Genomic DNA, 248,126 nt, shown 5'->3' on the forward strand with positions numbered 1-248,126 from the left:
CCTAGGAGACCAAGTGTTTTATAAACCTGGACATTCAGTACACATTCATCACCAAACAGGCAAGATGCCATGACTGCAAGCCAAAACAAAACCATGAATTTTCTGCCAGACTCCATGGCACATCCAGCAATCACCTATCCTAAAATGGGAAGCAGAATGTTTGTTTTAAAATTATCATGGGAAGTCCAAGCATAGGTTCGCTAAAGCTTGGTTTGCAGATCTCATTCAGAACATCATTCATTTTCTCTGTGTTTTTGGAAGAAAAAAGTCATAAAAATTTTTTCCCCCTTGGAAAGAGAGAATAGCACAAAGGCTTTCCCAAAGGACAGCATGTGTTTCTGTCTCTTATTCTGTTTTATTTGCATATTGCAGAAGGCACAAGGGAGTTGTGTGTCGTTTTACTGTGGACAGTTCTGTCCTCCAACTCAAAGGCTGCTGGAGCAAAGCCCTCTCTTTGGAAAGTCTAAATCTGATTTAAAAATGAAAAGGAGGGAGAGGTGGAGGCCTTAGAATTGGCCAGCCATGCTTAACACCTGGACAGCAGAATCAGCCAATACACAGGTCACTTGGTCATAGCCTTCTTCATGCAGATACATTGCAATTCTGTTTAAAGAACAACCATCACTTCTAATTTTGCATTCGTACATATAAATTACATATTAATTTTATGGGTCTTTCCCTCCTTGTTGTCTTTTATGGGTATGTCATAGCGCCATCACTGGGTATGTGTTTGTTTTTCACATTCAGTGCCATGATACACTGACAAGACAGACAACTGTACATGGATAGAAGTATATATAGACTTTCCCATCTCCAGCGTCTTGGAGGCTTGTGCTCAGTTCTGGCCACCGGGGAGGATGCTGTCGCTCCATCTTCCCTGCCAAAGAGTTTTGTTTTAACCTTCCTCCTTGACCAAATCGCCTGCATTTTTCTGGCATTTCCTTATGGTTACCTTAAATACCTCCCTATTTTAAAGTGGTACCTATTTATCTAGTCATATTTGCTTTCGAACTGCTGGGTAGACAGAAGCTGGGCTAAAGGCCAGGAGCTCACCCTGACCCGGGCTTCGAACAAAACCTTTCCAGAGACACACATAATCATCAGTTACATATCTATAAGTCATCAAGAGGATGCCAGAACCTAAGTGGGCAATGAGACTTCTATGTTGTTGTGTGTCTTCAAGTTGTTTCTGACAAAGCCCTAAGACAAAGCCATCATAGGGTTTTCATGGTAAAATTTGTTCAGGAAGTTTCCAATTACCTTCCTTTGATTATGATTGAGTGTGAATTGCCCAAGGTCACCCAGTGGGCGTCATGTTTGAATAGACCAGTGGATCTCAACCTGTGGGTCCCCAGATGTTTTGGCATTCAACTCCCAGAAATCCTAACATATGGTAAACTGGCTGGGATTTCTGGGAGTTGTAGGCCAAAACACCTGGGGACCCACAGGTTGAGAACCACTGGAATAGACTGTGACTCTGCAAATCCTGGTCTGCAGAGTCACAGTCCAACACTCATACCAGTACGCCATACTGGCTCCTAAGAGCCATATATCTGGACATTAAAACAAACTGGTTAATATTTAATAATAATACATTTTGTTCTTCCAATATGCATATAACTTGCAGCTAAGTGTTTAAATAAAGAGTAGAAAGATTTGTAATCAGCATTATCATATACTATGTATACTCGATATTAATTATAATAGGCTTTGATTACTCATCAGACTGTAGACAATGGCAATGGATTGTGACTATGGCAATGAGACGGAGTCCATTTTTAATATAGCAGGTATTAATGCTGGTTTATCATGTACCGTTGGTTTAGATGAAATTTTAATGGATTTATTATGTGTCATGTATTTTGAATTTGATGTTGTTGCATGTTGAATGGCATCGAATTGTTGCCAACTATTAGCCACTCTAAGTTCCTCAATGAGGGAGAGAGGGTGGCATATAAAACAAAGTAAATAAATTTAAAAAATCTAATGTCCATTGAAAAGCTCTAAAATCAGGTATATTTTTATAATATTCTTTATTTAGCACATAATATCAGTTGCTACACATACAAGAAGGGATGAAGGTGCTAGGAAATCAATATATTCATACAGCAAGTTTTTATAACAAAGACATGGTTTCATCTGGTATCCATTAAACAAGCAAGTTATTCATCAGTAGACTTGATTTCAAGTTTCAACAAATTTCTCCTCAGAGTTTTTTTTTCATCTCATACGAACCGCGCCAGTTAACAACCTTTATAGTAGGACTGGGAAATATATAACATTGATGCCTGGGATATTGGCAAGACACAACGGTAATGCAGCACTTGCTATTCTTGTGATCAGCCTTTCTGAAACATAGTGGGAGGTTCAGTTAGCAAACTGACATTTGTCCAGTCTGCAAAATCTTATGGCTTTCATCATGGTCTAATTTTGCAAATTGCAGGAGGCTAACTTGCAGGAGGTCTTATACCTGTGAGACTGTACAATGAGCTGATCAGAATGAGTCACAAGAACCCCAAGAAAAGCTGTGCTAAATCAGACAAAAGGCTTTTCTCAAATGCCTATGGGAAAGACAGAAGTAGGGCATGAGACACATGTGCAGTGTTCATGCTCCGCAAGAACTGCCAGAGAGAAGTATAATGATAAGTGGATGTTATCATAACTAGGCTGAATTTGAAGCCAAATTCTCCATGATTTTGTTTAATCCCTTTTAAAAGTTGGTGGCTAGTACTGTACTTGTAGTAGTTAATTCTATAGTTTATCTATGCACTTTATGAAGAAGTGTTTCATTTCCTCTATCTTAAACCCCATTCTATTTACAGAGGCTCGATCTGAATGCAGGTCAGCAAAGCCTATGCTCAGAACTATTTACAAATTACAATAGCATATAACAGGATCATAAAGACTAGCACCTCTGAGAATACTCTACAGTTCCTAAAACTGTCATTTCATTTATATTGTATGCGCAGTAGCTAAAGCTGGCTTCTTCAAGGCCATTCTCAGTTGTTGGGATCAACAGGTTCATACACAACAATGCATTAGAAAGAGATCCCTGAAAATCAGGATATTAGAAATGTTTTTTTTATTCATCCCATCTAAATGCATCAGGACATCCAACTGCTAATGATAATAGTAATAGTAATAATAATAATAATTACTGCAAAGACTCTGGCACAAGCCAGTAAAGGTGGTCCCAGTGGAGACCTTGGCCTGCACTTAAACACAATCGCCGCTGACAAAATTACCATCTAGCAGCTGGTAAAGGCCACCCTACTGGGATCTGCTTGCATCATTCGCCGATACATCACACAGTCTGAGACAATTGGGAAGTGTTCAACTTGTAATCCAGTACAACAGCCAGCAGACTGACCTTGTTTGCTATGTACTAATCTTTTTTGTGATGATAATAAGAATAATAATACACTTTATATTCTGCTTTTCTCGCCTAGGAGACTCAGAGTAGATTCTACCATTTATATACATAGGCAAACACTCAATGCCTTTACAACCATATACAATGAGACAAACACAAACAAAGGCAGAGGCTTCTCCTTTCATTTCCGGCTTCTGGAGGCAGTGCTCATCTCTGGCTCTGGGAAGGTGCTTTTTTTCTCCATTTTCAAGCCGAGGAACCTGCGTTGTCACCACCTGGTTGTGTGGTCGGCAAGATTGCTTGGAGCTTTCCTTTTCCTGCCAAAGCGGTACCTATTTATCTACTCACATTTGCATGTTTTTAAAGTGCTAGTTTGGCAGTTGCTGGAGCTTACAGATGGGAGCTCACCCTGTCTCACGGATTCGAACTGCCAACCTTCAGATCTGCAGTTCAGAAGCACAAGGGTTTAACCCATTGCACCACTTTCATTGTAAGCTGCCTGCCATCGATTGTAAAACATACCCTAATTTCAGTATTACCACCACCAAAAAATACATAAGATACACCTACGATTCTAAGATGCACCTCATTTTTAGATATTTTTATACAGGAATTGAGCAAGCATAGTACCTCACCTTTGCCCTAAGATAATACCCTGTTTTCAGGATTGATTGAGAGAATTATCTTTTCATTGTTATTTAGCAAAACTATAAAGCAATTGAACTGAGGACGAAGTTTTACTAAATAGTAATGAAAAGATAATTCTCTCAATCAATCCCGAAGACAGGGTATTATCTTAGGGCAAGGGTGTGATGACAATATTGAAATTAGGGTGCGTCTTACAATCTATGGCAGCTTACTATGAAAGAAATACAGTATCTCTTTCAACATGGGGATGAAATTCAATTTCTGATACATTTTAGGGAACATCCTCCAATAGTAGGTGAGGCAAAAGGCAAGAACAAAAATGTTGGCATATTTCAATATTTATATCTATTGATGGCAATTTCTATACTTTGTATGTAAGAGTAAAATATGGTTTAATTACCAAACCATGGCAACATATCTTTATAAAAAAATCAGGTAAATCTCTTGGTTTCTTCATAGGTGGTCCAAAACAAACACCACTCATATAGTCCCTTCTGGAAGTCAACCTTGATATCACACAGAGCTATCAGTCTGTTTTCCCTATGTTTCGTGTAGGGCAATGTGTTGTCTCATTGCTGAAGTCATTAAAGTCAGTTAAGCTGAACTTTCCTTCCACTATACTTATTTGCAAGCGTACCATGAAACAGATATAGCAAGAAACAACCCTTATAATGGTCTACACAGGAGGCCCTTTTATTCCTGAGACACTGCTGTGCTAATATTTCTTTTTCCCCACACACAATTGCTTCTCAGTGGGCACACATAGAGGAATATTTATTTATAGAAAAATGAATATTTTGTCCTTCTGGAGCATAGTGAGAGCGGCAAACAACAACTGAAACTAGTAAAATTACTGAAGATAAAATATCATAAACAAGCACATGCCTAAGCAAGAAAGTATTTAAAATACAGTGAAATGTTATCCAAGATTCACCTCCCAGAGAGAAGAACATCTCAATCTAATTTTAGAGCACAGTCCGGCTGGTATGGAACAGGGTGCAATATAGTATCATTTATACTTTTCTTGTAATAAGATCTAATCCATGCCTTACATCGTTTGACCCTTTCCCAGGGGTTGCTTCTGCATCCTCAAGGTCATACACTCCAATGCTGGAAGAAGATGAACATTTCCTGCCTTGCTTCCTTCCCCCATAAGAAGGGAGGTGGGCCTGGCAAGGTGCCAGCCTGCACACCCTCCCTCAGGTTCAATCCCCTCCACACCCATCGTTGTAACCGCAGAGGGCACAGAGAGATTTATCAGGTAGGGGGCGGCAGGCCCAGCCTTTCTCCTCTTTCTTTGTTGGGAGGTGTTAGCTGGCTCTGATTATTTCATGCCTGGAAATCCCCTGTTTTCTGAGTGTTCCTCTTTAAAGTCCTGTGTTTTTAAATACTGGTAGTCAGATTTTGTTCATGTTCCAGGTTTCCTCCTTTCTGATGAAATGGTCCACATGCTTGTGGATTTTTAATAGCTTCTCTGTGTCGTCTGACATGGGGGTTGTTAGAGTGGTCCAGTATTTCTGTGCTCTTAAATAATATGTTGTAAATAAAGAACAACACTCAAAAACAGGGGAATTCCAGACAAAAATCAATCAGGGGCAGCTAATCACCTCCCAACAAAGGATTCCACCAGGCAGGAAGCAGCCAGGATTTGAAGCTGCAAGGCTATTCAGTGCTAATCATGGTGATCAATTGCAACATTCACACCGACAGACAAAAGTTCTTTCTTCCATCCTGGACATTCCACAGATATATAAACCCCATTTACCTAGTTTCCAACAAACTTCACAACCTCTGAGGATGCCTGCCACAGATGTGGGTGAAACATCAGGGCAGAATGCTTCTGGAACAAGGCCATACAGCCCAGCAACCCGGTAATTCCGGCCATAAAAGTCTTCAACAACACATTATTATCATCATCCTGCATATTAGATAGAATCATAGAATCATAGAGTTGGAAGAGACCTTGTGGGCCATTCAGTCCAACCCCCTGCCAAGAAGCAGGAAAATCACATTCAAAGCACCCCCGACAGATGGCCATCCAGCCTCTGTTTAAAGTCTCCAAAGAAGGAGCCTCCACCACATTCTGGGGCAGAGAGTTCCACTGCTGAACAGCTGTCATGGTCAGAAAGTTCTTCCTAATGTTCAGGTAGAATCTTCTTTCCTGTAGTTTGAAGCCATTGTTCCATTTAGAGCAGCCAGTTATTCCTGGATGACTTGTTTCCCTATTTGGAGTTCAATTTCCCCTATTCCTTTATCCATTCCATGTTGCTGAGGTTGAGGATGGCTTTCTTTTTGTGAGAAGACTGAGACAAAGAAGGCATTAAGTCGTTCTGCCTTTTCTCTATCCCCTGCAACATTTCCCCATTTTCTCCTTGTAGGCCCTATTGCCTTTTTGTTCTTCCTTTTTATTGTTTTTAATGTCCCTGGCAAGCCTGAGCTTGATATTTACATTACAATTCATAACAGTAGCAAAATTATATTTATGAAATAGCAACGAAAATAATTTTATGGTTGGGGGGCACCACAACATGAGGGACTGTATTATGGGGTCGTGACATTAGTAAGATTGAGAACTACTGCCTTACATGATTTCAGTGGTACAGGCAAGTCTCTATCAATGCAAGTACAAAATATTCCGTGCCATCATAACTGCTCTAAATAGTTCACATATTTCTCTGTATCTCCATTAGACATAATACACTTCCTTGATTGCAGCCTCAGAATCTAAATTTCCATATACTCATAATGAGATATAATTTGAAAGCCATACACAAAACAGACATATACTTATACATGAATGGATTTTAATGAAATAATGATTTATTATAATTTTATGATACATGAAGAAATAATCTTACTGCACTAAGGCTGGCTGGGAATGTTAGAAATAACATTACTTTAAATGTATTTAAGTATTAATATTTACACTGTGTCCTGGGAAAGCAGGGAAAATGATGTATAACTAAAGAGCAGAAGCAGAATTATTATTTGCTCTGGCTCCACAGTCTACTGAATGAAGTCTTGGACCATCGGTAATTTGGATTCCCAGAAATCCTACCACTTCTTAAACTGCAGTTGTTTTCTCTTCCTAAAGATGCTGGATCTCAATGTGCAGGTTTTGATACATTATAAAGTTTTCCCTCTCTTTGTATTTTAATTCTGCTGTCCTAGGGATTGCTACATCCATTTATTGTTGCTGTTGCTCTTAGCATAAAAATTCTAAAGCCATCGGATACTGTTGATTTTGGAAGCTAGGCAGAGTCAGCCCTGGTTATACTTGGTGAGGAGTCCACAAATGAATAGCAGATTTGTGTTGTTGTGTCCTTTAAAGATGTTTCTGACTTCTGATGGCCCGAAGGTGAACCTATCATGGGCTTTGGGGGGCAAGATTTGTTCAGAGGGGATCTGTCTTTACCTTCCTCTGAGACCGAGATAATGTGACTTGCCCAAAGTCATCTAATGGGGTTTCCATGGTCTCCAGAATCCTAGTCCAACACTCAAACATATACAATATACACACTAGGTCCTGTAGGCTATATTTCAAAGGAAATAACTGGCAAAACCACTTCTGAGTCTTCCTTGCTTAAGAAAACCCTCATAATACATGGGGTGGTCAGGTGAATTGAAAATACACATACTCAAATAAGTTGTTGTTCTCGCTGCTGTTGTTGTTTCCCACTGTTCTACACAAATAGACTCCAATTCCCACTTTGAACACCTTATGGATACCATGCCTTCTCATGAGCTAAAGAAGAGGTGACCCCGGTGGCACAATAGGTTAAAACCTTGTGCCAGCAGGACTGCTGACTAAAAGGTCAGCAGTTCAAATCCAGGGAGCAGGGTGAGCTCCCATCTGTCAGCTCCAACTTCTCTTGCGGGAACATGAGAAAAGCCTCCCACAGGATGGTAAAACATCCTGACGTCTCCTGGGCAACGTCCTTGCAGACGGCCAATTCTCTCACACCAGAAGAAGCTTGTTTCTCAAGCTGCTCCTGACACGAAAAACTCAAGAAAGTAGGATTGGAATGCTACTTTGGGATTGCACCCATGAACTGAAGCCTTGGTGCCAGGGGATAGCATTGTGCCAGCAGATGGCATCATTTGTCACCAACCAAGAGTCCTACTCTCACACTGCAGTTTGTCATTCTCATCTCTTGAATCTGGCAGATCTGCAAATGAAGCTACAAACTTTTCACCAGGAAACCTCATATGAAAACATTCTAGCCAGTCGGGCAAAGGTGAGTAAGATCCACATCGAAGATGCACAGCAAACACCTTGGGTTGTAATGCTGTCTTCCTAAAGTTCCAAGTGCTAATATTATGACAGCTGACCAATATTGAAAGGGGGGGGGGAACGGTTTATGGTCATGAAAAGTGACTGCCTGGTTAAAATGTTCATCTATCTTTATCTCTTCATGGATTTTGAATCTGCAAAAACAGAGTGCTGGATATAGTGTTATCTGGTTTTCCATATAGCAATAAGTGACAGTCATGCAGAGCTGACAGCTAGGAAAGAGCTATTAATAAGCGTTTGATCTACATAAATACCAAATGAAAGTATATACACTTCAGCTAGCCATGTGTTTCTCTGTTAAATTTACATATCACCTACATTTATAAATTATATGAGATAAATATTTTTGGATTTTTCGGCATTTTTCAGTGTATGTAAAAGGTAAAGCTTCCTGACCTTCAAATGAGGACATCTCTTACAATTAGAGATAGCTGAAAGTCCTATAAGGGACAAGCTTTTCAATCCTCATATGACAACTATACCTTATAATAAGGAATGCCTAACAACCCTCACTGGATAGGAAGCAGGGTTTTGTTTTTTTTAAAACTTGTAATTAAAACTCAAATTATAACACACTGGCAAACAGACAGGGGAACCTTTTCAATTGTGGATTCAATATTACAGTTTTGTTTTTGTTACTATCATGTTTGATTATATAATTAAACCTTTAGAACAAATAAATCTCGGGGTTTGCATTGTATTAAATTCTATTTCTTTTTTTAAGGAATTTGGAGTTTTTTTATTGATTGCAAAGGGATAAGCTTGCTTTTCTATTCACATTTTGAATTCAGAACTATCAAAGTAAGAATAATGCAATAATTATAATTTGTTGTTTTAAGGAAAGGGTTTCTCAACCTAGGAGTAGGGAGGGAGCAGAAAACACATATTTCTGATGGTCTTAGGAATCCCTTTGGCAGAGAAGGCTGAAGAGCTCTCCGCCTGTTTTTCTCTTCCTTTTTGGAAACAGAAGGTGAACCCCCGCACCAAAAGCCCTTCTCTGCTGAGATTAGCTGGCCTCTCAGCCAAGGGGAGGGCTGTTTCTTAGACTTCAAGTGGGGGAAGGGAGAGCAGGTATGCTCCATGCATGACAGCATGGGCCACATGAGCAGGCAAGGGAGAGCATGCAAGGTTGGTGGGAGGCTCATACCAGTGAGTCCCTTCAAGGCATGGGGGTTCTGTGTGGGAAGCTTGGCCCAATTCTATTGTTGGTGGGGTTCAGAATGCTCTTTGATTGTAGGTGAACTATGAATCCCAGGAACTACAACTCCCAAATGTCAAGGCCTATTTTCCCCAAACTGCAAGATAATTTCTGTAATGTTGGTATCTTTTAAAAGTTACCTTAGATATGTGCAGGCAGTGGCTGAACACAGACTTTGCATACAAAAGGTTTCATGTTATACTTCTCTAAGTAGTATCTCCGAGTAAATATAGGAAAGGATCCTGTCTCAAATCCTGGAGTGATTATTCCAGTCTGTGCCAGTAGCACTAAGTTAGATAAACCTGTGGTTTTGACTATAAAGGGCAATCATGCTTTTATCAAATAAGCAACCACAATGAGTTCCTGTTTACCTAGGATTAGAGATAAAGGTACTAATAATTTAAAAATTGTAATTTGATTGATATGCTTCATTCACTATAAACTGCCTCCTCCTTGCCAATAATGGCTTAACAAAATCTCTGAATACACTCCACGTCAAAAAATCTGTCCTGGAAAATTAGTAATTAAAGTGCAGTACATCAACAATTATACTGAACACAATGCCCTACAGGGGCTAATAATGGCAGAACAAAACAGGTCACTTGATGTCCCATTGCTTTGTTTTGTCTAAACTAGTGGTTCCCAACCTCCGGGTGTTTTGGACTTCACCCCCCCCCCCCCAACTTCTAACAGCTAGTATGCTGACTGGGATTTCTGGAAGTTGAAGTCCAAAACAACTGGAGGACCAAAGGTTGAAGACCACTGCTCTAGACAACTTCGACGTTGACAACTCAAGTCCCATCTATACTGCTACATAATAGAGTTGTATAGTACGGTTTAACTGTATTGAACTGCATTATATGAGTCTATACTGCCATGTAATGCGGCTCCCCAGATTCAAACCGCCAACCTTTCAGTCAGCAAGTTCAGCAGCTCAGTGGTTTAACCTGCTGCACTACCATGGGGCCCAATATCTGTGCTGAATTACTATTGCATTGACACAGTTTTCTTGCAACTCAGTGTACATCAGCAGCCACCAATTTGTGGACTGTGATTGTAAGTACCTCTAGTATGGATGCTCTTCTCACCCAAATTGCCTTTTCACACTACATAGTGGCAGTGCTATGCTTCCATTTTAACTGCCATGGCAACGTTCTATGAAATGCTGGGATTTGCATTTTAGGAATGAGGATTTAGCATTCTCAGCCAAAGAGGATTTTTATGGCTTCTAAAATGGAATTTGGTGCTATAATCCTGTATTGTGAATAGGATTTCACGTCCTCTTTCACTTCACAAATCTCTGTTTTTTTATATATATGTCTGGCTCTATCACCCCCAAACCACCTCACTTTGTTTCCCCAGATGGATGTCATGTTAATTTCCTGGCATCTCCAGGGTCTTTGTCTCTTTTTAAAAAATAAATAAATAGTCTTTGCTGCTTGTTTCAGCCAACAGCTTCCATACACATCCAGCGCTTAGCAGCCATAAGTGACAGTCTAGGATATCACAGAGGAGCAGAACAAAGCAAGCCATATGTTCATGAGCTGGAAATAAGGCAAGGAAGGAACTGGAAAGAGAAACAGCAGCCTTGGCAAGAATTTCTGAGTAGCTTGTAAACATGCAGCTCAAGCGGATGTGTATCATAAAGCAGATGGCTCTTTGCATTAATAGTGAGCCTTAATGTGCAAATTCAGTGTTCTCAGAAACCCTAGATCCAAGTCACCTTTCCTTTAACTTCCTCTTGACCCTTTTCTGTGGCACACTTTCTCCAGTTATCTTCTTTTCCAAACAAACTGTGCTTCCCCTTGATTTGTGTCCAAAAATATTCTGGTTTTGATCTTTGTGAGCAACAAACATCCCCCTCCACACATACGTACACACACACACACACACACACAGGAGTTGTGTTATCTTTTCTGCTTTCCTTGGCTTTTCTAACACTTGGAACACTGTTTTGAGATTAAATACTGAGTCAGAATTCCACACATTTGGTTCCTGCTGAGACACACGGAAGTCCCTGATAGCATTCATTAGTGCTCCATAATCACTGTGGCTAAGAACAAAAGAAAGAAAGAAGCATTCACACTCAAAGATCCTGGGTGGATTATGAGTATATGGCCATCATAGGCAAACTTCAGCCCTCCAGTTGGGACTTGAAGTCCAAAACACCTGGCAGGCCGAAGTTTTCCCATGCCTGGTATATGGCAAGAAAACTAGAGATAGGTGACAGAAAGCTAGAGATAGGTGACAGCTTGTCTACAATCACCAACTCCATTGAGCTACAAGGAAGACCTTTCACATCACACAACTACACAACTGTGATCCCACTGTAACTGTCATAAGTACATCTGTGCTAGTACAGCTGTACCAGGAGCTCCAACTTCCTTTTCTTTCTTTGAGTATTTGCATGTATTCCAAAGTTCCATGCATTTTGCATTAAGGTGACTTAACAACTCATTGTTGAGTTTTTTAGTTCTGCCCCTTTCCCCAGGGTTCAGGAAAGAAAGGGAGCCATTTTAGCTCAGTCTTACAGTTGAAAACTTAGCTACAGGACGTGAATCAGCTCCACCTGTAGATAAGCTTCGTTTCTTATGAAATTCCGGGGGGAAACAGTTCCAAAGGACTCCAACTGGAGAATCTACAAAGCCTTGACTGGTGGGTCTACTTGGGACCCAAGAAGCAGTTTGGAGCCAGGAGTAGAGCCCACACCAGCAAAGTTTAGAAAGTAGATTGCCCAACGAGGGGTTAAAAAGGGTTTTCCTCTTAAAGAAAAGAAACAGTTCACGAAGCCAGTTGCCTGTCCCTTGTGGACAAAATTAAGAAAGCTGCCAGTTGATTCAAAGCCTTGAAGTATTTGTTTGACCTGTTGAAGATCTGAGAAGCATTTGATTGTTTTGTTGAAGACCTAAGCCAGGCCCGTAGCCAGGATTTCGTTTCGGGGGGGGGGGGCTAAAATTTTTTTCAGGAGGGGTTTCGGGGGGGCTGAGTTTCGGGGGGGGCTGAGTCTGAGTGAAAGAGGGTCTAGCCTAGCAAACCTTTTGTATCATTACCCCAAAAGCCCCATGCATATGGGATATATTAAGTATGGTGATCAGATCATGATATGAATAAACATAACAGTTTAAATAATGCACCAATAAGGCCTTTTCGCGAACCACCATGAAAATTTCGGGGGGGGGGGGGCTGAAGCCCCCCGAGGCCCCCCCCCCCCAGCTACATGCCTGACCTAAGCAATAACAAAGGACTTTGTTAAATTTTTCAAGCTTTTAAAGACTTTGTATAGGAAAATCCTTAGGTCCTCTCAGCTGAGGCACCCCGGCTTCCCGCTGGGCACAAAGAGCAGGTCCTCTTCAAAAGCCAATTGCTATAGGCCCAGCGCCTTTGACAGCACAACATCATATATAATTCTATGGTTTTGTTTTTGCTGAGTTTTGGCTGAGAATTCAAAATGCCCTAAATTGAAAATTCTATGATTCCATAAGATGGGATCATAGCAAGTAAAATGAAATTACTATATGTGTATGCTGCATGGAGTGAAAGGACCCATGCAAGGAATTCTTTCTGCTGCTTCTATCTTAGTAAAGCAAGGGACAGAATGACCCAAATGCTAGGGAATGAATAGCAGTGAAGATTTTCAAGTTTAAAATAGGATGCTATTCTAAAATGTAGCTCAAGTCGCAGTGGTTTGCAATAATTTTAGAATATACACCCCTTAATGGACTCTCCCTTTCATGGTTATAATTATTGTTCTCTATACACAAAAATAATAATTTGAGTGAGAGCTATTTGGAAAGTGCATAGAAAGCTTTTCCAGCCAAGCCATCTGAAAGCATTACTTTTTCACTACCTTTTCATGTCTATGATGGTAAGGTGAGTGTCTTTAGCAGGAAAGAAACATATATATGTGTCTAAGATCTTAGAAAAGCCTGTATGACTCCACAAGTAATATTAACAGGCAAACTAGAATAAAATCCCTGTGTTTTCAAAGGGTGAAACACAGTGATTATATTTCATTATAATGGCCTTACAAGCATAAACTAAATGATCTATTAGTAACAGAGCCTAGCTGTCTTTTCAAGTGTAGGGAGAAAGGGGTGGGTGTCCTGTGACTGGGAGATTAATCACTAGGAAATATTAAGAGATTATGAAGAGAGATTAAAAGATTAAAGGGAAAGCAGAAAGAAATCTAAATGTATATATTGTGCCCAGATGACAATATATAGAAGAGGGAAATAAATTTTCTGGGCACATAAATCACATGGGCTATACAAACTAAGGAGTATTAACTATACAAAATAATACTAACGGCTATTAAATAGAAATACAAGGAGTAATCACTCATTTATATGCCTGAATGGAGTGTGACACATTAATGACCCATTGAGTTAAGAATTGGATATTATTATTCGCTCCCCTTCAGTATACTTAGCAATTATATTTGAAGGGAGACATTGAGGGAGAGCCAAAGTCCCCTTCCAGCTGACCAAAGTAAGTACTTTAACATAGGGAGGTGAGACATACAAGCCCAAATCATGTATCACATTTCTATAGCGAAAGGTAAGAACAAGAGCTTCTTTCAATGCCATTCTGATTTCTAATGCTTTTTCTAGTTATCAGAGTTACATCAGGGATTAGACTGCACTTGTCCTCATATTGTGGTGAGCATATGCATGGAGGACAAATTGTGGCTCATGGGAATGTTGTTGGGGCAGCTCATGGTCTCAGTGGAAAGAACTCACACCAAAATGAAGAAGTGACCACCATGACCACCCAGCCATGAACTGCCCTTACAGTTCACATCAAAATTTGCAAACCTCTACATGGGAAGAAGAACAAAAAGAACATTAAGACATCATGCTAAGTTTGTGAGGGTTGGTAAATGTGTATAAGCACAATAAATGGAAGCTTTACTACAGTATTTAAATCAAGGTATATCCTGCTGGATAATAAAATGTCACTCAGGCTTGTGAAACAAATAACAGTATCTTTACTTTGCTTCAAAGTCTCAAACAGGGTAACAATGTATTCATCAGTCTCTTTGAATACAGGCAGGGAACAGAGGAATAAAATAGTCTTTTTAAATAGTCTTTAAAATAAGCCTTAAGCCATAAAATGATCAGTCCTTAAGATAGTTAGCAGCCAGCAATCTCTTCACTGTCCAAAAAGAGAACAAATGGCAGAATGACAGTTAGAACCGTTAGTCTCAGCAGCCAGCCAGATTCAGCAGCCAGTCAGAACCTTGGCCACTGGCACACCCAGTCAATCGGCTGCTGACACATCTCTCTCCAGTTAACCCACTATATCATGGCATCCCTTTTCAAATCCTAACAAAGTTAACCATACATTTTATGTCTTTCAATTATGTAAAATGTCTATTTGGTCTGGAAGCAGTAATTTGACTTGATTAGTGAGCCCTGACATACCATGTGTACTTAATGAATATATTTTCTGGATAAATGAACTACATGTACTCTATACACATCTTTAATGTGTTATTAGCATGCATTACTGTTGCTTGTCCATTTGACTGAGTATACACATACAGCTTCCCAACATGTGTCGAAATTGGCATCACATGTGTGCTCTGGACAATAAACAAGGTGTTTTCTCACATATACTTATTAGCCATTATTTGTCTGTTTGTGTGGAAGCTGCTTCTAGTAGGTTGTGATATGGAATCCATGCAACTGGATGTTGTTGCATGGTTAACTCTAGTTAGTCCTTAAATGGAAGACTGCCAAAAATGCAATGTCCTGTAGGCTATATTTTAGAGCAGTGGTTCCCAACTTGTGGTCTATGGACCACCAGTGGTCCGCAAGAACTAAAATATGGTCTGTGGCATCACTGTTACTATACCATTGCAACCAGAGCAACCCTCGCAAAATCCCCTTATAGTGCCGAGGCTTATTAAATATGGTTGTCTGTGGGCGAGCAGATGGCAACTACTGAATGGCATGTGTTCTGTATCAGAAACTAGAGCTGATGTGATCTATCCAATACAATTTTCTGAATCAGTGCCCCAAATAACGAAACCAAATGTAAAGTTGACCAAAAACTGATTCGTAACTCTTTTGGTACTAATGTTGGAGAGTGGTCCCTCTTCAAAGTGATCCCCAGTCAAAAGAAAGGTTGGGATTGGGAACCACTGTTTTAGGGGAAGGAACTGGCAAAATTCTTTGCATAAGAAAATCTGATGAAGTTCAAGGGACTACAATAAATTGCCAGGCAACTTCAAGACACGGGGGGGGGGGGGGGGGGGTACAAAAAACAGGAATCAAAAGTTACAAAATATAATGAAACATCCTGAAAAAGTTTTTAAAAAGAAAAGAATAATTTATTTTAAGACTGTGACAGTCCAGTGACTAAGAGGAAGGATATCCCAGAACTGCTGCTTTGAGATGAATATATATGCACAAACATATGGCATCTTAATATCATGGGACAAATTCAAGTATTAAAAATGAAATTATGTTTCTAAGGTTCCCTGGCCTAAAATTATCCACTTAATGGAAATATTAAAATAACAACAATCAACAACATAAATAATATAAGTAATAGGAATAATTTATATCTTCCTCTCTTTGGCCTTCTTGTTTAGAATGGAATGATCCTGGCTGGTTTTGAAGATGCAAATGGAACCACATGGCTATCAATCTTGCAGCAGTATTATTTCAAAAACATATTTCCAGACCATCAAAAGTTTATGATGCAACCAACAAGCCTGTCACTAAACTGGAGGTAAAAACAGTTTGCATTCATTCATTCAAAATGTAAAAAATCTTATGGGAAATTTAGATCCACCATATTCCCAGATTTCCAGCTTTGCAAAGATATCCACAGAAGCATGGCTCAAGGACCAGCTCAACCTGCCTAAATAGGACATAAAAGAGGAAGAGGATTTATGGGTTGAATTGGATGGGACAGTTATTATATGAATGCACTAAACATGCATTTTTTTAAAAAATGTAAATAGCCACTGTTGTTCCAGACAGTATGTGAGGGAAAGAGTGATCTTAAATTTCTCCATTTCTCAGTGAGTCTGAGGGGGAAATCCTTCTCTCCCCATCATCCCATGTAATCAAGGAGGCAGTGTGAATTGGTCCAAGAGTCTTTGGTTTTAAGAGCATGCATCCACATTTCTAGTCCTTGAAAATGTAAAGCATGAGTTACAATATGTAGAGCTCCAGAGGCTGTTTTGGTCTACAGCTTCCATTAGCTCTTGCAATCCAGGCAAAGGATGATGGAAGCAACAATCAACAAATATCTGGAAAGTCACAGTTTCCCATTCCTGCTTCTTTGGCATGACTGAATGACTATGTACTTAGCATACCCATGTTGCCAATACTGTAAACTGCCTTGAGTCCCTTTCGGGGTTGTGAAGGGTGATATAAAAATACCGCAAATAAATAATAAATAATAAAAGGTGAAGAAACCAAAATGAAATTACACATACGGCAATTTAATAATTTTGTAGCAGGAAGCAGCTTTTCTTGATAAATGCAGATTGGATCTCATTACTATACATGTTGGGACACTTTGGCGTGTTGTCCTTGTTGTCTTATCCTGTTTTGTTTTATTTTTCAGAACATGGATGTTTAACTCTCATGGTGAATCAAAGACAGCTATCCTTTTCTTTTACGGCTGTACATTGCTCTGGGGTTACCCAACCTATCTCTTTTGGGTAAGACCTTCCAGTTCAAAATATTGATTTTTCCAAAATTGCAAAAAGAGAGAGAGAGAAAGACTACCTGCTGTGAAAGCCTTGATATCCTGAGATATCTTGAGAATTTACAATGAAGTCCTGTCAAAAAATATGAAGTATGATACCTAGCCTTATATTATAGCTCCCCCTGTCACATGATTAATTAGAGGATTTCATCATAGTTATGATGTATGATACCTAGGCTTATATTATAGCTTCCCATGTCACATGATTAATTAATGGATTTCATCATAGACATAGAGAGTTGCGGTGGCGCAGTGGGTTAAACTCTTGTGCCGGCTGGACTGCTGACCTGAAGGTTGGGTTGCTTACCTGAAGGTTGCTGGTTCAAATCCGTGAGACAAAGTGAGCTCCCATCTGTCAGCTCTAGCTTGCTGGGACATGAGATAAGCCTCCTAGCAGAATAGTAACACATCTGGACATCCTCTGGGCAACATCTTTGTAGACAGCCAATTCTCTCACAGAAGAATTAATTTGCAATATGTTCTCAAGCCCTTTATGACATGATAAAAAAATAGACGTTAAACTTTTGCTTTAAACATGGCTTTAAACAGTAAAAACATGGCTCTTTGATCAAGCCTTTGCAGAACCTATGCAATAGATAAATACAGAATTATGTGCAAGGAGTCTTGGAACGGTCCGGATTACGATTATGAATTGTGTGATTTAACAGTGATGATACTGGTTTAATATTTTAAATGTTCTGATGTCTTTTATAATCTTAGTTTAAATGTTTATTATGATTTTACATTGTTTTTAATAGTATCGAATAGCTGCCTATGTTGGAAAGACGCCTTGAGTCCCCTCCAGGGTTGAGAAAAGTAGGGTAGAAATTGTGTAAATAAATAAATAAATACATTTATTTTAGATAAGGGAATATGCAGAAAAACATAAGACAAAGTAAGATAGTAAGGACACAGAGAAATATAGATTACTACAGATGTAGTCCAGAGCTACCCATACATTTGAAGAGAAAAAAGACATGAACTGTACCATTATGCCCTGATCCTTGTAGAATGACTAAAAAGCAAAGCCCATTAGTGTCCGTAAAACTACATTAAAGTAACATCACTTGGCTAGGAAGATACTGTTTTGAGTATTATAACCATACAGCTGAATCAATGCTGAATAATAATATACAAAATGGTTATTTCAGGCAAGTCTATTTCAAGTGTTTCTTGGCCAGCATCCCAGATTATAAGCAATTTCTCTTGCTTTCTAGAGAAGAAAAGAGTATCTGAAAAGACATCTTGAGCGGGTTTGATCTCTACTCACTCAGTGAAATGTAACCAATCTCACTTAATAGTGCTGTATTTTTTAGTATGACATCAGAGGGTTGCGTTTCATCAATAGCATGTAATTAAATTAAGAGACAGTCATCTTCTAAAAGCTTCTTTTTAGTCATGGTCAAACATCACACATGCTTGAGTTCCAGTTAACAGATAGATACTGTAGATAGATTGATTGATTGATTGATTGATTGATTGATCGATAGCTTGATAGACAGACAGATAGCTAGATAGATAGACAGACAGACAGATATTATTATAAGAATATATTGGCACACTTTACATTATTGAATTTCATTGTATTTTGTAGTAGGACCAAAAGTAACCACTTTTACATCTTTACAGTTTTGATATGTATTTTAATTTCTTTAGTACAGTCAACCCTCACATTTGCTGAGCTTAGGGATCCCCACAAAAGTCTAAAACCAGAAAGTAATAAAATTGCTCTTATTTTACATGAGACAACATCGCCTTAGGGATATCTAGTTGCTCCAGCTGGATGTTAATCGTAGAATCATAGAGTTGGAAGACACCTCTTAGGCCATCCAGTCCAACCCCCTGCCAAGAAGCAGGAAAATTGCATTCAAAACACCCCTGATAGATGACCATCCAGCCTCTGTTTAAAAGAAGGCGCCTCCACCACACTCCAGAGCAGAGAGTTCCACTGCTCAACGGCTCTCACAGTTAGGAAGTTGTTCCTAATGTTCAGGTGGAATCTCCTTTCCTGTAGTCGTAGTGAAAGATCTATGGATTCCTAACAATAATAATAATAATAGTTTATTTTTACTCCGCCACCATCTCCCCAAGGGGACTCAGAGTGGCTTACATGAGGCCAAGCCCAACAACACATCAATAAAAACAACAAGCAATAAGCAAATAAATCAATACAATTAATATAACTCACATATAGACAATAACACGCAGAGATTTAAAAACCTATGGCCGGGCCAGATGTAATAGTTAAAAATTTAAAAATAAATGCTGAACAAGAGATTCAACTCCATGAATGATCAAATTAGCAAATGTCAAATTTACAAATGTGGAGAGCCAACTGTAGTCCCATTTCTCACAAAACCTGAAATTTAAAAATAGTTGTCAATGAAAAAACGAGAAGTTGCCACAGAAAATAGAAATGCACTAGAATCATAGAATCAAAGAGTTGGAAGAGACCTCATGGGCCATCCAGTCCAGCCTCCTGCCAAGAAGCAGGAATATTGCATTCAAATCACTAGTAATCTCACATTTATTTTCCTTTCTTCTAGCTACCTTGCCCCGCTCCATAGCCTCTCCACTGAATTGCTTTCCTAAATTATATTTCTAATCCTTTCTCTTAAAATTCTCCAACTTTCTGTCCCCAAACAATAGTGTGATTACTTCACATATCACTCAATGAGGTGGTGCTTTTGCTGCTTTGATCTGATATGACAACTACAGGTCAATACACACATCAATATAGCAACATTATGGAAGCTACTTCCTTTTCACTCAATACCTTGCTGTTCCAGTGCTATATGTAGAAAGGAAACATGAAAGGCAGACTGAATTATGTAACTACTGGGAGTACTGATGCAGAAGGAATCCTATAAATTGCCATGCCCATATGGTTCTTTCATAAATATATTACTAGGAAAGTTATGCCGATGCAGTTCACAGCCACTTCAACATACAAATGAATGTTATATCTTCACTTCAAAGCTAGTATATTATTAAATCCTCATTTTGAAGGTGGTTGTTCAATGTCCTCATGAAGCTATAGATATAACATTTGTCTTTATGTGCAGACTTAAAGTTAATAATTGGCAATGGTGGGCAACTGTTAGACAATGTGAACCAGCTCTGAGTCCCAGATTGCTGCTTTTGCTTCCTAGCACTAGTTTTGTCAAGAGAAAGGAAGCTGGGAAGGAATGAGTTCTAAGTCAGTTGGCCCACCCAGTTCTACTTTCTTAAGTTTTACATTTTAAACCAGCTGCTCAGTTATGAACATACAAGGTAATCTGTTTGTGTGTCTATCATGTGTCAAGTGTATTATACACACACACTTTGGCATTTTTGAGCAGTGTTTCCCTGTGGTCCGTGGACCATCAGTAGTCTGCAAGAACTAAAATATGGTTTATGGACTCACCGTTACTACACCATTGCAACAAGAGTGACTGGTCTTGCAAAACCCTCTTATAGTGCCAAGGCTTATTAAATATGGTTTTCTGTGGGCAAGCAGATGGCAACTACTGGATGGCATATGTTCTGTATCAGATGTGGTCTATCCAATGCAATTTTCTAAAGCAGCACTCCAAATAACCAAACCGAATCTAAAGTTGACTAAAAGCTGATTTGTAACCCTTTTGGCACTAATGTTGGAAAGTGGTTCCCTGGTCAAGTGGTCCCTTGTCAAAACAAGTTTGGGAACCACTTTCCTAGAGGATCTCAAGGTTAGAAATATGCCCACACCATTCTAGATTGAGCATCAGATTATGTCAAGTTGCACAAAACAGTTTTACACTTTTACCTGTCTTCTGCATCAAAGTGATGACATTAATATATTTTCATTGTACAGATCATACCATTATCTTTTAATACAATGTGGTATGTTCATATTACCTTCCTCCTCGGCAATGCACTGATGTGGTTCTTCTTCTTAAGAGCTTCGATAATGAGTCCAGGTTTCCTTCCTCAAGACACAGATGAATATTTCAAGGTCATGAGACAGGTACATTTCTTATACACTTGATCCCTCCTGTCCATCCTCTTTTGCATGTAACACGTAATCATTTTCTTTGCAATGTCCACACACAAAATTGAATTAGTTTTGCTTAACTTATTATAATAAAATTAAATCAAAATTGTATGTATTATAATGGACACAGCTAGCAAAAAAAAAAAAGATGATCTGGGAGCTAAGCAATTAGGAAAACAAAGGAGTATATAAGACCTGGCAATACTACCGTATATACACTTATCTTTGGGTAATCCAATTCATCTCAATGAAATATGTTTCTGATCAGGCATGTACAATATAGTATATAGTATAACACTGGGTGACTGACTTCTTAAAATGTGTCTTGACTAAAAACAACTAAAAAGTAAAGCAATTTTATGCTATTTTAATTGGGGAAAAATATTATGGTCCAGAACAGGAGAGTGCACCAGCCACAAGAGCCAGTTTGGATCACAATCTGGCAATTTTGAAACCTAGATTCCTAACAGAAACTAAATTTCAATTTTAAAATCCAAATCTTTGTACCTCACACTAGCAATAATAGGAGAATAAAAAAATTACTATATTGCTTGCTGATTTGAAAAATTTAATGAAATGTGGAGTTGGAAACTTTGCAAATAGCTTGTGGGCTCTTTGTACTGTTCATCGATAACCATTATTTTAAAAAGCTAGAACTGCCATTTTTTTAAAATTTCTTGTCAAATTTCAGTGAAATTCTAACAAGAATTTGTCTGAGGTGAATAGGTATAGAAAGTTGTGTGCAAAAACAGCCTTTATTTTTTGTAATTTCTTTAAAGGGGGGCATTTATCCTCCAGCTATTTTTTTGTTGTCACTGTTATTGTGCTGTGAAAGTGACATAAAGAATACATGTGGCTGTATGTACAAAACCAAGGAAAAAATTAAATAGGCACAGAGATTTGGTGAAAGGAAAACAATTGTTCCTCTTCTTACATCTCCCACCTTTTGTGGGTTTTGAATTGGGTTGCTTTGGGTTTTTTAAATAACTTTTATTATTAGTTTTCATATAAAAATAAAATGTTTGGAAGAAAGGGAAGAAATAAAAGAGAGAGTTGTAAGATATAGAAAAAACAAAGAAAAGGGTAGTGGCTTCTAACTTTTTTCAAGAGTTATCCATATTGTTGTTGTGTGCCTGCCTAAACATAATATATTGATATCTCTCTTTCTTTTGTATACATTTCCTGGTAATCCAAACATAATTATTGTCAAAATCAAATGTTATCAAGTCATTTTCTTATTTCTGCAAAATTTGTGAAATATTTTCAATTCTTTTAAAACGTCTCCAGCTATTTCTTTCAAATTAAAATCAATAATTGATCCATTTCACCTAAATCAGTCAATTTCAACAGCCATTCCCCTTGTGCAATATTAAATTTTCCCATCTTTATGCATATAGAAATCTTTCTGTTGTGGTCATATGTTGAATTAATGTCTTACGACTCTTTTCCAGCTGTTCATTAATAAGTTCTCAAAAGGAAATGTTTTGGTTTTAATGTTATATTATCTTTAAGACTGTCTGCTTCTGGATTGTACTGGCAATTCATATGAATGTCAGGTGTGTTAGAAGTCATAAGAAAGAAACCTAATAATTTTCAGAAGGATAGATAGAGAGAATAGGGAGGTAGCCATATCTTGTGCCCTGATTAGCTCATACATGCAGATTCAGTGCCTCCAATCTTCCGGTTTCGGAAAAAGTAGTTTATTGTTCTTCCTGTGACATTTGTCATGCATAATGTAAGTTCACCTTCAGATATTACAGTGGAAGCGAGAACAGCAGGGTTTTCAGAATCGAAGCTGCTTGTCAGAGGCAAAGTGCATAAAGAAAAACGTCACATCACTTCGGTCCAGTTCAATCATTAATTTTATATTCTGTCCTGGATATCATTTTTAAGGTGGATTCTCTTCATTGTTGGGAAGAGGGTGAACTCTTGTTGAGCAGACTGTGTCACAGATGCCATCTTGTGAAGCCTCTCCGAGCAAAACACTGTCATATTGTCAACCGCTGTATGGCTGGCTTTGATCATTACTGCCCTTTTATCTACAACAATGTGGGATACAGGAACAGGTACAATATAGTGCTGTGTTTACAAAACTGCTTTGTCTTACTTACAAATCCTTAGTTGCTTTTTCACAGCGAAAGTATGATGACATTATTATTAAAAGACGGTACTCATAAAATTTCATAAACCACATAGATCACCGTGTCTTAGGATCACCACTGTCACTATCAATAAACAAAATCAAAACGATGGAAGAAGAAACGTATCAGCTGTCACATGACATGCTCAGATGTTGGGATTTTGTTTCTGCCTTAATTGCAAATAGCAGAATCAGCAATGTTACATCTACACATTGTAGATGTATCATTAGACATAACTACATTGGCAGAGCTCTGTTGTCATAGTTAGGGACGTTTCAGGAAGAAGCAGCTGAAGAAAACTCTTGAAGTTCTGCTGCACTGCTTCTTTCAGACAGTCCTAAGACCAGGAGAGCATTGTAGATATCATTTCCCAGAACCTTGGAAAGCCCACCTTTGAAGCACTGCCTGGTTGGAAAAAGCAGAGACTATGGCTTCACAACACTAATTAATAATTGTAAAACGGAATCCCCAGCAAGTTCAAGATTGTAAGACCAGTAACTACAGTGACACTACAGTGACACTTTGACTTAAGAGTTTAATTCATTCTGTGATTGCGTTCTTAACTCAAAACATTCATATACATTCCAGCCTCCCTCCCTCTCTTGCTCTCTCCCCCTCTCTCTCTTCATGAAGCCAAACATACCAGGAATAAAAACCACACAAAATCAACTACCCCAAAGTCCTTTAAAGCACACAATAGCAAAGCAGACAGCAATCACTCAAAGCGGACAAGAGCATGAGGCATGGAGGCACGAAAGCTGCTCACTTGAAGCCCTAAAGACCTGTACTCTGACAATAGCGGTCCTTCTGATGCTAGCTCTTAACTCAAAATGTTGTTCTTATGTTGAAGCAAAACCCAGGCCAAGTGACAGCTCTTAACTCAAAGCACTCTTACATTGGGGTGCTCTTAAATAGAAGTTCCACTGTACTGAATTGGATACCAGCTTAGGATAGTCTTCCAGGATCAGTATTCTTGTGGATCCGTAGGTGACTGTGGTGCCCTATTCTTGACCTGCATCTTCTCCCACAGTGAGGGCATTGGTTTCCAGGTGGTAGGCGGTCTCAGTTGGGGTTGGCTTGACACGCCTTCCTCTTGGCACATTTCTCTCTTTCACCCTCCATTCTTGCCTCTTCAAATTCTGCAGCACTGCTGGTCACAGCTGACCTCCAGCTGGAGCGCTCAAGGGTCAGGGCTTCCCAGTTCTCCGTGTCTATACCAGAGTTTTTAAGGTTGGCTTTGAGTCCATCTTTAAATCTCTTTTCCTGTCCTCCAACATTCTGTTTTCCGTTCTTGAGTTCGGAGTAGAGCAACTGCTTTGGGAGACAGTGGTCGGGCATCCGGGCAACGTGGCTGGTCCAGCGGAGTTGATGGTGGAGGACCATTGCTTCAATGCTGGTGGTCTTTGCTTCTTCCAGCATGCTGACATTTGTCTGCTTGTCTTCCCAAGGGATTTGCAGGATTTTCCGGAGGCAGCACTGATGGAATCGTTCCAGGAGTTGCATGTGACGTCTGTAGACAGTCCACATTTCGCAGGCATATAGCAGGGTTGGGAAGACAATAGCTTTATAAACAAGCACCTTGGTATCCCTATGGATGTCCCGGTCCTCAAACACACTCTGCTTCATTTGGAAATATGCTGCACTCGCAGAGCTCAGGCAGTGTTGTAATTCGTTTTATATCATGCACTCAAGAGACAAAAATGAAGTAGACTTTAATAAAAAATAACATATTTCATTTCCTCACAACCTTCATGTGTTCAGCATACACAGGTACAAAAGCTATCAGTCCAGTTTCAGATATGTTTGAAATCATTTTCTGTGCCATCCAGCTAAGGCATCTCTCTTATAACAAAACAGCTATCAACAGGTCACGTAGTCAAAAGGAGAGAGAGAAAAAGAACACGAGGTCTGGAGCCCCTTTCATAACTTCTCAGGAACCATAGAATAAAGAAAGCTGTATACCAGAACGTACATACAGGAAACAGTAAGCAACAGGATCATAGATAAACATTACTACAGAAGGCTTGAAGAAGGTTGTCCTTTACAACAATAATGTCACCAGTTTATGTGTTGTAAGAACCTTACTTAGTTTTTGTTTTATTTTATTCTAGGCCATATTTTGTAGGTTTCCTCGCTACTATGTGCCTGAACTCTCTAGCTGGGATAAATCTGTGCTGGAACTGGTTTCATGTCATGGGACGTAGCATTTTCATTGGGACTGGATTTCTCTTTCTTTGCATCATCGCAGCGATTTCAGCAATCATGACATCCATGTGTGTAAGTCAATTTGTAAACTGAAATTAAAAGATATTTTACCGGCTGTTCTTTTGAACTCTCTTATGCTCTCTTGTGGAGATATGCTGAAATTGCTCAGTTTGAAATGCAGACATCATCTACATCTACCATTCCGTGTGTCTTTACATGGCATGTTTATATACTGCCAATAAATTTGATTATTAATAATGAATTAAATGTTTCAAATGCACATTCACTCACGTCACTGGCTTTGTCATGAAAACAAGACTCTTTTCTTTTTGTCAGTAACACAGGATGTTAAAAAGTGGTACCAGGAGCTGAATTTAGATAGAAACACTATTGCCCTCTACTGTTTCTTTACTGAAAATCATAACATTAAAAATCGATTATTCAGTGGGATTTTAGTGCATTTTTAATGACAAAGTGAGATATTAAATACCGCCACGAGTATTAATACAAACTATAAAACATATAAAGCCATGGGGAAGTTTATTGAGAACACAATTCAGTTGTTTTACTGTAAAGTGCCATGGACATTTGAAGGTCCCTCAGAAATAAACAACAACAACAACTTTATTTTGTATCCTGCGTCCATCTCCCCGAAGGGACTCAGGACGGCCTACACGGGGACAAGCCTGATTAACATATTTAAAATATAACACATTAACATTCATAAAACAGTATCATAAAACAATATAAAACAAACAACATAACACAGTGTAAAAACAACCATCGAGCAAAATATATGGCGAAAGCGACCTGAATACAAAACTGCTCATAATGAGCTATGAAGCAAATGCTGTTTAAACATGACCTTCCATTTAGTTAATACTCTCAAGTATAAATCAATCTCATTGGATATAAGGTGCCAGATAAGTGTAGCATCAGAGATAAAAGGAGTTAAAACCACTAAAAAGAATAAGAAATAAGAACAACAACAAACAGAAGGCCTTCTACAGAGACTCTCCAGAAGATGTTGAAAGAAAATCTGAATCTCTTCTTGGAAAGATTTCATGATATGGACAGGCTCATATATGGAGGCATAATCATTCAAACGATTGCATTCACAATAATAATCATAATCATCATCTTTATATCCCGCCACCTCTCCATAAGCACTCAGAGCAGTTCACAACAGAATCAAGTCAAAAGACATACATAAGCATAAATTTAAAAAGATAAGACATCGTATAGAAATCATGATGCAGTATTTTATATGGGGAATTAGCCTCATGAATCCCATTACAAGAGAATCATGCTTCCTTGGGGAAGTATAAAAAATGGGAAGTACTGAAAAAGTTAGTTTTTTGGATAGAAATCCTGTTGGCATCTTATTCATAAATTCCCTTAGAGAAATGCAACATCCTCTTTTAGTTCAATGTCATGGAAGCAAAGCATATATGCATATGTAGATGCATATGCCTAGCCAATTTGTATCCATCTATCTTTTTGATATTGGCCGCAGTTCATACTCAGTTGTGCATTTGCTTCTATACATTTCTCCTTCTTTCAGTATATACTCAAACATTTATTAATGTAGTCATGCTGGCCACATTACCTTGGCGGTGTCTACGGACAACACTGGCTCTTAGAAATAGAGATGTGCACCAACCCCTAGAGCCAGACACAACTAGACTTAATATCAGGGAAAACCTTTACCTTTACCAGGTTTAGCATTGCCAGCTATTGCCACTGATACCAGATTTTGAAACAGCAATATGGGACAGTCAAAATTCATGGTGTCTGCATTCATAAAATATAGAATGTGCACATTTGCATTTTCATGAAGGTCCCACATTAAAAGAGCCCCTGGTGGCAAAGCGGGTTAAACCGCTAAGTTGCTGAACTTGCTGTCCGAAAGGTCAGTGGTTCAAATCCAGTGAGCAGGGTGAGCTCCTGCTGTAAGGCCCAGCTATTGCCAACCTAGCAATTTGAAAACATGGAAATGTGAATAGATCAATAGGTACCGCTTTGGTGGGAAAGTAACGGCGCTCCAGGTAGTCATGCAGGCCACATGACCTTGGAGGTGTCTACGGACAGCGCCGGCTCTTTGGCTTGGAAATGGAGATGAGCACCACCCCCCTGAGTCGGACACAACTAGACTTAATGTTGAGGGGAAACTTTTACCTTTACCTTAGCCACATTAAAAATGCAGGATTTTGGCATTTTAGTCGGTCCATAAATAGTATCGTTTTCCAGCCTTCAATAAAGGGACATCTCTTATAATAAGGAACAGCTGCCACTTTGATAAGGGACAAGTGCTCCAGACCTCAAGTAGGGGTCATCTGTCATCAAAAGGAATACCTATTGAGGTTTCACAATATCTGTACATGCAAAAAAAATCACAATTTCGTGGTTTAGTTGGTTGGCATGTCACCTCATCAGTCTTATTTGGTGTAACATGGCTTGTGATAATGCTCAGAATAGCAGTGCAAATTACTTTGAAACCCTGAAAGTTAATACACCTATTTTACTTATAAAGGTTTATATGGCTGCAGTCAACTTAACTACCACAGAGTGTCTGAAACCTGCTAAATGTACTTATCTTCTGAACAATCAAGGACAATTCTTCAATCCGTTTGATAGAGGAATTATACTAAACATCATGGAATTCCTCAACGTCATCAAGCCTCTAACTGAGAATGGACCGAAAAGTGCGGAGATGACATCAGTCTGAGAACAAAGGACTTATCTGCAATACCAGGACATTCAGATGTATCTCACTTGCTCCTTTACTAATGAAACTGTTGGTATTTGGTGTTAGCCATTTTGGAGGATACCCTGTCTTCAGTAAATGAGGGGGAAATTATGAGCATTTTTTATTGTTAATTGCCGTCAAGACAAGTTTGATGTATGGTGACCCTGTGAATGAGAGACCCACAAGTCACGCTGCTATAAGATTTTGCAAATTCAGGGCTGCAGCTTTTTTGATCAAGTCCATCCATCAGTAAAGTTGTTTCCTTCTTTTCCTACTGCCTTCTATGGCCCCATCTACACTGCCATATAATCTGGTTTCCGAATCCAGATTATCTGCTTTGAACTGGATTATGTGAGAGTGTAGACTCACATAATCCAGTTCAAAGCAGATAATCTGGATTCAAAAACTGGATTATATGGCAGTGTAGATCCAAGTTACCATTCATATCCTGCTGATGAGCTCCAGGCACAAATTTGTTTGGCTTCTGTTGGAACAAAACATTGGACTAGACAGTTTTTTCATCTGATCCAGCACTGCCATTCTTATTTTCCTATTGTGTGTCTCTATAACAATTACATCCTTGTAAGTCAAATGTGTCAGAAATATTAAAAATTAACTAGGTATTTTTAATTACAAAAATGTGAGTCAAGCACTGAAAGGCTTAAATGGATGCAATGGCTCAGCAAAAACTGCAGTTCAATATAAGCAGGTGTACCTGTAACTTTGTATGGCTCTGTGTTAGATGCTCTCAGTATGAAGAGGCTTCAGTCTAAGAAAGTCCTCAGTCTGAGAGAGGCCTCAGTGTGAGGTAAACCTCAGAGTTAGTAAGCCTCAGTGTTAAAGAGACCTGGTGTGAGAAGGCTTCTGTGAAAGAAGCCCTAGGTTGAAGGTTTCGTGTGTAAAGCTCCAGTGTGAAGGCTGCTGTGTGTAAAAAAAAAACTACTGTGTGTAAAACTGATGTGTAAAAAGCTACTGTGTGAAGCTCCTGTGTAAGTTTGGTGTAAGAAGAGGCTCTGTGAGAGCGAAGTTGTTTATCTACATGAGAAAGAAGCCCAGGAGAGAAGAAAGTGTAAAGGACTTTATTTGTGTAATGGAAACCTTGTTCTTGTAAATAGTGCAACCAGAATATTTTACTATAAAGAAAAGCCCCCTATGGAAGAGATAACATTGGTCTCTGTGTTTGTGTCCTTTTTATCACTGGTGCTGGATCACGCTGCTGCTGATAAGTTACTCTGCTAGATTTATGAGGAGGGTCTTTTGTTATGAAGGCCACTTGCCAACAGAATGTGCCCCGTTGCCTAATGGAAGCTTTTCCATATGCATGGAATAGAAGAGACCCCGGAACGTGTCTCGATAGTTAGATATATGGATGAAGGAAACTGGGACTTTTCTGCACTTCTCCCTGCCAATAAATAAATCATTTAAATGTCATCTTTCAGGCATGGATGTTGCACAGCTGTCAAACTAGTCATAATTGAAAACATTGATTATCCTATAGCAATTGCAGCCATCTGCCCTTTGGGAGGAAAACTCCTACACAACACATAGTTAGAATTAGTGAAGCAACAGGCAGATGCCAGCAATAAGAAATCCATTATGAAGTTAATTAGCCAGCACACAAGCCACAAACCCAAAAACATAAGATTTGTTTATCCTGCGTAATTTGAATTGGGTTTATTTCTTTATTCGCAGTTGTAGAAAAAGGGCAGCACAGTTTGAGCATCCTTTATCCAAAATTACAAAATCCAAAATACTCCTAAATATAAAATTGTCTACATGGGTAGCTGAGATAGTGGCGCCTTTTCTTTCTGATGGTTCAGTGTACACACATGTTGCCTCATCTACAAAATTATGAAAACATTGTATACATTTACCTTCAGGCTATGTATATAAGAGATATGAAATATACATGAACTTCACGTTTAGGCTGAGGTCCCATGTACAAGATCCATTATTCTCTTCTAAAGTAATTAAATGTTTTTCTTTCTTATTTTTTCTCTTCTCCCCCCTCTCTCCTCATTTCCCTACTTCCCTTCTCCCCCACCCCAAGCCCATATACTCTTTTAATTACATTTCATGCTAATGATTAATGACCCTTCAGATGTACCCTCTAAAACCCTCAATTATATTTATATTTATATATATATATATATATATATATATATATATATATAATATGACTGATTAATAGCAATTCAAATAGATATTCCAATTGTATTGCATGGTATGCAATTTATATCTAAAGCCTGGATAGGATACCATTAATATTTTAAAAAGAAAATATTACTGTTCAACACTAGGTGGCAATGGCTTACCTTAAAAAAAATATAAAGTTGTACACATGAATGTAAGAATTATTATCAAATAAAGGAGTGGCTTTCTTTTTTTCACATGTAGTAATGATTTTACAGTCAACTTTATTTAGAAATGTGTAACCTTATGCCAATTCACTAAAGTCATACATATTGTTCCTATACATCAGTGGTTCTCAACCTCCCTAATGCTGCGACCCCTTCATACTGTTCCTCATGTTGTGGTAACCCCCAACCATAAAATTATTTTCATTGCTACTTTTGGTACTAATGTTGGAGAGTGGTCTCTGGTAAAAGTGGTCCCTGGTCAAAAAAAGATTGGGAACTACTGCTCTATAGTCTAGGCTAGAAGAGAAAAGGATGACGTTGGACCAGGACCCACATTTTCTCCTTTAAATAAGTTGCAGTATCCTCCCCTGCAGTGTTTTAACATAATCATAGAATAATAATTCATAGAGTTGGAAAGGGACCACATGGGCCATCGAGTCCCACCCCCTGCCATGCAGAAAAAGCACAATTAAAGCACACCTGACAAATGGCCATCCAGCCTCTGTTTAAAAGCCTCCAATGAAGGAGCTTCCACCACACTTTGTGGCAGAGGGTTCCACTGCTGAACAGCTCTAAGGTCAAGAAGTTCTTCCTAATGTTCAGGTGGAATTTCCTTTCCTGTACTTTGAACCCATTGCTCCGAGTCCGCAAAAACACTACTTTCCGAACAATAGTAGATTTCCAGTCATTTCCAGTTTTTCTTCTTTATTTGTGTCTCCATTTTGATTCATTTTGGCATTATGTGTGTGGTCCGAGAATATCCAAGAGGCACAACATTGTTGCACAGACCAGGGAGGTTGCCCATCTCTTACATTTCCTATCTTACTTGGCAAAGCATTCAGGACTAGGATTCAGATTTGGATCAAGGCTGCACAAGAGAAGTCCACAGAGCTATGAGACTGAGTTGCTTTGAATTTTCCGGGCTGTATGGCCATGTTCCAGAAGCATTCTCTCCTGACGTTTCACCCACATCGATGGCAGCATCCTCAGAGGTGGTGAAAAACCTCACAACCTCTCAGGGTGCCTGCCATAGATATGAGCGAAACATCAGGAGAGAATGCTTCTGGAACATGGCCATACAGCCCGGAAAACTCACAGCAAACCAGTGATTCCAGCCATGAAAACCTTCAACAACAGCTATGGGGCTGATTGGCACAATTTATGAGTCATGATTAGTAAACTGTTGGCTCAGTTTCCCTCCAACATTTCACAGATAACATGAAAAGGCATGTTGTCTTAGGGAAAATATGTTTGCTGAAACATGTTTATCTGTTATTCTCTTTTGTGATGTAGGAACTACTCCTATTCTTTCCATATTCTCTGTCTCTGGCACTTAAGTTGGGCTTAAGTCGAATTTATATGTAAGTCAGAACAGGTGTAAGTTTTAAGTGTAACTGCAGCCACAAATATTTATTTTGCACTTTTGGGTAACATAGGGAAGGATAATACCCCTGTGGTGTTTGCTTTGCTTTGATATCACTTCACTTTCTGCTCCTGTGATTGGATTTTGAAAAATTTGGCTTGTTGTGGAAATAAAGATCGGCGAGAAAGCTTCAGTGGAGACCACTTTCCTCATGATAACTCTTTCAGGAAGGGTAGATTTCTCTCACCCCCGTTCTTAAGAGTGAGTCATTTGTAAGTCGGATGTTTGTAACTTGGGGACTGCTAGTATACTTCTTGTCTTACCAATGGGCAAGCTATTCTGTTTAGATGGAAATATTTAGGATTTAACTTACACCAAAATGTAAGCTCCATTCTGCTTAGTGGATCTTTGACCTTTTCCTCAGGATACTTCAAACATGGATCATTGAAATTACTTTGCACTGAAGCTACATGTTGGAATTTGTGCAACCATCAAGTAAGTCTAACAGCAAGAATTGAATTTTAAGCCCAACACTTGACCCTCTAACCTAGTGCATTTCATTCTCTCCCTATGCTTTGAGGTGTTTTGTTATATTCCTGCAGAAATACAATAAAATAGCAGTCCTTGGCTAATCCTATGACTAAATAACCCTAAACTTACATTTCCAATGCTTAGCAACAACGACAACAAACACTGCCAATGTCAAAGGTGAGAAGAATTGAAGGAAATATGTGTGAGGATTAGTTTTCCCCTGTTTGAAGGAAGCTTCTTTTTAACTCCAAGGCTTTTTTCTGCAGGTGGGAATAAATAAACAATAAATGAAAGCAAATGCATCGTGTTGTTGAAGGCTTTCATGGCCGGAATCACTGTGTTGTGAGTTTTCCAGGGCTGTATGGCCATGTTCCAGAAGCATTCTCCCCTGACATTTTACCCACATCTATGGTAGGCATCCTGAGAGGTTGTGGGGTCTGTTGGATACTAGGAAAGTGGAGTTTATATATCTGTTGAATGCCCAGGGTGGGAGAAAGAACTCTTGTCTGTTGGAGGCAAGTGTGAATTTTGCAATTGGCCACCTTGATTAGCATTGAATGGCCTTGCAGCTTCAAAGCCTGGCTGCTTCCTGCCTGGAGGAATCCTTTGTTGAGAGGATTTAGTTAGCCCTGATTGTTTCCTGTCTGGAATTCCTCTGTTTTCTGAGTGTTGTTCTTTATCTACTGTCCTGATTTTAGAGTTTTTTTTAATACTGATAGCCAAATTTTGTTCATTTTCATGGTTTCCTCCTTTCTGTTGAAATTGTCAACATGCTTGTGGATTTTAATTGCTTCTCTTTGTAGTCTGAAATGGTGGTTGTTAGAATGGTTCAAAGCCAACCTTAAAAACATTTGCATAGACACTGAGAACTGGGAAGCCCTGGCCGTTGAGTACTCCAGTTGGAGGTCAGCTGTGACCAGCAGTGCTGCAGAATTTGAAGAGGCATGAATGGAGGGTGAAAGAGAGAAACGTGCCAAGAGGAAGGCACATCAAGCAAACCCCGACTGGGACCACCTTCCACCTGGAAACCGATGCCCTCACTGCGGAAGAAGATGCAGAAGATGCAGATTCTTGGTTGCTGAGGTGTTCCTGTGAGTATCTCTGTAGATCTAAGAAAACTATTTCTTGATTGGTGTGTTGGCTGATATCCGAACAGGGGATAGGCCGGAGATGTCATTGCCTTGGTCCTTTCATTATTGGCTGCTACTTCCCGGCAGATGTCAGGTGATGCAATACCAGCTAAACAGTATAATTTATCCAGTGGTGTAGGGCATAGACATGCTGTGATAATGCTGCATGCCTCATTAAGAGCCACATCTACTGTTTTAACGTGGTGAGATGTATTCAACACTGGGCATACGTATTCAGCAGCAAAGTAGCAGAGCGCAAAATCAGATGTTTTCCCTGTATCTGGTTGTGATCCCCAGGTTGTGCTACTCAGCTTTCATATGATGCTGTTTCTAGCACCCATTTTTTGCTTGATAGTCAAGCAGTGCTTCTTGTAAGTCAGAGCACGGTCCAGAGTAACTCCCAGGTATTTGGGTGTGCTCCAGTGCTCCAGTGGGATTCCTCCCCAAGTAATTCTCAGAGCTCAAGATGCTTGTCTGTTCTTAAGGCGAAAAACACATGTCTGTTTTAGATGGATTAGGAATCAGCTGGTTTCCCCTGTAATAGACAGCAAATTCACCTAAAGCTTCAGAGAGCTTATATTCTAACATTTTAAAGCTCCCTGGGCAGTGATGGCATGATCGTCAGCATAGATTAAACTCTCTGTCCTTTTGATGTGATAAATAGATAGATATAAATCACATCATATGGTCAACAGTATCTAAAATGAGATAGCCATGCTTCACAGGAAAGGGTTTACCATGCTATTTCTGTATCTCCACAGAATTTCAAAAGTGGTCCAGACAACATTAGCCAAGATATTATTCAGCATTGGTCAGAGGCAAGGCTCTGCTAATATGCTTACACTGGAGGTCTGGAGGGTGTTGGCTGCTATTATTGAAGAATATGATCCTGCTACTTCCCCTTCGTGAACTGTTCCATTTAAACCAGTTCCGCTCATTCCATCTATATAAGGTGTGGCCAGAATGCAGCCCTCCTGATATCGAGCTGTGTTTTCCATCAGTCCCAGCCAGCATACTCCATAGTGAGGGCTTGCAATCAAATGACATTTGCAGAACTGCACTTTCCCACCCCAGTCCAAATGCTGCTGAGTTAATACCAACCATATGTAATTTTAAGGAGATTTTCCTTACTAGACCTCTAGATTGGATGTCGTTGCTTTCTTAAATGTCCTGGGATCATATATATGTATATGTATGTATGTGTATGTGTGTGTGTGTGTAGGTAAAGGTAAAGGTGTGTGTGTGTGTGTGTGTGTGTATGTGAACTGTAAAATAAGCTGATTGGCCAGGAAATGCCCAGGGTAATGGCTGAGCCTGGGACTTTTTGTTACTGTTACATTTTTGTTCAGGCTTGAGCTATGCATGGGTTCAGCAGACAAAGAGAAGAAGAGAGAAGCCGAAAGAGATGTTTTGGCATGTACTCTTACTTCATGAGCTGTTAAAGGAGTTTATTCATAGGGACAAAGAAAGAGTATTTTTAAATCTCTCATAAAAGGGCATTATGTGAGCTTTTAAACAGAGGCTGGATGGCCATCTCTCAGGGGTGATTTGAATGCAATATTCCTGCTTCTTGGCAGAGGGTTGGACTGGATGGCCCATGAGGTCTCTTCCAACTCTTTGATTCTATGATTCTATGGTGCAACTGATCATATTGTACATATGTTGTTCTGAACTAAGAAGAGTAAACTACTTGTTCTTTATTGTTCATCTACATGGCGTATTTTTTCCCTTGGCAAAACAGTGTGTGGGCTGATCAAATGTGAACTGCACATGGTTTATTTAAATCCCAATGATCACAGGGACAGAAAGTGAGGTGAAATCTTTTGAACAGGGGCACAGAGAGCAGAACAAGCACTACAGGGGTCTTATCCAAAGTTAGCATTTATATATATTTGGCTGAAGTACACTTTAAAATGTACCATATTTTCCGGCATACTAGACAACTGGGTGCATTAGACAATTCCCCAACTTTTCAATTTAAAATTTCAATTTTTGGATATACTTGTTGTATTAGACTACCCCTCTTGCCAGCCCCTTCAGCCATCAAAGCCTCCTTTTCTGGACCTTGAGGCGGCTTCTTGGCTCCATAGAGGTGGCCTACCCTCCACCGGCAGCCAGGCCCTCTGCAGCCAGCCAACCACCCTGCTCATCGCTTTGTGTTTTGGATCCAAAGCAAGATAGAGGTTCCTAACAGGCAAGAGAGGTGGGCAGCTGCCCTGTGCTGGAGCAGGGAACCCGAAGCAGCAGCAGCTGCTGTGCTCCTCCAACCACTGCTGCCGGGCTTCAGCCTCCCCGAGGGGCTCCTCCACTCCATGCAGCGGTGGCAGAGGAGGAAGAGGTGATGTGGCCACCCGGTGACTATATAGCCTCCTCCTCTGCCGCTGCACTGACAGCCGAGAAAGGCATGGAGTGAAAGAGCCACTTGGGGAGGCTGAAGCCTGGCAGCAGTAGCCAAGCAGCACCAGAGGAGCGCGGCGGCGGCGGCTGCTTTGGACGCCCTGCTCCAGTGCAGGGCAGCTGCCCGTCTCCCTCAACTGTTGTCTAATACACCAGAAAATACGGTACCTGTTCCGATTTACATACAAATTCAACTCAAGAACAAACCGACAGAACCAATCTTCTTCCTAACTTGGGGACTGCCTGTATATGAAATATTCTCTCTTTCCTTCTTTAAAACCTGCTCTATATCACAGACCTCATAAATTTTGGACATCAAAATACAACAAAATAATTGAGATGTAGCCAACACCTTCCTACCATCTGCCAAAAGCTTTTGCAGGAAATGGGGAGAAATCCATTGTGTTTCCTGACATCTTTTATTTACAATGTTGGCTGCGCCTATTCCAAGCGCATATTCTTCTCTACTTGTTTAATTGATTTTTATCTATTGAATTTTGCATACTGGAGTTATAATAGTCTCGATAGTCCCAAATGGCATATAAAATTTATATAAAATTGCAATGGATTCTCCACAACTGCCAAAAGTGCTGTTTGTGGCAAAACCACATGGCCCTAATCTGAATTAACACAAAGATTCCCTTTGATTGTTTTTGTTAGAAAAAAGCACAGTTTTCTAACAAAAACAATCATAGGTATACCATTTTCATAAAATAGTTAATGCAATGTCATGGACTTTAGGTGACCTTTTTACTGAAGTTGCCAGGAATGTAACCTTGAGACCTTTTGCATTAGAAGTACGCTCCTTAATCTTATTCTGCTTTCAGAGATGTCACTTTTGTCTTGCTAACAGCTTGGAGAATGGTATTATCAAGAATAATTTTAGGACATTTACAAGGGAGAAGCATAAATGAGTTTCTTTTCTGTTCCTTCTCTTTCTTTCACTCGCACCATGAAATACCGGAAATCATGATCCATATAAGTAGGAATATGATATTTAATTTTCTTTTACATTATTTCTCAATCTTATGAAATGTTTTATGACCTGATTTTTCTTTGTGAAAGGCCATTATAAAGAGATGAGATCTGCGTCTTGAGAAATAGAGAAAGCTGGTAACTGCCTGTTTCTCCCTCCAAGTGTTTTTTAATGTGATTTCCATATGTATTGAATATTTAGAAGATTTATATCCAGCCTCTCACTTATAAGACTCCACAAGTTATCTTTTTTAATAAAAAACCTATTTATTTATTTTAATACTTATATCTTTTCCTTTATCATAGGATCTTAGGACAGCATAAAAAATAAACAATTTCAAATCCATCCCGGGCTTTAGTACAACAGGTTAATCACCAAGCTGCAATAAATCTTGCCAACCGGGGAGGTTGAAAGTTCGAAACCTGGTCAGGGTGAGCACCTGATCTTTAGCCCAGCTTCTGTGTACCTAGCAGTTCAAAACCAAATCCAAGTAGATAAATAGAAACCGCATTAAAGCAGGGAGGTATTAGGCATGGTGTTTCAATTAGAAAAAGGAGGAAGTTTACAACTGAAGAAAGCTTTTCGACAAGGAGATGGAGTGACCATCTGAACATTAGGAAGAACTTCCTGACTGTGAGAGCTGTTCAGCAGTGGAACTCTCTGCCCTGGAGTGTGGTGGAGACTCCTTCTTTATTTATTTATTTATTTGATGCACTTATTAACCGCCATTCTCAGCCCATAAGGGCGACTCATGGCGGTGTACAGTACACATAAAAGACAATTACAAAAAAGCCAGTTTCAACAACATATAAACTATACAACAATTACAGACTACACTAAAAATCCGCTTCGTCTCTTAGTGGAATCATAGCCAGTCTCATATTCCTTGTTCCATTCCAGTTCTCATTACCGTATTGTTTAGCACTTAATTAAATGCCCTCTCGAACAGCCATGTCTTAAGGCTTTTTCGAAAGGACATGAGGGAAGGCGCCTGTCTGATGTGTGCAGGGAGAGTGTTCCACAGCCGGGGGGCCACCACCGAGAAGGCCCTCTCCCTCGTCCCCGCCAGCCGTGCCTGTGAGGCAGGCGGGACCGAGAGAAGGGCCTCCCCAGACGATCTCAAGGTCCTCGTGGGCTCGTAGGCCAAGATGCGGTCGGAAAGGTATTTTGGGCCGGAACCGTTTAGGGCTTTGTAGGCCAAAACCAGCACCTTGAATTGGGTCCGGTAGCAAATCGGCAGCCAGTGGAGCTGGGACAACAAGGGCGTTGTGTGCTCCCTGCCACCCGCTCCAGTTAGTAACATGGCTGCCGCGCGCTGAACCAGCTGAAGCTTCCGGGCCGTCTTCAAGGGCAGCCCCACGTAGAGAGCATTGCAGTAGTCCAGGCGGGATGTGACAAGAGCGTGTACCACCGTGGCCAAGTCAGACTTCCCGAGATACGGGCGCAGCTGGCGCACGAGCCTGAGCTGTGCAAATGCTCCCCTGGTCACCGCTGAAACCTGGGGGTCCAGGCTCAACGATGAGTCCAGAGTCACACCCAAGCTGCGAACCTGCACCTTCAAGGGGAGTGCGACCCCGTCCAGCACAGGCTGTAACCCTATACCCCATTCGGCCTAGCACTTTAACTGATTCGATACACCTAGCGTTGAATAAAAGTCTCCTTCTTTGGAGACTTTTAAAGAGAGGCTGGATGGCCATCTGTCAGGGGTGCTTTGAATGCAATATTCCTGCTTCTGGATGGCCCATGAGGTCTCTTCCAACTCTATGATTCTATGGCCGGAACCCAGCTCAGCCTCCAAGTATGCCAAGAGATGGAAAAAAGCCTATACATCCCTCGATCTGTTGTCTGTCTTGTCATTGTATAATCGGCATTGAATGTTTACCATATATCTGTTCTGTGATCCGCCCTGAGTCCCCTTCAGAATGAGAAGGGTGGAATATAGTAAGGTAAAGGTAAAGGTTTCCTCTCACATTAAATCTAGTTGTCTGACTGTGGGTTGGTGCTTATCTCCATTTCTAAGCCGATGAGCGGTGTTGTCCATAGACATTTCCTAGGTCATGTGGCCAGCATGACTGCATGGAGCACTGTATAAATACTGTATAAATACTATAAATAAACCATCTTCAGATACAAGGCAGTGTAGAAGGGGCTTGGGGCACCACAACTTAAAAGAGTCTCTCCCAGTTCTCCCATTTCCTACTGCTCCCACTCATGGGGCACAGAGACTGGCTCTCCTGCAGGTTCCAGTTTTTAGGCAGATATATATAGAGAGAGAAAGGTGCTCCATTCAGCTATTGAAGTCTCAAGCCATTTAGAACTTTAAATATCCTTACCACCTTGAATTCAGATTAAAAGTGAATTGACAACCAACACAGTTTTGTTGAAGTAGTGTGGAGAGGTTGTTCTTGGACTAAGGGTTCATCTACATGTAAAGTTAATGCAGTTTGACACCACTTTAACTGCCATGACTCAATACTATGGAGTCCTGGGAAGATCAAACCAGTCCATACTCCAAGTAATAAGCCTGACTGCTCAATAGAGGCAAAGATGAGTACTTTGACCACATAATGAGAAGTCAGGAAAACTTAGAAAAGAGAATGATGCTGGGGATAATGAAAGGAAAAATTGAAGAGGGGCCGACCAAGGGCAAGATGAATGGATGTTATCCTTGAAGTGACTGGCTTGACCTTGAAGGAACTGGGGGTGGCAATGATTGACAGAGACCTCTGTCATGGGCTGGTCCATGAGATCATGAACTGAACAACTGGGGGGAAAAACAATAACGTGAGATGTGTAGTTGATGAGGCACCAACACTCTTTGACAGTGAGGACTAAAGACCTTGTAAAAGTGCACTTCCCACAAGTCTATAGCATTGAATCATGACAGTTAAAGTGGTGTTAAATAATATTAATGATATAGTTTAGTGTAGATGAACCCTAGAACTCTAGGCTACCAGAGTTCAAGTTCCTACTCAACCTTGAAAATCCATTGGGTGACCATGGGCAAATAAAACTCTCTCAGTCTTAAAGGAAGACGATGGCAAATCCTTTCCGAATGAATCTTTCCGAGAAAACTTTATAATAGTTTATAATAGCCATAATTTATAATAGTTCACCATAAGATAGAAACAGACAGCAAATCCTCCCACCGAAGGCCCTCCTCTGTTGTGATTGGCAGGCCTCTCAGACGGCCTCTCAGCCAAGGGGAGGGCTGTTTCTGAGACTCCATGTGGGGAGGGGAGAGCAGGCGTGCTCAGCAAAAGGCAGCATGGTATGCATGTGTAGGCGAGGGAGAGCATGCAAGGCTGGAGGGAGGCTTGCGTCCTTCAAGGCATGGGGGTTCTGTGTGGGAAGTTAGAGCCCACCACCTCCGGAAGACTGAGTCGGCCACCTGTGACCAAATTACTGCCACCTTGCATCTCGCTGATCCAATCCTGGACAAACTGTGTTGTTCGTTGTTAACCCGTCTGTTGTGCTGATCCTTTTGACCTTGTAATCCATTTTTCGAGTGTGCTAATCATCTCTGATTGTATTGACCACTATCGTAAACTGTGTTGATCATCTTAATTGTGCTGACCTCTTCTGATGGTGCTAACTAACCCTGATTGTATGACCACCTTCTCAACTGTGCTGTCTAAGTTCAGTTGGGTATGCGGAGCTTTCCATTAATTGCGTGATCTTAGCACTTTATGCCATTAGCACTTTAAATTACTTTTTCTGTGGCACTTTAACCAACTCTAGCACTTTAACTGATTCGATACACCTAGCGTTGAATTAGGCCTCCATGACGCACTTTATTTAAACACTTTGGGGTTAATTGTCAAGCCACCGCATTTTAATTGTTATTCTATCGTGTGTGTTGACATAAGTCTCCATCTGTACTCCAAGAGCCTTAACCAACCCTTGACTGTGCTTAACAACTGTTACTCATGTCATTATCCACTCCTTGGCACCTGTTAATTTGGTTGCTAATTGTATATGTGGGTCAGAGGGAATGGAGTAGCTCAGGGGGACCCGAATATAATATAATAGGAACGGGAAACGCTTGGAAGGCAAAGCCATGGCAAACTGGAACTGTAATATGTCAAACAATCTACAATGATCCTTGGGTTGTTATTATAGGTGTTGAATGCGTCATGGAGGAGGGAGAGGCTTCCGTTAACCGAGGAGCCCTCCCTATAGAGATAAGATCAGCCACCTCGCTGATGGCATTTCGGAAAAAACTGAAAACATGGATGTTTGAGCAAGCATTCGGCTAATCCGATGCGATGAAGTTTTTGATCAAGGACTGGCAATCATAGACAACGAAATTGGATTATGATTTTAATTAAGAGATGCATTGGTCTGTATTGGTGGCCCAATACTGTGTATTGTATATGTATGTGTTTTATATTTTTAATCGGAATTATTGTTGTTTTTAAATGTTGTAAACCGCAATGAGTCGCCGTTTTAGGCTGAGATATTAGCGGTATACAAGTGTACTAAATAAATAAATAAATAAATAAATAAAATAAGTTTGGCCCAATTCTTTCGTTGGTGGGTTATTTATTTATTTAGCAGTTTTGTATCCGTTCGAGGGACTCAGGCTGGTTTCCAACATCAATATTACAGACAGTCATTAAAACATCATATTCTAAATCACACTAAAACATTAAAATAGCAAAATTCAATCATATAATTACAGTGGTCAGTCGTCATAAAAAATCAAAACTATAAACTATAAACCTCAACAGCTACAATTCCCAGATGTCAATGTCTATTTTCCCCAAACTCCACCAGTGCTCACATTTGGGCATATTGAGTATCCGTGCCAAGTTTGGTCCAGATCCATCATTGTTTGAGTCCATAGTGCTCTCTGGATGTAGGTGAACTACAATTCCAAAACCTAAGGTCAATGCCCACCAAACCCTTCCTGTATTTTCCGTTGGTCATGGGAGTTCTGTGTGCCAAGTTTGGTTCAATTCCATCATTGGGAAAGTTCAGAATGCTCTTTGGTTATAGGTGAACAATAAATCCCTGCAACTACAATTCCCAAATAACAAAATTATATATATATTTTGAGTGATGGTCACTCATTGGGTTAGTGGGTGTCTTGTGGTCAAAATTGGTGGCAATTCGCCCAGTGGTTTTTGAGTTATGTTAATCCTACAAATGGACATTATATTTTTATTTATATTTGTTGTTGTTCATTCGTTCCCGACTCTTCGTGACTTCATGGATCAGTCCATGCCAGAGCTCCCTGTCGGCCGTCCCCACCCCCAGCTCCTTCAAGATCAATCCAGTCACTTCAAGGATACCATCCATTCATTTTGGGCTTGGTCGGCCCCTCTTCCTTTTTCCTTCCATTCTCCCCAGCATAATTGTCTTCTCTAAGCTTTCCTTTCTTCTCATGATGTGGCCAAAGTACTTCATCTTGGCCTCTACTATTCTTCCCTCCGATGAGCAGTCGGGCTTTATTTCCTGAAGTATGGACTGGTTGGATCTTCTTGCAGTCCAAGGCAGTCTCAGAATTTTCCTTCAGCACCACTACATAACTACAAAGGACTTTATTTCTTGAAGTATTAGAAGATAGATTTAGAATCCATTGCTGCTGCAGTCAATGGGAGGAGCATCACCCCTGTTGTGTTTATGTTTACACAAGATTGCAGCTGGATGTTAAAGGGGTTTATAATCCCTCCCTACTCGTTTACAGCACAAAAGGGAGGTCTTTAAGACCTGGGAGAATATCCTGGGAAGGAGGAGAAGGGAAGACGGAGAAAGTACCACCTGCTTTGCAAAGTTTTGCATTTGGATCAAAGTTTTGCGGTTGTCGCCGGAGATCTCTTGTCTTTCTCTCTCTCTTGCAGATGACCATAGATCTTTGTCACCTATCTTGAGAAATAGTTGGGAAGTTGTGGTTTTCAAGGAGGAGCTGGGATCGCAAGGAACTCCGTTTCCCTTCGCTTCTCTCTTGCTGCTGCTGCTTTTGCCAGGGCGCTTGGCAGTGTATACATAATATCCATCCCTGCATGAAATCCGATGACTTCTGTGGGCGCCGCTTCCTCCGAGTGCCATGAAGGGAAAGGCGAGGAAGAAGAGGGGAAAGTCGTGCCTCCTTCTGCAGCATGTTCCGCGTGAGGCAGCCCAGCATCCCCAGGCCCTTCGCCAAGAACCTGGAGGCTCTGGATTCAGTGGAGAGCATCCTGCTCCATAGGTCAGTATGAATCCCGGCGAGACACGGCTTTCTCAAACCAAGGGACATCTACACCAGGCATAGGCAAACTTTGGCTCTCCAGGTGTTTTGGATTTCAACTCCCACAATTCCTAACAGCCGGTAGGCTGTTAGGAATTGTGGGTGTTAAAGTCCAAAACACCTGGAGAGCCAAAGTTTGCCCATGCCTAGTGTATCTGCATCCCAGCACTGGCAATGTATTGTCGAAGGCTTTCATGGCCAGAATCACTGGGTTGTTGTCAGTTTTCCGGGCTATATGGCCATGTGCTAGAAGCATTCTCTCCTGACATTTCGCCTGCATCTAGAAGCATTCCCTCCTGCATTTTCACCTGCATTCTGAGGATGCCTGCCATAGATGCAGGTGAAACATCAGGAGAGAATGCTTCTAGAACATGGCCAGGTAATAGTATGAACGCTGGGTCCGGAAGCTCTGAGCATTATGCCTTTTCTGCTTCGCTTCTTCGGGAGCGCTGTTTGCACAACACAGAACAGAACACAGATATTATAGAAGGAATGTAAGAGTTCTTTAATAGTAAAACCCTTACTCGAACCCTAAACCTAACCCTTAACCCTAATCCTAACCCAAACCCTAATCCTAACCCAAACCCTAAACCTTACCCTAACCCCATCCCAAACCCTAATCCTTACCCTAAACCTTATCCTAACCCTTCCCTCCTCTCTATCCTTCCACCAAATGCAACTACGATGTATATTCCCACCCTCAGTGTGCCACTCTCCCCTTCCCTTATTCACAACTGCCGTTGTGGGTGCGTAATGCTCGGAACTTCCGGACCCAGCCATCATACTATCACCCATGGCCATATAGCCCAAAAAATCTCACTTTTCCAACATAAATGGGCCGGCAAAACACTAGATAAGCAAAAATGTTGGATAAAAAGAAGAGATTAAGGAAAAGCCTATTAAACGTCACATTGTGTTATGATTTTACAAATTAAGCATCAAAACATCATGTTTTACAACAAATCGAGAGAGAAAGCAGTTAAATACATGGTAATTCTATGTAGTAATTACTGTATTTACGAGTTTAGCACCAAAACATTGCAGTGTATTGAAACAGCAGTGGATCTGGGTGGGAGGCAAACTGTGTTGGACAATACAGAATGTTGGATGAGCAAAGGTTGGATAAGCAAGACTCTCTTGTGTGTGTGTGCGTGTATCAATCAGGCATAGGCAAACTTCGGCCCTCCAGGTGTTTTGGACTTCAACTTCCACAAATTCCAGAAATTGTGGAAGTCCAAAACACCTAGGGAGCCAAAGTTTGCCCATGCCTGATATATATCTTTGGATAGCATAGGGAAGGGTTAAGAACCCTGTAGTGTTTGTTTTGCTGTCTGTGTCCCTGTTCAGAAGATTTCACTTCATTTTCTGTCCCTGTTATTATTGGATTTTGAAAAAAAAAAGGCTTGTTGTGGAAACAAGAATTACTGAGAAAGTTTCAGTGGCAATACCATTCCCACATGATAACTCTTCCAGGTATTAACTTCATTTCCAAGGGGTAATTTTCTCTTACTTTCTGTTGTCTAACCCTTGTTCTTAACTGTGAGTCATTTGTAAATCGGATGTTTGTAACTCAGGGACTGAATGTACAGCCTTAGTTTGCATGTGATATTGACCAGACTTCTTCGCATTATTGAGCCCATGAGATTCTCAGTGTTTTTTTTTTCCAAACAAAAAGATGCTTGTGCGCATTTTGATATGTTTGTTAACTATTTAACTACTTAGAGAAGAAGAAATGTTGTGTTTCTGTACCTACATCTGTATGTTAAAGATTGAATGGTTGCTATGGCCTTTATTCTTCTTGGGGTGCACCTACACACTGTAGAAGTAATGCAGCTTGACACCACCTGAACTTCCATGACTCAATGCTATGAAATCGTGGGAGTTGTAGTTTGGTGAAGCATCAGTACTATTGGCAGAGAAGGCTAAAGACCTTGTAAAATGATAGCGCCCATGATCCTATAGCATTGAGCCATGGCAGTTCAAGTGGTGTCAAATTGAGTTAATTCCGTAGTGCAGTTTCACCCTTAGTTTTTGAGATAAATCAGTATTAATTTTTCTGAAGACAAAACATTGTGTCAGAAAAAGAGGGGAAAGGAAGAGCTCTTTTTAAACCTCTAGAATTCCATGATAGGGTCATCATAAGTCAGAAATGATTTGAAGGCACACAACAACAACAACAACAACAACAACAACAACAGCAACAGCAACAGAAACAACGAGAGATATATGCACAGAGGTAAAACTCAGTCGCAAACTAGTTTTCCTGCTCGAAGTAGAACTGAAAATGAGATAATATTTTATTTGCACTGTGGGAAATCTCCAGTGTGTTTTTCTGCTTGACTATGCAATAAAGGAACTATATGGTTGTTTTCATTTAGTTTAATTTATAGACCCTGGACATACAGTTGAGGAGCAGACCTTGGCCTCTATGTAATAAGAGAAGCATAATGCTGTTTACAGAAGTGGCAATTCGGCACAGCTACTGCTGTGGTTTGACATGACTAGCTGAAATGAAGCCACGACTGGCAGTTATTAAAGTAACACACAATGACTATGTTTGTTGAAATGATGAGTCGCAATGTATATTATGACCCTGAAATTTATCCACAAGGCTGATCAATGTAATACTATAAGAAAAGAAGCAAGAAAAATGTCATGGGGGTGGCTCTCTTTCTATAGAGAGTAGTATGTGAGATTAGAACAACAACAACCAAAGCTTTTGAAGAACTGTAGAGAGTAAATGTTAATAGCAATAGTAACAATGGTATGCTGTAGAATTAATACCGTTTGATACCATTTTAATTGCATGGCTCAGTGCTATGCAATGATGGAAGTTGTCATTTGGTGAGAAACAGCACTATTTTGCAGGGAAGGCTAAAGACCTTGCAAAGCTACAACTCTCATGATTCCTACAGCATTGAACCATGGTAGTTAAAGTGGTATCAAACTGATTTATTCTATAGTGTAGAAGATGTATCCAAAATGATGCATTTGGCAGTGCTCCAATTCAGGAATCCAGCACCCAACCAAGGCCTCTCCCTGTTGTTTCCTGCTCCGGTTTTCCCTGACATGGCCACTCCGCTTTCTTAGTTCCCACTGGACTACATTATTTCCCTCCTTTGAGACTTTTTGTAATTATTCAAACCCTGGAAGCCTGCAGTGTTTTCCATAAAGCAGCACGCAGAGGGAGATGAAATGATTATAATCTGAATCTACACTGGAATTTTTAGGGAACGTGTTAACCATTCAGATAACGACCTTCATTTTTATTGTTATAATAATAAATAACATTTTTATTTTCTTCTGATGGGAAAAACAATGTTCTAAAGAGGAGGAGAAACTGTGTTGTGCCTGTCCCCTTGCTCCCAGCAATCCATCTTGTCCTCAGCTATTATGGCTGTCTTGCACGAAGACGACTTTGTGGTCAACATGGCTTGCTGCCATAACGAAAGGTTGAGGACCAAAACAGGGCAGTGTGAAACAGTGCTGTTTTCATACAGAGTGGATACAAGGCAGCAATGTAAACAAGTAAGGCCATGACCCTACACAGTTCCATGGAAGGAAGCACCATGAAATCAGTAGGGTTTACTTTTGAGTAAACACACAGGCTATCGGTCTTGGGGTGCATTTACATTGTAGAATCAATACTATGTCTGGCTTTACGCTGGGATATGTGAGTGGATCAGCCATGGTGATCTACACAGGGAACTAGACAGGTGGAGCATGTCCCGGTTGGTTCTCTTGGACCTCTAAGTGGCCTTCAATATTGTAGATCACAGTGTCCTTCTGAGACGCCTTGTGGGAATGGGGCTTGGGGGCAGTGTTTTGCGGTATCACTGGTCCTTCCTGGAGGGCTGTTTCTCAGAAGGTGTTATTGGGGGACTCCTGCTCGGTCCCACAGCCTTTGTTCTGTGGGGTCCCACAGGGTTCAGTATTGTCCTCCATGTTGTTTAACATCTACATGAAGCCTCTGGGAGAGATCATCCAACTCTGTCCTTTCCATCTGTTACTAAGGAGTCAGTTCAGGTTCTAAACTGGTTCTTGGCAACAGTGATGGTCTGGATAAGGGTGAACAAATTGAAATTAAATCCAGACAAAACAGAGGTACTCCTGGTCAGTCGTAAGGCCAAACAGGCTATAGGGTTACAGCCTGTGCTGGATGGGGTTACACTCCCCCTGAAGACACAGGTTCGCAGCCTGGGAGTTCTCCTGGATTCATCGCCGAGCCTGGAACCTCAGGTTTCAGAGGTGGCCAGGGGAGCATTCACACAATTAAAGCTTGTGCACCACCTTGAGAAGTTAGACTTGGCCACAGGTTCCCTGCAGAGTGGGAAAGGTGGGGGTATAAATAAATAAATAAATGTTGTTTGATGAGACACCAACTGTATTTGGCAGAGAAAGCTAAAGACCTTGTAAAACTACAACTTCTAGGATTCCACTGTACTGAGCCAGGGCATTTAAAGTGACGTCAAGCTGCATTATTTCTACAGCAGTGTTTCTCAACCTTCCTAATGCCGAGACCCCTTAATACATTTCTTCATGTTGTGGTGACCCCCAACCATAATATTATTTTGCTACTTCATAACTTTAATTTTCCTCCTGTTATTAATTGTAATGCAATTATTTGATAAGCAGGATGTATTTCCATTCACTGATATGCCCAAATTTGAATAGTGGTGGGGTTGGGGGGGGGGGGGGGATTGATTGATTTTGTCATTTGAGAGTTGTAGTTGCTGGGATGTATAGTTCACCTACACCCAAAGAGCATTCTGAACCCCATCAACAATTGAATTGGACCAAACTTCCCACACGGAACCCCCATGACCAACAGAAAATACTGTGTTTTCAGATGGTCTTTGGCAACCCCTCTGACACTCCCTGGAGACCCCACAGGGGTCCTCACCCCCAGGTTGAGAACCACTGTTCTACAGTATAGTTGCATCCACAGAGAAAGACTTAAGGTGTTTCTACACTGCAGAATCAATGCAGTTTGACACCACTTCAACTGATGTGGAGCAATGCTATGGATTCCTAGGAGTGGCGGTTTGCACTCTTGGGCAAAGAAGGCTAAAGACCTTGTAAAACTACAACTCTCGGGATCCTGTAGCATTGAGCCATGGTGTTTGAAAGAGTGTCAAATTGCATTCACTCTGCAGTGTAGATGCATTCAGAGAATGACTTCTTCCTAAAATTAAAAACTGCAGTTGAAATGCCCTCCTATAATATCTTATTTCTCTATATTACAGAGTCTATAAACCACTAGCTATATGACGCATAATATTCTATTTATAGAGGAACGTATTTTTTGGGTAGGCTTAGTTGACTTGTTTTGTTAGCTCTTCTGTGGTTCCCATATGTTTGCATCCTTTTAAAAAATGGGTAATTATGGTTTGCTTGCTAGACATTTTAGGCAGCTGGGCTGTGCAATACTCTAGATCAGAAAGCATCAATATAATGATATAATGGAGCAACCCTGAGCATGTTTAGAGGACCTAAATCACCTAGAGCGCCAGATCCCATGTGATCTTGAAAGCTAAGCAGGGTCGGCTATGGTTAGTATTTAGATGGGAGGCCATCAGGGTAAATTTCAGAGATAAGACGTGACAAATTCACCCCTAAGAGTGCATTTACGTTGTAGAACTAATGCAGTTTGGTATCACTTTAACTGTCATGGCTTATATCAGGCATGGGCAAACTTGGGCCCTCCAGGTGTTTTGGACTTCAACTCCCACAATTCCTAACAGCCTACCGGCTGTTAGGAATTGTGGGAGTTGAAGTCCAAAACACCTGGAGGGCCCAAGTTTGCCCATGCCTGCTCTGTATTGTATCCTGGGATATGCAGTTTGATGAGGCACCAGAAAAGGCTATTAAATACCATGTAAAACTACAACTCTCAAGAGTTGTATAGCATTGAGCCATGTCAGTCCCATGGAGCTTGGGATGTGTAACTTTATAGAGAATTTATCTGTCTCTGTCAAAAAGCTCTGGGGCCATGGCAGTGAAAACAATATCAGGCAGAACTAGAGCAACAGGGAGGTGTTTTGAATCCAGAGAAAGGCTCCACGCAGTAGGCCCCATCAGAGCTTCTTTGGTTGCCATGACTCCCGGCCACTTCGGCCAATGGGGAAGCCGCGCCGGAGTCACGTGCTTCCCCTCAGGCTTCCGGCTCATGGCGGCGGGATGCTGCGGGTCTCTCTCTCTGCTGAGGCTGAACTGTCTTTACTATGGAGGATCCTCTGCCAGAGCAGCTTGGAGGCCGCGGAAGCCCTGTTTTGAGCGAAAGTAGCCGCTCGTCCTCGTCGTCTTCGTCCTGCAGCTCAGAGTAAGAAGCAGAACAGGGGCCAGGGTTGCAATTGAGTGGAAAGATGAATCAGGCCTCTTCCCTTCTTTGGGAACTGCATTAGCACTGTAGAATGAAAGCTGTTTGACACCACTTCAACTGCCATGGTTCAATGCTATGGTATATCCTGGGAGTTGTAGTTTTACAAGGGCTTTAGCCTTTCTGCCAAAGAGGTCTAGTGCAGTGGTTCTCAATCTGGGGTCCCCAGATGTTTTTGGCCTACAACTCCCAGAAATCCCAGCCAGTTGACCAGCTGTTAGGATTTCTGGGAGTTGGAGGCCAAAAACATCTGGGGACCCCAGATTGAGAACCACTGGTCTAGTGCCTCACCAAACTACAAATCCTAGGATACAATTTACAACCATAATAATTAAAAGTAAAAGTTTTCCCCTGACATGAAGTCCAGTCGTGTCCAGTAGTTGAAGTGATTGGACTTGTCTAAAATTGTAGACTTGGCCAAAGAACTTGTGGCAAGTTGAAATCTTTTGACATAAATAGAGTCAGGTTGGGAGAGGGGGCAGTTTGAAATCCCTTAAATCTCCAGTACGGGAGACCAATTTGGTAATGTTTGTCCTGTAAATAGGATTCAGGAAGTATAATTTATCTTTGGTTGTTTATCTGTTAATCATTATAACTGGAACAGCAAGAATAAAATATGAGGTTCTTGTGGGTTTTTTCGGGCTATAGGGCCATGTTCTAGAGGCATTTCTCCTGACGTTTCGCCTGCATCTAAGGCAAGCATCCTCAGAGGTAGTGAGGTCTGTTGGAAATAGGACAATAGGAGCTCTTTGCCCCACCCCAGCCATTCCACAGATATATAAACCCATGTCCTATTTCCAACAGACCTCACTACCTCTGAGGATGCTTGCCATAGATGCAGGCGAAACGTCAGGAGAAATGCCTCTAGAACATGGCCCTATAGCCCGAAAAAACCCACAAGAACCTAGTGATTCCAACCATGAAAGCCTTCGAAAATACAATAAAACATGATTTTAAAAATGAGAGCCATTTTAAAATTGCTATTCAAATGATATTGTTGGTCCTACAGAAACTATCATAAGCTGTGTGTTGTAATCATTCCACTGCTTTCGTTGTATTCAAAAATATTTTATTACAGATGCCTTACTGTTTGTGAAAAAAATTCTGTCTAGAATGTAGCTATTTTAACTGGTGGCTTAAATGCAAGAAGTTATGCTGTCCTAAAATTAATGGAATATGTTTACTTTATAAAGTAATGGTGAAGCTTTCCCCTGAAATTAAGTCTAGTTGTGTTCGACTCTGGGGGGTGGTGCTCATCTCCATTTCTAAGCCCAAGAGCCAGCGTTGTCCGTAGACACCCCTAAGGTCATATGGCCGGCATGACTGCATGGAGCATCGTTACCTTCCTGCCGGAGCAGTACCTATTGATCTACTCACATTTGCATGTTTTCGAATTGCTAGGTTGGCAGAAGTTGGGGCTGACAGTGTAAGCTCACACCGCTCCCCGGATTCAAACCTGCAACGTTTTGGTCAACAAACTCAGCAGCTCAGCATTTAACCGGGGGCTCCTTTTAACAATTTTTCATTTTAACAATTAAAATGGGAGTCAGAATACATTAATTTTACAGTGTGGTGCAGGCATGGGCAAACTTTGGCCCTCCAAGTGTTTTGGACCTCAACTCTCACAATTCCTAGCAGCCTATCGACTGATAGAAAATGTGGGAGTTCAAATCCAAAACACCTGGAGGGCCAAAGTTTGCTCATGCCTGGTGTAGAGCCAGTCCTTTACTCTTTTGAGGTACCAGCATCCCCCAGCTGTTGTTCCCAGAAGTACATTTTCCACATTGCGCTCATTCATATGTGCAGTTTAGGTTAGCACTCATTTCTCAATTTTGGGGTTTAGTCTAGAGAGCAGCATATTCTGGAGTAATTTGTTCAATGGTTGTGAAAGCTGAACAGTAAAGAGGAAGCAAAAAAACAAAAAAAAGGCTGATAGGAAGAAAATCAGCTCAGTTGAGATTTATTTATTTCATGTCAAAAGCGTTGCATAAATAAATAAGTATAAAACTAATCAAATAGAGGGCTAAATAATTTTAGACCGAAAACGACCACAGCGACTACATTGTCTGTAGCTTTAAGCAGTTATTCTTCTGTGCATGAGGAGAGGCATGATCGGACTTCCAAGTTGCCCACTCTTGGTTTGCCCTGGAGGAAGACCCTCATAGGGGGCCATCCTGTTGGAATTGCCTGATTTTTCTACCCACAGGGATATTCTTGCTGTTGCTGGAGGAACATTAAGAGGAGTGGTGGTTGTCATTACATTTTTCCTTGATTTAAGTCTACTGGGAGGATGTTGATAGCCACACAATAGGTGGGTTTCACAGTGGCTCAGCTCAGTTGTAAAGAGATGCAGGAAAAAGGATTTCACCTAAAAATTAGGAAGAACTTTCTGATGGTAGGAACCATTTGGTTATGGAATATCCTGCCTTGAAGGATGGTGGAGTCTTCTTCTCCAGAGGTTTTTAAACAGAGGTTTGGTGGCTGTCTGTCCAGAGAGTTTTGATTGTGTTCTCCTGCATGGCAGAATGGGTTTGGACTTTTCAAACTGTATGGTTCTATGGCCCATGTGGTCTCTTGCAACTCTATTATTCTCTCTGTGTGTATATAATTTTTATTTAAGCAAACAAAAATCCAAACATAGTAACAAACAAAAAACATATGCAAGAAAGAATATTGAATCAGTATGTTCACCGAGAAAGTACACCATAATAATATATTAATAAGGTCAACAAGTAATGTCAACAAAGATGCAATCATTTTACATAATAGCATAAAATAATGATAGGAGTAATAAGAAGCATTTAATTTAAAACTTTCCCCGTCTAAAGTATACTGCACTTATTGTTCTAATACCATTCTTCTAATTACTTTAGTATGTTAAATCCCCCCCAGTCCCTTCTCCTTGCTTTGTGCCACTTTCACCTGGACCAACATGTCTTTTTCTTTATCTCCAGAATTTCATTGATTCTGTTGAAGGTTTGTTCCCATGTCCTTCAGTAAATACAAATTCTTCAAATTTCCCCCATATTTTCCAGAAGACCCTTTGCTTCTATATTCCCCTTTTAACCTTAATGTCACAAGTCAGTTTATCGTTCATCGCTATGTTCCAAATTTCTCTGTACCATTCTTCTAACTGAATTTCACTTTTGTATTTCCATTTTTAGCAACTATCAGTCTTTCTGCCGTTAATAAATTGAAGATTAATTCCTTCACTTCTTGTGAGGATACAGTATTGTCATATAATGATGATAATAATGCTGCTTCTGGTGTATTCTTTATCTCTATTTTTAATATTGCTCTTATTTCCTTAAATACTATCTCCCAGATTCATTGTATACATTTACAAGACCACTACATATAGATATATGAGCATATATATTATTTATTTATTTGAAACATTTGTATTCTTCCTTCCTCATCCCAAAGGGGACTCAGGGCAGAGCACAACGCATGCACGGCAAGCATTCCATTCCAGAACATAAGATAACAAAAAATATACACAACATATGAGCATAGTTATTGGCATATGATAAATAAATGGCTCGTAGAGCAAATCAAGCCTGGATTCTCCCTAGAAGCCAACACAAGACAGTCACACTTTTTCCATATTATGAGAAAACATGACCCATTAGAGAGAGAGAGAGAGAGAAAGGAGAGCCTCATTCCAGAGGAACAGACTTAATCAAGGAGACCAAAGACCTGAGCAGAGCTGTTGAGGAGAGGGTGATTTTAAGGTCTCTTATTCATTGGTCGCTCATAGTCAACATTGATTTGAAGGCAGGTAACAACAACAATGTAATATTCTGTTTCTCTCTTCAAGAATAGTCTTCTCTTTGGCATCCTAAAATCTCCACCAGACCTAGATAGTGTATTCCCAAAGAGAACAATGTTCTTTTCTCTATGAGTTTTGAGATATGTGTATGTGAACCAGAATGCTTAATGCTCCTGATTATATTGTGAACAAAAACATGGATCTAGTGAGAATAAAGGAGACACCACCTCCCATTATCCTGTTGTTTCAGCGAATGATGGAAAAGATCAACAACTTGAACAAAGCACCAGGTTTCTCACCCCATCACCCAAAAGCATTAATCTGTGCTTTGCTAAGAGTGATGGTGGTAGGGAAGTATACAAATAAGAGAAGGAGCAGCTGCTTTTACTTATTTTATCTTTTTCCTTTTTCAGAACACATCTACACTGAACACTTAAGTCAGTTTCAAACTATTACTGAAGGAAATGGCTTATCTGTACAGATAATTCCATAGTTTTGAGGCCTGGGTGGTGATTATACAAACCACAGAGCACTTATGCACATTCATGGCTTTCTTTCATATGCTTCTGTGGGCATTTGTTGTCCAGCCACCACAGAACTGTGCTAAATGGTTAGTAGAGATGGAGCCTCAGAGTGCAACAGCAGTAATGATTTAGCCTACATTTCAGGCACCTCTGCATGCTTGCTTATCAGTCACTTTCTTCTGATCATCACAGCATGGATGGTTACCACCTCATATGTTCACTTGCTTTTATGCCAAGTGGCGAACGCTTGGGGGTGCAATGGGTTAAACCCTTGTCCTGGCAGGACTGAAGGCCAACAGGTTGGAGGTTCGAATCTGGGGAGAGCGCGGATGAGCTACCTCTGTCAGCTCCAGCTCCCCATGCAAAGGCATGAGAGAAGCCTCCCACAAGAATGGTAAAACATCAAAACATTTGGATGTCCCTTGGGCAACATCCTTACAGACAGCCAATTCTCTCACACCAGAAGTGACTTGCAATTTCTCAAGTCGCTCCTGACACACACACACACACACAAACTTCCAAGTGACTTGATGTGGGGAATTGGAACCAGCTACTCAGTTCTCAGAGAGATACAGTAAGCGAACAGGCTAAAGTGACTTCTCCTTGAACTAGCAGTGCTCTTTTGATAACTCACTCCATTTCTTCTATGCCATATATATGGAGGAAAGCAGTGTAATATTGAAGATGCCAAACACAACCAAGCTGATACAGGAGAATATGGTCCTTCAGTTAATCTAGACCTAATTGCATAGGACCTTAACCAGTATTTTGAATTGTGGCCAAAAACTGTCCAGATGTCCTTAGTATAAAGAGTAGATGGATGCTCCAATGCAGGTTATCTTACCACATCAAGATGATATATAAGAGGAACAAACAAGCGGAGCATTTTAGATTAGCCATTTTATTTCCATTGACAGAAGTAAAACCTAAAATTATGAGGGAGTGCTTTTTCTAGCTCTCTATTTTCTATCATCTTAGGCCCTTCTACGCTGCCATATCATCCACTTCAAAGCAGGTAATCTGGATTTTATGTGAAAGTGTAGAAGGAGCCTTAGATTCTTCTTGGGCAAAAAGTATACGGAGAAGACAGTATTAACTATTTTGGTCTTACACGTTTTCGTCAGGGTGGATTTGTCATCTCCTCAGTCACTCTTCACACAGAGTTGATCAAGGAAAGAGCAGCCCGTTCTTCCTCATTCTTTCTCTTGCTCACTTTCTTCTAAACCACACAGTAGTGGGCTTTCTATTCAGTGAATCAAATCTTTTCTGCTGGGCTGTCCAGTAAGAAGATCAGAGGAAGAAGAATTTGCTGTCCTCTCACACTGGCACACCCTCTTGGTCATTTTTCAGCTTTCTCTTTATGTCCATCCTAAAGGCTTGTGGTAGCCAGCTGCTCAGAATGCTATTTTTCACTTTCAGAAGTCCCAATGGGATGCAGCTTTACACTTCAGGAAACTTCACACCTCATAAACCGAAAATGTGTTGCAGATGATGCCTGAGAATTTTTCAGCCTTTAGGAGCTTTGTAAAGTATTAACAGTTCCAAAATGCAAGCAACTGAGTTCTCAGAAGACCATTATACTTTTCTTTTTAATACTACAGATCGTAGTAAAGTTGCCTAGCAAGAATAGATTAGAAGAAATATCTCTCTTACATCAGTAATCTTCATAATTAAGTTTAGTTGTTAGCATTTAGTGATGGGATATGCTTAGATTCAGTTGTTTTGTTTAACCAGAATCCTGAATATACTCTTAATCATTTATATTAAACCATCTTTTTAAAAACATATTTTATTATGTTATAAACACAAATCAATAAGCCAAATTCCAAGTGTTATGTATAAATCCTGAGTAATTTAACAAATATTAAAGAATTTACACTGGTGTAATTACATTTTTCCCACCCTCCCTCTCCCTCCCTCCCTCTCCCTCCCTCCCTCCCTCCCTCCTCAATCACAGTATATAATCACAGAATCCAAGAGGGTGTCCTCTTGGATTCTTCGCTTACACTTGAGGCTCAGGTGTCGGCGGTATCCGGGAGGGCCTTTGCAGAACTGAGACTTGTGCGCCAGCTGCGACCGTACCTCGTGAAGGCAGATCTGGCCGGGGTAGTCCACGCCTTGGTCACCTCTAGAATGGATTACTGCAATGCGCTCTACGTGGGGCTGCCCTTGAAGACGGCTCGGAAACTTCAATTGGTCCAGCGGGCAGCAGCCAGGATGTTAACTGGGGCCCATTATCAAGAGAGGTCTACCCCTCTGTTTAAGGAGCTCCACTGGCTGCCATTTATTTTCCGAGCCCAATTCAAGGTGCAGGTGCTCACCTACAAAGCCCTGAATGGTTTGGGACCACCCTACCTGCGTGACCGCATCTCCATCTACGAACCCACACACTCACTCCGATCATCTGGGGAGGCCCTGCTCGTGATCCCACCCACGTCGCAAGCGCGTTTGGTGGGGACACGGGACAGGGCCTTCTCTGTGGCGGCCCCCCGACTTTGGAATGCCCTTCCAAAAGATCTCCGACAGGCCCCTACTTTAGCAGTTTTCAGAAGGAACCTAAAAACCTGGCTGTTCCGATGTGCCTTCCCAGATTAGGAATTTCCCCCTTCCCAAGTCCTAGAAGCACCTTAGCACAACCGATGTTACTGCACACCGCACCTTTTAATCCATGTTCCTCCTGCCATCTCAGCATTTTAACCCCTGTACCCCAGTGCACCGGCCGAACCAGTTTTAATTGTGTCTTGAGGTAGTTATTGTTGTTATTTTGCTTGATTGCTTTGATTTGCTTTGTTTAGTATTGTGTATGTCTTTTATTGTATTGTGTTTTGAGGCTCCGGCCTGTGTAAGCCGCATCGAGTCCTGCGGGAGATGCTGTTGTTGTTGTTGTTGTTCATTCGTTCAGTCGTCTCCGACTCTTCGTGACCTCATGGACCAGCCCACGCCGGGGTACAAATAAAGTTAATAAATAATAATAATAATAATATTTCTACTAATCTTGCAGATCCAGCCACTGGTAGAGTCTTTGTATTTTTTTTTCTTTGATGTGGTCGTTGGCTAAATTAAACCATCTTGATCTGAGGGAATATTTACTCATAACACCTGATACTAGAGATAAACAACTGGATACCCGTGAACATCTGAAAGGCACTTGTGGTCACAAAGCCACCTCTGATTTTCCATGTGTAATATACTAGCAGTTTCACAGCCAACTGTCCCCAGATTTCCTTTTGTGCTCTTGTTTTTGAAAGCAGTGCCAGTCACCTTGCATCTGAAATTTTATATCTGGCTTTAACAATAGTAACAAGATTGTGTGCTCTCAGATATCAGTACATCTTTATTGGCAACACATCAGTGGTAGCAGAATGCAATAAGTTCTAGTTTTCAAAAAAAAGAGAGAAAGAAATCTGATCTTGTGCTTGCATCAATGCCATATCACACTATTTAAATATTTTAAAAGTGAGTATTTAGTGACCATGGTACACAACTGTCAGAACTATGTGTTTATTTGACTGCTTTGTGGCCATATTGTAGCTATTAATAAAACAGTAGAGGAGGGTTCAGTTCAACTTGATGCAATTGCTTCACTGTGCAGAGATCCTAATTTATACAGTCTCAGTATACAGACACTTGGCCAACAATGCAATAGAAAATATTCTGAAATTTTAATTTGATTTACTATTGCAAATTAGGGGCTAGTTGAGTGAATAATCTGTAAATAAATCTCCCAAGTTAACGCATTAGTAATAATTATTGTGGTTAGATTGAGATAAAGGGATGAATCCTCAATTAAAAATCTTCTCTGGAACAAAACATATACATTTTATCTCTTTATAGCTTGGGGCAAATAGTAGTTTTGAAGAAACAAGTTGTAAAGTTTAAACAACTGTTTAAATATTCACCCAGAGGAAAAATGTTCTTACCATACATCAAAAGAACCACTGACTGCATAGGGAAGCTGATGAAGAAACACAACCTATAAACTATCTACAGACCCACTAAGAAAATCCCACAAATGCTACCTTCAGCAAAGGACAAGAGAGAACCTCTCACCTCTGCAGGAGTCTACCATATACCATGCAGCTCTGGAAAAATCTACATAGGGACCATCAAACACAGCATTGCCCAAACACTAAACAAGGAACATGAAAGGCACTGCAGACTAATTCAGCCAGAGAAGTCAGTCATAGCAGAGCACTTGATGAACCAACCTGGACACAGCATATTATTCGAGAATACAGAAATGCTGGACCACTCTTAACAACCACCATGTCAGACTACACAGAGCATTAATCCACAAGCATGTGGACATTTTGAACAGAAAGGAGGAAACCATGAAAATGAACAAAATCTGGCTACCAGTATTAAAAAAAACTCTAAAATCAGGACAGTAAATAAAGAACAACACTCAAGGGAATCAATCAGGGCCAGCTAATCACCTCCCAACAAAAGATTCTTCCAGGCAGGAAGCAGCTAAGCTTTGAAGCTGCCAGGCAATGCAATGCTAATCAAGGTGGCCAATTGCAACATTCACACTTGCCTCAAACAGACAAGAGTTATTTCTTTCACCCTGGACATTCCACAGATACACAAACCCCACTTTCTTAGTTTCCAACAAACCTCACAACCTCTGAGAATTCCTGCCATAGATGTAAATGAATCGTCAGGAGATAATGCTTCTTGAACATGGCCGTACAGCCCAGAAAACTCACAGCAACCTAGTGATTACGGCAATGGCCTTCGACAACAAACTATTTAAAACTTGGAAAATCTTTGAGTGGTCCTGTGTACAGACCTGAATATCATGTTTGCCAATATGCTACATTCAACACATTTAGAAATGCTTTCCAGCAGTGAGAGCAATTCAGACATGAAACAAAGTTGTGAAAACACTTTATTTGGAGCAGCCTTCCCTAACCTGATGGCCTTCACATTATTTGACCACAATGCTTGGCATTCCTGATCATTGATTATGCTAGCAGAAGCAGAAGGGATTTGATGAGTATCTTTGGCAAGTTTCACTGCAGATGAATATCTACAAGGAAATGTATTGTTTGACATTTCTGCTGTCCAATAAAGGAAATACACAAATAGATTTACAGTTCTGTAGTACTAGACAGAAAAAGTGGAAATGGTGGCTGATGAAAGAGGAAAAACAATATTGTCCATGCATAAGGAGAGAGATGCTATGTTTTATTAGTTCCAGTTTTAACACAATGGTGTTAAAATTGGAATTATCCTGGTTAATGTCTTCTTTCATTGATTTTCTTGCAGATACAGGGAGGGCCCTTCCACACAGCTCTATATCCCAGAATATCAAGGCAGAAAATCCCACATTATCTGCCTTGAACTGGGTTATCTGAGTCCACACTCAACAATCCTCCTGTTGTGTCAGCTCCACTGGCTGCCAGTCTGCTACCAAGCACAATTTAAAGTGCTGGCTTTAGCCTAAAAAGCCCTAAACGGCTCCAGCCTAGCTTATATGTCTGAACGTATCTCCCCTATGAACCATCTGGAGATTGAGATCATCTGAAGAGACCCTGCTCTCGGTCCTGCTTCCTTTGCAAGCACGGTTGGTGGGGACGAGACACAGGGCCTTTTCAGTGGTAGCTCCTTGGCTATGGAACTCCCTCCTTAGTGATATTAGATCAGCCTCTTCCCTCCTGACTTTCAGGAAAAAAAGGTGAAAACATGGCTTTGTGACCAAGCCTTCGGCAACTAATACAGTTCAATAGATGACTTAGATTTATGTGTAACGATCATTGGAATGGCCCAACCTTGACTATGGATAACATCATTTTATAGCTGTAAGTGGTATTGTTTCTGTTTAAATCTCATTTAGATTTTTAACTAAATGTTATTTAATTGTTGAATTGTTTAAGGCATTGAATTTTGCCTCTGCTGTAAGCCACCTTGGGTCCCCTTTGGGGTTGAGAAAGGCGGAATCTAAATATAGTAAATAAATGAATAAAGAATGTGGCATTTTCTGCCTTGATATTCTGGGATATAGGGCTGTGTGGAAGGGCCCGGAGACTTAGTTAGAGGGAGAGGGCCTTCTCGGTGGTGGCCCCCTGGCTCTGGAACTCTCTACCAAGGGAGATCAGACTGGCACCTACCCTGTCCATCTTCTGCAAGAACTTAAAAACATGGATGTTCCGCTGTTCCTTTGATTAGGCAATTCCAGAGAATTGGCTAATGTTACCTAAGTTTCTGGCACATTAGCATGACCCTCCACTCTATAATTCTGACATTTTAACACCCAAGAACACTATTCTCCCACCCCTGCCTTACTGAATTTTGCACTTTCCCATAGCTCTAGGAATTTTGCACAAACTCAGAGCCCTCTGAACTCTGCATTTTATTGCTCAGCATGGTACTGTTTTTATGATGTTATGTTTTATTGTGATATGTTTTTGTTTTGTTTTGATTGAGGGTTTTAACTCTGTGTTCTTTGGGCTTGCCCCTTTGTAAACCACCCTGAGTCTCCTTGGGGAGATGGAGGCAGGGTATAAAATAAAGTTATTATTATTATTGTCCCTATCTATCTTGATTAAAAATTATTCCTTCTCCATTGTATGCTATGAATCAACCACTACTCATATTGAACATTAAAGTTGTCATTTTGGTAGTTCTGCATTTCATCTTGATTCCCTGTTATGGAAAAATGTATTGTTTCTAAATTGAATTGTTTAACCAATCCAAGAACAAGTTTAATTTAAAACAAAGAGACTGTTTGCCTATTTATGGTGTCAAAATAAGAACATTTTGGGACAAAGTACCTTTTAAAAGAAGTCTTTAATGCAACACAGCTTTCCTTTCCATGTTGTTCACAACAATTATTTTCTTTCCATTGGTTTAGATTTCTTCTTACTCCTTTGATCAAAAAGAAACATTTCACTCAAACTGATATAGTTGATTATTAGACCTGGGTCTATAAATTAGGCTTTATTAATGTTAGTTTCAAATTATAGATGCTTTTGTAATGTCTGAATAGAAAGTGTGTTGAATGTTGTTTTGGGATCATCCTCCCACTCTTTGAAAGTAGATTTTGCTTAATATGAACTGGCCCCAATGGCTACAAAATCAAATTGTCAGTCTTTTCCTGCTTGATCTCATTCCAATCCCATTGTTGTCTTCTGCAGTGGCCTTGAACCCGAATGGTTGGACAGCGTGCAGAAAAATGGAGAATTGTTCTATCTAGAACTGAGTGAAGATGAAGAAGAAACTGTCCTTCCTGACAGCACTCTCAATGTACCTGTGGTGAACCATGTCAGGTTTCGTGAAAATGAAGCTGAAGTTATTCACGAGAGATCTCGAAAAAACAGAAAGAGTAAATGCAGACTGGAAAAGTTCACTAAAATGTTACAGAATAAAGGCCTTTTGTTGAGACAGTCTGATAAGAAGAAAACAAGCGTGCAAGGTCATGGCCCTGCCTCTGGTCCAGCCTCCATATTGAAACACCATTCCACTCCGAAGGTGGCAAATGTCGTCCAACAACAGTACAAAGATATCTGCATTTATATAAATCCAAAGAGGCTATCGAATGTAGAAACAGGGGAGGAACTCAAACTTCTGGAATCATTAATAGGGATTATCCATCAATCTCCATGGAAAAAAGAGGAAAGGTATAGAGACAGTTCTAATGAAGACAAACTTGTGGTACATGGGTTGATACCAGGCAGCCCAGCAATAAAATCTGGTCATATCTTGAATGGTAAGTGCTACACTTTATGGATTTCTGACAAGTATTGCATGATGGGATATTACCACATCATCATTCTGTGTAATTCTGTAAAAACTTTCCATTAATATTACATAGTTCTTGCAAAACCAGTATTGCGGAAGATGAAAAGAGTGGCTTCTTTTATTTCAAATGGCAGTGCTGTAATTGGCATGCACATGGCCCTGTTCTAAATTGGGGAACTTGTGCAATGCTTTTCCCTATATATTTTTTAAATATATACTTTTTATTGATAAAATATAAAAAATAGGGAGGGGTACCGGAATTGTTTTTAAAACATCTTGATGGCTTCTTCCATCGTTGCCTAATACAAAAAGAGTTACTATAATGTTTTTAAAAAGAAGAAGAAAAAGGAAACATATTTTATCTAGTCTAAAACAAACATATACAAAGGAAGTTGAGTGTGTAGAAACATAGAAGATAGGAAAGTTAAGAAATAGAAAACAGAAAGTCCTATCTAACACTTTCTGCCCTAAGAATGTTAAATAATTAGGAAATAATTAGGAAATCAAATCATGGAGTGATTTTTTTTTCTAATCTGAAAATGATGTCATCAATAAAAGTACAATTAGCCCTACACTTCCACTGGGGTTAGTGGTACTGGACCCTCATGAAAGTGGAAAAAATGTAAATTTAAATACTTTTTTTTAACCTGAGAAAACGCCTTTCTAGAAATCCCTTGGACTTCCAGGGCAACTTTGTGGTCAACACCTGCTACATTGATTTGATTTGATTAATGCATTTTCTCTAGGAATCTCTTGGTTCTCCAATGTGGTCAACTTCTGGCAGACAGTTCCCCTAGAGAACCTAGAGAGAACATATTAATCATATACGCCCCGGGGGCACAGTGGGTTAAACCCTTGTGCCGGCAGGACTGAAGACTGACAGGTCGGAGGCTCAAATCCAGGGAGACCATGGATGAGCTCCCTCTGTCAGCTCCATCTCACCATGTGGGGACATGAGAGAAGCCTCCCACAAGGATGGTAACACCCGGGCATTCCCTGGGCAACGTCCTTGCAGACGGCCAATTCGCTCACACCAGAAGTGAGTTACAGTTTCTCAAGTAGCTCCTGACATGAAAAAATGTGAATAATCTAATCTTAAATATGGAGGGCCAACTATATTCTCTCTGAATAAAAGTTTCATCATAATTCCCGCTGGGTTTGGCACTTGGGAAGGTGGGCGCTTTCAGGATCATAATGTGGGCAGCCTGTGCCCCCACTACTCTGACCTCTGTGGGAGCTGGCAGCCTGCCACAAAGGAGAAGGTGAATAGTTGTCAAGGAAAGTGAAAACTGAGATACCAGCCCTGCAGATACAGGGGTTATGTGCTGAACTGGCTGTTTGCAAGCAGACATTTTCACAGGAAATCTCAAATGGTGGTCATAAGGTGTTTTAAATACATCATATTTTGCTGTTTCACTGTATTTTGCAAGGACTTTGTATTTTTTACACTGTTAAATTCAAACACATTACTGAATATTGACTTTTGCTTTTGTCATACAAATCTTCTCAATTTCATGTGTGATTCTGGGAATGGCAGTCTCCCTGCTGATTATTATGTACAGACGTATAATCAGTTTTGAATGTTACTGAGAGTGAAATCCATTTCCAAGGTTTTTGAGCCATAAAATAAAAATATTACTATATATACTCATGTATAAGTTTGGGGCCAAAAGTAGTGATTTGGTATGAACCAAGGGTAAATCGAGGGTTGTTTCATGGCAAAGGGAAAACACCAATACAATCCTTACCATTTCCCAGCCCAGACATTAAAAAAAGTCAGAAGTGGTGCCACAGAGAAGAGAACAGATGACAAACACTTTAGGTTCTTCTGGGATGAACTAAGCTCTAGCCTTTTGCCACACCACTCAGGAAAGTGAATGGTTCCTTTTTTGGTAAGAATTAAAGTACAGTACTCACATTGATCCATAGATAAGTCAACCCAAGTTTTTTGAGTTGTTTGTTTGTTTGTTGTTTTTTGTTTTGCTTTTGTGCTTTTTACTAAAATTTCTAGACTTATACATTATGAGTATGTACTTACTTAGGTGATCCCTCATGGCCCAAGGATGATTCTCCTCAAAGTGTAGTGTCTTGGCGGTGGGCCTGTAGGTGGCTGTGGAGCCCTATTCTTGATCCGTATGTTCTCCTGCAGCGAGGGCATCAGTTTCCAGGTGGAAGGCGGCCCCAGTCAGGATTGGCTTGACGTGCCTTCCTTTTGGCATGTTTCTCCCTTTCTCCCTCAATTCGTACGTCTTAGAATTCTGCAGCACTGTTAGTCACAGCTGATCTCCAGTCAAAGCGCCCAAGGGCCAGGGCTTCCCAGTTCTCAGTGCCTATGTCAGTTTTTAAAGTTGGCTTTAAGCCCATCTTTAAATCTCTTTTCCTGTCCACCAACATTACATTTCCCGTTTTTGAGTTGGGAGTATAGTAACTACTTTGGGAAGAGGTGATCAGACATTTGGACAATGTGGCCAGTCCTGTGGAGTTGATGGCATCGGAGCATTGGTGGTCTTTGCTTCTTCCAGCACGCTAACATTTGTTTCTAGACAAATATATGAGTATATAGTGTACTTTGACAGTGAACTACTTTGTAGAAAGTTTATGTAGGCATGAAGTAATTGGATAAAATGAGAGAACTAAAACTAGTCTTGTTTAAATTGGGAGTTTTAAAATTGTACTATATTATCCTAAGCCATCAGCTGTGATTTTATGGTCCAGTCGTTTTAGCTTATATCATTATTCAGTCCTTTGGCTTTAAACTGGTAAATCGACTGCATCTATTGCCAACACTTATAAAAATATATGATTTCTTTATAAAATACTTTAAATTATAGATGTGGAAGGAACACTGGGTACTTTTAGAACTAAATGTGGCACAAAGAAAAATGTATGTGCTGTATAAAATTCATGGGTTTTATTGCAGTTGGCAGAAATACCTTATAATTAAGCCCAAATGCATCACTTTTTAGTGAACTAACTTGATCAGATTTTGCTTCTGGGACAAAAATAAAAGACATGTTACCATAGTGTTTTTGGAACAGGAGATGCTCTCCCATTTTTTAGAAGAAAAGTTTTAACGTCTTGATTTTTAAATGAACACTTGAGTTTAATATTTTAAAATGGATGTGACTGTGGCATTTAACAAAACCTTATTTTTAAACTTCAAGAAACTTCTCTACCAAGTTGTTCCAGATTCAAAGGTCTGGGTTTGATGCAAAGAAGATAATAAGTAAGCATGCATAGAAAGTAGCATGTAAATAGTTGGTATTTTGTGTTTAATGTGGTTGCCATATTAGTTTTCATTGCCAAAGAAGCAAGTTGTTTTTTAAACAGAGTTTAAAAAAAGTTGTAACACAGTAATCATGTACAATTTTAAATGTTGCTGATCCAGTGCTATGTGTCTATGTCATAATACCTCATATCATTCAAGAGTATGGGTCCACAAGCAGAGGCCCTTTTTGGAGGATCTACTTCAAAACATAGAATATACATATGCAAACTTTTGAAGCATCAGTAGCTTTTTCGTCAAAGCAAAGGTGTTAACAATCATACAGAAGAAAAATTGTGATGATGTTAAAGTCAAAAGCCTACATTCTGTTTAAGATGGTGTCATTTAAAGGGATATTGAGAGATTTCAAGCCCTTTATTGCCATTGTGAGAACCGAGGAGAAAGAGCCAAGTCAGATTTTTCCATTGTTGGAGTAATTTCTCTTCAAATCCAGCTGTAGTATCTAATGTGGGTAGTGCTCTTGGCCCTGCTCTCAATCCCACCCCTGTCTCAATCTCAGCTGGTGGGAACAAGAGAGGGGGCCTTCTCTGTGATCATTCCCCATCTCTGGAACTCCCTCCCTAAAGAAATAAAAACGGACTCCACCCTCCTCTCCTGTAAGAAACTTTTGAAAACGCACTTATGCACTTTAGCATATGGAGAGGAGGAGGACTAAGATACTACTTCCTCTGAATGCTGGAGAGCCCATTTGCACTATATGATGGCTATGATACATTTTTAACAAACACCTGTGTTAGCCATCTTAAATACAATTTATTTCTAATTGCTTTTAATGATATATGTTCAATGTGTACTCACGTCCTAGTTTATTGTCTAACTGGTTTACTGCTACTTAGTCCCCATATTTTTTTTTAATTTTTATTATAAGTTTCTTATTATAAGTTTATTGTTATTATTGTGCATTATTTTGTATTATTTCTGATGTTGTTTATACTTTTTAAGGCATTGAATGTTTGGCTATCTCTGTGTGTAAACCACCCTGAGTCCCTTTGGAAGAGAGGGCAGTCTAGAAATAAAGTTTTATTATTTATTATAGCAAAAGTAGTTAGAAGTATCTGACAGGGCTGTCCAACCCCCCCCCCCCCCCCCCCCCGCTATCTGCAATGGCAAGATACATTGATCCATAAAGTGTGGCAACCAATAGCCTAAACCCTAATGCAGAAATAAAACAATTGAATTGGCTAAATTTATCTACTTTGATTTTAAGATGCTATCATTTGTCAGATGCATTCTCATTTCAGTACCATCAACAGGAAAAAAAGCTTTATTTATATATAATAGAAAGCAGTGCGCCCACAATGCTAAGACGCACCCCAATTTTATAGATGTTTGTATGGTGGAGAGAGTGTGTCTTAGAAATGAAGAACTAAAGTATATTTAATGGGTCTGCTCTAGTTGGAACTAAACAACAGGATTTCAGTCAATATCTGTTGGGTCATAGGAATTGCAGTTTAAAAGAATGGGTGTCTGACCTTTTGGAGACACATAAACTAAAATATGTCTAGAGGCCAACTTGCTATTAGACCTTATTTTGCCAGATGAATTTTGGGGAAAATTTGGTAAGGCACTCTTCAGACCTGCTTTTATGTACTGAGAATGAAGTTTCTAACCTGACCTAAGAGGCCTCTCCCTTTATCATCATAAATTGGCTACATTACCTGTTCTTTCTCTACTTGGGAAAGAAGCAACCATTCTGCCATCAAAAATCTCATTCCCATGGGATCATAAAAATCTTCCAGCTGAGTTAGGAACAAAATAGTTTGGTGAGAAACAAAGAAATAGTAATCACATCTGTCTTTTACAGATGCGTTAGCCTCCACTAATATAATTTGGCAGTTTAGCAATAGATGAAAGGATGTGTTTTGTCATAACTCCTGTTAGGTTAGAATTATGTTTAAAAGATGGGTTCAGTAATCAGTCAGGTCTCTTCTACACTGCCATATAATCAAGATTAACAAAGTAAATAATCCACAATATCTGATTTGAACTGGATTACGTGAGTCTACACTGCCACATAATCCAGTTCAAAGCAGATAATCTGGATTTGATGTGGCAATGTAGAAGGGGCCTCAGAATTCTATATGAACATCTGCTAAATTGTTGTTGTTCATTCGTTCAGTCGTCTCCGACTCTTCGTGACCTCATGGACCAGCCTACGCCAGAGCTCCCTGTCGGCCGTTACCACCCCCAGCTCCCTCAAGGTCAGTCCAGTCACTTCAAGGATGCCATCCATCCATCTTGCCCTTGGTCGGCCCCTCTTCCTTTTGCCTTCCACTTTCCCCAGCATAATTGTCTTCTCTAGGCTTTCCTGTCTCCTCATGATGTGGCCAAAGTACTTCAACTTTGTCTCTAGTATCTTTCCCTCCAGTGAGCAGTCGGGCTTTATTTCCTGGAGGATGGACTGGTTGGATCTTCTCGCAGTCCAAGGCACTCTCAGCACTTTCCTCCAACACCACAGCTCAAAAGCATCGATCTTCCTTCGCTCAGCCTTCCCTAAGGTCCAGCTCTCACATCCGTAGGTGACTACAGGGAATACCATGGCTTTGACTAGGCGGATCTTTGTTGCCAGTCTGATGTCTCTACTCTTTACTATTTTATCGAGACTGGACATTGCTCTCCTCCCAAGAAGTAAGCGTCTTCTGATTTCCTGGCCACAGTCTGCATCTGCAGTAATCTTTGCACCTAGAAATACAAAGTCTGTCACGGCCTCCACATTTTCTCCCTCTATTTTCCAGTTGTCAATCATTCTTGTTGCCATAATCTTGGTTTTTTTGACGTTTAGCTGCAACCCGGCTTTTGCGCTTTCTTCTTTCACCTGGATTAGAAGGCTCCTCAGCTCCTCCTCGCTTTCGGCCATCAGAGTGGTGTCATCTGCATATCTGAGGTTGTTAATGTTTCTTCCAGCAATTTTCACCCCAGCTTTGCATTCATCCAGCCCCGCACATCGCATGATGTGTTCTGCATACAAGTTAAAAAGGTTGGGTGAGAGGATGCAGCCTTGCCGTACGCCTTTCCCAATCTTGAACCAGTCTGTTGTTCCGTGGTCAGTTCTGACTGTTGCTACTTGGTTCTTGTACAGATTCCTCAGGAGAGAGACAAGGTGGCTTGGGATGCCCATCCCACCAAGAACTTGCCACAATTTATTATGATCCACACAGTCAAAGGCTTTAGAATAGTCAATGAAGCAGAAGTAGATGTTTTTCTGAAACTCCCTGCCTTTCTCCATTATCCAGCGGATATTGGCAATCTGGTCTCTCGTTCCTCTGCCTTTTCTAAACCCAGCTTGAACATCTGGCAACTCTCGCTCCATGTATTGCTGGAGTCTTCCTTGCAGGATCTTGAGCATTACCTTACTGGCATGAGAAATAAGGGCCACTGTACGGAAGTGGTAAATTAGTAAATTAAATTAGTAAATTAGTAAATTAAATTAGTAAGTGCTAAATTAGTAGGATAAAAAAATCTTTTTCTGATGGGGAAACAAGAAGAACTTCTGTACATTTTGATTGCTTTGCATTAAAATTGCCAAGAAAACGTAGTCCTTTGTGGAATTATGCTTTGGCCACCTTGAGTTGATTCAGTGTTTATTACTTTTCCATTATGTGATGATGTTGAAGTATCAGGATGTAGGAAACTGAAACATTGGTTTGTCTTCCATACTTAGCATAAGCTTAAACAATTTTGTGGGTGGGGAGCTTGAACTTGCCAGTTAGGGTTGCTTGTGTGAAGAAGCATGGCCTCTTTATTCTTTGTTTTCTTCTGTTTTCAGGAGATGTCCTTGTTGCAATAAATGATGTTGATGTAAACTCTGAAAATATAGAAAGAGTTTTATCCTGTGTTCCTGGTCCTATGCAGGTACACTGCTACTTATTATTGTAATATATATTCTTATATTTCTTTTCCCCAAAATTGGGACTGGAATAGCTTTATGTTTATTTTTTATTATTCAAAGCAAGGCTGGGAGAAGTGTGGTCCTCCAGGATTTCCCAACCCATTAGTTTATTCAGAATAATGCGACCGACTTTTTTTATTTACAAACTACATCTTACTAGGACTGAGAAAGTATATCTTACTGGAACTGCTTTAGTTGGAACTAAGAATTGCATCTGGCCCTTTATTTTACATCTTGCTTCTAATGCTGCTTTATTTTGGTTGTTTTAATTTTGTAAATATAATTTTCTTTCATTTACTAGTTGGAATATATGCTGCTGCTTTTAAAAGATTTCATAATAATAGCTACTGATGTGAATTAAACATTATAGCAATTCAAAATTAATCGTATAATGGCCAAACTCAGACTGCTTCTAATACAAGTTTTCTAATTTCTGTATTAAATTTCATGTATTCTTAATGTACTAAACATTCAAGCTAGGTCAGAATCCAGTTTCCTAAATGTAAACTTCTGGAGAATTGTAAGTAGAAAGTGGGTTGTTGAAGGTTTTTTGGGATGTATTGCCATGTTCTAGAAGCATTATCTCCTGATGTTTCGCCTGCATCTATGGCAGGCATTCTCAGAGATTGTGAGGTCTGTTGGAAACTAGGAAAATTGGATTTATATATCTGTGGAATCAACCTGGACATAACATATTATTTGAGAACACAGAAATGCTGGACCACTCTTAACAACGGCCATATCAGGCTACACAGAGAAGCCATTGAAATCCACAAGCAAGTAGACAATTTCAACATAATGGAAGAAACCATGAAAATGAACAAAATCTGGCTACTAGTATTAAAAAAAAACCCTCTATAATTATAACAATAAAGAAAAACACTCAAACACAGGTGAACTCCAGACAAGAAACTCTCAGGGACAGCTAATCACCTCTCAACAAAGGATTCCCCCAGGCAGTAACATGCCACACCTAAAAACTGTCAGGCCGTCAAATGCTAATCAAGGTGGCCAATTGAAACATTCACATCTAGCTCCAACAGACAAAGAGTTCTTTCTCCTACCCTGGACTTTCCACAGATATAGAAACCCAATTTTCCTAGTTTCCAACAGACTTCACAACCTCTGAGGTGTTAAATATGTTGAAAGTGACTATATATAGTGTATTAGAGACTGTTTTAGGAATATAGTGAGTTGCCAAAACTGTTGATCTGACTGTACTAAATCAGACTGTTGGTCCCTCTGATTCTGTGGTGCCCACACCAGAAGTGGGCAGTGTGTCTCTCGAATCCAAATTTTGTGGCTCCTGAATCCCTCCCCTCCCATCTTATTGGGATTATTTTAAAGTAATATTTTCAAGTAGCTTTTCCCCTGAGAACCATACACAAAATCTATGTAACACATGGAAACACGCAAAACTATGCTCGCCCACCCATGTCACCAGAACCCTCACTACCTTCAAACACTCCTGTTTTCTTCCATTGTTCCTCTCAAAGTGGTGACGGGGTGAGACCACATCACTTCCAGTTGCCATTTTGAAAAGAACCACATCAGAGTGTTAGTTTGGGATAAAGTTTTCTAGTGATGTTGAAATCAGCACATAACATCTTCTTTCATACTGGATTAATTTTTTTCAGTGTTGATAACATGTATGTATTGTCCACTGAAACCTTTCTTCTCCTGGCTGACTACAAACCAAAGATAATTAGGCTTTATGTTATGCAATATTACATTTTTTCAATAGGTAAAACTGACGTTTGAAACATCAATCTTTGAACCACCTGCAACATCCCAACATAACTGTAGGCAAGTAGAATCTTCCATGACTAACCTGCTGAAAGTATTGTGGAAAGATCAAAGCAGTGATCCTCAGTTCTCTATCCAAAGTATACCACATATTATTATGTATCTGTCACTTAAATTGGATTCTGATTCATCAAAGGATGAGGTAAGTAAACCTAAAATAAATATCTTCATCCGGAAAATTACTAGTCATTATTTGGAATTAGTAGACACAGAGAGTAAGGAAAATATGTAATATATTTGGAAAATATATTTTAGTGCATGTGGGTATTTATTTAAATAGCTTAATGGCTGTTAGTATTGTTTTCAGTTTTAAATAAGTATTTCAAGCTGTTGTTGCCACATGTTGTAGTTGTGCTTAATTCATTTTGACATATGTGCCTTAACCGAATAAGTACTGCCAGTGGAAACCATATTTTAGTTTAGCGCTGAAGGCCTTGTTGGCTTCATAAACACTTTCAAGTACATAAATTCTAAAGTTTTCATAAAATAGCCCTGTTCTAATGGGATGGATTTGCATAGAGGTTACACTTCCTTGTTTACCACAGACCAGCAGACTATTGTCTCCTTTCAGTGTGAGAACCTCATTCTTTAAGAAAGCATCTTTTGTTGGAGCCCAGTTCTTGGAGTCTTTCAGCCGCTCAGCTCTGTGTTAAGAATTCTGTTCAGCTCTCTCCTAGCGCCAAGGCTCTGCTGATTGGGAGTAACGCTCTTCTGCATAGTTCATTACATCAGACATGAAGATAGCTGAAATAAAAATGCAATTTATTGGCTGTCAGGCTTGTTCATGGAGAAGTATTTTGTCCAGAAATCTCTGCTTTTACAGCTGCAGTTTCTTTTCACTTACTATATTCATTATTCCTGGTCTTTCCATTCATTAAACTCAGTGACTCCTCTCAGTTTGCTTTGATAAACATAAGACCTTCCCAACATATCAAGGTTGTGTAAGGTTCCTGGCCCCAACATTAGGATCTTGTATTTTCTTTTTCTTTCCCTGAGAAAGTGTATAGATGTTTCACAAACGAGCATTGTTAAAATTCATTTGTTTATAAAAAGGAGTAAGATCTTTTCTCTTCCATTTCATGGAGTGTTGTAATTAGGAAAATCTCTTTTTTCCCTTGATGTGACAGATTAATTCATGGAATCCTTGTTAGCTGGGTGTTTTAGAAACAAATAATTAAAATGGGTAAAGAAAGCACAGCCATCCCAGTTCCATTCAACAATGGGATTCAAAGTTCTTTCTAACATATTTGAAAAGAAAATTTTCCCAACCAATTTTGGCACTGCTTGTATAGAAAAAGAGAGACAAGGTTCAGGACATACTAATGCTGCTTATTTACAAGTAACAGATTCAGTCTGCAATCCTAAACAGATTTTTTTCTAAATCCATTCAATGTACTCAGTGCAAAGTAAATGTGCACGGATTTGCATTGCATATCAGAAATGTTCTGATCTTGAATTTTAGTTTGCAGTTTTATATAAATTATTTTTCTTCTGGAATGTGTTTGCAACCTGATCTGTGTTTGCAAGGCCTGAGCAGGGTAGTTGATGACTCGCTCTTAGAGATCAATCTCATCTATAATGTTGTTTCTCTCTTTTCCTGCTGCTTTCCATTTCATTGTCTTTTCCCATGAGTCACATCATCTCATTGATATGTCCAGAGTACAACAGTCTTGGTCTAGTCATCTTCGTTTCCAGTGAGAATTCAGGTTTGCTTTGCTCTAGGACCCATTTATTTGTTTTTATCACTCCATGCCATCCATATAACTCATCTCCAGCACTCCATTTCAAATGCACCCCGGTTCAAATAGAGGGAGAGTGTGTTGAGCTCCCTCTGTCAGCTCCAGCTCCCCATGTGGGGATGTGAGAAGCCTCCCAAAAGGATCAAACATCCATGTGTCCTCTGGGCAACATAGACGGCCAATTCTCTCATGCCAGAAGCAACTTGCAGTTTCTCAAAGTCACTCCTGTCATGAAAAAAAATGGGAATATGCTGAAGACCCATGATGTCATGGGTAAAAGTATGTTATTTTAATGATGCCTCTATGTGAATTTTACTAGGAAGAAAGAGATAGGAAGGATGTAAGGTAATGCATTGGGTGTGAAGCGACCTATTCTATTTTTTCTTTATATATATTTTAAGGGCGTTGTGTCATTTTTATCTGTTAAATGTTGCTGACTATGAACCTTTCATGGCTTAACTGAAAGACAGTCTTCAGACATTTTTTAACTGGTACCCTAACTGGCATTTTTGACAGCAAGAAATCCTTTACCAATACCCCATATCAGAAGCCTCCCAAAAATTGAAAAGTGTAAGAGGCATATTTCTCACGCTGTGTGATATATTGGAAAATATGACAGGAACTCATATCATTAGGTAAGAATTTCCTTTACATTTTTGACTTTTTATATTTATGTACAGTATTTGGAATATTTCTATATTTGCTATCCAATACGATAGACAAACGAAAATAATTAAAGCAGTGCAAAAATAAGGAACATTTTACAATGGATTAAATGCACTTTAAAGACTTTAAAAAGCAACATTAAAAACAGCCTTAAAATACAGTTTTAAAACAATTTAAATTGGGCAATTTCAAGCACTGAAAGCCATGCAGAACAGTACTAGGACCGGCCACACTAATTTTAGGCTCAAAATCCCAGAATTAGCTGTCAAGTATGCAATCTATTTTTCATTAGCAAATAATTTACTGTATACTCTCATGTATAAGTTGAAAACAGTTTTGGGGGCCAAAAATTATGCATTTTGACATGACCTGTAATTCCACTAAGAGCGGAAAGCACCAATTGTCTAAGAGGAGCAACTGCCCCTGGCTGCCACCACTATTTCCCTACTTAGGCATTCAAAAGGACCAGAAGCAATATCATGACAGAGGGAATAGAGGGGGCTGGCACCTTTTTAGGTTTTCATGGAATAGACTAACTTTACCTTTCGTCACTTAGAGAAAAGGATAGCTCCTTTTTTTGTCAAGAGCCCTTACATTGACCCTTGGATAAGTCAACACAGGTTTTGGGTGTTGATTTTTCTGACTAAAATTTCTAAACTTGTACGTGAATGTATAGGGCAATTCATGCAGAAGGTACTCAAAATCATATATTTCTGTGTTAAAATTTTTCATAATATATTATAGTCTTGTATATATTGTCATAATATAGTCATAATATATTACAATCTTATTTAAATAGTTCTTCCATGTTTTTGTGTGGGAAACTGATCCATGTGGCTTACTGGAAGGAATCTGACAAGCTTCTTGTCATTGGTCTCCCAGCTGAAAGGTATGTTTACAAGATGGGTTTTCTTCTTTTCCTCCTAAATTTACATACTGGATCCACTCCACCAGCATCCTAAATTATGATCTACAAAATTACCCATATAGTAATAATAACAACAAAATGACAACAACAACAACAACAACAACAACACTTTATTTATATTTTGCCCTTCTGCCCGAGGTGACTCAAAGTAGATTACAGTATATAAGCAGACCCAGGCAAACATTCAGTGTCTTATTGCAATGACATACAATGAACACAAACATATAGACAAAGGCTTCTCTTTTCATTTACGGCTCTGGAGGTGGTGCTCAACTCCAGCTCTGGGGGAGGTGCTCTTTTTCCTTTTCCAAATTGAGGAGTCTGCAGACATCTCCTGGTCGTGTGGCCGGCATGACTGCTTGGAGTGTCTTTCTGCCTTTTCTCGCCAACTCACATGTGCATGTTTTCGAACTGCTAGGTTGGCAGGAGCTAGAGCTAACAGTGGAAGCTCACCCTGTCTTGCGGATTCGAACTGCCAACCTTCAGGTCGGCAGTTCAGCAGCACAAAGGTTTAACCCATTGTGCCTCGACGGCCCCCCATTTTAGCTGTTTATTCTCCCCCCTTCCCATATCATAAACGAGGGTTCTTTCCATGACAGTTAAATGGGTAGGGAATAATAGGAAAATGAGGAAATTGTTTGAGTCCTTCAACCTAAAAAAGAGGTGGGTAGGTAATAGGCAAAATGTAGATTTATGCTATAATACATATTTACGCAAGTCTCATGCAATGTCAAATCTAACACACACCTCAATTTTCAAAACTCTGAAACCAAAAAAAAAAAAATGCTGGTGAATGTAATGCACAGCAACAAAAACGGCATCCTTTGTCATTTGCCCAAAAAACATGTGCATTACAGTGGCCACATGTTTGTAATTCCTTCTTTAAAAACAAAAGTATTAGTACACCTAAGCTTTCAGCAATGGAAAATAAAACCTTGTGTTGCATCCACTTTAATTGTATGAGGTCATGGAGGCTGTAGTTTGGGATCATGGGGGCTGCCAAAGAATGCTGATGTCTCGCCAAACTACAAATTCCAGCATTGCATAGCATTGACCACGGCAATTAAATTAGAGACGAGGTCCCTCAAATAGGAGTTCTAGGTGCCTTGAATATCTTCCCCTTTTGCTTTTGCTCAGCACAAAGGTTCTCATATTAGGTGAATGTAGTGAGGACCCTAATTTTTGAAAGGTAATTTAGGCAACAAAAAGAAAACCAAACAAAACAAAACCAAGCATTAGCTTTGAGTCAGTACGGTATTTGGAAGTATAATTGAAATCAAAGTATCCTAGTCCCTGATTTTTTTCCCCTAGAAAATATGAGCATGTAAGAAATTATTAGCTAAAATATCTAACCCAAATCCCATTCTATGTCTAACACACCTACTTGGTATTCATTATGTCTGGACTGTTTACACTAAAATGAAGAATTCACCACCACCACCACCAATTCTTTGTATTTATTGCATTAAGCCTGCATAACTCCAGTGATTCTTTTGGTTTTCTAGTGTACCTCTTTCTCAGCTAAGGAACATGATTATTGATGTTGTCCGAATTCTGACATTCATGTACAGTTCTCTGGACAGGTAAATATTCCTTATAAACTGCAAATATAAACTTTCTTGCTATGTAATTTAAATTTGTCTTTATACAGACTTCATTTAAATGTCATAGCTGATCACTGTATTGCAAACTATTCTTCAGAGTTCTGAGAATTTCAGATTCTTTGGATCACAGGAAAGCTATTCTGGAACCTCTATAGTCATTTTTGATGTGTAGAATTAATTGAATAATTAAGCCCATAACATATAATTTATGTTTTTCTTTGAAACTATTAACTAACCTGCTTCGAATAGAATTTCCCACCGAACATCATAATTTCCATTTCATTTTAAGTTCCTGAAATATCATATGACAAACATAAGGCTCAAAGAGATACTTCAAGCTTGTCCAAGAGCTTGCATATTATCCTGTTAACAAACTTTCTTTGAATAGCAAGAACCTATGCCATTCTTCCAACCATTATTAAAGTAGTTCCTATTGTTCCACTTATAATGTTTGTAATATGTGGGTTCAGTAATGCTTATTTCAAAACAAAGTAACATTGAGTGCTATAATCACACAAAGGCTAACACAGGGTCAAGGAACATGGGGATTTGGGCCAATGAAGAGGGACCTTCCTCCAAATTCCAAAATCATCTCCTCAACTAGGATCTCTCTTGAACCAGGTACTGTTTTTCCCTGTCACACTGAGGTGATTATTTGTAACGTGGACAATTTTTCCTTCCTATCAAGTACCTTTTGGTGGAGAAGGCAGGCATAGATGTGTTCTGTCTTCAAAGAAAGTGACTTTATCAGGTTAATTATAACACTAGCCAACACTTACTGTACAGGTCGAATATCCTTATCCAGACTGCTTTAGGTCAAATTCTTTTGGGGGGATGGATTTTGAAATACCAATAGTTGCACATACATAGATAACACTGGCCAACACACATTTTAGTTCCTCAAATGTTAGATCTGTTTCTGGGTTTATCTTTCCTGCTGATTCCAAAAATGACACCAGTTTTCTCCTAGCAGCACTAGTTTTTGAGATGCAAAACATCTACCGTATACTAGTTGCCATCTGTTCACCTATAGAAAACAGTGACAACTATATCTAAGAAATTAATACTAATGAGGTCTATCCAATGCAAATTTCTTAATCGCACCCCAGTAATCCCAGGAACAGACATGAAAATCAAAATACCAAGAACTGGGGGGGGGGGGGGGGGAGGTGTAATCCCACAAAAAATAATAGCTAAAAGGAATCTTCACTTGTTTTAAGTATTTAACTAATTTGAATGAAATTCTGTAATGTGTATAGCTTATTTTAAAAATCCCACTTGTTTCTCATGCTATTCATTCTATTTATACCCTTAAAATCCAAATGCTTGCCCCATCTAGTTGTTCTTTTTTATTTTCTGACCATTTACTTCCGCTGTATCATCCTGTTATGAAGCATTTTTGCTGTACAGTTAGCTCATTCAGAGAGCTTGTATGTTCCTTGTTGCTCTGACATCTGCTTTATGTTTGTTCAGTGCTTTTTGTCAAGTAGAAAACACTTCGCGGTTGGATCATTTCTTCAGCCTGTTCTTCCAGCAAGCCCTTCAGCCCAAAAGGCTTGACTCAGATGCCAGTCTAAGTAGTCACCAATATGATAGCTGCAGTGCGTTACTTTTATACAACTTTCCAGGAGTACGGTGGCTATTGTTGCCACAAGAGATTAAGGTAATAATGCCTATGGCTTTCTAGAGATAGGTTAGCAGAAGAAATGAGATAGTAGTAGTAGTTAAAGTTCTCTGTGCAGAAATTTCCAAATGCTTGTGGTATATTAACTTCATATTTATGTGCTGCATGTATTTATTGCACAATTTCTACAGAGAAGTTGCTTCCATCCTGAAATAGACAGGATATGCTTTCATCGCTGGAAACACTGGGTTGTTGTAAGTTTTCCGGGCTGTATGACCATGTTCTGGAACATGGTCATACAGCCCGGAAAACTCACAACAACCCAGGATATACTGTTTCTGTTTTGATGAAGAGTTGCATATTATTGATGCATTTCTTTAAAAGCGTAGTTTATGCCAGAAAAGTGGGTCATCCTGTTATTACATGGAAAGATAGCATCAATCCATGAAATAATATTTAAGAAAATACTATTGTTCTTTCTGGGGAAGAGATACAAAAGAACAGAGAAATGCAGTGACTTGAATGCCAGCTGTGTGGCTTGCCATTCTGGTAAAAACTAATGTTTCTCACTGAGCCTTCTTGTTTACATGCTTTGTTTACATACTTTTTTACAAATTATGTTCTTCTAGGTATAGAGTATTGTTTTGGCAATTACTTGGATCTATCAATAAGAGTGAATATTTGCAAAACTGAGTCTAACCAGCTAGATGCTGAAGTGTGCAAATTGAATACTTAGATAGAACAAAGATAGCATGTGATAATGTTTTGGAATATTTCCATAGAGACCAAAACTGAAGCCAGAATGAAAAAGATTTTTTAATAACTCTGCTGGATACTAAAGCTTTGCCAGATCTCAGGGAACCCTCATGCTTTGTTTTAATCCATGGAAAAAAAGGGTGATTGGCAGGTCCTTTATATTAAACAATAAGTTTATGGGCTGAAAAGTAGAATGTTTTTCTTTCATTTCTGAAGGGGGAAGTATGGTGCTACCAAATCTTTCCGTTTGATCATGTTTACACACATCCAAAACAGTGTGATGCTGGAGTTTGCTTTGATTCTGGAAGGGAGAAAATTACTGTTGCTGACTGCGTTTTGGGGCATTGTTTTATTATTGTGGTGTAGATTAATGTCTTCACCATTTCTGGGAAATTTTGCTGGTAAAATATGTTCATTTACTGTGTATATATTTCAGGTAGAAATCGATACAATTCTTAGTGACTTGGAGGCAGCAGACTTTGGAGAACTGGTAAGGAATCTGTTCTTAATACAATATATTACATGTTCATGCCAGTCTGTTCAGAGCTCACCTATTGGTGAGGGACACTGCGTTGTAGTTGCTTATTTCAAAGTGAATCAACCACTTTTAGTCTTAAGGCCAGAATGAGAAGGGAAGCAGTTCATCAGAAATCGTAACAAGCATCAGGTCATGACAAGAGTTCCGCTATTGATATTTACAACTGCTTCCCCCATTCTGCTTTTTGTTGCTTCTGCTCTTCTTTATATGTTTTAGAAGGAAAGGATTGAGTTCATAGTTGCAGAAACAAAGAGGAGAAACATCAGTGGTCTCCTCTTTGCTTTTTTTCCTCTCCATACCATGCTACCAACTTTCACATGGCAGGCAAGCAATGACTGCTCCTTCTGCTCCTTCTCCTTGCTATCAGTGTCTTTTCCTCTCATAGGAGTGGGAGAAACTAGAGCGAGCATCCTCAAACTGCAGCCCTCCAGCTTTTTGGGTCTACAGCTCCCAGAATTCCTTACCATTGAACCAGCTTGGCTAGGGCTTCTGGGAGTTGGAGGCCTTTAGTTTTCAGTGTCAGTAGTTCTGTCTCCCAAATAATTCATGTATGGGTTTCTTCTTATAGGTATGTCATTGACTGCAGGATATTTAGTGGAAGTGATTGGACTTGTCTAAAATTGTAGACTTGGCCAAAGAACTTGTGGCAAGTTGAAATCTTTTGACATAAATAGGGTCAGGTGGGGGGCAGTTTGAAATCCCTTAAATCTCCAGTACGGGAGACCAATTTGGTAATGTTTGTCCTGTAAATAGGATTCAGGAAGTATAATTTATCTTTGGTTGTTTATTTGCTAATCATTATAACTGGAACAGCAAGAATAAACCATGATTTTAAAAAATGAGAGCCGTTTAAAAATTGCTACTCAAATGATATTGTTGGTGAATAATGTGTATTGTCCTACAGACACTATCATAAGCTGTGTGTTGTAATCATTCCACTGCTTTCGTTGTATTTAGAAATATTTTATTATAGATGCCTTACTGTTTGTGAAAAAAATTCTGGTGACTTAAATGCAAGAAGTTATGCTGTCCTAAAATTAATGGATTATGTTTCTTTTATAAAGTAAAGGTAAAGCTTTCCTCTGAAATTAAGTCTAGTTGTGTTTGACTCTGGGGGGTGGTGCTCATCTCAATTTCTAAGCCGAAGAGCCAGCGTTGTCCGTAGACACTTCCAAGGTCATGTGGCCAGCATTACTGCATGGAGCACCGTTACTTTCCTGCAGAAGTGGTACCTATTGATCTACTCACATTTGAATGTTTTCAAACTGCTAAGTTCACAGAAGCTGGGCCTAAGAGTGAGAGCTCACCCCGCACCCCAGATTCAAACTGCCAACTTTTTGGTCAGCAATTTCAGCAGCTCAGCTGTTTAACCCACTGCATCACCAAGGGGCCCTTTAAAATTCATTTAAATGCAGAAATTACCATTACTTGTTAGAAGTGGTATCATAATCAATAAATAAGTTTGAGATATATGTCTTGTTATATTGTATTGAAGAAAGCTGTAGAATGATTACAACTCTATCATTATGGCTTCTATTTTAAATATAATTTACAAGATTTTTAATTGTTACAGTCATAAAAGGTTATATTTTGGTATTAGAACTGTGAAAAGTCCATCTAGTGGCAAGAACCATGCTAACACTGTTGGATATTTATAACCTTGAATAGTATTCAAAACTTGTCAGTCCTATTCTTCTTGGACAAGGGACTTTCAGTTTTATGACAAATATGAATATATAAGAGGATGTTGCACATTTATTTAAAATGTGTGTGCTAGTCATGTAAGGCATCCATCCTAAGGAATTAGAATATTTTGCAAAAAATATCCTTTCTAAGAAAATATTTAAATGCCAAAACTCTTATTTTGTTTTGCTCTTTTCTGATAGTCTGAAGATTATTATGACATGAGACGATTGTATACCATTTTGGGCTCCTGTCTTTTCTACAAGGTAGGACTTTGAAGATGTAATTGTATGTTGGAAAAATTGTTAAACTCAAAATATGCATTTTAGATCATTAAAAAACAATCTGATTATATTTTCTAAAAGTATTGGGTAAGGAAAAAGTGAAAGTGATTGATAGATCACTCTAGCAGTCCTAACTATTCTGACATAGTTAAGAGACAAATGCAAGATAATCCACTTCGGGAGAAAAAAATGAAATGCAAAGATACAGAATGGGGGACAACTGGTTTGACAGCAGTATGTGTGAAAAAGATCTTGGAGTCCTCATGGACAACAAGTTAAATGTGAGCCAAGGATGTGATGTGGCAGCGAAAAAAGCCATTGGGATTTTGGCTTGCATAAATTGATGTATATGTCTAGATCCAGGGAAGTCATGCTAGCCCTCTAGTCTGCCTTCTGGTGAGATCACACCTGGAATACTGTGTCCAATTCTGGGCACTGTGATTGAAGGGAGACACTGACAAGCTAGAATGTGTCCAGAGGGTGGTGACTAAAATAATCAAAGGTCTGGAGAACAAGTCCTATGAGGAGCGACTTAAATTGCTGGTTATTTTTAGCCTGCAGAAGAAAAGGCTGAGAAGAGGCATGATGTCCATGTATAAATATGTGAGAGGAAGTCATAGGCAGGAGGGAGCAAGCTTGTTTTCTGCTGCCCTGGAGACTAGGATGTGGAACAATGGCTTCAAACTACAGGAGAGGAGATTCCACCTGAAAATTAGGAAGAACTTCCTAAGTGTGGGAGCTGTTCAGCAGGGAACTCTCTGCCCCGGAGTGTGGTGGAGGCTCTTTCTTTGGAGGCTTTTAAACAGAGGCTTGATGACCATCTGTTGAGGGTGCTTTGAATGAGATTTTCCTGCTTCTTGGCAGGGGGTTGGCCTGGATGGCCCACAAGCCCTCTTCCAACTCTGTGGCATAGTATTAAAATTGGATTAATCTGTTCTTAATCTTGGGTTGTTGTTGGTGACTGTACTAGATTTCGATGAGGCATATATCAGTCATACACTAACAGACTAGACAGCCTAGAAAAGTATGATTGGAGAATGTAACTTTGCCTCTGAGCCCACCACCATTCCTGTTAATAGGGTTTGTGCAATAAAATTAATTGTATAACTTTAGTAAAACATTTCAATAAATGTGAAGTACAAATATATCAACACAGTGATTCATTGTTACAGTAAAATGAGCTACAAAATACCTTAAGGATTTTTAAATCTATATTAATGTTGCATTTGGTGGGATGCTAATGAATACATAATTTTATTTTGACAAATAAAATATGTAAAATAATCAAACAATGGTAGTATTTATGTATAATTTGGGTTTTTTCTTTTTTATCAGGGATATTTAATTTGTAACCACTTACCAAAGGAGGACCTCATTGATATTGTCTTGTATAGCAGGCATTATGGCCTCTTGCCATTGGCATCAGAACAGCGAATAGGTCAGTTAGTAGTATGGCGAGAAGTGTTTCCACCACATCATCTTCAGCCATGTAAGACTTCTTATGAAGGATACAGAGAACCCAAAGCAAGATACTTTTTACTTATAGTTGGTTTGGTAAGTCTTGTTTGGGGTGGCTATGGCTTCATTTTTCTGTTAGCCAATAAGATGGATGCTGAGATTCCACAGTTGTGATCCATGAGCAATTTCCTTGTTGTTTATGCCTATCCAGAAGGTTTGGTTTGCACCTTTATCATTTTCTTTTACAAGTCATAATAAAACTTCTCTTGTATGTCAAGGATTCATAGCTGTTGTATTGGTCTTTGAAGAGTTACTTTTTTATTGTTACCCTGAATTCTGATATTTTTTATAATTGTTATATAATATAACTAGGGTTCTGAAAAAATATTAAAGTGACATGGACTGTTAAAGCAAATCTGCTGCAAAAGTGGTTTTCCTTTTTCTTACAGAAGCACTTCATGTTGAGTGTCTTGCTGGAAGCAGGAGGCTGTTCTTCCAAAGCCATTGGAAACCCTGGACCAGATTGTATATATGTAGATCAGGTCAAGGCAACTATCCTTCAGTTGGATGGAATAGATTTGTGCATAGATGGGATACTTGAATCCCCTTCTACTCCGCTGGTGTCCTGTGTAGATTGGTTCCTCCCTTCTTCCCATGAGAAATTAGAAAGTTTGACCAATTTGTCTCTTCTCAACAAACTGCACCGTACAACAACCTCCATGACTTCTTCAGGAAACAAAAGAGTGGTTTCTGGCAGTTCTGGGCCTAATCCATTAAGAAATAGTGGGTATTCTGATATCAGCAGCAGTGGTCTTGAAGTAGGAAGTGGAAACTTGAACCCACATGCTGGGCAACCCAAAGGCCATGGTGGATTTGATGAAAGTAATAGCCTCTTTAAGGTACTATTAGTCTTTTTCTTATATTACTTACTTACTTACTTACTTAGGCGATCCCTCATTTTCCGAGGATGATTGTCTTCCAGTATTCTTGTGGGTCCGTATGTGGCTGTGGAGCCCTATTCTTGCTCTGCATCTTCTTCCGCAGTGAGGGCATTGGTTTCCAGGTGGGAGGTGGTCTCAGTCGGGGTTGGCTTGACGCGCCTTCCTCTTGGCACGCTTCTCCCTTTCGCCCTCCATTCGTGCCTCTTCAAATTCTGCAGCACTGCTGGTCACAGCTGACCTCCAGCTGGAGCGGCCAAGGGCCAGGGCTTCCCAGTTCTCAGTGTCTATGCCAGAGTTTTTAAGGTTGGCTTTGAGTCCATCTTTAAATCTCTTTTCCTGTCCACCAACATTCCGTTTTCCGTTCTTGAGTTCAGAGTAGAGCAACTGCTTTAGGAGACGGTGGTCGGGCATCTGGACAATGTGGCCGGTCCAGCGGAGTTGATAGCGGAGGACCATCGCTTCAATGCTGGTGGTCTTTGCTTCTTCCAGCACGCTGACGTTTGTCCGCCTGTCTTCCCAAGAGATTTGCAGGATTTTCCGGAGGCAGCGCTGATGGAATCGTTCCAGGAGTTGCATGTGACGTCTGTAGACAGTCCACGTCTCACAGGCATATAGCAGGGTTAGGACTATTAGTCTTTTTCTTATATATTATTTTGTAAACCTTACATTTCCTGCTATGGTGGGGGAAGGAACATTAGCTTCTGAAGATCTTTCACCCCCTCTTTTTAGTCCCATAAAGTAAACATTTGATCTACTACATTTCCCACAGCTTAGAATAAGGGAGAATTGCCCAAGTACAGGTGTGTATTATAGGAGTAACATGCACTTTAAACTTAGTCAGGCCCTTATACTACAACACTTTAGGAAAGAGTTAAAAACTTGGTTTTTTTTTTCAGCAGGCATTTGATCATGTTTAGACATTAATCAGAACTGATTGCCAATCACTTAGCACTTTATATCTACATTCTGTGTATTCAACTGGGCTGCTATATTGATTACGTGGATCTTTTAACTGATTCTGTTTTAATAGAGGTTGTTTTATCCAATTTATATATCTGGCTTATGTAATATATTATTGTTTTCATGTTGATATATTTTATTTTATGCAACTTGTAGTTTCTCAAGTTGCTCCTGACACGACAAAAATTTTTATGCATTGTGTATTTTCTATATGGCATCTTTGTGTGCTATTTTGTAAGCCGCCCCGAATCCCTATGGGAAATGGTGACAGGGTTTAAATAAAGTTATATACTTTAATATTATTCTTATTATTTAATAGGAAGATTTTATGGCATGATTATAAAACCATTTTTACAGCATATTAGATATTCTAACTATAGGAGGAGTAAATGGTTCCTGTTTCTTCCCTGGTTTTCAAGGGATATCCAGATATGTTCCTGTTCCCATTAACATGGCTGCCAGCTTTCCTCCCAGCTACAAAATATTTCCACCCTGTTCAACTCGAAAAACATGTGGCGAAATCCTGTGTTGTAGCAATTGTAATTCTAGACCAAATAATTCATGGTATATGAAAATGTAGTCCAAGTCAGTTTAACTTATTAAAAGTGTAGAATGTGGCTCTGTGCTGAAATCAACAGTGCTTCTTTCCAATAAATAGCAGAAATTAGATTAAAGATATAAAATGTACACAGCATCTTTCAAAAGTAACTTTATATGTCTTCTAGCACTTGTACCTCAGCATAGGCTCCACCACATTCTAAGATGGGTCAATAGGAGCAGCTTCTGACTTATGACTTAAATATAAATATTATAGTTTCCTTTTTGTTGTTCTGAGCTTTTATTCTTGTTTTTTCAGATCACTAAAAAGAAGAATATTATTCCTAACCCATTTAATGTAGGATCCTTGAAAAGGAGCCTTTCAGATAAAGAAACGGAATTCTATAATGTTATGAAGTAAGAAAACATATTATTGTTACCATCATTTTATCAAAATCATTGTCTCTGTCACCACCATTATTAGCCTGAATTATATTGGTCAGACCCGTTGAATAATGAGTAAAGGTAAAGGTAAAGTTTCCCCCTGACATTAAGTCTCATCGTGTCGGACTCTGGAGGATGGTGCTCATCACTATTTCTAAGCCGAAGAGCTGGCGTTGTCCATAGACATCTCCTTGATCGTGTGGCCAGCATGACTGCATGGAGCGCCATTACCTTCCCACAGAAGTCGAACCTATTGAACTACTCACATTTGCATGTTTTCAAAGCGCTAGGTTGGCAGAAGCTGGGGCTAACAGTGGGAGCTTACCCTGCTCCCCGGATTCAAACTGCCAACCTTTCGGTCAGCAAGTTCAACAGCTCAGCGGTTAAACCCTGCATCACCAGGCATCAATGAGACCACATGTAATTAACATTGATTTGCGGTAATTGGTCTACTATTGTATTTAAGATGAAATCGGATTCAGGCAATTATCATCCTCTTGTAAGGATATTTTCTGGCTATGTTCATATCTTATATAAGGAAGTATGCAGATACATAAGTATGGTTAGGATGCCATTTAATTAATGAACAATAGGAGAGGTACAATTCAGGAAGCCACAGATGCTGTCACATGTGGCAGTCCATCTTTATAATACTTCAGAGCATTTCTTGCTAATGAATGTGCTCTGTCTGTGTGTGTCCTCCCCATTACTTTTCATTTGGAAGCAGTTGCATGTACAATATATTATCTCAGAGGAATATTTCTCTGAATTACCTTGTCTGGGGTAAAGAAGTGTCAGATTAAATATCATAATTCCATGAAACTCTGGCATTGGAAAAAAGGAACTGTTTTTTGGGAAATGTATACGTTTGGAAACAAATGTGACCACTCATTGTTTAATTGTTTGAGATTCAAGGCAGATATAAATTGATTTATAATTAAAATGACAGAGTTTTTTTTTGTTTTTTTTGCTTTTGTTACACTTCTTTTTAACTAATACTTTAAATACCTGGTCTCCGAGAGACCCAGTCCATTACTCAAACCGCTGCATCAAATGGGCGCTCCTTATTGCTTAAGTTAAGCCCAATTCCTTGTCTGTCCTTCCTTTTCTGATCTGGGATCATAGAATCATAGGATAATAGATTTGGAAGAGACAACATGAGCCATCTAGACCATCCCCCTGCCATGCAGGAAAAGCGCAATCAAAGTATCATTGGCAGATGGCCATCAAGGCTCTGTTTAAAAGTTTCCAAAGAAGAAGCTTCCAGCAGGGCTCCCACAACATGGTCCATAGTGGGACAAGGGTCACTACAAGAAGTAGAGTGTTTTGTGGATTTGCTATGACCATGGATACTTTATTAAGTGACCCTGTCGACCACTCCTAAAGAACACACTATGTTTAGTATAAATTTATACCAAAGCTGCTAAATTGTAGAAGTGGTAGCTGTTCTGCTTCTTTTTTGTTTGGACTGTTGAATCCGTTCTGGGTCTGAATGAACTATCCAACGTGATGATGCCTGTCCCCCAAACAGGGAAAGCATATTGGAGAGCATCTTCCTTATCATTCAGACTAAAACCCGTAAGACATTCACAACATCACCAACAGGGAAACCTGCAGCCATTGAAGCTCAGTAAAATTTATTTTACGGTGTCCTGTTGTGGATTTGTTCTGCACTGAAGGATAATTTCTTACTCTAAAGTTGATAGCCCAATAACTTCTGTCTTCTGTTTTTGAAGGCTGACATCTGGTCCTGAGAACACCCTCTTTCACTATATTTCTTTAGAAACAATGCATGGAATTTTTATTGCTCCAACACATGCTGAGGTAGGACAGCTGGGAGGGACAATCCATCCTCAACTCATCAAGAACTTCCATCGCTGTTGCCTTTCCATCCGTGCAATTTTCCAACAAACCATGGTGAGATAAGTATTAAACTGTGATCTTTATTTAGAGGAAATTATTATCTTACTTACAATTCAGTGTTGTATTCTTTATTCAGAAGTGGGCATCATAGAACTCTTGAGTGATTGAGTACAGAATTGTCGTGTAAGTCTTCTTGCATGAGAGCAAAACTATAGTTAGAAAAATTGACTAAAGTGAAGAGATGTGGCTGCCTTGCAACCAGAAAACTTTGGGTTTTTTTTACATTCTACCAGTGATTGCATTATTTTTGTAAAACAGTTGTTAACTAAGGAAATCTTCTCTCAAGTTTAAGTAATAGCAGAAGAACTGGTATTTGCAGAGTTCGAATTTCTGTATCTTGATTTATTGCATGTTGACCTTGATCAAGTATGCCAACAAACTTAATATTGCATGTTACAAGAAGCAGACTGAAGTCTGTAGTTCTCCTCCCACCCCCACCCCCCAATATGGAAGAGGAAGTACTATCATTACAGTGAACTGGAACTTCCAGCATCCCTCAGCTTAGTTTCTGTGTGTAGATAACACAGGGCATCTTTCTTATCATCTTAATATTCCATAATCTAAAGCATCTCTCTATTCTGAGAATCTGTCTATCTACACAGAGAAACTAAGCTGAGGAATGCTGTAAGTTGCAGTGCAGCATTGCGAGTTCACTCTTTTCTAAAGCATTTTGTTTCTACAGATTTCTAAAAGCATACTGTTCCTATTGGCATCTGAAAGCATACTGTTTCTAAAGACTTCTAAACTGTACTGTTTCTAAAATGGAATCTGAGTCCTGAACGATCTCAGTTCTGATCACATGGTCTGCAGCCATCCCCACAACCTAGAGTTAAGAAAAACTACATACCAATACACACATATACAATACAGTACCCATTCTGAATTATATACATAACTAATAACTACTGGAGGCTTGAAGAAGGTTTCTATTTCCAACAGATGCAACTTTGATTACCATCTCAGCTAGACTTCTAAACATTTTGTAACATCTCAGACGGGCTGCTGGTATGATCTTGTTAGTTCGTTATTGGGATTCTTTTAGCAAGGGGCCTAGAGATGCAGGAGAAGGACCAATTACAGCAGCTAAGATTATGAAGAAACCATTGGAAACCTATTTCCATTTGTCATTTTTATTGTTGACTTCATGAAATTTCCAAGGGGGTAATAAGTCTTTCTCTAGAAGAAAGAGAATGTGCATATTGTGCTTCGCTATGTCAGCTGGTCTCACAAGAACTATTAATCCCAGAGTCCCTCATACAGAGGTGAGAGGGAGAGACATTAAGGGGCAAAGCACCATATTTAGATTCTTATGGAACAATTACATTAATCTGTTGAGGAAGAACCAACAGAGAGTCTATGACACTTCAGAGGCTAACAAATCTAAAATGTCATAGCCTTTCATGAAGAGATGCATGAAATATAATCCTCAGTTGGCAAATATAACATGAGGCTGATGAATTTCTGTACCATATAGTTAAATATAAAACTTCCCGTTATAAGTGCTTCTAGAGGGAAGTGGCAGGTAAGAGATACAGCTCCTAGTAAGATTTGCAAAACATAATATATGTGAGTAAATGTCCAGCCCACATTTTAAGGTAATTTGAACATACACTCCATACTACCATGTTTGGGGGTTGCAGGAAAAGACTGCACAATTCCTGGTACACTTTTATAAAGGAATACAGTCTTCTTTCATATTTAGAGGATGCAATGAGATGATGCTGTATCTGAGGGAAGGTTGTCATGCATTTGTACTAACCACAGATAGTTTATACACAATGTTCATCAAGTATTCTTTTTAACAAAGTGAATAAAGTAATGCATAAATTTTACTACATGTATTTTTATCTCAACATTAATGCATGTCTTGTCAAAACAGATGTGTTCTTATATACTGTTTTGAAATAACACAAACATAATATTTTTCGGTGTATGCCAAAAGCTGAGCAAAGTAGGTAAAATGTGCTTTCAGCAAAGTATTTCAAGTGATAGGTTCAGCAAGAAAATCTACCTGTCAGGTACATTCAGTGATCATTTTTCCCAGCACAATTTGCAACATTTATCTGTGGCATTGTGTCCAGTTTTAATCATATTTATAGCCAAGTTACTTTGGGAGTAAATATTTAAATAAGAAGAAATTATACAAGGTACTGTAGCTTTTGTATCTGAAGATCTCCAAAAGATAGCTAGGATAGGTCTGGATGAAAGCGAATAAATTGAAATTGAATCCAGACAAGATAGAGGTCCTCTTGGTCAGTTGTAAGGCCAAACAGGGTATAGGGTTACAGCCAGTGCTGGATGGAGTTACACTCCCTCTGAAGACACAGGTTTGCAGCTTGGGAGTGATCCTGGATTCATCGTTGAGCCTGGAATCCCAGGTTTCGTTGCTGGCCAGGGGAGCTTTTGCACAATTAAAACTTGAGCACCAGCTGCAACTGTAGCTTGGGAAGTCAGACTTGGCCACGGTGGTCCACGCCCTGGTTACTAGATTATTAAAATGTTCTCTACATGGGATTGCCTTTGTAGATTGTTCGGAAGCCTCAATTGATCCAACTGGCAACAGCCAAGTTGCTCACCGGAGCGGCGTTCAGGGAGCACACAACCCCCTGTTACGTCAGCTCCACTGCCTTCCAGTCTGCTACTGAGTACAATTCATAGTGCTGGCTTTAGCCTATAAAGCCCTAAACGGTTCCAGCCCAGTTTACCTGTCCGAACATATTTCCCCTTATGAACCAGCTCAGTAACTAACTAAGATCGTCTGGGGAAGCCCTGCTCTCGGTCCCACCTTTCTTGCGAGAGCAGCTGGTGGGGACAAGACACAGGGCCTTCTTAGTGGTGGCCCCTCAGTTGTGGAACTCCCTCCCTAGCGATATTAGATCAGTCTCCTCCCTCCTAGCCTTCAGAAGGAGAGTAAAAACCTGGCTCTGGGAGCAGGATTTTGAAAATAGTGCAGTGCAGTAATTTTAATGTGGAATATTTGCAATTGATTACGGAATGACCTTAGACTCTGATCCCTGGATGGTGTGTTTTAAACATTGAATGTATTTTAATTATGTTAAATATGTTAGTACTTTTAATCCAGTTTAGTTTTAAGTTAACATTGTATGTTTTGAGGCACCGTGCAGGTGCCACTTGTAAGCCACCTTAAGTCCCCCTTGGGGTAGAGAAAGGCAAAATATAAATAAAGTAAATAAATAGACTACTGTTTTGAAATATAAATTTCCATGTAAAAATGTTCCTGGAATCATGCATTTCAGGGTATATTTAATGATTTCATGAACTATTCATTATGTTTCATACAAATTCGTTTTATTGATTATCTGCTTTATTAATATTTATTGCAGAGTAAAAAAGCTGAGAAAAAGTCTGGATTCAAAAAAGCCTCTGACTTGAATAAAGTGAAGGAACATGGTGTACTCTTTGAATGTTCTGCTGACAACTGGACTGATAAAAAGAAACCCCCACCAAGTATAATGTACTGGGTTGTAGGGTATGTGAATGATGTCTGATTTATTTTCCTGCCGATGTGTTGTACCGTGCTAAAAATCCTCAACACCACCTTGCCGTAGTGTTATAATTCAGCAAACACTTCTTGTACAAGGGATCCTTAGTCTTCACATTCCAACCATCTATTTTAGTATACCTTTTGTTTCAAAACAGTACTAAAATGTAGTAAAAGCTTTAAATACAGTTAGCTGTCTTTAAATACAGTTAGCAAAAAAAAAAAATTGAAATGCCTGCTCTAGACTTTTGTCAGTTTTGACATCTGTATAGCTCTATTTTTAGTTCTTTTGCAAGCCATTATAAAAATAGACTGGTTTTAGAATTGTCTAAAAACCTTGTTCTAACACTGAGGTTTGTTATTATTGTTTTTCCTACAGGAGACTTTTCCTAGATCCAAAACCTCGAGAGTTTTATGTCTGCTTTCATGACTCAGTCACAGAGATTGCTGTTGAATTGGCATTCAAGCTATCCTTTGGCTTAGCACTGTAGATGGGTTTAGCCGTACAGCCACTGGAAAAGGAGCTCTAAAATTTCCAAGGAAATCAATTGTGCATATATCCTTCAAGACCTCAACCATGCAGTATGTAATAGACTAGGATCTTTGTGGCACATTTGGAATCCTGGGGATAAAAGTTCAATCGGGAGGGGAAGTGTGAGATATTATTTCTTCTCAGGTTATCTTATATACTAAAGGAGTGACTACCTTACTTTAAAGGGCTAAAATACTTTGTAATACAAAATAATACTGTATATACTTATGTAAATTTTAAAATATTACTTGTTATAAAGTAAAGTTGAATGAGGCAAAGAAAGGGAGGGATTTACCATTTTGTTTTAGAAACCTGTTTGTAAACTATTTTTATATTTTTTTACAATAAAGGCACATGTTTGCAAAACAACAGTGTGCGTTTTGTATTTTATATTCTCAAACATCTTAATGATTTTTAATTATATATCTATAACATCCTATTCAATATTGTGTTGTTGGCAGATATGTTGCCTATTCAAAACTGTCCATGTAATACCTGTAATTCTTCCAGTTCCTCACATGCAGTCATGGTCTCTATTATTATAATACATAAAATATGTCAAATGCAGGGCTGCAGGAAGGGAGAGCCAATGCAAATTACCAGACCCTGGAGGTCTGAAGGATTTATTTGTTTTTTTGTTTTTGTTTCGTTTTGTTTTTTTGGCAACCCAACTGCACAGTTCTCAAGAAATTCTGTATAAGCCATGTATGTATGTAATTGTTTATTATATTTATACTCTGCCCTTCTCACTCTGAAGGGGCCCTCAGGGCGGCTTACAAGTAGGCAACAATTTGATGTCACGTAAACAGACATACAATAAAATAAATATATACATTAAAAACCAAAAAATTAAAAACATCTCAACTTTAAAACAAATTATTAAAAACCACACAATCCAAAATCATACTCCAGGAGCCAATCCAGTCATAATTGCACTATTCTGTATTCACTTATTGCACTGAAAATTACTGTCCAAAAGTTTGGTCCCACAGCCACATTTTGAATTTCTTTCTAAAAGTCTGGAGGGAGCGTGCTGATCTAATTTCACTGGGGAGGGAGTTCCACAGCTGAGACGCCACCACTGAGAAGGCCCTGTATCTCGTCCCTACCAGTCGCACCTGCGAAGGAGGCGGGAACAAGAGCAGGGCCTCCCCAGAAGATCTTAACCTCCGAGGTGGTTCATAGAGGGAGATACGTTCAAACAGGTAAGCTGGACCGGAACCATTTAGGGCTTTATAGGCTAAAGCCAGCACTTTGAATTCTGCTCGGTAGCAAAATGGCAGCCGGTGGAGTCGGCATAACAGGGGAGTTGTGTGCTCCTTGTAGGCCACTCCAGTGAGGAGTCTGGCTGCCGTCTGTTGCACCACTTGAAGCTTCCAAACAGTCTTCAAAGGCAACTCTATGTAGAGCACGTTGCAGTAGTCTATTCGGGATGTCTCAAGAGCATGGACCACCAAGTCCATGTCTGGCTTCTCAAGGTATGGGCACAACTGGCAACAAGTTTTAATTGTACAAAAGCTCCCCTGGCCACTGCCAAGACTTGAGGTTCCAGGCTCAGCGATGAGTCCAGGATCACTCCCAAGCTGTGAACCTGTGTCTTCAGGGGGAGTGTAACCCCATACACCACAGGCTGTAACCCTCTACCCTGTTCGATCTTCCAACTGACCAGGAGTGCTTCTGTCTTGTCTGGATTCAATTTCAATTTGTTCGTCCTCATCCAGATCGTCACAGCTGCCAAGCACCGGTTCAGGACCTGAACAGCCTCCTTAGCCTATTTCCCCAGATATGTACATAAGTTGCTACTTTAATTGACTTTATGGGAGGGCACAAAAGCAGCTTAAGAGTAGATTTGGTAACGTTGGAAAATTACCTTTCTGTGCTGGTTTCAAATATTTGTCCACATTCTGTGTTTCAAAATTCTCACTTTACACTTTAAAAATTATTACTTAATCTTGGAGTCATTTTTAAGATGTTTGAAGCATGCAATAAATGTCTGCTGAGAATCTCATTATAGATGTGTTTCTGTGTTGGCAATCCAAATAGTTTACATTTTTAAAATCTCCATGGCATACCTTAATAATATGTCCAATGATCTCTCTTGTAATGTGACCTAAGATCTAATATGACCTAATATAATATAATATAATAATATAATATAATATAATATAATATAATATAAATGATCTAATGATCCACACCACCATGAAATATCTTTTCCACAAAATATATGAGCAAACGCTGCCTGAGCTACACTGTAGAATGAAAGAAGTTTGACCTCACAACCTCTGAGGATGCCTGCCATAGATGCAGGCGAAACGTCAGAAGAGAATGCTTCTGGAACATGGCCATACAGCCCTAAAAACTTACAGCAACCCAGTGATTCTGGCCATGAAAGCCTTCGACAATACATTAAGTTTGTCACTACTTGAAGTGCCATAACTCAGTGCTATGGAATCAAGGACTTGTAGTTTGGCGAGGCATCCACACCCTTGGGAAGAAGAGGTGTTGTAAAACTGGAAATCCCAGGATTCCTTAGCATTGGGGCATAGCAATTCAAGTGGTGTCAAACTGCATTAATTCTATAGCGTGGATGCACCCTTGGAGGTACAGATTGAACCACTACAAGTGAAACCTAAGTTCAGAACAGTTAACCACAACTGTAGAAATTGATGCAGTTTGACACCACTTTAACTGCCATGGCTCATGTGAGTTGCAGTTTGGCCTTGGAAAGAAAAAGAAAAGACCTTGCTTTCCCCTGCCCTGGTTCCTGGTTGCTCATTTGTAGGCCTCACAGAGCTGCAGCCTTTAGCAACCACTCCTTCCAATATCTAGGGGACCAGAATTTTCTTTGCACAGGGATGTTCTGATTGGACACTTCTGGGTCATGTGCCTTGAGAATGAATGTAACTTCTTCTGGGAGGGGGGAAGAACCCATGAGCTCAGTGGCAGTTAGGAGAGTTGCCTGCTGTTGTGGGATGCAGCTTGGAGGTGGAGGTTCTGCATCTACCAAAGCTTCTGTATCTCAACCTGGTTGGCACCATGCTGGCAGCAGAAGGGCAGCAGCTCTTTGATCCCGTCTCTTTTGGGAAGGACCTCATGATTGGTGGGGTGGCGGCCGCGATCTCCAAAACGACAGTCGCACCCATCGAGCGGGTGAAGCTTCTCCTGCAGGTCCAGGGCTCGTCCAAACAGATCCGTGCTGACCAGCAATACAAAGGCATGATTGACTGCTTTGTGCGCATCCCCCGGGAGCAAGGTAGGTCTGAGAGCCATTATAGTGTGTATCTATCCATAGGCTTAAAGCAGGCATGGGCAAACTTGGGCCCTCCAGGTGTTTTGGACTTCAACTCCCACAATTCCTAACAGCCAGTAGGCTGTTAGGAATTGTGGGAGTTGAAGTCCAAAACACCTGGTGGGCAAAGTTTGCTCATGCCTAGCCTAAAGTATGAGCTGTTAAAAATCTGACCTGTACCATGAAGACAGAAGTCCTTTGACAAGACAGTGGGTGCATCTACACTGTAGAATTATTGCATTTTGACACCACTTTAACTGCAATGGGTCAGTGCTATGAGATCCTGTGACATGTAGACCCCATCAACACTGAGCAATTAATGCAGTTCAAAGTTAGCTTTGACCAAAAACTCCCATAAAAGCAAAAGAAAGTCATGAATGTGCATCAGTGTTCTGTGGTTTGTGTAACCACCATCTAGGCCTCAAACTCTTCCTAGGATTTCCTATGAAACCATCTGCGCAGCAAAGCCACTTTATTCTATACTGGTTCGAAACTGCATTCATAATCAGTGTAGATTAGGCCATAGTTTGATGAGACACCAGCACTCTTTGGCACAGAACACTAATTACCTTGTAAAACTACATAATATACCAGGATTCCACAACACTGAGGCATGGCAGTTAAACTGGTGTCAAACTACATTAATTCTACAATGTAGATGCACCGTTTCCCCAGCCCAGCAACAACATGGCAATTATTTTATTTATTTATTTATTTATGACATTTATATCCAGCCCTTCTCACCCTGAAGGGGACTCTGAGCCGCTTACAAGTTATATGTACATAATAATAATAATAATAATAATAATAATAATAATAATAATAATACTTTATTTGTACCCCGCTCCATCTCCCCGATGGGGACTCGGTGTGACTTATATGAGGCCAAGCCCAAAACAACAATTACATAAAATAAAACAAAACCGAAAACGCAAATAATAAACAATAATAAAGCAATTACATAAAACAAAAGACAACATAGCAATATAAAATTACAATAAACACAATCACAATAACACGGGCAAGCTACATGTAATGGATAAAAGAAGACTGGGTAAAAACAGATTAAAACATACAATATATTATATTAGCATAGCATAAAATTAATATTATATATTACTATATTGTACTATTATTATTATTTATTATTATTATTATTTACAGCTTTTATATTCCACCCTTCTCACCCTGCAGGGGACTCAGGGCGGATTACAGTGTACACATATATGGCAAACATTCAATGCCAATTTTGACATAAAACATATACAGACATAGACAGAGACTATCTAACTTTTTCTGGCCACCAGGGGAGCTGTCACTTTCATCGTCCATCTGCGACATTGATGAAGTACTTCCGCATTCCCCGCATGCTTTTTGCTAGAGTTCTTGCTGAAGTCTTTTTTTTTAATGGCCTCATAAATTAGTTAATTTAGCCTCCCCACACTTTAAGGTGTTACCTAATTTTCCTATTTGGCAGATGCAACTGTCTTTCGGGTTGCAAAGGTTGACAACAGGCTACACAATTGGTTGGAAACCCACTCCAACCCGGGCTGGCTTCGAACTCATGACCTTTTGGACAGAGTGATCTTACTATTCCACTGTACTGCAATATTGTTAGTAATGTTACATGAAATATAAAATATATAATTATATTATTATTATATTGTATTAAAATATTATGTTCAATATTATACTGGGTTGTTGTAGGTTTTTCGGGCTATATGGCCAGGTTCTAGAAGCATTCTAGAACATGGCCATATAGCCCAAAACACCTATAACAACCCAGTGATTCCGGCTATGAAAGCCTTCGACATTAATATTATACTATATTATTATTATATTATGATCAGTAGTATGATCAATAATACTGTAACAATAGCAACTGATTGGTCTACAGTTCCCAGGATCACTGGTAGGACTTTTCTTGTAAATCAGTGCCACAATACTGTAATCCTGGCCTACCTTTCTGGGGGAATATAAGGATTATTGAGAAATGCACGTGAGGCTTTAAAAACTTCCCAACACTTTGAAGTTCCTGGTTTGTATGTGTTCTCAAGCCATTCCTTCGGCCGCATTTTTGTAGTCCTTTTTTTGTAGAAAACAGTTCTCAGGGCCACCCTTAATAAGAAAAGTGTCATGTTCTGTTTGGTCCATATTGTCTCAGTTTCTCGACCAATATGATTCCCGTTTCCTTATTGCGAATTCGTCCTCTGATTTTAAGCTGTCGTTCTAAATAATTTGCTAGAAAATGTTCTTGGAACGTAATGAGATAAACCAAGTCAATATGCTTTAGAACAGAGCTGATGTTGTTTAAGATGTTGTTTAAGCCCAGCCCCAGTTTTAAATGTTTCATGATGTATTGTTTTGATGTTTTACTGTTATTGCTTTAATGTTTATTGGTTTGCTCCATGAGATTAATTGTTGTATTTGTTATGCTGTTGTTTTTATTGAGGGCCTTGGCCTTTGTAAGCCGCACCAAGGCCTTTGGGAGATGTTAGCGGGGTACAAATAAAGATAATAATAATAATAATAATAATAATAATAATAATAATACAGTAATAATGTGTGATAGGGCAAATAACACATTGCACCTAAATGCAAAATTGAATTTTAGAGGGTTGTAATGGGACACATATTTACAAGATATTCTGGAAATATTTCAAGATATTCTGAAAAATATTTGAGAGGTCATGCTTTGACTTGATTACTGTCAAATGGTAAATAATAATAAATAATAACTTTATTTATACCCTGAAGGGTGGCTTCCAGAAGCACATACAAATGCCATAACACATAAAATAGAGAAACATTTACATCACGTATTAAACAACGATAACATCAGTTAAGATAAAAACAACACATTACAAAAAAGTCCAATTTAAACATCAATAAAACACAGCACGAATTGCCATAAAAACAAATACAGTAGAATCTCGCTTATCCAACATAAATGGACCAAGAGAATGTTGGATAAGCGAAAATGTTGGACAATAAGGAAGGATTAAGGAAAAGCCTATTAAACATTACGTTATGATTTTACAAATTAAGCACCAAAACATCATGTTTTACAACAAATCGACAGAAAAAGCAGTTCAATACACTGTAACGTTATGTAGTAATTACTGTGTTTACGAATTTAGCACCAAAATATTGCAATGTATTGAAACAGCTGTGGATCCGGACAGGAGGCAAACTGCGTTGGATAATGCAGAACGCTGGATGAGTGAAGGTTGGATAAGCAGGACTCTACTGTAATACAGCCTCCCAGCCACAGCCCAATTCAACCATTAAAGTCCTAGCAGATGTCAACACAAAGGATAAATCCTTTGTGTTGCAGTCTGAAATATTTAGTTCTCGTTATTCTTCATTATAGAATTAAGAAGTCTGGGTTGTTGTAGGTTTTTTCAGGCTATATGGCCATGATCTAGAGGCATTCTCTCCTGACGTTTTGCCTGCATCAATGGCAAGCATCCTCAGAGGTAGTGAGGTCTGTTGAAACTATGAAAAAGGGTTTATATTTCTGTGGAATGACCAGGGTGAGACAAAGGACTCTTGTCTGCTGGAGCTACGTGTGAATGTTTCAACTGATCACCTTGATTAGCATATAATGGCCTGACAGTGCCTGGAGCAAACTTTTGTTGAGAGGTGATTAGATGTCCTTGTTTGTTTCCTCTCTGTTGTTGTCCCTGATCCCATGATTTTCTTTCTTATTTTTTTTAAAAAAATACAAAATAGTGCTGATTTAAGATGGTCAGGTTAGAAAAAAATGATGAGAGCTATAGTTCGTTCTTTAAGTTGAGTGAGATAATAAATTCCTGGCTGCCCATATAAATCACCGTCATATAAATCACCGTATTTCAGAGCTTCAATAAAAATAAGAGTGCATTGCAAAAGACCAAACTTTATACAGTATTCTGTATTGACATGCCTTTTATGTTAAGATGCCTTGAAGCACAGAAGCAAATCTCAGTAATAACAATTGCAACGAAGGACATTTATAGAAGTTTAGAAGCCATTAATAGACAACAAGCCCTTTCACATGCACTAATGTGTTGTTAGGCAATGCAGTTTCAGATCAATATTTCCCTGTCATTTCACGGCCACACAACAGATCCAAAACATGTCATTGTATAGCCAATTTCCCCTTAACAAAAAGAAAGGGTTTTTTTTTTAAATGTCAGGAGCGACTTGAGAAACTGCAAGTCACTTCTGGTGTAAGAGAATTGGCCATCTGCAAGGATGTTGCCCAGGGGACGCCCAGATGTGTTACCATTCTGTGGGAGGCTTCTCTCATGTCCCCGCAAGGGAAATTGGAACGGACAGACAGAAACTCACCCCACTTCCCGGATTTGAACTGCCAACCTTTCGGTCAGCAGTCCTGCCGGCACAAGGGTTTAACCCATTGCACTACCAGAGGCTCCAAAAAGGAAGTTGTGGAAGCTCTAACTCTTCGTCTATTCAGTCAACAATGCAGGAGCATTTATGATAGGGACATGCTAACAAGAGTTACTTCTTGTTGCAAATGGCAAACGTTCAACAATTTCTTCTGGGATTTGGATTAACCATCTTGAACAACTTTACTGTCATTTATTATGGTATAAGCATCTGTGAATGTATCTTGGGAAACAGACTAGCTTCGCAGACGTTTTCACAATAATAAATGTATTATATGCAGCTATAAACACTTTTTTGCTGGTTTGCTTCCAACAGATGAACACACGTAATACCTCTGGAAATGTTCATATTATGGGAAACTTACAGAAACTTACAGAATACCCCTGGTGGCGTAGTGGGTTAAACCGCTGAGCTGCTGAACTTGTTGACCGAAAGATTGGCGGTTCGAATCCGGGAAGCAGGGTGAGCTCCCATTGTTAGCCCCAGCTTCTGCCAACCTAGCAGTTCAAAAAAATGCAAATGTGAGTAGATACTGCTTCTGCAGGAAGGTAATGGCACTCCATGCAGTCATGCTGGCCACATAACCTTTGAGGTGTCTTTGAACAACGCCAGCTCTTCGGCTTAGAAATGGAGATGAGCACCACCCCTCAGAGTTGAACATGACTAGACTTAATGTCAGGGGAAAGTTTAATCCTTTACTTACAGAAGTACCAAGTGCTTCATTATCAGGAAAGAAAAATGCCCGTGATCTATTCTTTGCTCCCTGTTCCTCTTGGACACAAAGTTTGTCCTTGCTTTAGCTCCCGAAGGTCAGCAGTTCAAATCTGTGAGACAGGTTGAGCTCCCGTTTGTCAGCTCTAGCTTCCCATGCAGGGACATGAGAGAAGCCTCCCACAGGATTGTAAAATATCCAGGTGTCCCTTGGGCAACTTTCCTGCAGGCAGCCAATTCTTTCACAGCAGAAGCGACTTGCAGTTTGTCAAGTCGCTTTTGGCATGATTTTAAAAAGTTGCAGAACAATTCATTTTCTCTGGGGATCCCCTTTCTGACTTGAGAACAACAACAAAGGAAGACTGGAAAGAGAAACATCAGAATTTGAACATATCCACAAACTCCATTCCACTAAAAGTGGGCTGAACAGAGATAATGGTTTCCTGGGACACTGCATATATTACAACACTAAACAACTTAGCGTCATGGGGGCCCTCTTAGCCAATTTATCTCATCTCTGCTTCCCAGTCAGGATTCCAGTACTCCCTCCTCCATTCATATTGCTATCCATTTATCTTGCTTTAGGCGACATCTTTCTCCCTGCCTTTGTCCCTGCGTGATCACAGCTGAAATTGAAAATGTTGCATCATCATAAGTTTTGCATTTCAATTCCTTGGCACTTAATTTCATGCATCTGAGGACATGAGTCTGCAAAAACCCATGACAGCAACTTTTTGCTCTCAGTTAGTCTCTAAGGCAGTGTTTCTCAACCTGGGGGTCGGGACCCCTGAGAGGGTCGCGAGGGTGTGTCAGAGGGGTCGCCAAAGACCATAAGAAAACACAGTATTTTCCATGTGGGAATTCCAAGTGGGAAGTTTGAGCCAATTCTATCGTTGGTGGAGTTCAGAATGTTCTTTGATTGTAATGAACTATAAATCTCAGCAACTACAACTCCCAAATGTCAAGATCTATTTTCCCCAGATTCCACCAGTGTTCACATTTGGGCATATTGAGTATTCATGCCAAGTTTGGTCCAGATCCACCATTACATGAGTCCACAGTGCTCTCTGGATATAGGTGAACTACAACTCCCAAACTCAAGGTCAATGCCCATCAAACCCTTCCAGTGTTTTCCGTTGGTAATGGGAGCCAAGTTTGGTTCAAATCCATCGCTGGTGGAGTTCAGAATGCTCTTTGATTATAAGTGAACTATAAATCCCAGCAACTACAACTCCCAAATTACAAAATCAATCCTCCCCCAACCCCACTAGCATTCACATTTGGGTGTATTGGGTATTTGTGCCCAGTTTGGGCCAGTGAATGAAAATGCATCCTTCATATCAGATATTTACATTATGATTCATAAGAGTAGTAATATTACAGTTATGAAGTAGCAATGAAAACAATATTATGGCTGGGGGTCACCACAACATGAGGGACTGTATTAAGGGGTAACGGCATTAGGAAGGTTGAGAAACACTGCTCCAAGGGTCCTTCCACACAGCCATGTAACTCAGAATATCAAGGCAGAAAATCCCACATTATCTGAGTGTGGAATCAAATAACCTAGTTCAAAGCAGATATTGTGGGATTTTCTGCCTTGATATTCTGAGTTACATGGCTGTGTGGACGGGCTCTAAGGTTCTATAAGATCCCTTGGCATATCAATATTCCAGCTATGTCTGTTGCACTCCAGAACAGAAACGATACCCTCTGACTTTAAAACACACCACACATTGAGTGAAAAACCAATCCTTTTTATTGAAGCTGAGTAAAATAGCCAGTAGAAAGAAATGCTTGTAAAAATAGGAAAATTTCAAAATGTAAAAGATCAGTAAAATACAGGAATTCAAAGCAATGTCCACAAAAGATATAAAAACAACCCAAGGCAGTATGTAACCAGACAGGAATCAACAGGTTACAAAGATAATCCAGAAGGTGCTAGATCACAGTGAAATGGTAAAATCTCTATAAGAACAAGACCCCTTGAACAGGATTTCCATGGCACATAAACATGATTTCCAAATAATGCCTGATCTAACAAGCTTTCCCTTGAAGCAAACCTTATATCCCAAAGCCCAAAAATTGGTTTCGTTTCCCCCCGCTCTTGCCTCTTATCTGACAAAGCCTTTCGGAGCGACGTAAACATTGAGTTTGTTGTCAAGCCTGGCTGAACTCTAGCCGCCTATTTTTCAACTCCATTTCTGGCTGCTCATTAAAATTTCCAGGTGTCAGATTGTTTCCAAACTCAAATTTTGAGAGCTCACAGAAAGAGGGAGTAAACCATCATCCTTAAGCCCAGCAAGAATATTCTCATGAGAAACTGCCCTTTGCACTGGGGCCTCTCTGTCATTGTCTGCATGAAAATCATTGACCAAACCATCTCCATCTTGCACCTCAGCACCATCATTTCCCACATCAAGAGCATCATGATCCTGAGCATCATGAAACACAAACACAGGCTGATTCCCTACAATGTCTTTGAATTCGCTGCTCATGATACTAAAAGTCTTAAAAAACCCCTCTGCTGGTTAAAAATATTAGACTTAAAAACAACAATTGTACAATGTCAATTTAATAGTGCCTAGAAACTGCTGTGTCTTTGACTGATACATAAGCTCTAGCACATGCTAACATCACGATCTGCTAACAGCACCCTGTTTCCTTATCCAGTCTCTGGGTCTTTAAAGTAACACCCATAATATTACTATGAACAATGTCATCGTCTCGTTTTTATCATCCATGTGCTTCTCCAGGAATTATTTTGTGGTCTTCTTTTTAATCAGTCCTGGGATAAACTTCACACCCACCAACATATCAGAGATATAAATCTGGGACATATGTGACCAAGCTACATCAAGTTGGGAAAATTATTAAATTAGGAAGAACCCTAAATTAGGAATACAGTGTTGCCTCGCTACTTCGCGGTTCACTTTTAGCGGACTCGCTGTTTCGTGGGTTTTTGAAAATCTATATAAATAAAATGTAATGTTTGTTTGTGGGATTAACAGAACTCAAAAATCACTGGACGAATTAACACCAAATTTGGACACAAGACACCTAACAACCCAATGTATGTCCTCCACTCAAAAAAAAATATGATTTTGTCATTTGGGAGTTGGAGTTGCTGGGATATATAGATCACCTACAATCAAAGAGCATTCTGAATCCCCACCAACGATGGAATTGAACCAAACTTGGCACACAGTTCTCCCATGACTAACAGAAAATACTGGAAGGGTTTGGTGAGCAGTGTCCTTTGGTTTTGGAGTTGTAGTTCACCTACATCCAGAGATCACTGTGGACTCAAACAATGATGGATCTGGACCAAACTCTACACGAATACTCAATATGCCCAAATATGAATACTGGTGCAGTTTGGGGAAAATAGAATCTTGACATTTGGGAGGCTAGTTTTCTGAATCATTGCCCCAAGTAATTCCAGGAACAGATCTAAAAACCAAGACTCCCAGAAAGTCTTGTGGAGGGGGTGAGGGGGGGGGGGGGGCTGTATAATGGGATATCTTGAAGATGAGACCCAAATCTAACCACAAAATTAATCTCTGATTCATATAAATCTTAATTTTATTAATTAAAAATAAATTTGTGCATGTGTACATTGAGGTACCAGAAAGCAAAGATGACACCATCTCAGCCACATGTGTGTCCAATTTTGAATTTTGGAATTCCGGGTAAGGGCTACTCAACCTGTATATATGAAATGGAATCCATAGTGCCTTATGAAATATTAATATTTTTAACATTCAATGGTGCATCTGATTAAAACACCTGTTTTAAAATGGTAAACAATGAATGCACTTAAAAATACATACCACAGATTGAGAGAGCACAGCCAATTCCACATCACTCCACCTTGGGAAGAGCGATCCTATCTCGGGAAGGTGTTCCAAAGCCTTGTAGCCACCCACAGACTTTCATTTTCCATTTTGTAACCACATCTGTCTAACCTGCACAGATTTGACTTTGATGTTTTCTTCCCTTCTCTTTCAATTCTATGATCTCATTAATTCTCATAAGCTTATATCTTGTTCCAGAACTGGGTGTAGTTCGAGACCTCTCCAAGAGTTCTTTTTCTTTTTTTGGTGCCAAACAGTGATCTGTTACTGCTATAGCATAAGCCGTGTTGGTAAAAATGATGCCACAGATGGTACACAGCAGAGCAGCATTCTGATCTTTTCAGTGATGGGATCCAGCACCACTCAGAGCCAATGATAAAACTCCCTGGTTGGTTCTCAACCTCGATATCTTTTCCTGGCCTAAAACTGCACAGGGAATGCAAAAAATATCCAGTAAGGTCGTCAAGTTAACTCTTTCATCCCATTTACATTTGGCTGTGATGCGAAGAGCAACTCAAATCCATCTGTCTGGTGGCAGAGGGTCATCTTAAATAATCTAAATCGGCAGAAAGGGACTTTCAAGATGCTCCTGTTTTCCGCAGGGAGAATCTACAGGAATGTTCTTGTATTTTTGCAATTTGCTATCTTCTAGTTACTGGTTGTTTTCTTGTATATCACCTTAAGTTATGGCGTAATGTTAAGTTATTATTGTATTGCAAAAAGAGAAGTTAGCAAAATTATAAATACGATTTATGTTTAAAGTGTGGTTTTATTATTGTAGTTGTAAGGCATTGAAATTTTGCCATTATCTATGTGTAAACCGCTTTGAGTCCCCCTGGGGGTGAGAAAAGTGGTATATAAATACTGTAAATAAATAAATAAATACAATTATTAAATCCAGAGAAAATTCCATGATATTGAGGGAGACATAGTTTTAAAAGGGATTTTTCAGGGATGCTTCCAATGACAATAAGTCGCACTTGTCCTGATTTATTGCCATATATGTGTCTGCTTTTGCAAAGGGCCTTTGTTTGGTTTCAAATTGGAAATTTTGTCATTGTTGATCCAGTCATTTTCTCGTGGTACTACATTGCTTGAAGTAACTTCTTATTTATGCCAACCATAAGGCAAAAACAATCATGGAGTTTTCTCAGCAAGATTTGTTCAGAGAGGATTTGCCTTTGCCTTCTTCTAGGTCCGGAGGGGTGTGACTTGCCCAGGGTCACTAAGAGCCCCTTCAACATTGCCATATAAAATCCAGATTATCTGTTTTGAACTGGATTATATGGCAGTGTATACTCATATAATCCAGTTCAAACCTGCCCTGAGTCCTCTAGAGAGGGGGGGCGGGATATAAACAAACTTATTATTATTATTATTATTATTATTATTATTATTATGTGGATTGTCTGGTGCTGTGAAGAGAAACAGCAAAATACTCCTCAATAATGAGAGCAACTCACCTTAATCTGGAATATATGGCAGTGTAGAAGGGGCCTCGGTGGGATTTTAATGGCTGAGCAGGGATTCAAACTCTGGTCTCAGCTCCATACTCAAACCATTAGCTCTAACGAGTAACCTGTTTTATCCATCTGAAAGGTTCCTGGGAGACTAAGCAAAGCCAACCCAAAATGATTACCAATACCCACGTATAGAGATAAGCACTCCAAAGTATACTGTATATCCAAGAAAGAAATTTACATTTTCTGAACACCATTGCCATTTCTGTTATATTCAGGTATGAGATGCAGTTGCCAAATTGATATCTGAAGCAATTCATAGTTCTAAAGAACACTGCTTAATAAAAAAAAAAATAAGGAAGCAATCTAAAGGGGGAACAATTCTCTGTTTTAGCAGCTTGAAATAACTCGAGTCACATGAAATAATAAAAATATAGTCACGCAATGGAAAACATTTATGATAATGCAAACTGTAACTTGTTAAATCTGTCCATCTAGGATTTGCCAGTTTCTGGCGTGGCAATCTTGCCAATGTTATCCGATATTTCCCAACTCAGGCCCTAAACTTCGCTTTTAAGGACAAATACAAGCAGATTTTCATGTCTGGAGTGGATAAAGATAAACAAGTAAGTCTGGTTTAATATCAAATTTACTAAAAACAGATGTATATAGTTGTCTCAAACCCTTTTGTTTCGTCCAGTCTTGCAGAAATGAATACTTTGGGGAATTTTTATTATTATTATTTCAGACTCACACTTATGAAAGCTTATCAAATAATGTGGTGTCTTGAATTTGCTCCCACTGATGGAAGAGTTTCATACATGGAAAAAGGAGAGTTAGCTTTAATTGATTTTCCTTCTCTGTATTGCCCTTCCTTTCTTCAACTCTCAAAACTATTCCTGAATACTGTATGTATACCCTAACTCCTGACAGTTGAACCCAAGGCCTCATCAGACTCGGTCTTCTATGCGTCTTTGCTTCGTTTTCAGGCACTACTATGCAATATCCCAGAATACTTGTAGGGTATCAGCAAAAACACAAAACAATCTATGTGTAATGTCAAAATATAATGTCAAAAGAGCATATAGTATGCTATTTAACAAAATCCCGAGTACATAGCTCAATTCAGTGGCCCAAAACAAAATCAAAAGGAGCAACCGCTCTCAAATGTGACAGTTCCAGGTCTGAACAGGGGTACCACTGTATATAGGCTTCGGGGATACATACACTGAGACCAATCATACACAAAGTGAACACAGAGTCATGAGGCTATAATGTATACTGAAGTCAATAATGAAGATGGAGATTATTTTTACTTCTGTAATTTTGCTGGAGAATACTTGTTACTCTATGTTATGTTATGTTATGTTATATCTTATTATAGATAAGAGTCTAGAGTTGCTGATTACTTCAACTCCTGAAGAAGGGGATCTCTTTCCCCGAAACAGGGTACAAAAATACCCGGGCACCCCTGTTGAATACCATTTGGACTTCTCCTACAGAGACTTATTTTGAGAAGCAGTGCTCCATTTTCACTGGACTTGATTTGGATTTATTCCATGAAGATTTTTGAGAGTGGTGCTCCATCTTCATTATTGACTTCAGTATACATTATAGCCTCATGACTCTGTGTTCACTTTGTGTATGATTGGTCTCAGTGTATGTATCCCCGAAGCCTATATACAGTGGTACCCCTGTTCAGACCTGGAACTGTCACATTTGAGAGCGGTTGCTCCTTTTGATTTTGTTTTGGGCCACTGAATTGAGCTATGTACTCGGGATTTTGTTAAATAGCATACTATATGCTCTTTTGACATTATATTTTGACATTACACATAGATCGTTTTCAGGCACTGGCAAAACAGAGTCCCACAGAGGCCATCCCAACCTGCCCATAGGAATTTGTGTTGCCAGTACCTGAAATCTGAGAGAAGACTCCATTTTCAGGAGTCGGTACTACCTGACTCCTAATTGGAGAATGCAGGGAAAGAACAGCAGATGACAAAAGAGGACGTGGGATGGTTGGCGATCCAAGAACATAGGGAAAGCCAGTATGGAACGCTTTCCCTCGCATTCCCCTGCCTGTCTAATGAGGTCCCCAGTCTTCCCATTCTGTTTTAAGGTACAGACTAAATTAAAATTTAACATACTTTGCTTTAAGATGCAAAGCTAATTAAGGAGAGAGTTGAAATTAGACCATTTTAATTTTAATTTTTTGGAATGTCCACCCAGTCTTCTTTGTCTGGTGCCAGCTGTCAAGAGAAACACTGAAATTCTTCTCAATAATGACAGCAACTCACCTTAAGCATATCTTTTGTCTAATTCATAGGGCCTGCTCAGCCTGTTCGTCCCATCACATGGGATGCATGGGTGAGCAGAACTAGTTTGGAAATGATTGTCCGCTTAATAGTACTGGTGGTACTGATTGTTGCTTCCTCAGTAGCACCTTTTCAGAGTGTAAATGTGGTTCAGTGGTGATCACACATTTATTTGAGACTGATGTTGCAGCCAATTAAGAGTGCTTCCAGACAGGCATTTATCCTGGGAACATTCTCATTTAAAAAAACACGAATGTCCTGGGGGCCCATCCACAGACACCCCAGAAAATGCATTCTTTCTGGGGTGAGTGTCCAGATATTATCCCAGAACATTCCAGGAAAACACCTGGACACTCTAACCCCCTCCCCAAAAGCCTTTTAAAAAAACAAAAGAACTTACCCAGACTCCATTAGAAGGGTGCCGGAACTCTCCTGGCGCCTAGAAATGATGCGCTAGGAGAAAGGGAGGGGGAGGAGCGATTTTCCTCCTCTCCTCCCTTTCTCCTGGTGCGTCATTTCTGTATGCCAGGAGAGCTCCGGCACCACTCAAATGGACGCCGGGTAAGTTTTGAGGGAGCAGTCCAGACAGCGGAAGTAGTGGGTTTATCCCACGCCTTCCAAGAAGGTGTAGAATAAACCCAGTAACAAATTTATTCACCACAAACCAGGGTTTTCCTGGTTTATGGCAAATTAATTAATGTTTTTCGGGGATGTCATCTGGACAGCTCCCTTTTTAATTGCGGGGACTCCTGCGTTAACGGGGCTGTCAGGATGAGCCCTCAGATTTTCATTTTTGCACTTGAAATTTCTCTAACCTGGATGGTCCTTCATATATTGTTGGACTATACCTCCCATCATCCGTAATCAGCATGCCCAAGAGTAGAGAAAATTACGTACCCCTTCTCTTACAAACATCTCGAAAATGCCTGTGTTTTAATCAGGTTTTTCTATCAATAATAATAATAATAATAATAATACAGTTTATTTATATTCCACTCTATCTCCCCAAGTGGGCTTAGAGCGGATTACAGATACATATATGGCAAATGTTCAATGCCGTTATACAACTGACAGAGACAGACAGCACATAATCAGAGGCAAGGCTTTCCTCTTTTCATGTCTACCCCCGCCCAAAAAGTTGTGCACAATAAATCAGTGTAAAAAAATGTAAAAATCTCTGGAAATTAAAAAAAACCCCATATTTGAATGTAAATTGTTAATTGCTATTACCAACAGATGGAATTTCCTCCAAAATTAAAGGCAAAAAAGTCTCTGTTCGAAATTTAAGCTTAACTTATTATATCTGAGCATAGAATTTGGGTTGAGAATAGTTTTCATGCACCTTTGTAGGTATTTGTTTTACACACGATCCAATTGGCTCCATAAGAATCAATAGAAATGAGAATAACCTATTCCAATCATATATACCATATATACTTGTATATAAACGAACCCGAATATAAGCTGAGGCACCTAATTTTGCCACAAAAAACTGTGAAAATGTATTGACTCAAGTATAAGCCGAGGGTGGGAAATGCAGCAGCTACAGGTAAATTTTAAAAGAAAAATAGTTACCAATGAAATTACATTAATCGAGGCATCAGTAGGTTAAATGTTTTTGAATATTCACATAAAACTGACATTTAAGATAAGATTGTCCAACTCTGGTTAATCCATTATTCTAACCTTCTTTGATGAAAATGTGCTTACGTATCCTTCCAATAATAATAGAGTAAAATAATGTTGTTGTTGTTCATTCGTTCAGTCGTCTCCGACTCTTCGTGACCTCATGGACCAGCCTACGCCAGAGCTCCCTGTCGGCCGTTACCACCCCCAGCTCCCTCAAGGTCAGTCCAGTCACTTCAAGGATGCCATCCATCCATCTTGCCCTTGGTCGGCCCCTCTTCCTTTTGCCTTCCACTTTCCCCAGCATAATTGTCTTCTCTAGGCTTTCCTGTCTCCTCATGATGTGGCCAAAGTACTTCAGCTTTGTCTCTAGTATCTTTCCCTCCAGTGAGCAGTCGGGCTTTATTTCCTGGAGGATGGACTGGTTGGATCTTCTCGCAGTCCAAGGCACTCTCAGAACTTTCCTCCAGCACCACAGCTCAAAAGCATCGATCTTCCTTCGCTCAGCCTTCCCTAAGGTCCAGCTCTCACATCCGTAGGTGACTACAGGGAATACCATGGCTTTGACTAGGCGGATCTTTGTTGCAAGTTTGATGTCTCTACTCTTCACTATTTTATCGAGACTGGACATTGCTCTCCTCCCAAGAAGTAAGCGTCTTCTGATTTCCTGGCTACAGTCTGCATCTGCAGTAATCTTTGCACCTAGAAATATAAAGTCTGTCAGGGCCTCCACGGTTTCTCCCTCTATTTTCCAGTTGTCAATCATTCTTGTTGCCATAATCTTGGTTTTTTTGACGTTTAGCTGCAACCCGGCTTTTGCGCTTTCTTCTTTCACCTTGATTAGAAGGCTCCTCAGCTCCTCCTCGCTTTCGGCCATCAGAGTGGTGTCATCTGCATATCTGAGGTTGTTAATGTTTCTTCCAGCAATTTTCACCCCAGCTTTGCATTCATCCAGCCCCGCACATCGCATGATGTGTTCTGCATACAAGTTAAAAAGGTTGGGTGAGAGGATGCAGCCTTGCCGTACGCCTTTCCCAATCTTGAACCAGTCTGTTGTTCCGTGGTCAGTTCTTACTGTTGCTACTTGGTCCTTGTACAGATTCCTCAGGAGAGAGACAAGGTGGCTTGGGATGCCCATCCCACTAAGAGCTTGCCACAATTTATTATGATCCACACAGTCAAAGGCTTTAGAATAGTCAATGAAGCAGAAGTAGATGTTTTTCTGAAACTCCCTGCCTTTCTCCATTATCCAGCGGATATTGGCAATTTGGTCTCTCGTTCCTCTGCCTTTTCTAAACCCAGCTTGAACATCTGGCAACTCTCGCTCCATGTATTGCTGGAGTCTTCCTTGCAGGATCTTGAGCATTACCTTACTGGCATGAGAAATAAGGGCAACTGTACGGAAGTTTGAGCAGTCTTTCGCATTTCCCTTTTTTGGTATGGGGATATAAGTTGATTTTTTCCAGTCTGATGGCCATTCTTGTGTTTTCCATATTTGCTGGCAAATGGCATGCATCACCTTGACAGCATCATCTTTTAAGATTTTAAACAGTTCAGCTGGGATCCCATCATCTCCTGCTGCCTTGTTGTTAGCAATGCTTCTTAAGGCCCATTCAACCTCACTCCTCAGGATGTCTGGTTCTAATTCATTCACCACACCGTCAAAGCTATCCTCGATATTGTTATCCTCCCTATACAGATCTTCTGTATAGTCTCGCCACCTTCTCTTGATCTCTTCAGCTTCTGTTAGGTCCCTGCCATCTTTGTTTCTTATCATACCAATTTTTGCCTGAAATTTACCTCCAATGTTTCTAATTTTCTGGAAGAGGTCTCTTGTCCTTCCTATTCTGTTGTCTTCTTCCACTTCCATGCATTGCTTATTTAAAAATAGTTCCTTATCTCTTCTGGCTAACCTCTGGAATTGCGCATTTAACTGGGCATATCTCCCCTTTTCACTGTTTCCTTTTGCTTTCCTCCTTTCTTGGGCTACTTCCAGTGTCTCAGCAGACAACCATTTTGCCTTCTTGGTTTTCTTTTTCTTTGGGACATACTTTGTTGCCGCCTCCTGAACAATGTCGCGGACTTCTGTCCATAGTTCTTCTGGGACTCTGTTTACTAAATCTAGTCCTTCAAATCTGTTCTTCACTTCCACTGTATATTCGCTAGGAATGTTAGTGAGATCATATCTAACTGGTCTGTGTATTTTCCCTGATCTCTTTAGTTTTATTCTAAATTGGGCAATAAGAAGTTCGTGATCTGAGCTACAGTCAGCCCCAGGTCTTGTTTTCACCGACTGGATGGATGTCCGCCACCTTTGGCTGCAAAGGATGTAGTCAATCTGATTTCGGTGTTGACCATCTGGTGAGGTCCATGTATAAAGCCGTCTTTTAGGTTGTTGGAAGAGAGTATTCGTTATACACAGCGAGTTTTCCTGGCAGAATTCTATCAGCCTGCGTCCCGCTTCATTTTGTTCTCCCAGACCATGCTTGCCTGTGATCCCAGTTGTCATTTGACTTCCCACCTTGGCATTCCAGTCTCCTGTAATGAAAATAATGTCTCTTTTTGGTGTATTATCCAGTAGGTCCTGCAGATCCTCATAGAACTGATCTACTTCTGCTTCTTCAGCAGCTGTGGTTGGGGCGTATATTTGGATCACTGTGATGTTGAAAGGCTTTCCTTGCACTCGAATTGAGATCATTCTGTCATTTTTTGGGTTGTATCCAAGCACCGCTTTAGCAAATTTCTTATTAATTATGAAGGCTACTCCATTTCTTCGATGTTCCTCTTGTCCGCAGTAGTAGATCTGGTGGTCATCTGATGTGAAGTGGCCCATTCCAGTCCATTTCAGTTCGCTGACCCCCAGAATGTCTATCTTTAGTCTTGACATCTCACCAATAACAACATCCAATTTGCCCTGGCTCATAGATCTTACATTCCAGGTTCCTATGGTGTGTTGATCTTTAGAGCATCGGATTCGTCGTTCACCTCCAGTACCGTCGGCCGCTAGCCTTCCTTTCGGCTTTGAGCTAGCTGCGTCATCACATCTGGGGCTAGTTGAACTTATCCTCTGCTCCTCCCCAGTAGCATTTTGGCCATCTTCCGACCTGGGAGTCCCATCTTCCAATGGCATACCGACATATCTCTGGTTGTACTGGTCCATTTAGTTTTCTTGGCAAGGATACTGGAGTGGTTTGCCATTGCCTTCCCCAGGGATCACGCTTGGTCTGACCTCTCTGCCACAACCGTCCCGTCTTGGGTGGCCCTTCACGGTTTCGCTCATGACATCATTGAGGTGCTCAAGCTCCAGCGCCCCGACAAGGCGGTGATCCTTTGCTGGAGAGAGTAAAATAATAAATGTAATAAAATAATGGAAATGTGATAATAACAGTAATAATAGAGTAAAATAATGAATTTAAAATAATAATAATAATAACAACAACAGAGTAAAATAATAAATAAGTTTGACTCTAGTATAAACCAAGGAGGGATTTTTCAGCCTTAAAAAGGGGCTGAAAAAATCGGCTTATACTCGAGTATGTACGGTAATTAAAAAATCAAATTCCAAACCCTTAAATCTGAATGTTGCCTGCCGGATATTGAAGGTTATTTGCTTATGTTTACATTTGATCATTTAGAAAGTTTAGAAAACATCATGCAGGTCAAACCTGCATGATGTTCCTTTTTTGTTTTTTGTTTTTGTTCTTTTATTTTATTTTGCGATATTTATTAGGAAGGTTTGGGAAGTGATGTTGAACTCTGTTTTTGAATTGATCACAGTGTTTTCATTTCAGTTTGGACGGTGGTTCATTTCAAATCTGGCTTCTGGTGGAGCAGCTGGGGCAACATCATTGTGTGTAGTGTATCCATTAGATTTTGCACGAACTCGATTAGGTGCTGACATAGGAAAAGGTAAGGACATTGGCGTAATACTATTTTCCAAGTATGCCCAGACTTGCAGTTAGTTGGTTAGCGGGAGGGTGGTTGTGTGTGCTTCCTCTGCTACTGGCTGTCACATTTGGAAAAGGTGAAGTACGTATTTTGGCATTGACTTTTGGAGAAGACAAGTGCTGGATTCTTGCAGGGTGACATAATGCAGTTCTACATAGACACTTTTATCCCGGGCAAGTCTCGATCAGCCCCAGGATAGTTCTTTTCACAAGCCTCCAGGCCGCTGCAAACGCTGGGGCAAAAAAGGCCTTAGCATCTCCCTCCTGTTTCTGTTGTAGCAGAAGCCATTGCTTATCACTTGGAGTGACGTCAACTGGAGCATCAGAGCAATGTCGTAGAGGGGGGAGAGGAGGAATCATACACATTCCTTGTTCAATCACCCTTGCGCTCTTACCTATGTCACTCCAAATGACAAACAAGGGCCAGCAGCCATTTTGTGTGCAGTGGCCGCTGCTACGGCAAGAACAGGAGGAGAATGGAAAATGCCATCCCATGTCCCTAAGCCATTCAGACCTGGGGAATATGGAATGGCCATGGGAACAGTTGTGGCCTAGGAAACCCACAGTACAGCTCTTTTACCTCTACACCTCCCAAACATGTAATATTCCATAACACAGTACTCTAAATCTGTGCTAGAACCAGAGTGAAGGAGATGAGCCAGGAAGACAGAGTTCCACCATGTCTCCTGGGTTATCATTTGGGAGCTCCTCCACCCCAGCACCAACTGACTCTCCGGGGCCAGAGTGAAGAAGAGAAGCCAGGAAGACAGAGTTCCACCATGTCTCCTGGGTTATCATTTGGGAGCTCCTCCACCCCAGCACCAACTGACTCTCCGGAGCCAGAGTGAAGAAGAGGAGCCAGGAAGACAGAGTTCCACCATGTCTCCTGGGTCATCAATTGGGAGCTCCTCCACCCCAGCACCAACTGACTCTCCGGAGCCAGAGTGAAGAAGAGGAGCCAGGAGGACAGAGTTCCACCATGTCTCCTGGGTCATCGATTGGGAGCTCCTTCCCCCCCCTCCCCCCCAGCACCAACTGACTCTCCGGAGCCAGAGTGAAGAAGAGGAGCCAGGAAGATAGAGTTCCACCATGTCTCCTGGGTCATCAGTTAGGGACCCCCTCTCCCCAGCAATAATCCTAGTATTGTTCTGTCCTGATATTATAATATATTGTATACACATATAATGTTGATATTGATATTATAATGTAATACACTATAATACTACTACTAATAATAATAATAATACAATGTAATAATTACATATTTTATATTACATGTACTATTACTAATAATATTACAGTATAGTGGTATATATATATATATATATATATATATATATATAGCAATATATAATTCTAATATTGTGCTATGCTAATAATATAATATATTGTATGTACATATAACTTGTAAGCCATTCTGAGTCCCCTTCAGGATGAGAAGAGTGACATGTAAATGTCATAAATAAATAAAATCTGCAAGTTCCACATCAGAGCCACTGGTATACTTGAGTGGCTGACAATTGGAACTACCCCTTCCTGTTAGCTGTTTTCATTTTTTTCTCAATCTGTCACAAATATCAATTTTCTCATTCTTCTTCAGAAGCTTAACTTCGCACCCTTTCCTTCCAGGTCCAGCAGAGCGACAATTTACAGGCCTTTTAGATTGTATTGGTAAAATTGCAAAGAAGGATGGAATTACTGGCCTGTACCAAGGATTTAGTGTTTCAGTACAAGGAATCATTGTGTATCGAGCATCCTATTTTGGATGTTACGACACCATAAAAGTAAGTTTCCTGATTTCACATGTCACTTTTACAGTGTATTTATAGTATTTATCATTTCTTAAAACATGCCTGTTAGTGATGGCATTAATTCTGCACCATAGACCAACAATTGGCATCTTGGCACTAAACTCAATTGATTCATAGTCACAACAGCGGTGATACCAGCTTTATATGAGATAGATTAGTCCTTACTTTGATGTTACACCGCCTGTCACCACTGGTCACATTGTGGCCAGTGTTTGACGCATTGCCATTGGTAAACCTAGACATTCCTGTTCCTGTGATGCTTCTCTTTAGCTCCCAAAATAGTCAGCCACTTCATGCCTGTGGAGGAGGTTTTTTTTAATCATGTCAGAAACAAGCAGAGAGTACAGTTGTAATGTATTTAAAAACACAAAGTTTAACACTTGGCATTATACTAAATGTCCTTTGACCGGAAGCTGGCTACTTGAAGTACCTCTGGTGTCTCTGTAAGAAGGTCCTCCATTGTGCATGTTGCAGGGCTTAGGTTGCATTGTAATAGGTGGTCTGTGATTTGCTCTTTTCCACACTCGCATGTCGTGGTCTCCACTTTGTAGCCCCATTTCTGAAGATGGGCTCTGCACCTCATGGTGCCAGAGCACAGTCTGTTCAGCGCCTTCCAAGTCACCCAGTCTTCTGTGTGCCCGGGGAGTAAGGGGGCTCTAATTGGTATCAGCCACTGATTGAGGTTCCAGGTTTTAGCCTACCAATTTTGGACTCTCGCTTGCTGAGGTGTTACTACGAGTATCTCTGTAGATCTTCAGAGCTCGAGATATTTGTCTGTTCTTAAAGTAAAAGCACACATCTGCATTTTAGATGGATTAGGAATCAGCTGGTTTTCCCTGTAATAGGCAGTAAGATCACCTAAAGCTTCTGAGAGCTTTTGTTCAACCGTTTCAAAGATGGGTTGTTGTAGGTTTTTCGGGCTATGTGCAGAGTCAAGTTCAGCACTTGTGATGAGCAGCTTTTGCTTTTCTGGAAACCAGCTTGCTGTGGAATCATACATGGGTGTATTTTTTTCCATCATTCTATGCAAAATAAGTCTTTCCAGAAGCAACTTGCAGCACTTGTGAAGGGAGTGACCTGTGGGAAAGGGTCGCTCTGTAACTCTGTTACTTATAATACTGTCCACTGACTTCAAAAAGAATATGGTTAGAAAAGTATGCTACCAAGTGACTGAAGGTGATATGACAAGCTTCAAACAAAATTGATTAAGATATTTAAACAAAACAAAACCTTGAATCATATGCTTTGGGTCTATTTAGTATACTTGCCAAGTCTGAGGTTCCTAAGATTCATGTTCTGGTACCTATGAGTCTGACAGACTCATACTTCCTGTTACTTTACATGATTCTTTGACACCTTCAAAAGGAAGAAATCCTTTAAATTACACTGAAAATGTGAAATTATTCATTATTCTCATTTCTGCTTTCCTTTCTTAGGGAATGCTGCCAAATCCAAAAGAAACACCATTCATTGTCGCTTTTGCCATTGCTCAAGTTGTTACTATATTTTCTGGGATCCTATCGTATCCCTTTGACACTGTGAGAAGACGCATGATGATGCAGGTAAACAACATATTTAGCAAGCATTGCTTTGTTTACGATTTAGTATATATTGCCACTTATTCTTTCTTGATGCTGTTTATCCTATCAAAGTTGTCTCCTTCTGTGCTTTTCCCCAAAACAAATGAACCACATTGTTTTATAGCAGATACACAACACCATATCTAAAAAAGGTGGGGGATCCCTGGGTTTAGGAACATTCGTGAGTGTATTTTATTGAATTTCTGTCTCTTAGATAGATGGCAGATAGAGAGATAGATACTTGAAAATCCTGCATTAAACAGGGGCTTGGACTACAAAGTCTATGAGGCATCTTCCAATTCTATGAGTCTATGCTTTATAACTCTGCCTACTGTTGCTTTTGGCATTTTTTAGGTTTTCTGAGAGGAAAGCTGTGATAGTTCTTTTACGTAAAGAGGACAGAGACAAGGCTCAAGTGAAGAATTATAAAACAATGTCATTGGTCAATAAACTTTAGCAACAGGTTGAAACAAATTTTAGCAAAAATAATGCATAGGAATCAAGCAGGCTTCCTCCCAGGTAGATATCTGAACCAAAATGTGAGAATGGCAATAGATATAATTGAGTACACTGAACAAAACCCAAGCAGAGAGATCGTGTTACTGTTCTTAGATGCAGAAAAAACATTTGATAATATGCAGTGGGACTATATGATTAAACTACTGAACCATTTTGGAGTGGCTCAACACTTTAAAAATTCCATAGGAGCTATCTATTCAAGACAAAGGGCCAAATTAAAAATAAATGCCCAAATGTCAAATTATATAAAAATTCAAAAAGGTACAGGCTGTCCCTTGTCACTGCTACTGTTTATTTGGATATTAGAAATTTTGAACAGCAGAATTAGAAAAGCTAGTGAAGTTAATGGAGTTAAAGGCTGGTCTGAGTCCCTCTACGGAGGTTGAGAAGATCGGGATAGAAAAGTTTTAAATAAACAAACAAATAAATAAATAAATAAATAAAGGGTATGCATTTAAAGGGAAGGCGTATGCAGATGGTTTGGTGTGTTTCTTAAGGGACCCTTTAAAAAGAACACAAACTATATTGGAGATTATCGCCAAATTTAGCATTGTGTCGGGCTTTGAAATCAATAAGGAGAAATCGGTATTTCTAACTTTGTGTGTGTGTGTGTGTGTCAGGAGCAACTTGAGAAACTGCAAGTCCTGGTGAGAGAGAATTGGCCGTCTGCAAGGATGTTGCCCAGGGGATGTTTTGATGTTTTACCATCCTTGTGGGAGGCTTCTCTCGTGTCCCCGCATGGGGAGCTGGAGGTGACAGAGGGAGCTCATCCGCACCCTCCCCAGATTCGATCCTCTGACCTGTTGGTGGTTCGTAGAGGGAGACACATTCGGACAGGTAAACTGGGCCAGAACCATTTAGGGCTTTATAGGCTAAAGCCATCATTATGAATTGTGCTCAGTAGCAGACTGGAAGGCAGTGGAGCTGACGTAACAGGGGGGTTGTATGCTCCCTCTACACCGCTCCGGTAAGCAACCTGGTTGCCGTCCGTTGGCCTAACGGAACCTTCTGAGCAGTCTTCAAAGTCAACCCCACATAGAGTGCGTTGCAGTAATCTATTTGGGATGTAACAAGAACCTGGACAACTGTGGCCAAGTCAGACTTCCCAAGATATGGGCGAAGCTGGCGCACAAGTTTTAGTTGTGCAAAAGCTCCCCTGGTCACCACTGAGACCTGGGGTTCCAGGCTCAGTGATAAGTCCAGGAGAACTCCCAAGCTGCGAACCTTCAGGGGGAGTGTAACCCCATCCAGCACAGGCTTATTATCCAGTTTAATCCAGTCCTTTAGCCAACTAAAATTTGAAGCTTCATAGCAATATCTGCCAGGGCCCCTCTGCCTTTCCCATAAATAAAGTTCCTGTAGGCAATTCTGGCTCTTTTGCCTTTCCAAATTAATTTGCCCAGCTCTCTCTTTCATTTTTAAACCCCTTTACTCCCTTAATAATTGGCAAATTTTAAAACAGAAGCAACATTTTGGGTAATACCATCATTTTTATCACTGCTATCCTCCCTAATCAGGTAATTTGAACTCTGCCAATTTTCAAGATCTCCTTCCATCTGTCCCTTCTGTCTATTGCTTCAACTGGAATTCCTCTCTTATCTGGCAGGGTACAGCTAGTTTTTAATATTTTACTAATCTTCCCTTTAAAGATATTGACCAGGAGATATGTTTATTTGATTTATTTAAACTGTGTTTAGAAAATCACGAAACTTTCTTGGTATTTTGTTTACTGAAACTGGAATACTTCTGTGTGACATTTGAGCGTGACACAAAACCTGAGAAAGCCACATTCTGCATTTTTGCAAAAATCTAGATTTCCCAAGTTTGGTATGTGTTCATGTTGAAAACGGTCAGTGTGAAAATTAGCAAAACCTTGCTGAAGAATAATGTTCTAAAAACATTCGGCAGACATTGTCCAAGAACAGCTTGCTTCAGAAATGCCCAGAGGAAAAAAGTGACCTCATTTAACTCTGAAGCTTAAAGAAGCATCACAAGAAGATCATGGGCTTGCTAAATTTAGCTGCAGAGGGCTAAGTAGGGAAGCTACTCATTAAGGTTCTTATATCTAAAGAGGCAAAATTATTGACAGGTATTTCTAGATTTATTATTACAATGCCTCACACTACAGAATAAATGCCATGTATTGTATTGTGAGTGTATTTGAGCCAGTGTATCTACTTCTTTTTTTTTTTTTTTTTTTTTGCACACAGAGTGGTGAGACTGAACGTCAGTACAAAGGAACTATCGACTGCTTTGTCAAGATCTATGGCCAGGAAGGAATAAATGCTTTCTTTCGAGGAGCCTTCTCAAATGTTCTTCGTGGGACAGGAGGTGCTCTCGTATTAGTCCTGTATGACAAAATAAAAGAGTTTCTTAATATTGATCCCTCATTAGGCGGAGGGTCTGACTAGATCCACCAATGTACCTGTATCTCACCCAGAGAGAGAATTCTTGCTCTTCTGAATACATTCATTATTAGACCATAGATGATGGGAATAGTTAGGTTTTTTGCATGGCTCTGTTAATTCTGTATGTAGTCTACATGATTTATTTCCTTTCATTAAAAGTTGTGTTCACTTGTTTTATAATTTGTTTGTTGTTTTTATATGCCAGGTTTTCTTATTCCAGACTCTTCCATTTGTCATTTCTTCTCATTACCCAATCAAAATCAATATTGTCGCTGTGTTGTCGAAGACTTTCATGGCCGGAATCACTGGGTTGCTCTGAGTTTTCCGGGCTGTATGGCCATGTTCCAGAAGCATTCCCTCCTGACGTTTCACCCACATCTATGGCAGACATCCTCAGAGGTTGTGAGATATGTTGGAAATGAGGCAAGTGAGGTTTATATATCTGTAGAAAGTCCAGGATTGGAGAAAGAACTCTTGTCTGTATGTGGCAAGTGTGAATGTTGCAATTGATAACCTTGATTAACACTGAATAGTCTTGCAGCCTCAATGCTTGGTTGCGCCCAGCCTAGGGAAATCCATTGTTGGGATGTGATTAGCTGGCCCTGATTGTTTCTTGTCTGGAATTAGAATCATAGAGTTGGAAGAGACCTCATGGGCCATCCAGTCCAATCCCTTGCCAAGAAGCAGGAATATTGCATTCAAAGCACCCCTGAAAGGTGGCCATCTAGCCTCTGTTCAAAAACCTCCAAAGAAGGAGCCTCCACCACACTCCCAGGCAGAGAGTTCCACTGCTGAACAGCTCTCACAGTCAGGAAGTTCTTCCTCATGTTCAGATGGAATCTCCTTTCCCCTGTTTTTGACTGTTTTTCTTTATTTACTTTCCTTATTTTAGAGGTTTTTAATACTGGTAGCCAGATTTTGTTCATTTTCATGGTTTTCCTGGTTTCAGGGGAATTCCAGGCATGAAACAATCAGGGCCAGCTAATCACCTCCCAGCAAAGGATTACCCCAGGCAGGAAGCGGCCAAGCTTTGAACTGCAAGGCTATTCAATGCTAATCAAGGTGTCCAATCAAGGAGCAACTAAGCATTGAGGCTGCAAGACTATTTACACTTTCCTCAAACAGGCAAGAGTTCTTTCTCTCATCCTGGACTTTCCACAGATATATAAACCTCACTTGCCTCGTTTCCAACGTATCTCACAACCTCTGAGGATGTCTGCCATAGATATGGATGAAATGTCAGGAGAGCGTGTTTCTGGAACATGGCCATACAGCCCAGAAAATGCACAGCAACCCAATAATGTCGCTATTTCATGCCACAGGCAAGACCACTAAGACCATTGCATTACATTTGTCAAAAAGCTAGGATTGCAATTCCCTTTGTAAAAGAAAACAGAGGAAAGAGGCCTAACCAGGCAAGATAATACACTGCTATTAAATTTGGCGGCACATTGTCTTATTCTCACTGATGAAATGTTTGGTTGTGAATGTAACTGTGCTGCAGAATGGTAATAATATGGTATTGTCTGATACCTCAATTTTTCCTTTGTTTAATTTTTGCACCAATGCTGTTGAAGAGAAAGGTATTGTAGGGGGAAAGTGAGGTATGGGGACCAGTTAATCATTTGGAAGTCTACTGGGATGGTGTCTTTTTAAAGTGGTTTTAAAAGAAAACAGCTTCTTAATGTGATTCAGGAATTTCAAGCTATCATGGCTAACAAAGATGGTAATTCTCAAGCTTTTTATTCTACAATGAACCATTTAAAAACTCAATGGGACTATTTTGGTGTAAATTACAGAAGTGAGAAGTTAATAACAGTCATTAGACAGAGCCTATTGTATTTCCTAGGCAGCTTGTTTGCATATGTGTTTATTTACAGACTTTCTGTCCAGATGGCTTCAAGTTGCTTAAGATATGAAGCACTGAAGGACAATAAAAGCAGCAAAAATAGGAAACGGCAAATTAAAAGTGCAGATAAAGCATCAGATAAAAGCAGAAAGTGAAATTAAAAGAAAATGGCAATTACCTCCACTACCATTAAAGCCATTACAGACAAAGCAAACAGAACAGACTTCATCTGTTCAGATTCTGGAGGAGCTGCCAGAAAGATCTGTTTGGGAAGGGGGTTCAATTAATTTGAACAGCATCTTGGAGAAATCACTCTATCATGGGGAAGAGAGCCAAAGGAAAATCTTAGTTCAGTTGTTCTTAACCCTTCTTTTATCAGGAACTCTCTTTAAACATCTTTAGTTGCTCTGAACTCAAGATTTAAAACCCTAAGGTGCTTTTATTTAAAGGTGCTCATCAGGAGTCTTCATCTGAAGAGAGGGAAGAGAGAAGTAAATGCAAACACTCCTAGAATAATATTTTTATTGAAATTATTCCATACAAATTTAATAATAACAATAACAATCCGGGTTGAGTATGGGTTTCTGTGAGTTTTCTGGGTTGAGTATTCTTATCCAACAGGTTTGGAAATGTTTCAAGTTTTATACCTATGTTTACCTATGGTCTGTAGTCAACTGGTCCCTTGTCAAAGTGGTCCCTGGTCAAGTGGTACCTGTTCAAGTGGCCCCTTGTCAAAACGGTCCCTGGTAAAAATGCCCCTGGTCAAAGTGATCACTGGTCAATTGGTCCCTGGTCAAAATGGTCCCTGATCAAAGTGGTCCCTGGTCAAAGTGGTTCCTGGTCAAGTGGTACCTGTTCAAGTGGTCCCTGGTAAAAATATAAAAATGTCCCTGGTCAAAGTGGTTCCTGCTCAAAGTGGTCCCTAGTAAAAATGTTCCTGGTCAAAGTGGTCCATAGTCAAGTGGTCCCTGGTCGAAGTAGTCCCTGGTCAAAGTGGTCCCTGGTCAAAGTGGTCTCTGGTCAAGTGGTCCCTGGTCAAGTAGTCCCTGGTCAAAGTGGTCCCTAGCCAATTGGTCCCTGGTCAAAGTAGTTCCTGATCAAGTCCCTGGTCAAGTTGTCCTTGTTCAAAAACAGGTTGGGAACCAGTGATTTAGGGGAAAGTAACATCTTTCAACAATTATGGATATAAAGTCATGTAAGATAGCACAAGTGACTTCAAGCATCATAGATTGTGTTCAAGTGGAAAATGCATTCCAGATTTGACCAAGGATCTTCATTCAATGTTTTTTAAAAATCCCAAAATTCAATGAAAACATACACTTGACATGACAGGTTGCCTTGTTCACCAGATGTGAGAAAAAGCTATATAATCATGTCCCAAAGTGAATGGCTGATTTCTAAAACCTCTGCTACCTAAAAATTGAAAATTAATAACGAGAAAACCTTCTTTTCACTCAACAGATGGCACGTGTGTAAAACATCCTACTATGTTAACCAGCAAGCTTGCAGGGGAATGTTTTCCATATGCATACCTTTCATTCTTACAGAGTGAAACACCTGTGGTGGTAACAGATGCTCAGTTGACTTATCCTGAAATCATGTTTGAGAAAGAACAGAACAACAGGATCATTTCAATATGCCAAGTTTCCATTCATCTTTCCATGTTAAGGAAACCAAAAAGAGGTCTCAGGAGCCTAGGATTTTCAATTATTTCTCCTTGAAATCTGGACCATTCTTTCCTGTTTTATACCCTGGAAATTTGTGTCATTAAAAAAAAAAAGATGTGGGAAATTCTGTGAAGGAAGGATCCTTTGGAGGCAACTTCAGGTTCTTTTTTTCTCCTCCGCCTGCTTTGAAAAGGTTCCCACCACTCTTTGTGTGTTGTCCTTGAATGTTTCACTTTACATAAACTATACTATCAGCACAGTACACGTCTGGGACCTTATTGAGAAGATTATGCAATATTCCGGCCAACATTAAGGGCACAAGATCTAGAAATTCAGCTTTGCGGTTACTACAGCAACACAGCAAAACTTGTTTTGCTTGGGAATGCATTTCATACAAATGCACAATGTCTTATGTGCAGTGGTTTATTTTTCATAAGCATTGCTACACAGTTAAGGGCTCTTGAGGGAGACATAATGTTTGAAACTGAATATGCTGATAAATTGATTTACAGGCTGCTTCACAGAGATGTCTGCAGCAGAAAAAAGTTCCTAAGGAAAATGGTTGCTCAAATCACAAGGTACCACTTCTTTAGTGAAGTGCTTAGACAGGCATCTCATCTCTCAAGATGAGCTACTATTGCCAAGAGACTGCTGAGTGAGGCGGGAGCATTTTTTGAATGCCCTTTGTTGGAAGCATTTTGGTGAGATTCCAACATAGCTTTAAAAATCTTTTTCATTCTCTTTCATAGGTTTATGCTCATAAAGTCAGATGTGTTAATTTTATTTGAAAAAGTAATTTGTTGGTTTTTAGTTTATATAGTGTTATTTATAAAGGGACTTTATCTGAGAGACGGCAAGCATATCTGGTGAAGTTGTTGTATACCTACAAAGTCATTTCCGATTTAATGGCAATTCTAAGGCAATTCTGTGGTTTATTCGTTCAGTCACTTCCAACTCTTTGTGACCTTATGGATCCCTTTCAGCCATGAACTCCCTTTCAGCCATGGCCACCCCCAGTTCCTTCAAAGTCAAACCAGTCACTTCAAGGTACCATCCTTTCATTGTGCCCAATGTCCTACCACAGAGTTTTCTTAGTAAAAAATAGTACCAAAAGGATTACAAATCAGTTTTTGGTCAACTTTAGATTGAGTTTGGTTATTTGAGGTGCTGATTCAGAAAATTGCATTGGATAGACCACATCAGCTCTAGTTTCTGATACACAACATATGCCATCCAGTAATTGCCATCTGCTTATCCATAGAAAATCATATTTAATATTCTAGAGCTGATGCAGTCTATCCAATGCAATTTTCTGAATCAGCACCCCAAATAACCCCAGGAACAGGCCTAAAAATGAAGACACCAAGGTGTCCTCACTTCCAGGTGCCACATGGAACGGCTCCATTCAGGGAGGGGAGGAGAAAGAAGCAGTGGCCAGGAGCTTGTTGCTGCACCTTTCCTGGATAGTCAGCCTCTCCCCTCCCGACATCCCCATTGCCTCAGCACTATAAGAGGGTTTTGCAAGACCAGTCGTACGCATTGCAATGGTGTAGTAACGGTGAGGCCATGGACCATAAAATTTAGTTCTTGTAGACCACTGGTGGTTCACGAACCACCAGTTAGGAACCACTGTTTTAAAACAATAATGCATTTAGAATTGCACTGTAGGCTGACAATGTATTCAAACTTTCCATTAAACTCAGCAAGCAAGCCCAAAGTGTTAATAAATTTGTCTCCACCATCATCATCAAGTAAAACTTGAGAAGCCAGATCTGGCCACAGTGGTCCATGCCTTAGTTATATCCCAGTGGATTACTGTATCGCGCTCTACATGGGGCTGCCTCTGAAGAGTGCTTGGAAAGTTCAGCTGGTCCAAAGTGCTGCAGCCAGGTTGCTAACGGGCTGGCTACAGGGAGCAGACAAAGCCCTCTTGCAGCAGCTTCACTGGCTGCCAGTCTGCTTCCAGACACAATTCGGAGTGCTGGTTATGATCTTTAAAGCCCTAGCTGGTTCAGGTCTATGCTGTTTGTCCAACCGCATCCCCTTCTACGAACCTTCTCAGACCATGAGATCTTGAGGAGAGGCTCTTCTCTCGGTCCCACCTCCATCTCAAGCTCGGTTGGTGTGAACGAGAGAGCGGGCTTTCCTTCTCAGTGGCTGTCCCTCGACTCTGGAACTCCCTGCCCAGGAAAGTCAGAATGGCCCCTCCCTGTTGTCCTTCTGACAGAAGGCTAAAACCTTTTTATTTAGTCAGGCTTTTAAAGATGAAGATGTTTAAGATCTACTCAGGGGGTGCTGTGGTTTTTAATTCAGGGGGTGCTGTGGGTGGGATTGGGGGGGGGATATGAGTTTTAAATGCCATTTTAGTATATCTACTCTATTTTAATTTTGGTTTTACCACACTGCTACGGAACAATGGCTTCAAACTACAAGAGAGGAGATTCCATCTGAACATTAGGAAGAACTTCCTGACTGTGAGAGCCGTTCAGCAGTGGAACTCTCTGCCCCGGAGTGTGGTGGAGGCTCCTTCTTTGGAAGCTTTTAAGCAGAGGCTGGATGGCCATTTGTCAGGGGTGATTTGAATGCAATATTCCTGCTTCTTGGCAGGGGGTTGGACTGGATGGCCCATGAGGTCTCTTCCAACTCTTTGATTCTATGATTCATTGATTCTATAATTGCTTTTAAATTGCTTTTTAAAATTTGTATTGCACCTTTTAAACTTGCCTAGTGTGGGGTGTTAATTGCCTTGAGTCCCCATAGGGAGAAAGGCAGGGTATAAATAAAGATAATAAATAAATAAATGAATAAATATATTTGAGACCTATCTGCATTTCCTGCTAATTTTTCAGAAGCATTGTTTAACAGCCTGGATGCCAGCAGTCTGATGAATATGGCCACACAGAAAATGTGTGGGGGGAAACAGTTATAAAATGTCAAATTAAAGGGGTTTCTTCTACCATTTGGATGATCTTGGGCAAGTCACACTTTCTCATCTTTATAGGAATCTTGCCAAGAAAACCTTGTGATTGGTTTGGCTTAGGATTGTCATCGATCAGAAATGATTTGAAGGTGCACAACAACAAAAGCAAGGACAAAATTTCTTACCAGTTGTATATAAGAGCACAGGGGTTCGTCAAGAAATTAAGCTGCTTATGATTTCACACATTAATAGACTAAAGCTTGCTTGATCCACCGTGTGGCAGTGTAGACTCATATAATTTGATGCACCTTAGAGTAGATCCATCTTGCTGAAAAACACCAAACTGCACACAGCCAGAAATCTTTATGGTTTATTAAAAATAAAAGATAGAAAGTTCATAAAAGCAAAGGTTAATGTTCCAAAAGATCAGGGTAGCATAGTCCAATAGGCATCAGCAAAGCAAGACCAAAAGAATATGACAAAGTCCTGGAACCATGAACACAAAGACTGCAAGATAATCCAGCCTAGCCTAGGCAAGCTCCTTAGGTAAACGCGAAGTTGCTTGGACAAAAGATCTGGCCTCAAACACCCTGTTTAATACCCTTTGCAAAACAATGAAGGCGTTTCTCTGGCCTCTGGCCTCCCTCTTGTTTGCTATCCTCTCACTCCTTTGAACATGGAATTCCAACCGATCAGCCCGATCTAAAGTTCCCATATCATCAAGGTCAATCTCCTCATTAGTTTCAGCCTGTTTTCCTGCTTGCTCATTATCAGGCTGAGAACAAGGCAAAGAACTGTCCTCCTCAATCTGCACCTGGCTAATTTCAGTATCAATACTCTCATGCCTTGCTGTGGGAAACTGCACTTCTTCTTCACTGTCTATAGCAGGGAGATTTTGAACCAAACTGTGAACCTGAGTCCCATCATCCTCGTCAGAAACACTCTCTGATTCCAGCTGTGTCGCAACATAATTCAATTCAAAGCAGACAATGTGGATTGTCTACTTTGATAATCTGGATTATATGTCAGTGTAGAAGGGGTCTTAAAATCTTAGGTTGTAGCTGTTGGGATAAGGTTTGACACTATTTTTGTTGCCGGGTCTTAGTAATTTTAAGAATATCACAACAAACTGAAATCCATTATATGTACTTCCTGCACACAATTTCCCCGCCATTAAAAGGCAGCAACACTGCATTAAGAAAAAGGATAAAAAACCAGCCAGTTTCAGTCTATGACCTCTTTAAATGGAGATTGTAATAAAAGATACTTTTTTTCTGCCTCCCAGTGTATTTACACTTTGAATAATACAAGAGAGCTTTCATGTCTTAAGATGAAAGGTAATGTCCTACAGTATGAATTATAATTACTGTTGACATGAAATAAGATCTGCTGAGCTATATTAATCTCTGTAGTTACAGAAAATGAATTAATAGGTAGTTGTTGCTAAACCAGGAAATGACTCAGCCAAATTGAAATCCTTGGGTCATTCGTATAAGAATTGAGATATTGAAATGATTAGGGCTATTTTTAAGTGGAGACCCATATCTTATTCAGACCTATAATATAGTATAAAATATTACACTATGTAACAAAAGTTGGAAGAATGTGTTCCTGGTTTGAAAGTATTATTCCTATTTAATTGCGCAGTACTTACTTTGAAAGTAGTTGTTATACTGCAGGAATGTTTTTATGGCTGCTACAAACTATGTTGAATTGGTTGAGACTCGATGAGATATTCACTGAAAAACTATAGCAACAATGTGCTGCAGGATGTCCTGGAAAAACAAAGTCTTTGCAGTTTAATAAACGTTTTCCATGTTTTGATGGTAGAACCAATTAGGAAATGACATTTATAACCCAGGAACAAAAACCATGTTACATAGTGTTATAGATCATAATTTTCTAGTCTTAAACCCATTGTAAGTGAAGAGTGTTATTAAAGGTAGATTAAAGCAGATGCACACAAGATGTTTTAGAAGTACATAGAGCCTTTTCATGTGTCTTGAGAAAAAAGATTTTCTTTTATGTAATTTTTAAAGTCTAATTTTGTATCTAGAAACATGATTCACAATACTCTATGAATAATATTTCTGGGCTCAGTGAATTCTTATGCAAAAGGGAAGACATGAACTCCCATGAAGAAACCGATGGTGCCTAAATGGCAATTAAATCAAAGGAAGGAAGCAAGCAAATCCAAACATTTGAGGATCTTTCCACACAGAACAATACCCCAGAATATCAAGGATGAAAACCCCACAATATCTGCTTTGACCTGGGTTATCTGAGTCCACACTCAGATAATGTGGGATTTTCTGCCCTGATATTTTAGGATATAGGGCTGTGCAGAAGGGCCCTGAGTCAAGAAATAGTTTTCTTAGTTCTACAGAGACACTTGCTGGAACACCTCAGCAAGCGAGAGTCCAAAAGTGGCAGGCTCAAACCCAGAACCTCAATCAATGGCTGATACCAAATGAGAGGCTCCTCCCTGGGCACACAGAAAACTGGGCAACTTGGAAGGCGCTGAACAGACTGTGCTCTGGCACCACGAGATGCAGAGCCAACCTTAAGATATGGGGCTACAAAGTTGAATCCACAACATGTTGAATGTGGAGAAGAGCAAACTACTGACCATCTGCTGCAATGCAACCTGAGCCCTGCTACATGCACAATGGAGGACCTTCTTGCGGCAACACCAGAGGCACTCCAAGTGGCCAGATACTGGTCAAAGGACATTTAATCAACTACCAAGCTTGCAAACTTTGTGCTTTGTTTGTTTGTTTGTTAAAAATGCAATACAACTGTTTGGTTTGCTCCTGACACGATAAATAAATAAGCATATGATAGATTTATTATTCCCCCCCCCCCCTCAAAATAGTGTTTGATTTTTGCTAATGTGAATGTGCTTGTGCAGGTACAACTGCACCAGGAGCTCCAATTTTGTTTGCTTTGCATTTAATGTTTGTTATAGTCCTAAGTTTCAGGGACTCTGCAGATAGGTGGCTTCTTTTGGCTGCAATCATAGGGCAAGCCACCTGTCAATTATAGTTAGGTTCCCTGGTTGCGCCCCCTTTGGGTTTTTGGATGGAATAGGAACCAGTTTGGGTCCAGTCCACACAGAGAAGCCTTTCATGCAGGACATAATACCAAGAGCTCCTGTAGAAAGCTTCGTCTTCTACAGCTTGGCCGGGGTTATACAGCCCACAGCTTGGCCGAGGATTATACAGCCTTACAGCTCCTTCGCTGAGGGACTTCAGTCAGCCATCACTGAAACCTGAACTCCTTTTCCCCTGGAAGTCTACAAAGCTCTGCTTGGTAAGGGTTTCTCACGGAAGCCAGAAGCAGTTTGTACCGGGTGCAGGGGCTCCACGCCAACAGAGGCAAAGACAGACTGCCCAGATTAGAAGTTAAGGATTTCCTCATTAGTTACAGTTAAGAGGATAGTGCCTGTTCCCTGTAGACAAGATTGAAAGAGCCAATAGACCAGGGGTCCACAAACTTTTTAAACAGAGGGCCAGGTCACTGTTCCTCAAACTGTTGGTGGGCTGGATTATAATTCGAAAAAAAAAAAACATGAATGAATTCCTATACACACTGCACATATCTTATTTATAGTGCAAAAACATTTTTAAACAATACAATAATTAAAATTAAGAACAATTTTTAACAAATATAAACATATTAGTATTTCAGTGGAAAATGTGGACCTATTTTTGGCTGATGAGATATGATTGTTGTTGTTGTTATGTGCATTCAAGTAGTTTCATACTTAGGTTGACCCTGAGCGAGGGCCGGGTAAATGACCTTGGAGGGCCGCATCTGGCCCCCGGGCCTTAGTTTGAGGACCCCTGCAATAGACTGTTAAGAAAGCCTTAAAGTACCTGTTTGTTTTCATTAATAAAGAACTTTGTTGAACCTTTAAGCAATCTAGAGACTCTGTTTGGGGGAATCCAAGGGCCTTTAATCTGAGGCAGCCCCGGCGTCCCGTTGGGCACACAGAATTTATGTCCTGTCTACAGTCTTATGCACAGGCCCAGCGTGCGACAGCACACTGCTGCTTAATTGTCATATAATTAATGTGAATGTGTTACTTTAATTCCCTTCTGGGACAGTCCCTTTGGCTACTAGGATTGACTGAGTGAGGAGGACAGCTGCAGTAACGCCCACTGGCCAGTAGATGGCGGAGTCTCGCTCCTCTCCTCCTCCCCCCTCCCCTTTCGAGATCCTTCCAGAGAGGGACTCGAACGTGCGCGCGGAAAGCGCCGATGCCGCATTCGGGAGCCTTCGCGGCGTCGAAAGAGAGAGAGAGGGAGAGAGCGCGAGCGAGAGGGAGGGGGGAATCCGCGCCTGCGCAGTCGGGAGCAAGTGCCGGTTGGCGTCTGTTGCTCCGCAGTGAGAGAACGGAGCGAGGCCGGCGAAGGAGGAGGAGGAGAAGCCGCCGCCGCGCCGTTTGCCTCAGCCTCGCCGCCCTCCCTCCTTCTCCGCCCGGGGAAAGCAGGCGCAGGGCAGGCAAGCCTCCTCGCCGTAAGGAGGGCCGAGAAAGAGATCCCGAGACAGGAGGAGAGGGAAAGGCCGTCGTCGTCGCCATGTCTGTGGTGGGCATCGACCTGGGCTACCAGAACTGCTACATCGCGGTGGCGCGGAGCGGGGGCATCGAGACCGTCGCCAACGAGTACAGCGACCGCTGCACCCCGTGAGTATGGCTGGGCCTGGCTGGGGAGAGGGAGGCCTGGCGGGCCGAGGCCTCGAGCCCCGTTCTGGACTCTCAGCAGCATCAGCGACGTCATCAGCATCAGTGACGTCACACCTCTCTTCTCTCCGGCTGTCAATCAAAGGGAGCGCCTATGTCAGGCCTGGCCCAACCAGGTGTTTTGGGCTTCCACTCCCACCATTCCTAACAGCCTCAGGCCCCTTTCTTTTCCCCCTCAGCCGCTTAAGCGGCTGAGGGGGAAAAGAAAGGGGCCTGAGGCTGTTAGGAATGGTGGGAGTGGAAGTCCAAAACACCTAACACAAGGGCCTAAGTTGGCCCATGCCTGCCCAAGATGTCAGGCAAGCTAAAACCTTTCTAATGAAAATACAAAACGATATTTTACATGTATAAGCCAGGAACAAACATCTCAAATTAGTTACCTCTAGACTGGATTGTTGCAATGCACTCTTTCCTTCCTTACTTACTTCCCTCTTTCCTCCCTCCCCTCCCTCTTTCTCCCTTCCTGCATTTATTTATTTACTTTATTTGTATACCGCTCTTCTCAGCCCTTAGGCAACTCAGAGCGGTTTACAACAGTTTAGATATACAGAATACAAAATCATTATGCATTTAAAAACAATTACTAGTATTATATTGCATTACATTACAATATTATAAATATTATATGTATATACAATATATTATATTGTAACATATTATTAGAATAGCACAGGAGACAAGGTGGAACTGTCCCCTGGCCCCATTCCCTTACACTCTTCCATCCTTCCTTCTCTCTTTCCTCCCTCCTTCGCTTCCTTCCTCCCATCCTTAGATGAAGGGTTAAAAGGCATGATCATCAAGTTTGCAGACGACACCAAATTGGGAGGGATAACCAATACTCCAGAGGACAGGAGCAGGATTCAAAACGATCTTGACAGATTAGAGAGATGGGCCAAAACTAACAAAATGAAGTTCAACAGTGACAAATGCAAGATACTCCACTTTGGCAGGAAAAACGAAATGCAAAGATACAGAATGGGGGACGCCTGGCTCGAGAGCAGTACGTGTGAAAAAGATCTTGGAGTCCTCGTGGACAACAAGTTAAACATGAGCCAACAATGTGATGTGGCAGCAAAAAAAGCCAATGGGATTTTGGCCTGCATCAATAGGAGCATAGTGTCTAGATCTAGGGAAGTCATGCTATCCCTCTATTCTGCTTTGGTTAGACCACACCTGGAATATTGTGTCCAATTCTGGGCACCACAATTCAAGAGAGATATTGACAAGCTGGAATGTGTCCAGAGGAGGGCGACTCAAATGATCAAGGGTCTGGAGAACAAGCCCTATGAGGAGCGGCTTAAGGAGCTGGGCATGTTTAGCCTGAAGAAGAAAAGGCTGAGAGGAGATATGATAGCCATGTATAAATATGTGAGAGGAAGCTACAGGGAGGAGGGAGCAAGCTTGTTTTCTGCTTCCCTGGAGACTAGGACACGAAACAATGGCTTCAAACTACACGAAAGGAGATTCCATCTGAACATTAGGAAGAACTTCCTGACTGTGAGAGCCGTTCAGCAGTGGAACTCTCTGCCCCGGAGTGTGGTGGAGGCTCCTTCTTTGGAAGCTTTTAAGCAGAGGCTGGATGGCCATTTGTCAGGGGTGATTTGAATGCAATATTCCTGCTTCTTGGCAGGGGGTTGGACTGGATGGCCCATGAGGTCTCTTCCAACTCTTTGATTCTATGATTCCTTTCCGCCCTTTAGTCGTTCCTTCCCTCTTTCCTCCCTCCTTCCTTCTATCCCTCTTTCTCATTCCTTCCCTTTCTTCCTTCCCTCTTTCCTCCCTCCTTCCCTACTTCACTCTCCCCCTCTTTCTACTTCCTTCCTTCCCTTTTTTCTTTCCTTCCTTCTCTCTTCCCTCCCTTCCCTTCCATGCTTCCTTCCTTCCATCCTTCCCTTCCTCCCTTTCTTCCTTCCTCCTCATTTTCCTTCCTCCTTTACTCCTGGGGGATGTTTAGCTGGGAGAAGAGAAGGTAGAGAAGGAACATTAGAACCATGTTTCAAGATTTAAAAGGGTGTCCCATTGAGGAGAAGGGGGAAACTGACTTTCTGCTGCTCCAGAGACCAGGGCACAAGGGAGGAACGGTTCAAATGGCAGAGAAAGTAATTCGACTAAAAAGATTAGAATGAATTTCCTGGAGACATAGGCTGCCGCAGAGTGTGGTGGAGTCTCCCTCTCTGGGGGCTTTTTTTGCTGAGGCTGTCTTATCAGGAGTGCTTTGGTTATGCCTTCCTGCATGGAGTAGGTAATACAGGGTCTAAAGGATACACTTTTTCTCTCCCATTCACCATCTCATCCTGACCCTTTGGGGATCCAAACGTTTTCTATCTTTCCTTCACTTTCTGTCTCCGAAAGAGAAGAGGAAGGTGAGGAAAGGGCAGGGAGGGGACTTGGGGAGAACCTCTTGTCCCCCTGCAATGTGGCCTCCAAGTTAGAAAATTAGCCATGCTTCCTATAGATCAGTGGTTCTCAACCTGGGGTCCCCAGATATTTTTGGCCTTCAACTCGCAGAAATCATAACAGCTGGTAAACTGGCTGGGATTTCTGGGAGTTGTAGGCCAAAAACATCTGGGAACCCCAGGTTGAGAACCACTGCAGATATATGTCCTGTCCCAGCAACATGTCCCCTTAATCCTAAAGTAAACAAGCTCTTTAATCTAAGTATTATCTTGCAATTAGCAGCGTGCCAGGACCACAGTTTTGAATGCAGCAGGCCCTAGGTTTAACTTAGGGCATCTCCAGGTTGGGCTGAGAAAGACCCATCTGAAATCCTTTTCAGGCTGTGGTTTTTCTCAGACCAGCCTGAAGATACCTGAAGTTGTACTTAGAAAGGGGCCTGAGGCTGTTAGGAATGGTGGGAGTGGAAGCCCAAAACACCCACTTGCATTCAAAATTGTGGTCCTTCCACTTTTTTCTCCACGAGCAATATCGATTTATCTTTTTTTCTCTGGAGCTGTTCATCTTTCTTTTTCTGACCCTGCTTTTGAAAACATTTATTGAGAGCATTTTATATTCTGTCCTGCAGTCGAAAAGATTTGCAAAGCAGCTTACTTTATACAGATTTGACAGAAAAAGAAAACATTTAAGCAAAAGTTCCTAGTCTTATGGGTCTCTTCATCCTGGTGGAATAATTGCTAGTTTATATTTAAAAGTTCTGATGGGTAGCCTTCATGCCCTCTGTTGCTTTTGTAGATAGTGTAGTGCAGAGCTTCTCAAACTTCACAATTTCTAACTGCTGGAAAGCTGGCTGGGATTTCTGGGAACTGAATCCAAAACACCTGAAGGAGCACAGTTTGGGAAATACTGGTGTAGTTCGAAGTAGTGCTTTTAGTGCTGGATTGGGACTTGTCAAGGCCAGGGTTTGAATCCCCCATCAGCCCTGGAACCCCATTGGATAACTTTGTACAAGTCACACTCTCTCAGCCTTATTAAGCCTCTGGACAAGTCTTTCCAATAAAACCCTAGGATAGGGTTGCTGTAACTCAAGAGTTAACTTGAAGTTTGTGCCTTGAAGTCATTTATGACTTACGGTGGCCTCATGGTGACCCTGTCAGGAAATTTGCTTAGCAAGATTTGTTTGGAGATGGTTTGCTTTTGTCTTCCTCTGCGGCTAAGAGAGCGCAGCGTGCCCAAGGTCACCCAATGGGTTTCCATTGCCAAGTGGGAATTCAAGAGTTATAATCCAAGACTCAAGACACTACACCACTTACTAGATTCTACTAGCAGATAAAGCTTAACACATTGCCGTAATAAAGAATTATTTTCGGTTTTTGAAGTCAGATCAGAACCTTCCTTGACAATGATCCTGAGCCTCTCCAGACTTTGAGTCCTCTATTAACCTAGACCTGCACCTGTTGCTGTTGTAGCTGCTTCTTTGCTTGTGTTGTTTCTATCCCCTCTTCAAATTTAGTGCTGTTGTTGCCACTGTAACCCAGTTGTAGTTTGTAATATCTAGTGATTCTGATGCAACTGTTTGTTTATTCCATGCTTACCTTGTTTTTTATTTGTGTGCATCTGCTTTCCAAAGTAACAAATACGGATTTTGCCAGAGGCAAAATAAATAAATTTGTACTATTGGAAATGGTTCTGAGATTTGGGTACTGAAGCTCATCTTCCTAAAGCTCAAGCTAACTATAATATTTCATTTGAGTGACCAAATACTCCTGTTGAGGGTAGTTCAGATTACATTCATAAGGAGCATTTATCAACATTTCAGCCTTAGAAATCTGCCTTCTAGTTTTGATGCAGATTAGAGAAAGGCCTTATAGAAAGGATTACTGCTCCTCCACCCTACTGCCTGACCTGTTACTGCCTGTTCTGTTGCTTCACCTGCCTGTCAAGCACAGTTGATGATGTCAGAGTTGGTCTGCTGTACAGATAATCACAAGAGTGTGTGGGAGAGGGTAGAGATTCCTCACTCTCACTTGTTTCCATGGGTTACATCTGAGAGTTGTAAATCAGCACTCTGTCGAATTCTTGCAGAAAGCAGGCAATCACATAATAAAAAGGACAGAAATTAGGTTCACTCTATGTTCTGTCCCTCTAGAAAGCAATTTTGTTGCTTGTAAGGCTTACAGCAGTTACATGAAATGTAATATGATAAATGAAAACAAAAATACATTAGTTTAGGGAAAAATTGTGTAACCATACAGCAGTCGTTCTCAACCTGGGGTCCCCAGATGTTTTTGGCCTACAACTCCCAGAAATCCCCGCCAGTTTACCAGCTGTTAGGATTTCTGGGAGTTGAAGGCAAAAACATCTGGGGACCCCAGGTTGAGAACCACTGCCATACAGGAATATTTATACTAACATGAAAATTGCAGCCGCCTTGTTTCTCCTCATTTCACATTTCTACTTTTGAATCTGGAAGTAGCTTTTATACAAGGAGTGGAATCACAAGACCCTCAGCACCCTCCTGCCAAAAATTCAGATGAAGAAATTGGCTTTAAAATGCTGTCGAGGTTCTCCAAAACAGGGGAGACCCTTAGGTCTCTTCTACACTGCCACATAAAATCCAGGTTATCTGCTTTGAACTGGATTATATGACTATGTAGACTCATACAATCCAGTTCTAAGCGGATAGTGTGGATAACCTGCTTTGATAATATGGATTATATGGCAGTATAGAAGGGGCCTTAGAATCACCCCTACAACCAAACGGGGTGATATGGCCCAACTTCTAGTCTCTAGAATGACAGATCACAGCTGGCATTGTGAATTTCTTGAGCCCAAGACACCAGGATACAAAATTCCAGAGGTTTGCTTTGAACAAAACCGTTTAAACCAGTAGCTCAGTTTTGTACATATGACTAAATTCAATGGGAACTACTTCTGAGTTAACATGCGAGGATTATACTGTAACTTTTTCTTTGTGTTGACTTCATTCTCTTGGATTTCATCATCTTCCATCATTTGGATTCATCAGAAAACTTCACTATGTTGCTATCATACTGGGGGAATTTTTATTTTTAGTGAAGTAAGACAGATCTGACTTTAGAGGACTGCACTGTTTCTTTGTTCTGTTTATATGTATTTGTCAAATTCGACATTATCTCCCTTTATTGACTTCTTAATTCAGTGTCATCTTTTAAAACTTAGGTATGGAGTACAATCAGTGGATAGCACTTGCCTAAAGACATAATTTTTGTAACCAGAAATTTGGGGTGCTAGGGATCATTTTCAATTTTTTGCACTTCTAGGTCTCCTCAGCAGAAAGTGCGAATAGCATATTGCCTTCTCAAGTTTTGTAGCATGAAATATTTTACTTGTGTAAAAGAGCCAGAGATTCAGTGGGGAAAAGAGTTCAAACCCTAAAAAAAGGATGTAGACTAATGTGAAAGCCAACTCTCTTCTCAGAGATTTTATACTGAGTCCGTTAACTGCGGACTCGCTGATTCGCACTTTTAAAAAAAATAATTTAAAATACAAGTAGCATGCAAATAGAGGAAGAGAGGGAGGAGGGGGAGAGAGGAGTGGGCGGAGCTATACTATCCATATACAGTATAGCGTCCCTACATTGCGGTTTTTCACTTATCACAGGGGTTCTTGGAACGGAACCCCTGCAATAGGTGAGGGAACACTATAGATCCAGGAGTGATGATCATGTAGACCTGACCTCCAGATGACAATGAACTTAAACTTCCTGTGGAGTTGGCTGCCACAGCCAATGATAAGCAATCTTAGGAGTTGTGCTTCAGCATCATGTGGAGAGTGATGCAGTTGCCACTCATGTTAGTGTCTGATAACGGGGAAAGAAAGGGATGGGGCTGGAATTGTAAAAAGACAAATGTTATTAGATATGTGTGTGAGTCAGTACAAGTCTCTCAAGGCCTAATGCAATCTATAGGATGGTAGCAACAATCATACCACAACAAGCTCATGTACTCCTGTTCCCACCATCCAGCTTCAAAGTAGTACAAGGAAGATTTTAAAAGTACAACTGTCACAGTTTAAATTAATAGGTGTCTGCTTGTTGGCTGTGAGTAGAACACTCTGGTCATCTTAAGCTGGAGTGGGCAAAGCACAGCTTATGGGCCGTGCTTTATTTCTGAGGATTTTAAAAATTTTGTTCCAAAAATGCTCTGGGATGTGTGGAAGGCATATCCCCCACACCTGGAGCCGTTCTGGGCCACCTAAGAGTACAAACAAACAAACAAAACCAAAACCTCTTTGCCAAATTGTACTACCTTACAGGAAGGCCCGAAACATGGTGAGATATTCACCATGTGCCCTGGAAGCATTTGGAGCAAAAGATAACACCCCCCCCCCCCCGCTAAGGTTTTCTGGGGTCCTAATGTGCCCTCTTAGCATTCCTTGGTTGCTCACCCGTTTCAATTTTTTTTATTGAAGCAAACCAAGAGAATAAATCACAGTTTGATCTAGGCTTGTTTCAGTAAGCCATAATTGTAAGCTAAATGGTCTGTCTTTGTTGGATAAGAAAGCCGGGGGGGGGGGGGAGTTGAAGGAGGAAACCATTTCCCCCATTTCCCGTTCTTCCCTTCCCATATCATAAACTAGGGTTGTTTCCATGGCAGGGACATAGGTGAGGGGGAATAACATAAAAACAGGGGGGGGGGTTAACTCCTTCAACCCACCCTCCACCCCAATAAAATGGACTATCCTTCTCTCCAGGGCCCCCAGTGTTCTCCACCCAGATAATGGAACAGTACTGATAAGTGTTCTATTTCTTTACAGGTAATGGTATTCAAGACAGTGGGATAAATGCTCTGCTATATCCTTTTCAGAGAGATAGGTCTAAAATACAATGTCACTGTCAATATGTTTATAACTCAAGGCTCACATGAGTGAAAGTTATTTCTTGGCACTAGGAATTCTGTAAAGATTCTGTTCTCTAGTGGGATGAAGGAACAATCCACAACACATGGGTTGGGGCAAGAATCTTCAAAATCCAAACCATTCGAGCTGTGTCGTCCGGTTTCTTGCCCTCAGTTTTTTTTTCTTACCTATCTTGCCAACCAGTTAAGTTCCTATCTTTTCCACTTCTTTCCTTGAGCTAATTAGGCAGTCATATGGCTTCTGATTTAGTTAGTAAAACAAAATGCTTATGAGGCCTTAGATGGCTTATTAAAATTTTTTCCACTTTAGTCTTTTCATAAAGAGTTCAGATAATGTTTTAACTGATGCTGATTTTTTAAATGTTGGCTTTGGGTGTTGATGTTTTATGACTTTCTTTTTTAGTGAGCTACTTCGAATTCTAAAAGTAGGATGCAAATAGTTTATATGATTTTTGTAATTGGCTGGCAAGAAGCAGTCGTGTTGATTTTGCTGGGCTCAGAAGATTCATTTTAGGGAAAGCTTTACTAATACCAAACTTTAGTATTGCTTTGTATTTTTTTTTCTGTGGTGTTGATAGAAATGTGACTATAGAAACATGACTTTCTTACTTGATTTAAGATGCACATTTCTTAGTATGCTAGTTCACCAGTTTTTGAACAACACTTACCGAACTGTGCATTAGCACCTGCCCTTTACATTTGAATGGTCAGAGCTTGGAACACTTTTTTAAAAAAAAGTTAAATACTTGTTGCCCTTTTTAAAATAATCTTAAGCAACAGACAGTTATTTTGTTTGTAATACCTTACTTACGAGTTCAGTGTATGCCAAAGGCAAATTGGCTGAATTTGTGTACTTTCATGGTTATTGTTCAGAATTTTACCACACAGATTATATCAATAGATCTGTATCAGAAATTCTGAAAGATAAATGAATCTCTTGAACTGTCTGCTCGATTGCTACTCCATAGCATTGCAGTGACTTATGCATGATGTCATTACTGGTGCAGCTAACAGCACAATTTTAATTTTGTGCTATGAATTCCTAGTATGCTTGTTTCAGATAAAAGTCTTCATATGTTTATAGCTGTTTGATCCTTTCAAAGTCATTTAAGAATTCTTTTGTATTTCAGAGCTTGTATATCACTGGGTTCTAAAGCACGGACTATTGGAAATGCAGCAAAGAGCCAGGTAAACATTTCACTGTACTTAACTTAATGAAATATGTTGTGTTTTCCAGCCATGTTTCTTAACTTTTCATTGGATTATTTCTACTAAGTCCAAATGTTTGCCATTGGAAATTGTATTGGAATAATACAGAAAGCAAATTTAATGGAATTAACTTTATTTAAAAAATCACCATGTCCAGATGTTATCCAAGAATTCTTAAAACCATAACTGTAAAATTGCTCCTCCTGTCATATATTTTATTACTTGTTCCCAAGATATGCATCTGAAGCATTGCTGAAAAAGAATCAGGATGACTTTTGCAAACCCTTGTCATATTAATCTTTTAGCGTTCTATGAGAGTTTTAATAAGTATGTGGACAGGGCTGATTAAGTACACATTACTTGGATATTGAAGGGCTTTTGATAAAGTCTTCAGCAAGAACTACTGATAAAATTTAGATAAGAGAAGTCCAATTGTCAGTTGCTAATAGAAAGTAGAGAATCAAAATAAAACACCAGTTCATTTACTGGGTGCATGTAAAAGAGTATATTCCACCATAGATTGGGGGGACGGGACGACTGTATTTTTTAACTTGTTCCTATATGTTCTCGAAATGAGGTGAGGAAGTAGCCCAGTTTGTTAATGGCACCAGATTATTTAAGATTATTAGAACAAAAAGTGATTGCAAAAAACTCTGAGGTATCTTGCCAGATTGAAAGAACAGTCATTAAAATGACAAATATAGGTCGGAGTAAGTGATGCATGTTAGAGAAATGAAATCCCAACTTTGCATATACGCTGATGCAATATGAGCTGACAGTGACTAATCAACAAGGGTGTGGTGGATTGCTCAAGGAAAGCATCAAACCATTGTCTGCCAGGGGGGAGGAGGAATTAAATTCATTGTTGAGCATAATTAGAAAAGGAATAATTATGAAACTGCCTTTATAAAAAGATAGGCATGTTGTACTACCCATATATAGTTTCTTAGTGCTGCCTCATATAGAACATATGGTTCTGGTTTCTGAAAAAGTGTATTGTACACTCATCCCTCCACATTTGTGGTTTTGACTTTTGTGGATTTGATTGATCATGGATATGATTTAAAATATTCTCTCTATGGAAATCTAGGTCCTCCAGTGTGACTCTATGGTCAACCTCCTCTAGTCATGCTGGAGGACTTAGAGAATCTTTGGTCAGTTTCTAGAGGAAGTTGACCATAAGAATTGTGCTGGAAAACCTAGAAATTCCTAGAGAGCTGTTCTCTCAGGTAAAAGAAAATAGCTTTTTTTAAAAAAAAAATTTATGGTGATCTTATGCTACTAACCCCAGCAACTGTGGCACGATGACTGTAAAATTAGAAAAAGTGGATTGGAATAGCAACTCCTTCAGAGAGTTTACAGTGTTTCAATATGTGTAGCTTAGAAAAAGGCAAGTGAACAAAAACTTTTAGGTTTTTTTGAAAGATGATCATCAAGGTCATGTTGGATACATATTATATCAGTTTATCACAGAAAGTATATAATCTGTTGTGAAACATGAGTGGGATTCTGTTGTTGTTCTGACCTTGCCATAGGCAACAGGTTGACCATTCCGTCAACAACATGTTGGAGCAGGTACATTGATATTTCTTTGATTAATATAGTATCAAATATAACAAAGAGGGATTGCAAGTGGAGCTAATATGCTTATGTATTTATTAACTGGTAGGAAAGTTTGCGTGGGTTAAACTCCCTCTTAGTTTGATTTGCTACTATGTCTGAATGAAGACATTATTATTGGTACCCCCATGTGCACCAGCTGTTGGGGGAAGCAACCTTCTCAATCCTCCTCTATATGATGTTTGTCTGTTTTGTAATGTTTCATTTTATAACCTGAAGTATATGTCTTATTTGAGTTACACATTCCTTATTTCTATATACCTAAAGCACTGGGAGGGGCTGCAGGTCACATGACTGACTCAGTGACAGTTTCGAATGCTTAGGATTAAACAGGATGACAGTTAGGGAATGTCCATTGAGGAATGACAGAGAAGTGTGTTGGTTTTTGAATGAGCTTGAGTATAGAAGTCTGCCAGAGTGCAGAAACTCATGTTGGGAAGTTAGAAACTATTGAGGCTTGTGTTTTATTTTAAAATAAACTATTATTAAATAGAGCTGTATAAAACAATATAGTTTATACTGTTAAAGATTATAAATTAAAGATACAAACTCTCTGAAACATTACTGAAGTTTTTAACCTTTGACAAGAAATGTGCCTGTATCTTTAAATACATGAAGATATCAGTAAATAAATCTTGTTATCTTTAAACGAAATCTGCTTGCATCATTGTCTGCTGAAAGCATCAAACAGAAACAAAATATCTACATGCCTAGCAGTCCTCCATTACCAAATAAACTCTACTACCCCGATTAGGTTGTGATCCTAACAGTTCATGATCTAAACCCCAATGGTTAGTGATCCTAACAGGTCATTCATTATGCCCCAATACCAGCTAATATGGTCTATCCTTTAGTCTTATGACAGTGGTGTCTCTTTAGGTTCCTACTCCCAAGTGTGCACTGAAGAGGTGTGCACAGCAGGTGAAGAGATAACCCTATTCTTCTGTTAACCTGCTAATCCTAGGGCCCTTCCACACAGCCCTATATCCCAGAATATCAAGGCAACCCCCCCACATTATCTGAGTGTGGACTCAGGTAGCCCATTTCAAACAGATATTGTGGGATTTTCTGCCTTGATATTCTGGGATATAGGGTTGAGTGGAAGGGCCCCTAGTGTTAACCTAATTTATCAACTTATTTGCTAGTTAGGCAAGTCTGCTGCTAAAATGGACTTGCCCATTTCAGTTAATTAAAATTATGTTGTTGTTTTTTTAAGTAACAGATGTCTGGAAAGTTTCAAGTATCTAGGTTTCATAGTGTCATATCTGCAACTCTGACATACAAGTGTTTTATTTTCTTTATTATTTTTATTTCATATCTTTGATACCCATGTGCTTTCTTAGTAGTTACCAGTACATCCCAAAATGTATTTAATCTTTACTCTAGCAAACTCATAAAATTATTGCAGAATTGTGAGGTAACCAAAGATATAGTATATATCTTCAATAATTAGTAATGGCTGTATTATACTTCCATAGATGATCACCAATGTTAAGAATACATTACATGGATTCAAAAAGTTGCATGGGAGGACATTTGATGATCCTTTTATAAAAGGTGAAAGAATGAGACTGCCGTATGAACTTCAAAAGTTGCCTAATGGAAGTGTGGGAGTAAAGGTGAGCTTTTCATCTTCTATTAGAAATATCTACAAATGATTTGCTTAACAAATTATCTCTCTAGTTTGTCTTTCAAGATACAAAATTTAATAAATGGGTGGATCTGGAAAAACTGGAAGAGCAAACTTGTATTGACATCATCACCATTGATTCCCAGTGTATGTCATGCCTTATTTTGTCATCAAGATAAATGTAACTTATTTAACAGCCAGGGACAAAAATAACTTGTACGGGCCACTAGACTTCTGCACAAAATTAAACATAAGTTTGGTGAATAAATTTAAGATCGGTTGCTGCAATTAAATCAGTGTGGATCCAAATATATTATGTGTTCAATTTATCTCAAGAGCAGACATAGAAACACAAATGCTGTGTTCTCTAAACAAATATGAAATATTAATACATATCCGAACAAACATTAAAGATTTAGTGTCAAAAATGTGTAATCTTTCTATCGAATCAACATACCCAGAGGGATTCAAGAAGGCATGGGGCACTGATTTACATACAAATGTGTCAATGATAAATGGAAAACATTTTGGAAAAGTCTTCCAATAATATCTGTGTCTTCCCATATGAGAGAACATGCTTTAAAATAATATATTGTTAGTACCGAGCACCAGTAAAAATGGAATACCATATTTGCTTTAGTATAATGTACACTTTTTATGGCTAAATTGTTTAGCCAAAAGTGATGCACATATTACAATCGATAGTATTTTAGATTCGTAAGCATGCCTGATGGAGGAGCGGAAGCTTCCCAACTGGCCTCATTCACGAGGCCTTCAAAACCTCCCACTCAGTTTTGAAGGTCTCCTGAATGAGGCCAGTTGGAAAGCTGGCAGCCCTCCATCAGGCCAAAGCTGGCGCCCCTTCCCTTGCTTGTCAGCCGAGGCTTAACAGCTGACAGTCAAGGGAAAGCCACATGCCTCCATCAGAATGGTATAAAAAACCAGGGGAATAGCACTTACAGTAAAGCTGCCTACTGTACAAGATCATAAAAGTGACAAGTCAGAACTAAGCTTCTTTTCAACATGGTTTCCTTTGTTCATTTTATCATCAACGGTGAGGAGTTTCCATCTCCATAGTTACATTTGGGCCTATGGGGAGGTGCTTTAGTCAAATGTAAATTTATTGTTATTTTTTCATGCTATGAACCTATGAACCATTAAGATTTTGCTTTTGGGGAAATGCCATATTACACTGAGTCTAGGAAACCATCATTTGTAGAATGCAGCCCTTTATTGAACTCAGACTTTTGTGTGTGTGTGTGTGGGGGGGGGGGGGGTCAATTGCAAGACTTGCCCCTTTTATTTGTTTTTTAAAAAACAAAATTATTCCTAACTCCAACTTTACTTGTTTGACTGCCCAACTGTCCTGGCCAATTCTTGGAAAGACTTCCCAACCCTCCACCATGCTGCCTGCACCTCCCAAACCCTTCACTTTCCTTTCGTATTGCCACCGCTATCTCTTCCCTCTGCTGGTCTGGGCATGCTGCCCTTGCCTGGGTTTGTTTTGAAGAGAGAGGATCACAAGGCGGTGGTGGCTCAGAGAGCATTGGGAGCTGCATAGTAACTTTTTCTATCTCTGTGTGCAATGTTTCTCTCAATTTCTGTCTCTCTCCCTTATCCTGCTTGATGCCATTGGGAGTGAAGGCTAGCGGGGACAGGGAGACAGATGGAGGAAGCCCTATGTGCCAGGAGTGCAAGGTAGTGGCAGTTCTTCATTGCTCCCTCCATCCCCCTCAACGCTGTCCTCTACTCCCAATGGTAGCAAGCAGAATAGGGAGATAGAGAGAGAGACTATGCAGCTCCAGTGATCTCTGAGTCCCTTCCACCTCAAGATGAGTTAGCCATGAATCGCTGTTAATGAAACGATTTTTAGTTTTCTGAGGGCCATTTTCGTGTAATTTCCAAAAACAGAAAGGAGAAGAGAGAGGAAAAGACCATTGAAACGAAGTCAGAGAGACTATGTTTTTGAAAAGAATTAAGTTCACAATATACCCGAGGCAGGGGAATCTGTGTCGTCTTTTTCTCTCCTCAGCAGAAGAAGTCTCCTCCATTTTTTCTTGGAAAGATTTAATGAAATACAATAATATGCAGTGCCTAGAAAATGTTTTGTTTGTCTTGTAAAAATGTTACATTACTCCATTGTGTCACATTGTTAATAACTTATATAAAATCAAATCAGTAAATAATAAGTAGTAGTAAATGGATCTGGGGTCCGGTTTTTACCATAGATTATTACATAAGCTTTAATAATGTCAGTGTTTATTTTAATGGGGTTTCTTTAGGTCGCCACTAAACTGTCAAGGGAAAATCCTTTAAAGAAGGTGTTTCCTGCTTATATTTGATATGTTTCTGTGAAATCAGTATACTTCTGAGCCACAAAGGTGGTTCTGGATGATATACAGGGCAATGACTTCCTGGAACCGAGAATGTATGCAGAAGGGAATGAAGGATAATAAAAATGAGACAAGTAGAGACTGGAAATGTGGCATACTACAACGCAATCCTCCTTGTGTTCTGTGTTCTTTCATTCTCAGGATAACTTGGAGAATAGTCCACTACAGATGGGGTTTCCCATGTGCCAATGCAACTGCAGGAATCCACGTTCTTTTTCTGTTAGTTCCATTGAAACCCCTTTCTTGTCTTTTGTTTTTTTATCTTTTGCACTGCCAAAGAGATGTGCTTTTAACTTATCCAAGATAGATTTATTTAAAGGAGGTAAACAATTAATAATACAGATGAATTTGCAGTACAGTCCTGGCCTAAGAAACAAACTGTCCAGTTAACACTTTCTCAGCGAGTCACTGCAGATGAGTGAAAAGGGAAGTTTAAGAGAATATTTATGACCTAGAGTGAGAGTCAAGCAGAGGATGTGAAGTCATCCAAAGGCTCAAAAAGTAGCAAGGAGGCGGGAAAAAGAAAAAGTGGTAATGTAAATGAAAGAACTGGAAAAACTTAAGTTACTGTCTCACCATGGAGAAACAAGCGGTCGGTAGATTCTCTGGAACATAAAATATATATTTTCAAAAGCAGCATACAAAGAGAGCATGGCCCATGACCAACAGCCCCAAGAAGCAGAAACAGTACACACAGGTGAGGAGATGTCACCTCCAGAAGATGTAGACTCCAGTACTGACAGACAAATAGCTCAAGTGGGGTGAGGACTGATGCTTTGGTGACATTTCACATTCAATCTATTGCTTATTCAAGTTGTTTCTTTGGGGTACTAATTTTTATTTGAGGCCAAACCAAAAAGTAAGTATCTACCTTGTCTGGTGCAATAGAGGCTGTACCGGAAGAGTAGTTTTATCCTGGCATTTATTCAGTGTTCCTCGCTGTACCAATAGGCAATAGTACTCACTGCCCCATGCTGCAACTTGATATCTTAATGCTTTTGTGAAGCCCGGGTGCAGATATGCACTGGTGGTTAGATGGCTGCATGCTTTTCCACCAATACAGATAATTCTGAGAGTATTGAGGACAATATAACAGGAAAGAGCAAGTGTGGTAACTTATTAGCCACAGAGACCTTGGTTGCAGTTGTCAATACAGGAACCTCTAGATTAACCAAAGGCTTAGGACATGTTAATATGGTCTAGTAAAATATCACGATCTATAGTGGTTGAATCTGAATGTATGGATACTGAAAGGATGAACTTGAAGACATGTGGATACTCGATGGCAGTAACTGATACTATTACAGCTTTGAGAAAGAGATAAACTCTAAACAGCTATAACATTACCTTGAGGACATTTGTTTAGTGAAAGGAGCTAATGGGAAAAAACATGAACTTCTGCAGTTGGGTTGGCACATGGGATTGGCACATGGGATTGCTCCTCCTGCTCCTCCAGGACAATCCTTTCCTGCAAGACTAGTCTTTTATTCTGGCACAAACAGTAAAGCTACTAAAAATTCTCACCTCTCAAAACAAGTTCCTAATACTTTTGTTTGTAAATAAGGCTATTGTGTATTTGTGTGTAGTTATTACACAGTAAAAGAACTATCCAAGTTGTTTACTATCCTGTAAGAAAAGTGTTTGTCTCTGTGAGATAGAGAAAGCTAGTTTTCTTAATTGTACACTGAACAGAACACAATGACCAATTCCTGTTTTACTTACCATATATCTGTATATCTATATCTATGTATCTATATTACATTCATGCTTCACTTATTAGGTTTACATATAAAACATTTTCGTGTACATCCTAAAGAACATTAAAGTCTTAGTAGGTTGTAGTACGTATTACGTAATTTAGAAAAGTGTTACTTTTATAGAGAGTGCTTTAAATATTATTATTTAAAAGCTTACATTTAATTTTTGAAAATATAAAATGAAACACTTCTAAAGATGTGTTTACATGGATATAATTCTTTTACATTATAGGTACGATACTTGGATGAAGAGAGATTATTTGCGATTGAACAGGTTACAGGCATGCTATTGGTTAAACTTAAGGAAACATCAGAAAGTGCACTTAAAAAACCTGTAGCAGATTGTGTTATTTCGGTAAGTTGGCATTAAGATACTTATGAACTAGCAGCCTTATGCATTCCTGGGGAAGATCAACATGAAAGCTGTTGCTCAAAAGGAAACTTAGTACTGTATGTTTCCCAGATTACTCATAGATGTTTCATTGAATTGTTTTCACAGGTAATTCTCATAGAAATGTATTAGCGACATAAGTCTTGATACATTGTGTGTTTGTAAAATCTTGAAGAGAACAGTTAGTGACTTGTTTGTTTATTGTGCTGTTTTCCATAGATTAGGATACTTATTATTAATTAAATAGAAAAAAATCAAAGCAGGGAGCATATTTTAAGTATGAATACTATACAGTGTTTTGCCTGTGCAAGGTGTTCTGTCTTTCATCTCCAGCTAAAAGGGTCAAATTGCAGGTCATGCAGGATAGACAAATAGTCTAACCTGAATACTTCTTCCATTAGGACTTGTCTCCAAAGGCAATCTTCAAAACATTTAATTTACATGCACTTTATAAAGGAACCTGGAAATCTTACACATGCCAGTTCTACTTGCATTATAGGCTTTCTTTACTATTTTTTCTGCTGTTTATGATGACAATGACATGTATTCTGCATTGTACAAATGGTGACTGGAGATAGTTTAAACATACTGTGTAAAGATGCATTAAAAAACTTGATATACTGTCCTTTGGTTTTACAAGGATTCTTTAGCAGAATGCTGAGACAGGCCTGCCATCAAGCTTACAGTCTAAAAATAATTGTGACAAAAATAAAATAGAGATTTAGGGAGAAATAAGCAGATGTTCCTATCTGCACAACCTTAGTGACATGTTCAGAGAACTCTTTCACATGGATGGTATTATTATTATTATTGGATTATTTGATGGCAAGATTAGTACACAGCGAACAAGATCACTGTGCTGGCTTTTGTATTTGATCACACGTCAGACACTTCCCAAGTGTCTAGGACTGTGTGATGTACTGGCGAATAATGCATGCAGATCAGAGTAGGGTGATCTTTTGCATTGGCAGATGGTAATTTTGTCAGCGCCAATTGTTTTTAAGTGCAGGCCAAGTTCTTTAGGCACTGCATCCAGTGTGCCGATCACCACTGGGACCACCTTTACTAGCTGCTGCTGCTTCTTCTTACATTTATCTCCCACAGGAGACTCAAAGTGGATTAACATAAAAACATCAGCATACATATCTGTTCACAGCGAAGCAATTCATGCATTCTTTCATTATTCCCTGAATACCAAGGGTAGGCCATGAGTGTATGGATTGCGCCTCCTGTCATTTATGATATAGAACAGCCTTGAATTCTGTTCTTTCTTTTTCAAACTACTTTCCTTAACTCCTCGTGATCCTTCGCATTCCTCCTTACAGCCCATCCTTTTGTAAGCCTTTGAGCTCCATCCCTTACGCTGAACTGAACCACATGCAACTGAAATAAAGACACAGTTTTGCTCTATTTATCTCATTTCCATTGTAAAGCTCTTGTATTTTATAGAACATTACACATATAGATAGTTCTTTATAAATTAGCATCAGCCAAATAGTGGTGCCTAATTTCTTCCATCAGGTGGATTAAGATAATTTCTCTTCCCCAGTGCACTAAACCTCCACAGCATTGTTTTTAGGGCTGAAATTGGGGGCTTTTGGGAGAAGGAAGATTTTCACAGTGCAGTGCCAGCATGATGTTGGATTTAGCAGCAGATTTGAAGTTGATGGTTTTCATATTTTAGTATATCTAATTATTGGACAATTATATTGAAGAAACCAGTATGTGTTTATGTGTTTAAATCTACGTAATCTGAGTATTTGCTTTACAATGATGTTTTTTCCCAATAAAATGGATACAATTTTTCCAGTTTGTTAAATTTTATTAAAATGTTTTTTCAACAGATACCAGGTTTTTTTACTGATGCTGAGAGAAGGTCAGTAATGGCAGCTGCACAAGTAGCAGGTTTAAACTGCCTGAGGCTAATGAATGAAACTACAGCAGGTATGCTAATGGTTTTAACAATTATTATGTTGAAATAATCTTTATTTAAAATATCATTTACCCAGGAGAGCAAGTGTATATCTAGAATACTATTTGAATTACACAGAGTGTCATGCTTCTACAGGAACTTACAAATAAACTACATTAGAGGAGTCTCCGTCATGTGCCCCCCCCCCCCCCCGGGCATAATTTTCCTGTATATAATGTATACTCTCATAGAGCAATCTTATACTTGGGTAATTTACTCACAAATAAATAGCATTTGAGGGATTTCCCCCCAGAATTTTCTGTTTATAATGCGGACTCATAGAAAAATCTTACCTATGCTTACTCAAAAAAAGTCATCTTTACCTGCCAAAACGCATCTCCCTCCATGAACCATCACTAAGATTAAGATCCTTTGGGGAGGCCCTCCTTTCCGTCCCACCACTGTCACAGGCGTGATTATTGAGGACTTCTCAGTGATTGCCCTTTGGCTATGGAACTCCCTTCCTGGCGAGATTAGATCAGCCCCCTCCTGTCCTTCAGAAGGATGACAAAAACTTGGCTGTGGGACCAAGCCTTTGGGACAGTGCAATAAGGCAGCAATAGAAAATCCTACCATGCCAAATGGATTTGATAAGGATGATTGAGACAGTTTTAAACAGTGGATTTTAATGTTGAGATAAATGATTTTAATGTTGATGTATGTGTAGTGTCTATTTAGGTCGCGGCATTGAATGTTGTGCTCCACCCTCAGATCCCTTCAGAATGAGAAGGGCAGAATAAAAATGCTTTAAATAAATAAATAAATATTGCTCCCACATAAGTGTATAATGGAAAATGTTTAAAACAAGTGGAAGATTATATGTGCTTTATCATTTCTATTAGGTTCTGGAAGCTTTAATTGTTTTAAAAATGACTTATATTTCCCAATGTATGTTCTTTACGTTCTTACAGTTGCACTCGCCTATGGAATTTATAAGCAGGATCTGCCAAGCCTGGAGGAAAGACCAAGAAATGTGGTTTTTGTAGACATGGGACACTCTGCATACCAAATCTCTGTTTGTGCTTTTAACAAAGGAAAATTGAAGGTAAATTTTTGGAGCAGCATGTAATTTAGGGTTTACAGGCAGTCCCCAAGTTACAAACAAGATAGGTTCTGTAGGTTTGTTCTTAAGCTGAATTTGTGTTAACTCGGAACAGGTACATTTTTGAAATGTAACTCCACACACACACACACATGCTTTGGATAGTATAGGGAAGGGTTAACTACTCTGTGGTGTTTGTTTTGCTGTCTGTGCCCCTGTTCAGAAGATTTCTCCTCACTTGGGGACTGCCCATATATAGAATTGTCACAATTATTGAGAATGTGTATTCCTTCGTAAATTTGAAAGGGGGCTGTAGAGACTACATCTAAAACATGTTGCCCACATGTTGCAAACACAAGAAATTTTCTCACAACCTGATCAACTGAATTGTCATGTCATATCTTTAACTTTACAGGTCCTGGCTACTACATTTGACCCATTTCTGGGTGGTAGAAACTTTGATGAGGTTTTAGTGGATTATTTCTGTGACGAGTTCAGGACTAAGTATAAACTGAATGTGAAAGACAATCCTCGAGCACTGCTTCGCTTATATCAGGAGTGTGAAAAGCTGAAGAAACTTATGAGTGCCAATGCCTCTGATCTTCCCATGAATATAGAATGTTTCATGAATGATGTTGATGTCTCCAGTAAGATGAACAGGTATTGAGTTCAGTTCTAAAATGTTTAACTAAGATGATAGCTCGTTCTTTCTGCTTTACGCAACCCTTAATGATCTTTCCTTCTCAAACAGGGCTCAGTTTGAACAGATGTGTGTATCTCTTCTCAACAGAGTAGAGCCTCCTTTACGAGCAGTGATGGAGCAAGCTAGTAAGTAAAGGCTACATCAGCTTTTTTGTTTCTATATTACTTACATGTTGTTATATTTTATGTTTGATTTTTGTTTGGTCAGTTTAGGTAGAAACTATTGCATTAAGAGTTGTTAAATGTGACAAACCATTCAAATCCAACCAAAATCATATCTCAGCCAATCACATATACTCATCCACTAAACATGTACTTCCATAGCCAGAACAAAAGCATCTGTATGCAAAAGAAAAAATCATAGCACATTCGAGAAATAGAAAAAGTTTTGCTGGTAGTCCTTTCAGAATAAAGGGGAAAGTGCTTGATGCACCAGAATTGTAATGCTCAGGGTTAACATCGCTTTCAGTCTTAGTTCAGGACTAAATGTAAATATATTATAGAAACATATTTGCTACAGTCATGTAGAAAGTAGAGGAAGTCCTAAAAAAGACATATTGGCAGTTTTCTCCAGATATGTTTACACTGGTTTTTTTTCATCAATGGAAACTAACACTCGTGTTTCCTAGAACTACAGCGTGAAGATGTATATAGCATAGAAATAGTTGGTGGAGCAACTCGAATCCCAGCAGTTAAAGAACAGATATGTAAATTCTTCTTTAAAGATATAAGTACCACACTAAATGCAGATGAAGCTGTTGCAAGGGGCTGTGCTTTACAGGTGAGTTTACCTAGTGTCATTATGTTGGTTAGTAATTTACCCAATATTTCTGAGATTTGTAATTTGAGTGGCTCACCAGTTTCTTTTATGAGTTTTAGTGCATCACATAATTATTAAAGCTTTATCAATGTAATGTGTGTGATTAAAATGTAGTTGAATAATGCTTGATAAAATTAAAATAATTGTCTCAGTTGTATGACTGGCTGATACTTTTTCTCTTTTGTAGTGTGCAATTCTTTCTCCTGCATTTAAAGTCCGTGAGTTTTCCATCACAGATGTTGTTCCTTATTCAATTACTCTGAGGTGGCAGTCTTCTTATGAAGAAGGAACAGGGTAAGAATTCTGAGATAAAAAGGCACGTAAGAGCACCAAATATACAGTTGGTAAATCTACATATCAGTGAATTGTGATATCATTTGTGATATCAGTTGTGATACCTTGGCTCTCTAATAGGCATGTGCATTCGGGCCAAAAGGCATGCAATTTTCAGATCCGTTTTTGTCTGACCCCTCATTTTGTTTACCAGAAGGTTACCTGAAAGGGGGGGGGGGGGTTCTCTGTTTCATTTAGCAGAGATTCAGCCCATTGGCTACAATGGGAAACTTTAAAGGCCTATCTTCATGAAACCTACCTCAGTTGTAGACCCCAAATGTAGCCTGCCAAATTTTAAAACAACTCACCAATCTACTGATATTTTTTTAAGTTTTAACCATAACATTTGGGAATTGTAGTCATTGGTTGTGTCCATTCTCAGCCAATCAGAGCATGGACACCACCATGCTTTTATTGGCTGAGAGACACAGAGTAACTAGGCAGAGGTTACAGTTGAATTACAACTTCCAAAAGTTTGAGTTAATAGAAAAATAAAAAGTATCCTGTTTTCTAGATCTTAACTGGTGTTTCACAGTGTGTATACATTTGTAGTGGAAAGGTACTCAGTAATCATAATTTGGCCTGTATGTTTCAGATCTGAAATAGGACAATAGTTCCATTGATAGGACTGGGTAATTTCATGTATTTCTCATATTGTGGCTATTCATTACTTGTGATTTACTTGCAATCTTACTGGATTTTAACTGTTAACATTTTCTTCTTCGACAGCGAATGTGAAGTATTCAGCAAAAACCATGCTGCACCATTCTCAAAAGTTATTACTTTCCACAAGAAAGAGCCTTTTGAATTGGAAGCATTTTATACACATCCACATGATATCCCATACCCTGATACAAGAATAGGTAAAATGTTTATTTACTATTTGAACATGGTGTATTCTAAATATCTCAAACAAATATATTTGTGTAAGAAAATTAGGAAATCACAAAAATTGAAACTGATGTGTGTGTGTGTGTTATAAGTAATCTACTATGGAGATATAAATGCATGGAATTAAGTTCTGGAACTTTCTTGAGAAGAGATAGACATCACGTGGCTCTCCAAATACTGTTGGACTGCAACTCACAGCACCTCAACCACAAGATAATTTCAAATTACGTTACTAGATAGACGTATTTCCACAAATGGTGTTATATATTTCTTAAAATATGTATTAAAATAATACTTAACAGATTTGTCAAAAATGACATGTAGCAGTATTTGTAACAACAACAACAACTTTATTTGTAATCTGTGCTATCTCCCCGGGGGACTCAGGGCAGTATTTTTTCAACAAATATGTTAAATGTCATTGTTGATTGTACAGAATCATTCTTGGCAAATCTACTATCCTTGCCATAACATGTTGTCCTTCTTAAGTGTAACTTTATTTCCATAAAAGTGGAGCATGTTGGTTGGGAGTGAGAAGAAGGGAAATTACAATAGTGCCTTTGGCCAGCAGAATTAAGGTACCAGACACAGGATTTAATTTGAAATGGGTGGACAAGTTTGGATAGCAGTGCATGGGAAGCTCTCCAACCTATTTTTAATGTGAATTTCCAGAAAAAGAATTGCCTGTGTGGTGTCGGTGTCTCCAAAAACAGCATTGGGCTCTTCATGACCTAGAAGTACAAACTAGAGATTGCCAGTTGTTAACACCTACATGTTTTTAGATCTGTATTTGACCAGTAACTTGGTAACTAAATGAACAAATTAAAGAAAGACATTAGTATGTTTGACACAAGAAACAAATGCTAGCTATTTGTTTTATATTCTTCAGGTCATTTTGTTATTCAGAATGTTGGGCCCCAACATGATGGTGACAATTCAAAAGTGAAGGTTAAAGTTCGTGTTAATATCCATGGGATTTTCAGTGTGGCTAATGCGTCTGTAATAGAGAAACAAAGTACAGACCATGATCCCGGTGAAGTACCTATGGACACAGAATTGTCCTGTAAGACTCAAAGCAAAGATGAACTGGTAAGCTAAACCGTAAAGTCACTCCTGATAATAGAGGTTGAAATGGGCAACATCTCTTAATAACCATGCAAGAGTAATGTTATAAAATTGAGTGAAATCTGTAAAAGTTTTTTTTCAATGAAAGTAAAGTTACTGAATTTCAATCTTGATATACTGCACTCTAGACGTACTGATATTTCAGAAACATATTCTTTTGTATCATTCTTCCCTTCAACTTTCTCTTCATTGACTTGTATTTCTTTTGTTTTGCATTCTCTTCATTGTCTTTTTTCTTATGTATATTTGTTCATAAAATTATAGTTTACATGCATAAATATCTTTAGCATTTGAAATCTTTGTTTATTAATTTGATCTTACTGAAGAAAATGATTTTAAGAAGCAGGAACAGCTTAATTTGGAACAAAACAATCCCGAAGCCAAACATTGTTGTTTGGTTTTTGTTACAGTTGTTTCCACAAATAGATTTTAATTTGCAGATTTTTAGGTTGCCTCCTTTAGCCTTCTTAAACTTTCATGAATTTAAGAAATATCAAAAGCAAAATATTAAAATCTGGTCTGTCTAGATTTGAAATATGCAGTGTGAAAAATTACTTATTCATTCAGCCTCTTTCTAATATAAAAGCAATGTGAACAACTGTCTTGGATAAAGAATATAGAAGGATAATCAGTGCAGTGCAAAGGCAACCATTTTTAATGTCTAAGACATGTTTCCTGTGGAAAAGCTACTAATTATATTCTGTTTTTACTATGATGCTTGTCAGCAATTACCTTTCATAATTGAGGATGAACCCCTCGACTCTGAGGATGAGGTTTGTTAAACATATAGCATTTAGTAGCTTTAAAAAAAAGTTAATATTCTGCCTTAATGTTCCTTTTCTGAGTAGAAAAGGAAAGTCTTTGAACTTGTGAAATAGCTGTGTATTTCAAAAGTAGACTATTGTTTGTCTTTGTGTGTTTTAATAATGTGTTCTTCAAATCTGAATATGCTGCAAAATAACTTGACCTTGTACATTTCTACCAAATTAAGACTAGCTGTTGGGATTATGGCTAGATGTTAAATTAAGAATAGTGTCAGATCATTTAGGTACATAAACAGAATCAAAACCATTCAAAAATACTTCGCAGTTTCCACAGAAGCACTGAGATTACTTACATTGAGAGAATAGTACAATGTCCCTAAGCTTTTCTGATTCTGCATCACTATATGAATCTTTATGTATTACATCATATACTTGTTGGCCCACTTCCGGCCATGCTGTTTCCCCAGCATTTGCATACTACCTGTTCACTTACTTATTGCAGTGGTTGAGCTTCTTACATTGTCACTCTACATCATTATGATAGAAAAGACCTTCCTTAGTTTCACTGTGTTTCTCTGGATTGCATTTTAAAGGGCTCTGCAATATTGTGTTAAGGAGATCAGGTAAGGGTAGAGGTAGCTGGAAATTAGCATTTTGCTTATAAAATATATAATTACATTTCATATATTGTAACAAGTATCGGGCATAGTGTTTGCCTTCATTCGTGTTTGGTTGCTTCCATACTGCAGTTCTTTTGTTTAGTATTTTGATGTATTTCCAGAGTACAGCCAGTTGTCTATAATATCCTTAAACATTTTAAAGGAATTAAGGCTTGAGAAATCTAGACTAATGGACTTAGTTAAGGGAAGAGATGTTTTTTATGTGTTGTTGATAAAAAGCTTCATGTTGTTAATTAGAAAAAGACACCTATATGTATGTAAAGTCTAGTGTAAAATTAAAAAATGTCTTTTTATAGGCTAAAATGCAAGTTGATCAGGATGATGGTAATCACAAGAACCAAACTGACCAGCACAATCAAGCAGAAGAGGATGCTGATCATATAGTGGCCGAAGGAAAGGTCAGTATGCAATACAAGTAAAGACAGGCTGATGATGATGATAATGATGATATTTATTTATTTATTTATTACCTGCTTTTCCTTTCAGCTCGAGGTGTGACACAACATAGTTAACTACATCTGTAAAGTCACATATTAGAATACACCCATGAAGGATACATTAAAACATATAATACATATTAAAATATATGAGACAAAAGTTAAAACACAATAAACATAGAATGTGATTTAAAATTCATAGTTAAAATTGACTAGGTAGGTCTGCCAAAAGAAATAGGTTTTAAGTTGTGTCTTAAATTCTGACAGCTCATTTAGCTATCGGAGGTTTTCCAGCAGGTCATTCCACAGTTTTGAGGCGGCTGATGAAAAGGTCCTCTGATTGGCAATCGCCAGTTGGGTTCTATCCTTATTTAAGGCTGTTTTTGAAGACATAGACTTCAATTTTAGGATAGGGTTGACTGTCTTGCCATATTGCTGAGAGCTATTTAAACAAGACACTACAGTCTGAGAAGTCTTCCATAACTTAGTTGTCTGTACGCATGAATTTTGATACCTTGAATATGTGTGTTTCATTACACACATATGCAGGGACCAGTAATCTTCATAGTGTTGTTTTGATAAGGGGGATTAAGTTTACCACATATGGTTCCTGTAGATACTAACAGGCTGGCTATTTTTTGACTTTTAATCTAAAGCCCTTCTGATTGAATTTTCTTTTCAGTTGGTTCTTAAAGTATTCTTCTTACTTGACTTGTAAGTATTCTGTAGGAACAAAAATTACCCTGTATTGTCAGGCATTAAATAGCACTGTCTTTAATTATTTTTCCATTTTAAATCAATAAATAAATTGAATTTTTAAGAATTATGAACAGACTTGTGGCTGTTCAAAATCACAAAGAATTCCATCATGGCCTACAGAAATGGCAATAGTGCCAATATATTGGTTGGTATCATTTCTGTATCATTAGATTTTTGGATACCATGCTCAAGTGTTTCAGAATGCTGAGAGATAATTTTATTATGTCATTGTGCAGACTGCTTCAGGAGACAAGCTTGATGCAAATCAGTCCACTAAAGCTAAAGCAAAGGTCAAGAGTATTGATCTACCTATTCAGGTTAACCTGTACAGACAAGTGGGACAAGACCTTATTAATTGCTTCATTGAAAATGAGGTAAGGAATGACTGTGACATTATAGTTGTTCTCACTCTAATTTAAAAGAATTAAGAAAAAGAAGAGAGATGAGGATTATTTGTGTGTTTTCTTAGAACGTTGTGATCAAGCAATTGATACATGAAAAGAAATATAAAAAGGAATAAAGGATACTGAGGCCAGGAATTTTTGAGTTCCAAAATGAAATATTTCTTATACACAAAGCTCCATCCCAGTCCTCCCACTATCCCCATTCTTTTCTTAATTTTAGCAACATGAATTAGGCTGGGAATGGCAAATGAGTGTGTGTTTTGCTATTGAACAATCAGTATTAAGAATTCTTTGTCAGTCTATTGAAAATCACCGAATAGATCCCTTCTGCCTATCCTTGCTGTAAATCATCATTAAATAAATAAATTTCAGGCAATTGTTACATTTTAAAATATATTTGTTTGCCAGGTACAGGGTGTATAACAGCAGTGTTTCTGGTAAAAAGATATTAGTGATTTTTGTTGTGGGAGATTATGAAATCATAGTTGAAAATAATAACCTCTTTCTACATGCAAGAAATGTAATATTTAAATGGCAAAATAAATCAACGTGTCACATTTACATTTATTTTAAGAATATTATATTCTTACAGGGAAAGATGATAATGCAAGACAAGTTGGAAAAGGAGAAGAATGATGCCAAAAATGCTGTTGAAGAATATGTGTATGACCTAAGAGACAAGTTGTGTGGCGTCTATGAAAAATTCGTAACTGAGGATGTAAGAACCTTCATGTTTTTATAACATGATAAATTTATTCTATTAGTGATAGAATTTAATACTAAAGAGACTACTAAATTGGACATATCACATTGGGTCATTCCATATTTATTTGTTCATAGATCATGCAGATCAGTAAGATTTAACTAAATCTGGAAGCCGGCTCTGGGTATCTTTGACAGCTTTACATTAATGCCATTGTCAATTGTCATGGCAAGTCTTAATAGCGTAGTATCGTATTCCATGGTATACCTTCCATATCCAGCATTGTTGGAATTGGGCATTTTCTTGTCTCCCATGACTACTCTCTAGAATTATCCTCAGCCCTCTGGATCAGATTTGGTGTGCACTTACAAGGGAAGACAGAATTGGAAATTCTTGCAAAAGGAATGGGGTTGGGCAGAAGAATAGTAATAGGTCCTGATCACAGAGAAATGTATGAAAGATTGCTGAAGGAATTGGAATGATGTTAACCTGTTATTAGTCTGGCTCCTACAGCAAATTAGCCGTATCAGTGGATAGAATACACCTTATATTTTCTCAGAACACAGACCATAGGGCTATGAGAACAAAATACAGGGATCTGAAGGATCATATTATAACTTCTAAGTATTTCTATTTCCCGAGCTCTGTTTATTGAATACATTCATTAGAATATGCTTACTATTGTGCAATTTGTTTTATTAGAAACTGAATTGGTTTTTCGCTATGGGCTGAGAATAAAATCTCAGGCTGTCTTCAAATGAAACCATTTTAATTGATTAAATGATTAACAGGCAGATAATTTGATTTATTTATTTAATACAAATGAAAGGCTTTGGCATGATTAGTGGGACTCTCGGGGTCAAGTTCTCAGGCTGCTTTGATTAGAAGGGATAATGCGATGTTTGCCATTAGACATCCTTTAGACATCCTGTTCCCTCTGAGCTGCAGTCCTCAAAATGGGGGAGGATGCCTTCCCAGCAATACATAAATAATGCGATGTTTGCCTTTAGACATCCTGTTCCCTCTGAGCTGCAGTCCTCAAAATGGGGGAGGATGCCTTCCCAGCAATACATAAATTGTTTTCTGTGTTACCTCAACTCTAAAGACATTATTTTGAAAAACAGGACTATGCTATAACTTGAAATAAATAAGTCCTTTTTTGAATGGAAGGACATCTTTACATTTTTTTTCTTTCCTTGTATTTGGTTTTTACATTTCATGTTTTTGTATTTCTCTGTGTTATAACATGATAATCATTGGCACTTTAAGATCATTGGGTTTTTAAAATAACAATCTCAAGTATCCATTGGCAGAAGAAATTAACTGGTGTGTGTCCTTTGCCATGAGTACAGATTTAAGTGTTAAGTTTTTAAATGTGCTGAAGTACATAAGTATAGATTAAACTGAACTAGAAAGGTATTTCTGAGAGGTGTTTAAGTGGAATTACAGCTTTCCTATACATCTTGATTAATTGACCATTAGACTTACTTTAGTCAGTTATATTCTTTACTCTGCCTTTCAGAATATGAATGCATTATACAAACAGAAAAAATGCAGAAAATGTGTGTGAAGGGTTGCCTTTAGAAACAAGAGTATGGTATCCTTGGAATACCTATAACAAAAAAAAACCTTTCCATGAATTTCCATGACCTGTTAATATATCTTAGCACAAGTTTCAGAAGTTTGTGGCTCTCTGAATGAGTTAAACTACAGCTGTGCCCTTTCCCACTTAGCTTAGGGGTGTCATACTTGTAGTCCAACATATGAAAAGATGCCATTTCCTCACCCTTTCCTTAACAAGACCATGAGATAATTAGCATGTATATACTATTTTGGTATTTGTATTGTTCTTCCTAGGATTCAAGAAAGATATCTTTAATGTTGGAGGATACTGAAAACTGGCTTTATGAAGATGGAGAAGATCAACCAAAACATGTATATGTGGAAAAACTTCAGGAAATGAAAGTAAGACCTGTAATCATGGAACTGTAATTCTTGAATTTACTTGCTTTTTCTCAGCCATTCAGTAATCCTGTATGACATGAAGTACCTGTGACAAAAGTAAATACCATATATACACAAGTATAAGCCAATGTTTTCAGCCTTTTTTTAGGCTGAAAAAGCTTCCTTGGCTTAGTCAAAGTTATTGATTATTTTACTGGCAAGAAGTACAGTCATTCCTCAATATTTGCAATTCTCAGCTTTTGATTTTTACAGACTTTTCAGTTCTCACCTCTGGACTAAATGGATGTGCAAATGAGAATGGGGGCTTCTTGGTGCTGATCCATTTCCCCATCTTTGTTTGAAGAGTTTCTAGCCTTAATTTCCAAAAGTATCTTGCATTCCTATGCCAATAATTATATAAACTTTCTTTATTTTGAGCATATGAGGAATGGGTCCAGACGTAAACAAAAGTATAGTCACATAAATTAATGCAGTTTAAATTGGTTGACCAACATAAGCCTCACTGAAGCCATTGTGTCTCTTCTTTGTATTACTCAGTTTCACTCTACTCTATGGTGTTTCCCCCACATTTTATCCACTTTTTGTTAAGTATTCTGCAGCTTATCAACAATCTTTTGTATGTATTTATAGAAATTGGGTGGTCCTGTTCAAGATAGATACATGGAACATGACGAAAGGCCAAAAGCATTAAATGATTTGGGAAAGAAACTCCAGTTGCTTATGAAAGCAGTTGAAGGTTACAAAAATAAGGTAGGATCAGTATGTTGCATGTTTCTAACTGCATTCTTCTGTGACATTCTTATTTGTTCAGAAGCAAGCTAACCATACATTCAGTAAGACTTACTCAGCACCCAAATAACAAGGAATAACAGCTGTCAAAGTGATTTGGAAACCCAGGTTGAACTTGTGTTCTGTTTTTCCCAATTTCTCTGCCAGTAGTGAAACATTCAGATGTCACATTATTGAGCTTCCTTAACAGTAGTTTAAGGTTACCTTAATGAATTTTGAACCCAATTTTTCTCTCTCTCTAGGATGAAAGATATGACCACATTGATCCTGTTGACATGGAAAAAGTTGAAAAGTATGCCAGTGAGGCTATGAATTGGTTAAACTCAAAAATGAATGCACAGAACAGACTGAGTCTGATGCAAGATCCTGTTGTGAAAGTGGCAGAAATAATAGCAAAAGCTAAGGTAAATAATGGGGGGAAAATGTTCATGTGCACAGATGTCTGAGGAATAAAATTATTATGAGCAATCGTGAGGAATGAGCATTTAATAAAAGGAATTCAGCAGGGCATTTTAATCCCACAATTTTCTTGTTATTCGACTAACTACAAATTTATTGTTTATTTCAAACATTTGTACCCCGTCCTTCTCAACCCCCCCCCCCCTTGGGCAGGGGGGACTCAGGGCAGCTTACAGCCGGCAGCAGTTCGATGCCAACACATACAAGCAAAACAATATAACACACATTAAACATTAGTTAAAACATTAAGTTATAAAATATCCATTTGAAACATTATTCACAACAATATAGCCACATCCAAGTCCAATTCGGCATCCAGACACCCAATCCAAAGCCTGTCCACTATTATCCTGTCCAAAGGATCGATTACAACTAACTGATAGGCTTTTAACCATGAGTGATAAGAGCTTCTATTTACTTCTTTACAGTAAAGACTACAATTTTTACTTTATGTATATGTGTGTGTTCATGCAAATGCTACAGAAAAGAAAGCAGTATTGCAGTTCTGAAACTCCTATAGTCTGATCCTTCGCATCAAAAGATTTCCACAAGACTGGATAATTCTCGCTTTTTTAGATAAGCAGGAGAGAAACAATTCCTTTTATACTATTGAAAGACAGCAAGAGCTGTTTTATATGTATGATTTTACTTGAATAATAAAATTGGTGGATGCTCAAACCCCATTATATACAATGGTGTAGTAAAACCATTGACGGTTGAATCTGTAGATAAGGAGGGTTGACCATATCTAGTTTAGCCAAAATAATTAAGGGTAATTTTCATTACTGGAGGATTTTCAGGCTGATTTACAGTATATATGCTTGTTTATATATTAGAAAAGGTATGGGCAAGCCCAAGCCAGGGGCCAAATGTGGCCCCTTGAGCTCTTTTCTCACCATCCTATCCTATCCTTCCTTCCTTCTCTCTTTCCTTCCTCCTTCCCTTCCTCCCTTACCTCCCTCTTTCTCCCTCCCTCCTTCCCTTCCACCCTTTCGTCCTTCCTTCTTTCTCCCTCCCTCCCTCCTTCCCCCTCTCTCTTTCTCCTTCCTTCCTTCCTTCCTTCCTTCCTTCCTTCCTTCCTTCACTACCTTTTGTCTTTCCTTCCTTCTCTCTTTTCCCCCTCCCTCCATTCACTTCCTCCCTTTCTTCTCTTTTTCCTTCTCCCTTTCCTCCTGGGAGATGTTTAGCTGGGAGAACAGACTGTTGAGAGGGAACATGAGAACCATCTTTCAAGATTTAAAAGTGTGTCCTATTGAGTAGGGGAAAAACTGACTTTTTGCTGGGCACAAGGGAGCAATGGTTTCAAATGGCAGGGAAAGAGATTTGGCTGAAAAAAATAGGAATGACTTCCTGAGAGTAACTGCTGTTGGAGAGTGGTGTAGGCTGCCTCTGAGTCTGGTGGAGTCTCCTTCTCTGGAGGCTTTTCCACAGAGACTATGTATCAGGAGTGATTTGATTGTGCCTTCTTGCATGGCAGGGGGATGAACTGGAAGGCCCTTGGGGGTCTCTTTCAGCTCTAGGATTCTAGGAATATATATCAGGAGTAGGCAAAACGGGGTCTAATGGATACACTTTTGCTCTCCTGTCCACCATCTCATCCTGACCAAGGCTAACCCTTTTTGGGATCCAAACCTTTTCTGTCTGTCCTTCACTTTCTGCTTCCAAAAGAGAAGAGGAAGGGGAGGAAAGAGCAGGGAGGGGACTTGGAGAGAACCTCCTCCCTCCCTGCCCACCCACCCTGCACAGCAGCAAAAAGTGCACTCTTTGTAATTTGGCCCAAAAAGATGTGCATTACAGTGGCTGCATGCTAAGAAAACAAAAGTGTTAGAACACCAGAGCTTTCAGCAGTGGAAAAGAAAACCTCGGGGTGCATCTCTGCTGTAGAATGGATCCATTTTAGCTGCCTTGGTTCAATGCTATGGAATCAAGGGGGCTGCCAAAGAATGCTGATGCCTCACCAAACCAAGATTACTAGATTATGCGAATCTATTGTATACCCTAATTTTGGGAATATTATTTAGCCAAAAAAGATGAGCATTACATATGAGTAAACAGAGTATATAACTTTTTGTTTTGTTTTGTTTTTTTAAACAGGAACTGGACAATTTATGCAATCCTATTATTTACAAGCCTAAACCCAAGGCAGAGCAACACCAGGCAAAATCAAATGCTGAACACAATGGACCAATGAATGGACAGAGTGCTGCTGACACAAAACCAGAGGACTGTTGCCAACAGCCCAGATCATCTGAAGAAATGGACATGGACTAAGCTTTACATTTCTTTCAGTCCATTAAAACAGTGCAAGTAATCTGAGGGTCCATCTTTCTTTTATGTCTTATCCACACTACAGATGTTCAGTTACTTAGTCAACTTTCTGTCCTTTGTTCTTTGCAGTCAGTTTGAAAGTGGTTTTTTCCCTCTCTCTTGAGTGCATTCCCATTGTTCATTCCATTGATGCGCTTATGTGAAGCTTTAGTTGAATGTAGATTGTAAAAGTCAGTCCAAGCTTTCCCAATCTATTTTATATTAAATAGGCAGAATTGTTATATACATTACAACAATCTACCTTATTTAAAGCTTTTATTGTGGGTAAGCTTCTGCTCCTTTATTCAGGAAAGGCCACCGTATTGCACTATTGATGCTGAAGTGTAGACCTTTGCATCTTTATTTTGGGAGATAGTGGATTTGATGTGGCTTAAACTTTGCCACTTGAAGCACTGACCTTTTTCTAGTTGTTGAACTGTTCTGATTTAAATATTAAATTAGAGGTTAGCTGGCAAAACTAGTTCATCCTGTTGATGTACCATGAAAACTTGTAAGAACCTTTTAGGAAAAAACCCAACATCCAAGGCTTGAAAGAAGCTCACACCAGCAGCATTCTTTGTTATAAAACTTAGCAACATGACTCTAAATAAAGCTCATGATCTCCATGTACACACAGTCCTGTATATGATAATCTGTGTTAATTCTGAGACACTCTTGAAGTTATTATAGTGCAAAATGTTAGGAGAATTTTAACAGCTGACAGTGGGGAGAAGACATGTTTTCATTTCTCTTAATTACCTCTCTAACTTGCTGGTTTAGCTTCATTCAGAATGCTGCCTATGCATGTTTCTCAAATACAATCTCCTCACAATTAAAAATAGAAAATATGTGCATAAAATGGTTATAAAATTGTATTGCTCTTACCTTATGTGTTTTTACCACATGACAAAATGTTACTCTGTTTTTACATCTGACGTTATGAAAAGAAGCAAAATCTGTTAAAAGTGGTTCATTTTAGAGCAGTGGTTCTCCACCTGTGGGTCGCCAGGCGTTTTGGCCTACAACTCCCAGAAATCCCAGTCAGTTTACCAAGTTGAAGGCCAAAACATCTGGGGATCCACAGGGTGAGAACTACTGTTTTAGATGGATCTGCATAAGAAAAGGAAGAAAATGGCAGCTCATCTTTTTTCAGGAGGCAGGGACAATTCACCATTAAATCAGAAAGACAGTGCAGACAGGTTGATGGTATGCTGGTGATACAGTATAACCTTGGTATTGCATGGTCTACAGTTCCACTCTGTGACCCTTTTCCAAACCTTTTAAAACAGGTAAATAAAGGAACATTCAACAACATTTTTTGCTAATTTTTGACAAGAGGGATAGTCTTCTGTAAATTTAGGCAAATTGTTTCACATGGAGCATTTGGCACTAAATGGAGCAAGGCATCCTCACAACACATCAATGCACATTTGTTAGTGCTGCATAAATAAACAATAACAATAGCATCCTAGTACAACAGTGTATGTACTTCATGAAGGATGGAAGTGTTCAGTATTTCCTTATACAGCAGCCAACACCCTTGTCAGTACAATATCTATTGGGCAGGACATGTCCATAGCCAGAGAGGTGCTGCCTTTTAGGCTGCATATAGCTGCAAACTCCACAGCTAAGGCAAAAGAAAAGCCAGCACCCTCCCAGATCTCCAGCATATGCAAGAGTACATCTAGAGTACTCGTTGGAAATCTAGAAGGATGGTGTCTCTTCTTCCAGTTGAAGAAGTGCAACCAGACACTCCTATAACACTGAAAATATGAAGTAAGCTATACCAGAATTAATATTGGCTGTTGTTGAGTAATGATTTATTCCTAAAAAGGTTTGGAAGAGAGAGTACCAGGCTGTGACTCTGGACTGACTCACTGTTTTTCATATGGACCATACTGGCCATGGGGATGGATGTTTGGTCATGGTGACTTAATGACTTCAGTCGGTTTGAAGTGCTTATATCTTTACACAATGATCAGACTGACTCACAGAGAACTTGTGTGTTTTCAACAAATAGCATTACCAATATTATAAAAGTTGCCAACCAAATTCTCTGTTTGTTTTATCTATATACTGGTCATTATGAAAGTCTTGCCTCGATCACAGAGCATCATCCATTCGAATGTTATCTGAATGGCCATCCATGATCAAATCTCATTTTGGAAACTTTCTCTGCACTCTGATTTCTATTGGACTTTATAGCTTATTACCCAAATAAGGCCCACAAACAATATTGACAGGAAATATTGCTATAAAGTGCTTGATGGAAAGAAACAACTCAAACCCATGGTGAACAACAATGAAATGCCTGGAAAGCTGCATACATGTTCACTATGCATGCCAATCTATAAGAAAGGAGAATTGTTCTGGAGTCCGAAGTAAGCCAGAAGTTGCATTTCGGTACAAAACATCAATTGTTACTGAATTTTCAAGGAGTTCACCTAACTTAACAGATCTTGGTTAGGTTACTGTTTAATTTTCTCTGGCTCTTAATTTTAAAAGAAATTTTGAAATCTATCATTTAAGTGTCTTTCATTTTAATTTGGTGAAATTTTAAATTAACTATAGTTGTTTACTTAACTTTTATTCTTACTTAAACCATTGTTGGTTTTTTTTAATCTTCCATTTTCGAGAATTCTGCCAGCCTTCATTTGCTTCCTGAAAAGAAGTTCCTTAACTAAAAGGGCTGGATTAACAAACTATAAATATAAATATATTATCCTGAGAGTACAAGCTTCTCTAAATACTTTTCTTGACTCCTTTATTGCATAAAGTGGGTGTTCACAGGTTTAAAATCATGCCACAAAGCATGTGTGTATGTTGAATCTGAAAACACAAAGATCATTCATGGAAACATTTTTGCAGTTATTTGTATTTGGAGAAGAGAAACTTGCAAAACTGAAATCATTAGTTAACAAACAAGCTTCTATGTTAGTTTTTACAGCACTGTAAAGTTGTATGGGGAACTGTCGAGTGAAGTACATGTCTTTGCAAACTGGGAGTACTCATCTTAAACATACTGACTGATGATGAAATGTACCCAAATTGTGAGGTCTCTTCATGACTTTAGGCACATTTTACCCAAAGTATAGAAATATGTGTCTGAATTGGAGAAAACACATTGACACAGGATGTCATTCAACTGCCATTGCCAAAGTGATCACTACAACAGATGTTTTATATTTAGCAAGTGTATTCTCATGTAACTATTTCAGTGGGTCAGAGGAGAGTCTGCTCAGCGTTCATAAATTTATGCCAGTGTTCAATGTATAAAAATGTTTGCTGTATTATGAAAATGGATGGACTCCTACCTAGCAACATGCACAGATGTGACAAATATGTCAAATGATTTCTAAGTGGCAACACAGATTGCCAAAGGTTGTGTGTAAATATTTATAATAAATATTTAAATCTGCTGATTGAACTATAAGAAACAGTCACATGAGACATTTTTATTGCCAACTCTTGATGGGATTAAATACTGGTAGGTTTAATGTCCATGAAGAGGGGATTGATCTGTTAACAGAAAGTTAAAATATGTTAAAACATCAAGACTAAGCTTTACTTATCTACTACTTTTGATCATTGTACATTGGAGAAAAGCAGTTGAGCTGCCTGAAATTGCACTCTAGACTTTAAAGGTATTTCTGTCAGAGCTCAAAAATCCTTCCCAGTCTGGATTATTAGCAGCCACAATTCTTCTAATCAGTATCATTCTGTTTTGACATGAGAAATGACTGACAGTGTGGGAAACATCCACTGACTTCCCCTTCTTCAGCTATAATTATCATGCCAGATCAGATTCTGGTTGAATGTCTTAATGATACCTCAGTTTTCAGGGCTCTTCAAGGTTGAATCTGGAAGGAAGGAGAGGTGAGGCTAAAGCCTCATTTTACAAGAATAGGGGTTTTTATGCAAGACATTGCAAGTAAAGGGGAAACTGCTTGGAAGAGTTACTTTTTGGACTATAAAACTGAGAATACCTTAATCAAGAGATTAAATATCCCAATCTCAGAAAACAAGACATGTCGACACAACAACAAATCACTTTGAATACTGGATAATATGGCAAAGTCAACAGTAGAATAAGCGAAACTTAATGTTTGCATAGCCTTCTTTCAAAAGCGAGTTTCTAAGTTATACTCTACTTCTCTTTTGTAGATGTTACTTCATAAGTAATTTTTGGAACAAACTTGCATGGCCTTTATATTCATCTACACACAAAGAATCACATAGATAGTGTGATTGTAATCACAGGCAAAGCACTTAACTATGCATGTTTGATTCACTCATCCTTATATAGGCATTTACCATATATATTTGATGATCCAATAAATTGTCCCGCTGCAAGACTATCCACAATTGTAATGAAATGACTCACATGGCATAATAGACACAAAGGGAGCCCTGGGTAAAAAAGAACTGGCTACATCAGAAGGCAAAACAACGTGCCCACTTCACCTGACAAATATTGGGACAAACACACTTTATTTTTTCCGTAAAGTTGTTTGAAGGGGAGTAGAAGATGGATCAGATCAGGGTGGCAATGGTTATGTATTTTAAAAGTATATTAAAAGGTATTTATTTTAAAACAACTTTAAAATAAAAATAGAATGCTCAACTGCGAACTGTATGCAATGCGTACTAAAAAATGCTGTTGGAATTGTGTCTTTAGATCATTCTTAACTGACAATCTTCCAGGGACATGTGCATTTTCATAACTCAGCAGGACACCATTGGGAGCAAAAAAGCAGCTTGTTATGACTGCCAAGCACCAGCAGTGTGTGATCCAGGTGTTGTTGTTTATTCATTCAGTTGCTTCCGACTCTTTGTGATCGCATGGACCAGCCCATGCCAGAGTTCCCCATCAGTCATTGCCACCTTGCCCCTGTTCCCTTTTCCTTCCATTTTCCCCAGCATCATTGTCTTCTCTAATCTTTCCTGTCTTCTCATTATGTGGCCAAAGTACTTCATCTTAGCCTCTTAAAATCCTGCCCTCCAGTGAACAGTCAGGCTTTATTTCCTGGAATATGGACTGGTTTGATCTTGCTCTCTCAGAATTTTCCTCCAGCACCACAGTTCAAAAGCATCTATCTTCCTTCACTCAGCCTTCACTCAGGTGGTAAGAGTTATTGAGGAAGAGCACACAAGCCAGGAAAGACTGCAGCATTTTGCTTTTGCCTGAGGCTACAGAAATTGGCAAAATTCCACTCCCTCTCATCTTCCTGCTGATTTAACAACTTTTGCACTTTAAACTCACTTTGCAGTAACTTAAATAAACAGGACAAAGGGACAATAGCACACTCCCCATACCTATTGGCCCTCTCCCTCCCTCCCTCTAAAGCTACCAGCAACAGATAACTTAGGGAATGACGGCAGTCCACATATTACCATTTTACAAAGCACTTCCCTAAAAGCTCTGAGTTCCACTGCACATCTATCTGCAGTTTCCATTGTACTACTGTCATATTTCTTTCCCTGTGTTTAGTTTTACTACAGTATGCATGTTTTCTCTTTACTTCCCTTCACATTTTGCTCTCACTCTGTATTTACCCACAGGTGTCTTGCACTTTTTGTCTTCCATTCTCACTCTGGTTTGCTTCCATCATGTGTACACATATGTGGGATATTTCCATCCGCTCACGCCTTTATGCACCTCCTTACAGAGTTTGTAGTTGTGTGCCTTCAGGTCATTCCTAATGCATAGCAACCTGCATGGAAAGCTATCACAGGGATTTTTAAGAGACGAAAGTACATGATTTGCCCAGGATCACCCAGTAAATTTCATGGCTGATGGGGGCATTCGAGCCCTGGTCTCCAGTAGTAACTCAACCCAACTGTTAGATTACATTGGCTCCCTTTAGCAATCCATGTCCTGAAAATAGCTGGGGGGGGGGGGGCAAATGTGGTCCTGTACTGCAGCTACTTGACTGCAACAAGATGTAAAACTTATTTGTTATCTGTTTGTTTGTTTCTTTATTTATCGTGTCAGGAGCGAACCAAAACAAACAAACAAAACACAAAGTTTGCAGACTTGGTATTCTATTAAATGTCCTTTAACCAGTAGTTGGCCACTTGGTGTGCCTCTAGTGTTGCTGCAAGAAGGTCCTCCATTGGGCTCAGGTTGCATTGCAGTAGGTGGTCTGTGGTTTGCTCTTCTCCACACTCACATGTCGTGCATTCTACTTTGCAGCCCCATTTCTTAAGATTGGCTCTGCATCTCATGGTGCCAGACCACAGTCTGTTCAGCGCCTTCCAAGTCGCCCAGTTTTCTGTGTGCCCAGGAGGGAGTCTCTCATTTGGTATCAGCCATGGCTTGAGGTTCTGGGTTTGAGCCTGCCACTTTTGGACTCTTGCTTGCTGAGGTATTCCAGTGAGTGTCTCTGTAGATCTTAGAAAACTATTTCTTGATTTAAGTTGTTGGCGTGCTGGCTGATACCCAAACGGGATGTGCCGGAGATGTCACTGCCTTGGTCCTTTCACCATTGGTTACTACTTCCCGGCATCACCTTCCCGGATGTCAGGTGGTGCAATACCAGCTAAACAATGTAATTTCTCCAGTGGTGTAGACATCCTGTGATAATGCGTGTCTCATTAAGAACCACATCCACTGTTTTAGTGTGGTGATATGTGTTCCACACTGGGCAGCAGAGTAGCAAAGCACAAGGACAAATGTCTTCACTGTGACTGGTTGTGATCCCCAGGTTATGCCAGTCAGCTTTCATATAATTTCTAGTGTCCACTTTTTGCTTGATATTCAGGCAGTGCTTCTTGTAGGTCAAGAGCATGGTCCAGGGTAACTCCCAGGTATTTGGGTGTGCTGCAGTGCTCCAGTGGGATTCCTTCCCAGATAATCCTCAGAGCTCGAGATGTTTGTCTGTTCTTAAGATGAAAAGCACATGTCTGTGTCTTAGATGGATTAGGAATCAGCAGGCTTTCCCTGTAATAGGCAGTAAGAGCACCTAGAGCTTCGGAGAGCTTCTGTTTAACCATCTCAAAACAGGGCGCTTGAGCAGTGATGGCATGATTGTCAGCATAGATGAAACTTTCTGACCCTTCTGGCAGTGGGTGCTCATTTGTGTAAATGTAAATATTCAAAACCTTAATTTTCACCATATGCCAAGCACTACTCTGATGCGTGGATAATACTCTGCTGCAAACTCCAGATCTCTGAACAAACCTCTGAATACAGGCAAAACGTCAGGAGATAATGCTACTTTTTTTTTGTCGTGTCAGGAGCGACTTGAGAAACTGCAAGTCATTTCTGGTGTGAGAGAATTGGCTGTCTGCAAGGACGTTGCCCAGGGGACTCCTGATGTTTTATCATCCTTGTGGGAGGCTTCTCTCATGTCCCCGCATGAGGAGCTGGAGCTGACAGAGGGAGCTCATCCACGCTCTCCCCAATAATGCTACTGGAACGTGGCCATAAGGCCCGAAAAACACACAGAAGCTCCTGGTATTTAACAGATTCTCAGGCTATCACTGGTTTCAGATATTTTCCATTTTATATTTTCACTTATATAATGTGGGTCCATTGGGGACAGGTTGAAGGGGAAAAGGAAAGGGCTTGAGGCTATTAGGAATTGTGGGAGTTGTAGTTGGCCCAAGTTTGCCCAGGCCTGGTCTAGATGCATCCTAAGGCAAGCGAAGAGGGACACTCAGGGTGATTCTATTGCATCTCTCAAGATCAGTTACGGGCGGCATCACGAAACCAAAGTTGTTCCTTTGAAGCTTAGTCTGTGTAGGTTTGTAAACGACATCTGATTGGCCGTTGCTGGGAAACAAAGAAGCAGGCGCCCGCCCGAGTCAGTTTACGCTCCGAACCCGTAGGACCAAACACAGATTTTATGCAGCTTTGTTGCCTTCATGCCACTAGAGGGCTGAGGAAGGCTCACTCTGCGCATGCGCTTTCCTCCTCTTTTTTTTGAGTGTCAACATTTCGCAGCGCGTGCGCGGTGAGTGGGCCACGAGGGCGGGCGCGATGACGTCAGGCGCACGTAACGTCCCATTCGGGGCGAGACGGCAACGCGCGGCTTTTTCAAAATGGAGCCCCTCCAGGAGGGAGTGTCTCCCCGGCCCCCTTAGCGGGGAGGGAGGGAGAGGCCTGTGGATCCGCGGCGCCGACAGCAAGAAACTTGGATTAATGCGAGAGTGAGAAGAAAAGCAATAAAGGGCCGCCGGGGGAGCGAGGGCCGTCGCCATGGCCACCTGCATCGGCGAGAAGATTGAGGTGCGGAAACGGCCGTTACGCCTCCGAGAGGGAGGGAGGAGGAGGGGGAGGAGCGGAGGACGGACCCATTCTCGGGTTGAGGGGGAGCCTGGGTCAAACCATTTCTGAGCCGTAGAGAGCGGGAATGTTTTCTTTTCTTCCCAGAGTTCTGGCCTGACAGATAGGGAGGCGCTCCCATGATTGCTAATCACCAACTATACTTTTACACACAAAACACTGGACTCCACCTCCTTCCTTTGAGACATTGTACGATTGATGCAGTTTGACATCGCTTTAACTGCCATGGTTCAGTGCTATGGAATCCTGGGAGTTGTAGTTTTGTGAAACTCCAGCACTCCTTGGTAGAGGAGCATAACAACAATAATAATAAGCTTTATTTGTATCCTGCCTCCTCTCTTCAAAGGGAGTTAAGGCGGCTTACAACAAAACAGCAAATACAGTAAATAATGTAACAAAATAATCACATATCAATAATAATGATATTAATATATTGTCGAAGGTTTTCATGACCGGAATCACTGGTTTGTTGTAGGTTTTTTCGGGCTAGAATGCCTTGGGGTGGCTTACAACAAAACAGCAAATACAGTAAATAATGTAACAAAATAATCACATATCAATAATAATGATATTAATGTATTGTCGAAGGTTTTCATGACCGGAATCACTGGGTTGTTGTAGGTTTTTTCGGGCTAGAATGCCTTGGGGTGGCTTACAACAAAACAGCAAATACAGTAAATAATGTAACAAAATAATCACATATCAATAATAATGATATTAATGTATTGTCGAAGGTTTTCATGACTGGAATCACTGGATTGTTGTAGGTTTTTTCGGGCTAGAATGCCTTGGGGTGGCTTACAACAAAACAGCAAATACAGTAAATAATGTAACAAAATAATCACATATCAATAATAATGATATTAATGTATTGTCGAAGGCTTTCGTGACCGGAATCACTGGGTTGTTGTAGGTTTTTTCGGGCTAGAATGCCTTGGGGTGGCTTACAACAAAACAGCAAATACAGTAAATAATGTAACAAAATAATCACATATCAATAATAATGATATTAATGTATTGTCGAAGGTTTTCATGACCGGAATCACTGGGTTGTTGTAGGTTTTTTCGGGCTAGAATGCCTTGGGGTGGCTTACAACAAAACAGCAAATACAGTAAATAATGTAACAAAATAATCACATATCAATAATAATGATATTAATGTATTGTCGAAGGTTTTCATGACTGGAATCACTGGATTGTTGTAGGTTTTTTCGGGCTAGAATGCCTTGGGGTGGCTTACAACAAAACAGCAAATACAGTAAATAATGTAACAAAATAATCACATATCAATAATAATGATATTAATGTATTGTCGAAGGCTTTCGTGACCGGAATCACTGGGTTGTTGTAGGTTTTTTCGGGCTAGAATGCCTTGGGGTGGCTTACAACAAAACAGCAAATACAGTAAATAATGTAACAAAATAATCACATATCAATAATAATGATATTAATGTATTGTCGAAGGTTTTCATGACTGGAATCACTGGGTTGTTGTAGGTTTTTTCGGGCTAGAATGCCTTGGGGTGGCTTACAACAAAACAGCAAATACAGTAAATAATGTAACAAAATAATCACATATCAATAATAATACTAGTAATAATAATTCAATATTATAATTATATATTTACATTACATGTAATATTACTAATAATATTACAATATAATGGTATAGTGCAATATAGTAATATATACTGATAGTGTACTATGCTAATAATATAATATATTGTATGAAAATATATATTGTAAGCCGCTCTGAGCCCCCTTCGGGGTGAGAAGGGCGGCATATAAATGCCGTAAATAAATAAACAAATAAATAAATAAATAGAACAGTGGTTCTCAACCTGTGGGTCCCCAGACGTTTTGGCCTTCAACTCCCAGAAATCCTAACATCTAGTAAACTAGTTGGGATTTCTGGGAGTTGTAGGCCAAAACACCTGGGGACCCACAGGTTGAGAACCACTGGCCTAGAACATGGCCATACAGCCCGAAAAAAACTTCAACAACCAAATCATATTAATAACTTTATTTTTATACCCCGCCACCACCTACATAGGGATAAGCCTGGAAAAACACAGATTAAAACACAACGCAATAAAATAACATGAAAATAAAAAAATAACATCACAATAACATAACATTATAAAAGCAATCCCTAGCCTGGAGGGGCCCTGCTCTCGATCCCACCAGCCTCGCAAGCGCGCCTGGTGGGGACGAGGGATAGGTCCTTCTCGATGGTGGCCTCTCAGCTCTGGAACTCCCACCCACTGGAAATTAGAACTGCCCCTTCTCTCCTGACTTTTAGAAAACAGGTGAAAACCTGGCTCTGGAAACTGGCATTTGACGAATGAATCAATAACTCGTGGCTATATGGATGGATGGTGATGAACAACGATTTTATTGTGACGACTTGGCCATTGTAATTATATGATTGTATTTTGGGTATTTTAATGTGTTAGTGTATTATGGAATGTGATGATTTTAAAAGATTGCTTGTGATATTATTGTTGAGTCCCTCCAAGGAGGTGAGAAGACCGGTATACAAAAGCTCTAAATAAATAAATAAATAGCCTGAATAGTAGTAAATACTGAGTTCGGAGGGCTAAAAGTTTGTGCAATCGTTTTAGGACAGGGCTAAAGGAGAAGTGCAAAATTCGATGAAAGTTAGTTTTGTCTAATGTCATTTGGCATTAGACAAAATGGTACAATAATGTAAACAATAATAAATAAATAGTTTTAAACTGTTTAGCCCTCTAATCATCATGATCATCATCATGGGACACAAAGCGGCTTACAACATATTAAAATCATGTAAACGATTGATAATAAGTATAAAAGATCATAAAGTAAGCAGTTTAAAACAACAATAATATGCATTCACATTCTTGTGGCATCATGTCAGATTATATTGCACTTCTAAAACAGTTTGTGTGTGTGTGTGTGTATAAACACAGATTAAAACCAGCCAGTTCCTGTGCTCAAGGTATCCAGCATTGTATGTTATAGTTATGATAACAATTTAAAGTCCTATTTGATAGGGTGGTTAATACTCCCATTTAGTCATTATCAAAAGCCTGCTTGAATAGCCAGGTGTACAACTCCTTGAAAGTTTTGAGGGTGGGTGCTTGTCTAATTTCCTTGGGGAGGGCATTCCAAAGTTGAGGGGCCACTACTGAGAAGGCCCTCTCCATTGTCTCCACCAACCTCAGCTGATCTTAGAGTCTGAACTAAATACATTTGGGAATGCCAATTGTTTTATGTCTATGTGACTGTGTGACTAGTCAGTCCAATTTTGGCTTGTTTGAAAGTAAGGGTACACCTGCAGGGTAGAATTAAAAGTAGGGTAGTTTGACATCACCGTAACTGCCATGTACATGTTTAACATATACATGAAGCCATTGGGAGAGATCATCCGGAGTTTCAGGGTGCGGTGTCATCTCTACGCAGATGGTGTCCAACTCTTTTACTCCTTCCCACCTGCTACTAAGGAGGCTGTTCAAGTCCTGAACCGGTGCTTGGCCGCTGTAACGGACTGGATGAGGGCTAACAGATGGAAACTAAATCCAGACAAGACAGAGGTCCTCCTGGTCAGTCGAAAGGCCGAACAGGGCATAGGGTTACAGCCTGTGCTTGACAGGGTTACACTCCCCCTGAAGGTGCAGGTTCGCAGCTTGGGAGTGATCCTGGACTCATCGCTGAGCCTGGAACCCCAGGTCTCGGCGGTGGTCAGGGAGCTTTTGCACAATTAAAACTTGTGTGCCAGCTGCGCCCATAACTTGGGAAGTCTGACTTGGCCACGGTGGTACATGCTCTGGTTACATCCTGTATAGACTACTGCAACGCTCTCTACGTGGGGTTGCCTCTGAAGACTGCCCGGAAGCTACAACTAGTACAATGAGCGGCAGCCAGATTACTAATGGGAGCGGGGTACAGGGAGCATACTACTCCTCTGTTGCGCCAGCTCCACTGGCTGTCAATCAGCTTCCGAGCACAATTCAAAGTGCTGGTGTTGACCTATAAATCCCTAAACGGCTCTGGCCCTATTTACCTGTCTGAACGGATTTTCCCCTATGAACCATCAAGGTTATTAAGATCTTCTGGAGGGGTCCTGCTCTTGGTTCCACCGCCTTCGCAATTGCGTTTGGTGGGGACGAGGGACAGGGTCTTTTCGGTGTGGCCCCTCGGCTTTGGAACTTCCTCCTGATGGAGATTAGATCTGCCTCCTCCCTCCTGACGTTTAGAAAGCTGGTAAAACATGGCTTTGAGATACTGCATTTGCAGAATGATGACTGTGTCAATAACTGCTGACCTTTCTGGTGGATGGCGGTGAATTTGTGATTCTTTTGGACGAACTGATTTTTGCTGTAAGCTGTATGAATTGTATAATTGTATTTTATATTGATGATTTATAATGTTTTTCTTATTGTATTGACTCTTATGTTGTAAGGCGGCCTGAGTCCCTCCTTGGAGGTTGAGAAGACCCGGGTATAAAAACTTTAAATAAATAAATAATGGCTCCATGGTATGGGATCCTGGGAGTTGTAGTTTGGTGAAGCACCAGCAGGCTTTGGGAGAGAGAGACCCTGCAAAAGCTACAACTCCCAGGATTTCTTAGCATTGAGCCATGGCAGTTGGAATGGAATTAATGCAGTTCCACATCATTTTAATGCCATGGCTGAAATCTGTGGGCTCCTGGGAGTTATAGTTTAGACGGTCTTGAATCTCACTCCCTGCTTCACCACAGGACAGCCCTTAAGTGATGTCAAACTGTAGTAGAATTAGTACAGTGTTGATCAGGCATGGGCGAACTGGGGCCCTCCGGGTGTTTTGGACTTCAACTCCCATAATTCCTTACAGCCTACCGGCTGTTAGGAATTGTGGGAGTTAAAGTCCAAAACACCCGGAGGGCCCCAGTTTGCCCATGCCTGGTGTAGATGCATCCTGAGGATGGGGCAGGACTGCGCGGGGCGATAACTGGATTGCCCGCGGAATCTCTCTGTTTGTGTGTATGTATGCATACACACACATATACACAAACACAGAAACTTGTATGTTGTGGTTTGGCGTCCCCACGGGGCATTTCCTTGGCGACTGCTATGGCAGCGGGAGCCAGGGAAGCGGCGTCTCCCTGGAGAGCGGGAGGAAAGGCGGCAAGGCAAGGCGGGCGGCCCCTCTGCCTGGCCTCGCTACTGCTGCTGCTGTTGCACTCGTGTCGGGCTCCTTCCTCCTCCTCCGAGCAAGATGCCGCAGTGGCTGCTCAGCCTCCTCCTCTCTCCGCTGCCCAGCGAGGCTGAGTGCCCCGCCGGCATGTCCCCCTTCCTGCCCTGGGAAGAGGAGCAGCAGCAGCAGGAGGAGGAGAGCTCCATCCAGGTAAAGCCCGCTGCTTCGCTCCCTTTCCGCCCCTCCCAACATCGCTGTCACTTGGATCCGGTCCCTGGCACTGCCCCCAGTTGCTTGAAAGTGTTCTCCCAAGGCTTGGACGGGAGAGGTTTTGTTTTGTTTTGTTTCTGAGAGTACCTCTTGCAGTATAGAATTAAGACAGTTTGGCTCAATGCAAGGGAAATCTGAGTGTTGTAGTTTTACAGTATCTTTAGTCTTCTCTGCCAAAGTGTGCCGGTGCCACACCAAACTACAACTCCCTGTAGTTGTAGTTTGGTGTAGTTAAAATGCTTAAATTAGTGCCAAACTGCATGAATTCTACAGTGTAGATGCATTTTTCAAGTAGAACGGAAAGAAATAAGTCTTTTGCAGGGAAACAAGGGGCAGCTGGATTGAAACTTTCAACTACTGCAGTTATTCTCAACCTTTGATCTGCCAGGTGTTTTGGACATCAATTCCCTGAAGTCCTAGCCAGTTTATCAGGTTTTAGGGATTTTGGAAGCTGAAGTCCAAAACACCCGGAGGACCAAAGGTTAAGAACCATTGAACTAGCAGAAGAGTCTAATTTTAACACAGAGTACATCTACACTTATAGCCTCAATGCGGTTTGGAACCACTTTAACTGCCATGGCTCAATGCAAGGGAAGCCTGGGTGTTACAGTATCTTTAGTCTTTTCTGCCAAAGTATGCCAGTATCACACCAAACTATAACTCCCAGTAGTTGTAGTTTGGTGTAGTTAAAGTGGGGCCAAGCTGAACGAATTCTACAGTGTAGAAGTAGAAAGGAAAGAAATAAGTTTCAAGTAGAAAGGAAAGAAATAAGTTTTCAGCAGGGAAACAAGGGGTGGCTGGAATAAAACTTTCAACTAATGGAAAAGTCTAACTTTAACACACAGTGCATCTACTCTTATAGCATCAATGCAGTTGGGGATCACTTTAATTGCTATGGTATCCTGGGTGTTGTAGTTTTGGTGAGACACCCACACATTTCGGCAGGAAAGTCTAAAGAGCTTTTGGAACTGTACCTCCCATTATTTTACAAAGCACTGAGCCATGGTAGTTAAAAGTGGGGGGAAACTACATTAATTCTACAGCAATGTTTTGGTCTTCAAGGTGTTTTGGACTTCAGCTCCCACAGTTCCTAACAGTTGGTAAGCTGACTGGGATTTCTGGGAGTTGAAGTCTAAAACACCAAGAGGACCAAAGTTTGGGATGCACCCCTGGGTATCCCAAAAAGTCAAGAGCTATGTCTTAAGCCACCAAAGGTTTTGTTTGATGATTTACATGATATATGTCCTCTCCTTACTCCACATGATATATTTGTACCATCAATCCAGGATGGAGTTTGGGACTGACTAAGAGGGCAAAATTCTTTAAGAGTAGATATGGAGGCAGCAGAGTTGTGTATAATTATCACAAATTCTGGAAACTATACTGATTGGATATATCTTAAGAAAGGCCATGGAGGTAAGGGAGGGGAAAGTCAGACCCATTCATCCTTTCTTCGCCTCTTCTCCAGTGCTTTTGAATAGGGAACGGAAAAAGGTATCCCTTCCCACATTTATAATGTACTTTAGCTATAATGTACTCACAGTTTTATTGTATAAAAACCTTGGGACTTTCTTGGTTTGGAACAAGGATTAATTTTAAGTAAAGGTTACTTAGATCAGTCATTTACACTATAGCATATGGGTGGAGGAGAATTACAATAGATTTTGCAAAATGAGAAAAATCCACATAGACTAAACTTTCAGTGGCCAGTACAAATAAATATGCAAATCATAAATGACCATTTGTAATAAAAACTCTAACACATGTCATATTTAATATTGGAATGGCCTTGGACTATTATTTTCAGATCATATGATTTTAATGTTTATATTAATATGTTTTTAACATCACGTTTTAATGTTTAAAAGTTACTATGTTTTATAATTTAATTGATAGCTATATGCCATTGTTGTTTCATGTTAGGTTTTTCGTATGTATGTTAGGCATTGAATTTTGCCATGAATATATTGGACACTGCTTTGTGTCCGTCGCCCTCGCCTTGGGGGGGGGGGGGGGGCGAGAAAAGCGGTATATAAATGAAGTAAATAAGTAAATGTGCACTCTCTGTCTTTTCCAGGATTTCAAGGTGGGGAACCTGCTGGGTAAAGGTTCCTTTGCAGGAGTCTATAGAGCGGTATCCCTGAAAACAGGCCTAGAGGTGGCCATCAAAATGGTAAGTAGCCATTGGATCAGAAACCTACATAACTAGCCTGTAGTCATTTGAGAATTTGGAATGACAAATTACTGGTGGGAAGGAATTCATAGCCACATTTCATTCTTTGAACCCTTGGTTTGCCGCATTTTGGCAAATTCTTGACATTTTTCATGTTTCTGATGATTTGCATTACTATTACTATGGTTGTTTTCTACTCATATTTAGTTCAGTGTATTTAACTGCAAAAGAACAAAACATCCATGAATACTTACCGTATGTCTGTCTTACGATTCTAATCCAGCTTTGTTGACTATTGGTATGTAGAGGGGTTGGTTTTGTAAATTACTTTGCATAGATAAATAGAAGGGCCTTTCTATAAGGATACAGATTAACATTCTGTGTTGGGACTATTTGTGGTTTGACTATCTTATTGTCTATGGATGGATTATTACATTTATTTAAGTTCTGCCTTTTTTCCAGATTGGACTCAAAGTGATTTTCTGTTATTTTGTTGCTCATTGAGGTGAATTCATTCAGTCTATATAGCCTTATTGAATTTTAAATAATGCAAGCTAGGGGGCAGACTAAGATTTGGACTCTATTCACAAGGAGAGGCTACAGGCAGTATAGCCAACAGTGAGGGGATAATAGGAGTTGCAGTTCAAAAACATGGAATACTGTTGCTGACACTATTATGTCCCATGTTATTCAATTGGACTTGTTTCTTAGATATTAAGATTTCAGCGTTAAAGTCACAAGCTGAGGAAAGCAGGCTGGCATTGGCAGTTATTCATTGTAGCTCAAATGTTCATCATGATATTCTCAACTCTAGAAATAAAGTATTATTATTGTTGTTACTATTTTTGTCAGTTTAGTTCCAATGCCAGATACAGTGTCAGGTTATTTAATCTTGCATATATGAAGAATTAAGAGAATCAATTCTGTTTTTTCCCCAGATTGATAAAAAGGCAATGCACAAAGTTGGAATGGTCCAGAGAGTTCAAAATGAAGTAAAGATACATTGTCAGTTAAAACATCCCTCTATACTTGAGGTAAAAATTTACACTAATAACTTGAAATATTTCTTATCACATTCATGACCAAACTTTGGTTTATTCCAACACTTTTTTTCTTTTCCAGTTGTACAATTACTTTGAAGATAGTAACTATGTGTACCTCATATTAGAAATGTGCCACAATGGAGAACTGAGCAGATATTTAAAGAACAGAAAGAAGCCTTTTGCTGAAGAAGAAGGTAGGATGGAAATATGTTTATTATCACACTGGTCAGCAGATAAGTAGGTTAGGATCCAAAGAATCCTTCAAGTAAAATAAGTAAAATAAGTGGGATCACTTTGCTGAACAATGGACTTGTGTGTCTATAACACAGAATGTTTGAAAATGACACTTGTTTTCACTGTGGTGACCTGCTGCTGTGACATTCTTTCTTTTAAGAGAGTTTTAGACCATAGCAAGTTACATTCTTGATGGTCTGATCTAGCTGTCTCTCCAGAGTATCCTGATTTTCATTTATTGTTTCTATTGACCACCAATATCAGTGATAAAATAAGAAAGAACGTGTTTTGATGTCTTTTCAAAGTATACTCACAGTCTAATAGCTAGAGGCTTGACTTCATGATATATCATTTTGGGGAGTTTTATCCTCTGTTTTTTAATGAACTTGCTTTAAGCATTTTAATTATAGGTTGTTTAACTACATTGAGTAATATCTTTAATAACACAGAAAAAAGTTTCTGTGTATGTTTTCAAAAGTGCTTTCGAGGTAGTAGTTTTCATTTGTGTAAGTTTCTTTAAGCTCCAATTTTGTAGAAGACATCGGCTATAAATGAGTAAAGTATTATGATGTCTGTTGAAATATACCATTGGGTGGCTTTGTAGTAAACTGGTGCTGACATCTCATTTTGATTTGAAGGCCTGGGTTGTAGTTGACTCCTAAACATAAATATCTGAGTCAAAACAGTCCCAATTTCTCAATTTATACACTGGCTATGTATTGTTTTGTTTTGTTTTGGTTTATTTTTTTGTAATAGAATAATCATTAGTATAGGAAGACTATTAGATGAGATATTGGAGGGTATGGGATCACTATTTTTTTAGATTTTTAATGTCAGATTTGTTAAAATCACTTTTACAACATGAAGCTTATGAGCTCGTATTCAAAGCCTTCACTTCCTAATTTTGCTTTAACATTATGTTCTAGAATAATCTAAAGTTTTCCTGGAACATTGTCTATGACATGGTTATTTTCAAGTGGAATACTGCATATTATAAAACAACATTTGTGATTCCTATTGCTCTTTTGATTGGGTTATGAATATGCATAAAGGAACAATTTGCATGTAGCTTAATTAATTTGTGAAGGTTATCAGCTTGTTTCAGTTTCAGGAGGAGCTCGGTTTCCTTGCTGAAATATGGTAATAACTATATTACCGTGAAAAAAATGTGCAAGGATTCTAGAGAACTTTAGAAAATCCTGGTTAAATATGTAGCATGTTCATTTTGCTCCATCTGCTAATACTATCACTAAACAAAACAAGAAAAGTTTTGTATGGTGTATTGTTATTAAAAAATACCAAACAGGATTAAATCAAGAACAAATCCTGCCTTACATTTCTGGCTAATAAAGAGGATGGCAAATAAAGATCCCTTGTTTGGAAAATTTGCTAAACACACCAGTCAAGTGAGACTGAACGGATTGCATGTATCAACGTGGGAGTTCATTTGCAGTATGCTGCATTCCCTGCAATCATGATTTATCATTCTCTGTGAATGCATTAAATACTCTGTGGTGGTCTCAATTACACAAAATGGATTTGCAAACAAGTTCAAAGATATGATCATAAAATACTTTTTAACCACTCCCTTACTTTTTATTCTCTACAGTTCGGCATTTCATGCATCAGATTATTACAGGGATGTTGTATCTTCATTCCCATGGAATATTGCATCGAGACCTCACACTCTCTAATCTGTTACTCACCAACAACATGAATATCAAGATTGCCGACTTTGGACTTGCAACCCAATTGAATATGCCTCATGAAAAACATTACACAATGTGTGGGACTCCTAATTACATTTCTCCAGAAATAGCAACAAGAAGTGCGCATGGCCTTGAGTCTGATGTCTGGTCTTTGGGCTGTATGTTTTATACTCTCCTGGTTGGGAAACCACCTTTTGATACTGATACAGTAAAGAACACTTTGAACAAAGTGGTGTTGGCAGACTATGAAATGCCGGTATTTTTATCCGGTGAAGCTCAAGATCTTATTCACAAGTTACTTCGCAAAAACCCAGTGGATCGTTTAAGCCTTTCATCTGTATTGGATCATCCTTTTATGTTGAAGTGCAGCTCAGGAAGAAGTAAAGACCTGGGAAATGTAGAAGACTCAATGGACAGTGGAAATGCCACAATTTCTACTGCTTTTACTTCCTCCCCCAGTGTCAGTACAAGTGGCTGCTTAAAGGAAAAGAAAAGACTGTTAGTGGGCCAGCCACTTCCTAACAAAATGACAATTCTCCCTAAAAATAAGAATTCCAGTGATGTCTCATCGGGTTGTGGAAGCACATCTCATAGCAACTGGGGAGTTCCTGCAAAAGAAATTGCTACTGGTAGGGGAAGAGCAATGCAGCTGATGGAAGAAAGACCCCATTCACGCTACCTCCGGAGGGCACACTCCTCTGACAGATCAGGCACAAACTACAGTCGAGGGGAGGCACATCATGTGGAAAGATGCCATTCTCTGGAGATCCTTTCAAAAGCCAGAGGAGGGCCAATAGAAAACATGAAGGATTTTTCACCTGCAAATAGCCATGGTGATATTCCTGCCATATTTAAAGAAAAACTCCCGACTAGTTCTGGCTCAATGGAAAAAGAACTTTCCCCACCTGTGAAGGATCAAATTCGGTAAGATTCAGTCTCTTATATCTGCTTTTTATGTTTGTCATAAATAGTTTTTCTTTTATACCTAGAGGCCATTCTGTAATATGCTACACTGTGGTTTAGCATAGAGGTGAGAAACTACATGTTCCTTCAGGTGTTATAGGGCTAAAACGTTGAGTGTTGCTTGCTAATGGTTGTGCACAGACTCAAACAACACATGGAGGCTTGCATGATCCCAATGTATGGTTTATTGCCATACGAATGAGTCTCAGGCTCATCAACTATCCTCTCCATCCCCAATAGAAAAGAGACTTTTGCTTCATTAAAAAACCCTAATTCTTGTGTAACACTGTCAAATTTTGGACATATTGTGGGTTTATCTTGACTATAATTGAGAGAAACAAGGCAAATTCTAAGTAGTGTAAACTATTAATATTACTTCTACCTGAAATAGATGTGATCTTTATCCTTTATAGTAGCAGTACATCATTTATTCCATAATAATAGTAGTAGTAATAATAATAATAATAATAATAATAATAATAATAATAATAATAATATTCTTTATTTATACCTGACACCATCTCCCAAAGGGACTCAGGGTAGTTCATAAGTACTCAAAGGTGCTAACACACAAAATACATCAGGTGCATAAACAATAACAGAAAAACAATAACAATAAGAAGGAACATAATATCATAAAACCCCACTGATTAAAATCAATACAGTGCAACATTAACTGGAAATATAAAACAATTAAAATATAACGTCTTTTAATGTTCTTATTTTAAAACATTTTTACAAAGAATATTTATGAATTCTTTTATCCCATTGTTTTAGTTCAAATTATCTCTGCCCAATGAAACCCAGTGTTGGCTTGTTAGGGATGAAGTCCCAAACTGAAACAATGGAGCAGTGGCTTGGAAATATGCAACTGAATGGTATGAATGTATTTTATGATTTTATAATTGTTTAGTTTGATTATTAACTATATTAGATCTCATCTGGTAATTCCCATAAGCAAGAACAATAAGAGATATTGGATATCTGTCCAGAATTTGAAATATTATATTTACCCTTTAAAGAAATTCCATCTGGGCAGAGGCTGCCATTGATTCTTAACATGTATTTTAAAAATGTGGGTCTTCATGTTCATAAAGAGTATGGGACTTTCTGAAAATTTTGGGTATACATCTCACTTTTCTGAAAGTTGAAAGATGTCAACTTGATTACATATATAAATATAACTATTCCCATTTCTACAGAAGGGATGAGGAAAATACAAATAAGAGGAACAGAAGGGGAGGAGGAACTTTCTTTATCCTGTATTATATTACATAATGTACTAAAAGAGTCCAGACCACTGCAGTGATTTAACCAAGGATTACTTAAATCTTTTCTGACATTTTCTTTCCTTTTGATTCACCAGGAATGCAGTGGGGAATTGTAATTGTAGGACATGTAGCAGGGATTATTTGAATCGTATAATTTTCATCTCAATTTTATTTAATTGCTTCTGAATGTTGACAGATGGGGTATATGTGATAATTCATACATCTTACTTGGACAGAAGTGGTAGTGTTGTTTTGATACCTCCCCAAATGCTTCATCACCACTCCCCTACCATCTGGTAGTTTTAAAGGCAGGGACAAATAACATGGTGCTTAATGTCTTCCAGTACAGCTAGAATTGTTTTCAAATAAAAAATGTGACTTTTGAATATAGGTGGTAAATGTAAGGAATTTTACTAAAGATTTGTAATATGCTGTTCTCATTCTTTGGCTTTGAAAATACTCAGAAAATGAGTCACATGATACAGTACCTGACTTATCACTCGTAATGCAATACATTGCACCATCAGGTGGCTTATTGCAAATAAACTGCTCTAATGTACGAGGCAGATCCTTAAAGTGGATAAAATGATATATTGCTTTTGTCTAGAAAGATTTAATTATCAGAATTTCTTAGAAATGAAATGTTTGTGCTGTAGTTGTTGAGAAAAATCCTATAATGCGTTTTTAAAATCACTGAAATACTTTTCTTACTTCAGCTCAGATTTCAGAATCTTCATATAACACAAATGGAAATTTTCAGTTCCATCTTAATGTGCCTCAAGATACATTGAAAAATGCATGGAATGGCTTAAAAGGGAAAAGGCCTCCTGGGTATACACACTCAACTGTGACCTCGGGGGGAGCACCGGACACAAAAAAATACACTGTTGGACTTCCATGTGAAGGTGAAACGGCTCTGCCGCCATCCTCATTTGATCACCCTCTTGTGTCAGAAATTGCAAACAGGGCCAAAGAGCCACAATATGGACACCCAAAACCTACTCTTCGAAGTATTGTATCTCCCCTGAGTGCTCACAGATTAAAACCAATCAGGCAGAAAACAAAAAATGCTGTGGTATGTATAAAATTACATGTCAGAACTATTATTAAAGAATTAAAGTTAATAATTACATGAACAACAGATTATTTCCTCATCATTTTGAAATGGTTGGTTGTTAAATACACAAGATGTGACCATCGAAGTAAGAGCTGATGGCTACTGCTATCATCAGCAGTAAGGTTGCATTACAAGTGTGTTTCAGGACTTGAATGATCAAGTCTTTATCTAGCTTTTTTGTAACGGTGGCCAATTGAATCAATTCTTTAAACCTGAATCACTGGCATTAATCATTGGTGATAACAGAATATGCAATATGTTGTTTAGTTTTCCATAGAATTTGAGAGGAAATATGGACCACATTCTGGTGGGGAATATTAAGCTTTTGATAAGAACCTTTTGTATTATTTTATTTTAGATTGTATGTCTTTGGCAGGACCCATTGATTTGGTTGTTTTACTGTAAAGTGCGGTGTACGTTTGGTGGCACTATATAAAGAAACCTATTCCTACAAAGTGTTAAAGAATATTGGATAACGGGATTTTCTTCTGGCAGAAGACAGATCATGAATCCATTTCCTTTTTTTTCTTTCAGTGTGATTGCCCTTCACACTCCCATCCATTTGGTTTTGCTTTTATTGTATTTTCCCGTTGAATCTCCCATTTGCTCTTTAGCTATTTTCATAGCATTTATAATTCTAGTAGGGGTTGAACAGTCTGCTTAGTTTGATCATAGGTTCCCAGCAACCTAATAATTCTCTCTGCTTTTTGACTGTATTTTGCTTAAATTGTGTTCTTTTTCCAATGTATTCTAGGTGAGTATTCTAGATACAGGAGAAGTCTGCATGGAATTTCTAAAAGAATATAATTTGCAGGAGTTTGTAAAAGAAGTTCTGAGGATTTCTTGTGAAGGAAGTGTGGTGAGTAGTAATTAATACTATTTCTAATTCTGCAAATTTGAAAGACTCTCATTAATCTAATAACAGCAACCCTGATACTATGAATATCTTATGCAACAATTAGATTATGGTGCCACAAGATTTCTGGATATGTAGTTAGTTTCTCTTAAAATCAGTACTGACACGTTGCTTCTGAATGTAAGCATAAGCAACTTAAGTGTTACTCTCTTCAAAGAATAGCATTTGATTTTATTGGGGTTTTTTTTGAGGTTTTAAATTCTATTGTATCTGTAAATTTGCTTACTGCAGATAACAAATAGTTGCTTTTGAGAAAATGGAAAATTTTGGTTGATAACACTAATCACCTTAAATTAGCAGTAGATAGCGTTGAATTACCACTGATTACACTGTGTAGCACACATTTTGATGCCTCAAATGTTAGACCTGTTTCTGGGTATATTTGATCTGTTGATTTCGAAAGTAGCCTGTTTTCTCCTGTCAGATCTTGCTTTTGAGCTAGAGAATATATGCTATATGTTAGTCTTCATCTTTTTGCCCACAGAAAACCGTGATAACCATATCTAAGAAGCTAGAGTTGATTCAGTCTATCCATTGCAGTTTTCTGAATCAGGGCCCTTCCACACAGTCCTATATCCCAGAATATCAAGGCAGAAAATTATCTGAGTATGGATTCAGATAACCCACTTTAAAGAATACATTGTAGGATTCTCTGCCTTGATATACTGGGATAAAGAGCTGTGTGGAAGGACCCTCAGTGCTCCAAATAATCCCAGGAACAAGCCTAAAAACCAAGATACCAATATTTTTTTTGGTTGGGCTGTCTTATTGGTAAAAGAAATGTTAAGCACATAACCCTTGACTGTGTAATTCTGTTTTTCTATGTATGAAGGTCACTGTTTACCACCCAAATGAAGGTAGAGGCATTCCTCTTAATGACAGACCACCACCACCTTCTAAAGACAACAGTGTGTATACATTTGACAACTTGCCAGGTAAGGTTAATTTCCTTGATCTTTTTCTAGAACAAAATCATGAGTTCAAATAATCATTAGGCAACATTTTTCCACCTGCTACTTACAGGGTTTGTAGAAATAAGTAAGGTTTAATGGGTGTTACATTTCTTTACCTCTCTGTGTGAAAAATTCAGAAGATGATTGCTTATCTCTTGTGTGCCAAAGCTTGTGTCATGTGTTTCAAAGGTGCATATCTATAATTATAACATTGACATAAATTATATGTGGATGGTCTCATATTTGGGTAGGGACAGTAGTGAGGGCACTCAAGCACTGTTAATTAATTTCTGAGAAATCTCTTTGCAGGGATTCATAGCAGGCAGAATTTAAACATTTATTAAATGTTCCATAAGTGGACAGCACTTGAGTTATAATAGCTTTCTGTTGTGTTTATTTTCTGACTTTAGAGAAGTACTGGAAGAAGTATCAGTATGCTGCCAAATTTGTGCAGTTGGTAAGATCCAAAACTCCAAAAGTTACTTTCTATACAAGATACGCCAAGTGCATGTTGATGGAAAATTCTTCTCCTGCAGATGTGGAAATATGCTTTTATGATGGTATGTATCCTTAAACTGTTCTGCATATTTCCCTTCAGCCATTCAGAATACACGTTGAGTATCCCTTATCCAAAATATTTGGGACCAGAGGTGTTGTGGGTGATGGTTTTTTTCAGATTTTGGAATATTTTCATATGTACAATGAGATATCTTGGAGATGGTGTCAAGGGTTAAACATGAAATTCATTTATGATTTATATGCACTTTATATAAATAGTGTGAAGGTAATTTTACCAACAGTATTTTGGGCATAAATGATGTTTGTGTACATTGAACCATCAGAAAGCAAAGGTGTTAGTATCTCAGCTACCCATGTAGACAAATTTGTATTTTACAGTTATTTCAGGTTTTGAATTTCGTGATCTGACATACTCAGGCTCTATATTACTAGTCAACTACGACTGTAAAACTAAACCCATTAGCTAACAAAAACTTCCACCTAGTATTTTTAAAGGAATGTTATTAACTGACTTGTTATATTCACTTAAAGTAATGTAGTAGATTGAATACCTCAGTGATGGCTGGAAAATCTATTCTTTTAAAATGCTTTCTGGAAGTTGATTTTAAATATTTGAGAGTAATTGTAAATATTGAGAACTGAAAAGAAGTCAAATAATTGGTACAGGATTGCTATGTGCAGATAACCCCTGGTGTCTGATGCTCAAAGGCCACAACAAAGAATTTTGGGCCGAAGGTACTTGTGCTGTTGGCAGATGGACACTGTTGTATTTCACTGTCTGAAAGATACTCCTTGTCATATTACTTGGATATTCTTCCTTATAATTACACCTATTGCAATAATTTTATTTGAATTGTGAATAATTGTAAAATGCCACTTTTTAACTAGTTTATTTCTGTTAGAATGGAACAGCTGTGTTTATGCCTCTGTTGCTGAAGAAATACTTGCTTTTTTTTTAAAGGAGCAAAAATACATAAGACAGCAGGTATCATTCGAGTCATAGAAAAATCTGGCAAAGCCTACACAATAAAGGAAGAAAATGAAATGGGATTACAGAAGGATATCCAAATATATGTGGATCATGCAAATGAGGTAAATAATATAGCGAGTATAATGTTGCTGTTGTTTTGAATATTTGGGATGAATAAAGTAACTACTTCCAAATAACAAATTAGGGTACTGGACCTCTACTGGAGGAACAGCAGAATCCAGTGCGAGACAGTCTTTTTTATTGCAAAGCAGTACCACCCCCCAAACCTGCTCTGGTGACCCGGGAAATCCTCCAGACCAGTTTTTGGGCAGTTCTGCAGTTTTGAGCTGGAAGAAAGCTCTATTGTGCTGGTGCTATAGTGCCAGTGCCTTACTGGATTTAGGCCCTTGCCCCCATCCTGTATTATCCCAAGTTAACTTATCAAAGTTAACTGGAAGAAGATCTAGGAAAGATATATACATATACTTTAGTAGAATGTTTCAAATTATTTTCAACCTTCATTTTAATGCCACAGTATTGCACTTTCGAAGGGGTCAGCATATTTGACTATATTTTAAGACTGAGCCAGGAAGTGCTGTGTTTTATGTAATTTAATAGATTTGTTCAATGGTTGAATTGTTTTTAACTATGTATTTTTAATATTTCTATGTTTAATTCTATTTTAATCTATTTATGTTAGGTTTAATTCACACATCATATAAATAATAATAATAATAATAATAATAATAATAATAACTACATCACACAGTCCGACATGTGATAAAATACAAAAGCCAGCATAGTGATCTTGTTTGCTGTATACTAATCTTGTTATGTATCAAATAATAATAATAATTTATTGACCTCTTCTTGTAGTTTGTAGTGTTAGCGGGGTACAAATATAATAATAATAATAATAATAATAATAATAATAATAATAATAACAACAATTCAAAAAAACTGATGACAATCCACTACCATTACACCCATGCTTTACAGAGTGCAAACAACATCAGAAATAATACAGAATAATGCACAATAATAACAATAAGCTTATAATCAAAAAAATAATGTAAACTTTTAACTGGAGACTAGGTAGCAATAAACCAAGTTAAACAATAAACCAAAGACATGAGTGAACATTAAACATATATCATTGAAAGCAGTTAGAAATGAATTGCATTTAAAATGGCTAACACAGGTGTTTATTAAAAAATATAGTGCAAATAAGTTTGCCAGCGTTACAGTATCTTAGTCCTCTTCCTCTCCATATGCTAAAGTGAATAAGTGCGTTTTAAAAAGGAGAGGAGAGTGGGTGCCATTTTAATTTTTTTAGGAAGAGAGTTCTAGAGACAGGGAACAATCACAAAAAGCCTCCACCAGCTGAGCTTGAGACGGGGGTGGGACTCCTCCGCTGACTGAAGTGCACGGGATGGCCTATATAGTGAAATGCAGTTGGACAAATAGCCTGGACCCAAACCATATAATAATATTATTATTGTAACTTATTTTATTTTTTAACGCAGGGACATCGGATTTGCCTTGCACTGGAATCTGCCATTTTGGCAGAAGAAAGAAGCGAAAGTGTTCCATTTTTCCCCATTATTGTTGGGCGGTAAGCTGTTTCTTGTTTCTGAAATGTAACTTCTCACAGGCATTTTCAGTTCCAGCTTCTCTGTAATGTTACAGAAAGTCAAAAATATGGACATCATTTTCCTATCCCCAGGAAACCAGGAAACCCTGAATCTCCAAAGGCTTTGGTGTCGCCACCTCCTTTACAAGATACAGCTTCGGTGGTTCAAACAGCCTCCATGAAGAGAGGTCCTTCTGCCAGATCAGACTCTTCAAGTGAAGTATCCAACATCCATCCACATGTAAGTAAATACGCCTTTATTTGCATGATTGAAATTTAGCTTTTCATCATACTGTTAATGCTTCGGTTTTTAAAAGGAAGAATAATGACTGGAGGGTTTTTTTAAGTCTTGCATATTTTAACAATGAATGAAACCTGTACCCTGTGTTTGGTATATGTTTTTATAGTAGTTTTTATGTATTTTATTTTATATAGTTGATGTTCATATGTTTTGACTCAGTTGTTAGGAGAGGCGGGTAATAGAGGTATACTTATTACAGTATCCAGAGAAGAACAATATTTTTACGACTGGAGTTCTCATGGCGATATAAGGCCCAACTGCAACAATATTTTTGTAATTACTTCCCAGATGTCTTCATATGGAGGATCTGCATTCACAGCAGATGTGACTGAATCAAAGAGCTCAACTGGTCTCCCAAATGAGCATCCTGGAAATTCACCTCAACTGTTGAAATCGATTTTTGTCAAGAATGTTGGTTGGGCTTCTCAGGTGAGTTGATGTGCAACCAAGTGAAAAAGTCATAACTAGACAAGGTGCTTTAGTTTTGGTGCTCTAGTTTTCATGCTTCTTCTAAAGAGTAATTTATAATATGGTGTGTGGTGGATGTATATGGGGTGATTCCTGTACCTAGACTACTTTCTTAATCTTCATCATTGGCAAAGCAAGAAGGAGGTACTGGAAGAATGCTAAACCTGGTTAACTTCTGTATTTCAAATTGGAATATGTCCAACAAGGAAAAAACAATCTACATATTGATAGACTAAACAAAATGCTGGATATCCGCTGGATAATGGAGAAAGGCAGGGAGTTTCAGAAAAGCATCTACTTCTGCTTCATTGACTATTCTAAAGCCTTTGACTGTGTGGATCATAATAAATTGTGGCAAGTTCTTGGTGGGATGGGCATACCAAGCCACCTTGTCTCTCTCCTGAGGAATCTGTACAAGGACCAAGTAGCAACAGTCAGAACTGACCACGGAACAACAGACTGGTTCAAGATTGGGAAAGGCGTACGACAAGGCTGCATCCTCTCACCCAACCTTTTTAACTTGTATGCAGAACACATCATGCGATGTGCGGGGCTGGATGAATGCAAAGCTGGGGTGAAAATTGCTGGAAGAAACATTAACAACCTCAGATATGCAGATGACACCACTCTGATGGCCGAAAGCGAGGAGGAGCTGAGGAGCCTTCTAATCAAGGTGAAAGAAGAAAGCGCAAAAGCCGGGTTGCAGCTAAACGTCAAAAAAACCAAGATTATGGCAACAAGAATGATTGACAACTGGAAAATAGAGGGAGAAACCGTGGAGGCCGTGACAGACTTTGTATTTCTAGGTGCAAAGATTACTGCAGATGCAGACTGTAGCCAGGAAATCAGAAGACGCTTACTTCTTGGGAGGAGAGCAATGTCCAATCTCGATAAAATAGTGAAGAGTAGAGACATCAGACTGGCAACAAAGATCCGCCTAGTCAAAGCCATGGTATTCCCTGTAGTAACCTACGGATGTGAGAGCTGGACCTTAGGGAAGGCTGAGCGAAGGAAGATTGATGCTTTTGAGCTGTGGTGTTGGAGGAAAGTGCTGAGAGTGCCTTGGACCGCGAGAAGATCCAACCAGTCCATCCTCCAGGAAATAAAGCCCGACTGCTCACTGGAGGGAAAGATACTAGAGACAAAGTTGAAGTACTTTGGCCACATCATGAGGAGACAGGAAAGCCTAGAGAAGACAATTATGCTGGGGAAAGTGGAAGGCAAAAGGAAGAGGGGCCGACCAAGGGCAAGATGGATGGATGGCATCCTTGAAGTGACTGGACTGACCTTGAGGGAGCTGGGGGTGGTAACGGCCGACAGGGAGCTCTGGCGTAGGCTGGTCCATGAGGTCACGAAGAGTCGGAGACGACTGAACGAATAAACAACAAAACAAAATGCTAAATATATTGCTGAAACAAAAACATACTAAAAGTTTGCCAAGATTAAATAACAGGCAAACACTCTTATGTTGCATAATTGTCAGGCGGAGATAAGAGGATGTGAAATGAATCAATATAATATATATGCTCTCCCTATAGTTTTAGCCTGGGTCCTGGAGCCATATTCTTACTGTGAAATCAGTTTATAGATCACCTAAATTAGGCCAGAACTTCCTCTTCATGATGTGATCTTTATGTAACAGTATTATCTGTCCTTGTTAATAAACTTCAGCAAAAATAAACCATGTGTAAAGAGTTTTTTAAGAATATTCAGTGTATGAATTGATCAATGACATTTTTCCCTTGCCAGCTAACTAGTGGAGCTGTGTGGGTTCAATTCAATGACGGGTCCCAGTTGGTAGCTCAGGCTGGCATTTCATCCATCACATACACATCTCCAACAGGTGACACAGTCAAGTGAGTACCAGACTTAATATTGGTTCTCTGTGTTTCAGAGGGTTTGTAATTGTGTAAATCTATAGGGCTGTAGGTTCACCACCTATTCAAACAGATAAGACTTTTTTTCTAATTACTGGGGGCAAGTGCTCCTGCTCAGAACTCTAAACTTTCTGAAAAAGGGCTTATCTCATTCTATTAAATCTACTTACCAGAAATTTTTATTATTTCCTAGGTATGGTGAAAATGAGAAATTGCCAGAGTACATCAAAGAGAAATTACATTGTTTGTCTTCCATTCTGGTGATGTTTGCCAATCCGGTTGGCCCTCACTGACATTGTTTTGATACAGAGCCTTTTTAGAAAGCTTAATGTGAAATACAGTGAAAAATCAAAGAAGCAGAGCTTAATGAACACACAGTTCGCCCATCTTGGCTGGAGTAAATATATGATGGAGTTATGTGAGTGTGGCTTAGGTTTTAAAATCATCATCTGTTGGTAATACTGTGCTTTATAACAGATTGCAGGTAATTGCTGTGACTTAAGTTCTCTTATTTCTTATGCCGTGTGCCTGAACTGTATATATGTGTGTGTTTTCCACTCGTCTTACAAATGTGCCTGTAAATAACTTATATTTTAGTCTCGGCTTGTATGTAAAATGTATTGTTTTATAATTGTTTTATATTTTCGTAACTTTTTCTAATGAAATATCCCTGCAAATGCTTAAAAAAATAAATGCAGTGGTAACTGTTTAGATCACTTGCTTTATTTAACACAACTGACTAGGTAAAGTCCAGTTGAACACTAACAGTAGTTGAGACAGTAAAACTCCACCTCTGCAATAACCTGTAAGCCTCTTTACACTTGAGCACACTGGGCTTTTGATATATTGAATAAGAAGGAATGGGCCCAGTTCACTGGCAAAGCTAAATAACAGGGATTGGTTCTATTAAAATAAGGTTTCTGGCTATCTCTTTGTAGCTCTGCTTCTTAAAATACACAAATGAAGTAGCTAGGCTGGGTCATTATGAGAAAAAAATAAAATAAAATAAAGAGTAATAAGCATATTAGGATTAGCTAAAGTTGGAAAGCGATAAGCAAAATTTATTATTATATTTTGGTTAGTACCAATAAAAGCCCATAAGTTGCATTGTGACTTTGTTTTAAATCTTTTTTATTGGAAAATCATGGTTAATATAAAATCCAAACCACTAAATTAGCTTCTACATTTTTTTTCAAAAGCACATTTATAGATGAAGGTCAAATAGTAACTTATTACTAGAGAGTGGTAAAATGAATTCTGAAGTTGAAAACTATAGAGTTGTCAAACTAGTAAATGGTATACAAATTTAACTTCCTAATGATGTTAGCATATCCTCCAAGACATTCTAAGAATATGAGTATTTTCTGGGGTTTAATTATGGCTGTTTTATTTAACTGCTAGAATTAGAGAGCTTTTTGAGCACCTCAAAGTTTGAAAACTTTATAAAATCTTTCAGGATGTTATGGAAGACTTGCCACAACTTAACAACACCATCATCCTCTTCCTTCCGCTGCTGGCTTCATCCGCCACCTTCACTTGTATTGGATTCCCTCCCCCTCTCATCAAAGGTGGATCATCTGGGACCCATTCCTACTCAAGTGCTATCTTTTATTCTATCTTTACTGCTATGGTTCTGTCCTCTGTACACCAGAATTTGGCAATTTAGGAGGAGCCATTTAGAATTCTCAGCCAGAGCCACCAGTGTCTCAACAAACTACAAATCGCAGGGTGGACCAATGGCAGTCACAGCAATACTACTGCAGGCAGTCCCCAAGTAATGAACAAGATAGATTCTGTAGTAAGTTAGAACAGGCTCATTTTAAAATGTACTCCAGTCAAGTATATATATTCATGCTTTGGATCGCATTGGGAAGGGTCAAGACTTCTTTGGTGTTTGTCTTGCTCTCTCTGCCTCTATTTAGAAGATTTCACCTCACTTTCTGTCCCTGTGATAATTGGATTTTGAATAATTTGGCTTATGGAAACAAGGATTGATGGCAAAGTTTCAGTGGAGACACCTTTTCCCCATAACTCTTTGAGGAGTGAATTTCTCTTACTAGGAGTAGATTTATTTCACTTCTTGTTGTCTCACCTTCATTCTTAACTATGAATCATTTGTAAGTAACTTGGGGACTGCTTCTACTTTATAGTGTGCCTGGGGCCTGAGAAGAATAGGAATTCCGTTGCTTTACATCTTGCCCTAATGCTGAAATCTCCCTTCCTAGACTGATCTTTATGGGTGCTTTGGAATTTCAACATCCATGTAGAGACTGGATCTGTTCCAAGTGATACTGTATTCCACAGATGCTGTAATCCATATTCTGGAACTAGTTTTTTCTGCTTGATGGAATAATGATAATCTGGATAATTTTCCATAATTTCATTGACACATGACATCACCACCTGGTGGGCTTTAAATTTATTGATTCCTTTCATTTGTTTCTCAACTACTTGGTTTGTGTGAAGACAGTGGAACATCCTGACAATCTCTTTAAGTTTAAGATGCTCAAAAAGCTCTAATGATCAGGTGGGGATTTCTTTTAGTGTCAGGAGAGACTTGAGAAACTGCAAGTCAATTCTGGTGTGAGAGAATTGGCTGTCTGCAAGGACGTTGCCCAGGGGACACCTAGATGTTTTACCATCCTGTGGGAGGCTTCTCTAATGTCCCTGCTGACAGATGGGAGCTCACCCCATTCCCTGGATTCGAACTGCCACGTTACTTCTTGGCAGTACACTTAACAAAGTAAGAACAGAATGTAATACTTTTGTAGCTGGGAGGAAGATACAGCTCATTTCATTTTAATAATCACAAAGGTTTGTGCTTAGGTTCTATTGAAGAAACTGTAAAACTGTTTTAAATACTAGTATGTTACAGAAATTAGAATTTTATGACAATCCCAGTGCAATTTCTTGTAGTTTTATTAAGTAGCAGATAAATAATTCAGACAATAATACAATTCTCTATATTTTTATAGAAATGTCTGGAGAACAGTGAATGCTTTCATTAGTTAGTGGCATCAAATGTTGTGTTACTTTACATTAGCAGCAGTATTTTGGACAAAGAGGTTATTCTCAATTACATTCTTACTTGCTATCTACTGGCAAGAGCTGACAAGCAGCTATAACTAGAGCCACCAAGTAGCTGCAACTAAGTTGAAATCAAAGCTCCAGAAAGAGCATGACAAATTATTGTTCTTATCCAGTTCTATTCTATTCACACACATATTCATCAAGATAAGGCATCTACAGTGAGATACGTTTACCTGCAGCATTTTCTGTCAAGCCTTGTTAAGATCTATTAAAATTTAAGAGGTCTCATATGCTTTATGAAGCATAAAGAATTCAAGTTCAATATGAAAAACAGTTTCATGAGACCTGATTCACAGAATCAAGATTTTTAAAAAGTATAAGTGCATTAGAAAGTGGAGTCAGGGTTCTTGTGTCATCTCTTCAACTATACGTATTAGAGCTTTTGGTACTACTTTGATCATAGTCGCCAATCATGTTCCTTATTGAACACAAGGCGAGTCTCCTAATCAACATGTTACTGTAATTGCACTTCTGCACTAACAGTGGTGCTCAAACAGATCAGCAGTTACCCATAGTTAAAAATGTTGCTCTTGTAGCCTCTCGTGTCTGACAGAAAATGCAACAAGTCTCTTATACACTACTTCCAAGAGTAAGAGAGAAAGGACAATAATTCCACAGATGAAGCTGAAAGCCCAGCGAGGTCCCAAGTGTGTGTAGAGTTGGCTGACAAAGACTGGGCCAAGTATACGGGCAGCACTTCCACAGGCAGTTAACCAGCCCATGTAAATTCCCTACAAAAGACAAGACAACATCAATATTCATTGGGTTTTGCCCACTTCTGATATGTTCAGATACAAAGATGCTAAAACTGACTGAAAAGTCCAGAAATGTGAAAGAAACACACTCAACTTTAAACAGCATTTACAATGGTTTATATAGCATATGGCTGCCATATCTGTGGAGCACATGTGAATTCGTCAAACTACCGCTAAAAGTGAACCCTATTTTCAATAGGACAAACAATGGAGTCACTAAGTTGAGTGTGTTACTTGTACAGAAGGTCCTAAATGAATAAGTGAAGCTATTGAAAAATGTAACTGTAAACTTTATACTAGTTTTACAGATACAGGAGATGTATTGTACATTGTGAAAGTACATAATGCTGTCATTCAATTTAGGAATCAAGACCACTGTATTAAGCAAGACATAACTTAGAAATCAGTTATCAATTCATTAACATCAGGTTTTTCTAGAAATTAACAAAAAAAACTTATATAAATAAATAATATCAAAATAACGAATAACATTCATTTTTCATCTAGCACTAGAGTTCAAGAACAGCATTCACATTCTTTTTTTACGTTTCAGTAGTGATTGAAGAGTTAAATATCTTCACTGGCCTCCTATACTACCTTTCACATGATGTAACTGCATAGTAGAGGCACTAATTAACCTGGTTACTGAACTGTAAAGATATATAATGGTACACTTTCAAGATTGTCCAATGCACACTGGGCTCAAGATATATTGGGCACTTTGCTAGCTCAGCTATGTAGTAACATAATAGCAGCCGTGCACTGGATACAGATGTTACACAACTGTGTAATTCTAATTCCCACAGATTAAGTCGCAATGACCCAACAAAATTCCCACCACTATTTAATGTTTGCGTTACAAGTTGCTCTTTGTGCAATCAGAACTCTTGAGTAAATGAAGGTGTTGCTTTTCTATACTGAATTGAGAAACCTTAAACTTCCAAGAAAGGTGCTTGCTGGAAACAGAAGTACTGCTACCTCATGAGGTGCATCGTTTTGAAAGTTTGCCAGTGGTGTCCTGCCACTGCTGTGGAAAATTCAGGTCTGCTTGGGACAACAGTTTTAAAAAATCTGTTCTCTAGAGCAGGGCTGCTTAAACCTTTTCACCTGTAATCCCTTTTGGCCTGAGATATGTTTATGGCATCCCAGGGTATATAAGTACATAAAATAGGTGTAAAACCCAAACATTTACTAATAAATCAGCATTTGCAAGGCTTGCTAAACAGACAGATTTTCCTTTTTATGAAGTACAGCAGAAGTATCTTCTGTAGAGTCAACTGTAAACACTGCACAACACACTTGTGTAAATGTCTAAAACAGCCAATAGGTAGAATCCAGAAAAAAAGATCAGGACCCCAACATTGAACTACGGCAGTGGTTCTCAATCTGTGGGTGCCCAGATGTTTTGGTCTTCAATTCCCAGAAATCCTAACACATGCTAGACTGGTTGGGATTTTTGGGAGTTGTAAGCCAAAATACCTGGGGACCTACAGGTTGATAACCACTGAGTTAAGGAGGCCGCATTTGGAGTCGGGACACCCAGTTTAAGAAACTGTGATGTGTAGCCTCCTGACAAGGAGGTTTCCACATCTCCCTGGTGACAGAATTTCTTCAGAAGATAGACTTACTAAACATTTTCATAAACGAGATATTAAATGGACTGATGAAATAAAATGCCTGCAATCAACTTGTGAAGGCTTTAGTATATACTAAATGCTACAGCTGCATAGCTTTCTCTCCTTATTCAGTCAAAGAACATCTTCAATAACAAGAACACCAAGATGATGAAGGCTATTCCAAGTTTAGCAAGTTATTACTTCCAGCACTTCTATATCAATTACTGCTTCAGTGGTTCCTAAAATATGGCCTTACCATTGCATCAAGAGCGACTGGTCTCACGAAACCCTCTTATAGTGCCGGGACTTATTAAATCTAATTTTCTGTGGGCGAACAGATGGCGACTACTAGATGGCATATGTTCTGTATCAGAAACTAGAGCTGATGTGGTCTATCCAATGCAGTTTTTGAAACAGCATCCCAAATAAGCAAACCGAATCTAAAGTTAACCAAAAGGTGATTCATAACCCTTTTATGTTGGGAGAGTGGTCCCTGGTCAAGAAAAGGTTGGGAACGACTGTACTAGCTAAATGTTTATTTGGAGTGTAACTCTTACCTGAGGCTTTGGTCCTAAGATCTTTGAATACAAGGTGTACGACATAACACTACAGGCTGGATAACCCAGACCTATTAGAATATCTGTAGTGATGTATTGACCCAGATGGATTACTGGAGTATGGAGGCACCAGGTCTGTGTAATAGGGCACCCAGTGGTTTCAACCGTATTATTGGATGGAAGCTGGGTTTGCAGTGTCCAAAACAAGGCAAGAGTTTCACTGAAGGTAGTTCTTGGAATAGAATTATTCTTCACGTCTATTAAAATAAATACAAATTCCAGATCAAGCCACATATATTGAAGAGAAAAATGAAGTAAACTTTTGATATTGATGTTTATACCTTCCCACTGGATATTAGGTAACTGCTTTCCCCAAGGTAATAAGATAAAGAATCCAACCAAGATAATCACTAGGCCTCCATAAAGTATAGCACGTTCACCAGTTCTGTTGGACAATAAAAACTGGAGTTACAATATTCATACTTATGTGTTAAATTTGAAAATCACATACACAAAATTAGATCTGTACACCTGGATTTCTTTTTCCTACATAATGATAAGGAATTATGACCAGCAGCAGTATGGTAACAGTGCATATAAAAGGTAAAGATTTTCCTTCCATATAGTAAGGAACTATTTTGGAAAACCCAATTTATGAATCACTACTTGCATCACTACTTGCACTGCAGAGTTCTCCAAATCATCAAACTGTATCTCAGTCATTTACCTTTTAGAAAGGGAGTTAACTGCTACAAATACGATGACTGATTCAATACCAAGTGCACCAAGGATTATGCCATTGACAAACACTGCTTTTTTCCTGGTCCAGGAATACATATCCATTGTCAATGGTGTAGCTATGCTGGAAAACAAAGTAAGTGATATCAAAATCCTCAGGCTTTAAACTTGTGTATACATCTAAAAAAATTATTAAAAGCAACCAACCCCAAAATCTGTTCAGCTGGCATTTTGCTTATTAGCCGGTGTCATAAATCAAACCCTATACACAGAAATACAGCTTCCCATGTAAGTTTTATGAAGACATACAATATGAATCAAGAACGTGACTCCATCTGACATTCTTGTACTTATATGCTACTAGAGCACTTCAAAACAGGAAGCAAGTATTCAAAGAACAATATCATAGGAGAGCCATAGGCCATATAGGGCAGACTTTGTATGCTAAAGGTACCCAGTTCAATCATTGGCACCACTAGATAGGGATAGAATTTGTTTTGCGTGAAACTTCTACAGCTGGCATGGGCAAACTTTGGCCCTCTGGGTGTTTTGGACTTCAACTCCTACAATTCTGGCTGTTAGGAATTACGGGAGTTGAAGTCCAAAACACCCGGAGGGGCGAAGTTTTGCCAGCTGTAGGGGGTCGCATCACTACTAGACCAGATGGGCCAATCTGATTCAAGATAACAAGGCTTCTAAGTTTACTTACGTTTCAAAGACTGCAAAAACGAATAAGATGACAAAGAAAAGGAAATTTGTTGATACAACAGCCACATGATCAATGTTTGCTTGGGTTTCCTGATCCACTTCATCATTTTCTGTGTGAAAAAAATAGTTTGAGATCAGTGCAACAGCAAAGGAAAGGCATGCAGTGAAAGAAACTCAGGTGTATTCCAATTTATTACATTGAGATTTGATCGTTGTACCTGTACATCATTCTCTACACATCACTCACATCCCATAACAGAAAAAATAAAATAAAATCTAGAATTTGTTATATTTTGACTTGCAAGCTATAACACTATGTACTCAATTTTTGTTCCTGTGTTTTAAATATCACTTCCTAATTGATTCTGTCATAAAAACATGGAAACTTGGCTTTTGCGGGACATTCTGTAGCACATTTTGCTGTAGTTTTTCTATGAATATCTCCTCGAGTCTCAACCAATTCAACAAAGTTGAATTGCCACAAAAACAAAGCTTATGGAGTATAACGACTACTTTCAAAATACAACACAATTAAATAGGAATAACACTTTCATACCAGGAATAGGTTTTTTTCTCCAAATTTTGTTACATAGTGTAATATACTTTGTTTTCTGAACAGAATATAAATCCAGTTTCTTAATTCAGTTACAACACGTTATAACAAGTCCTAAATGTCTTTAGCATATAAGTGATGGAGAAGTGTGTAAGGGAAAACTACCCAAAAATATAGCAGAGCATCCAAAATACAAACAGGATACTAATAGTTGAGCAATCAGCTCACAGCAAGCAGAGCATGAAGTGCCGTGTGATGTGGCTGTAAAGAATTTAGAGTTTAGGAAGGAAAGATGCAGAGTCCTGTCTTTAAAACTCACAAAAAGGTTTATTTACAATAAAAATAACTGCATTTTTTATTAGTCTGACCTACTCTAACATCCGTCTCTTCTAAGTTTCTTAAGAGAGGGGAAAAGTCACCAATCACTACATCTCTCCTGACACACAAGCAGAGAGAGATCTCAAAGCCTACAGCACATACTAAGATGAAAAGCTGAAGTCAAAAGTAAAGGCCTGCAGTAGAAAAGTATCCATTCTACACAAGCAAAATAAGACCAGAAACAGGAGAGAAGAAATAGAAATTTCACAATGCTGTATTGCTTGTTTCAGCAGAGATGTACTGTGAGGGTTCAGTTCTGGATCCTGGTGCAGATATGTAAAAAGGTGGATGATGATGTCTATATTATTAAATCACAACAATATGAAGATGCATACTTCAGTGTGCTGGCATTCACATTGCCATCATTTAATATGAGACTTAATGATCTGTGGTCAGTGGAAATTGTAGATCCGGAGCTTGCAGATTGAGAGGGCCGATCTCAAATAAGAACCTCTTTTAGATGTAAAGTGTGGTGCATTCAAATTAAGAGCCATATGCATATAGACAAGCTAAGTACACACCAAACTACTGTATGTGTTAGCCCTCTATTTAAATAGGCCTTTGACGGTCATTTACTACTAAGAACATTCTGGATTGGTCATTTATGTAGCCGAAAATAATCTTTCCCTCCTTGCCTTCAAGAAACAGCTGAAGACGTACCTTTGCTCACTTACGAGGATGAGGAGTTGGGAGTTTGTAAAACTAACATTATACCTCAGATTAATAGCTACCATCCGTATACATGCCCTGTTCACCCCACCAGCTCAATAGGTATCTTGAGCAATGATCAATCTATTTGCCCCCAAGGAACTGGGAAATTGATGCTTCTGTTCGATGTTTAATGTTTTGTCTTATGTCTGATATAACAGGCTGTGTTTTTTTATTTAATTTTAGTTGTTAAGTCATAATTTGTTTTTATATGTTGGGTTGCCAAATTTCATTACTATGGATGTATTGTTATTGTGTTTGAGCATTGAATGTTTGCCTTTCATATTGGAATCTGCCCTGAGTCCCTCCAGGGAGATAGAGAGGAATATAAATAAATAAATTATTATTACTATTATCTTTGCATGGCAGAAGAACTAACACACACTAACTATGGAAAGGCACTATAAGACTAAAGTCGCTATTATGGTAAACTGCAAGTACTTTGGCGGGAACTGAGGAAAGAAAACACATTTTAGGGACTTGTTTGAATGAATTCACCTTTTCTTGTGGAGGAGCACATGTACAAACCACCAACACTATTTGCCCTGAACCATTAGCTCACCATTAGCACCTGCCAAAATTGTCTCAGCTTGCCTAGAATTACCTTTTGCTTCACAGTTAATGCTATTTTGTGGCCATCCCAAGTCGTCTACACGATGTTCTCTAAAAATAAAATTAAAAAATCATTAAGATGCTTGTATACATTAATTAGTTAGTAAGACAGTACACAAGTCTGAAATAAAATCATAACATAAAAATCAATAACAAAACTGTTAAAACATAAAAGCAGTAGCATACTAACAATAATAAGAAACATCTTTTCAAGAATGCAAAGCAATTTTGTGACACTATTAGTCCATAGTCTGAAAATGGAACAGGAGAAATTCCTTTCCCAAACGCTAACAAATCCCCTTTGAGGGTTAGATATTGAGCCCTGAACGCATTGGTGTAAAATTAATTAATATATGTCAGTATGAACTTAATATTGTGAAGGTCAGAAACAATATTATTTTTTTAAAGTTTTAAATGGGTCTAATATATGCACTCATGTTTCACACGTCACCTATCAGTTTAGTTAGTTAATAATTAATATGGCATGAGGATCGGATCTTCAAAGCAAAGGTGGAACTACTTCCAAGCTTTTAATGGTTGCTGTATTTTGATCTTTGTGCCATATGTTTTGGTATACAGTATGCATGTTATAGTGTGTGTTTTGATATATGTATTTTGTTGTATGTATTTTACATTCATTTGTTTTGACTGTGTTGTATCCTACATTGAGCCGTGAGGACAGGTAACAAATAATACGTGTACTGCTAGGGGGCGAAACGGGGTTTTTTTTGTCAGAAGTAACTTGAGAAATTGCAAGTCGCTTCTGGTGTGAGAGAATTGGCCATCTGCAAGGACGCTGCCCAGGGGAGGCCTGGATGTTTTACCATCCTGTGGGAGGCTTCTCTCATGTCCCCACATGGGAAGCTGGAGCTGACAGATGGGAGCTCAACCCATCTCGCAGATTCAAACCGTCAACCTTCAAATCAGTGGTTAAGCCGGCACAAGGGTTTAACCCATTGCATCAACGCAGTTCCTAGGGCCTTAGGTGAAGTCTGTCTATTCAATGGACACAGAAATATAGCACAGTTCTTGCTTGTCTGGTGTAAAGGCAGTAGTATATTTGAAACTTCTTTCCAACAAATGATAAGAAATACACACAACCATATGCTGGAGATTTGTGGGTTGGGACTGGGGGAGTTAGGTGACTAGTTTGTTCCATAGGGCAGCATGGTCTTTTAATGCTACACATCTCAAACTTTTAATGTTACACATCTCAAAGGCATGCTTTTTTTTTTGCAGTGTCAATTCCATATTTGTTCTCAATGGCCACATATTTTTTCTTTTTTCCTGCAAACTTATCAGAGACAGACAGCTATGAACTATTCATATACGATCATATGTTACACTATTTTCTTTTTCTTCTTCCATCTGGTGCCAAAAGAAAATGAAATACAGTATACAAGGAGAATAAATACATGCATACACAAAAATGAAAGTCAAATATTTCATTCAATCTCTCTTCAGAAATAGCCTTAGTTTGCAGTTACCTAAATACAGCAACTATGAGAACAATGTTAATAATTCCTAGAAGAGCTCCAAACAGAACAGGTGCGGTGTACATGTTCACCTGGAGATGAATGGTTTTCCAAGTAAATCCGTTTTCTCCAATGAGTGTAAAAAGAGTCTGGAAAACTAACAAAAAATTGAATTAATTACAATAGAACTCAAAGGGGGATATTTAAATATTAAGATTAATTGCAGATAAACCACTTAAAAATCTAAAAAAAAAAAAAGGAAGAAGAGAAAGTATGTCTGCTTATGCAACTGTAGCTTTAAAGAAAAAAATTTTTTACATCATACACTGCCTTGGTAGCTCAAGAAGTGATAAACACATTTCATGAATAAAGTTTTTTCATTCATGTCTAACATAAGAGAAAACCTGGTGTCCTGAATGAGGAATACTTATTAGTGTAACTTCATTTGTTCACCACTTCTCCAGCCACCAAAGTAATGTACAATGTAAACATGCTTTAAACATTATATACACAGAAAGCCCCCTTTAAATATATTTCTAAAGCCACAGACATATTTTTTAAAAGTAAAAATAGCTGAAAATAGCCAGAGCAGTTATCCCTCATTTTAAGAATGAGGAAGTAATTAAGTCATGACCAACTGTGGCCTTATCTACATTCCTTTGGAAAACCCAACTGAGACTGACCAAATGTACTCCTGCCCACAATAATTACCTGATGTTTCAAAAGCACCCACAAGCTATGAAATGGATATTTGTAACTTCATACAGAATAGGTGGTATTCCCAACACCAGGTTAATTTCTTCCTACTGACCAAAAACTGACCATCTTGTCTGGGTTCAACTTGTTCACCCACATCGAAACTGCACTACCACCACATCCATACAACAATTCCGGACTTCCACGCTTATATATTGTACCTGGTCCCAGTATGAATCCCACTGCTTGACATGCACTAGTGTTTGCCATAGCACCTGTTCGTTCGGCAAGAGAAGTAGCACCTGCAATGTATGACCGAACTACTGCGACATTTCCTAAAAATATGAACAGAAGAACGCATGGTTAGTTGTCACTGATACAACCTGAAATGCATCTCTTACTTAAACACGCAATACTAACAAAAGGTCCGTCAACACAGCAGGCAAAAGAGTTCCTCCTTTCTCTGCTTGCTTTGCCTATTTTCAATTTCTTGAAATTTATGTAAAAGAACCTTATGGAAAGTACAAATGAAATAACTGGATATATAATTTGTACTTTCTTAAAGCATGAGTCTCCTCAAAGGTCAGTTATCTGCCCTCCACCTCACCCTAAACGACTTGAAGGCACACAACAACACCTAATTAACTTGACTATCTCATCAGCCAAAAGCAGGCCCACACATTATGTTGGTTAAAATTGTTATTCATTTTAAATATTGTACTTTATTTCATGTTTGTTTGCCCTACAAACAAGATATGTACAGTGTGCATAGGAATTTGAGGGTGCTTTTTTTTTTTCAAACTATATGTTGTATACCTAGCCCTGAGGCACCTGTCACCCAGCACCACACCAGAGGCCAATAGTCCAATACTGAAGTGATTATTGAATAAAAAAAACATACAAAAAAGGGGAAAAGAGTTATATCCAAAAGTAGCAGTCAGGATATAACTTGCAATACATGAAATAATCCAGACTTCAACAAAAGTCTTTCAAGAAAGCCAAGAAAATGTCACAGAAGCTAGAAATCCAAAAACAGAAATAATCCAAGGTAATTCCAGGAACATGAACACAGAAAACTCTTCCAGGCAAATATCTTCAAAGTTACATAGGCAAAGGCAGGAACATGAAACAAGAATCTTGACATGGACTTGGAAACATGAACAGCAGATTCTTTCCCCTTTAGCAAAGTTGTCTCCTCTGAATGCTTGGAACTAAACACCTAATTTAAGCCTGTCCAAGCTCCCATGAAATCATGACGGAGGCACCTGGATTTCAAGGCCTTATCTTGACCCTCCCGGCCTTGGGAGGCGCTGGGAAAAACTAGTCTAATTTTCATGCCCTGCTTTCAGAGATTTAATTTACACTTTCTAGTGACCTCCTCACCCTCCCCGTCTTCCCAAGGCCTTTTCTTCAGAGAAATTTTAGTTTTACTTTCCCTGGTTGCTAAGGAATGATCTAATCCAGTATTGGCCGGGTTAGGCTGACCTGTCTGCAAATCTCCCTGAATGCTCTCAGAATCTCCCTGAACACATTCAGACATTTCATTTTGAAACTCCTCATCCTCAGAATTGTATGGCTCTTGCAAGGTTACATTACTATATGCTGGACCCCCAACAGTCTGAGACACTCTGTTTAAAAAGTTTGAGGACCCCTGCCTTAAAGTGATCAGTTTCCCTTAAATTGATTAATATTGGTTCTCTGAAGTCTGGCTATTTCAACTCATCAGCAGAAAAACACAACCACTCATGGTTCTTCCATACAGCATTTTTAAAGTTCTGAAATGTCATTAAGATAGAAATGGCCTTTGATGTTAATGCCCAAGAAATATGAAAACCATTATAATTTTTCCCAACTATTTTCAGGATCTCTGTTGTCACAACAGGCCTCTGTTCTGCATGGGTCAGCTACTCCAAACACTAATTTAGGCTACTGCTAGGCACTTTCTTAAAAATTAACAACAGACATGGGTGACCAATCTGGTAACTGTGCTAATGGGCAAAGCTTTAAATATATTTATTTTGAGGTTAAGTCATGAACCTTTATGCTAACAGCTTCTACACATACTAGCTGACATAGCTATACAGAATCAAGACTTTTGTAAAAAAAAAAAATCCACAGGTGCTTATAAGAGCTTGATTAATGTATGACCAATGTTTTAAATGGTGTATAATCTCAGATCTCCCAGTTTTCAACATAAACTAAATCAAAATTACCTGCACCAAATCCCACCAGAGCTCGAGCAGCCAGCATGTAGTATTTGTTGTGAGAAGTGGGTAAATGGACATAGGAATAGAGGCAATTAGCAGCCACAGAAATAGCAGTTGAAACTATAAGGGGCTCTCTTCTTGGACGGTAGTTCGACCATGCTCCAAAGAAGGGGGAAGCTATCATCTGACCAATGCTATATGATGCAATAATCCAGCCAAGGAAGCTTTCATCTGCAGTTTTATCTATCTAGGGGAAAACAACAGAAAAGCAAGTTTAAAACCAGCAGCATATTTTCAGGCTTTCAACAACAGTATTAGAAGTTCCAAACAATATATAGAATATAAATATTTATCTTTCTCCTGAAACATAGCCAGTTTCTCCGCTGACTAAAAGTGAAGATGCTAATTTAAACTAACAACTGAATTACTTATTAATATCTGATGTTATAGAAATAATTTCTTAAGGAACTATCACAAGTTAGGCATGTACAAACTAAGGGAAATGTCTGGGGAATGTACATCTGGCAGGTTATGAAACACCATACTTTCCCATGGCAATATTCACTGAAATGACTGTAAGATGTTATCTTAGTTGCACCCTTGAGATAAGAATACTGCTTTTGAAATTCAGACAGCAACTATGGTAGTAAGTGAATCACCACCACTTTTAAATGCATTTAGTAGTTTAGGTGAAGAGAATGAGATTTTGGGATGAAAACTACAAAACTTGTGGGAACCCGCTACAGTTTTCATATCTAAGGACACCAGCAAAGATAGCAGTTCCCTACAGGAAGTCACTTGTCAACTTATAGTGACTTAACGATCTTAGGATATCCTTAGGCAAGGAAAACTTAAGAGGTGGTTTGCTAAGTCCTTCCTCTGAAATAAAGCGTAAAGCACTTTGTATTCATTGGTGATATCCAATTCAAGTACTCAACAAGGTTATCCCTTCTTAGGGCCCTTCCACACAGCCATATAACCCAGAATATCAAGGCAGAACTGCTTTGAACTGGGTTATATGAGTCCTCACACTATATATTCCAGTTCAAAGCAGATAATGTGGGGTTTTATTCAGCTATGTGAAAGGGGCTTTAGTTTCCAAGAACAAACAGGACCTGGTGCTTTCAGGCCTCAGGGATGGGAGCAGGGTGGCGGTGTGGAGGAGTTGTCTATCTCTCCGTTGCCATGGTCCGACCACTTCCTGATTAGATTTAGGCTCACTGCGCCCCCTAACCTCCGCAAGGGTGGAGGACCCATTAGGATGGTCCGCCCCAGGAGGCTAATGGATCCGAGTGGATTCCTGACGGCTCTTGGGGAGTTTCCCGCCGCCGCGGTAGGTGATCATGTCGAGGCCTTGGTCGCTCTCTGGAACGGGGAGATGACCAGGGCTATTGACAAGATTGCTCCGGAACGTCCCCTCTCGAGTAACCGAGCTAAACCAGCCCCTTGGTTCACTGAGGAGCTGGCAGCGATGAAGCGAAAGAAGAGGGTTCTAGAGAGCGTGTGGCGCTCAGACCCAAGCGAGTCAAACCGAACACGGTTTGTGTCCTTTTTAAGGGCATATGCCGCGGCAATAAAAGCCGCAAAGAAAACTTTCTTTGCGGCCACTATTGCGTCTGCAAAAAACCGTCCGGCGGAGCTGTTTCGGGTTGTCAGAGGTCTTTTAACTCCCCCTACTTCAGGTGGGAGCCCTGACAACTCGGCAGCGCGCTGTGAAGCATTTGCTCGGTTCTTTGCAGACAAAGTCGCTTTGATCCGCTCTGGGCTGGACGCCACATTAGATGCAGTCTCTGTGGATGTGACACAAGCACCTGCTTGTCCGATTTTGTTGGATTCTTTTCAGTTTGTGAAACCCGAGGATGTGGACAAGATACTTGGAGGAATGAGACCCACCACGTCCATCCTAGACCCCTGCCCATCCTGGCTTCTGAAGGAGGCCAGAGGGGGATTGGCCGAGTGGGTAACGGTGGTGGTTAATGCCTCCCTTCGGCAAGGCAAGATTCCAGCGAGCCTAAAACAGGCTGTTGTAAAGCCGCTGTTGAAGAAACCATCACTTGACCCCACTAAATTGGACAACTTTCGGCCTGTTTCCAATCTTCCCTTCTTGGGCAAAGTCATGGAAAGCGTGGTGGCCTCACAACTCCAGGTATTCTTGAGAGACACGGATATTCTGGATCCGGCACAGTCTGGTTTCAGACCGGGACATGGTACCGAGACGGTCTTGGTCGCCTTAGTGGATGATCTGCGCCGGGAGCTAGACAGGGGGAGTGTGTCCCTGTTGGTGCTCCTGGACCTCTCAGCGGCCTTCGATACCGTCGACCACGGTATTCTTCTGGGGCGCCTTGCAGAGATGGGTCTCGGGGGCACTGCTTTGCAGTGGCTCCGGTCATTTCTGGAGGGTCGTACTCAGAAGGTGTTGCTGGGGGACTCCTGTTCAACGCCACAGCCGTTGATCTGTGGCGTTCCTCAGGGTTCCATCTTGTCCCCCTTGCTGTTTAACATCTACATGAAGCCGCTGGGTGAGATCATCCGGAGTTTCGGGGTGCGGTGTCACCTGTACGCAGATGATGTCCAACTCTGTCACTCCTTCCCACCTGCTACTAAGGAGGCCGTCGAAGTCCTGAACCGGTGCCTGGCCGCTGTAATGGTCTGGATGAGGGCGAACAAACTGAAACTAAATCCAGACAAGACAGAGGTACTCCTGGTCAGTCGCAAGGCCGAACAGGGTATAGGGTTACAGCCTGTGCTGGACGGGGTCGCACTCCCCTTGAAGGCACAGGTTCGCAGCTTGGGTGTGACCCTGGATTCATCGCTGAGCCTGGAGCCTCAGGTTTCAGCGGTGACCAGGGGAGCATTTGCACAGCTTAGGCTCGTGCGCCAGCTGCGCCCGTATCTTGGGAAGTCTGACTTGGCCACGGTGGTACACGCTTTGGTCACATCCCGCCTCGACTACTGCAACGCTCTCTACGTGGGGCTGCCCTTGAAGACGGCCCGGAAGCTTCAGCTAGTCCAACGCGCGGCAGCCATGTTGTTAACGGGAGCAGGACGCAGAGAGCATACAACGCCCCTGCTGTCCCAGCTCCACTGGCTGCCGATTCGCTACCGGGCCCAATTTAAGGTGCTGGTGTTATCCTACAAAGCCCTAAACGGTTCCGGCCCAAAATACCTTGCAGACCGCATCTCGGCCTATGAGCCCACGAGGGCCTTGAGATCATCCGGGGAGGCCCTTCTCTCGGTCCCGCCTGCCTCACAGGCACGTCTGGCGGGGACGAGAGAGCGGGCCTTCTCGGTGGTGGCCCCCTGGCTGTGGAACACCCTCCCTGCTGAAGTTAGACAGGCGCCCTCCTTGATGGCCTTTCGTAGGGGCCTGAAAACATGGCTCTTCGAGCAGGCCTTCAACTGAGTGTATCTTGAAACGACACTGGAATGAACTAGGACTATGAATTTTGGCTATGACCCCAGGACTTGACGAAGCGGATTTTTAGTATAAGTATATGTTATGTTTGTATTGTCTGGTTTGTATTGTCGTGATTTTTGTACACTGTCCTTTTTTGTTGCTGTTCACCGCCCCGAGTCGCCCTCGGGCTGAGAGGGGCGGTCAATAAATGCATAAAATAAATAAATAAATAAATAAAAATAATACCAAACCAACCCCCACTCCCATCACTGTCATTTACATTTCAGCATAACTAATCTAAATTCAAATTGTTACAAACCTTTTGAAGATATGGCCATATTGACATAATTACAATAGAAAAACCTGCAACACAAAGAGTCAATGTTATTTTGACTGCTATTCATTAAATGAAGATCTGTATAAGTTGCCCTAATTAAAAAAAAACATGAAGTTCAAAAATATAAACAACTCAACATCCATTTTAAGAAAAATGTTCATACTATTCAATTAGCTTTAAGTGGCATACGTGATCTCTTTTCTACTTATATTGAGATCAACAATACCAAGGTAGGGAGCCTAAGTCAATTAGGTTGTCCACAAATAAATTACATATGTATAAACAAAACTTTTTGTATCACATAATACTGAATTTTTGGTTTATGTACTGTCTGCACCAGTACCTAAGGCAGTAGTTCCCAACCTGTGGGTTCCACAGGCGTTTTGGCCTACAACTCCTAGAAATCCCAGCTGTTCGGATTTCTGGGAGCTGAAAGCCAAAACATCTGGAAACCCACTGATCTTGTTAACACTTTAAAAATATCTTTTCAAAGAAAAAAATTGCAACTATTAAAAAAAACCCTTAACACAATTATATTGCAATGAAGAATATCAGTAAAATCAGCATAGAAGTACTCTAACCAATATAGGCAAACCACAGATTTCATTGGAATCATTCCGTCATGCACAACTTCAAAGGACTTCTCTTAACGAGGCTACAAAAACTAAATTCAGGCACAGTATGACAAATATCTCCATGATTCTCCCGGGTAAACCTGTGGCTGTTGGGGGGAAAGGGAGATAAAATCATAGAATCCTGGAGTTGGAAAAGAGCACAAGGGCCATTCAGTCCAAATACCTGCCACGCAGATACTAAAGTTATCCCTTTAGCTTTACTGCATTAGAGCATCATATAATAATTATAGCAAGAAAACTAAATTGCAGAAGCAAACTAAAGACTTCAGCTAAACTGCATATTTTAAAGGAAAGAATTGAATTTCTAGTTTCCCCGATGAGTGCACACTAAGAGCTTATTCATCTATACCACAGCAACCAGGAAAGATAAGAGGCATCTCTATCACGCTCCATGGTTGATTTTTATGCCTATTTTATATAAGAAATCCTGGTAGTTGGTTTTTTTCTAGATTTTGAAGAATTAGGTATAGACACATGAACCAATGTGTGGAAAATTCCCATGATTTTTTAAAAGCACGCTTTCATTCAGAGCAATCATGAAACCAGAAAACACAGCACTGGGTTGACATCGGTTTTACAAACCAACACTGCTGAAGAACATGGTAAGGTACATTATCCGAATGGCTCTCCATCGGCTCTTATAATGCTGTAGCGTTTCCATAACATCTCCAGATCTGTAACAAGCAATAAATGCAATGACATCTTAAGCAAAACAGGCAACCTGTGACTACAGGTTCTTATCAGATGAATCAAGCTCCACCTTTCAAAGATGAAAACTTAACTCTAATTAAAAAGCGCACAGGATAAATAAACAGGATTTACAGTACAAACAGTGTCACAGACATTATAGGGGAAATTTCAAAATACAGCAGAGACACAACTAAATGAAGCCCTGGCACAACACAATAATCTTGAAGGACTAGTTTAAAATCCAGCTTGAGATGACCAGAGATTTATTAAGAAGCAATCTTAAATTTTAATACTCTTCCAATATTAAAAGGCTGTGTCTAGTTCTGGAGACCACAATTCAAGAGAGGAATTAACAAGTGTGGTCAGAGAAGGGTGACTAAAATGATCAAAGGTTTGGAAGACAAGCCCTATGAGGAACTGGGGAAGCCTGAGAGGGGACATGATAGCCATGTTTATATATCTGAAAGGATGCCACATTTAGGAGGAGGCAAGTTTGTTTTCTGCTGCTCTGGTGACTAGGACACGGAGACATAGATTCAAGTGGCAGAGAAAGAGACTCAACCAAAAGAGAGAGAAAAGAAAAGAGATTCCTAAACATTAGGAAGAATATCTCAACAAGAAGAACTGTTCAACAATGGAATATCCTGCCTTGGAATGTGATGGAGTCTCCTCCTCTGGAAGATTTTAAGCAAAGGCTGGATGGCCATATATTGGGAATGCTTTGATTCAATGTTCTTGCATGGCAGAAGAGGGTTGGACTGGATGGCTTCTTCCAACTTTATGATTCTAAGAGTAGCCCTTATTCAAAATGCTTGTGATCAGCAGTATTTTGGATATTGTTTCATTATCCAGACAGAGGCCAAAAGGGGACCTAGACAGAGAAGAATAGTCCATTTTACGGGGGGGGGGGGGGGGGGGGGGGGTGTAGTTTGAAGGGGCTAAACTATTTCCCCCTGTTTTCCTTGTCACCATCGTCAAAACAACCCTCGCTTATGGAATGGGAAGGGGGAATAACCAGCAAAAACAAGGGAAATTGTTTCTCTCCTTTAACTACTCCCCCCCCCCCCTCCCACAATAAAATGGAATATCCTTCGCTGTCTAGGCCCCCTTTCAGAATCTGTTCCTAGATAATGGAACAGTACCATATTTTGCACTTTGATTTTTTTTTAGATTTTGGAAAACCTGTCTTATGCACAAAAACAGTCTAAAAACAAAATGAAACTTGAAATTTCATTTTGTAATTATATGTATTGTAACACAGTTTTCTTATGTTATTTTATCATATATTGAGTTGTTTTTGACTTTGTTTATTATTGATGGCATTGAATGTTTGCCTCTGTGTATTTGTTGTCAGCCGCCCTGAGTCCCTTCAGGGAGATGAGGCGAGGTATAAATAAAGTTTCATTCATTCAAACAATATTCATGCAAGTTTCACATACACATAGCCTGAAGGTAATTTTATACATATACACAATATGTTTAACAGTTTTGAGCATGAAACTTAGTTTGTGTACACTTTGAGCTTCATCTGGGTGCAAAGATGTGAGATAAAAATACATATAATAATAATAATAATAATAATTTATTTATTTATTACAACATTTCTACCCCGCCTTTCTCACCACAGAGGGGACTCAAGGCAGCTTTACATACCGGCAACAATTCAATGCCCTGAAACACAATCTACACTTAAATAAATACTAAAATAGAATTTAAAAGCACATTAAATCAATTAAAACATTTTAAAACAATGCAAACACATTGTTCAAAAGTACATTGAACTATCTCGGCAACTAATGTGGACAATTTTGGAGCATTTTGAAAAAAAAGTATGAAAATAAAGTCATCCCTCTTTATTTGTGGTTTTTGATTACAAATGTTATTTCTCTGAATCCCAAGGTCCTCCAGTGCAATTTCTATAGTCATCTTCCAGCTATGTTCAACATTTATGCTGGGAGACCTAGTGCCCTTCCACACAGAATATCAAGGCAGAAAATCCCATAATATCTGCTTTGAACTGGATTATCTGAGTCCACACTGTCATATATTCCTGATCAAAGTAGATCCTGTGGGATTTTATTCAGTTGTGCGGAAGGGGCCTCAGAGATACTGAAAAAGGATACCTTTCAAGGAATCTCTTGATCAGTGGTTCTCAACCTGTGAGTCCCCAGGTGTTTTGGCCTACAACTCCCAGAAATCCCAGCCAGTTTACCAGCTCGTAGGATTTCTGGGAGTTGAAGACCAAAACATCTGGGCACCCACAGATTGAGAACCACTGCCGTAGTTCAATGTTAGGGTCCTGATCTTTTTTTCTGGATTCTACCTATTGGCTGTTTTAGACATTTACTCAAGTGTGTTGTGCAGTGTTTACAGTAGACTCTACAGAAGATACTTCCGCTGTACTTCATAAAAAGGAACATCTGTCTGTTTAGCAAGCCTTGCAAATGCTGATTTATTAGTAAATGTTTGGGTTTTAGACCTATTTTATGTACTTATATACCCCGGGATCCCGTAAACATATCTCAGGCCAAAAGGGATTACAGGTGAAAAGGTTTAAGCAACCCTGTTCTAGAGAACAGATTTTTTAAAACCGTTGTCCCAAGCAGACCTGAATTTTCCACAGCAGTGGCAGGACACCACTGGCAAAACTTTCAGAACAATGTACCTCACGAAGTAGCAGCACTTCTGTTTCCAGCAAGCACCTTTCTTGGAAATTTAAGATTTCTCAATTCAGTATGGAAAAACAACACCTTCATTTACTCAAGCGTTCTGATTGCACAAAGAGCAGCTTGTAACACAAACATTAAATAGTGGTGGGAATTTTGTTGGGGCATTGCGACTTAATCTGTGGGAATTAGAATTACACAGTTGTGTAACATCTGTATCCAGGGCACGGCTGCTATTACGTTACTCCATAGCTGAGCTAGCAAAGTGCCCAATATATCTTGGGCCCAGTGTGCACTGGACAATCTCGAAAGTGTATCATTATGCATCTTTACAGTTCAGTAACCAGGTTGTTGTTTTTTTTGTCGTGCCAGGAGCGACATGGGAAACTGCAAGTCGCTTCTGGTGTGAGAGAATTGGCCGTCTGCAAGGACGTTGCCCAGGGGACGCCGAGATGATTTGATTTTTTTTATAATCTTTATGGGAGGCTTGTCTCATGTCCCTGTATAAGGAGCTGGAGCTGATAGAGGGAGCTCATCCACCTCTCCCTGGATTCAAACCTGTGACCTGTCGGTTTTCAGTCCTGCCAGCACAGGGGGTTAACCCACTGAGCCACCGGGGGCTCCGTAACCAGGTTAATTAGTGTCTCTACTATGCAGTTTCTTAAACTGGGTGTCCCGACTCCAAATGCGGTCTCTTCAACTCAGTGGTTCTCAACCTGTGGGTCCCCAGGTATTTTGGCCTACAATTCTTAGAAATCCCAGCCAGTTTACCAGTTCGTAGGATTTCTGGGAGTGTAAGGCCAAAACATCTGGGTGCCCACAGATTGATAACCACTGCTCTGATTAATTTGAATCCATTTTCTGTGGAAAATGACGACAGAGTTGTTCTAGAAGACCTAAAAATTCTGAGAAAAGTGTTCTCTCAGGTAAAAATAAATGTCTGCAGATTAGTAGTTCCCAACCTTTGGGCCTCCAGGTGTTTTGGACTTCAATTCCCAGAAATCCCAGCCAGTTTACCAGCTGTTAGGAACTGTGGGAGCTGAAGTCCAAAACACCTGGAGGCCCAAAGGTTGGGAACCACTGCTGTAGACCAGTGGTTCTCAACCTGTGGGTCCCCTGATGTTTTGGCCTTCAACTCCCAGAAATCCTAATAGTTGGTAAACTGGCTGAGATTTCTGAGAGTTGTAGGCCAAAACACCTGGGGAACCACTGCTGTAGACAATAAAGAGGTCTTTATTCAGTCATCATAGAATCAAAGAGTTGGAAGAGACCTCATGGGCCATCCAGTCCAACCCCCTGCCAAGAAGCAGGAATATTGCATTCAAATCACCCCTGACAGATGGCCATCCAGCCTCTGTTTAAAAGCTTCCAAAGAAGGAGCCTTCACCACAGTCTGGGGCAGAGAGTTCCACTGCTGAACGGCTCTCACAGTCAGGAAGTTCTTCCTTATGTTCAGATAGAATCTCCTCTCTTGTAGTTTGAAGCCATTGTTCCGCGTCCTAGTCTCCAGGGAAGCAGAAAACAAGCTTGCTCCCTCCTCCCTGTGGCTTCCTCTCACATATTTATACATGGCTATCATATCCCCTCTCAGCCTTCTCTTCTTCAAGCTAAACATGCCCAACTCCTTAAGCCGCTCCTCATAGGGCTAAAATTACAACTACACAACAGTCATGTCCACATCTCCCCCAGCTTCAAACCCCTACCTGCTTCGGTGTTCGTCCTCAGGCCCCAATAAGGGCTCCTCCAGCCCTTCCAGCACAGGTTCCATCACCGCCACGGCCATCTTCCAAACACCCGGAAGTCAAGGCGAGGCCACGCCCATTATGCTAATGAGGAAAACCTTCCCACGCGGTCTGGAACCAATCCGCAGCGTCGCCCATCCTGTCTTTAAAAAGCACGCCCCTCCGTGCATGCGCAAGAATACCTCCCACATATCAGGTCACGTGACAACAACCGCTCTTCTTCTTTCTTGACGGTGCTGATCGCGTGAAGCGCGTTGACGGTATCTGATTGGTTGGAGGAAGTGTGTTATTTTATTTTTTTCAAATCCAAACCTCGTTATGTTTTCTCGCGATGACAGCAGCAGCGGTGGCGGCGACCTTCTCGCCTCGCTCCTTGTGGCGGGACGGCGGAAAGCCCTGAGGGGAGAGGCCTCCCTCCCTCCCCGCCCAGAGGAGGCTCTTTGGTCCACCTCCGGAGCCTCAGGTTGGGCGTGAGGCTGAGGCGTCTCTCCGCCAAGGGAAGCGAGTGGCGGAGCAGCAGGTGAGGACACACGTTCGCCGCGGAAAGAAAGAAGGCAGCTCTACCATCCTTGCCATAGGCCAAGCTGCGTCTCCGCACTCGAGGATGAATGAAGTTTGACACCACTTTTTCTGCCAATGGCTCAATGCTATGGCATCCTGGGATCCAAAAGCTTTATCAGGTTTTGAGCCCTGGCAGTTGAGGTTTCAAACTGTGTTAAATCTACAGTGTAGATGGGCAAACTTCGGCTCTCCAAGTGTTTGGACTTCAACTCCTAATAGTCTAACGCAGTGTATTGTCGAAGGCTTTCATGGCCGGAATCACTGGGTTGTAGGTTTTTTGGGGCTATATGGCCATGTTCTAGAGGCATTCTCTCCTGACGTTTCGCCTGCAACTATGGCAAGCATCCTCAGAGGTAGTGAGGTCTGTTGGAAGTAGGAAAAATGGGTTTATATATCTGTGGAATGACCAGGGTGGGACAAAGAACTCTTATCTGCTGGAGCTAGGTGTGAATGTTTCAACTGGCCACCTTGATTAGCATTTGATGGCCTGCCAGTGCCTGGGGCAATCTTCTGTTGAGAGGTGATTAGATGTCCTTGTTTGTTTCCTCTCTGTTGTGCTGTTGCAATTTTAGAGTTTTTTTAAAAACTGGTAGTCGGATTTTGTTCATATTCATGGTTTCCTTCTTTCTGTTGAAGTTGTCCACATGGCATTTGATGGCCTGGCAGTGCCTGGGGCAATCTTTTGTTGAAAGCTGATTAGATGTCCTTGATTGTTTCCTTTCTGTTGTTTTGCTGTTGTAATTTTTGAGTTTTTTAATACTGGTAGCCAGATTTTGTTCATTTTCATGGTTTCCTCCTTTCTGTTGAAATTGTACACATGCTTGTGGATTTCAGTGGTTTTTCTGTGTAATCTGACATGGTGGCTGTTGGAGTGGTCCAGCATTTCTGTGTTCTCAAATAATATGCTGTGTCCAGGTTGGTTCATCAGGTGCTCTGCTATGGCTGACTTCTCTGGTTGAAGTAGTCTGCAGTGCCTTTCATGTTCCTCCAGCAGACAAGACCTACTAAGAAAATCCAACAAATGCTACGTTCAGCAAAGGACAAGAGGGATCCTTTCACTTCTGCAGGAGTCTACCGTATACTATGCAGCTGTGGACAAGTCTACATAGGGACCACCAAATGCAGCATTGCCCAAACACGAATCAAGGAACATGAAAGGCACTGCAGACTACTTCAACCAGAGAAGTCAGCCAGAGCAGAGTACCTGATGAGCCAACCTGGACACAGCATATTATTTGAGAACACAGAAATGCTGGACCACTCTCACAAGCACCATGTCAGACTACACAGAGAAGCCATTGAAATCCACAAACATGTGGACAATTTCAACAGAAAGGAGGAGACCATGAAAATGAACAAAATCTGGCTACCAGTATTAAAAAACTCTAAAATTACAACAGCAAAACAACAGAGAGGAAACAAACAAGGACATCTAATCACCTCTCAACAAAAGATTGCCCCAGGCACTGCCAGGCCACCAAATGCTAATCAAGGTGGCCAGTTGAAACATTCACACCTAGCTCCAGCAGACAAGAGTTCTTTGTCCCACCCTGGTCATTCCACAAATATATAAACCCACTTTCCTAGTTCCAGCAGACCTCACTACCTCTGAGGATGCTTGCCATAGATGCAGGCGAAACATCAGGAGAGAATGCCTCTAGAACATGGCCATATAGCCCGAAAAAACCTACAACAGTCTAGTGCAGTGTTTCTCAGTCTTCCTAATCCCCCCTTAATACAGTTCCTCATGTTGTGGTGACCCCCAACCATAACATTTTTGTTGCTACTTCATAACTGTAATTTTGCTACTGTTATGAATTGTAATGTAAATATCTAATATGAATGATGTATTTTGTAAATTTGGCACAAACATCTGAAACACTCAACTCTCAATACTGAAGGTTGATTTTGTCATTTGGGAGTTGTACTTGCTGGGATTTATAGTTCACCTACAATCAAAGAGCATTCTGAACTCCACCAGCAAGGGCATTGAACCAAACTTGGCACATAAAACTCCCATGATCAACAGAATATTCTGGAGGGTTTGATGGGCATTGGCCTTGAGTTTTGGACTTGTAGTTTACCTACCTCCAGAGAGCACTGTGGATTCATGCAATGATGGGTCTGATGGACCAAACTTGGCACAAATACTCAATATGTCCAAATGTGCAGCCTCGTGGAGTTTGGGGGAAATAGACCTTGACATTTGGGAGTTGTCGTTGCTGGGATTTATAGTTCGCCTACAATCAAAGAGCATTCTGAACCCTACCAACGATAAAATTGGGCCAAACTTCCCACACAGGCCCCCCATGACCAATAAAAAATACAGTGTTTTCTGGTGGTCTTTGGCAACACCTCTGCCACCCTCTCATGACCCACCCAGGGGTCCCGACCCCCAGGTTGAGAAACCCTGGTCTAATGTTTAAGCAGCTGAAGTGGAAAAGGAAATGGCCTCAGGCTGTTAGGAATTGTAGGAGTTGAGGTCCAACACATCTGGAGGTCCCAAGTTTGCCCATGCCTGGTGTATATGTACCCACCATTAGAATCATAGAATATTAGAGCTGGAATAGACCACGTGGGCCATATAGTCCAACCCCTTGCCATTCAGGAAAAGCACAATCAAAGCACCCCAGACAGATGGCCATCCAGCCTGTTCAGAAGCTTCCACTACACTCCCAGGCAGAGCGTTCCACTGTTGAACAGCTCATACAGTCAGGAAGTTCTTCCTAACGTTCAGGTGGACTCTCCTTACCTGTAATTTGAATGCTTCGCACTCAAGGTCCTTCCACACAGCCATATAACCCAGACCAAAATTTGCTTGAAGTCCCCAACATCCGGACTTATTATCTGTCCTCTACTAGGCAGAGAGCCTTCTCAATTGTGGCCCCTTATTTATGAAATGCCTTGCCAGTTGAAACCCGAACCTTTCTTTTCCGACAAGCTTTCGATGGGTGAATAACTCAGAACTATGTCGGATTATTATTATTATTATTATTATTATTATTATGTGGGATTTTATTCAGTTGTGTGGAAAGATTCCTCGTTTCAAGGGCAGCAGAAAATAAGCCTGCACCCTCTTCCTTATGACACCCTTTCACTTGTTTATACATGGCTGTCATGTCTCCTCTCGACCTTCTCTTCTGCAGGCTAAACATATCTAGCTCTTTAAGACACTCCTCATAGGGATTCATGGTCTCCAGTCTTTGGATCATTTTAGTTGCCCTCCTCTGGACACCTTCTAGCTTGTCAATATGCCTTTTGAACTGTAGTGCCCAGTACTGGACACAGTATTCCATGTGATGTCTAACCAAAGCAGAATACAAAGGAACCATTACTTTCTTCGATCTAGACCAGTGGTTCTCCATAGGGTTGGCTTAGAATCTATTCTTTTTTAGTTTTATTGCGGCATTACTGCAAATATACTTCTGCAATGGATCACCAAAATTTTGCTTTTCCAGTCCTCCTGCTAAATTAAGAGGGCTAAGGAGAAAAAATGGCGAGTGGGTGTAAAAAAGACTTTGTACAAAGGATTTTTAAAGCAGAAGCTTTGTTAACAGATATATCTGTATCTAGGTGGTTTTGCAGTTTTGCAGAAATGGACCGTCCTGGTAAGGGTGTAAGGGCTAAACTGATGGAAGGCTAATCTACAATGCTTTTATGAAACACGTTGTTGTATGCCTTCATGTCAGTTCTCATGTATGGCATATGGTGAAGCTATCATTACAAGATTTGTTCAGCAGGGGATTACCTTTAGCGCTTTCTGAGGCTGAGAGATTATGACTTGGTCATCCAGTGAGTTTTCACAGCTCAACAGGGATTTGAACCCCTTTCTCCAGAGTAATAGTCCAATTCTTAAGCCACTAAATCATTGAAACTGCTCACTCAACAGTATATGTATTTTTCATGATTTCAGTTAATGTGAAAAATTGTCTCTCTTTATCCTTTAAAACAGCAGATACATCAAATGAAGAGGCTTAACAAGATCGGGCTAGAAAGATCTGCAGGTATAATGAATCAATAGCATTGTACTATAACTTATGCGGAGGGTTGTCAGCTACTCCTTGAAAACCTTGTTAGATGTGTGGGGAAGGCACTGGCATAGAAAAATTAAAAGCATTCATTTCTTTCTGTTCATAAATTATGTGACTGATTTTACTACTTTCAAGATAGTTGCACTATATTTCTTATAAATAACTGCTGGCGTTGTTTGCATAAGCTATTTTAGCAAAGTACTGTTATCAGCAAGCATTGCTCTCTTCTTTATTGCTGATTATACAACTGCATACAATGTTCTGACCTTCAGTAAGTCAAAGATGAATAGGATGTCCAAAACATGACTAATACAGATTCCTATGATGGTTATAATGAAAGCTGTCATATTCATTACCCACTTTTCTATTTGAAGACATCCTTACAGCATCCTCTGATTATTAATGCATTTATTTAGTCTTCGTGATATTCTAAACAAAAACATAATAATAGTGCAATACTATTCTTTGTTGATCCTGGACCTATTTTTGCAGATATGTCATAAATGCTACCAAATGTTTTGTTTTTGTTTATCTAAACCTAGAATATTAAGGAAAATGGTACGTAATTAAGGAAACTTTTGAGTTTGTGACCACTGGGAGTGCTAATATAACATTTATTCTGCTTTTGGCAGCATACCACTTCCCTAGCCTAGTCAGTGTACAAAGCACATGTGATGCTTCAGTGGAATTATACTGTAGAAATGGAGAGTGTTTTATTTATGCAATAAAATATTTCTACGAAATCTAATCAAATTCCCTATGGTTTAAAGTAACATTAACATGCAAATGTAAATGGTGAAGTAGACATCACAATTAGTACAAACTTGCAGCCGTCCACAGGAATTCAAAATATGGCCTGTAGGATATACTGTCAGCTGAATATGTACACAGTTACAGCACTGGAACTTAATAGTCATAACTATTTCTTGGACTCCTGAGGTTCTGAAAGCCTTTGGGAAGTCACTCCTCATAGTGAGTATAACTATATCTGACAGTAGCAAATATTGAGAATTGGCTGAATGGTTAGTCAGAACTAGTATAGAGGTATGCTGTCTAGCAAACTTAAATCTCTTATTGTCCAGACCTAAAGGATATTAATTCCTTAGTTAATTTTTCATGCATTGTTGTACAGGTTAAGTGTCTTTAAACTGGAAATCCAAAATACTCCAATATTGTCTACAAGGACGAGCAAAATAGTTTCATTCACAACATTATTAAAATAATTGTGTATGAAGTTATTTTCAGGCTATGTGTCTAAGTACTATATGAAATAAATGAATTTTTCTGTTTAGACTTGTGCCCTATCCATAATATATCTTATTGTGTATATATACAAATATTCCAAAATCCAAATCAATACAAAATTCAAATACTTTTAGTCCCAAGCATTTTGGATAAAGGATACTTTCAGGCAGCCGGAAAAATAGCTATTTTAAAAGCTGTCAGAATCTTTCATGCAAGTAAGCTAATCATATGATCCTTTTTTGTTTCTAGACACAGGCTTGTTATGAGGAGCAATGAGCAATGTGGTAAAATGAGAAGACAAATGGCACTGGTTAAATATTAACTGAGCAATTACACTGTGTCAAAGGGTAAAGCAGCTTAGTGTTTGCTTTCTCTGGCACACAGTAAGTGAATATTGAAGTGCTACAGAAATCATTACAGTGGGCCCTTGGTATTCACTGGGGTTTTGGTTTCGGAATCCACCATGTATGCCAAAATCTGTGGATGCTCAAGTCCCACAATGTACAATGTCAATGTAAAATGGTGTCCCGTATATGACATAACAAATCAAGGTTTGCTTTGAGTGTGTGTGTGTAATATTTTTATGCCATGGATGGTTGAATCTGTGGATTCAAAATCCATGTTTACAGAGGGCAAACTATTTCATATCTGGGTCAAGAGAAATTTGACTTCCCTTCCCCTGTGCATTAATAGAATATTATTTTAATTTATCAGCTTCTTTTTCTTTTTTCAAACAAGGTCTAATTTATTAGTATGTTGCTGAACATTTAAAAAACATAGTGACTCTATTTAATATAACATTCCTGTAACAAAAGACAGAATTCCGAGCCTCCATCTTCAACATGGAGAAAACACCCCTTTCAGAAACCAGTTCCATGTAAAATTGCACTTTTATGGTTTATGAAATAAGAAATAGCATGCAATTTTTCAACAAGACATGTAGCAGCTGTCTCTCCTCTTTTTCTAGATGTGTTTTACTAATGGGTGTGAGCAAGCTAGATGTGTTATACAGACGCCTTCTTCTTACTAAGCTCTTCATTCAAGGATGGGGAAGACCTGAAGATTTGAAAAGGTGAATTGTATTATGTTATAACTCCAGTGTTAAGTGTCCAAGTGTTTCTTCTGTTAAAATGATCTCATGTCATAAAAAACATACATGTGTCTTCTGCTTATTCGGTGGGTTAGGACCAGAGCACTGTCAAAAAATGGAAATAATTGAAATGTGGAACCGAATAATATATATCCTAGTCTTAATAGGCAGGTAGATATAATTATCACTGTTGTTATATATTACAATATATATTATGAGCACAAATATTACATGTCCAAATATAGTACTATGTGAATACTGTATTTTATATACAAATACTGTACAGTAATATATAAGGGATACACAGCTCAAAAACCAAGATTCATCATGGACTGAGTAAAGCAGTGCGTAGTTTCAAAAACATTTGCAAACAGTGATTAAAAAGCAGACTATGCATTCAACATATGGGTTCTAGATAGCATTTAGAATGATCAAAAGAGTATGTTATTTTAAAAGCAGTCTAAAAGCAGGGGACACCTGTATTTATGGATTTTGTCTGAAATATCTGAAGCTTGTTTTCTCTTTTTTAAATAGAATATTTGAATTCAGAAAGCTTATTGGAAACAGGGAAAAATGTCAGAATTTGGTTTCAAGAGACTACCCAGTGCATATTAACAAGGTATTGAAACTAATGAATATAACTGTAACTTAAGATTCTATGTTTACCTTAAATATGAATATTATTTTAAAAAAATACTTATTATGTGTTGAAATTAAGAACACTATATGCATAAGTGAATTTGTGTACATTGGCAATATTCCAAACGTGATTTTGTAAATTTTGTGATGGAAATTGCTATACTAACCATTTATTTATTATATTTCCTCAAAGTCATGGGAGGTACCCTACTGTTTTGGGGATATAGGAGGTACTTAATGAAATCAGACCTTGGGATTTGAACTGGAATGAACTGGAATGTTCTGAGTCCAACTCAAGATGTTGGCTTTTAAAAGACAGAAATATTATATTCCGCGCCTCCTGAACTGTATTTAGTCACTTGTGTTAGTTCTTTCAAACAGCTTTGGCTTTTGTAATCTATACTTGAGACAATTTCACACTGTTAGCATTTTTTTCCACCTAAGATACATATCTGATAGCCACAGTAATAATATCACAATTTTCCTCTAGGTTGAAGAGCAATCAGACTGTAAGATCCTTGATGGACACTTCATTTCCCCCTTGGCTCATTATGTTCCAGATATCATACCATCAGAATCGGTTACAGCAAGGTAAGAGCAACCACAGCAAGTTATAAAATTGCTAGCAGATTGAAATAGGTTGCTAACAATTGCTTGTTCCAAGGATTCTCAGAATGCATAGAGTGCAGATGGGAGCCTCTCCTGATTGTATTGTATTGAGTTCTGATCTGTGAAGGGCCTTCATTTTATTATGCTGGCTGCAGTTACATCTCACTACATACCTTATCTATCAGTACAAGGAGAATAGAGTTGGGACAAGCTCATATATTCCAACCTTCCCTCATATTCTTTTCCTGTTAAGAATTCAAGTATTGTGGAAGGGTGGTACATCAGTCTGTCCTGTTATTGAGCAAAGTGCATATGGCTTTTAAAGTTCTGTCTTTATAGTCATGCTGGGAACAGCTAGTGCAGTCACCCTTAATTGCATATGCTGTCAGAGGCTTTTCATTATTTTGTTGCATTTGTATGTCACCTTTGTTCCAGAATAGGAGCCATTATTCTGGCTTTGAATGTGCACAGACAACTATGTAATATGTGAAGAAAGGCTTAAATCCAGTGTCAATTTACCAAATTTTCATAAACACATAAAATAATAATAATAAGATTTATATCCCACCACCATCTCCCAAACGGGACTCAGGGCAGCTTACAGAAGGTATGCTGTCCTGGGTACGACCAATTGCAATGAGTTCAAAGTGACCGGTATCAATTCTCACTATTTCATTACCTTCAAAGTAGGTTTGTGTATTTTGGCTGAACCTTGATCCAATTCTGCTTGTCAGATACTGGAAGCCTGCCCCCCTCCCCCCCCCCCCCCCCAATCCATTTTCTTTCACCTCCTGAAAACGGGCGCACTGCCAAATTAGCATTTTTGTTCTGCATCCAAAAAAGCTGCTCTTTTCGGCCCATTGGTGACAGTGGGGAACTTACAAAGCTCCTCTTTCCCCTGGGAGCCTTTGCTTTTTTCCCTTCTGGGGAGCCTGAGTGTCAGCAACAGGGTTAAGAAATCACCCTATCCATCCCATTATGCGGGAACTTCCCACAGGCTCCCCTTCCATAAGACCCGGATTTTAAAAAAATCAGAGTAAGATACCACTCTTTCTGGATGCTTTACCTTCTGTTTATAGAGGAGACCAGGTTTAATGCTTATTAAAGCTGTTTCTACTCTAGAGGAAACAAGCTTTCATGCATGCTTTCTCTCCCAGCGGCAACAGAACACAACACAGCTTTCCAAGGCATTTTAAGGAGGCCCAGGTAATGAAGAGCGATGACCTGTAGCTCATTGGAGCCAGCTATTCTTCCTGGACTACCTTAAAATCCCCTCTGTTCTCTATACTGCCTGCAATCTCTTTTCTGCTTGGCATTTTGCTTCCTTAAAGCTGTTTCTGCTCTCTACTCTAGAGGAGAGGTAGGCTTCTCTTTTTGTTTACTGGAATTACTATTATTATTATTATCTTTTAGAAGTATTTTCTGAAGGAGAGGAAGGGAAGGAGAAAAAGAAGGTAAAAGAGTGACTCTCCAAGCCCCCAAACGCGCATACACCCCACCCGCTGTCTTTCAGTTCCCCAACTCCCAGTCAGTCCCACTAAATAAAAAGAATCAGGAAAATAAAGGAAAATCAGAAAGATTAAACTGTGATGCCGGATAGGAGAGGAGGAGCCGTGATTGTCTATTACGTTGTCCTATTTTGGATGGGAATCCGTGACAGCTGGCCCCTTGCCGTTTTGGGCATCCAGATGAAATGGATAAGCCAAATGGCCAAAGGCTAAAAACGGATCCCTGCACAAGTATACTTAAAAGTAGCCTTTCCACTCATTCATTGAGTAAAAAATTATTGATTCGTTGAGTAGAAAATTTTGGATTCCTCTTCTGGACATCCTTTCCAAATTTGGAAATTATTTTGATAGATTTCCTGTTACCTTTTGTATACCAAAGCTCATGACATACATTGTGCATGCTAGGTTAATGTGTATTTATTGTGAAAATGCGTATTCTTCCACCAAGCTTTGCAAGGTACCTGAAAGGTTTTTTTTTTTCCTAGTAGAATGTAGCACAGTATGGCTTTAGTAATGTGACCCTCAGTTCAAATTCCTCTGTAATGCTGTTAACTTTGTTTTATACAGATTAATTTCCAAGAATTGCCTTCTTTTTGATAGGTTTCAGTTTATAGTACCAAAGAGATGGAACAGCAAATACAGACCTGTGTGTATTCATTTAGCTGGCACTGGAGACCATGTAAGCAAACAGAATTACTCAGGCTTTTTAACTAAACCTATTGCATTGGTGGTATTCCTATTTAATTCCTATTTAATCTTTATTTTCTAGCACTTCTGGAGAAGACGTACTCTAATGGCTCGTCCAATGATCAAAGAAGCATGTATGGCTTCACTGTTGTTAGAAAACCCGTATTATATCCTTTTCATTTGAGGAAGTACAGTCGAACATAAGCATATTTCTAGAGGGTGGGCTGTGAAGAAGTTTCAATATTTAGTAACGCTTTTATTTTTCATTTTTATTTACAATGCCATAGCATCACATACAGTATATATAGGAAATATATTTACATTACCTGTGAAAAATCAAACGTCATCAATAAAGAAAAAATAATTCCCAAAAAGGTATTAAAATGTTATGACTTTTGACCCACCCTGTATACCTTTTTTGCATGCTTTCTTACAAATAGGAGATCTGTATAGAAAAGAAGAGCAAGCCACAGACCCCTTACTACAATGCAGTCTGAGCCCCACCACGTGCACAATGGAGGACCTTCTCACAGCGACACCAGAGGCACACCAAGTGGCCAGCTTCTGGTCAAAGGAAATTTAGTATAATGCCAAGTTTTTAACTTTGTTTGTGAAATATATATACACACACTCAATTAGCTTCTGATGCAATAAACAAACAAACAAACAAACAGGTATTTTATAAAAGAGTTTTAACACTGGCCCATAATCTAATATGTTGTAATATGATTCATTTTGGTTGAAAAGAGATCAGATTAGGGTTAAATATTATATGTGGAAATATTGCAATTCATATTTCTTGAGTAATATGTTATCTCATATATATGTTACATATATATGTGTGTGTGTGTATCTATGCATAAAACATCTTAGAGATATTTTGTTTCAGTGGCTGTGTTCATAGAATCTGGATATTTCTATCTCAAATGCCCTGTTTTTAAAAAGTGGGTAATATTATGAAATTATCAAAGTGAAATCAATGGGATAATAGTTTGTATAGACCTTACTTAGAACAGCTGCCATGGCAGATTCCCATGTCACATCTCAAAATAATTATAGAAATCAGTTTAAAGAGTTTTCTTGAGACTGCTGAGAAGCAGACGCACAAGTATTTTATCCCAGGCAATCTCCAAATCTTGTTTAGAAAAAGAAATAAGAGAAATCATTCTCATTCCCAAATTAATGTGGCAGATTTTTATTTTGTATAGGTCTTTAAATGAAACTGCAAATCATTTTTGTATTATGTAAACTGCTATACTGCAATATCCTGGATTCAACTTTGTTTATTTGTCAAAGTACTCGTTTAAATTATGATTAGCTCTGTTAAGTACAGGGAGTGCCCAATTGAAGTTATTAGAAATTAAAACAACATTTGAATATTAGCGTGCATTTTTATTTGATTTTAAACTTTTAAAATAATAGAATTTTATTGAAAGTTTGAAGCCCAGAATGTATATGTATTTCTATATTAACTTCTTTGACTCATACATATACATGGCTGCAGAAAACCTAAAGACCAAATGTAAGTATTAACCGTATCTTACTAATTGCCTCCTTTCCTCCATCCTCCAAATATTTGGCAAGATTTGTACAGACAGGGCTTGCCTTTGCCTTCCTTTGTAGCAGAGAGCCAAGGTCTTTGAGTCTCCTTTGTGGAGAGAAAAAGTAGGGTATAAATAAACAACAGTAACAACAATAAGGTCATCCAGAAGATTTTCATTACTAAATTTGGATTTGAACCCTGGACTCCAGAGTCATAATCCAACACTCAAACTATTACATCACGCTGTCTGTATATCCGTTATACAGTGAGTTAAAATAAATTGACCTGGGGGGCTGGTACAGAAGCCTGTAATTATACCAGGAACTGACAAGAAATATTCTGGGATGAGGAAAATAAAATACATCTCCAAAATAAATTGAAATGGATAGGAACAATTGGCACCTATACTGAAAGTTTTGACTAATCAGGGTTTTCCTTCAGCTCCAAGTTATGGAGCTACATTTGTAGTATTGCTTTGCGTTTGCCACAGCTGCTTAAGTTGCTGTATTACCAAGGGGAGGAAATCTTTCTCTTTCGCAAGTAGTATACAAAATCTGTTCAAGGTTGTAATAGCACATATTGGCAGTGAAGTAATTCTGGATTGCACATTTTATCCAACAACCCATGGTAACAAGGCTCACAACATTTCACCTTTGGCATGTATTTCTACAAGATCTGTATGCTATGGGTTTGTGTTGTTCTGAAACAGTTTGACAGGAAAAGTGGACAGATTAGTTTTTTGTGAGTTTTCCGGGCCATAAGGCCATGTTCCAGAAGCAGTCTCTCCTGACGTTTCACCCACATCTATGGCAGGCATCCTCAGAGGTTTTGAGGTTTGTTGGAAACTAGGCAAGCGAGGTTTATATATCTGTGGCATGTCCAGGGTGGGAGAAAGAAGTTGCATCTGGTCTCACAACCTCAGAAGATGACTACCATAGATGTGGGTGAAACATTAGGAGAAAATACTTCTGGAACATGGACATATAGCCTGGAAAACTCACAGCAATCCAGTGATTCCAGCCATGAAAGCCTTCAACAACACAGTGGACAGATTTGTTGATTGTAATCCAACTTTGGCAGCTATTATTGGGCTAACTAATTGTCTCTGAGCTTTTCTTTCATTTGTTTATCATGTTTTAACATGGGTTGGAGTTGAAACTTATTTCATGAACTACAGGAACTTACTTCAAACTCCAGGAAAGGGGATTCCACCTGAACATTTGGAAGAACTTCCTAACTGTGATATTTGTTCAGCAGTGGAACTCTCTGCCCCAGGGTGTGGTGGAAGCTCCTTCTTTGTAAGATTTTAAACACTGTCCATCTGTCAGGGATGCTTTGAATGTGATTTTCCTGCTTTTTGGCAGGGGGTTGTACTGGATGGCCCACGAGGTCTCTTCCAATTCTATGATGAGTATGGATTTTTAATGCATCCTTTCTGAAAAGTAAGTGTATTTTTCTTTATTTGGGAGGAAAGAAGATCATGTCTAAAAAACGTGTCTGACCTGTTTGTGATGGGAGGAGCTCTTGTGCTAGAATCAGCAGCTCTTTTACACTGGTTGGAGAGAGAAGGCTATGGACCCCTTGGGATGACTGGAATATCTATGGGAGGACACGTAAGAGCTTTGTAATAATAGTCAAAGTAGTAATTCTAATGAGGTTTGCTTATGTTATTTAGTATTGTACTTATACTTTTTAGATTACCGTACAAGTTTTAAAGAAAGCAGCAGTATGTGAGCCACCTAATATATAACATTGATAAGAAAAATAAGATGTACAGATTTGGATATCTCAATTTCATATTCTATTAGAAATAAAATTGTAAGTTTGATTGAAAGCCTCTTAAATTTCAAGGCCATGTCACAATGCTAATTTCCTTTTAGAGTTATAGCATGATCCCCTTGTCCATGGGACCGATATCAGTAGTTTCATTTATGCATGTTTCATCTTTCAGCATTTTCTAGGTCCCTCAGTGCAACTCTATGGTATTACTGGACCAGAAGCCCTTTATTTCAGTAAATTCACTATTATCTGTGAATATCCCCTGGTGGTGCAATGGGTTAAACCCTTGTGCCGGCAGGACCGCTGATCAAAAGGTCAGTGCTTCGAATCCAAGAAGTGAGGTGAGCTGTTAGCCCCAGGTTCTCATGAAAGGGCATAAGAGAAGCCTCCCACAGGATAATAAAACATCTGGGCGTCCCTTGGGCAACATCCTATTATCTGTGTTTTTGTGTATCTGCAAAGTTTGAGAATGTATCTCCCATAGATTCAGGGATTGCACTGTTAGTAAATGTTATTGATATATAGATCAGATTATTGTTAATGCAGTGTATACAAAACCAATATGGACTGAATCCTATTAAACCTAGATTAATACAATAAAATGTAGATGCTGTCCAGACAATAACAAGTAATATCCATCCTGATACAATGTTTTCCTTTTTCACAGATGGCATCATTAGCCGTGTCAAACTGGCCGAAGCCATTACCACTAGTTCCTTGTCTGTCCTGGTCTACAGCCTCTGGTGTTTTTACCACGGTAATTCATTTGTAGTTAATAATGGATAATGTTAAGTTGAAACCATGAAAAGATTCAAAGCTTTAAAATTAGAGATCGAATATGTTAATCTTAGAATATTTTAATCTTAATCTCAAGGCAAATGCTAATGTTGTACTAGTTCCCGCTATAGCCCTTAGGACGTCATGATAATTGGGTCTTGAGGATTTCTTATCCTCACAGAGCAGGTTTTAGAGGACCAAATGTAGCTGCACTGGGGTAATTACCCCATCTTGCTTCTATTGGATGCTGCAGTTCAGTTTTAAACCTGCCTTTCATGTCACTGAGACAACAATAGAGTTTATCCTTTATTTTAGCTCTGGGGACAAATTTAAAAACTTGCTCTAGTTCTACAGTAATGGTATGGGAGTCAGAAGACTGAGAAATAAAAGGCCAAAGGCTCATGGATGAAAAATGCTTTCATATTTCTGTAATCTCTTTTTGTTTGGTGATGGCTCAGAAAACGTCAGGAAAACATAATCATTGGGAGAAGAACTTAACAAAATTACCCTCTTGAATATAAATACTGTTTATATATACACACACACACACACACATATATAGTTTAAGAAATCTATCATTGCTTCATACTACAGTTTCCAGTCTTTAGTTGTGCATGAAATAACTGCCTATTTATATTCCAGGGTGTGCTGAGCAAGGCTGTGAACTGGAGAGAACTAGAGAAGCAGTATTATACGCAGAGTGTTTATGAAGAAGAAATAATTCAAATGCTTGAATACTGTGGAGTAAGTATACCCTCCTTATTTTCAATTTATTATTAATCTTAAACTGTATTTTAAAAAGGTTCAATATTACAATGCTCAATCACTTTAGCAAAAAAAAACAAACACATTAAATATGAAGCCTCTGGGATTTTTACTACCTCTGTGCTATAAATTAATTTCACACTTGAGTACATCAGCTATTAAGTGAAAGTGATATCTTCTTCAAGTTTGGGACAGAGTAACTAGGGTACCAAACTGGTCAAATGGTTCTATAGTTTCTTAGCTGTAGCACTGACATCAATTAAGACAAAAAGAAACCCAAAAAACAAAAATACCAAGCCCATACAAAAATATTTCTATTTATGTATTGCTGGTGTATGAAAATCTAATCTTGGTTACATATCTTCCGACTTTTTCATAAGATGACACAATAAAATAATATTGTATAAAACCATTTCCAGGGTATGTCTATAATTGTATTATGAAACATAAATGGATGTCATGTTTAGACATGGGTCCCATCTCCAAGATAGCTCAATCTGTACAAATATGCAAATACACCTGTTCCAGAATCCAAACAAATATGAAACCCAAAACACATCTGGTTTTGGAAAAGGGGTACTTAACCTGTGTAGTGAGGTTTATGAATATGCTTTAGTTGGCCTCAAGATAACAATTGAAAATAGTAGTAGCAATTTTTCAAACTGCGATTAAATAATAAAGCTGAAAAACATCTTCGAGACCACATCTCTTTCTATGAACAAGCACTAAGATCTAATGGGGAGGCCCTATTCTCGGTCCCACCCCCATCTGAAGTGTGGTTGGTGGGGACGAGAGTGAGGGCCTTCTCGGTGGTGGCCACTCGGCTTTGGAATGCCCTCCTGAGGGAGATCAGACTAGCCCCTACTCTCCAAGCCTTCTGTACACAATTGAAGACACTTTTTTCCGACAAGCCTTTGACCATACAGTAGAGTCTCGCTTATCCAACCTTCATTCATCCAACGTTCTGTATTATCCAATGCAGTCTGCCTCCTACCCAGATCCACAGCTGTTCCAATATATTGCAATGTTGTGCTGCTAAATTCGTAAATACAGTAATTACTACATAACGTTACTGTGTATTGAATTGCTTTTTCTGTTGATTTGTTGTAAAACATGATGTTTTGATGCTTAATTTGTAAAATCATAATGTAATTTGACGTTTAATAGGCTTTTCCTTAATACCTCCTTATTATCCAACATTTTAGCTTATCCAACGTTCTGCCAGCCCATTTATGTTGGATAAGCGAGACTCTTCTGTATTTATATTCCCTTAATGAATATACGTGAGGACCTATAGATTTTTTATCAAGCACTTTACAATACTGAGACTGATTACTGTTATTTACCTGCAGCTATCGCTGTATTTTATTGATTTAAACCAGGGGGCATTGTGAAGTTGTGATGTTTATGCTGGTTGTTTATTGTTTTATGTTGCTATGTTTTTTCATTTTCTGTATTTTGTGTGGTTGCACCTTTGAGTGCTTTGTGAGCCGCCCCAAATTCCTCTGGGAGATGGTGGTGGGGTACAAATAAAGTTGTTGTTGTTGCTGTTGTTATTAAACCATGGGGCCATATGTGTGTAGGCATTTTCACCACAGGACTTTGTGGTGAGATTCCCCCCCCCCCCTCTTGTTTGTATGCAGGAGACAAGTTTGGTAAGTGATTCCCGGTAGAAATTAAATCATTTTTAATAAGAGAAACTCAACATTTAAGACTAACAATTTTACCGTATAAAACCAAAGAGCTGTTTCGAACATGCTGGCAGAGCTACCATATTAGATTAATGTCTTGTCTAGTTGGTTTTTTTAAAAAAGAAAACTTAAAAAACTGATTTAATGGATAATTTATACATACATTGACATTTGTGAAACATGCCTTAATTGAATAGGTATTTCTGTTTAGGCAGATTCATTCAAGATGGGACAAGACTTTGTTAAAAACTCCCCCAGCAGTGTGGACAGTTTGAGCCATCTGGATCTGAATTCCAGTGTGCTGAACCTCGATATCAGAAGCGAAGTTCTGTCTTCAGAAGGCTGTTGCTCCCTTAGCTCTAACAGGAACACTCTAAGTGCCTCTGCAGAAGGACTGTTAGTGCAAGAGGCACCCAAAATGCAGTGCATAAACCAAACCTTTTCAACCAGCAGCAGTAGCAATAAGAACTTTTCCAATGCGGAGAAGAATCTTATAAGTGGAAAAAGAGATCGCTTGCAAAGAGAATCTCTAATGTTCATGAAAGGAGTGATGGATGAATGTACCCACGTAGCTAATTTTTCAGGTATATATAATTTTTAATACGAGTTTTAACATTTCTTTCTCTTACCATTTTCCTGTACTTACTTCAGCCCTATCTAACAATATTTTCTTTTGTATCTTGAGCAGTCTTCCTTAAGATTTTCTTATATGCTTTGCTAAGTAATCACCTCTGTGCACACATATCTCTTACATTTGAAGTTCCTCCTCTCTTACACACTTATCTCACTCCTGCTTCCTGCTTGCCGAGCAGGACTAAGAGTAGCTTATAATGAAGACAACATAATGTTTTTATAAAATGTTGTTTGAAGGATAGCATGATCACTAGCAGACTTAATGCCAAAAGAACTAACAGGTTCACTAAATATTTTAATAAATTTTAATAAATCACTAGTAGTGTGATGAAGGAGATTTCTAAGGCTCAACTATAATATATTGAAATAATAGGGTACAGCATCTCATGTGTTTGTGTGCTACTTACAGGAAAGATATGTAATGCTGAAAACAGACTAAAAGGTGAACCCCAAACTATTATACAGGCAGTCCCTGAGTTACAACCATCTCACTTACAAATGACTCGTAGTTAAGAACGGAGGGCGAGATAGCAGGAAGTGAGAGAAATCTACCCCTAGAAAGGGAAATTCCCTCCTGAAAGAGTTATCATGGAGAAAAAAGTATATCAGCTAAGGCTTTAACACCAATCCTTGTTTCCTCCAACAGCCCAATTATCACAGGGACAGAAAGTAAGATGAAATCTTCTGATCAGGGGCACAGACAGCAAAACAAACTCCACAGGGATGTTAACCCTTCCCTGTACTATCCAAAGCTAAAGAATATATATTTCGGCCTGGAGTTACACTTTAAAAAGTACCTGTTCCGACTTATATACAAATTCAACTTAAGAACATATCTACAGAACCAATCTTGTCCATAACTTGGGGATTGTCTGTACAGTATATTATAGTTTTATATTATTAGTACCCAGTTGCCTTTAACATTATCCAGAGATTAAGGTGATTTCTCACTCAGTGGGAGTACAGTGCCAATTCAATTCAGATTATTCTTTATGCATGTATCTTTTTCTATATCACTCTTTCCGGTAATTGGCAATACTACTTCAGCAATTAAAACCAAGCCTATACTAGACAATTGCCATTTTTTGAAGAAAATACTTTAAATCTTTACGGAATTAATTCAGCAGTTTTAACAAACCTATTTCAAAGATTGCCTCTAAAACGAGAACATCGTTTCAGGATGTTTTCCTTCTAATAGCATATTTTGTTCTCAGTTCCAGTTGACCCAACACTGATCATAGTTGTACAAGCCAAGGAGGATGCTTATATTCCAAGAACGGGAGTGCGTAGCCTGCAAGAAATATGGCCAGGATGTGAAGTCAGATATTTGGATGGAGGTCATGTTAGTGCCTATCTCTTCAAACAAGGATTATTCAGGTTAGATGTTCAGAGAAAGCGGTAAATAAATGCAACTTTTGGTTAATGTAAGTTTTCCGGGCTGTATGGCCATGTTCCAGAACCATTCTCTCCTGATGTTTCACCCACATCTATGGCAGGCATCCTTAGAGGTTGTGAGGTTTGTTGGAAGCAAGGCAAGTGGGGTTTATTTATCTGTGGAATGTCCAGGGTGGGAGAAAAAAACTCTTGTCTGAGGCAAATGTGAACGTTGCAATTGATCGCCTTGATTAGCATTGAATAGCCTTGCAGCTTCAAGGCTTGGCTGCTTCCTGCCTGGGGGAATCCTTTGTTGGGAGGTTATTGGCAGGCCCTGATTGCATGAAATGCAACTTTCATGCTGTAACAGTACTGTATTTCTTAAGTGGTAAGTATGGATTTTCTGTAGTGGCACTCCTGTCCACATTCACTGTTTCCAATTATGTGAACAAGCAGAGTTGAGCTTTGAGCTCATGTTTTTTATCTCCTGGCTTGTTTCAATAGATTTCTTCCTGAATTTTGATGTAATGATAAACCCCAGTTTAACAAATAAATAACTTTTTGTGGATAAGCTATTTTGGTGTCCAAGGCAATTTGGAAAGAACCCATCTCAAACTCTAAGATTGACAAATGATTTGAGAGACTTGTGTATTTAAATATTCTCAAAGCATTTTTTTTGTTAAACACTGAATTTTGAACGTGTAAATCATTGTTATGCTTTCATTAGTGGAATTAATACTCTATTTCTTTTCTTTTTAGGCAAGCAATATATGATGCATTTGACCGTTTTCTAAGGAAATATGCTGTGTAGTCCTGTCTTGATAAACTGTTGAGTGTCTTTTATACACGGATTTCCATGGTAACATCATACTGAGAATAAGCCTGCTATAAGTTCAAAGTCACCAGGTTGATGGATTATTCAACAGTGATTAACACATTAAAACGTAATCCCTAAAGGTTAACTTTGAATTTGCATTAGTCATAGTTACGGCGATTTTAGCACAATTTGTTAATGCCGAGAATGTCTGAAAGTTTGTAAGATATTTATTACTTTTGAAAAGTTATTTTATTTGGAATGTCCACACATCCCTTGAAGAAGGACCAATATAATATTGAAGATTGCTTAAACTTCTTGTCCCAACACATCATTAGAAGTTCAAAGAAGTAGTATTAACAATATGCAGCGTAGCTTCTGGCAGTATACAAACTAGATTAATGTTAACTGGCTTATTTAAAGCTTTATTCCTAAAACAATCTATGTCAACTCAGAAAGTAATGAGTGATTTGATGCAATCTCTTGTGTAAACTGGTTGAGCTACACATGTTCCATCATTGGTTATTAAAAGAAAAGGACTTCTCAATGTCCAACTTTAATAATTTAAAGCAGAAATATAATAATTTATTTTTAAATAATATTGAGGTAGGATAGAGGAAAGACAATGGGCATATCTGTCCCAGAGAATTTATAAAACCTTTTTATTTAATTAGCTGAATGCCCCACTGGAAATAAAAATAAATATGGAGCCTTCCAGACATATTGCATGTGTTAATGTTTTGATAAATGTTTCCTTTCTAAATACATACACAAAGCTGTTTCACCTGGTGAACTGGAATTTTTTTTATACTACCACACATATAGTGTTAATTTGATAGATGTATATCTGGCATCCTCAAACTGTGGCCCTCCAGCTGTTGGGGCTTCTGGGAGTTGGAGGCCCAAATGAGCTTGTTCAGTTGTCAGGAATTCTGGGATTTGAAGGCCCAAACAGCTGGGGAGCTGCGGTTTGAGGATGCCTTATAGATTCAATGATAAAAAGTTACTCTTCATGATAATAATGTCAATCCTACTTAAAAATTTGGAGAATTACAAATTAAATTTATATTGGGTTGCTGTGAGTTTTCCGGGCTGTATGGCCATGTTCCAGGAGCATTCTCTCCTGACGTTTCATCCACATCTATGGCAGGCATCCTCAGAGGTTGTGAGGTTTGTGGGAACAAGGCAAGTGGGGTTTATATATCTGTAGCATGTCCAGGGTGGGAGAAAGAACTCTTGTCTGTTTGAGGCTAGTAATTGATCACCTTGATTAGCATTGAAAAGCCTTGCAACTTCAAGGCTTGGCTGCTTCCTGCCTGGGGGAATCCTTTGTTGGGAGGTGATTAACTGGTCCTGATTGTTTCTTGTCTGAAATTCTTGTTTTTGAGTGTTGTTCTTTCTTTATTGTTCTGATTTTAGAATTTTTTAAATACTTGTAGCCATTTTTTTTTAAATTTTCATGGTTTCCTCCTTTTTGTTGAAATTGTCCACATGCTTGTGGATTTCAGTGGCTTCTCTGTGTAGTCTGACATGGTAGTTGTTAGAATGGAAGAAAAACTAGGGGAATTCCAGACAAGAAACAATCAGGGCCAGCTAATCACCTCCCAACAAAGGATTCCCCCAGGCAGGAAGCATCCAAGTCTTGAAGCTGCAAAGCGTTTCAATGATAATCAAGATGATCAATTGCAGCATTCATACTTGCCTCCAACAGACAAGAATTCGTTTAGTGGCACTATATAAAGAAGAAACCTATTCCTACAAAGTGGTAAAGAATATTGGATAATGGCATTGTCTTCTGGCAGAAGACAGATCATTAATCCATTTCCATGTTTTTCTTTCAGTGTGATTGCCTTTCACACTCTCGTCTGTTTGGTTTTGCTTTCATTGCATTTTCCTGTTGATTCTCCCATTTTCATAGAATATTAATTCTAGTAGGGGTTGAACAGTCTGCTTAGTTTGATCATAGGTCCCCTGCAACCTAATCATTCTTTAGTCATCCTCAAAATTATCTCGGCTTTTTTGACTGATAACATATATTGCCCTAATTCAAGTTTGCCTTGGGCAAGCAGAAGTGCCTTTCTGCTGTGTAAGACACCTTTAGATCCACGCTGTTTTGTATATTGCACAAAATTCAAAGTTTATATATAGAAGGTTGAACACAATTTTGTCAAAATCTTTTAAAAGGGAGAGAAGTCATTGAAGCATGTCTTAATGTACCAAAAAGGCAAGCAGCATTCATTTTTATATGTTAATGAGTACTAGGTACTGTCATTTCCAAGTAGATGCCAAACTTCTTTTATAAACTGAACAATTTATTTTATAATAAGAGGAAGTGTATATGGGTTATCTATAAATTAGCCAAAAGTTTATTTGACAGTATTGTGCCCATTGCATCAATGCTGTAATTGTCTCATTTGCCTCGAAGTTTTGAGTAGATAGTATGAGACTGTCTGTTATCAAGGAATATTCTTGAAAGAACCAAAACCGAAAGTATAGACCTCTCAAAGACCAAATAGAAGTGTTCACATTTGAGAAGCTGTATGAAATGGAATTCCAGGTTTTAATTACACTATTGTTCATACATCATGAAGAAATACATTGTTTCTTGATGGACTGTATGTTACAGTACAAGAAACATTATCGAATTGTTAAATTATAAAGTCCACTGAAATTATTTCTCTTATCAGTTTTGTGTATCCAAACCTACAGCTACATGAATGTACTTGCTATTTCCTTTGGACATGTTTTGATTTTTAGACTTCTGGAACACTGATGTAAAAAAATTGAGGAACATTTTGATGAAAGGTATCTGCCAAAATTGATAAGCACATAATGCCTTTTCTTGATGGCACAACAGCATGTTCTTAAAGTGGAAGAGTAATATCTCTGTGGTGGGCATCCTGTTGGTCAATGCCAAATAGAGTAAAACCATTCAGTCAGTTGCTAAAATAGTGAGTCAACATGTAGGTAAATCCAATTATAATTAAAAAGGTGTATTCTAACCAAGAATAACAAGAGGATTTAGGCCTACATCTGATACGAAATTTCTTTGCAGGTACAAATACACTAGTCAACTGGAGACAGGGCATGAATGCTTTCGCAAGCCAACTCATAATATCCGCACCAGAGATTAAAATTGTAAAGCAGAAGTATGTTTTGACTGAATGCCTTCACAAACTTTCCTGCATTCTGAAACACTGAATATGGTTTTGGGGAGCATCAAAAACCCTATCTAAACATACCTTCATTATATGAAGATAATTAAAATATGTATTGTGAATAGTCATGGGTATGTACTTTCACTTCAATAAAATGTTTACAACGTAATTCCTCTTAGCTTAAAAGGTATTCTCTGTGTTACTACTATTCCCCCTTCACGGATTGGTAGATAGTCAAGGAGAGGCTAACAAAGAATGTGTGGCCTTATGAGTCTATGTTTGAAAGTCATCTGCTCTCAATCATTTCTTTCTTACTAGAGGTGGACTAATGTGAAATGAAAACGAATTTCCAAATTATGTATGCTTTTTATTTGATTGTATTTTATATTTTCCAATAAAAAGCTTGCAATGTTTAACCCTTTTGTGCCGTTACTCTGTATTGTGAAATGCTTTCTTGTATATTAAGGTGAGAGTTATGACTCTCCAGATTTTGTTTTGGTAATCCTAGCCAATACAGCCAATTGTGAGGAATGTTGGGGGCTGCTTTCAAACAATACTGGGTGGGCTGAAGAATTCTTAGATCACTACATTGCCTAAATGCTAGGCCTCAATGAAATTTATAGAAGTGAATGACCAATCCAAGCATACTTATGCCTACCTGGCTAAACATTTGGGTTATTTTAAAATTATTTATTTATTATGAAATCTGTTTCAAGAACTCGGACAGTCCCAACCAAGAATTAATATCTCCAGGATAGGCAATTTAGGCCCTTTTTACAGTGCCATATATATCCAGATTTGCTTTCAATTGGATTCTATGGCTGTGTAGGCTCATATAATCAAGTTCAAAGCAGATAATGTGGATTATTTGCTTTTATCTGGATTATATCGCAGTGTAGAAGGGGTCTTAGTGGTTTACAGATTATTCAACTACAGTTCTTTCACCATACTGACCACGTCTGTCAGGAGTTTAGCACATGGAAACCTAACTCAGTTCTTTTTTATTATTATTATAATATGTATTATTTATTTCCAACATTTGTTCCCTGTCCTTCTCAACCCCCAAAGGGAGACTCAGGGTAGCTTACATCGACAACAATTCAATGCCAACACATACAGAATACATACACAATATATCACAACATTGCACATTAAATAAAACCATTAAGTTTAAATCAATTTAAAAACATTATAAGTAAATGTCATTTTGTGGTACATGTTATATGAAAGCAACTGTTCTTAAAAACTGGATAAAACATGGGCCGAAATAAATTGAGGTCTTGATGATGATGATGATGATGATGATGATTTTATTTCTTACCCGCTTCTCATGGTTCAAGGTGGGCTACAGCATTGCTAAAACACATAATAAAAACATATAGTCATTTAAAAACACTTTGAAAAGCACACATATTAAAACATATTTCCTTAAAATACATAATAAAATACACAAAACAAAAGTTACAGCATGGAAGTTTAAAATTCATCATTAAAACTGGCTGGGCAGGCCTACCAGAAAAGATAGGTCTTCACTTGTGTCTTAACTGGCAGGTCATTCCACAGTTGTGGGGTGGCCACTGAAAAGGTCCTCTGGATGGTGGTTGCCAGTTGGGTTCTGGCAGGCTGGAGCAGACGCCCCACAGAGGACCTAAGTGTGTGGGGCTGATTGTATGGGAGAGGGAGATCCTGTAGGTAACCTGGACCCAAATCATGTTAAAGGTCAAAACCAACACCTTGTACTTTTTCCACAAACAATTGGCAGCCAGTGGAGTGACTTAAGGATAGGTGTAATATGCTCATTCCTAGATGTGCTTTTAACCAATCTGGCTGCCATATTTTGAACAAACTGGAGTTTCTGAGCTGGTACAAAGATAGCCCAATGTAAAGTGCATTGCAAAAGTCCAACCTTGAGGTTACCAATGTGTGCACTACCATCTTAAGGTCCTCCAAATCTAGGAAGAGGCGCAGCTGGCATATCAGCCGAAGCTGGTAGTAAGCAATCCTGACCATCGCATCTACCTGGGCTGACATTTGGAGAGACAGATCCAAGAGCACTCCTAAGATGCGAACACAGTCTTTCAGGGCGAGTGTAACCCCATCCAGAACTGGTTGATTAGGATCCTTGATGGCAAGCATCTCTGTATTGTCTGGATTCAGTTTCAATTTGTTTTTTCTTATCCAGCCCATTACCTCCTGTAGGCATTCATTCTTAGGAGACACACTATCTTTAGTTGAAGCTGTTTTTGAAGGCATGGGGTGTCATCAGCATACTGATAACGCCCCATGCCTACGGATTATCTCTCCCAGTGGCTTCATGTAAATATTAAACAGCATTGGGGATAGAATGGCACCTTGTGGAATATCACATAACAGCTCCTTTTTTAAGGAGCTGCCATCCTCAAGCACCACCATCTGGAACCTGCCTGAGAGGTACGACCGGAACCACTGCATCACAGTGCCTCCAATTCCCAGTCCCTCTAGGCATTCCAGAGGGATACCACTGTTTATGGTATCGAAAGCCCGAGAGGTCTAGAAGCACCAACAGGGACACAAAGCCCTTGTTAATGTTGAGGTGGAGATCATCTACTAAGGGGACCATAGCAGTCTCAACTTCCGTATCTTGCTCTGAAACCAGTTTGAAATGGATCAAGGAAGTGTGTGTCATCCAAGACCTTCTGGAGTTAAACTATTATGTAAGATTATTCTTTTTTCATAGGGTTTAAGATGTATTTAAACTTTTATACTGAATATTAGGATTGCTATATGGCATCTAACTGCACACTGATCTGCGTTTCTTAAGTATATTGACTGTGTATTGTTGAAGGCTTCCATGGCCGGAATCACTGGGTTGTTGTAGGTTTTTTCGGGCTATATGGCCATGTTCTAGAGGCATTCTCTCCTGACGTTTCGCCTGCATCTATGGCAAGCATCCTCAGAGGTAGTGAGGTCTGTTGGAACTAGGAAAATGGGTTTATATATCTGTAGAATGACCAGGGTGGGACAAAGAACTCTTATCTGTTGGAGGTAGGTGTGAATGTTTCAACTGACCTGGATTAGCATTTGATGGCCTGGGGCAATTTTTTGTTGAGAGCTGATTAGATGTCCTTGATTGTTTCCTTTCTATTGTTTTGCTGTTGTAATTTTAGAGTTTTTTAATACTGGTAGCCAGATTTTGTTCATTTTCATGGTCTCTTCCTTTCTGTTGAAATTCTCCACATGCTTGTGGATTTCAATGGCTTCTCTGTGTAGTCTGACATGGTGGTTGTGAGAGTGGTCCAGCATTTCTGTGTTCTCATTATGCCGTGTCCAGGTTGGTTCAACAGGTGCTCTGCTATGGCTGACTTCTCTGGTTGAAGTAGTCTGCAGTGCCTCTCATGTTCCTTGATTCGTGTTTGGGCAATGCTGCGTTTGGTGGTCCCTATGTAGACTTGTCCACAGCTGCATGGTATACGGTAGATTCCTGCAGAAGTGAGAGGATCCCTCTTGTCCTTTGCTGAACGTAGCATTTATTGGATTTTCTTGGTGGGTCTGTAGATAGTTTGTAGTTTGTTTGTAGATATATTGACTGTGGTTTGCATTTCTGCTTGGCAGAAATGGAGGCTGGACTAGATTATTCTTTGGGGTCCCTCTTGGGGATGCTCTAAAGCAGGTAAGGGCAAACTTTGCCCCTCCAGGTGTTTTGGACTCCAAGTCCCACAATTTTGCCTATACCTGCTTTAGAGCGTAACCTTTGGGCCTCCCATTCCCAGAAGTCCTCGCCAGAAAGTCCCATAGTCAGAAATCCTGAGAGCTGAAGTCCAAAAACACCTGGAGGGCCCACAGATTGTGCAGAGAATAGAACGCATACATACACAGCGAGAGAGAAACACATTTATGGAATGTGATCCAAGGTCAGGAACAAAGAGGCTCTCATTCAACTTAGAACAAAGAGCCACACAGAAAGTATAATATTCAGATAAAGACACTCATTGGCTTTCTAAACCACCAAAATGTAGCTTGTAGTAGTAAATATAAAGGCCTCTCGGAATAAAAACCTCCAAGGTTGAATGGCATTGCTGCTTAAGGTGGGTAGAGAAGCTTCCCAACTAGTCAAGTGCTAAGTGGTGATTTACTTTCCCTCCCAGAGGCTAAGCAGGTATGGCCAAACGTCGGCCCTCCAGGTATGTTTGCTGTTGGTTTTGACTTCTGTTTTATATTATGCTTAATGTTGTTTATGTTGTTTTAAATTGCTGTTGATGCACTTTGATGTGCTATGTTATTTGGACTTGGCCCCATGTAAGCTGCCCCGAGTCCCTTCGGGGAGATGGAGGCGGGGTATAAAAATAAAGTTGTTGTTGTTATTATTGTTATTGTTATTATTATTATTATTATTATTATTATTATTATTATTATTTTACTGACACAAAAGCACAGTATGTCACAGCAAACGAGATCTATATGCTGGATTTATTATTATTATTATTATTATTATTATTATTATGAACTTCAACTCCCACACTTCCTAACAGCTGGTAGGCTGTTAGGAAGTGTGGGAATTGGAAGTCTAAAACACCTGGAGGGACGAACTTTGCCCATGCCTGCACTAGAGGGAAAACTGACAGGAAGAGTAGTGTCTTCTATTGGCTCAGCTTAATGCATTCAAGTTCTTTCCAATAGCATGATGGATGGGTTTAGGATGCTGATCGTTGCACCTGGGGAAAACATCAAGGTAAATAAGGATATCTAAAATACACTCCAGCAAAGGATCACCGCCTTGTCGGGGCGCTGGAGCTTGAGCACCTCAATGATGTCATGAGCGAAACCGTGAAGGGACACCCAAGACGGGACGGTTGTGGCAGAGAGGTCAGACCAAGCGTGATCCCTGGGGAAGGCAATGGCAAACCACTCCAGTATCCTTGCCAAGAAAACTAAATGGACAAGTACAATCAGAGATATGTCGGTATGCCATTGGAAGATGGGACTCCCAGGTCGGAAGATGGCCAAAATGCTACTGGGGAGGAGCAGAGGATAAGTTCAACTAGCCCCAGATGTGATGACGCAGCTAGCTCAAAGCCGAAAGGAAGGCTAGCGGCCGACGGTACTGGAGGTGAACGACGAATCCGATGCTCTAAAGATCAACACACCATAGGAACCTGGAATGTAAGATCTATGAGCCAGGGCAAATTGGATGTTGTTATTGGGGAGATGTCAAGACTAAAGATAGACATTCTGGGGGTCAGCGAACTGAAATGGACTGGAATGGGCCACTTCACATCAGATGACCACCAGATCTACTACTGCGGACAAGAGGAACATCGAAGAAATGGAGTAGCCTTCATAATTAATAAGAAATTCGCTAAAGCGGTGCTTGGATACAACCCAAAAAATGACAGAATGATCTCAATTCGAGTGCAAGGAAAGCCTTTCAACATTACAGTGATCCAAATATATGCCCCAACCACAGCTGCTGAAGAAGCAGAAGTAGATCAGTTCTATGAGGATCTGCAGGAACTACTGGATAATACACCAAAAAGAGACATTATTTTCATTACAGGAGACTGGAATGCCAAGGTGGGAAGTCAAATGACAACAGGGATCACAGGCAAGCATGGTCTGGGAGAACAAAATGAAGCAGGACGCAGGCTGATAGAATTTTGCCAGGAAAACTCGCTGTGTATAACGAATACTCTCTTCCAACAACCTAAAAGACGGCTTTACACATGGACCTCACCAGACGGTCAACACCGAAATCAGATTGACTACATCCTTTGCAGCCAAAGGTGGCGGACATCCATCCAGTCGGTGAAAACAAGACCTGGGGCTGACTGTAGCTCAGATCACGAACTTCTTATTGCCCAATTTAGAATAAAACTAAAGAGATCAGGGAAAATACACAGACCAGTTAGATATGATCTCACTAACATTCCTAGCGAATATACAGTGGAAGTGAAGAACAGATTTGAAGGACTAGATTTAGTAAACAGAGTCCCAGAAGAACTATGGACAGAAGTCCGAGACATTGTTCAGGAGGCGGCAACAAAGTACGTCCCAAAGAAAAAGAAAACCAAGAAGGCAAAATGGTTGTCTGCTGAGACACTGGAAGTAGCCCAAGAAAGGAGGAAAGCAAAAGAAAACAGGGATAAGGGGAGATATGCCCAGTTAAATGCGCAATTCCAGAGGTTAGCCAGAAGAGATAAGGAACTATTTTTAAATAAGCAATGCATGGAAGTGGAAGAAGACAACAGAATAGGAAGGACAAGAGACCTCTTCCAGAAAATTAGAAACATTGGAGGTAAATTTCAGGCAAAAATTGGTATGATAAGAAACAAAGATGGCAGGGACCTAACAGAAGCTGAAGAGATCAAGAGAAGGTGGCGAGACTATACAGAAGATCTGTATAGGAAGGATAATAATATTGAGGATAGTTTTGACGGTGTGGTGAATGAATTAGAACCAGACATCCTGAGGAGTGAGGTTGAATGGGCCTTAAGAAGCATTGCTAACAACAAGGCAGCAGGAGACGACGGAATCCCAGCTGAACTGTTTAAAATCTTAAAAGATGATGCTGTCAAGGTGATGCATGCCATTTGCCAGCAAATATGGAAAACACAAGAATGGCCATCAGACTGGAAAAAATCAACTTATATCCCCATACCAAAAAAGGGAAATGCGAAAGACTGCTCAAACTTCCGCACAGTGGCCCTTATTTCTCATGCCAGTAAGGTAATGCTCAAGATCCTGCAAGGAAGACTCCAGCAATACATGGAGCGAGAGTTGCCAGATGTTCAAGCTGGGTTTAGAAAAGGCAGAGGAACGAGAGACCAGATTGCCAATATCCGCTGGATAATGGAGAAAGGCAGGGAGTTTCAGAAAAACATCTACTTCTGCTTCATTGACTATTCTAAAGCCTTTGACTGTGTGGATCATAATAAATTGTGGCAAGTTCTTAGTGGGATGGGCATCCCAAGCCACCTTGTCTCTCTCCTGAGGAATCTGTACAAGGACCAAGTAGCAACAGTAAGAACTGACCACGGAACAACAGACTGGTTCAAGATTGGGAAAGGCGTACGGCAAGGCTGCATCCTCTCACCCAACCTATTCAACTTGTATGCAGAACACATCATGCGATGTGCGGGGCTGGATGAATGCAAAGCTGGGGTGAAAATTGCTGGAAGAAACACTAACAACCTCAGATATGCAGATGACACCACTCTGATGGCCGAAAGCGAGGAGGAGCTGAGGAGCCTTCTAATCAAGGTGAAAGAAGAAAGCGCAAAAGCCGGGTTGCAGCTAAACGTCAAAAAAAACCAAGATTATGGCAACAAGAATGATTGACAACTGGAAAATAGAGGGAGAAACCGTGGAGGCCGTGACAGACTTTGTATGTCTAGGTGCAAAGATTACTGCAGATGCAGACTGTGGCCAGGAAATCAGAAGACGCTTACTTCTTGGGAGAAGAGCAATGTCCAATCTCGATAAAATAGTAAAGAGTAGAGACATCAGACTGGCAACAAAGATCCGCCTAGTCAAAGCCATGGTATTCCCTGTAGTAACCTACGGATGTGAGAGCTGGACCTTAGGGAAGGCTGAGCGAAGGAAGATCGATGCTTTTGAACTGTGGTGTTGGAGGAAAGTTCTGAGAGTGCCTTGGACTGCGAGAAGATCCAACCAGTCCATCCTCCAGGAAATAAAGCCCGACTGCTCACTGGAGGGAAAGATACTAGAGACAAAGTTGAAGTACTTTGGTCACATCATGAGGAGACAGGAAAGCCTAGAGAAGACAATTATGCTGGGGAAAGTGGAAGGCAAAAGGAAGAGGGGCCGACCAAGGGCAAGATGGATGGATGGCATCCTTGAAGTGACTGGACTGACCTTGAGGGAGCTGGGGGTGGTGACGGCCGACAGGGAGCTCTGGCGTGGGCTGGTCCATGAGGTCACGAAGAGTCGGAGACGACTGAACGAATGAACAACAACAACAAAATACACTCCCATTCCTCTTGAGTGGCATTGCCTTTTGGGGATTGCCTGTTCCAGTTGGTAAAGCTAAAGGTTTCCCCCTGACATTAAGCCAGTCGTGTCCGACTCTGGGGGTTGGTGCTCATCTCAATTTCTAAGTCAAAGAGACAGCGTTGTCCATAGACACCTCCAAGTTCATGTGGCCAGCATGACTGCCTGGAGCAACTACTGCAGTGCACCACCATGGCTATGGAATCGTGGGACATGTAGTCAAGTCAAGTCAACTCTATTTAAATCCTGTCCCATCTCTCCCTTGGGGACTCGGGGCTGTTTACAACATCAGTGGCAGCCATTCATTGCTATACTTTATTTATTTATCGCATCAGAAGCGAATTGAGGTACAGTTATAATGTATTTAAAACCAGTACAAAGATTAAAACTTGTAAAATGTCTTTTGACCTGAGTGCCTCTGGTGTCGTTGTGAGAAGGTCCTCCATTGTCCATGTGGCAGGGCTCAAGTGCCATACAACACAGTGAAACTAGTAAAGGACATTCGTGTCTGACTCTGGGGATTGGTGAAAACCTCCATTGCGAAGCCAAAGAGCCGGCTTTATCAGTAGTCACCTCCAAGGTAAGGTGGCCGGCATGACTGCATGGAGCACCGTGCCGGTATCTATTGATCTACTCCCATTTGCATGTTTTCGAACTGCTAGGTTGGCAGAAGCTGGGGCTAACAGCAGAAGCTCACCATGCTCCTCGGATTCGAACCTGAGACCTTTCGATCAGCAAGTTCAGCAGCTCAGCGGTTTAAGCCACTGCGCCACCGGGGGCTCCACACAGTGAAACTACATATACATAATAAATTAAATGCAAATAATTACACGCAAATAAACAATGTAGTAGTCTGGCGAGGCAGTGGAGAAGGCTTGCACAACTCCCAACTCATGGGATTCCATAGCGTTGAGCCAGGGCAGTTAAAAGCGGTGCCAGACTCTAATTGGAGTGGGTTGTTGTAGGTTTTTCCGGGCTATAATTGGAGTGTTTCCCTTCCAAAGCGGCTTTGGACTTCAGCTCCCAGAATCCTTCAGCATTGGCCGCGGAAGCCGGGTCTTCTGGGAGTTGAAGTCCCGGAAGATTAGAGTGGACAAATAAAGCCGAGGACGTTATGACGTCACAAGGTATACCCATTGGAAGCGTTGGGAAGAAGAAGCCCCGCCCTATTCAGTGGGGGAGGGTTGTCCTTTCTGGGCTTTGGCCCCGCCCACAATCCCGGGCGCGAGGAGGGGCAGAAAATAAGCCCCGCCCCTTCTAGCACGCGACAGCTGTGACGAGGCTTTAGAAGAGCAAGAGAGAGAGAGCCGAGGCTATACTGAGCTTTGGCCCCGCCCATCATCCCGGGCGCAAGGTGAAGGGGAGGAGGGGAAAACAAGCCCCGCCCCTTCCAGCACGCGACG

General features: G+C 39.6%; 7 protein-coding genes across 9 annotated transcripts; 6 read left to right on the plus strand and 1 right to left on the minus strand.

Moving 5' to 3' along the window:
• Nucleotides 1–8,112: 8,112 nt before the first annotated feature.
• Nucleotides 8,113–28,665, plus strand: LOC132775481 (palmitoyltransferase ZDHHC12-like). The gene is made up of 7 exons (XM_060776209.2): nt 8,113–8,259; nt 16,112–16,251; nt 17,098–17,194; nt 21,077–21,229; nt 23,150–23,322; nt 25,509–25,674; nt 28,136–28,665. Exons 1-7 carry the CDS (start codon nt 8,113–8,115, stop codon nt 28,328–28,330), a joined length of 1,071 nt encoding a protein of 356 aa, XP_060632192.2. The 3' UTR covers nt 28,331–28,665.
• A 14,173-nt stretch (nt 28,666–42,838) lies between these two features.
• On the plus strand, nt 42,839–91,227 carry INTU (inturned planar cell polarity protein). 2 transcript variants are annotated; one of them, XM_060778957.2, is made up of 16 exons: nt 42,839–43,301; nt 61,155–61,726; nt 68,811–68,896; nt 70,678–70,881; nt 72,995–73,113; nt 73,944–74,033; nt 75,578–75,655; nt 77,150–77,339; nt 78,493–78,546; nt 80,481–80,543; nt 81,897–82,115; nt 82,469–82,918; nt 84,777–84,874; nt 86,638–86,818; nt 90,169–90,314; nt 90,706–91,227. In XM_060778957.2, exons 1-16 carry the CDS (start codon nt 43,213–43,215, stop codon nt 90,815–90,817), a joined length of 2,751 nt encoding a protein of 916 aa, XP_060634940.2. In that variant the 5' UTR covers nt 42,839–43,212; the 3' UTR covers nt 90,818–91,227. The 2 variants fall into 2 exon arrangements, with proteins under 2 accessions (XP_060634940.2, XP_060634939.2); XM_060778956.2 differs by lacking the exon at nt 42,839–43,301 and adding an exon at nt 49,476–49,662.
• Nucleotides 91,228–93,897: 2,670 nt separating this feature from the next.
• SLC25A31 (solute carrier family 25 member 31) lies at nt 93,898–118,912 on the plus strand. The gene is made up of 6 exons (XM_060776208.2): nt 93,898–94,114; nt 105,072–105,199; nt 112,309–112,426; nt 114,094–114,248; nt 115,712–115,837; nt 118,585–118,912. Exons 1-6 carry the CDS (start codon nt 93,898–93,900, stop codon nt 118,783–118,785), a joined length of 945 nt encoding a protein of 314 aa, XP_060632191.2. The 3' UTR covers nt 118,786–118,912.
• Nucleotides 118,913–129,451: 10,539 nt separating this feature from the next.
• HSPA4L (heat shock protein family A (Hsp70) member 4 like) lies at nt 129,452–163,039 on the plus strand. Of its 2 annotated transcripts, XM_060778954.2 has the most exons (20): nt 129,452–129,908; nt 138,388–138,445; nt 141,565–141,705; nt 146,099–146,221; nt 148,102–148,201; nt 149,141–149,274; nt 149,687–149,931; nt 150,023–150,099; nt 150,603–150,754; nt 150,981–151,087; nt 151,856–151,989; nt 152,907–153,106; nt 153,868–153,915; nt 154,883–154,984; nt 156,019–156,156; nt 156,779–156,904; nt 158,747–158,854; nt 159,485–159,604; nt 159,886–160,047; nt 162,197–163,039. In XM_060778954.2, the coding sequence occupies exons 1-20, from the start codon at nt 129,481–129,483 to the stop codon at nt 162,371–162,373; spliced, it is 2,880 nt and encodes a 959-aa protein (XP_060634937.2). In that variant the 5' UTR covers nt 129,452–129,480; the 3' UTR covers nt 162,374–163,039. The 2 variants fall into 2 exon arrangements, with proteins under 2 accessions (XP_060634937.2, XP_060634938.2); XM_060778955.2 differs by lacking the exon at nt 153,868–153,915 and having other exon boundaries at nt 129,453–129,908.
• Nucleotides 163,040–170,401: 7,362 nt separating this feature from the next.
• On the plus strand, nt 170,402–195,227 carry PLK4 (polo like kinase 4). The gene is made up of 16 exons (XM_060778951.2): nt 170,402–170,642; nt 178,204–178,299; nt 179,238–179,333; nt 179,422–179,536; nt 181,186–182,209; nt 183,026–183,126; nt 184,236–184,594; nt 185,391–185,495; nt 186,385–186,487; nt 186,916–187,065; nt 187,986–188,116; nt 189,521–189,609; nt 189,721–189,868; nt 190,217–190,357; nt 192,146–192,252; nt 192,467–195,227. The coding sequence occupies exons 1-16, from the start codon at nt 170,613–170,615 to the stop codon at nt 192,564–192,566; spliced, it is 2,895 nt and encodes a 964-aa protein (XP_060634934.2). The 5' UTR covers nt 170,402–170,612; the 3' UTR covers nt 192,567–195,227.
• Nucleotides 195,175–216,013, minus strand: MFSD8 (major facilitator superfamily domain containing 8). Its single transcript, XM_060778952.2, has 12 exons — nt 215,795–216,013; nt 211,318–211,409; nt 210,083–210,126; nt 206,373–206,613; nt 204,381–204,494; nt 203,476–203,620; nt 201,981–202,039; nt 199,739–199,847; nt 199,019–199,153; nt 198,633–198,736; nt 198,292–198,548; nt 195,175–196,094 (listed from the first exon to the last, which is right to left on the minus strand). The coding sequence occupies exons 1-12, from the start codon at nt 215,872–215,874 to the stop codon at nt 195,879–195,881; spliced, it is 1,596 nt and encodes a 531-aa protein (XP_060634935.2). The 5' UTR covers nt 215,875–216,013; the 3' UTR covers nt 195,175–195,878.
• Nucleotides 216,014–216,136: 123 nt separating this feature from the next.
• On the plus strand, nt 216,137–237,027 carry ABHD18 (abhydrolase domain containing 18). The gene is made up of 14 exons (XM_060778953.2): nt 216,137–216,353; nt 220,347–220,398; nt 222,638–222,742; nt 223,295–223,379; nt 223,890–223,990; nt 226,117–226,195; nt 226,286–226,370; nt 227,698–227,725; nt 229,221–229,359; nt 230,193–230,282; nt 230,945–231,046; nt 232,970–233,342; nt 234,606–234,768; nt 235,525–237,027. The coding sequence occupies exons 3-14, from the start codon at nt 222,651–222,653 to the stop codon at nt 235,574–235,576; spliced, it is 1,389 nt and encodes a 462-aa protein (XP_060634936.2). The 5' UTR covers nt 216,137–216,353; nt 220,347–220,398; nt 222,638–222,650; the 3' UTR covers nt 235,577–237,027.
• The last annotated feature ends 11,099 nt before the right edge of the window (nt 237,028–248,126 follow it).

Source organism: Anolis sagrei, chromosome 5 (genome assembly GCF_037176765.1).
Source record: "Anolis sagrei isolate rAnoSag1 chromosome 5, rAnoSag1.mat, whole genome shotgun sequence".
NCBI lineage: Eukaryota > Metazoa > Chordata > Lepidosauria > Squamata > Dactyloidae > Anolis > Anolis sagrei.

Excerpts from the sequence above, each read along its gene's own strand:
- LOC132775481 (XM_060776209.2), top strand. The coding sequence starts at position 8,113 with ATGGCATCATTTGTCACCAACCAAGAGTCCTACTCTCACACTGCAGTT. Across the intron at positions 23,323-25,508 it reads AATGTGGGATACAGGAACAG|GCCATATTTTGTAGGTTTCC; the intron begins GTACAATATAGT and ends ATTTTATTCTAG. Across the intron at positions 25,675-28,135 it reads CAATCATGACATCCATGTGT|GTTTATATGGCTGCAGTCAA; the intron begins GTAAGTCAATTT and ends TTACTTATAAAG.
- INTU (XM_060778956.2), top strand. The coding sequence starts at position 49,565 with ATGGAGGATCCTCTGCCAGAGCAGCTTGGAGGCCGCGGAAGCCCTGTT. Across the intron at positions 70,882-72,994 it reads CTGATTCATCAAAGGATGAG|CAAGAAATCCTTTACCAATA; the intron begins GTAAGTAAACCT and ends CATTTTTGACAG. Across the intron at positions 80,544-81,896 it reads GCTCCTGTCTTTTCTACAAG|GGATATTTAATTTGTAACCA; the intron begins GTAGGACTTTGA and ends CTTTTTTATCAG.
- SLC25A31 (XM_060776208.2), top strand. The coding sequence starts at position 93,898 with ATGCTGGCAGCAGAAGGGCAGCAGCTCTTTGATCCCGTCTCTTTTGGG. Across the intron at positions 112,427-114,093 it reads AGGTGCTGACATAGGAAAAG|GTCCAGCAGAGCGACAATTT; the intron begins GTAAGGACATTG and ends CTTTCCTTCCAG. Across the intron at positions 115,838-118,584 it reads GAAGACGCATGATGATGCAG|AGTGGTGAGACTGAACGTCA; the intron begins GTAAACAACATA and ends TTTTGCACACAG.
- HSPA4L (XM_060778954.2), top strand. The coding sequence starts at position 129,481 with ATGCCGCATTCGGGAGCCTTCGCGGCGTCGAAAGAGAGAGAGAGGGAG. Across the intron at positions 151,990-152,906 it reads ATACCCTGATACAAGAATAG|GTCATTTTGTTATTCAGAAT; the intron begins GTAAAATGTTTA and ends TATATTCTTCAG. Across the intron at positions 153,107-153,867 it reads CTCAAAGCAAAGATGAACTG|CAATTACCTTTCATAATTGA; the intron begins GTAAGCTAAACC and ends GATGCTTGTCAG.
- PLK4 (XM_060778951.2), top strand. The coding sequence starts at position 170,613 with ATGGCCACCTGCATCGGCGAGAAGATTGAG. Across the intron at positions 178,300-179,237 it reads TAGAGGTGGCCATCAAAATG|ATTGATAAAAAGGCAATGCA; the intron begins GTAAGTAGCCAT and ends TTTTTTCCCCAG. Across the intron at positions 182,210-183,025 it reads CCTGTGAAGGATCAAATTCG|TTCAAATTATCTCTGCCCAA; the intron begins GTAAGATTCAGT and ends CCATTGTTTTAG.
- MFSD8 (XM_060778952.2), bottom strand. The coding sequence starts at position 215,874 with ATGGCCGTGGCGGTGATGGAACCTGTGCTGGAAGGGCTGGAGGAGCCC. Across the intron at positions 202,040-203,475 it reads CTCATAGTTGCTGTATTTAG|AGAACATCGTGTAGACGACT; the intron begins GTAACTGCAAAC and ends TTTTATTTTTAG. Across the intron at positions 199,154-199,738 it reads GTTTTTGCAGTCTTTGAAAC|CATAGCTACACCATTGACAA; the intron begins GTAAGTAAACTT and ends TTTGTTTTCCAG.
- ABHD18 (XM_060778953.2), top strand. The coding sequence starts at position 222,651 with ATGGGTGTGAGCAAGCTAGATGTGTTATACAGACGCCTTCTTCTTACT. Across the intron at positions 222,743-223,294 it reads AGACCTGAAGATTTGAAAAG|AATATTTGAATTCAGAAAGC; the intron begins GTGAATTGTATT and ends TTTTTTAAATAG. Across the intron at positions 234,769-235,524 it reads TTCAAACAAGGATTATTCAG|GCAAGCAATATATGATGCAT; the intron begins GTTAGATGTTCA and ends TTTTCTTTTTAG.